This window comes from Dendrobates tinctorius, unplaced genomic scaffold (genome assembly GCF_039654945.1).
Source record: "Dendrobates tinctorius isolate UK_male_01 unplaced genomic scaffold, ASM3965494v1 ptg000087l, whole genome shotgun sequence".
In the NCBI taxonomy this organism is placed as follows: Eukaryota; Metazoa; Chordata; class Amphibia; order Anura; family Dendrobatidae; genus Dendrobates; species Dendrobates tinctorius.
This window is the reverse complement of record NW_027361755.1, coordinates 9,161,834-9,405,626: the sequence shown is the minus strand read 5'-3', so window position 1 is coordinate 9,405,626 and position 243,793 is coordinate 9,161,834. Positions and strand designations below refer to the sequence as shown.

At 45.0% G+C, this 243,793-nt stretch overlaps 1 protein-coding gene and 1 long non-coding RNA gene across 2 annotated transcripts; both read right to left on the bottom strand.

Annotated features, from left to right (window-relative positions):
• Positions 1-730: 730 nt before the first annotated feature.
• On the bottom strand, positions 731-25,457 carry LOC141098161 (uncharacterized). The gene is made up of 2 exons (XR_012234166.1): positions 22,491-25,457; positions 731-944 (listed from the first exon to the last, which is right to left on the bottom strand). It is a non-coding gene; the product is annotated as an uncharacterized lncRNA (long non-coding RNA).
• A 10,742-nt stretch (positions 25,458-36,199) lies between these two features.
• On the bottom strand, positions 36,200-216,491 carry CNKSR3 (CNKSR family member 3). Its single transcript, XM_073585731.1, has 13 exons — positions 216,139-216,491; positions 144,615-144,778; positions 103,088-103,290; positions 93,016-93,103; positions 86,652-86,693; positions 61,008-61,127; positions 60,158-60,217; positions 55,812-55,880; positions 52,634-52,780; positions 50,225-50,349; positions 49,406-49,602; positions 46,032-46,121; positions 36,200-36,860 (listed from the first exon to the last, which is right to left on the bottom strand). Exons 1-13 carry the CDS (start codon positions 216,302-216,304, stop codon positions 36,565-36,567), a joined length of 1,767 nt encoding a protein of 588 aa, XP_073441832.1. The 5' UTR covers positions 216,305-216,491; the 3' UTR covers positions 36,200-36,564.
• Positions 216,492-243,793: the final 27,302 nt, after the last annotated feature.

Below are 243,793 nucleotides of genomic sequence, written 5' to 3'. Positions count from 1 at the left end.
TTTAAAAAGAGCCATAGAAAATATATAGCAGCAATCCATAAGAATGTCAAACATACCGTGTGGTATATAGATTGTGTAGAGCTTATAGGCATCTATCAGAAAGGACGATGGTGCTTTAGGCATCTAAAAAGCAAGATGCTGTGAAATGGAGCGTATGATAGTAGTTGTGAATCATGTAGCAGGAAAAAAAAAAGTGTACTTACTGAGGAGAATGATCTCTCTAAGGTAATGAGCTGTGGAGGATATAGCGAGGGGGAGCATTATTGCAATGTGTGCATAAATAGTATCACCTCCCCTGTTGATAGGACATATCAGCACTAAGTATTTACCTTGTCAGTATATAGGAGAGGGGCAAACGTGCAGGTTTAAAAAGGGAAGGGGAGGGATATTTAGTGGTGGGCGGCCAATGGGAGCTGTAAGCTCCAGTAAACAGGAAGTGACTAACAGGAAGAATATGGCTGTGGGATCCACAGTACAGAGAGCTTGCTTTCCACCAGAAGAAAGACATAATACCAGCTCAAAATGTGGAGAAACACATGCTAATAATAGCGGTTATGTGTGGGGATGCTATATATTGTTGGTAGGGAGATTGGACAGCAGAATTCAAGAGATATAAATTAACATATAAATGACCATAGCCTGGTCAAGAGAAAACATTGAACAGGGAGGGAGTGAGCAGACAATGGTCCCTGGGTGTCGGGATTATGCTAATTGAGACACTGTGCAAAGGTCCAGAGAAATATACTAAATCACTTTATTGTGATAATTCATACAAAGGCAGTATATTCAAGGAGAACTATAAAGAGAGAGGCAAAAGAAGCTGAGATCGATAGTATTTGTGCTGTGCAGACTTGTGGGAGAGAAATAACGCTATATAATCCCAAATAGATAGAAATAGGCTTGTAGCAGTGGCGTCCAATTCCAACACATTAATATAATCGACTCTGTGAGAAAGAGAGGAATACGTTAGTATATTATGGCATCAAGACGGCTGCTAGAAAAATGAATATACATGAAAATAGCATAATAAACAGGTCGGACCCCAAAAAAAAACCATTACATACACTGAGTGTTGACTCTAATTTTGTAAGGGGCTTATCTGAGATGTAGTTTTTTACAAAAATGCTGATATTTCGTAATCCCTATTTAACCCTCTCGGGCTCATAGTTTCGAGGGTATGGATCCAAAATGCCTCTCGTTTTTTGAGGTGAAGGATCCTTTTACCACCCCGTCGGGGAGGTGACACCTGTTCAATTACCTGAAATCGAAGTTGTGAGATGTTATGACCCTGGGTAATGAAGTGGTGGGGAATGGGAAGAAGAAGATTTTTGCACCTAATTGTGTATTTGTGCTTTGATATTCGATCTTGTATAGGTTGTGAAGTTTCCCCTACATATAAGCGACCACAGGGACATTTAATGAGATATATCACATAAGCAGAATCACATGTAAAGAAATTGGAGATTTTAAATTCTTTGCCAGAATAGGGGTGTACAAATTTATCTCCCTTGAGAACATTGTTACATTGCACACAATGTAGGCATGGGAAAGTTCCCATTTTAGGTTTATGTAGAAAACGTTGTTTGTGAATAGTGGATTTAGGGCCAATGTCTGCTTTGACCAGGGAGTCCTTCAGATTGGGTGCTCGTTTAAAGCAGGGGAGAAACGGTTTTTGAAATTCTCGAACATCAGGATGAGTTGTGGAAAGTAAATGCCAATTTTTACGAATGGACTTGTGGATAATATAGGCAAAGGGGTGGAACATATGTACAAACGGAATGCGGTTCGTCATTCCCTCTTATGATCGTGTGGGGGTATCTCTTGATGCTTCTAGTAAAGAGGGGGGATATCCTCTTTCTACAAATTTGTTGGTCATCTCATCCAGGCGTAGAGTTCTAGTATCAGTGTTGGTAACAATACGTTTCACTCTTTGATATTGTGATTTAGGTATTGCCCGTTTGGTGGAGGGAGGATGGAGACTTTCAAAATGGAGGAGGTTGTTCCGGTCTGTACTTTTAATATACAGGTCAGTGGATAGGAAGCCATTGGGATCCTTAATGACCATGGTGTCCAAAAAATTCATGCGCCAAAGATCGTGTCCTATGGTGAATTGGATACCGGGCCAGGATGAATTCAGGATGTCAAAAAAAGAGAGCAAGGACTCCAATGAGCTGCCCCATATGCAAAAGACATCATCGATATAGCGCTTCCATATGATGGCGTAGTTGCGGAAGAGGTCATTTTTATAGATGATGCTTTCCTCGAAATCCGCCATATAGGCATTTGCATATGGGGGCGCTACATTGGAGCCCATTGCGGTCCCACGTACCTGTAGGTAGAAGTCGTCTTGGAAGATATGGGCAGTGTGGGATACCTGGCGTTATCTGCGACCAATTTATCCTATTTTTGTATGACCATTTTGACTATTGTTTGTATATACTTCTGTTTTCCTTTCTTTGTTTTTTTTCCTATTTTTCCTTTGTTATTTTTTCTGTTTTATATGATGTTTTGTTTTATAATTATATTTACCCTTGTAGTAACTGAAGAAGGTCACATTGACCGAAACGTCTTTTTCGTGTACTACAATAAACCGCCTTACAAATACCTTTAAGTTGAGTGCTAGGTTCATATTTGTAGCTATTACTATTAGGCCTCATACCCACTTGTGTGTAAACTCGGCGAGTGCAATGAGAGAAAAAAAATCACTTTACACTCACACCAATGTTATTCAGAGGCAGTGCAGATCTTTGTTTTTTTTAGCTGTATTCAGCATGAGAAAAAAAATTGTAGCATGCTGCGATATCTCATCAAAATTGGATTGGTGTGAGAAAAAAAACACTTGACATACGGACCATCGGTATGACATGTGAATATTACGGATACTGAGTAAAAAAAAAAGATTGTATACCGGCTGCACATGGATGACAACTGAGAAAAAAAATCATCCCACTCTACTGGATGAAAATGGGACAGATTATTTATACGCAAGTGGGAAAGAGGCCTGAGGCCGAAGTCACACTAGAGAGAAATACGGACAAGTGCTATGCGACAAAAAATCGCAAAGCACTCGGACCAATGTTAATCTATGGGGCCGCTCCCATCATCCATTTTTTTCTCGCCCGTATTATACGAGCTGGTGAAATCGCAGCATGCTGCGATTTGAACCGTATTATGCCCGAGACTAGCCAATGCAAGTATATGGGTGCGAGAAAAATACAGATTACACACGGACCACGCGTGTGACTTGCAGGAAAAACGCACTGTTGTTCTTTAGAAAAGCCGGCAATTCAGTGCGCTATGCTGTAAAATCACACTGACAGGTTAAAATAGAATACATGTATACACATAGTATTGGTATATATATATACTAGCTGAAGAGCCCGGCGCTGCCCGGGCATAGTAACTAACTGTGGTTAGTTATAACAAATTATAATTATCCTCCATCTCATAGTCCCGTGCCCATATACCCATCACACATCCTCCATCCCATAGTCCCATGCCCATATACCCATCACACATCCTCCATCCCATAGTCCCATGCCCATATACCCATCATACATATTCGCCATCCATAGTCGAGTGCCCATATACCCATCAAACATATCCACCATCCCATAGTCCCGTGCCCATATACCCGTCATACATATCCTCCATCCCATAGTCCAGTGCCCATATACCCATCACACATCCTCCATCCCATAGTCCCGTGCCCATATACCCATCACACATCCTCCATCCCATAGTCCCATGCCCATATACCCATCATACATATTCGCCATCCCATAGTCGAGTGCCCATATACCCATCATACATATCCTCCATCCCATAGTCCATTGCCCATATACCCATCACACATCCTCCATCCCATAGTCCCGTGCCCATATACCAGTCATACATATCCTCCATCCCATAGTCCAGTGCCCATATACCCATCACACATCCTCCATCCCATAGTCAACCATTATGACATTATAATGAGCGGCGGGGCTTGCAACCTATGATGACATCAGCGTCGCCATGGCAACCATTGTGACATCATAATGAGGGGCAGGGCTTGATATGCACACACTGTTTCCCCAGTATGTAGATAGGGGCATTATGACATCATAATGAGGGGCGGGGCTTGACGCGCACATACTTTTTCCCCAGTATGTAGATGGGGCAAAATTGTTTGGTGAATTGGAACGCGCAGGGTTAAAATTTCACCTCACAACATAGCTTAGGACGCTTTCGGGGTCCAGACGTGTGACTGTGCCAAATTTTGTGGTTGTAGCTGCGACGGTGCGGATGTCTATCCCGGACATACACACACACATTCATACACACATACATACATACATGCACACTTTGAGCTTTATATATTAGATATATAACCTGTATTTAATAATCTTTATTAGTCTTTATATATATATATGTCATTGACACACACATATATATATATATATATATCTCATAGAGTTATAGATAGCAGAATAGTTGATGATTCAATTGTCGGCATCTGTAAAATCATTGCAGAACCTGACAGGATATGAGACATGGTTTACAAACAGTAAACCATTGCATATCGGTTAGATTTATATATGTCCCTCACTACTAATATTAGTAGTGTCTGTGTGTAAAATTTTGGAACTGTAGGTGTTAAAGTAAAGGATTAATTCACGGAAAAAACTGGCGTAGGCTCCCGCGCAATTTTTTCCACCAGAGAGGGAAAGCCAGTGCCTGAGGGCAGATATCAATAGCCTAAAGAGGGACCATGGTTATTGCCCCCCCGGCTAAAAAAATCTGCCCCCAGCCACCCCAGAAAAGGCACATCTGTAAGATGCGCCAATTCCAGCACTTAACCTCTTCCATCACACTGCTGTGTAGTGGTGGCATATGGGGTAATAAGGGGTTAATGTCACCTTGCTATTGTAAGGTGACATTAAGCCTGGTTAATAATGGAGAGGTGTCAATAAGACACCTATCCATTATTAATCCACTAGTCTGAAAGGGTTAAAAAAACACACACATTAAGAAAAAATACTTTTAATTAAATGAATAAACTCACATTTTTGCCATCTTTATTTAACTCCCAATCCAATTGAAGCCCTTGTTCTCCTGTAAAAAATCCAAAATAAAAAAGCATCAATATCCCATACCTATCTGCCATACAGTCATGTCCCACACTGCAATCCATCTCAATGAGTTAAATAGTTTACAACCGGGAGCAGTGCTAATGCTACCGACCCGGGTGTAAACCCCTTTGGAATGACTGTGGAACTGCCTGCGCAGCCTCCCGACCTGACCGGACATGAACTCATTAGCGTGGGAAAGTTTCTGAACATTTTCCCACGCTGTCAGTTCACCGCAGGTCAGGCGGGGAGTCTGCGCAGCCTAAGTGACGTCAGCGGTAGTCTACAAAATGTTTGGAGACTGGTAGATCCATCCTCTTCTTTTTTATGGTATATCTTTGCTGTTTAATGTGCGTTTTGAAATCGCACGTGGTTTCCCCAATATACCACAGACTGCAAGGGCATTGCAACAGATATATAACATATTCTGAATTACACGTAAAGAAATGTTTAATTCTATGTTCTTTTTGTGTAATAGGGTGTGAAAAAACACTTTCTTTCACCATCAGAGGACAGTTAACACATGCTAAACAAGGTGTAAGGTTCTCAGTCTCTTTTGACATGTTTTTTGAAACTCAGTCTTTCCGTCGGCCATTTTGCTTTCTGTCTTGCTGCAGCTATATAGCCCTCAGTTAATATGGAGTTTCCAGCTTTCATGTTCCCGCCCTGAGGGTATGTGCACACGTAGTTTTTTGGGTGTGCGGATTTTGGAAAGAAAACCGCAGGTAAATCCGCAGGACAAAAGTCCTGCGGTTTATCTGTGGTTTTGCCTGCGGTTTTGCCCTGCGGTTTTACACCTCATAATGGATGAGGTGTAAAACTGCAGAGTTTCTGCACCAAACAATTGACATGCTGCGGATTGTAAACCGCAGCAAAACCGCGCAGAAAAATCCACAGCATGTGCACTGCATTTTTTTTTCCATTGAAAATAAAGGTACTGTACAACGCTGCAGAATCTGCTGCGTTTCCGCAGAGCCAAAACCGCTGCGGAAACGCAGCAGATTTCACTACATGTGCACATACCCTGATTCTCTCCCTCTTGCCTCTTAAGCAGCCTTAGCTGAGCAATCAGAATCAAGTCTGCAGTTAGCCTGTGACCTGCTCCTGGAAGCCTTGGACTTGGTACTCCAGCCATCTGCTGCTGATGAACTTGGGAACACTTGTGGACACTGGAAACCTGTTGCCTGCTAAATCCACAGTTGCAAGGGAAGTAACAGAGAGAGACCATGAACCTGTTGTGGAAGTTCTGCTGTGCTTAAAGGTTACTCTTGCCTTCTGTGTCTCCTGCCTTTGTATCTGCAAAACTGTGTGAACCCTTTTGCTTACTTGTATGAAGTAATACAAGTCCTTCCTAATCACACCTGTGTCTCCTGTGTTTTCCTCGCACCCAAGCACAAGGCGCTATATGAATCATACACAGTACATCACACAAGGATAGCATCCCTTTCTTTCCTTACCTGTCAAAAAAGTTTGTTGCAGATTTTTTGTTAATGGACCCACATCCGCTTTAATAAGAACATCTTTTATACTTTTGTTTTTTCTGTGTGAAAAAAGTGGTGGTTTTTGAAATTCTTTCACATTGGGGAGACACTTATTCAACATACCCCAATGTTTCCTTAGATGTAAATACTTATGTCCCCCCCAAAAATTGAGAAAAGTATTCAAATAGTGATACCTTTATTGGCTAACCAGAGAAATTAAAGCTTTCAAGGCTCAGAAGGCCCCTTCATCAGGCATTGGGTATCACTCCTTGAATACTTTTCTCAATTTTGTGGGGGGACATAAGTATTTACATCTATTTTTCTGGCTAACACGGTACCACAATATTATTTTGTATTGTACATCCCAATGTTTCCTTATAATTTTTGCAACCTCCCCACTTTCTTCCGCAAAAGTTGAGACAAATGGGACCCAATTCATTTCACTCTTAAAATTTTTAATTTCTAACAAATCAAGTCTCCTTAATTTGTTAACCTCACTTTTTGTACAATCCAAAAGTTTTCTAGGATATCCCCTACTTCTAAATTTCTTCACCATATTATCCATGACTTCATTTACTTGGTTTTCATCCTTGACTATTCAGTTTACTCTCATCATTTGGCTGTGTGGAATGGATTTGATCATACTACATGGTTGTTGGCTGTTAAAAAGTAATAAATTGTTACAATCAGTTTCTTTCACATAGAGAGTGGTTATTAATTCCCCACCTCTAAGTTCCACTAAGGCCTCTTTCACACTTCAGTTTTTTACAATCAGTCACAGTCCGCCAGGTTTTGAAAAAAACGGATCCTCAATTTTCTTTTGAGGATCCGTTTTTTTTCCCCATTGACTTCCATTATTGGTGGATTGTGACGGATTGCCGTCCGTTGCATCCGTTTTTTTTTCGAATCCGCCAAAAGTTGCTGTCCGTCACCATCCTCAAAGATTTCAAAACGGAGCTTGCAACGTTTTTTTTCTCTGGCGGATCCTCCAGACACTCATTTAACCCGAAATTCTTTCTGGGTGCCGGACAAACAAAAAAAAAATTCTCTCTCTCTCTCTCTCTCCTTTTCCAGGCTGCGATTCCTTTAAAATTCTTCATTTGTCAGATCCGTCAAAAAAACGGACAGGTGGCATCCGTTGTCATCAGTACTAAAACGGATCCGCCATCCATCCTTTTTGCGGATTTTGACTGATGAAAAAAACTGAAGTGTGAAAGAGGCCTAACACATGAAGAAACTGCAAAGTTTCACTTGAAGATACCAATGTGAACTTGATTGTCTCATCCAACGTATTCATAAATTCATGAAACTGTGTGAGCTCATCCAGGGTGCCCTTCCATAGGAGAAAGACATCATCTATGTACCTCCACCACACCAACACATGTCTAAAGTGGTGTGTGGCATGGCTAAGGGTCAAACAGTGCTGTGCAAATTAATCGGGACAAGCATTTTTTCAAGTAAAATCGTAAGTTGGTTACCAGTCAGTGATTCAAACCAGTTTTAACTGCTTTGAACAGTTACTCACACCTGTTCAAAGCAGTTAAAACTGGTTTGAATCACTGACTGGTAACCAACTTACGATTTTACTTAAAAAATGCTTTGTCCCAATTAATTTGCACAGCACTGTATAGTCGATGGGAGGTATGTGTCTCAGAGATGGCTTGTCTCTGTGATGTAGCCCAAAGTGTTTTCTTTAGTGCACGCAAGCACTAAGGGATGTCACCATTCTTCTATATGTATTTAAGGATATGTGGTGATGTCACAGTCACGTGACTAGTCAGGTGGTGGGTTAGTGGGTGTGGCTATACCCATATAATGTAGACTACTACTTAACACAGGGCTGTATGTGGGGAGGAGGAAGCCTCCTATGTGTGTTGAGGCTCCAGGACTGAGCCTAAAGTACTGGACATTTGTACTCTGTTTTGCCTGAGCTAAAGGCTATTTCTTTTGTTCTCTTTTGTTATGTGGCTGTGTGAAGCAATAAACCCCATGAACTTTAAAAGGAACGTGCCTCCTGATTGCCACCCGTTGCATCTTAGGGAGTACAATCCCTACAATTGGTGCTAGACGTGCAGGCAACATTCCCAGCAGAGACCTGAGACTGTTACTGCATGTCCTGGGTCAAGTTTGCAGCAAGCCAGCAAGCATTGCCTGGAAAAATGGAGGACCTGCTGAAACACCTGGTCCAGTCACAGTCACAGCAGCAGGAGACCAACAGGCTGTTGTTGCAACAGATACAACAGAGCCAGCAGGAGCAATGGCAGCAGAGGCAGCTTCTGGCAACTGCAATCCAGGGCAGGATGAGCGCCCCAACCCCAGGTCTGGATGATGACACTCACGTCAGGAAGGCGGTAAGACGCGCATGGCAGAAAATGACCCCTGCGACTGATGTTGAGGCCTTCCTGACGGTATTTGAGAGAGTGGCTGAAAGGGAAAAACTTCAGCCAGCTTAGTGGGCAGAGGTACTGGTGCCATTCCTGACGGGGGAGCCCCAGAAGGCGTACTATGACTTGACTTTGCAAGACGCCAAGGAGTATCCCAAACTAAAAGCTGAGATTCTTGCACATTTGGGGGTGACAATGACTGTCAGGGCACAGCGAGTTCACCGCTGGGCCTATCACCGGGACAAGCCGCCTCGCTCCCAAATGTTCGACCTGTTGCACCTGGTCCAGAAATGGCTGCAGCCAGAGTCTTCTATGCCTGCGCAGATGGTAGAGCGAGTGGTGATGTAACGGTTTGTGCATTCCCTGTCGAGACCCCTACAGACTTGGGTTGCCCAGGGTGATCCCCAGAATGCCGATGAACTGGTCGACTGGTCAAGAGTTACCAGGGGATGGAAGGCTCCTTGGGGAAGCAGCCCATTCCGTATTGGGGGTTCCAGCAAGGGGCAAAGTCCCAAAAAGGGGTGGGGCATCCAAAGTCAAAAGAGGCGGGGGAAGCAGTGCCCAAGGTCTCCACGGGTGATGTTATTTGTTGGAGGTGCCATGGGCCAGGACATATAGCTGCCTGTTGTCCCCAGGCCACTGAGCAGATGGATTGCAGCATGGGATGCTGTAGTTCATACTATGCATATCCAGTCTTCAGTGTGAACTCTCCACCTACTGAAGGGCCTCAAGCGTGTCCTGTGAAGGTGAACAGTCAAGCAGTAGTGGCCACTTTTCCTCTCAACCTACTCCCGGGGAGAAAGGTCGGCGTTCAGTGCATACATGGTGATGCAAAGGACTACCCTATGGCCAGAGTGGACATTAAAACGGCGCATGGCAAGGAGTCCCATGAAGTCGGCGTCGTTCGGGACTTGCTGCACCCTATAATTATAGGCCGGGATTTCTGTTTGTTTTGGGATCTGTGGGGAAGAGGTTCTGAGGTTGCTAGCAAGAGTAGGGAACCAATGAACCCTAATGAGGTATCACCACAACCTGAGGCAGATGGGTTTCCTTTTTGTGTCCTTGCAGGGGATGAGGAGGAAGTGTCTCCTGTATCTGACATTCCAGAGTTAGGGGTGGCTGGAGAGAATTTTGGGACTGCACAACATAGGGACCCAACTCTGAGGGAAGCCTTCAACAATGTCACCGTCATTAATGGGGTTGCACAGGAGCCGGGGGCTGACACCAGATTTTACTATTTTATGATGAGGGCGGAGTTGTTATATCGGGTCATAAAAATAAGGGAGGAGTTGGTAGAGCAATTGATAGTGCCAGGCCCTTATAGACGAAAAGTGTTGGACATGGCCCATTCACACATCTTGGGGGGACACCTAGGGGTGGAAAAAATGCAGGAACAGGTTGTGCAGAGATTCTATTGGCCTGGGTGTCACCAGGAAATAGTAAACTATTGTAGGTCCTGCCCTACGCCAGTTAGCTGTCCCCACCTCTCACTTACGGAGCACCCTTATACCGTTGCCCATTATTGAGGTACCATTTGAGAGAATTGACATGGACTTGGTCAGTCCCCTAGTTAAATCAGCCCAGGGCCATCAGTATATATTAGTCATCCTGGACTATGCTACACGCTATCCTGAGGCAATTCCCATGAGAAATTCCTCGGCGAAGAGTATAGCCTGCGTGTTGGTCCATGTGTTTTCCTGGACAGGTTTGCCGAAGGAGATCCTGACCAACCAGGGGACACCTTTTATGAGCAAGGTGATAAGGGAGTTGTGCAGGGTCCTGCAAATCTCCCAGTTGAGGACTTCAGTGTACCATCCTTAGTCAGATGGCCTGGTTGAGAGATTTAACAAGACACTGAAGAGAATGTTAAGAAAAGCCATCGAGAAAGTCGGTAGAGACTGGGACTGTCTCTTACCGTATCTGCTGTTTTCCATCCATGAAGTTCCACAGGCCTCCACGGGGTTCTTGTCCTTTGAACTCCTGTATGGCCAACATCCACGAGGTCTCCTGGATATAGCCAAGGAAACCTGGGAAGCTGAAGTCACGCCCCACAGAAGCGTCATTGAGCATGTGGCACTGATGTAGCAGAGGATTGTGAAGGTGATACCCATCGTGAAAGAACATCTCCTCCAGGCACCAAATGCTCAGGTCAGGGTCTACAACTGGTCAGGAAGAGTGAGGGAGTTCAATCCGGGAGACCCAGTTCTTGTGCTAATTCCGACAGTGGAGAGCAAGTTCTTGGCCAAATGGCAAGGGCCATATGAGGTGGTGGAGAAGCTTGGTGAGGTAAATTATAAGATTCACCAACAAGGAAGACGGAAATCAAACCAGGTTTTACCATGTCAACCTCATCAAGCCATGGCAAGAAAGAGAGCCAGTGGTAACTCCGTGCTTGCTGGGAAACCCAGAAGGTGAGGTTGGAGCAGTTACTATAGCGGAGACGCTATCGAAGGCCCAGAAACAGCAGTGCCAGGAGTTGCTCCAGAAGAACAAGGACCTGTTTTCGGAGTTGCCAGGGTGCACAAAGGTTGTTGAGCACGAAGTTCGGACAGAGCCACATGTGCGGATGAATGTGAAGCCCTATCGAATTCCTGAGGTCCGTCGAGAAGTAATCTCTAAGGAGGTGCAGCGCATATTGAAGCTCGGTGTCATTGAGGAATCCAAGAGTGGCTGGTCGAGCCCGATTGTCCTAGTCCCAAAACCTGATGGTGAGTGGAGATTGTGCAATGAGTATCAGAAGCTGAATGAGGTCTCCAAGTTCGACGTATATCCCATGCCATACGTTGATGAGCTCATCGAAAGACTTGTGCCCGCCAGATATATAACCATCATAGATTTGAGAAAGGGATACTGGCAGATCCCCATGGCACAGGAAGCCAAGGAGAAGACAGCATTTTCTACACCAGACGGATGCTTCCAGTATGTCCGAATGCCGTATGGCCTGCAGGGAGCTCGGACGACCTTCCAGAGGACTATGGATAGAGTCCTTGCACCTCATAAGCTATACTCTTGTGAATTCCCTTGCTCGAAGTTCTGAGCCAAAGCTCCCTCTGATGGTTACTGAGAGTAGTGGAGCTGGCCAGGTGGATGGAAGTTCTCCACTTGATGACAATAATTGGGAACCTGGGATTACTGACTGGGAGCATAAAATTGAGCTGGCTGCTCTTGGAGGTTGCTAGTGATTTCCTCTGTGTGCATTTGGAGTTCTTTTGTCCCCTGCCTGATCTGCATGGTTCAGCTAAGTGATCCTTTTGCTAATCCTTTGCATCTAATCTGATTGTGTCTTTTTTTGCTTTCTGCTTTGTTGCTAGGGTTCAGCGTGCTCCCTGCTGGGGGCAGCGCTGGGCCCTGCTTCATATGTTGCAGCTTGTTCAGTCCCCTGTTATGTTAGTATCTTTTTGCTTTGCTGCCAGTTTATACCAGAGTGCTGAGGTTTTTTGTATATCAGAAGTGTTGGACTTTTTCAGGGTTTTGTACGTGATTGCAGACAGTATCTTTTCTGTCCTGTCCTGTCTAGACAGCTTGGGCCCCACCATTTGCTCAGTCTGTTCTCTGTGTTTGTGTCTCATCGTGTCTCACCGACAATATGTGTTTGGGGGCTGTATATTCCTTTGGGGATCTGCTCCGGGGCAGTTTAGATTTCATCTTTCTGTCTTTAGGCTTAGTTAGTCCTCCGGCTGTGACAAAGTGTCTAGGGCATTGTAGGAACGCTTCACGGCTACTGCTAGTTGTGTGGATAGGATCAGGGGTCTGCAATCTGCTTAGTTACCAACCTCTCTGGTGGCTTAGCCTGTTCCTGCCATCCTCCTCGGTGACCCATTCATAATACTATACGCCACTGCGTACCTGGATGATACCATCATCTTTACCCCGGACTGGGAGAGTCACTTGGAGAAGGTCCAAGCAGTGTTTGATGCTCTAAGGGAGGCAGGGTTTACAATAAACCCAAAGAAGTGTGCCATGGGTAAAGAAGAAGCCAAGTACGTGGAATATGTCGTGGGTGGAGTCAAAATAAAACCCCAAATCAGTAAAGTGGAGGCAATTCAAACATGGCCGAGACCTTTGTCTAAAAACCAAGTTAGAGCCTTCCTGGGGATCGTGGGATATTACAGGAGGTTCATCCCAAACTTTGCCATGGTGGCTGCACCTCTAACTGATCTTCTTAAGGGGACAAAATCATTAATGGTCAGATGGTCCGAAGAGGCAGAGTCAGCCTTCCAAGAAATGAAAGGGGCTCTATGTAAGCAACCCGTTCTGATGGCCCCGGACATTAAGAAAGAGTTTGTTCTTCAGACATATGCCTCAGATTTCAGGGGTAGGAGCAGTCCTTTCCCAGGAGATACATGGGGAGGAGCATCCAGTTCTGAGTAGGAAGCTATCTTCATGTGAAAGGAATTACTCAGTCGTAGAGAAGGAGTGCTTGGCCATAAAGTGGGCAGTGGATACATTACGGTACTATGTGGTGGGATGTAAGTTTAGGTTGATATCCGACCATGCCCCACTCAGATGGATGAGGGAAACAAAGGGTAAAAATGCTAGGGTCACCCACTGGTTCTTAGCCCTGCAAGACTTCAACTTCCATGTAGAACATAGGGCAGGGAAGCTACATGGCAATGAATCATGCTAAATTTGAAATGAGAGAGATAAAAGTTGTTTAGAAAATGCACTGAGTTTGCATGTAATAAATCAGTACCGTAATTGTATGATTATTTGTTGGTTAAAAACCCGGTGCTATATATAATACCAAAAATCCACAAATCACTAAGTAACCCACCGGGACGCCCCATAGCGTCTGGAGTGGATTCATTATTCAGCACTATGTGGATGTTCCTGGATAAAATTTTAAATCCATTGGCTAAAAATCTGGTGTCTTATATACAGGACACTTCAGATTTTTTGAGAAATTTGGAGATGGTACAATAGAGAGAGAGTGTGATATTAGCATATTTTGATGTGATCTCCCTGTACACCTCTATAGATCACAATTGAGGAACACAAGCAAAAGAGAGGTAGTTGTAAATTGAGAAAATATCTATTGATGGGAGAGAATTCATATTAAATTTATTGAATATTATTTTAAGGCGTAATTATTTTATGTTTGGAGACCGTTACTACGGGTAACGGCAAGGGACAGCTATGGGGGCCAATATGGCCCACTCATATGCAAATTTGGTAATGGGTGCCATGGAGGAGGCCCTCATCTATGTATCCCACCACTTTAGACATATGTTGGTGTGGTGGAGATTTATAGATGATGTCTTCTTCCTATGGAAGGGCACCCAGGATGAGCTCACACAGTTTCATGTATTTATGAATACATTGGGTGAGACAATCAAATTCACATTGGTATCTTCAAGTGAAACTTTGCAGTTTCTTCATGTGTTAGTGGAACTTAGAGGTGGGGAATTAATAACCACTCTCTATGTGAAAGAAACTGATCATAACAATTTATTACTTTTTAACAGCCAACACCCACGTAGTATGATCAAATCCATTCCACGCAGCTAAATGATGAAAGTAAAATGAATAGTCAAGGATGAAAACCAAGTAAATGAAGTTATGGATATTAGGGTGAAGAAATTTAGTAGTAGGGGATATCCTAGAAAACTTTTGGATTGTACAAAAAGTGAGGTTAACAAATTAAGGAGACTTAATTTGTTAGAAATTAAAATTTTTAAGGGTGAAATGAATCGGGTCCCATTTGTATCAACTTTTGCGGAAGAAAGTGGGGGAAACATTGGAGTATGTTGAATAAGTGTCCCCCCAATGTGAATGAATTTCAAAATCCACCACTTTTTTCATACAGAAAAAACAAAAATATAAAAGATGTTCTTATTAAAGCGGATGTGGGTCCATTAACAAAAAATCTGCAACAAACTTTTTTGACAGGTAAGGAAAGAAAGGGATGCTATCCTTGTTTAGCACGTGTTAACTGTCCTCTGATGGTGAAAGGAAGAGTTTGTTCACATCCTATTACACAAAAAGAATATAGAATTAAACATTTCTTTACGTGTAATTCAGAATGTTATTTATCTGCTGCAATTCCCTTGCAATCTGTGGTATATTGGGGAAACCACATGCGATTTCAAAACGCACATTAATCAGAATAGATATACCATAAGAAAGAAAAGGATGTATCTAACAGTCTCCAAACATTTTGTAGAGTTAAAACATACAGAGAAAGATCTGAGATTTAGAATATTAGATATGTTACCAGTACAGAGAAGAGGTGGAGACAGGGAGCGTATGTTGAAACAAAAAGAACTAAAGTGGAAATATGAATTAAATACATTAAAACCTATGGGGTTGAAGGTTGCTTTCAAGCTACACTCTGTCTTTTAATCCCTGAGATACTGTTGATTTATACTTTACTCATCTAAACGGTGTAGAAAGTTTTTTGATATTTTTATTTATGATGGATAATTATTTATGAAATTATAACTTGTTTATCCTTCTTTTTAGATACACATTGCACAACGTCGGATGGAGACATAGGAACATATGGAGGATGAGTGCTGCTGTAGTTTTTTGTATTTTTTGCATTTTTTTATGTGATAACAACCATAGGCCAACATATATCTAATAATAGACCATGATATGGAATTGCTTAATATACATTAATATGGACCTTGGATGAGACACCTCGGTCTTGGCAGACTGAGGAGTCACCTGAGGTATCCATGAGGTTGCAGGAGGTCACCTGAATAAGGGACCGTCAGGCAAACCTGAATAAAAATAAAAAATTCCCAAAGGTTTTACTAAATAGGAATATTGGCATATATATGCACAGCACTGAAATAGAAGTCATTGTTGGAACTTGAAAAGTATCATTTGGCATGAATAATAGAATTAAAAACACTTATTTAGTGTGCAATTTAAAAAAATAGTGAATCATGATCATAAGACTCTTCCAAGATGGCACTGAGATGTTGCATAGTGTGCACGGGGAAAACGCACTGAGTGAAATACTACACAAGATATATGATTGGCCATGGTGTTATTACTGGCATTATGTGAATGAGAGACATGCGCAGTAGACTATAATGAATGCCAGAGATGACTGATGGCGTCCTCCATGTGTGCTGTGGATTCCTGAATTAAGTGATTGTTTTTGTGATATGTACACAGCTGCACTATCTTGAGATTAACAATGCAATTAATACTATTTTGTAAGATTAACACAGTCTTTTGCAAGCACTTTATGCACAATGCACTTTATGCAATGGAAGATATTATGTAATCACTGTATATGATAAATAAATATGAAAATGTGAATTATGTGAAATGTACATTTGTAAATTAATTGGAGCACTTGAAAAATACCTATTTATATGTACAGATGTATTAGATTCACTGTTTGATAAAGGCTCTGCATGAGCCGAAACGTCGCCAACCATGTGGGTCTGAAATAAAACCACATTTTTTACTCTTTGAAAAGGAGTGCTGCCTTCAGTTTTTTCATATGTGAAGTTTGGCTTTTGGGATAATTGCTTGGGAGGCCTGTGCACCTGAAGATTTTGGATTGTGCTGTTTCATTTTCTCTTGTGTTATATATATAGACTGTATATGTTTTCATGAATATTTGAGGCCATGGATCCATTATATGTCCATTTTGCAAGCCCGTACGGATGCCATACGCATGTTACACGGATGCTTAAATGCGAGAAAACAAGTCCTCGCATTGCACACGGATGATATACGGATCATTCTTCAGGGAACATTCTGCGATTCTCATCGGTGTAAAATGGACCGTATTTTTATACGTTGTATTTGACTCCAGCCTGAGTCAAATCCTCCACAAATCTGGCCTTTATGGAAGAGTGGCAAGATGAAAGCCATTTTTTAAAGCAAGCAATAAGAAGTCCCATTTGCAGTTTGCAAAAAGTAATGCAGGGGACACAGCTAGCATGTGGAAAAAGGTGTTCTGGTCAGATGAGACCAAAGAAGAACTTTTTGGGCTAAATGCAAAATGCTAAGTGTGGCAGAAAACTAACTACACATCATCCTGAAAACACCATCCCCGTCAAACATGGTGGTGGCAACATCATGTTGGGACAGGGAAGCTGGTCAGAGTTGCTGGAAATGATGGTAATCTTGAAGGAAAACCTGTTACGGATACTTAGAGGCTGTAAATACTTGAGACTAGGGCGTAGTTAAATACATGATTTTCAGATTGATATTTTTAAAATATTTAGAAAACCGTATCATTTCCTTTACACTTCACAAATACATGCTACTTTGTCAAACTTTCAAAGAGAAGGAATATAAGCATTCACCCGGTCTGCAGGTAAATCAGTCCATTTTTATTTTTTTAATCCTAGACAATAACAAAGTTCTGTAGTGCTAATACTGCAAGTGCAGGTGCAGGGATTTCAGAAGAAAACGATAGACATGTCTTTGAAAGTTTGACACATCTTGGATTTTGTACTACCCAGAAGAGTTCTGTGCATGAGGTTGTGAAATAGCTACAGTGGGTACGGAAAGTATTCAGACTCCTTTAAATTTTTGACTCTTTGTTTCATTGCAGCCATTTGGTAACTTCAAAAGTCATTTTTTTCTCATTAAAATACACTCTGCAACCCCTCATGACAGAAAAAAGCAGACATTTTTGCACATGGTCATAAGTATTCAGACCCTTTGCTCAGTATTGAGTAGAAGCACCCTTTTGAGCTAGTACAGCCATGAGTCTTCTTGAGAATGATGCTAGAAGAAACTTATGAAGAACTTGCAGTCATCATTGGCCCCTATCTCCTCCCTCTCATGTCCTGATTCTGTAATGAAGCATTACAACAAAACACTGCAAAGTGCCCTGGATGAATCTGCATCTCCTATACATAGAACGATACAGCGCAGATGGTGACAACCATGGTACACGCTGCAAACACGTTTCCTGCAGCAGTGCTCCAGGTGCGTCGCCGAATGTCTGTGGAGAAAATCCAATCTACCCAAATATTTCATCCATTATAAGTTTATGCTTAAAACATACAACACTGCCCTTCACCTCTCCAAATAAACCTATTTCAACACTCTCATCACCTCACTATCCAATAACCCGAAACGTCTCTGACACTTTTCATTCCCTACTCAACACAAGAGTGCAGGCCCCAACCACGGATCTCCGCACTGACGATCTGGCCAATTATTTCAAAGAAAAAATTGACCATATCCGACAGGAAATTATCTCCCAATCCCCTCATACCATGCATTGTCCTCCCTCCCCCACTGCATCTAGCTCACTCTCTGACTTTGAACCAGTCACAGAAGTAATCAGGCTCCTTGAATCATCTCGACTGACCACTTGCACCAGTGACCCCATTCGGTCACATCTCCTCCAGTCCCTTTCCCCTGCTGTCACCGCTCACCTAACAAAAATATTCAACCTCTCTCTCTCTTCTGGTATCTTTCCATCCTTATTTAAGCATGTCATCATACAGCCATTACTTAAAAAACCATCCCTCGACCAAAACTGTGCCGCTAACTATAGACCTGTCTCTAATCTTCCCTTCATCTCTAAACTCCTGGAACTGCCTGGTTCACTACCTTTTTATCCACTATCTCTCCGATAACTCTCTTCTCGACCCTCTACAATCTGGTTTCCGCTCTTTACACTCTACTGAAACTGCCCTCACTAAAGTCTCTAATGATTTACTAACAGCTAAATCTAATGGTCATTACTCCATGCTAATTCTCTTGGATCTCTCTGCAGCATTCAACACTGTGGATCATCAGCTCCTCCTCACTATGCTCCGCTCCATTGGCCTCAAGGATACCGTTCTCTCCTGGTTCTCCTATCTCTCTGACCGCTCCTTCACTGTATCTTTTGCTGGCTCCTCCTCCTCTCATCTTCCCCTTACTGTTGGAGTTCCTCAAGGATCGGTTCTAGGCCCCCTTCTCTTCTCTTTGTATACTACCCCTATTGGTCAAACAATCAGTAGATTTGGTTTCTAGTACCAACTCTATGCTGATGACACCCAATTATACACTTCTACTGATATGAGGCCTGCCTTTTTAGAAAACACCGGTGATTGTCTTACCGCTGTCTCTAACATCATGTCCTCCCTCTATCTGAAACTGAACCTGTCAAACACTGAACTCCTTGTGTTTCCTCCCTCTACTAATGTACCTATGTCCAACATTGCCATTTCCGTGTGTGGTTCCACTATTCCACTTTTACTCCCCAGCCCAGCAACATACCCGCTGTCTTGGGGTCATACTTGATTCTGAGCTTTCATTCACTGCCCACATCAGATCACTGGCTCGCTCTTGTTATCTGCACCTCAAAAAAATTTCTAGTATTCGACCCTTTCTTACTTTTGACTCTGCAAAAACTCTTACTGTTTCTCTTACTCATTCTCGTCTGGACTATTGTAACTCTCTGCTAATCGGTCTCCCTTTTACCAAACTCTCCCCCCTCCAATCTGTCTTGAATCCTGCAGCCAGGTTCATTTTCCTCACCAATCATTACACCGATGCCTCTACCTTGTGCCAGTCATTACAATGGTTACCCATCAACTCCAGAATCCACTACAAACTTATTACCCTCACCCACAAAACACTAAATGGCTCAGCACCACCCTACATCTCCTCCCTCATCTCAGACTACCTCCCTACCAGTGTTCATTGTTCTGCCAATGACCTGAGGTTAACATCCTCAATAATCAGAACCTCCTAATCCCATCTCCAAGACTTTTCACATGCTGCGTCAATTCTTTGGAATGCACTACCCTGGTTAATATGATTAATCTTCAATCCACAGTTTTAAGCGTGCCCTAAAAACGTATTTGTTCAGACTGGCCTACCATCTCACCGCATTAACCTAACTATCCCTGTGTTGCCCAATCAAAATCTTTTACCATAACCAGGTTCCTCGCATCATGTTCTCACATGCTTTATGGATTTAATAGCCCTCTTTGTTTGTATTGTTACATACATAAGCTGATAACCTGTTCATGCTACATTACATGAACAAACACCCAATTCTTACACTTTGGCTGGTCCGAACAACAAAAGCAATTGTTACCATCTACCTTCCGTGTCTCGCCTTTTCCTCATACATTGTAAGCTTGCGAGCAGTGCCTTCATTCCTCTTGGTATCTGTTTTGATCTATGTGTCTATTGTTATGCTGTAATGTCTATTGTCTGTACAAGTCCCCTCTAAAAGTGCTGCAGAATGTCAGCGCTATAGAAATAAAATTTTAATTATTTATTATTATCAAAATAAAAGTATTTCAAACCCCCTTTATCACCCCCTTACATAGGCAAAAATAAAATAAAAAAATGTATTTCCATTTTTCTATTAGGGTTACAGTTGGGCCTCAGTGAGTTGGGCTAAAGTTAGGGTTGGGGCTAAGGGTAAAGTTTGGGCTAGGGTTAGGGTTGGAGCTAGGTTTGGGATAAAGTTAGGGTTGTGCTAGGGTTAGGAATGTGATTACGGCTAGGGTTGGGATTAGTGTTAGGGGTGTGATAGGGTTAGGTTTGAGGTTAGGGTTGTGGTTAGGGATGTGTTGGTTCCTTCCACATTGCTTGTTTTCGTGAAGCACCTTGTGATGGCGTGATGTTATGTTTTGTGTCTATTTATATTTTACGGATTTCCATAGTGTTCTCCTGTTGCCCTGTATCATTCCGTGTATTCCCATATTGTCTAGAGTTCCAATTACCTTCCAAAATCTGATAATTGAATTAGCTCACTTAAGGGCCCATTACACATAGCGATATCGCTAGCAATATCGCTGTAACGTCACTGGTTTTGTGACGCAGCAGCAATATTGCTAGCGATATCGCTACAGGTGATACTTACCTCCGACCAGCTCCCCCGCTGTCTGTCACTGATCGCACGAGAACGTCCTGGACCATTTCTCGTCGGGCGCTTCCTGCTGGGCTTACTGTGGCACCGACGAGCGACGCGTGGACGCGGGCGGAGGATGTCAGGATCGCCGCATCTGACAGGTAAGTAGCGACCCCCCGACCGCTGCTATGTCGCTGGTGAGATCTGCCTGTGTGGCAGCTCACTAGCGACCACTTAGCAATGCACCAGCGATCCATATCATTGTCGGGATCGCTGGTGCATCGCATAGTGTAACGGTACCCTTAAGGCCCTTTTACATTTAGCGATGCACCAGCGATCCGACGAGCGATCCGACCCGGTCAGGATCGCTGGTGCATCGCTAAATGATCGCTAGTGAGCTTTCACACAGAAAGATCTCACAGCGATGCAGCAGCGACGCAGCGCACGATACTCACCTTTCACACACCGCGATCCTGACGTTCTCCTGCCCACCTCCACGCGTCGCTCGTCATCACAGCAGGAAGCCCAGCAGGAAGCTGATGACGAGAAATGGAGCCGGACATTCTCGCGCGATCAGCGATGGACAGCGGGGGAGCCGGTCATTGGTAAGTATCACACATAGCGATATCGCTAGCAATATCGCTATAACGTCACAAAACCGGTGACGTTTTAGCGATATTGCTAGCGATATCGCTTAGTGTAAAACCCCCTTTACTGTCTGCAGCTTGACTGTATCTATGCCTCTTGATGAACCCCCTGTAGTGTCTTAATCCCCAAGGCACCTTTGTCAGGTCTGGGAGGCCTGAAAACCTACCTAACCTGTTTGACTACCCTGGGACATAAGGAGGGGGCTCGGGAAGACAGGAGCTGTTCACCCTGTGTGGTGATGATCGTGTGAAGACAGCACGTCAGAGAGAAGGGGAAGCATATGGACCTATTTTATCCTGTCTTCTGGATTATTGGACTCTCATCTCCTTGGACATTCATCCTGTTACTGAACTGCATTCGTGTTCTGGACTATTGTATCCTCAGTGTGGTGGATTGTTTATGGACCTTTTAGTTTTGCCTATAATAAAGGTCTTGGGATTGTTCACACTTCCCTCGATCTGTTGATTGTGTGGTATCAGAGAAGGATCCCTTGACACACATGAAGAGTTAATAAACTTCTTGAATGTGGTTTTGAGCACCTTGAGGGGTGCAGTTTTTAGAATGGTGTCACTTTTGGGTATTTTCTGCTATATTGAACCCCCAAACTCACTTCAAATGTGATGTGGTCCCTAAAAAAATGGTTTTGTAAATTTTGCTGGAAAAATGTGAAATCGCTGGTCAACTTTAAACCCTTATAAACGTCCTAAAAAAATGATGTTTCCAAAATTGTGCTGATGCAAAGCAGACATGTGGGAAATGTTATTTATTAACTATTTTGTGTGACACCACGCTCTGATTTAAGTGTACAAAAAATTTAAAGTTTGAAAATGGCAAAATTCATAAGTAAACACAAGTTATATTGAAGAAATTTTACCACTAACATGAAGTACTACATGTCATGAAAAAAACATTCTCAGAATCAGTGGGATCCTCCGGTGAAGCATTCCAGGGCTGTAACCTCATAAATTGACACTGGTCAGAATTGTAAAAATTGACCTGGTCATTAAGTACCAAATTGGCTTTGTCAGTAAGGGCCTACTATGCAGAGAGCTGATTTGATGCACCAGGCTAGCTCACTCACCATTATTGCATCTGTACTTGAGGTAGAATCGCTAATATGGGGAAACCAGCAGATGACTTTATACATCCCACTAGAAAGGGACACCTTCATTAGGATGTGAATAGGCAACAGAATGACGGAACATAATTGACATACCGTACTTTTTATTAGCTATTCTTCTGCTTATTATTACATATCTGTAAACTGGAAGGCCATGTTCCCACATAGCATAAATGCATTTTTCTCTGCACATCTTCACCCCAAAATATGCTCTAGCAATCTGCTCTGATTATTGTGCTTCTGGCACTTTATGGTTTTCAGTTTTACATGCGGTTTTGGTGCAGATTTGACGCAGCGGTTTTTTAATTAATTTATAGTGCAGACAAGCTAATATTCTACACTAAAAAAAACCATTGCATTTTTTTTTTTTTTTTTTAAGATCGCCATAGAATCCTAACGAAGCAAAAATGCACAGTTCAATAGCGTCTTTAAACGCAGAGTGGGCATTGATAAATGCAGCAAGAAAAACATTTGCGCTATGTGTGAATATGGCCCTGATATTTTGATTTTAAACGAAAAAATAAATGTTCCTAAAATTAAAAATACATTTATGTCATTAACAATATACAAATCGGTAAGCACACATTTCATTCTAAAGTACAATTAGGAAAAATAACAGGTGATCAGATGGGACAAGGCACACAACTCTTCTGTAAAATCCATTTAATCTTTATATTTTGCTTTTCTAAAACAAATATTTAAAATGTGAAATGTCAGGTTTTATTAAAGGCAGTTCTGGTAAGTAATACAGGCATGAAACATGTAATAAGAATATAATAGCAATGCAAAGAAACCATAAACACATAAAACAGGAAATCATATAAATATATGTCTAATCTGATTGAATTGCATAAAAATAGACATCATCTTATTTTGCTCTTCCCAAAAATACCTACCAAAGAAAACACGTACAGCAAACATTTAATGAAACACAAAAGGGACATATACTGACATTCCCAAAACTAGATTTTGGGTTTCTGTAATGAAAATAGAAAATTTCCCATACAGTAATTTTGACTTTTTATAAGGAGCATTTACCATAGCTGTAGTTTGGCCACATTTTACCTTCGGTATTGCAGCAACCCGGACCCCATGTGGTACAGTAGAGGTTGGGTCTTATGGTCACTCATAACGCTAAATTGTGGCCATATTATGGCGATGTGCAATCAGCTTAAACCACAGAAGCTATATGAACAGTCTAATGAAATAGATGGAGGAACCAAATAACACATAACATATGGGGCCACTTCTTAGACTAAATTAGGCCGAACCTTAGGGGGGCTGAGCTAACAGTTTGAGTTGTATGGGATATTCTTGACTCTCCCCCAACAGAAGGTCTCAGAGGATAAAATGTTCTGGCATCTCCAGTTTCGGATCTTTGGTTCTGGGGAGGTAAGCCTCCACCAGAGGCGTCTCATAGAGAACAGAAGAGCGCCTGGTAGTTTTGGGAGACACAGTTGCCGGCTAAAAGATCGATCCTCTTACAGCCAACAGCTATCTACTGTGTATGGGGTTTTGTGCTGGTCTGTTATCAATTGGTCAAATAAACTTGTGCTGAGAACACTCCTTGACATGAAACCATGGCAAGGCATTGTAAGGCTGTGTTCACACGTTGCGTCTTTTTTCGCGTTTTTTTTCACGGATTTACCCAAAAATCCGCTCAAAAAACGCTTAAAAGCAGCTTCCCATTCATTTTAATGCATTTTGCACTTTTTGTGCATATTGATGCATTTTTTTCCGTGAAAAAAAACGCTTTGCGGTAAAAAGCGCAGCACGCTCATTAATTTCGCTGAAAATTCTGCATTTCTGGCTATTTTCTGTGTGTCTGGGGACGCACTGAAAAAAATGCATAAAAAACGTGCGTTTTTGTGCAAAAAGCACGCAAAAACCGAGCAGAAAAGGCGCGGATAAAAACATGTGTTTTCTGGGAAGGAGTCCTGTTTTTATGCAGAAATTTTCTGCATACGTGGGCACATAGCCTTAGGGGACAGTAGATGTAACCAAGCTTGTTTTAAATGAAAATAAATAGTACCAACACTTATATAAATGTATATGTGTACATGATAGAAGGCTAATATGCACTGGATAAATGGTGTTTGTTGGCTGTACCATCAAGGAATTGTTAATAAAATGATATAAAACTACTTAAACACCTTAAATAGTTTTTCGGGCTAGGGCTAATTTTTGGCAGGCGCTGCACCAGGCTGAAGCGCATATAATGGGAATATAACATAGCCGATGATGGATCAGAGAGCACGTGCTCCAATGTTATACTATGTGAAACAAGGGGAGGGGAAGGAGAGTCAGATCTCCGAATCTGGAAGCATTGGGAGCAACAGTATGAAACCATTGGGCCGAGACGCCCAGGTGCAGAAAAAAGCTGAATCTTCCAGCGATGGAGAGCAGGTAGAAAAGCATACAGACTGGTTACAGGGGGAGACCTCAGAAGGAAAATCCTGCAGAAGAGAACTGCAAACAAGAACCCCGTGAGGTCTCAATACCAGACAGGACCTCATTTTACAGTACACAGTCTGCTTCATCATTTCATGCCTTATCAGTTTGTAGCTTACACCTGATGTTAATAGTATATGTGGTAATCAACAAGCCAGTGGGCCTGGCTCCCAATCTCCATGTGACCTAGGCGTATATGTATTCCGCAATGGGAAACCAGTTTCTGACTACACCATGACTGACGCTGAATGCTGAAACCCATTGGTTTTTCCTGGATGGTCTGTGGTTTGTCATCTTTATAATTCTTTAAAAAAGGAATTAATAAACGTGAAGTTGTATAACTACTTTCCATCACTGGAGGATGTGGCTTTTTCCTGCACAATGGAAAAATAATAATAATAATAATAATAATATTAATAATATTAAGTCAATTTGCTCAGGACTATGCCAAAACTTTTGAAATGATACCATTGCTCAGACATCTGTGTCTCTGCATACATTAAAAGAATTTTATGGCCAGCACTAATATTTGTCAGGTATTGTGCCACTAACTCCTAGCACTGTATGATGTTCCCACTGTTAGGACTCCACTCTGCTTGCTGATTGATCAGTCGTCACATGACTTCTCACATGTGATTTGAGAGTAGTTGGCACATGCCTACAAGAATACAGTGAACTCAGAGAGAAGGTATGCAATCACATGAGTGTTCACGTGATGATGACCTCACGAACCGGCAAAAAGAGTGGAATGCCAAGGCCGAGGTCATATGAGCAATGATTCCCAAATACGAGAGAATCAGCGTGATTATGGTAATGACACTCAGCTCAAACTCTGTCACAGTTTGATCAGTCTCATCTTAGTGTGATCTGATTCTCTCACGTGCGAAAATTAGAACACACGTGGAGAAAACGGAGAAATTAATTTCTCCATATCCTTCGTTGTTTGAGTCTGCAGATTTCAGCCTGCACTCTGATGACATCTGAGTGCAGTCCGATGTTTCACACGCACCCACAGACTTGAATGGGTTCAAATTCAGGAGCCATTCGCAGCATGCTGCAATTTTTTTCTTTTCTTATACTGAATCGGAATGAGAAAAAATAGCAGATCTGCCCTGTATTATTATACAGGGCAGATCTGCTATTTTTTCTCATTCCGATTCAGTATAAGAAAAGAAAAAAATTGCAGCATGCTGCGAATGGCTCCTGAATTTGAACCCATTCAAGTCTGTGGGTGCGTGTGAAACATCGGACTGCACTCAGATGTCATCAGAGTGCAGGCTGAAATCTGCAGACTCAAACAACGAAGGATATGGAGAAATTAATTTCTCCGTTTTCTCCACGTGTGTTCTAATTTTCGCACGTGAGAGAATCAGATCACACTAAGATGAGACTGATCAAACTGTGACAGAGTTTGAGCTGAGTGTCATTACCATAATCACGCTGATTCTCTCGTATTTGGGAATCATTGCTCATATGACCTCGGCCTTGGCATTCCACTCTTTTTGCCGGTTCGTGAGGTCATCATCACGTGAACACTCATATGTGATTGCATACCTTCTCTCTGAGTTCACTGTATTCTTGTAGGCATGTGCCAACTACTCTCAAATCACATGTGAGAAGTCATGTGACGACTGATCAATCAGCAAGCAGAGTGGAGTCCTAACAGTGGGAACATCATACAGTGCTAGGAGTTAGTGGCACAATACCTGACAAATATTAGTGCTGGCCATAAAATTCTTTTAATGTATGCAGAGACACAGATGTCTGAGCAATGGTATCATTTCAAAAGTTTTGGCATAGTCCTGAGCAAATTGACTTAATATTATCCAAAACCTATATACTCTGTTATACTGCCAGCAAGTAGGCAAATACAGAGGGTGCCTGAAGAGTATTATTTCATATTAGAACCATATGACTTCACTTGTGGTATCTGATAACATGATGTGATTTTTCATAAAGAATGTCTGATATGGGTGGTTTTGTAAAATATGAGTCCATAAGCAGACGACTCGGTAAATGGGGCATATAGGTCTGTCCACAAATAACACTGATCTGGATAATATACACATACAGTGCCTTGCAAAAGTATTCGGCCCCCTGGAGCTTTTCAACCTTTTCCCACATATCATGCTTCAAACATAAAGATACCAAATGTAAATTTTTGGTGAAGAATCAACAACAAGTGGGACACAATTGTGAAGTTAAACGAAATTTATTGGTTATTTTAAATTTTTGTGGAAATTCAAAGACTGAAAAGTGGGGTGTGCAATATTATTCAGCCCCTTTAACTTAATACTTTCTTGCGCCACCTTTTGCTGCTATTACAGCTGCAAGTCGCTTGGGGTATGTCTCTATCAGTTTTGTACATCGAGAGACTGAAATTCTTGCCCATTCTTCCTTGGCAAACAGCTCGAGCTCAGTGAGGTTTGATGGAGATCGTCTGAGAACAGCATTTTTCAGCTCTTTCCACAGATTCTCGATTGGATTCAGGTCTGGACTTAACTTCTAGCACCTGGATACGTTTATTTGTGAACTATTCCATTGTAGATTTTGCTTTATGTTTGGGATCATTGTCTTGTTGGAAGACAAATCTCTATCCCAGTCTCAGGTCTTTTGCAGACTCCAAAAGGTTTTCTTCAAGAATGGTCCTGTATTTGGCTCCATCCATCTTCCCATCAATTTTAACCATCTTCCCTGTTCCTGCTGAAGAAAAGCAGGCCCAAACCATGATGCTGCCACCATATCGTTTGGCATTGTTGCCAAAAAGTTCAATTTTGGTTTCATCTGACCAGAGCACCTTCTTCCACATGTTTGGAGTGTCTCCCAGGTGGCTTGTTGAAAAACTTTAAACAACAATTTTTAGGGATATCTTTGAGAAATGGCTTTCTTCTTGCCACTCTTCCATAAAGGCCAGATTTGTGCAGTGTACGACTGATTGTTGTCCTATGGACAGACTGTCCCACCTCAGCTGTAGATCTCAGCAGTTCATCCAGAGTGATCATGGGCCTCTTGTCTGCATCTCTGACCAGTCTTCTCCTTGTTTGAGATGAAAGTGTAGAGGGACGGCCGGGTCTTGGTAGATTTGCAGTGGTATGATACTCCTTCCATTTCAACATGATCGCTTGCACAGTGCTTCTTGGGATGTTTAAAGTTTTGGAAATCATTTTGTATCCAAATCGGGCTTTAACCCCTTAACGACCAGGGGTATTTTTGGTTTTGCATTATCATTTTTCCCTCCCCTTCTTTCCAGAGCCATATCTTTTTTATTTTTCCATTTATATGGCCATGTGAGGGCTTATTTTTTGCAGGACGAGTTGTACTTTTAAATGACATCATTGGTTTTACCATGTCGTGTACTCGAAAACGGGAAAAAAATTCCAAGTGCGGTGAAATTGCAAAAAAAAGTGCAATCCCACACTTGTTTTTTGCTTGGCTTTTTTGCTAGGTTCACTAGATGCTAAATCTGAACTGCCATTATGATTCTCCAGGTCATTACGAGTTCATAGACACCAAACATGTCTATGTCCTCTTATCTAAGTGGTGAAAAAAAATTCCAAAGTTTGCTAAAAGAAAAAAAAAAAATTTGCGCAATTTTCCGAGACCCGTAGCGTCTCCATTTTTCATGATCTGGGGTCGGGTGAGGACTTATTTTTTCCGTGCCGGGCTGACGTTTTTAATGATACCACTTTTGTGCAGATACATTCTTTTGATCGCCTGTTACTGCATTTTAATGCAATGTCTTGGCGACCAAAAAAACGTAATTCTGGCGTTTTGAATTTTTTTCTCGCTACGCCGTTTAGCGATCGGGTTAATGCTTTTTTTTATTGATAGATCGGGTGATTCTGAATGCAGCAATACCAAATATGTGTATGTGGGATTTTTTTTTACTGTTTTATTTTGATTGGGCCAAAGGGGGGTGATTTGAACTTTTAGGTTTTTTAATTTTTTTTATTTTTAAACATTTTTTTTTTTACTTTTGGCATGCTTCAATATTGGAGGCTAGAAGCATGCACAACCCGATCGGCTCTGCTACATATGGGCAATGAGCTGATCGCCGGAGCCCTCATCAAAGCAGGGGAGATGTCTGATGACGTACTGTGTCCGTCATTGGACATTAAGGAGTTAAACTTCTCCACAACAGTATCACGGACCTGCCTGTTGTGTTCCTTGGTCTTCATGATGCTCTATGTTCTTCAAACAGAACCCTGAGACTATCACAGAGCAGATGCATTTATACAGACACTTGATTACACACAGGTGGATTATACTTATCATAATTAGTCATTTAGGACAACATTGGATCATTCAGAGATCCACAATGAACTTCTGGAGTGAGTTTGCTGCACTGAAAGTAAAGGGGCCCAATAATATTGCACGCCCCACTTTTCAGTTTTTGAATTTCCACAAAAATGTCAAATAACCAATACATTTCATTCAACATCACAATTGTGTCCCACTTGTTGATTCTTCACCAAAAAATTACATTTGGTATCTTTATGTTTGAAGCATGATATGTGGGAAAAAGTTGAAAAGTTCCAGGGGGCCAAGGCACTGTATAATTAACTTTGGAACTGGTACAGTGATCTTGCAGGTACATGGGATGCTCAGGTGACAGTTGCCTCAACACAAAGGAGGGAGAGTTTCCAAGGTCCCAGGACATAAATATATACACAATACGATTAGCATTTACCAAATTTTTCATGTTGAATTGAATACACAATGTAATAGTGGCTGAATAGCTGTAGAGCGGAATAAAAAAGTTAGTCTTTTTTTTAATTTTGCCTCTCCGTTGTGGAGATATTAGCAATCAAATATTTGGCAGTTAAGAGTTAAGACCAAGTAGGTGCTATTAGTTTTCTCTAGGGGGTGTACTTTTGCCTCATGCATGATACTGACCAATGATAAGCAGGCAGTAACATAGGAGTGTTGAAGGACCAGTGATGATATCATCGGGGTCACATAACCCGAATCCTGCCAGCTGGAGTGTGCAGCCTAAATAACCACTGATTATATATTACACAGCAAAGAAGTGTATATGGCTCCACAATTCAGCATTGTGTAATATATCTTCAGTGTTTATTTAGGCTGCACACTGGCTGGCAGGACCTGTGGAATGTATATCAAATGGAAAGAGGGGGCATATCTAAAGAATAATATAATGCTGTCTGCATTGAATGCAGGGCAAGAGTTAGAAGTGTTAAAGCCAGTAATGAAGTACGGCTTGCAAAGAAGACCAAAAGCAGCGAAAAAATAATTTTGGGGGGTATGTCAAATGCCAAAGAAAAGTCAAAGATACTATTGGATTTTTACAGGATGAAAATGGTGAAAGTAGTGAAAAATGATGTTGAGAAGGCCGAACTTTTAAATTCCTATTTTGCATCTGTGTTCTCCAAGAAAGCAAATGTAACATCAACTGATCTTCACGGTGCCATCGAAGGAATAAAAAAATCCACTCTATACATAAAGAGAGAGATGGTGAGGGAACACTTAGCTAATTTAAATTAATTTAGATCTCCTGGCCCAGATGAATTACATCCTAGGGTACTGAAAGAGTTAGCAGAGGGAATTGCAGAACCACTAGACAGAATCTTTGAAAAAATCTTGGAAAACATGAGGAGTCCCAGAAGATTAGAGAAGGGCAAATGTTGTACCTATCTTCAAAAAAGAGAAGATGGAACCAGGAAATTACAGGCCAGTGAGCCTTCTATACCAGGAAAGATATTTGAACAAATTATTAAACAGCCTGTATGTAAGTACTAGAATTAGAATACGGTAATTAACCAAAGCCAGCATGGGTCTGTAGCAAACAAGTCATTCCAGACTAATCTAATTTTATTCTATGATGGAATCACTGACTGGGTGGATCAGGGAAATACGGTAGAGCTCATACTATCCTTATTGAAAAAAATGACCAAGTATGGGATTGACAAGGCTACGGTTAGGTGGATTCATAACTGGCTCAGTGATTGTGGTCAAAGAGTGGTAAGAAGTGGTTGCACATCCAATTGGAAAAATATTTCAAGTGGGGTACCACAAGGCTCTGTTCTGTCCCCAGTGTTGTTCAACATTTTTATAAATGATCTAGATAGGGAACTCAAGGTAAACTAATCAAATTTGCACACGATGCAAAGCTAAGAGGGATAGGTAATGCTAGAGAAGACAGAGAAAGGATTCAGAAGGATCTAAATAAGCTTGAATAATGGGCAGCAACTAATAGAATGGTATTTAACAGGGAGAAATGCAAGATTCTGCATCTGGGCAAAAAAAACGAAAATGAAATCTATAGAATGGGAAGAATAGGAACGGTTAAAGGATCTGGGAATGCTTAGTTAGCAAAAAAAGGTTAGAGGAGATTTAATAGTGGTCTACAAATATCTGAAGGGATGTCAGTGCAGAGGGATCATCATTATTCTGATTTGCACATGGAAACACGAGAAGCAATGAAATTGAAAGGAAGAAGATACAGTTTAGATGTTAGAAAAAACTTTTTGACAGTGAGGGTGATCAATGAGTGGAACAGGCTGCCATGAGAGGCGGTGAGTTCTCCTTCAATGGAAGTCTTCAAACAGAGGCTGGACAAAATCTGTTTGAGATGGTTTGTGAATCTTGCATTGAGCAGGGGGTTGGACACGATGACCCTCAAGGTCCCTTCCAAATCTAACAGTCTATGATTCTATGTGATCCTGTTGAAATAACCACAGGTCCTTCTGCACTTATCTTGCTGCCTGCTTATTGGTCAGCGTCGTACAGGAGGCAGAAGTGAAAACTCTCTAATTTGGCTAAAATTGGCCAAAATTAAATCCTTAGGTACCAAATATCTGATTGCTAATATATTTGCAACAGAAAGACGAAATTAAAAAAAAAAACAAAAAAAAAAAACTTTTTAATTCCACTCTGCATCCACTATTACATTATATGTTCATTTAAACAAAAATTGGTTAAAGGTCCTCTTTCACAGCATAATAATCTCATGCTCTGAATTGATAAAGTCTTTAAGTGAATCTTGATGGAAGACTGACACAAGGGAGTATTTTCATAGCTAAAAGGACTTTCCTGAATCACATTATTGATAGTCTATTCTTAGGCCATCAATATCAAATCAGAGGATGTCCTACCCTTGCATAAAGCTGTTAGCACAAATGCTGTAGGTTTTTCAAACATTGAGGCCTCGTCAATCATCACACTGCTCCCTCTCATTGCACACCACCTACCCAGTAGCGGCTGCACTGTATTGCAGCGTTAGGACAGTAATGCAAATCGGCGCGCCACCAGCACTAGGCACAAGTCATGCAGCTAGACAGAGCAATGTACAGTACATGGTATATTACGGTGCTCTGTCTAGCATTAAAGAGGTTGCAGCCCCTTCAAACAGCTGATCAGTGCGGCGCCAACAGTCCAAGCCCTACCAATATTGTTCCTATAGCCTACGGCAAAACAAACACAACAAGTAAAGTTTTTTCCTCTTTACACGTTACAAATATCCTTGCTAGTGCAACACATGGCTTTCAATACCTGACTGACATGTCAGTGATTACAGAATCAATCTGTTTTACTCCCTGGGTGAATAGTGCTCAGTGCTAAAGGCAAGCTCTTGTAGCCGAGATTAAGAGTATATAGCATAATGGGTACATATAAACAGCTATGCTAAACTACAATACACACAACATAGAACTTCTAAAATATTCTGAACATTCTGTGATAGGAGAGATTTGCTTTGTCACCGCTAATGGCTCATTCAGCCTTGTGTGCAGATAACTATGCATGTTTCTGCACGCATATGACTAACATACCAAGTGATATCTTCATTAATAGTCAGTATATGAGAGTGTGAAAACTTTACTACTTTTTTGCATTGTCCCTAGGTGATGGCATCTTGCATAGGTTGGAGCATTTCTTTGAACTCAACAGGCAAGCAGAAGTAGGTCATATCCTCTTTTAACACCTGCCTGGCAAGTAAGTGCCCTAATCTCTATGGAAAGAGCAGAATGTAAAAGGGAAAAGATCTTAGCACACACCTACAGAAAGGTTAGGACAGGACAACTGTGACTCAAGGGAGCAGATGCTATAACCAGTCACTAAAGTTTCTACTTTTCTTCTTTCTAGCTTATTTAAAAGGCACCTTTAGACTAAGAACTTACAAGGATAGCTCAGAAATTATGACCGGGGTCTAATAATTTCGGTACATGTACAAAGTTTGCTCATAAGACAGGCCTCATTCAAAACTCCTGTACAATCCTTTCAAAGTTAAAGGGAATCTGTCACTCCTTTTTTCAAAAATATGAGCTGCCGGCACTGCCATCAGGGGCTTATCTACAGCGTTCTGTAATGCTGTCGATAAGCACCCCGATGTACCCTGAAAGAGCAGAGAAAGGAGTTAGATTATACTCACCCAGGGGCGGTCCGAGTCCGGTTCAGAGGGAGTCGCGCTCCGGCGCCTACCATCTTGTAGCAATGCCGTCCTCTTCATTCCTGCCCGTCGCTGCTACGGCACACTGCTCTGCCCTGTTGAGGGCAGAGCAGAATACTGCAGTGGGTAGGCGCCGGACCTCTCCTGGCGCCTGCGCACTGCAGGACTCTGCTCTGCCTTCAACAGGGCAGAGCAGTGCGCCTGCGCAGAAGCCACGTCAGGAAGGAAAGAAGAGGACGGCATCGTATGAAGATGGGAGGTGCCGGACCGGACGCCGGGGTGAGTATAATCTAACTTTTTTTTCTTATCTTTCAGGGTACATCGGGGGCTTATCTACAGCATTACAGAAAGCTGTCGATAAGCCCCTGATGTCGGTGCCGGCAGCTCATATTCGAAAAAAGGGGTGACAGATTCCCTTTAAATGCTCGTGCGATACTTGATAAGGTGGCTTTCTTTCCTTTCCAGGTCTGTGGCCACCACTAGTGGTTCTAATATGTTTTGACCAAAATAAGAGCAGCCCCCTATTTTTTATATAGATTGTTACATTTTTTTTTCTTTCTCTTACTGTTTAGTCCCCATAGGGGACTTGAACCCGTGATAACATTTATTGCCCTACCATGATATTACAGGATATTGCGAAAATCTCAGTCTCCTATTGAGCCCACCCTACGGTTGAGCTTCAAAGGAGAACCAAGATGACAGTGATGGGGGGCTTCAGCAAACACCCAGCTGTCGTAGTAACCCATTACTCCCTGGCGAGGGGACCAATGGGGTCTAGTGCAAGGGTGCACCGATGCATTCCCTTTAGATGCTGCTGTCAGGACTGACAGTGACATTTAAATGGTTAACAGTCACGGCCAAAACTTGTCATCAGCTGTGGCTGTTAGAGACATATGCTGGCTAAATTATATAGCCGGTCTCTTCCGCATGTGAAGGAAGCACAGGTCAAGAGCCCCCTGTATACCTGAGGACCTCTTTCCAGGATGTAAATACAAGGTTCTTTTGTGAAAAAAAGATGACAGTAGTAAGATCTCAATAATTGGACAATGGCCTAATTTGAGAAATATCAATGTATTAAATATAAAAACACTTTAAAGAAGAGGATCTATATCCTCTCCAGGCATGTCTGGGTTAGTAAATAGTTGTACTCCTTAATAAATATCAGTTCTTAAAATTGTAGAAAGATGTATTATTTGAAGGAGTTTTACAGAAGTTTTGAAAATGACCTCTCTAGAGGAAATGACTACCACAGAAAAAAAAAATACTACTTCTAAAATCATTTTTTTTTAAATTATTAAAAAATTATTGAAAACATTGTCTATACAAACCTTCAGCATTGAATGATAGTAATTAGGAACAAAAGGCAAGAAGGTATACCTTTTGGTTGGAACTATCTATTGTTTGATACTGCTTTATGCTATCTCACACTAGCTTTACAAAACATGCACGTCACTTTGGTGTGGGTTATACCTGTGGATACGTAGCTACATACATGGGATGTGTATTTATCGAATTCCCGGACTTAGTAGTCTGCCCATAATTTCTTATTGGTTGTATACCACACAGTAATACTTAGACTGTGTCTGCCACCTCGGCAATTGGCCACAGTCTTCATTACTAAATCTACCTATGAGACAACAATATTTTGGTTCTTCCACTTTCACCCTGTTTTCCTTATAGATTAGGGCCTACTAGGGTACAAATAGGGGTGAGCAGATGTTGAGCAGGGGCACTAATCATTTGAATAGGATGCCAACCTCCGTGGTCAGGCAGGCATCTTTCTTTGAGGGACTTTCTAAAGGACATTAAGGCAGGCCATCAGTGGTCATCTAACCCCTATGTAATTTGGTGCTGTAAAAATAAATATATAGGTAGATCTACTTATATTTTTTTTCCAGATTGCTATCATTTACTTCTGAATGTTTGCATTGACAACCTATTTAATAATTTCAAATAAAAATTCTGATTTTAGAAGTAGTTTTTTTCCTGTGATTTAGTCTCCTCCACGTACTGCGTTATCTATTTGGCTCTGTGTGAGAACACCCTGATGTAAATTTATTCATAAAATTCTAAGAGGAATAACAGAGGAATGGTGCATTGCAGAGTTCTAACAAAAGATGCTCCAGGTTTGTTATGGGGAACACATTTATTTACTAAAACAAACATGTCAGGAGAGCTGACAGATCATCTTTAAAGGAATTCTCCAAGAATCTGATAAAATTACCCAGATTCCGTAATTAAAACTGCAGCCCAACTGCAGACTTGCTTCTTGTAAGTAGACATACATACCTTTTCCCTGGCTGACTGAACACAGAGGGATGAGGCTAGAGAGAAACAATTCTCTGTTCCAAGTCAGCAGAGAAGATTTATTTCCTCCAATGTCGCATCCCTTTCATTGGCTCACAGAGATATGGGTGCTTACGATACAGTTCCTCTGTCATTGAGACACAGGTCTCAGGAGCATGGTTTCTTCAGACTGCAGTACATCATGAAAAGTGACAAGGACAGGCTGCCATTTAAATTACGTGACGAGAATCATTTTATCATATTCTTAGTGAACTCCTTTATGTCATTAAAGTGACAATAAATAAAACTGCACTTTCATGCTCTGGGTATGAATTAAGTGACTTGAAGATACATCCAAAAATCCAACCTGTATTGTTACAATTAAGACAAGAGTAAATGTGACATGTCTTTCTTTCACATTGCTTAAATATTTTAGAAAAGACTACATTTCACCTCAAATACAGAATGTAAAAATTATGTCCTAAAATTTTTAGTAAATAAATGATCCTTTGGTAAACAGCAAAAGGAAAAATTAACTGCTATTTTAATAAATTACTTCATCCTTTTACAGTTCTTAAAAAGTTGCCAAAAACGTGAGTAAAATTTACATGCACATATTGCATTTCTTTAACAGAGTCATGTGATAAAAAGTACAAAAAAGAACATCCAAAAGGCAAAAATAATTTTTATAGGTAGAATAAACATGATATCAAAGTATTTATTTATTTTTATTGCTTGATAAATTATTTGTGGAACTGGCATATCCTGATACCAGTCTGCAAAAGTCAGAAAGCTTTGGAAGGTGAATCCCACTCGTTTCTGTGGAACTAGCTTCGCATAATACTGCCATTATAAGGGCAAAGGCACTGTAAGGAAAATGTCTATTGAAACTCAGCGACTCAAGAGTTTTAGCTTGGTAAACCAACTAACCAGTAGCGAGGGCTCCGCTGTGGTATTTTTTGAAGTTGAAGCGGTAGTTGGTTTCTTGGAACTTTCCTCCTGGTATGGCATTGTTGCACTAGTGTGTAAGTCCATATTTAGAAGACCACGACTGCCCCTTATATAGTCTGTTCCTCTGATTAAATGCCTATCAGTTGATCTGGTAAAAAAATTTCTAGATGATACATTTTCTTCTATGATTGGTGCTATCCTTTCGTTACTGAAATATCTGGATAGTGCTTCATCACCTTAAAAAGAGAGACAATGCAAGGACCTTTAACACATAAAACATGTGATGTGTTTTCTTGTGTCAGTAAATACAATGACTAACAATAAATGACTAGTTGCTAAGTATTAAGTACATTAAGTCCTTAGTGGCCAATCAAGAAAGTTCCTTAAAGAGAACCTGTCATCGCAATTTAACCTGTTAAAGTAAAGATATGGCCATAATGGCCCTGTTATACTGGTTAAATATATACCTGAAGTGAAAAATCCAAAGCCTGGTTTTTGTTTAATTTGCCTTTGAAGTTTTAGTGCAATAGCCTCTTCGTGCACAGCGGTGGAACTGTAGGTAAGGTCTTCGGCTCTGTCTTTTTAAAATTTTGTGGGGACATTCATGTACCAGCGTCCTGCAGCAAATTGGTGGAGGGGGTGCATGCCCAGTCGGCGGGCTCCAGCAAAATGGCTCCGTTGGCTGTACATGCGCAGATTGGGATCTCAGCTCAATGACAAGCCGAGAAGTCGATCTGTGCATGCACCATTTTACTAGAGACCGTAAGGTTAATCTGAGGCTATTTTGCATGCAAGGGCTGCGCTAGCATAAAATTTAAAAGCGGAGGCTCGTGTAAATGTGGAAGGGTCACGACAGAGCTGAAGACCCTACCCCCAGTACTGCCCTACAGTCCTGCCCCAATGTACAAAGAGGCTATTGCACAAAAACTCTAAGGTGAATTAAACAAGAACCAGGCTACTTATTTTTTAAGTACAGGTAACCATTAAAATCAATATAGCAGGGCCATTATGGTCATATCTTAACTTCAACAGGTTAAATCGTGATGACAGGTTCTTTCTAAAGGAAATGTGTAATTTCTTTTTACAACAATTGAACAAAATGTAAAGTATTAATTTTAAATAAAAAATAAATCTTTACACTTTTTGATACTATAAAATATGAAAAATGATTTAAAAAGATTTGATATTTTAAACACTATCAGCTGCTGAAATTTGCCATAAAAATATTGTGTAGTATAAGCTCAATTAACGACTACAGTGAATGTGGGCATGTGTGTGATATCCTTCCTCCCTTCCCATTCTGGGTGTATTATTATTATTATTATGCAGTTATATAGCGCCATTTATTCCATGGCGCTTTACATGTGAAAAGGGGAAATATAGACAAGTATAATAAACATGTGTAAGACAAGGGACACACAAGTACATAAGGAGAGGGGACCCTGCCCCCCGAGGGCTCACAGTCTACAGGGATGGGTGAGGATACAGTAGGAGAGGGTAGAGCAGGTCGTGCGGTGGTTCAGTAGACCGAGGACCAATGCAGGCTGTAGGCTTGTCGGAACAGGTGGGTCTTCAGGTTCTTCTTGAAGGTTTCCGTTGATGGAGAGAGTCTGATGTGTTGCGGCAGAGAGTTCCAGAGTATGGGGGAAGCACGGGAGAAGTCTTGTATGCGGTTGTGGGAAGAAGAGATAAGGGTGGAGTAGAGAAGGAGATCTTGAGATTATCGAAGGTTGCGTGTGGGTAGGTACCTAGAGACTATGTCACAGATGTATGGACGGGACAGGTTGTGGATGGCTTTGTATGTCATGGTTAGGGTTTTGAATAGGAGCCTCTGGGCAATAGGAAGCCAGTGAAGGGCCTGGCATAGGGGGGAGGCAGGGGAATAGCGGGGAGACAGGTGGATTAGTCGGGCAGCAGAGTGTAGGATGGACTGGAGCGGAGCCAGAGTGCTAGAGGGGAGGCCAGAGAGTAGAAGGTTGCAGTAGTCGAGGCGGGAGATAAGAGCATGCACTAGTGTTTTTGTGGTTTCGTGGTTGAGGAATGAGCGGATCCGGGAAATATTTTTGAGTTTGAGGCGGCAGGAGGAGACGAGGGCTTGGATATGTGGTTTGAAAGAGAGCGCAGAGTCGAGGATCACCCCAAGGCACCAAGCGTGCGGGACTGGGGAAAGAAAGCAGCCACTGACATTGATGGATAGGTCTGGTGGAGGGGTAGAGTGAGATGGGGGAAAGATGATGAATTCTGTTTTGTCCATGTTCAGTTTGAGAAAGCGAGCAGAGAAGAAGGCTGAGATAGCAGGCAGACATTGTGGGATTTCAGTCAGTAAGGAGGTGAGGTTGGGTCCAGATAAGTAGATCTGCGTGTCATCGGCATAGAGGTGATACTGCAAACCGTAGGATTCTATGAGCTGTCCCAAGCCAAAGGTGTAGATGGAGAATAGTAGGGGTCCTAGGACAGAGCCTTGAGGAACTCCAACAGACAGGGGGCGAGGTGAGGAGGTGGTGTGTGAGAGGGAGACACTAAATGTTCGGTCTGTTAGGTATGATGAGATCCAGGATAGGGCCAAGTCTGTGATGCCAAGAGATGAGAGAGTCTGTAGCAGGAGGGAATGGTCTACGGTGTCGAAGGCAGAGGACAGGTCCAGGAGAAGGAGGACAGAGTAGTGTCACTTGCTCTTGTCGGTTAGCAAGTCGTTAGTGACTTTAGTAAGGGCAGTTTCAGTTGAGTGATGCAGTCGGAAGCCAGATTGTAACCTGTCAAAGAGGGAACAGGAGGAGAGGTGGGAGGACAGTTCAAGATATACATGCTGTTCCAGTAGTTTTGAGGCGTAAGGGAAAAGAGATATCGGGCGATAGTTAGACACAGAGGATGGATCAAGGGAGGGTTTTTTGAGGATGGGTGTGATTGAGGCATGTTTGAAGGATGAGGGAAAGACACCATTTGTAAGTGAAAGGTTGAAGAGGTGTGTTAGAGATAGGATGAAGACTGTGGCCAAGTTAGGGATGAGGTGAGATGGGAATGGGTCGAGGGCACAAGTGGTGAGGTGTGATCTTGACAGAAGGGTGGAGAGCTGATCTTCTGTCATGGTGGAGAAGCTGGCTTTTGCAGAACAGGGCTGAGTGGCTAAGAGGGGCATTGGGGGCTGCGGGCCAAAGTTTTGTCTGATCTTGTCGATCTTTTGCTTAAAGAAGGAGGCAAAGTCTTCAGCAGAAATGAGAGGAGGGGGAGGAGGTGCTGTGGGACGGAGTAGAGAATTGAAAGTGTTGAAGAATTGTTTAGGGTTGTGAGACAGGGAGGATATGAGAGATGCCAAGTAAGTTTGTTTAGCAGCAGAGAGCGTGGACTTAAAGCTTGCAAGGGACTGCTTGTATGCTCTGAAGTGCTCAGTAGAATGGGTTCTCTTCCATCTCCGCTCAGCGGCCCTGGAAACCCGTCTCAGTTCTTTGGTCAGGCTGGTCAGCCAGGGCTGCCTGTTGATTGTACGAGTTTTGCTCTGCGTGAGGGGGGCAGCCGAATCAAGTGTTGCTGTTATTGTGGTGTTATAAAAAGTGGCAGCAGCATCTGTGTCATGAAGGGAAGCTATGTCTGTAAGAGGGAGAAGGGACTCAGAGTGATTGTAAATTGAGGTGTTTGAGATTCCTGCGAGGGTGAGCGAGTTTATGGAACGGGGGTTGCGCAGTAGGAGAGGAGAGGGAATAGAATGTCAGTAGGTTGTGGTCAGATGGGGGGGTGAGTTATTGAGATTAGTGAGGGAACAGAGACAGGTGAAGATAAGGTCCAGCGTGTGACCATCTTTGTGAGTGGCCGCAGAGGACCATTGAGTGAGGCCAAGGGAAGCCGTGAGCGATAGAAGTTTAGAGGCAGCTGGGGTGGAAGTGTAAATGGGGATGTTGAAGTCGCCCATGATGATGGTGGGGAAGTCAGCAGAAAGGAAATGGAGTAGCCAGGTGGTGAAGTGGTCGAGAAAAGTGGAGATGGCTAGTTCTGGGGGGCGGTACATGACAGCCAGTTGGAGGGGGAATAGATGCGGACAGAGTGCACCTCGAACGACGGAAAAGTAGCGGAGGGTGGCAAAGGAATTGGGGTAAAGGAGCAGGTATCGGAGAGGAGCAAGCCAACTCCTCCACCACGTTTGCTGCTGGGGCGAGGGGTGTGAGAGAGATGGAATCTGCCATAGGAAAGCGCAGCTGGAGAGGCTGTGTCAGAGGGAGTGAGCCAGGTTTCAGTGATGGCAAGGAAGGAGAGTTTGTTGGTGATAAAGAGGTCATGGATAAACGATAGCTTGTTGCAGACAGAGCGTGCGTTCCATAGTGCTCCATGTAGGGGGATCGGGGGAGTGGGGGTTGGATGAATAGGTATAAGTGTTGTGAGTTCATTCTCTGGTTCACCAGTTGTGAGTTCCCCTTCTGGACTCCCTCTGGTGGTGACGGGAGGTGGTGCGGCTGGTTTGATCGGTGGAGATCTGCCACCTGAGAATGAGGATGACGATTGGATCTCAGGATTCTCAGATTGGATTTAAGACAGCCGACGCCCTATTCAGTTGCTGGTGATTCCTTCTGGCTTGTCAGCTCTTCGTTTTCAGCTCTGTTCCAGTCATCTAAAGCTAAGTTTTTCTGCTAATGTTCACACTTGATTTTGTTGGTCTATTCAGTTTTTTGTGTGGTCTGCCAGCCCCGACTGGGGGCTAAGCTGAATTTCCACTCTTATTTATCAGTATTTTGCCAATTGGCTTTTTGTCCCTTACTAGTTCGGTCTCTTTTTGCTCTGTCTCAGAATATTTCAGAGTGCTGATATAGTGGGAGAAGTCTAGTGACTTCAGGGTTAATTTTGCTATCAGAAGTGTTGGACATTATTTTTGTAGGGTTTTTTGCAAGTTGCAGACAGTGTCTTCTCTTTTCTTTCCTGTCTAGTTAGTTTGGGCCCCATCATTTGCTCAGCCTATTTTCCAGCCTGTGTTTGTGCCTTCATCTTGTTTCACAGTCAATACATGTGTGGGGGCTATCTATTCCTTTGGGGTCTGCTCTGGGGCAGTTAGTTTTCCCTTTTCTTGCTTTAGGCTTATGTAGTCCTCCGGCCGTGACGAGGCGTCTAGGTTCATCGTAAGCACGCTCCACGGCTACTGCTAGTTGTGTGGTAAGAGCAGGGATCTGCAATCTGCATAGTTACCAACCACTCTGGTCTTCTGTGGCTTAGCTTGTTTTGCTTTTTCCTCCTCGGTGACCCATTCATAACATATGAGGTTGTCATGGTTGCAAAAAAGTGTAGAGGATCGTGGCAGGATGTTAGAAATGAGTGTGGGGATGTGTTGAGGAGGGCCAGGATTTAGGGATACATCGCCAGCAATGAGGAGTAGTAGACAGAGCATTAGAAGGTGGGAGCAGGATAGGACATGATGTGGCCGTGTGTGTCTGGAGAAAAAGGATTGTATGTGGAGGAACAGTTGTGACGAAGAGGTGAGATGGCTGGGAAGGATGGAGGGGGAAATGACTAGTTCCTTACTGGGTGGAGGGATTGCAGAAGTTAGGGAGAAATAGAGTAGTATGGGGGTGATAGTAAAAAGAAGGTGAAACATTGTTGTAGTGTTATAGTCCGTTACCTTACAGTCAATTCCAGTCCAATTCTAGTCTAATTCAGAGTACTTAGAAATATGTACTTTGAAGTATGGATTTTGAAGTAGATGGAGCCGACTATGTCTGGAGCAGACCCATGGTGCTGAATATATGTGCAGCTAAACACAATCAGCCGTGAGTGAAAGTGGGGTGTGACTGCCCAGGCCAAATGCACAGAGTTAAGCAAAGGTCATAAAAGGGGGAAGGGGTTATACAGACCACTTAGATGTGTGGCAAAGATAACAGGAATGGAGTACAATTATGGATACAAGAAGATGGGTAAGCAATGCATACCATATAAAATACAATGCAGTTCACATGGGGCATTCAGGAGCCTGAGAGAGAGGGAGAATCCAGCAATGCATACCATATAAAATACAATGCAGTGTACATACAGTGTATGGAAATACGGTAAGGAAGAATGAAGTTTAGGATCATTTTGTTGGTGGCTGCAATGTGATACTTAGTTGTACACACTGTGTTGGGCTCCCTTCACACGTCCTGGTGAATTTGGTACTGGAAAAATCAGTTTTGTGAAATCCATGGTAAATGTCCATGTTCCATCCGTGTGTAGTATGTGACATCCGTGTGTTGCCCGTGTCTGTATATCAGTGTGCTGTCAGTGTGACACGTATGGACAGCACACTGTCAGCTGTTTTATGGCTACTGACATCAAGCCCAGGGGTTAGTAATGGAGAGGCATCTATTAGACACGCTAATTACTAACCCCAGATTATTAATATCAGCCCCCATAAGTCAGCTTTCCCTCCGCTGGCAATCAAAACTATGTAGGGACCAACACCAATTTTTAAATTTAATTCTTAATTTTACACAAAATGTGCATAGCGAGTGCTGAATACAACTCCCATCACTGTCGCCTGGTTGCGCGGAGCTCAGGGAGAGCAGGCGACAATGATCAGAGCTGTCTTCAGCACCCAAGGCTTGGGAAGAGTGCGAACTGTACTGCTTTTTCCCAGGGGCCAGTTCGTGTCACGCTGACACACGGATGTAATCCATGTGTCATCAATGTGCGAGACGTTACATGGCCCATGCTGCTGATGAAAAACAGACATGCCTGTGGGTTTTTCCCACGGACAAACAGTCCGTGTGACAAACCTGATATGTGGGCACTACCACTGAATCTAATGGGTGTGCGTTTGTCCGTATTTGCGTTCCTTAAAATATAGACCGCATACGGACACCTAAAAATGGACGCGTAAAGAGGGCCTTAGAAAGGTGGCCTTAGTGATCACCGCTGGCAGCGCCAAGTCTGCTAGTTTGAGCTCACTGTATCACATATGATAGGCTTAGATACAGGGCTTAGTGGACTGTATCACTCATGATAGGATTAGAGACATGGCTCTGCAGACTTTATTTCACATAAGATTTGATACAAGGCTCTGCAGTCTCTATCATACATGATATGATTAGATACACAGTTTAAGAGATTGAAACACACAATAGAATTAGATACACAGCTCAGTGAACTTAACCATAAGATAGATAACTACATAGCTCAGTGGACTGTATCTCACATGATAGCATTAGGCACATGGACCAGTGGAATACATCACACTTGACAGGATTAGAGACACAGCTCAGTGCACAATTACTGTTATTTGACTGGAACCGTCATGCCATTGCAGAAGATGTACTCAAAACACAGTAATGATATATAGATAGATATATATATATATATATATATATACACACACACACACAGACAGTGGGTATGGAAAGTATTCAGACCCTTTTAAATTTTTCACTCTGCTTCATTGCAGCCATTTGGTAACTTCAAAAAAGTTAATTTTTTTTTTTCATTAATGTACACTCTGCACCCCATCTTAACTGAAAAAAACAGCAATGTAGAAATTTTTGCTAACTTATTAAAAAAGAAAAACTGACATAGCACATGGTCATAAGTATTCAGACCCTTTGCACAGTATTGAGTAGAAGCACCCTTTTGAGCTAGTACTTCCATGAGTCTTCTTGGGAATGATGCAACAAGTTTTTCACACCTGGATTTGGGGATCCGCTGCCATTCTTCCTTGCAGATAATCTCCAGTTCAATCAGATTGGATGGTGAATGTTGGTGGACAGCCATTTTCAGGTCTCTCCAGAGATGCTCAATTGGGTTTAGGCCAGGGCTCTGGCTGGGCCAGTCAAGAATGGTCAGAGTTTTTCTGAAGCCACTCATTTGTTATTATAGCTGTGTGCTTAGGGTCATTGTCTTGTTGGAAGGTGAACCTTCGGCCAAGTCTGAGGTCCATAGTACTCTGGAAGAGGTTTTCATACAGGATATCTCTGTACTTGGCCGCATTCATGTTTCCTTCAATTGCAACCAGTCAGCCTGTTCCTGCAGCTGAAAAACACCCCCATGTTTTGATGCTGCCACCTCCATGTTTCACTGTTGGGATTGTATTGGGCAGGTGATGAGCAGTCCCTGGTTTTCTCCACACATACCGCTTATAATTATCACCAAAAAGTTCTATCTTCCTCTCATCAGACGAGAGAATCTTATTTCTCATAGCATGGGAGTCCATGTGTTTTAAGCAAATTCTATGAGGGCTTTCATATGTCTTGCACTGAAGGAGGGGTTTCCGTCGGACCACTCTGCCATAAAGACCCAACTGGTGGAGGGCTGCAGTGACAGTAGACTTTGTGGGACTTTCTCCCATTTCTCTACTGCATCTGTGGAGCTCAGCCACAGTGATCTCGGGGTTATTCTTAATCTCTCTCACCAAGGCTCTTTTCCCCTGATTGCTCAGTTTGGCTGGACGCCAAGGTCTAGGAAAACTTCTGGTAGTCCCAAGCTTCTTCCATTTAAGTATTATGGAGACCACTGTGCTCTTAGGAACCTTGAGTACTGCAGAAATTCTTTTGTAACCTTGGCCAGATCTGTGCCTTGCCACAATTTTGTATCTGAGCTCTTTGGCCAGTTCCTTTGACCTCATGATTCTCATTTGGTCGGAGATGCACTGTGAGCTGTGAGGTCTTATATAGACAGGTGTGCGCCTTTACAAATCAAGTCTTATCAGTGTAATTACACACAGCTGGACTCCAATGAAAAAGTAGAACCATCTCAAAGAGGATCACAAGGAAATGGACAGCATGTGACTTAAATATGAGTGTCAGAAAAAAGGGTCTGAATACTTATGACCATGTGATATATTTCAGTTTTTTATTTTTAATAAATTTACAAAAATTTCTACATTTCTGCTTTTTTTCAGTCAAGATAATGAGAAAAAAATGAGCTTTTTTTGAATTTACCAAATGGCTGCAATGAAACAAAGAGTGGCATAATATGTACCCCAAGAGATCAAGAGACCTGCGGAGGATATAAATTTTTTTTTTTTATCATGCAGGGCTGGGGTATCTGTAGGAGCCCCAGTTACCGGAGGAAGCAGCACCATATTGTGACATAAGTTACTGCTATGAGAGACACATGGCGATCATGTGATTGCCAGGACTACTGGGCACTATATCATTTCCCCGGGGTACTTCTGTTGTCTCTTAGGGATCCAGCTATGGACCCAACCTGCTCTTGCTTGATTGCTGGAGCTGGAGTGCTACAGCAGCCTAGGAATCTGGGAAGTGGCTAAAGGGCTACCAATCATACCAATATTCTGCTGTTATGGCTGTTAAAAATGCTCTCCTTATCAGTAAGGATATTTAGACATTTTATGTACAGTATGCTAGGCGTAATTAAAATAAATATATGGTTAATAATAAAATATTAATGCATTAACTATTAACACAATTTTTTTTCTGTTGTAAAAAAGATGATCATTATTTCACCTTTTTTTCCTGTCAGTCTATGTCTCGAGTATGATTCTGTAGACACAATCCAGCTAGCTTCTGCAGGCATAGAAAGAGGACGAGGCTTACCTAATCGCATGGATAGAAAATAATTAATTAAGGAAACACAGTATATCAACAGACTAAAATAGACAACTGCATTTCTATAGTCTAAGGCCACGTGCACACGGTCAGTATTTGGTCAGTATTTGACCTTAATATTTGTAAGCCAAAACCAGGAGTGGGTGATAAATACGGACGTGGTGACGTGTTTCTATTATACTTTTCAGTTTTCTTAGAAGTGATCATATTCTGCATACCCGGTTCTATGGCTGCAGCAATATTTAGTTTAAAAAATACTTATTTTTTAATGTTATTTTGGGTTCAGGACAAAAAAAGAGCACTGATATATACTTTTAATTTTATTTTTCACCAGATTATCATTGGGACCTATCTGGTGGGGCCTGAGCACTATCTTGGTCTGTCTGACAGGGGTCCCAGTAGAAAAAGTCTGAAATTGCAAAAAATATGAATAAAACTGCAGAGGATAATCATAACTATTTTGTAAAGTAGGTAGGATGTATAAAGATATATATTTTTTCTGTATTTTGTAAAGTGTCATTTGTCAAAGTGTCAGCAGTGGGTAAAAAATGAGCACTAAGGCTAGTTTCACATTTGCGTATGGAGGAGCTGCGGACTTCCTCCGTGAAGCTCCGCCCACTGCCGCACCTCCTCCAGTCAGCTCCGCCTACTTCTGCATGCGGCCTGTGCACCCTATCTTTAACATTGGGTACACAGGTCGTGCGGATGTATGGGGATGCCTCCGTATGCGTCGTTTTGACGATGCGGCGACCCGCGTAGAACGCAACATGTTGGAATTTGATGCAGTCGCCGCATCGTCAAAACGATACATGCGGAGGAATCCGCATAACCTGCGTACCCAATGATAAAGATATGGTACGCAGGCTGCATGCAGAAGTATGCGGACATAGGCAAAGCTGACCGGAGGAGGTGCGGCAGTGGGCGGAGCTTCACGGAGGAAGTCCGCAGCCCTCCGCAGCTCCTCCATACGCAAATGTGAAACTAGCCTAATAAACTTTCGAAATTGTTAATTTTTTATTCTTCTCTGTTCCTCTGATGGTCATCTGCTTCCAACGCTAGGTCATGACACACTGCCTAAATGACAAACATTGGGCAAGGCAGTGGCATGGTTGTTTCTGTATATAAGGATGTGGCAGACAGTGTCTGAACACAATAAGACCACGTGTTCTCAATGAACAACATTATACACAAGATGCTAAAAGTGGCCTGGCAATGCAAATGTATTGAAAAGTTCATGAATTCCTGGCAAACTCTTTTAATAAGGGCTCACACTCATCATCGCAAATTAAATCGTTCCAATGTTGTTCCTGAAAAGCCGGACAAGTGTCATGCGAGTAAAATGTGATTTTTAGCAAGTAGAATCCATTTGACATGTGTATGGGATCTGTATGCAATGCGTTTTTAACATCAGCTTTTACATATAGAAAATTCTCATAATGCGAGCAGTGATGTCAGTAAGGTGACCAGGGTTCATCGGCTATGAACTCCGGTGGTCTTACCCAGTTAACACTACACACTGCAGGAGCATAATTACATTGCTGTCTCAGTGTGTTCCAACTGGCTTGCTGAGCAATCACATCATGCTACAACAAATCATCTTAATGTAGCAGAGCTGGAGCTTTTCATGGCACAGTATCACATAGGGATTACCTGCGGACAGGTGAGGATTATGTTTGTGTTTTTGGTTTTATTTTGATATAAATAAATGGGTAAAAGAAGGTTGGGAGTTTTTATGTCACATAAAGGGCTTAACTCTGTGTTTATCTGTATTACATTTGACTATGTGGTTAGTAAGGGGGTGTCTTAACCCCTATGCTTGAAGTCAGCTGACATTACAAATCTGACATCAACCCCAATACTATTACCCCACTTGCCACCGCACCAGGGCAAGTGGGATGAGCGGAGGCTAAGTGCCAGAATTGGCGCATCTAATGGATGCACCATTTCTGGGGTGGTTGAGGGCAGATGCCCTTAAGCCCCCGTCACACATAGCGATCTCGCTAGCGAGATCGCTGACGAGTCACAAGTTTTGTGACGCAACAGCGATCTCACCAGCGAGATCGCTGTGTGACACCTATCAGCGACCGGCCCCCCTGCCGGTATCGCTGATCGTTGATGGAAAGCCCTGGACATTTTTTTCATCGCTGGTCTCCCGCTGGCCAGCACACATCGCTGCGTGTGACGGGCGGGAGACCAGCGATTAGCGCACTGGTAGCTAAGGTAAACACAGGGTTTCTAAGCAGTGCGCTGTGCTTAGAAACCCGATGTGTACCTTAGTTACCAGCGCGCTGATGCAGGGAGCTGGTAACCAAGGTACACATCGGGTTTCTAAGTGACGCGCGCTGCTTAGAAACCCGATGTGTACCTTAGTTACCAGCTCCCAGCATCAGTGCGATAGTAACTAACGTACACAGCGACGCCACGCGCTCAGCGTCGCTGATCGCTGGTGAAGCTGCCTGTTTGACAGCTCACCAGCGATCATGTAGCGACTCCCCAGCGATCCTGACACGTTGATATCGTTGTTGGGTTCGCTGGTGAGTCGCTATGTGTGACGGGGCCCTTAGCCTGGGAGAGGGCCAATATGCATGGCACCTTCCCAGGGTATTAAGATCAGCCTACAGCTGTCTGCATAGCCTTTGCTGGTTATTAATAATAGGGGGGACCCCACGTCATTTTTTGGAGGGGTAACTTCTTGTTAATAACCAGTAAAGTCTAAATAGACAGCTGTAAGCTGATATTAATAACCTAAGAAGCTCCTTGTTTATTACCCCCTTCCTAGGCTATAAACATTATCCCCCAGCTGTCGGCTTTCTCTCAACTGGAAATGAAAAATATGGGAGACCCCACGCTATTTTTTCCTTTTATACTATCTATATATCTGTTCTATTCTGATGGTTCAGGCTGTGAATTTGCTATACTCGGCTGATGAAATGTTGGTTTTCTATGAGATGGATGAGTAGAAATTGCATGGCACAAGCATGGTCTGTGTGCTGTACATTTTCTTTCTCTCCCCCACTGACTTGCATTGCTGAGTCTCATCCGATATACATGGCCACTCGCAGCATGCTGTGATTTTTTTTCTCAGTCTGATCCAAGCTGAGAAGAAAATAGCAGATGAACACAGAATCATTAACTAACACTAGTCAGAGTGAAATCTGATTTTTTATCAGATTGCACTCGTCTGTTTTAAATGCAGATGAGTATGAGCCCTTAATAATATTTTCATATAATAGGAGAAAGCAGTATAAATAATGGGCACAGTTCAAACTTACCATACATCGGAGTTTTGTCTCTTAGTTTAGCAGGTTGGACGTGCACTTCAATCGGATATGTGGGCAGCTGATCTGAGTCTGCAATAGTAAACCTCCTTCGACTTTCATGATCAAGGAAAGAGTTTGGAGATTCAGAACCTTTTGATCGTGGATGCGAATCTCTGTAACCACTGTAACTAAAACTCATTTTCTCATCTCTAAAAACAGAAGAAAACATGCTTTATTATATAAAATACAAATGATACTGCTTAATCTATTTGTATTTCGAGTATAATGCATTACACTGTTTATTGTATAAAGCCAATTTCCCCTCTCTTTGTAAGCCTTGGATCAATTCTTCCAACCCCAGATTTAGATTTCGTGATCAGTGGTCATTAAACAACTGGACCCCTGGTCCACACTGCAGATCACTTGTGCAGGGTTTATTCTACAGCACCGGTAAAACATGGCACTGTGGATTAAGACCCCTGAAAAAAGTCTTAAAGTGTATTTCTACAGTTTCATGAGAAAACTTAGGTCATAAAACAATGAAAACACAAATCATGCTATTTTCCATCAAACGCAACCTAATTTAATATTTTTTGTTGAAGGGAATTTAGGCCAACACTACATCAGTAATACAGCAAGTCTGTCATACTTGGGATCTCAGAAAAATTGTAATGAATGCTGATTTGACAATAATCATGTTGACAGTAGAAATACAATGTAAAATCACCAAGTCCCTTGTTAAAAAGGCATAAAACTCAAATTCAAATACCATCCAATACTGTGTACATGTAAAATTTATATTAATCTTATGAATTATTACTTTATATGTACCTTGGGGAGTAAGGAACTCTTGGTGGTGGAGGAATGTAAAGATCAAGAATTGCTGGCTTCTCTTTCTTCAGTGAGTTATCCAATGTGCTTTCTGGAGACTGTGTTGTAGTGGGTGGTGGGCTTGTCTACAAGTACAAGAAAGAAATACATAATTCTAAATAATTGTGTTAGAGATGACAGGTAGTGAATGAAGGAGAATTGCTGGTATGAAGATCTTAATCTTTCGGTTGATCCTACGATTATGAGTTGCCGATATTCCAGTGGCCAATACTTGAGAAATCAAGCTCATTGCAATGGTTAACTCTAGTTCCCTCTGGACTCCATTGTACAACAATTTGTCAAAATGTAAAATGATTTCTGTATTATTATGATTGCCCTTTATGTTATTGTTATTAAAATCGTGCAGGTGTGGTGAAATAAATCCTTGTCAAAGGTGCTAATATTATACACTGTATCTAAATTATTAAAGAGATTAAACCTTGGTACTGCTTTTCACAGTTGTAATATCTTGTATTGAGGCTAGTCATACACCTTAGGCTAGTTTCACACTAGCGTTTCACTGACCTGTGTTGCTGTGCGCATGGCCTCCGCTAAGCTCTGCACCCGGCCGCGCCTCCTCCTGGCAGCTCCGCCTATGGGCGTATGACGCTGCATGTGACCTGCGTACAATATCTTTAGCATTGGGTATGCAGGCCGTGCTCAGGTATGAGTTTGCCGGCGCATGCGTCCTTTTGACGGTGCGCCGAGCGCAACAAAATGCAACACGATGCGTTTGGCGCAGGTCGGCGCACTGTCAAAAGGACGCATGCGCTGGCAAAAGCTTACCTGCGCACGGCCTGTGTACCCAAAGCTGTACGTAGTGTGAGACAGTTACTCAGCCAGCAGCTATTCCTCCCCCTCCAAACACATGCAATCCAAATCTTGCTGAATGTGCATGTGAAAAGAAATCAGTAAGTATGTTAAAATCAAACATGCACGCTCCTTCATTCACCTGATATCTGTTCTTGGGACACCCCCATTCATTCTGTGCACACAATGTGAGAGCACTCTGCAGACTTATGCACTCCCAACTTGTACTGCAAAGTGGTCTATTGATATGAAAAAGCAGCTGTGCTTTTCTATAAAGTTGAAAAAATGAAACTAAACTCATTTCACCCTGACAGTGGACTCCTAAATGAAGTCCTCTGGATATATTTCATGACGACACTAGAAACTTTTCTCCGCACTTAAGTTAATATGTGTGGTTCATATGCTGTGTGAGCTGTGCAAAAGCTGGTCAGCCAATCCAGCTGTTATCAGCATCACTGAGTGTTTATGACCACCTTTAAGGCCCCGTCACACCTAGCGATGCACCAGCGATCCCGACAACGATATGACGCGGTCAGGATCGCTGGTGCATCGCTAAGTGGTCGCTAGTGAGCTGCCACACAGGCAGATCTCACCAGCGACATAGCAGCGGTCGGGGGTCGCTACTTACCTGTTAGACGAGGCGATGAAGACGTCCTCCCGCCCGCGTCCACGCGTCGCTCGTCTCCACAGCAGGAAGCCCAGCAGGAAGCTGACGACGAGACACGGTCCAGGCTGTTCTCGTGCGATCAGCGATAATCAGTGGGGGAGCCGGTCGGAGGTAAGTATCACACATAACGATATCGGTAGCGATATCGTTGCTGCGTCACAAAACCAGTGACGTTACAGCGATATTGCTAGCAAAATCGCTTAGTGTGACACAGGCCTTTAGTCCAGTTACTTCCTGTTTGTTAATCCATTTTCCTTTATTTCTAAAGTGGATGCTTTTTTCTAACCTCACAAAACCTGTTTTACTTAAAGCGAACCTGCCAGCAGGATTTTGCTAAGTAAACTACAGACGCTATCAGGTTGGTGCCATTATACTGATTAATATGATAGCTGGGTGAAGAAATCCGTCTTGTAGTTCTTGTGTAATCAGTTAATGAGATACTCAGCTCTGGGGCGGGACTGTAGGCAGAGTTTTATCTTCCTGCTCTAAGCCAGAGAAACCAAGGAAAAACCTGACCACAGGCCACCCCAAAGCACAGTCTGTCTCTCTCTGTCTCTATGATGAGGAACATGTTTTGTAACATTTTAATCAGTTTAACACTGCCAACATGACAATGCATATAGTTTACTTGGCAAAATCCTGCTGACAGGTTCGCATTAACCTATTTGGTGTTTCAAATAGTTATTTTACAAAAAGATCAATTAGAGTCAGTGGAAATTGATTTGTAGGAACCATGTACTGACCATGTCAGTAATGTTGAAGCCTTGAGAACCACCTTTTATACGACAACATCTGTGGTCCGTTTTTGGTTCGCTTGTAAGTGGTACAGATTACTGATGTGATCAATAGATTTATACACACTCTAAAAGTAGTAATTAGTTTATCCTGCGCACCTGCACAAGAGGTGGTCTCCATCTCAGGTTTTTCAAAGGGGCAGGAGTGAAATTGAAAGTTCCTGTTGGTCTCTTTTTCAATAGCAGGGTAACTTCACCAGAATTCTCCCTCAGTCTTGCTACTAGATTCCTTAGTTGCCATCCAACCTTGAAAAGAACAATATGAAACAAGTTGTACTACAAGTTTAATGTAATATTCAATATAGTTATGAAGGTAACAGAACAAAGATAAGAAAATGTGCAAATTTCCTAATTAGGATCACATTTTTTCCTTCGAGAGAGAATAAGAAATAGATTGTTTAAATAAATGTGATATTAATAAACAAATTCTCCTGCTAATGAGTGTATAATGCTGCACTGCCCACTCACTAGGACAATGCAACATCCTAAGTCAAGTTAAAAGGTGCTTTTCCATTAGCCATATGCCACGAAACTGACAATCTTCCTGGGTATCAGTTAGCCAGTTCCAACTCTCTAAGGCCGGGTTCACAATAGCGTTTGAGTTCGCAGCGTGGTGCTGCGGACTTCTTTCCTTAAGCTCCGCCTACTCCCACATGCGTCTTGCGTACCTATCTTTAACATTAAAAAGAAACCCAGTTGCATAATGATGCCAGGGAAAGCAATAACACGTGGTGAATCTCCCTATAAAAAGGCTACACCAACTCCAATAAACATGGCAACACCGGAGAATAAAAGAGTACTAGGTGAAATTGATATTATAGAAAGGTAATCAATTTTATTCAAATAGAAAATACATGTATCTAAAAGGCATAGTAACAAAGTGACCATAGTGCACCAACAAACATACAGACAAAAGCAGGGACAACCCCTCTGAAAAACTATCCCCATTCAGTATAAGAAGACGAGGCCAAGTGACCCATGCTAATAAAGCGTACTAACAAAGTAAAAATTCAGCCAGAGACGCCAGTAACCGGGCTTACCAGGGTAGTTGGGGTGTCAGAGAGGGGATCCCAAGGCCAGATGTCCACCTAGTACTCCTTTATTCTCCAGTGTTGCTATCTTTAACATTGTGTACGCAGGGACATGTGTTGTATGCAGATGCGTCCGCGTGCGTCGTTTTGACTTGCCCGCCGAACGCAACACGTTGCATTTTCTTGCGTTCAGAGAGCACTTCAAAACGACGCACGCGGACACATCCGCATACAACACATGTCCCTGCATACACAATGTTAAAGATAGGTACACAGGAGGCTTGCAGAAGTAGGCGGAGCTTAAGGAAAGAAGTCCTCAGCACCAAGCTGCAGACTCAAACGCTAATGTGAACCCGGCCTAAGACTAGGTCATCAGTTCAGTAGGACATGGCCAGATTTCTCTTGGTCAGAGAACCAGATGGTATCTCCTTGTAGTGGTGAGAATAAGGACCTTTGGTGTATTTTAAGGTACCAAGAAAAGAGCCTTTGAGGGGTCATAGTAAGTTTAGGCAGATTTTCCAGTTAAGATAGAAAATGTCTGCGCTGAATAAACCACATGGATTAGGGAACAACACAAAAAATTATAAAGATAAGTGGCAGATAAATATGGAAGTCTCAATAGACAAATATATCCAATGGAAAACAAAATATTCACTAAACTGACATATTCTGAGGAAAAAAAAAAATGTCAGAATATGCCAGTTTGGGGAATATTTCGTTTCCATTGGATATATTTGTCTATTGAGACTTCCATATTTATCTGCCACTTATCTTTATAATTTTTGTGTTGTTCCCTAATCCGTGTGGTTTATTCAGCGCAGACATTTTCTATCTTATCTGTATCATAATCAAACGACCTAGTGGTGTGTTGTTTTGTCTTGCAGTGTATATTCCTCTCATAGTATTAGCGCCCCAATATATTTATAATTATCCTTTAGATTTTCCAGTTAGTCGCTTATTGTGGGAAGCTGTTGGGCGTGATCAGATGATATCTTATGGAGCTTCAGGCTGAAGGTTGAGCGCCTTACCAAAAAACTTACATGCATAATCCAGTGCACAGCCTGGTGGCAGAATGACAGCCATACTGCGTCTGTCTACCTATTAGTTTAGGAACTGCAGGGGCATTTGGATACAGATGCAATGTCATTGCCAGTCTGGGAAGCCCTTGGCAAGTTGATGGCACCACGATCCTCTATAGTGTTCTGTGCGACTATTTTCCTCCATTTATCCTGCACTGCTCTGTTACTAAAACTAATCTCAACCTCCACCTGTCATCTGCATTAAATCTACTCTTATCACGTATTCTATTTGGTGTTCCATGTTATTACTGCCCCTAAAGGGTGTCTGGTTTCATACCACATGTCAACAGGTTGGTGGCAATAATGGCAATATTTCTAGGACTGTGTGTAATAAGTGAACCATCCATACTTTCTGCAAAAGATTATCTGTTGTTTTAATTATTTTTCCATACATGAATAGTACAACTGAAAAATGCCTCTTTCTCTACGTGATCAATCACTCACAGGCCAGTTGGTAAAATTTGTCTTCCATGAATACAGATTTTCAGCTCATTGAGAGATGAGATGCCAATTGCTGCTCATAAAGTTCTATGTAGAGGAGGGTGGTGTTAGAGAGTGAGCCAGATGTACAAACCGACACCCTGCTGAAACAGCACATACACTTTAAAGAGAACCTGTCACCTTGAAAAATGCTATTTACCTGCATATGTGGGGTTAGTATAAAGTAAATAGCATTACAATGAGTTCTGGCCACCTTAATACCTTAATGAAAGTTTGGTCCTGGGAGAAAATGAAGTTATTTCCTCCCAGGAGCCGCCAGCTGTCATGGAGAACAAATACGATTATCACTCACAAAACTGATCACTATACTGTAAGCAGCATCTGACACTTCGGCAGCTTGCTCTGTAGCATATCTATGCAGGGTGGGCTGTTGAAATGCCAGAGAGTACTTACAGCCTCTGCTCACAGTACAGTGAATGGTGTAGTGAGCGATTACTGTAATTCCTTCGTGCACCGACCCCATGTATGAAAGCCGTCCACTCCTGGGAGGAGAAAAGTTCTTATTTTACCAGTACCCACAGTTTCTGTAAGGCTGCGAGGAAGCATGGTAATGCTGTTTACCTGTGCAGAATGACCCTACATCTGCAGATAAATAGTGTTTTCTGAAATGATAGGTTCCCTTTAAATCTTACTGCAAAAATGGTACAATAATACAACACAGCTTACCACAGTCTGGTGGCTAACTTGGATCACTTCATCACCTGCATGAATCTTTCGGGAGATATCGGCTGGTGACTGGGGAGATGGAAACAAGGAAAAACAAATCAACGAAAATGCCCAGACCTGTCTTCAGTGGAGATTGTTTGTTTTGTTACAGGTAATTAAAACAGCCTGAGAAAAGATATCTGCGGAACTGCGTCTAGGGAGCAAGCCTGCATGATGCCATGTCCTATCAGACAATGTCATAACAAAAGTCTTGTATCTTTCCATTATGTTTGTCATTTTTAGGTGTTCCATTTTGTGGTCATTAAGGGTAAATCATACTAAAAAGTGTCTAACGTTTTAAGTTCAGATAACACCAGAGAATAATGTGAAGCATAAAGGGAACCATCATTTTCATTTGTTTAGAGCTCTAAGACTCAACAGCAAAGGTTTACTCCTAATTTTTCTCTGAATAGTCTTAGTAATGAATGTTGTGCTGGTCACAGAAACTGAAAAACTAAAACATTCTTCAAAGTGGTACACGAAATTCCATAGCAACAAGTGCATAACAAAATGGTAGCAGTTTCCCCATTCAGCCATGCAGTAAGAGGCTAGAAAGAAAGAATCTAATCGGATAAAAACGCATGTGCTCTGTTGGCAGTAAATGAGTTTAGCCTTTTATTCAGCTGCCTAATTAAAAATGGGATTTACGAAAAACACCTTCAGTAGACTTTGTATCTGCAAGCAAAGAGGAATACAAGCTCTCTTTCTTCACACACAACTGTGCTTTTCATTGCTGCTGGTCGTCTTGGTAAGCTGCAGACATGGGCAATGGCGACTAAGGTGGAAAACTTGTTGGCAGAAGAATGTTCCATAGGAAATAATGAATCATACGCTTGACTTGGCCGAGCAGATAAATGAAGAACTGTACATAAATGGACCCAGTCTCCAACACATTTTTCAAATTCTTGTTTTGCATGTTACATTTCTCTACAGTGTTTGAGGTTATTTTTATATCACTACTAAACTCTATTGTTATATCAAACACATACAATTGCGTGACACTGTAAATAAATATTCATATAATAGTTTCCCATTACAACTGTTTGGATAGGTTCATTGACAGGTTGGGAGGGACCTCCAGGGTCATTGTTTCCATCCCTCTGATCAATGCAGGATTCACTAAACCATCTCAGACAGATGTCTGTCCACCCTCTGTTTGAAGACTTCCATTGAAGAAGAACTCACCACCTCTCCTGGCAGCCTCTTCCACTCATTGATCACCCACACTGTTAAAAAGTTTTTTCGAATATATAGCTCCTCCCTTTCAGTTTCATCCCATTGCCTCTTGTATTTGGCTAAGTGCACACGTAGCAGAAAATTTCTGCTGAAAAACCTGACTCCCTTCCCAGAAACCGCACTTTTTTTTGTGTGCGGCTTTTGCGCAGAAAACGCGTGGTTTTTATGCATTTTTTCCCCGTGCATTTTCAAAACGCATAGAAATAGCCAGAAACGTGGAAAAATCCGTGAAATTAATGGACATGCTGCGTTTTCAATGCGGTTTTTTCGTGGTAAAAAACGCATCAGTATGCACAAAAAGTGCAAAATGCATAGAAATGAATGGGAAGCTTATTTGTAGCGGTTTTATTGGAAAAACCGCTAAAATACCGCTAAAAAACGCTGTGTGTGAACACAGCCTTTCTGTGTACGAATGAGAAGAATGATAATCCCTTTACACTGTAACATCCCTTCAGATATTTGTAAACAGCTATTAAGTCTCCTGATACCCTTCTTTTTTGCAAGCTAGACATTCCCAGATCCTTTAAACGTTCCTCGTAGGGGTGTTCGCACATCCGAACACCCCCTCATCCCAGCCTGCAGCAACGCTCCACTCTTGCCTCCTCCAGCAGCATCCCTGGGACCCTGCTTTACCACAGCCACCACCCCCAGTAAGCAATAAGATGCACTGATTATAAGAAGCACCACATTGTAATTTAAAAAAAAGTTTTTTTCCTCTTTTTCTCCTCAACATTTTGTGTGCGTTTTATAATCCGGAGTGTCTTATAATCCGAAAAATACGTTTTTTCAATGTCTTTTTTAAAATGTGTTGCCCAGAACTGGACACTGTATTCCAGATGAGGCCTAACCAAGGAGAAGTAGCGGGGCATAATAGATCTAGACTTTATACTTCTATTAATACATCCTAGAACTGTGTTTGCCTTTTTTTCTGCTGCATCACATTGTTCTCTCATGTGCTGTCTGTGATCTATTAGTATTCCCAAATCTTTTTCACACATGCTGTTGCTTAGTTTTATTACTCCCATTCTCTAAATGTAATTTTCATTTTTCTTGCCCAGATGTAGAATCTTGCATTTCTCCCTGTTAAATACCTATAAGTCTCTGAACATTGTTCAAGCTTATCTATAGTTTTCTAAATCCTTTCTCTGTCTTCTCTAGTGTTAGTTATCCCTCCAACTTTGCATCGTCTGCAAATTTGATTAGTTTATCTTCAGTTCCCTTATCTAGATCATTTATAAAAATGTTGAACAACACTGAGAACATGACAGAGCCTTGTGGTACCTCACTTTAAGCACTTTTCCAATAGGATGTGCAACCATTTATTACCACTCTTTGAGTATGATCACTGAGACAGTTAAGAATCCACCTAACTGTAGCCTTGTCAATCCCATACTTGGTCAATTTTTCACAGATAGAATTATCTTGTGGATCATAGTTAACATGCCTGCCATATACAGTATGTACTGTAATTATAACTATAGACTTTATATAATGGACCTAGGAACTTCACTTGCTTTAATATGATTCAGAAGAACGCAATGTTCATTCAGATGTATATTCATGCACGAATGAGAAAACCGGCCCAAGTTTCAACAGATATTTAGTTCAAAGATTCGTTAGATTTTCATTATAGATTTCATCTGTGTTTGCCCCAATTTTCATCAATTTTTCATGGATGGGAAAAAAATAGTTATTGCACTTTCTCCTATGTAGCAGCTCATAAAAACAGACAGCATTCGGATGTGCATCTGAGTGATGTCTGATTTTTTTCACTGACCCATAGACTTGATTTGGCAATTTTGATCTGATACTCGACTCAACATCGGACATATCTCCACTATTTTAAGCAGTCTGTCAAAATGAGCAGACATGTGAACAAACTCAGACTATACTAGGCATAGTATAGTTAAATGCTTCATCATCAACTAGGAGTTGTGCAGTGGAAACATTTAGGAACCACAGCATATCAGTTATGACATAAAAGACCACGTAAAGTTAGAATAGGGTCATCGAGTGCTAGGGTGCATTGAACATATAATTCACCAATAACTACAGAGCTTCAACCCTCGTCTGACATAAAAGGGATTATTCAGTCAAACTACAAGTCTCGCGTGACTGCAGACTTATGCATCCTCACATCGCACGCACTGCACGTTGTGAGGTGGTAATGCGACCACAAAAATGCAATCTGCAAATACCCAGCCACAGTCCTACTAGATTGGAGCAGCTTCGGTCAATGCTAGTGTATTGGACGAGGCCAGAAACAGTCTAGTCTGAATGTGGCCGGGAGTATGCAAATCGCAAACTTGCGACCACGACTGTGGGGGGGGGGGAATACTCACAACGTGCAGTGCATGCAGTATGTGAGGATACACAATTCTGCAATCAATTTCGGAAAATTGCTGATAACAGTGTATGAACATTGCCCAACATTTTAGAATTACATTGCAGTTAATCAGCATGTAGATTTCTAGCAGGGTAATATGTGAAAAAGACTGTTCAGCTCAGCAAGTTGATCATATACATTTTATACTTTAGGCCCATACGCAGTTTTCCATTTCTGTCCCTTGATGCTGCACTGCTCGTCTATTTTTATATTTTCAGTCTACATTGTTATATGATGCTGTCTGCTTTTTTGGTCTTATACAAACAGCCAAGAAATGTTGAGTGAGGATCCAAGATCAATTACATATGTTTGAAACAGCTTGAAAAATGTTCATAACCCCACATATGTTACTGATTTACAATGCATCCTACATATTGTGTAATGCTTTTTATTTGGCTGCTATCATTCAACATTTGGCAAACTTATCTATACTTAAAGGGAACTTGTCACGTGACAAAACGCTATTAACCGCCCCTATGACTGAACGCCAAACGCTGCCAGGGGGAATAAAGTACATTTCTTCTTGGCAGAGGGGCTCTAAGTGCCGGCGGCGGGCAGGCTGAGGACGCTGTTAACCTGCAGAGGTTCCCTTTAATATAATGTTAAGTGACTGCAAATCATTTGTAATAAATCTCAGAGCAACAAAGCCATACTGTGACTAAGTTAGGAGACAGATTTCACTTACGTTTTCTGTAGTTCCTGTAATGACATGGAGCCCGTCATATGTGGACTTGATATACATTCCCTAGGGAGAGGAAATAGTAAATGGTGACATGCACCCTTGTGAACATATGAAAACACTAAATTGCATTCTTCTGAGAATGGAACAGGGACACACAGTTATGGTCATGGAAACAACTGAGTAAAGGATTCTGGGTTGCAAAGGATCAGCACCTGGGCTTCATTTTAAAAGAATGTAAGTAATACTTTGTATATATAATTAATATTTTATTTAAAAACAGCCTTGCCTAACACTATTTTTTTAAAGGCTTTATTTTCCATTTTTTAACACAATGAGAATATTAACTTTAAAATCACAAATCTCCTCATGCTAAAAGTGTGTAGGACGGTAAAACTGTGCTGCCTATATACACTTGCTGCATATTGCAAGCTTCTATATTCCGGTTTCTTCACGCCTATTGAGCCAAGGGATTACAAGGTCGCTAGAGGAGTAAAAGCAAACAATCACTAAATACTTGCTGCATGCGTGCTTTATCGTACATAAAGTTTCATATGCAAAACTGTAGTGTGCAAGACTGGAAATCCTGAAGCTCAACCAGTGAGAGATTGTGACCACACTCCCTACTTTGATTTCGGTCAGATGTAGCAAAGACCACCCTACGTTTTATCATTTCAGCAGTGCTAAGGAACAAGCAGAATTGGTGAGTCCAAGGATGGGCTCCAGTTGCTACTTCACATGGTTAAACAAAATGCTTCTTAAGTAAACCTGTACCACTACCATTTCTGAGCAGAACATTTAGTAGTATTCTAGAATATTGTAATCAGATTGCAGAAAAGCAATTCCATCTACTTACCAACCCTTCCCCGGGTCTTATATTAGTCAGGACAACTTCTTCCAGGCAGGCACTTTGACTTGTTAAGGGGTCTGTGGTAAATTTGTATGTTTTGTCACATATTCCATTCAGAACTTTAGACTACAAGGAAAAAGATAAATTATTTCAGATTTCTAGTATGTCATTATCTGCTTCTCAGTGTCACTGCTTATCCAGAACATTGTCTTGGGATCAATGGCCCATGCAAAAAAAAGCAGTAAAGGGTTAAAATCAACTTGCGTCTTTAGCAGTTCACTGTTGAACAACTTTTCACTTCCTTGGTGCTGGGGGGCAACACTCCTGGAGTGACAGTTTTGGTTCAGTATCATTGTCTTTGTGCTGAGTTAGGCATTCTACTGTGTCAGTGCTTGTTCTGAAGTCTATGCTGCTATCACTGTAAATACAAATATATATAAAAAGGAGCTTGAACAAGCACATGGCTTAATTGAGCAATGAATAGGAGAACAGCTTTGGAAATCTTGAGGGCTGTGGCCAGGAGATGGTGATTTAGCAGGACTGATAACAGCAGCTCAGTGAGGAGCTGACATTAAGGGGGGAGTTGAGCATCTAATCTAATATATAAAGCTTAATGTGGGTGTGTATGTATGTATGTGTATGTATGCATGTCCGGGATTGGCATCCGCACCGTCGCAGCTACAGCCATAATTTGGCACAGTCACACGTCTGGACCCCGAGAGCGTCATAGGCTATGTTGTGAGGCGAAATTTTAACCCCGCGCATTCCAATTCACCAAACAATTTTACCCCTATCTACATAATGGGGAAAAAGTGTATGTTTTGGCATCTGCACCGTCGTAGCTACAGCACAAAATTTCGCACAGTCACAAGTCTGGACACCGAGAGCATCATAGGCTATGTTGTAAGGCGAAATTTTAACCCCGTGCATTCCAATTCACCAAATAATTTTACCCCTATCTACATAATGGGGAAAAAGTGTATGTATTGGCATCTGCACCGTCGTAGCTACAGCACAAAATTTCGCACAGTCACAAGTCTGGACACAGAGAGCATCATAGGCTATGTTGTAAGGCGAAATTTTAACCCCGCGCATTCCAATTCACCAAACAATTTTACCCCTATCTACATAATGGGGAAAAAGTGTATGTATTGGCATCTGCACCGTCGTAGCTACAGCACAAAATTTCGCACAGTCACAAGTCTGGACACCGAGAGCATCATAGGCTATGTTGTAAGGCGAAATTTTAACCCCGTGCATTCCAATTCACCAAATAATTTTGCCCCTATCTACATAATGGGGAAAAAGTGAAAGGAAAAGTGTTGGAGGCAAATTGACAGCTGCCAGATGTGAACAAGGGGGACGTAAAGAATGAGAGCGATGGTGCCAAAGAGTATATACCGGTACAGTTGCTAAGGAGGGGCCCTGACATGGGATACTCACCACACACAGGGATATGAACACACACGCAAAATGCGCCACACACTACCACGTGCATCAACACATATACCACCCTCCGCACACATTTCACCACAGATACATCATCCTCGCCACATAAAAGTCGCCAGTCAAAACTCAACACGCTGTCCCACAGCTGTTTAAGAGATGAAAAATGAGCTGTGATTGGTTGCTATCAGCAACAGTTTTCTTTGTAGACAGTTGTGGTAACTGAGGCCTATTATTCTTATCATTTCTATGGTGTTATCGTCCTTCTGTAAAGCTGGAAATAACACAATTTATTACCTTGCCGACACAGACCTCCCTCTGACACAGACTGCAGGGGGAGCCCAGTATCACACAGGATAGGATTAGATACACAGCTCAGCAGTCAGTATCACACAGGATAGGATTAGATACACAGCTCAGCAGTCAGTATCACACAGAATAGGATTAGACACATGACTCAGCAGGCAGTATCACACAGGATAGGATTAGATACACAGCTCAGCAGTCAGTATCACACAGAATAGTATTAGATACACGGCTCAGCAGACAGTATCACACAGAATAGGATTAGATACACGGCTCAGCAGTCAGTATCACACAGGATAGGATTAGACACATGACTCAGCAGGCAGTATCACACAGGATAGGATTAGATACACAGCTCAGCAGTCAGTATCACACAGAATAGTATTAGATACACAGCTCAGCAGTCAGTATCACACAGAATAGTATTAGATACACGGCTCAGCAGTCAGTATCACACAGGATAGGATTAGATGCACAGTTTTTATGTGCAAAATAATCATTATAATTTGCTATAACTAACCACAGTTGGTTACTATGCCCAGGCAACGCCGGGCTCTTCAGCTAGTTACTGTATATAAATTAATGGGCTGGAGAAAGGAGGCTGGGATCTTGGAAGTTAATTTCTCAGCTTGGAATGTACAGTGCCTTGCGAAAGTATTTGGCCCCCTGGAACTTTTCAACCTTTTCCCACATATCTTGCTTCAAACATAAAGATACCAAATGTAAATTTTTGGTGAAGAATCAACAAGTGGGACACAATTGTGAAGTTGAATGAAATTTATTGGTTATTTTAAATTTTTGTGGAGATTCAAAAACTGAAATGTGGGGCGTGCAATATTATTCGGCCCTTTTAACTAAATACTTTGTTGCTCCACCTTTTGCTGCGATTACAGCTGCAAGTCGCTTGGGGTATGTCTCTATCAGTTTTGTACATCGAGAGACTGAAATTCTTGCCCATTCTTCCTTGGCAAACAGCTCGAGCTCAGTGAGGTTTGATGGAGATCGTTTGTGAACAGCAGTTTTCAGCTCTTTGCCCATATCGGCAAATAGCCAGATGGGGCTAATAAATTTCACTTTATTTGAGATTATTGTACTATCTTTCCTGACTTCACACACCTCTTCCTTGAAAACAAAAAGAGTGGGTGTCTAAATTGTGAATGTGTGATTCTTTTCCCCAACATCCCCTTCTAGCAGGAGTTGGAAGAGACCCTGTATAAATAAGAGGGTCTGCCAGTCCCACTGACATAGGTGGGTTCAGCGGACTTTCAATTAATGTGTGTGTTGGCCTTTAAGCCAGAAAATGCAACAAATCTGTGGTATAAATCTGAAATCTTGGGTCCGCGCAAAGGCGTCAAAAAAACGCATGCGCATAAAAAACACAAACCCATACTCTGTATCTAGCTATCATCCCATATCACTTCTCCCCTTTGCCTCAAAACTATTGGAACAACACATCTATCTCGCTAATACAAGCGGTCAAAGAAGGAGCAAGAAAAGAGGTGGACAGTTCAAGATAGACGTGTTGTTCCAATAGTTTTGAGGCAAAGGGGAGAAGTGATATGGGATGATAGCTAGATACAGAGTATGGGTTTGCGTTTTTTATGCGCATGCGTTTTAACCTGTTTCTAGCCATGTTTACTCTTAAAACGCATGCGTACCTAAATGCAGGCGTATGCATGTCCATGTGCACGCCTGCGTTCCCATAGACTGTAATGCGTTGTTTTGACGCATTCCGTGCACAATCCTAGCATGCGTTTTTTTGACGCCTTTGCGCGGACCCAAGATTGCAACAGGTTGCGTCCGGCGCATCTAGACGCACACCTTGAAAAAACGCATGCGCACAAAAACGCAGACGAACGCATGCAAATGCAAGACCATGAGTACGCTTGTATTAGCGACAGATTGCCTCACGTTTCGTCCATCGTTCGCAGGATCCGTCGAAAAAGTTTTGTCTGGCGGCCGGACACGACACAAAAAGAAGCGTTTTTTGTGTCCGCCGACAAATTGGACAGCGACGGATCCATCACTGTCTGTCATTTGCTAGGAAGAATGCCTATCTGCGCAGGATCCGTTGTCATCCGTCAAACAACGGATGCCGACGATGGATCCGGTTTTTTTTAACCGAGCATGCTCCTGACAGGTTAAGGCTACGTGCACACGCTGCGGAATCCTCTGTGGATTTGGCCGTGCGGATTTTGTAAAATCCGCAGGTAAATCTGCAGGTCAAAAGACCTGCAGTTTTACCTGCGGATTGGCCTGCGGTTTTTCATCTCCACAATGGAGGAGATGGCAAACCGCAGCGGAATCCGCAGAAAGAATTGACATGTCAATTCTTTCTGCGGTTTTGAAACCGCAGCAAATCCACGCAGAAAATTCCACAGCGTCTGCACAGCGGTTTTTTTTCCATAGGATAGAATGCTACTGTACACCGCAGCAAAAACTGCTGCGGATCCGCAGCGGACAAATCCACTGCGGATCCGCAGCAGAATCTGCAGCGTGTGCACACAGCCTAAAACACCAAAGAAAGAATAGATATATACACATAGAATACATATAAATATATATACATGTCATTGAGACACATATATACTAGCTGAAGAGTCTGGCATTGCCCGGGCATAGTAACTAACTACAGTTAGTTATAACAAATTATGATTACATCTATATAAATGTCATAATGGTTGCCATGGCGACGCTGATGTCATCATTGGTTGCAAGCCCCGCCGCTCATTATGATGTCATAATGGTTGACTATGGGATGGAGGATGTGTGATGGGTATATGGGCACTGGACTATGGGATGGAGGATATGTATGACGGGTATATAAGCACGGGACTATGGGATGGAGGATATGTGTGATGGGTATATGGGCACGGGACTATGAGATGAAGGATGTGTGAGGGGTATATGGGCACTCGACTATGGGATGGAGGATATGTATGATGGGTATATGGGCACTCGACTATGGGATGGCGAATATGTATGATGGGTATATGGGCATGGGACTATGGGATGGAGGATATGTATGATGGGTATATGGGCACGGGACTATGGGATGGAGGATGTATGATGGGTATATGGGCATGGGACTATGGGATGGAGGATGTGTGATGGGTATATGGGCATGGGACTATGGGATGGAGGATGTGTGATGGGTATATGGGCATGGGACTATGGGATGGAGGATGTGTGATGGGTATATGGGCATTCGACTATGGGATGGAGAATATGTATGATGGGTATATGGGCATGGGACTATGGGATGGATGATGTGTGATGGGTATATGGGCACTTGACTATGGGATGGAGGATATGTATGATGGGTATATGGGCACGGGACTATGGGATGGAGGATAATTATAATTTGCTATAACTAACCACAGTTAGTTACTATGCCCGGGCAGCGCCGGGCTCTTCAGCTAGTAAATAATAATAATAATAATAATAATAATAATAGATTCCGCTCATCAGTCTGATTACGGTGAAACATAAGTCCAGTGTCTTTATTATTAAAGTGGTGAAAAAAAACAGGAGTTTGAAAAAAATTTGGAGCGTTGTGATGACTCGCAACTAGCGATATTTTCGTGAGCTCAGAGATTTACCGTAGTTTTTGTCAAAGGAGCTGCATGATTTGCGGCTGCTAGACAACCTGAATACATGTGGGGATTCCCTAACAGGCATTTCTCGCATGTATTCAGGCAGTCCAGCCGCTACAAATCATGCAGCTGCGTAGACACAAACAATCTCTGAGCACGCCAGAATACTCGGAGGACACCCAAGCATGCTCGGGAAAACCCGAGCAACGAACACTCCCTCATCACTACTCGTAACAATTTTTCGGTTGATTGTGCTGAGTGACAGCTTATTTTTTGAAGGGCAAGGCAACATTTTTATTCATACCATTTTGGGATGGATATAAAGATTTGATTGCTTGTTTTTGTGGTATTGCTGTGACCAAACAAACATAATTTTGGCCGTGTTTTTCATTATTTTTATATTTTGATAGATGGGACTTCTCTGAATGCAGTGAAACCACATGCTTGTAATTTTTTATTCTCTTTAGAATGGGGGGAAAGGAGGGAACTTTTATGAGTTTTTTTTATTTTTTCAATATTTTTTAAAACTTTGTTTTACTTGTAACTGATCTTATTAGCCCCCATATAGCTTGTACTATATACAGCAATACCAAAGCATTGCTGTATACAGTAAAAAATCAAGGTCTCCATTGAAACCAGGCCAGAGGGAGGGTTTCCATGGAGCTCCATAATGCCAAGCACGGAGGTTCTCAACCTGCCCCCGGCTGTCATTGCAACTCACCAGCGACCCGCGATCCTGTCACGGGCGCACCCATGGGCCCTTAGAATGACGCACCCCCCATGCCTGTGCGCCGTTAATGCCGCTGTCAGAGTTTCACACCAATATTTAATATGTTAACAATCGCGGCCAGCGATTCACTCCACTTGCAATTGTTAAAGGCAGGTCCTGACTGTAACACACAGCTATTACCTGCCGATTCACCCCATGAGCCTGCTCCACACACCTGATAACTTACACATACATGTACGGAGGATGTCGTGAAGGGGTTAAGAGACTTGCATATTTCAATAACACTGGTACAATTTACAGCAAAAATCTCTCATTTTTTGGAGTATGAAACACCAAATCAATACATTTTCCCCAATAATTTTTATGATCTTTCTTTACACAGCAGATATGAAAGAAAGGATGATATGAAATGATTATTATCACAGACGATTACAAAATACAGAGAAACTTCAAAGACAAAACTTTTTCTCTGTATACTGGCTTTTCAGTCATGAATAATTTTGCTAATTGGACTTCACTGGTAACATCCCATCCATCACAAGGCTATCTACAGCCAAGCGAGATGGAAACGATGACTACATGTCAGCAAGGATGAGAAGATCACCTTGTCCTGCTTCTGCAGTGAAATGAAGTCTATAAATAAAGTACATAGGAATCACTTCCACTGGTCCAACCTTTGCAGAATGAATAAATCTCACCGAATGTCTTTTGTTTAATGGGGCAAGGCAGATTTGGCCATTTTTATGAATTCATTTTCTAAACAATGGTTATGCTGAAGACAATCTGTCAGAAAAGTGCCGAGCGATGCTTTATTGTACATGAGATGCAGCAGAGAGATGTTCCCAAATAGCTTGATCCAGGGGAAACATGACTGATATTTATGATCACTGACAAGACTATCAGCGTTCAGACATGGGAACTGGACAGGAATCTAAAATATATCCTACCAGTAAATAAGCATCTTATAGGGGTGGTACACTACTTAGATATTGATAACCTGTTCCTTCAAGTGGAGCTGTAGTTCTCAGCCTTGTCCACTAAGCAGTGTATGGAGCCGTTCGATTCTGTTCAGTACAGTGTAGCCCAGGGGTCCTCAAACTACAGCCCGCAGGCCACATGCGGCCTGCCGAGGACTTTTGCCTGGCCAACACTGAACCACACTGCAGTTCAATGCCGGCAGGCCCTGCAATCGCAGGCGGAACAACGAGGCGCCGAGGAAAGGTGTTGTGCAGCACTCCATAAGCAGAGAGCACACACAGACGACATGATTGTCATCACGCCACCTTCGCGGCCTGATGACGTTACCCCGCCTGTGCCGGAGGAAGACTGAGACGAGCGGGCGCCTCTTCAGCGCAGCGGGGGACATAGGCGAGTACTGTTTTTTTTTTGTTTTGTTTTTTTTAACGCCGGATCCTATTGGGGACATTTACCTGCCTATTGATGACCTGTGCTGCCTATTGGGGACATTTACCTGCCTATTGGGGACATTTACCTGCCTATTGGGGACATTTACCTGCCTATTGGGGACATTTACCTGCCTATTGATGACCTGTGCTGCCTATTGGGGACATTTACCTGCCTACTGGTGACCTGTGCTGCCTATTGGGGACCTGTGCTGCCTATTGAGGACAGTTACCTGCCTATTGGGGACCTGTGCTGCCTATTGGGGACATTTACCTGCCTATTGGGGACCTGTGCTGCCTATTGGGGACATTTACCTGCCTATTGATGACCTGTGCTGCCTATTGGGGACATTTACCTGCCTACTGGTGACCTGTGCTGCCTATTGGGGACCTGTGCTGCCTATTGAGGACAGTTACCTGCCTATTGGGGACATTTACCTGCCTATTGGGGACCTGTGCTGCCTATTGGGGACATTTATCTGCCTATTGGGTACTATACTGCCTATCGAGGACATATGCTGCCCATTGGGAACATTTACCTGCCTATTGGGGACCTATGCTGCCTACTAGGACATTTACCTGCCTATTGGGGACATATAATGCTGGCTATTAGTACATATACCTGCTTATTGGGGACCAATGCTGCCTATTGTGACATTTACCTGCCTGTTAGGGACCAAAGCTGACTATTGGGGACCTATGCTGCCTATTGGGGACCTTTACCTGCCTATTAGTGACTCTCACACCACACTAGTCTGAGCCTCAAGTTAAAGTGGAGTTCCACCAATATGGGCACTGGTGAGGCTGAAATGATATTGACTGGCAAGGCTGCATTGATGGGAACTGATCAGACTGCATTGATGGGCACTGATCAGACTGCATTGATGGGCAGTGCAGTCTTTATGTCTCTGTGTGGGCAATTTTATTGCTGGTATATTATTTTTGTAGCGCAATATATATATATATATATATATATATATATATATATATATATATATATATATATATATATATATATATATATATATATAGTGCCTACAAGTAGTATTCAACCCCCTGCAGATTTAGCAGGTTTGATAAGATGCAAATAAGTTAGAGCCTTCAAACTTCACACAAGAGCAGGATTTATTAACAGATGTATAAATCTTACAAACCAAAAAGTTATGTTGCTCAGTTAAATTTTAATAAATTTTAAACATAAAAGTGTGGGTCAATTATTATTCAACCCCTAGGTTTAATATTTTGTGGAATAACCCTTGTTTGCAATTACAGCTAATAATCGTCTTTTATAAGACCTGATCAGGCCGGCACAGGTCTCTGGAGTTATCTTGGCCCACTCCTCCATGCAGATCTTCTCCAAGTTATCTAGGTTCTTTGGGTGTCTCATGTGGACTTTAATCTTGAGCTCCTTCCACAAGTTTTCAATTGGGTTAAGGTCAGGAGACTGACTAGGCCACTCCAACACCTTGATTTTTTGCCTCTTGAACCAGGCCTTGGTTTTGTTGGCTGTGTGCTTTGGGTCATTGTCTTGTTGGAAGATGAAATGACGACCCATCTTAAGATCCTTGATGGAGGAGCGGAGGTTCTTGGCCAAAATCTCCAGGTAGGCCGTGCTATCCATCTTCCCATGGATGCGGACCAGATGGCCAGGCCCCTTGGCTGAGAAACAGCCCCACAGCATGATGCTGCCACCACCATGCTTGACTGTAGGGATGGTATTCTTGGGGTCGTATGCAGTGCCATCCAGTCTCCAAACGTCACGTGTGTGGTTGGCACCAAAGATCTCGATCTTGGTCTCATCAGACCAGAGAACCTTGAACCAGTCTGTCTCAGAGTCCTCCAAGTGATCATGAGCAAACTGTAGATGAGCCTTGACATGACGCTTTGAAAGTAAAGGTACCTTATGGGCTCGTCTGGAACGGAGACCATTGTGGTGGAGTACGTTACTTATGGTATTGACTGAAACCAATGTCCCCACTGCCATGAGATCTTCCCGGAGCTCCTTCCTTGTTGTCCTTGGGTTAGCCTTGACTCTTCGGACAAGCCTGGCCTCGGCACGGGAGGAAACTTTCAAAGGCTGTCCAGGCCGTGGAAGGCTAACAGTAGTTCCATAAGCCTTCCACTTCCGGATGATGCTCCCAACAGTGGAGACAGGTAGGCCCAACTCCTTGGAAAGGGTTTTGTACCCCTTGCCAGCCTTGTGACCCTCCATGATCTTGTCTCTGATGGCCTTGGAATGCTCCTTTGTCTTTCCCATGTTGACCATGTATGAGTGCTGTTCACAAGTTTGGGGAGGGTCTTAAATAGTCAGAAAAGGCTGGAAAAAGAGATAATTAATCCAAACATGTGAAGCTCATTGTTCTTTGTGCCTGAAATACTTCTTAATACTTTAGGGGAACCAAACAGAATTGTGGTGGTTTGAGGGGTTGAATAATAAATGACCCTCTGAATAAACTTTTCACAATTTAAAAAAAAATTAAACAAAGAAATAACATTCTTTTTTGCTGCAGTGCATTTCACACTTCCAGGCTGATCTACAGTCCAAATGTCACAATGCCAAGTTAATTCCGAATGTGTAAACCTGCTAAATCTGCAGGGGGTTGAATACTACTTGTAGGCACTGTATATATTGGTATTTTACTAATAGCAAGATATCATGATATCAAGAAAGAGAAAAATTGCTTCATTTGTTACGATTAGCAGCGAATATTGACCATCTCATTAGCCAAAAGCAGGCCCACAGCTCCCATTGAAATATCGGTAAGTTTGTTGATATAACTTTACTTGTTCTTTATTTTAAATATTGTATTTGTTCCCGTTTTGTTTTGTTTTTTAACTTCAAAATAAGCTATGTGCAGTGTGCATAGGAATTTGTTCATCTTTTTTTTAAACTATATTCCAGCCCTCTAATGGTCCAAGGGACCGTGACCTGGCCCCCTGTTTAAAAAATTTGAGGACCCCTGGTGTAGCTGCTGGAGCTGTTAACTGCTGATCTGTGGGAGAGCTGGGCCCCCAATAATTTTATACTGAGGATATGTTAATAATATCAAAGTAATGGACAACACATTTAGTTAATTCTTCTCTATATACTGTGTGAGGCAGTGACCGGTGTCACAGGTAGGGGTCGCTGTTTGTTCTCCCCAGGATGTGCACGGAGGCGTTTTGAGGTCATGAGGGGGCATTGCAGTCACAGGAGCAGCTGTGATTGCAATGGTGAAGCAGTGACCGATGTCACAGGTAGGGGTCACTGTGTGTTCTCCTGAGGATGTGCACAGAGGCGTTTGAAGGCCATAGGAGTGCATGGCTGTCACGGGCATAGCTGTGACTGCAATGCAGACTAAAATGATAAGCGCTGGTCTTGGACATGCTCTGGGATGTTGTGTTGTGAAACAGACTGCAAGATAGTAGTTGTTCAGTCCGTTTCACTCCAGGTCCAGGTTTTCCATGTGGCTAAAGGCCACAGGTTTCTATGGTAAAAGCCCTGCAGTAAAGGGTATGGGTGTGTCAGGTGTAATGTCAGTGTCAGTCTGGTGTGTGCTTTTGTGCAGAGCAGTTGGCTTTGCAGAGCTATCCCTGTGTGAGGCAACAAAGGCCAGCGGAGTCAGCAGCAAGGGCAGATGAATAGCCTGGAACCCGCAGCATACACAGCGGTGCAGTCGTCCATGGTAACAGGTCAGAGGAGGACTGGCATGTTTAATGACTGCAAACAGGAGGATATGGTTCCCGGCTGCGATCCGAAGGATATCAAGGACTGTGTACGGCTGTGTGAGTAAGAAGACATTAACAGCGGTGGGGTCACCCGCGGTAACTGGTCTCAGATGTGGACAGGTCTTGTGCCCGGAGGTGAACTGGAGGTAGCCGGTCCTGTGCCCGAAGGAGGACTGGCGTGTGTAGTGATTGCAAACTAAACGCGTAAAGCTGTGAGGAAAAAGACTTTAATACGGAGTTGCAGTCGCCCACGGTTACAGACAAAGGGAGGTCCAGCGTGTTTAGGGACAGCAATTCAAAGCCGTGTATTATGTAGTGCTATGAACTGGACATCAATAATATGCACTTGTGTGAACTGAACATTAATGCTAAGCAGTTGCTTGTGAATTGGACCTTAATGCTGTGAAGTAACTGCATTAAAGAGACTTTGTGTTTGAACTTTGTGTCACTGCATCATCACTGCGTGTGCTACAGCTGCACTACATATGGCTGGAGAATGCGCGGCAGTGTGAACTGAGGCATACCCCAAAGAGTGCTGCAGATCATTGAGCAAGTCTGCTGGAGAAATGGAGGAACTTTTAGAGCAGTTTGTGTTCAGAAAGCAACGGCTTCAGCAAGAGGAGCTGCAGCAGCAAGAGGTACTACAGTTGCAATGGCAGCAGCGGCGGCAAGAGGCGCTGCAGTTCCAGCAGCAGTGGAACGAGTGGTGTGAACTGAGGCATACCCCAAAGAGTGCTGCAGATCATTGAGCAAGTCTGCTGGAGAAATGGAGGAATGTCATGAACTCATTTTCTGCTCCACCAGTTGAGAGTTCCCCTTCCGTTCTCCCTCTGGTGGTGACAGGAGGTAGTGCTGATGGTTTAAGTGGTAGTGATCTGCCACCTGATGAGGAAGATAACGACTGGATCTCTGGAGTATCAGACTGGATATAAGACAGCCGACGCCCTATCCGGGTGCTGGTGATTCAGTCTGCTTCTCAGGTCCTGGACTTTAGCTCTCTTCCAGTCTTCTCAAGTTAAGTTTGTGTTTTGCTAATGTTCACACTTGCGCTTGTTGGTCAATTCAGTTTTTTGTGTAATCAGCTTGCCCCTGCTGGGGCTATGCTGAATTTCCACTCCTATTAATCAGTATTTGCCAATCTGCTTTTTGTTCCTTATTAGATTGGCCTCTTTTTTGCTCAGAATATTTCAGAGTGCTGATATAGGTTTAGAAGTCTAGTGACTTCAGGGTTAATTTTGCTATCAGAAGTGTTGGACAATATTTTTGTAGGGTTTTTTTGGCAGATTGCAGACAGTGTCTTTCCTTTCCTGTCCTTTTTAGTTAGCCGGGCCCCATCGTTTGCTCAGCCTATTTTCCTGCCTTTGTTTGTAATTTCATCTTGTTTCACCGTCAATACATGTGGGGGGCTGTCTTTCCTTTGGGGTCTGCTCTGGGGCAGTTAGTTTTCCTCTTTTCCTGCTTTAGGCTTATGTAGCTCTCCGGTTGTGACGGGGCGTCTAGGACCATCGTAGGAACGCTCCACGACTGCTGCTAGTTGTGCGGTTAAGTTCAGGGATCTGCAATCTGCATAGTTACCAACTTCTCTGGTTTTCTGAGACTTAGCTTGTTGTTTATTTCTTCCTCCTCGGTGACCCATTCATAACCGAGGAACTTTTAGAGCAGTTTGTGCGAAGTCAGCAAAGGCTTCAGCAAAAGGCGCTGCAGCAGCAAGAGGTACTACAGTTGCAGTGGCAACAGCGGCAAAAGGAGCTGCAGTTCCAGCAGCAGTGGAAGGAGGCGCTGCAGTTACAGCAGCAAGAGGCACTGCAGTTGTAGCAGCTGCTACCAGATGATCAGCAGAGTCATGAAGAGACCCCAAAGGTAAGGGGTGATGAGTGGGTGTACCATTGGTCCTATGTAGAGTCTCAGCCCGCCAGGTCTCAGGCAAATGACTTGTTGCAGTTGGTGGACGAGTGGCTCCAGCCTAAATTTTTGACCTTGTCTTAGATGGTGGAGAAAGTGCTGGTTGATCGGATGGTACGGGCTCTGCCGGCTGCCGTGCAGCGTTGGGTCGAGCTAAGGAACCTAGGCACCCTGGACCTTCTGATAGCATGGACTGAGAAGTATAAACCCACTCAGGACATGGTAGCAGAGCATGGGAAAAGTCCTCAAATCACTGTTGGGGCTTACCAGGACCAAAGCCGTGATGTGGGGGTAACCCAAAGAGAGGGTGATAAAACTTTCATTTCCCCTAAAGCAGTTGTTGAGTGTTGGCATTGTCATGAGCCCGAGCATAGGGCTAGAAACTGTTCTGTGACATCTGAGCGACAGCAAACCGCGATTGTGCCAGGCACTTGTGAACGGGTGCTGAATGGAGGCTCTCCTGGACATGGGGAGCAAAGTGACTTTGGGCCGTGAGTCCCTTGTTGCCGGGGACAACCCCAAAAGACAGAAAGTGAAGATGATGGATATCGATGGGAAAATCCGTAAATATCAAACTGCGGAGGTTACATTTTCTATACCATGTGGGGACTTTAGACATGTGGTGGGAGTGGCAAAGACCCTTTCATATGGGACTTTGTTGGGGAGAGACTTGCCCCTGTTTTGGTCCCTGTGGGAGACCAGGGTCAACCTTCTCACGGTAAAGGTTAAGTCAGGCATAGAACCCGCAGATGTCGAGTTAGAGATACCTGCCATAGGGGTTGCCACCTAGAGACAGGGTGTAATCCTGATAGGCTCCACCTAGAGGTATTTAGAAGGAAAAACACCATGATCACAACTTAAGTAATGGTGCTAAAGGTTAGGCTCCCAAACCAAGTACCGTATATACTCGTATATAAGCCGACCCCCCCCTAATTTTGCCACAAAAATTGGGAAAACTTATTGACTCGTGTTAAGCCTAGGGTGGAAAATGCAGCAGCTACTGGTAAATTTCAAAAACAAAAAAAAGATACCAATAAAAGTAAAATTGAGACATCTGTAGGTTAAATGTTTTTGAATATCCATATTGAATCAGGAGCCCCATATAATGCTCTATACAGTCCAAGATGGGACACATAAGATGCTCCATACAAAATACACCCCATATAATGCTGCACCAAGGTTAATAATGCCCCCATAAGATGCTCCATAGAATAATATGCCCCATATAATGCTTCATAAAGGTTATGGCCCCATAAGATGCTCCATAGATTATGCCCCCATAAGATGCTCCATAAATTATGCCCCCATAAGATGCTCCATAGATTATGCCCCAATAAGATGCTCCATAGATTATGCCCCCATAAAATGCTCCATAGATTATGCCCTCATATGCTGCTCCATAGAATAAGCCCCGATATGCTGCCCCATAGACTGTCCCCATATGCTGCTCCATAGACTATGCCCCCATATGCTGCCCCATAGATTATGCCCCATATGCTGCCCCATAGATTATGCCCCATAGAATATACCTCCATATGCTGCTCCATAGAATATGCCCCATATGCTGCCCCATAGAATATGCCTCCATATGCTGCTCCATAGACTATGCCCCCATATGCTGCTTCATAGACTATGCCCCCATATGCTGCTCCATAGACTATGCCCCCATATGCTGCTCCATAGACTATGCCCCCATATGCTGCCCCATAGACTATGCCCCCATATGCTGCCCCATAGACTATGCCCCCATATGCTGCCCTATAGAATATGCCCCCATATGCTGCTCCATAGACTATGCCCCCATATACTATGCCCCATAGAATATACCCCTATATGCTGCCCCATAGAATATGCCCCCATATGCTGCCCCATAGACTGTCCCCATATGCTGCTCCATAGACTATGTCCCCATATGCTGCTCCATAGACTATGCCCCCATATGCTGCTCCATAGATTATACCCCATATGCTGCCCCATAGAATATGTCCCCATATGCTGCCCCATAGAATATGTCCCCATATGCTGCCCGATAGAATATGCCCCCATATGCTGCCCCCATAAGATGCTCCATATATTATGCCCCCATGTGCTGCTGCAAAAAAATGCCATACTCACCTCTCCTGCTCAGGACCCGGCACCTGAGATATTCACCTGTCCTGGGTCCATCGCTGCTCACCGCTGTCTGCGCTTCCTGTGTCAGTGACTGTTCAGCCAGCAGAGGGCGCAGCGCGCACTACCACGTCACCGCGCCCTCTGCTGCCTAAACGTCGCTGAAACAGGACACAGCAAACAGCGATAAGCAGCGATGGACCCCGGACAGGTGAGTATCGCTATACTTACCCCCTCCTGGCACGCTTCTCCACGGTCTCCCTTCCTGCCTTCAGCGGTTACGTGATACCGCTCATTCCACTCATGAATATGCACATATTCATGAGTTTAATGAGCGGTACCATGTGACCGCTGAAGGCAGGAAGGGAGACCGTGGAGAAGAGTGGGGGCTGCAGAGACCGCGCCAAGGGGGTAAGTATGATCTCAGACACTCCCTCCCCCGCCGACCCCCAGGTATATGACTCATGTATAAGCCGAGAGGGGGACTTTCAGCCCCAAAAAATGGGCTGAAAATCTCGGCTTATTCACGAGTATATAAGGTACAGTTGTGGCCAAAAGTATTGACACCCCTGCAATTCTGTCGGATAATACTCAGTTTCTTCCTGAAAATGATTGCAAACACAAATTCTTTGGTATTATTATCTTCTTTTAATTTGTCTTAAATGAAAAAACACAAAAGAGAATGAAGCAAAAAGCAAAACATTGATCATTTCACACAAAACTCCAAAAATGGGTCAGACAAAAGTATTGGCACCCTCAGCCTAATACTTGGTTGCACAACCTTTAGCCAAAATAACTGCGACCAACCGCTTCCGGTAACCATCAATGAGTTTCTTACAATGCTCTGCTGGAATTTTAGACCATTCTTCTTTGGCAAACTGCTCCAGGTCCCTGATATTTGAAGGGTGCCTTCTCCAAACTGCCATTTTTAGATTTCTCCACAGGTGTTCTATGGGATTCAGGTCTGGACTCATTGCTGGCCACCTTAGAAGTCTCCAGTGCTTTCTCTCAAACCATTTTCTAGTGCTTTTTGAAGTGTGCTTTGGGTCATTGTCCTGCTGGAAGACCCATGACCTCTGAGGGAGACCCAGCTTTCTCACACTGGGCCCTACATTATGCTGCAAAATTTGTTGGTAGTCTTCAGACTTCATAATGCCATGCACACGGTCAAGCAGTCCAGTGCCAGAGGCAACAAAGCAACCCCAAAACATCAGGGACCGTCCGCCATGTTTGACTGTAGGGACCGTGTTCTTTTCTTTGAATGCCTCTTTTTTTCTCCTGTAAACTATATGTTGATGCCTTTGCCCAAAAAGCTCTACTTTTGTCTCATCTGACCAGAGAACATTCTTCCAAAACGTTTTAGACTTTTTCAGGTAAGTTTTGGCAAACTCCAGCCTGGCTTTTTTATGTCTCGGGGTAAGAAGTGGGGTCTTCCTGGGTCTCCTACCATACAGTCCCTTTTCATTCAGACGCCAACGGATAGTACAGGTTGACACTGTTGTACCCTCGGACTGCAGGGCAGCTTGAACTTGTTTGGATGTTAGTCGAGGTTCTTTATCCAACATATGATGAAGGAAGCAGTAAGCCTCCGAAACGCGTAGGATTGGTCTAAATTTCTGTCAATCTTTTTCAAGCCGATCACGTGCTCTGACACGTGACTGTGACGTCACGCAAGGTCCTGTACCTTGCCGGCTCCAAACCGCGTCCTCCGCTTCTCGCCCTTCTGTCAACGGGTGGAGTATCAGCGGTGAACAGGGGGATTGCTACCGGCCGGAGCATCCCCCGCTAGTACTTTGGACATCACTAAAGGTGACCCTCTTGCAACATTTACCCAGATCCTTTCGTGATTATTATTTTTTCTATCCACGCCGCTTCACTATTGGATTATAAGGAAGTCAAGCAGGGGAGCACAATAGGTATGTGCGCTATTTGAATTGAGACTAATTTTTATCATCTGCCAATTTCAGGTGCATTTATGTGTGCCTAATTTTACACACTGCTATGTGGGGGAGCGGTTTGGTTTTTTATCAGTTTATTAGTTTATCTGCTTCCTCCTTAATTTATTGTTCATTTTGCGTTATTTAGTTGCACTATTGATGTGGTTTTTTAGATTATAAAGGGAATTTATTTACACATATATACATTTTTATATTGTATGTTTGTTTTTGAAGAGAGACAATATTGTGGGTATTACTAGCGCAAATAAATATTTTTAAGTAATTGTTTAATATCATCCAGATAAAAGGTGGCATTATCTGTTAATTTGCAGCTGTCATACCCTCATGCAGCGCCACTGGTTTTTATAAGAATTGCAAGTGTGTCAATACTTTTGGCCACAACTGTAGTTATAAGTTATAAACCTAGCACTCAACTTTAGGATATTCAGAAGAATATTTATTGTAGTACGTAAAAAAACGTTTCGGTCAAATTTTGACCTTCAGTTACTACAAAATCAAATGCATAGACATAGGAGATAAACAGAAAAAAAAATCCAATTAACAAAAAATAAACAGAAACAAGGTAATGTACATAGGATATGGTCATACATATAGCAACATCATTAAATGCAGTCAAACCTAACCAGAAACCACGCTCAATCAACCCTAGGACTGAAAACAAGAGGAGGAAAAGAGAAGGTAAGTATCCCCAATGGGGTATGTGACGTACCGTACTGTACCAAATACATGGTAATAGGTAATAAACCTATTGTGAAGATTCATGTGCTCTTAATCAATTAAATAGAAGATTAACAAGAGAGTGAATCTCAGTAGTGGCAGGTAGAGGGTGCAGTTTTGGCATGTGAATGCTACTCACTGGGGTGGTCCGTCCCACTGCCTGTTGTAGTATGCTAGAATACATATATGGGGCCATAAATAAGATGAGCAAAAAGATATGCATATATCACTGTGTGTAAACACATAGGGACACTAGGTTACCTTATAGAAGCCAGTAGATGGGGCAACATATGCATGTATGCTGTTTACTGGGTAGATCAGTCCCACAGCCTGCAAAATGTGTTAGAGATTATGCAAAGAGGGCAGTCACTAAAATAGCAGAGAAAGAATCTGCATACTGCGATATATAAATATAAAAATATATGGAGGGGCATTTTGTTACCTTGTGTTAGCCAGTAGATGAGGCAGGACGTCCTCCAGACACAGTATCCACTGCATGTCTGGCTAGGCATAATGTTCACTGTGCTTAAGAGGCGGAGGGGGCGGGACTATAAGGCTGGCATCCAATCAGACGCTGAGAATATAGGTGTCGCAGCTTCGATTTAGAAATGGATCGCCAACGGTTCTTCCGCCTGATAAGGCTGAAGGTCCATTTCTCCAATACCCCTACTAACGACACAACCCCCCCAGTAGTCACGAACCCCAAACTCTTGTCTTCACACAGTCCGGGGTTGCGTACTAGAAGCCACTTCTGCCCACCATATGCTTCACATGCAATGGAGACCTTTGTCAGTTTTGTACAGGACTCTTTTCAAACATTGAGAAACAATATAGATAGAGGTGCACTTTTCTATCCACCTAACCTCACTTGGATGAGAGACAGGCATTTAAATCCCTACAGGATGATAATTCTATTGTAATAAAACCAGCCGATAAAGGCGGAGCATTGATTATTATGGATAAAACACTATTTGTCCGAAATCACGCGATAATTGATTGACAACTCAATTTATCGCCCATTGCAAAAAGATCCAACCTATGACATAGGTCGTGAAATCGATACCATTTTACAAAAATATTCTAAACTTAAGGTATTGGACCAGAAGACATGCGACTTCCTTACTAATAGAAATCCAATCACACCAGTCTTCTATACCCTCCCGAAAGTCCATAAGAATCTAGAGAAACCACCGGGGAGACCTATTGTAGTGTCTACAGACTCTATTCTGTCACCCATAGCAATATACTTAGAAAAGATACTCACCCCTTTGATCCAGAAAACCAAATCATTTATTTTGGACACGGGATCCTTTCTTACCTCAATTCAACATCTTTCAACCATCCCACAGAATGCACTACTAGTGACTTTAGACGTAAAGGATCTTTATACCTTGATTCCCCACTCAGAGGGTATCAATTCAACATTGCGCCTCCTATCCTCTACTAGTATGGACAGGGACCAAATCTCACTGTGCGTGGACCTTCTTAAATTGGTACTTACCTCTAACTTCTTTTTGTTCCAAGATGATTTCTATCTCCAGATACGTGGGACCGCAATGGGCTCGAATGTGACGCCCCCTATGCAAATGCCTATATGGCTGACTTCGAAGAGAGTGCCATCTATGAGAGCGATTTATTCCACAATCACGTCATTATGTGGAAATGCTACATAGATGATATATTCTGCATGTGGGGGGGCCCCCTGGAATCCTTGCATACGTTCTTTAAATTTCTGAATTCATCCTGGCCAGGTAACCAATTTACCATGGGACATGATCCCGGGCACATACACTTCCTAGATACCATGGTCACTAAGGGCACTGATGGAACACTGTCTACTGATCTGTACACGAAAGAGACAGATCGTAACAGCCTACTCCATTTCCAAAGCCTAAACCCCCCTCAATTAAACGGGGCAATACCTAAATCTCAATATTAGCGAGTGCATCGTATTGAAACAAATGACAATAGAAGGGAAAGGCTAAATTAAATTACCAATAAGTCCAAAGAGAGAGGCTACCCTACTGCTTTGCTAGAGGAGTCGAGAGATTCTCCTGTTCAACCACGGAAAAAACCCTATCTCGCATAACATTTGTACATACTTTCCATCCGTTTGCTTTCATCATTCACAAATCAATACGAAAAAATTGGCATCTTATCTTCAGCCCATCCGGATGTACCAGAATTCAAAGAACCCTTTTCCCGTGTTTCAAAAGAGCACCAAATTGAAAGACTCCCTGGTGAGCAGACATCGGCCCAAAAAATCCCACACAGAAACAGCGTTTTCTTCAGAGACCTAAAATGGGAACGTTCCCGTGTCTACACTGTGTTCAGTGTAATAACATACTCAAGGGGGACAAATTTATACACCCCTTTTTCGGTAAGGAATATAAAATCCAGAATTTTTTCACATGTGACTCGACACATGTTATTTATCTGATAAAATGCCCTTGCAGGCTTTTGTATGTAGGAGAGACTTCACAACCAATACGGGACAGAATCTCAAAGCATAAATCGACAATACGATGCAAAAATCTTCTCCTTCCCATCCCCCACCACTTCATTACTATGGGTCATAATATCTCCCATCTAAGGTTTCAGGTGATCAAGCAGGTACTGCCACCTCATCGTGGTGGCAATAGAATTCTAAATTTTAAAAAATGATTTATGGCATTCTATGATATAATCTGCGAAAATGTTTTTCGCGTAAGATAGATGCTGAACACACAGGATTTGTTAGCATGATTTATGGCATTCTATGATATAATCTGTGAAAATGTTTCTTCGCGTAAGATATATGCTGAATACACTCTATATCCTGGGTGTTTACCAGGACCTTATATTAACATCTCTCTCCTCTTCCATAGAATACTAAACTATTGTGACCGGACGACATCGCTTGCTCCTTCTATATGGAATTCTCTATTATAACCACTTCACTAGAAATCACACGGCATAGAAAGAAAATAAAGAAAAAAAGCCCTATTAACCTGCTCACTGGCTGCCTGTATTCGCTTCTCTCTATGTTATTGTCTAATAATTAAATCCATCTTTGTTAGACTTCTGTCCACGGTGTCTTTCATCTCTCCACAGACCTATGTTCACATAATACATCTCCCTATGTTGTTACTGCTATTCCCTGTCAGCGGTCCACAAAGTTCTCCCAATTCGCTATTACACCTCCCCAACCATGTCTTGCCCTCTGCCCGCATACTACCGCTATATTTTTGATAGCTTTTCTGCAATGATAATCAGTAAATCACTGTTTTTAGTGCCGGAATACACAGAGACATGCCGTGGAACACACAGCCATGTTCTTCCTGTTTGCTACGTCAGGTTCATTTCATCTCAGCGTCTGATTGGATGCCAGCCTTATAGTCCCGCTCCCTCCCCCTCTTAAGCACAGTGAACACTATGCCTAGCCAGACATGCAGTGGATACTGTGTCTGGAGGACGTCCTGCCCCATCTACTGGCTAACACAAGGTAAAATACCCCTCCATATATTTTTATATTTATATATCGCAGTATGCAGATTCTTTCTCTGCTATTTTAGTGACTGCCCTCTTTGCATAATCTCTAACACATTTTGCAGGCTGTGGGATGGATCTCCCCAGTAAACAGCATACGTGCATATGTTGCCCCATCTACTGATTCCATAAGGTAACCTAGTGTCCCGATGTGTTTACACACAGTGATATAAGCATATCTTTTTGCTCATCTTATTTATGGCCCCATATATGTATTCTAGCATACTACAACAGGCAGTGGGACGGACCACCCCAGTAAGTAGCATTCACTGCCAAAACTGCACCCTCTACCTGCCACTACTGAGACACACACTCTTGTTATTCCTCTTTTTAATAGATTAAGAGTACATGGATCTTCACAATAGGTTTATTACCTATTACCACGGATTTGGTACAGTACGGTACGTCACATACCCCATTGGGGATACTTACCTTCTCGTTTCCTCCTCTTGTTATCAGTCCTAGGGCTGATTGAGCGCGGTTTTCTAGTTTGACTGCATTTAATGATGTTGCTATATGTATGACCATATACTATGTACATTACCTTGTTTCTGTTTATTTTTTTGTTAATTGGATTATTTTTTATGTTTATTTAGCCCCCTAGAGGTATTGGCAGGGGAGGATGAAAATGTTGTTTCGGGCGCAGAACCCGAAGATGTCAAGTCAGAGATATCTGCCACAGGAGTTGCCAATGTAGGGACAGAGTGTAACCCCGATAGGCTTCCCCTAGAGGTTGTGGCAGTAGAGGTCATGGAGACCCCACTGAACCCCGAGCTGGAGGTGTCCCCTGGTAAGTTCGGGACAGCTCAGTTCGAGGGTCCCACGCAGAGAGCAGAAATAAACGCAGGTATGAGAAGAACGCCGGAAAAAAACGGGAGTGTGTGGACACGGAGGCGACTGGGGACGTACGCACGAGGAACCCTCTGGCACCGGCCAAGGAAACATAGATATAGTGCTCGCTAGACAGCAGTGTTGGGAGGCTCGGGTTCAGGTGCAACGTAATACAGATGTATGCTCGGAGTTGCCGTTGCGGACCGTGGCGTTTCAGCGTGACGTAGTCACCGAGGCATGGGTAAAAGTACGGAGGAAACGGGACCAGGAGCCTGAAGGCAAGTACTTAGGTGACAGGATGAACTACGGGGTTAGTGAACCCGAAATAAACAAGATCGAGACCACCCAAAACAGGCCCAAATCTACGGTTAAACATGAAAGTGGGCATGCCATCTGCAGCGGAGAACGGGGTGGTGGATGGTCCCATAATGCAGTATGGAGGAGAAACAGGTAGGGGTCGCTGTTTGTTCTCCCCAGGATGTGCACTGAGGCGTATTGAGGTCATGAGGGGGCATTGCAGTGACAGGTGTAGCTGTGATTGCAATGGTGACGCAGTGACCGATTTCACAGGTAGGGGTCACTGTGTGTTTTCCTCAGGATGTGCATGGAGGCATTTGAAGGCCATAGGAGAGCATTGCAGTCATGGGCGTAGCTGTGACTGCAATGCAGACTAAAATGATAAAAAGAAGTGCTGGTCTTGGACATGCTAGTGTCCAAGTCAGATGTAGGGAAAACCTGCTCTGGGTTGTTGGGTTGTGAAAAATACTGCAGGATAGTAGTTATGCAGTCCGTTTCACTCCAGGCCTTCCATGTGGCTAAAGGCCACAGGTTTCTATGTTAAAAGCACTGTAGTAAAGGGTATGGGTGTGTCAGGTGTAATGTCAGTGTGCTTTTGTGCAGAGCAGTTGGCTTTGCATAGCTATCTGTTGTGAGTTCATTCTCTGGTTCACCAGTTGTGAGTTCCTTCCAGACTCCCTCTGGTGGTAATAGGAGGTAGAGAGGCTGATTTGAGCGTTGGAGATCTGCCACCTGAGAATGAGGATGATGATTGGATCTCAGGAGTCTCAGATTAGATTTAAGACAGCCAACGCCCTATTCAGTTGCTGGTGATTCCTTCTGGCTTGTCAGCTCTTGGTTTTCAGCTCTGTTCCAGTCATCTAAAGCTAAGTTTTTCTGCTAATGTTCACACTTGCTTTTGTTGGTCTATTTAGTTTTTTGGTGTATTCAGCCAGCCCCTGCTGAATTTCCACTCTTATTTATCAGTATTTTGCCAATTGGCTTTTTGTCCCTTACTAGTTCGGTCTCTTTTTGCTCTGTCTCAGAATATTTCAGAGTACTGATATAGAGGGAGAAGTCTAGTGACTTCAGGGTTAATTTTGCTATCAGAAGTGTTGGACATGATTTTTGTAGTGTTTTTTTGCAGGTTGCAGACAGTGTCTTTCCTTTCCTTTCCGGTCTAGTTAGTTTGGGCCCCGTCATTTGCTCAGCCTATTTTCCTGCTTGTGTTTGTGCCTTCATCTTGTTTCACCGTCAATACGTGTGTGGGGGCTATCTATTCCTTTGGGGTCTGCTCTGGGGCAGTTAGTTTTCCGCTTTCTTGCTTTAGGCTTATTTAGTCCTCCGGCCGTGACGAGGCTTCTACGAACATCGTAAGCACGCTCCACGGCTACTGCTAGTTGTTGTGGTAAGATCAGGGATCTGCAATCTGCATAGTTACCAACCTCTCTGGTTTTCTGTGACTTAGCTTGTTCTGCTTGTTTCCTCCTCGGTGACCCCATTCATAACAGCTATCCCTGTGTGAGGAAACAGCCAGGGCAGCTGAATAGCCTGGCACCCACAGCATACATAGCGGTGCCGTCGCCCACGGTAACTGGTCAGAGGAGGACTGGCGGGGTTCCGGGCTGCAATCCGGTGGATAGCAAGGACTGTGTACGGCTGTGTGAGTACTAAAACATTAACAGCTGTGGGGTCACCCGCGGTAACTGGTCTCGGATGTGGACAGGTATTGTGTTGGACAAAGGGAGGTCCAGCGTGTTAAGGGACTGCAATCTAAAGCTGTGTATTATGTAGTACTATGAACTGGACATCAATGCTATGCACTTGTGTGAACTGAACATTATTGCTAAGCAGTTGTGTGTGACCTTAATGCTGTGAAGTAACTGCACTATGTTATTTATAATTTATTTATTAATGACCTTGTAGGGGGCATACAGAGTAGAATTTCAATATTTGCAGATGACACTAAACTCTGCGGGTAATCAATACAGAGGAGGATAATTTAATATTACAGGAATTTTTATGTAAACTAGACTAGAAGCTTGGGCTGATAAATGGCAAATGAGCTTTAATGGGGATAAATGTAAGGTCATGCACTTGGGTAGAACGAACAAGATGTATAATTATGTGCTAAATTGTAAAACACTGGGCAAAACTGTCACTGAAAAAGATCTGGGTGTATGGGTGGATGACAAACTCACATTCAGTGGCCAGTGTCAGGCAGCTGCTGCAAAGGCAAATAAAATAATGGGATGCATAAAAAGAGGCATAGATGCTCATGAGGAGAACATAATTTTACTTCTATATAAGTCACTAGTGCGACCACACTTAGAATACTGTGTACAGTTCTGGTCTCCGGTGTATAAGAAAGACATAGCTGAACTGGAGCGGGTGCAGAGAAGAGCGACCAAGGTTATTAGGGAACTGGGGGGTCTGCAATACCAAGACAGGTTATTACACTTGTGGTTAGTTTGGAAAATTGAAGGCTTAGGGGTGATCTTATTACAATGTATAAATATATGCGGGGACAGTACAAAGACCTTTCGAATGATCTTTTTACTCTTCGACCGGTGACGGGGACAAGGGGGCATCCTCTACGTCTGGAGGAAAGAAGGTTTAATCATAATCACAGATGCAGATTCTTTACTGTAAGAGCAGTGAGACTATGGAACTCTCTGCCATGTGATGTTGTAATGAGTGATTCACTACTAAAATTTAAGAAGGGACTGGATGCCTTTCTTGAAAAGTATAATTTACAGGGTAAATATACTAGATTCCTTCATATGGCGTTAATCCAGGGAAATAGTCTGATTGCCGTATGTGGAGTCGGGAAGGAATTATTTTCCCCAATATGGAGCTTAGTGTTTGCCGCATGGGTTTTTTTTGCCTTCCTCTGGATCAACATGTTAGGCTATGGGTTGAACTAGATGGACTTAAAGTATCCTTTCAACCTTAATTACTATGTCACTATGTTACCATGTAAAGAGACTTTGTGTTTGAACTTTGTGGGTCACTGCCTCATCACTGCATAAGTGTGCTACCTCTGCACTACAACTTTTAACATCTAATTATCCACCCATCTAGCTATCTTCCTACCTATCCATCCACTATTTTTTATAAGATATATAATGTAAGCTTACAACGTTTAGAACTGAATCTTCCATTTCAGCAACTGTGTATTCCTGCAACAACAAGAAAACAAAGCCGATTAGAAATAAATGAGGAGCAGATAATACTATGCTTATAACAATTTACATTATTCTACTCTACGTAAGGTTAATATTTCACATTATTTCTGTTAAATATTTTAATGCGTATTAATTATATTCAAAATAAAAACACTCATCAGGAGTGGAACTGGGAAGTTCTGGAAGAATATTCAAGACTGTTCTTTTAATTCTGGGCATCATGTGACTGGCGCTAGCTCCAGCTTCTTCTATATGAAAGTACACTGTATCTCTGACTGTACAGGCAAGCAGGTAAAAATATCAAGATATTTTAACAGTGACACAAGTTTTGGCATTTTAGCTGTTTACCCAAAACATATTCAAAATACAGTTATATAATCAATATGGGCTTAAAGTGCTTTAGTTTGAGGTACTTACATCCTATTTTGAGAACGGTTTAGGAATTATGGCTATTTAATATGTGACTGCCTTTTTTTAAGGGACCAAAAGTAATTGGACAATTATTTCAAAATATCTTTAACGGGCTGCATGGGCATTTCCCATTGTTAATCCATAATCAAATAAGCAGTTAAAAGATCTGGAGATGATTCAAGGTGTTGCATTTGCATTTGGAAGCTGTTACTGTGAACCCACAACATTTGGTCAAAGGAGCCCTCAATGGAAGAGAAACAGACTATCATTAGGCTGAAAAAAGAAGAAATCCACCAGAGAGACAGCAGAAATGTTAGGAGCGGCCCAATCAAACGCTTGGTATATTCTTCAAAAATATACCGCTTGGGAACTCAAAATAGCCTGGACGTCCACAGAAGACAACTGTGGTAGATTATCACAAAATCCTTGAAAAAAGTATAGAGAAGACATGGAATATCTCATGATCTAAAGAACACCACATCATCTGTAAAACATGATGGAGGCGGTGCGGTGCATGTTCCAATAATACTGGATCTCTAGTGTTTATTAATGATGTGACTGACGACAGGACCAGCCAAATGAATTCTGAAGTGTGCAGGGCTATACTTTCTGCTCAGATTAACCAAATGCTGCTAGATTGATTGGACAGCATTTCACAGTATAGATGGACAATAACCTAAAGCATACTGCGAAACCAACACAGGATTTTTTTTTTAAGGCAAAGAAGTAAAATATTCTGAAATGGCCAAGTCAATCACCAGATCTCAACCCATCGAGCATGCATTTCACATGCATATCAAAAGCAGAAAAATCCACAAACAAGCAATAACTAAAGTGAGCTGCAATAAATGCCTGGTAGAGCATCACAAAGGGAGAAACACAGCGTTTGGTGACGTCCTTGGCTTCCAAACTTCAGTCAGTCACTGCCTGCAAAGGATTCTCTACAAAGTATTAAAAATTAACATTTTATTTATGGTAAAGTTAATTGGTCCAATTGCTTTTTAGCCCCTGAGATGAGAAGGATTTGTAGAACAATGGTTGACATTACTAAACGTGTCACAGAATATTTTGGTTTAACCCTTTTAATTAAACCTGAAAGCCTACACTTCAATTGCATCTCAGTTGTTTCATTTAAAATAAAAAATAATGACATGAAGAGCTTAAATCATGAAGAATTGGTAGGCGTCCAAATATTTCTAGACCTACATTGGCATGTAAAAGTTTGGGCACTTAAAATTACTGTTGTTGGGAACAGTTAAGCAAGTTGAAGATGAAATGATCTCTAAAAGGTCTAAAGTTAAAGATGATACATTTCCTTTGTATTTTAGGCAAACAGGTCAGCTTCACCAGCAATCAGCACCAGCGACACATGGGTAACAAGCGAAGCACGTCGCTTAGTTACCCACTGTGTACCTTAGTTACCAGCGCGCTGGTGCAGGGAGCTGGTAACCAAGGTACACATCGGGTTTCTAAGCGACGCGCGGCACTTAGAAACCCGATGTGTACCTTGGTTACCAGCTCTCTGCACCAGCGCGCTAGTAACTAAGGTACACATCGGGTTTCTAAGCGCTGCGTGCCGCTTAGAAACCCAATGTTTACCTTAGTTACCAGCGGCAGCTCGCTGATCGCTGGTCTCCCGCCTGTCACACACAGTGATGCCTGCTGGCCAGCGGGAGACCAGCGATCAAAAAAAATGTCCTGGCCATTCCAGGACGATCAGCGATACCCGACAGGGGGGGGCGGTCGCTGAGAAGTGTCACACACAGCAATCTCGCTGGTGAGATTGCTGTTGCGTCACAAAACTTGTGACTCAGCAGTGATCTCGCTAGGGAGATCGCCATGTGTGACAGGGGCTTAAGGCACACTGGCATGTTATTCCCTTGCCTCCATCTTCTTTCCTTTTTGAAGATCGGGACGTTTGCCCCTCTCCAATCTTCTGGGAATTCTCCTGTTCTCCAGGATGTTTCAAACATTCTGGATAGTGGTTCCTCTTTCAAGTACCCTAGAATTTAATTCATCTGGACCAGGAGATTTAAATTCATTTAAATTAGGTAAGCTTTCCCACAGCATCTCTCTGTTTATAGATAATGTGAATTCTTTTATTCCTTCAATGGCACCGTGAAGATCAATAGATGTTACAATTGCTTTCTTAGAGAACAAAGAATAGGAATTTAAAAGTTTGGTCTTCTCAGCATCATTTTTTACCACCTTACCCTTTACATCCTGTAAAAATCCTATAACATCTTTGGCTTTTCTTTTGCTTTTGACATATCCCCCAAATCCTTTTTCACTGCTTTTGGTCTCCCTTGCAAGCCTCACATCATTACTGGCTATAGCTCTTATAACGCTTGCCCTGCAAACCAAACAGCATTATATTCTTCTTTAGATATGCCCTTCTCTTTCCATTTAATATCATTTCTTTTTTCCTTTTTAACAAGTGATGAAGTTCTGTGTTCATCCATCCTGGTCTCTTTAAATGCTTCCAATTCTTCCTTCTTTTTGGTATTGTTATCGATTGTGCAATGAGAATTTCATTTAGCAAAATCTCCCATCCTTCTTGGACATTTCTGTCCTTTAGAACATCCAGCCATTGAACTTTTCCTACCCTCTTTCCGAGTCCATTAAAATCTGCCTTTTTGAAGTCCAACCTTAAAAGTCTGAGTCCTTGCTGGTCTTCCTCTTCTTGTAATCCAAAATTTGAGGATAGCATGATTGCCACTTCCTAAATTCCCAGCCACTTTTACTCCCTCAACCATTTCCTCCCTGTTGGTAAAAATTAGGTCCAAGATTGCAGATCCTCTACCTTTTGAAAGATAAAGTTGTCAGCAAGAGAAGATAAGAATTTTCTGGACCCATTACTTTTGCCTGAGAGAGATTCCTAACAAATATCAGGATAGTTAAAAATCTCCCATGATCACCAAGTCAGACTTTTTTGAGAACAGAGACATCTTTTCTAAAAGAGTTCATCCATATCTTCTGTCTATCCAGGTGGCCTATAGTAAACACCTTCAATAGTGTTTTTACTGTTCTTCTATCCTTGTATGCTAACCCAGTTTCTACAGAGCTACCAATTTCTGAAGCTTGGATCTCTGTGGAGATGTACATTTTCCTAACACACAATGCAACACCTCCTCTTAATCCTGTTTATAATAAATAAGTTGTAGCCTCAAGGTTTGTATTCCAATCATATGTACTATCCCACAAAGTTTCAGTGATGCCTAGGACATCATATCTCTTTTCCTGTGTTAGCAACTCTAAGTTGTTTCCCATATAGGTTTCCCATGCTCTGTGCATTTGAATAAACACATCTTAGTTTGTAGTAAGTTTCTCTTGCTCCTCTATTTTCATTGAGAATTTATTTTTTTTTTTCTTTACTTCAACTTCTAATAGCAGGGTTCTCAAAAGAATTCATAAGCTGCATACTTTTTCCTAGCCCTATATTTTTATATAAGTTTGTCTTTTCCTTTGGCAAGTCTGTAAACATGTATACCAACATAAAATACAGTGCTATGAAGTCTCAAAAAATACAAAATTTATTTGAAATATTTAAATAAATCCTTCCCTCTACCCTTTAAATATTCACTGTGCCCTTGACTGCATAACAACCCCAAAGCATGATTGACTCACCCCCATGCTTAATGGTTGGCGAGATGTTCTTTTCCTGAAATTCTGAGTCCTTTTTTATCTAACATAAAACTTTGATCATTGTGGCCAAAGAGTTCAATTTTCATCTTATCGGCCCACAAGACGTTTCCAAAATGCATCAGGCTTGTTTTTATGTTCTTTAGCATACGTCTGACACTGAATTTTACGGTAAGGATGCGGGAGAAGGTTTCTTCTGATGACTCTTCCATGAAGGCCATATTTTGCAGGTGTCCCTGAACAGTAGAGCAATGTACCACATCTGCAGAGTCTGCCAAATCTTTCTGAAAGTCTTTTGCAGTCAAGAGGAGGTTCTGATTTGCCTCTCTAGCAATCCTATGAGCAGCTCTGACTGAAATTTAGCTTGGTCGTCCAGGACTTATCTTGACCTCCACTGTTCCTGTTAACTGCCATTTCTTAATTACATTTTTTTAATTACCTTTCGAACTGAGGAAAGGGCAATTTGAAAACACTTTGCTATCTTCTCATAGCCTTCTCCTGCTATGTGGTCCTTCACCATTTTCAGAGTGCTATGCGGCTGCTTAGATGAACCCATGCTGTCTTTTAGCAGAAAGTTAGAGGAGGCTGAGTTTTATAAAGCTGGCGAATTTGAACCACCTGTCCTTTCCGAACGATGATAGTGAACAAGCCATGACCCTAACAGGCTAATTAAGGTCTGAAACCTTGGTTAAAGTTATCTGAGCACACATCTCCAAGGGTGCCCAAACTTTTGGATTGGTCCATTTTCTTTTTTGGAATTTTTAAAATGTAAAAGTTGACAATGTATATATATATATATATTTTTTTGCTTATTCCAAGGAAATGTGTCATACTTAACCTTAGGCATGTTAACGATCATTTCATCTTAAACTTGCCTAACTGGTCACGATAACAGTAATTTTGACCAGGGGTGCCCAAGCTTTTACAGGCCACTGTAACTGTATGCTGTCTCTTTGTCATGTTTCTGGGAAGCTGAACTATAGAAATCTCCAGCTTGAGAGTCACATGATCAGATCTGTCCATCAGCCGCCTCCAATATAAAATATTATCATCACATGGTAAAATTGCTTTTCTATTGAGGGAGCTGATCGCTCAGTGGATAGCACTGCAGCTTTGCAGCGCTGGAGTCCTGGGTTCGAATCCCACCAAGGACAACATCTGCAAGGAGTTTGCATGTTCTCCTCGTGTTTGCGTGGGTTTCCTCCCACATTCCAAAGACATACTGATAGGGAATTTAGATTGTGAGCCCCATTGGGGACAGTGATGATAATGTGTGCAAAACTGTAAAGCGCTACAGAATATGCTAGCGCTATATAAAAATAAAGATTATTATCATTATGTCAGATTGTGAGAAAGTTGCACCAACAAGAGAAGGTGACCGATCTCCATTGTAGAGTTCTTTTGCCATCAGTTGTACTATATACTGAACACATATAAAACGGAGTAAATGGGTGGCAATTATTTCTGAAATGAAAAGTTTTTCTGTATTTGTTTCATTGATCTAGTACCTAGTAAACAAATCTGAATGAATGTACCAGGATTTACACATAAACTGACTCCATATGGGTTTGCTACATGATTAAGGGTATGTGCAGACTATCCGGAACTGGCAGCGCTTTGGACGCAGCACATGTCCGCTGGGTCCAAAGCGCTGCCGTCTACTGCAGGGTTCCCCAACTCCAGTCCTCAAGGCCCACCAACAGATCATGTTTTCAGGATTTCCTTAGTATTGCTCAGGTGATAATTGCTTCACCTGTGCAATACAAAGGAAATCCTGAAAACATGACCTGTTGGTGGGCCTTGATGACTGGTGTTGGGGAACCCTGGTCTACTGAATGCAGGTGAATGCGCATGTGTTCACTGAACCGTGCAGATTCATTGCTTCCAATACATTCTATGGGTGAAATTTCTATTGCGGAGACTCAACTCTCTACAATTGAAATTGACATGCTGAGGTCCCTGGAGAGATGTGCCGCTTTTCCGTCTCCTTTGGGTGAGCCGTGTGCGTCTGTGGACGTATAGTGGACATGGGACTTCTTGAAATCCCATCCACTATGCTTTATCAGCTGGACGCTGCGGGTTGCACATTGCACAACCCACAGCGTTTACTGATCTTCTGCACCTACCCCTATAGGTACTGTTCAATAATTGCTACTGACGTTTTGCTTCATGATATCCATAGTCTGACTTTGATACTGAGGGTGTAAATGTGATTACATAGATATCATGGGATGAATCCAAACTGTTTCTACATTATAATGACCTGTTGAACGGTGGTTGTCAAGTCCAGACAAAGCTGAATGATTTTGTTCTTTGTTGAAGAGAAGTCAGTGATCCCAGTAAATGGTGTCCTGTAACCAAACAGAAAGAAATCCAGTCTGAACAAAGGCTCCTAAAGACTCTCTGAAGAGAACATTACTGGCAAGCTACACATACATTGTGAATATGGGTCAGCGGGCCAGGGAACATCTTTCACTGTTAAGCAGCAAAACTGTTTCCTCTCTCACATAAGCTCCAGGAGCCATCTATAAAGCACAGAAATAAACGCACTTGATAGCAGTCTGTCTTCTATCAAAATACTGCAGGAAGTATAAATTAAGTTTCTACTCAATGACATGGGAAGAGTACTGTGGAGCTCTTCTACTTTTGTCATTTCTTATGGAAAAGAACATAACAATCATAGCTGTTTACAAATCTGAGAATTCATTGAGTTTAGAATAGGAAATTCTTGCACAGCGTATACAACTATACAGACCAGACAGATGCTGAACTGTGAAAAATCAGAAACACAGGAAATACAGAACAAAAGGTATTTCAAGACAAGGAAACACTTTTTTTAAAGACCTATTTAAGGAGTAATTAAATTATTATAATGTTCTATATTTCAGTGCCCTTTTAATTGCCAGCAGATCAGTGTGAGACAGGGCATGATAGCATAATATCACATCTATATACAGTATATAAAAATGAGTATGTTGTGTGTATCGGCCATGCCCACTCCACCTAGCAACCAATCAATAAGCATCTTTCATTTCCCCAGAGCAGTTTAAAAGAAGCCGAATTGTGATTGGTTGCTATGAGCAACAGTTTTCTTTGTAGACAGTTGTGGTAACTGAGGCCTACTAATCTTATCATTTCTATGGTGTTATCGTCCTTCTGTAAAGCTGGAAATAACACAATTTATTACCGTGCCAACACAGACCATCCTCTGACACAGACTGCAGGGGGAGCCCAGTATCACATAGGACAGGATTAGATACACAGCTCAGCAGTCAGTATCACACAGGATAGGATTAGATATACGGCTCAGCAGTCAGTATCACACAGGATAGGATTAGATATACGGCTCAGCAGTCAGTATCACACAGGATAGGATTAGATATACGGCTCAGCAGTCAGTATCACACAAGATAGGATTAGATACACAGCTCAGCAGTCAGTATCACACAGAATAGGTTTAGACACACGGCGCAGCAAACAGTAACACACAGGATAGGATTAGATACACGGCTCAGCAGATTGTATCACACGGGATAGGATTAGATACACGGCGCAGCAAACAGTAACACAGGATGTGATTAGACACATGGCTCAGCAGACTGTATCACACAGGATAGGATTAGATACACGCTGCAGCAAACAGTAACACAGGATAGGATTAGATACACGGCTCAGCAGACAGTAACACACAGGATGTGATTAGATACACAGCTCAGCAGACAGTATCACACAGGATAGGATTAGATACATGGCTCAGCAGAGAGTATCACACAGGATAGGATTAGATACACAGCTCAGCAACAGGATGTGCCAAAGGGGAAGACATAGTCATTCCAAGAATTCCACTCATTCCACCTGATTTCCCTTTTGATTTTAAACGCCTCCACTTTCCACTTCGACTGGCATTTACAATGTCCATTAACAATGCTCAGGGACAGTCCTTGAAAGTAGTAGGGATCTGTTTGCAATCTCCATGCTTTTCTCATGGTCAACTTTACGTGATCTGTTCAAGAGATGGAACTGCCAAAAATCTGTTCATCTTTGCACCGAAAGAAAAGCCAAAAATGTTGTTTATCAAAAGGCTCTTGAATGAGTTGAAAATAAAATACTATCAATACTTGGGTAATCGTTTAGTTAATTTGTGTTGCAAATCTGTAGTGTTGAATATATGATGTGAAATGTTTTTATGTGAAATATAATAATTATAATTTGTTATAACTAACCACAGTTATTTACTATGCCCGGGTAACACCGAGATCTTCAGCTAGTCAATCGTAAAAAGTCCCACGAGGTGAGCAGCTCAGGTGACAGGTGCACACAGCTCCTGCCTAAGAACGGACAATAGAAAGCAGATATTCGGAAAACTATACTTTCTATAGAATCCGTACTCAACTCTGCGTGCATGCTCAAGCAGGAGTGGTACGCTACTGTGGACTGAGGTGCACACCTCTTGGGGCAGGGGGGTAAGTTCTGAGCAATCAGTGGGGGGCTCAGGACCTGTACACCCACTGATCTGCATGCATTTAAAGGTGAATGATAAAGATTTACTTACTTTTTAAACAGTACAATATATCAAACTACCAATGTATAATCGTGGCTTACTATGTCATTTCTCAGGATCTGATGGTAATTTCTATCAGGACAATATTCAGTAAGCATGTGCGAGGAGTGGTGCTGCTAACCAGTGACAGCTTTGACAACAGACATGCTACTGTCTATTGTAAACTGTAAATGTCATCACAAGCACCATTTACATTACGCGATGTAGCCAAAAGCAAAGAATGGGTTAAACCAAAAAATACTTATACTCACCTCTTCAATCCCCTAATCATTTCTGCCTACTTTAGCAGCAATCAGGTGCTGAACATTATTCATGTGATCACTGCATCCAGTCACTGGCCTTTGTGGTCACATGCCAACATCTGCCGCAACATCTCCTGATCATTGCAAGAAGTAACCTGAGACTGGCTAAGACCACTGGATATGGAAACATACCGTATATACTCGAGTATAAGCCGAGGCACCTAATTTTGCCACGAAAAACTGGGTAAGCTTATTGACTCAAGTATAAGCCGAGTATGCATTGTCCCCTTATCCCTGTCCTGCTATATGTGGCTTCCCCCGTCCTGTCCTGCTATGTGACTCCCCCGATCCTGTCATGTGAGGCTCCCCCTGTTGCAAGCATGGCTCCCCGGTTCCGCATGGCTTGGCTCCCCCAGTCCTGCATGGCTCAGCTCCCGCGGTCCCGCATGGCTCACACCCCTCCCCGATCCTACTCACCCTCCTCGCGCCATCGCTTCATCTCTTTTGTCCTGGTGCCGGCAGCTCTTCCTGTGCTCAGCGGTCACGTGGTACTGCTCATTAAGATAATGAATATGCGCTCCAGGCCTATGAGAGTGGAGACGCATGCATATTCATTACCTTAATGAGCGCACGTGACCGCTCAGCACAGAGGAAGAGCTGCTGGCACCGGGACAGAGATGCAGGGACGGAGATGCAGCAACGGCATGAGGAGGGTGAATAAGATGTCTTCCTGAAGCCGGCAGCAGCTGTCAATGTGCCACCGCCGCCTGCTCCAGCCGTTGCTCCGCCGCTCCCCAGCTGGCTTTCCGGAAAATGACTTGTGGATAAGCCGGGGTCGGGGGGGGGCATTTTCATCACAAAAAAAATGTGCTGGAAATCTTGGCTTATACAGGAGGATATGGTACTTTTTTCATTCCCAGTCCCTGTTAGTAGCTATATTTTTGTGAGTTTTGCAAAAACCCTTATGACTCATCAGAGAGCGGATAATGATGCATGCTAAGGGTATACGATTTTTGTTGATCTTTTCAGTAATATTGTTAGGCATGCTTTTTAAAAAAAAAAAACTGCAGAATGTCACTTCTTTCAACGTTTTTTCACCCATAGAAAGTAATGGGTAAATGCAAAAAAGAGCAAGAAAGAAAACCTGCTATCAGTTTTTGAAGCATTTTTGGTAAAAAAGAAAACTCAGTGCAGTAGGATGTGAAATTCATTTATTTTTCTGATTTACCCAAGTTTAAACCATAATGTCATGGTCTTTACATGGAGCAGGGATGTTAGTATTAGTACAGTTTAATTAAATTAGTGATATGTGTGAAAGTAAACTAAACCTGACAAACTCAATGCCCTACCAGAGTAAGTAAATAAAGCCCTAACAAGTGAATCCCTATCAATGTGTAAATGTAAAAAGTGTCCTACCAACTGAGTTCCCTACCAATGTGTGAAAATGAATAATGACCTACCAACTCAATGCACTACCAATTTAGAAGGTAAACAATGTCCTACTGACTAAATGCCCTACCAAATAAATGATGACCTACCATTTCAAGTTTCCTATCAGTTTTAACATGAACTCATGCAACCTTAGTTTACAGCTGCACTTCATACATAAATTCAGATGTTTTTTTGTTCAGAATAGTCACTATTTCTTCAGCCAAAAAAAGCCGGATTACTTACCGGTAATGCTCTTTTAATGAGTCCACGACAGCACCCACTGGAGGTATCGGATCCGCCCATTTGGAACAGGAAACCCTACAGGAAAGATAAAAGGGGCGGTCCGCCTTTCCTCCTCAGTTTTACGTTTCAGAGTACCAGAAGGACCGCCAAGGATTAGGCAATGTTCTCTTATTTTAACATCTTTCTTATCCATTATTTGGTTAATATACTTTAACTATTGATATCTTTAGGGGGGGAAGTGAGCGGGTGCTGTCGTGGACTCATTAAAAGAGCATTACCGGTAAGTAATCCGGCTTTTTACTCTTCGCCACGACAGCACCCACTGGAGAGATTCCAGAGACCATCACCTGGGTGGGACCACCGTGCCAAGGATAGTCCTGCCAAAGCTTAAGTCAGAGGTTGATGAAAGATCAAGTCTGTAGTGGTTATAGAAGGTAGAAGGGGATGACCAAACTGCCACCTTACATATAGTTTCAATCGGAACATCTCCCTTTTCCGCCCAAGAGGTTGCCATTGCCCTGGTGGAATGCGCCCTGATGTTCCCTGGAGGATCTTCGTTTTTTGCGGAGTAGGCTAAACGAATGGCCTCTCTGATCCACCGGGAAATGGTGCTCTTCGTGACTCCATACCCCTTCTTACAGCCCTGAAATGAAACAAATAGGGCCCTACTCTGCCTCCAACTGTTGGACCTCTCAATACATTTTAGGACAGTTCTTTTGACGTCCAGAGTATGGAACTTCTGCTCTTCCGGAGTAGAGGGATTTTTATAGAAGGTTGGGAGGAGTATCTCCTGAGATCTATGGTATTTTGTTGCCACTTTTGGCAGGTAGGCAGGGTCTGGTTTTAATAGCAATCTGTCTTGGTATTCTTGGAAAAAAGGTGGATCTATTGACAAGGCCTGGATATCACCCACTCTTCTAGCTGAGGTCAGTGATACTAAGAGGGCCATTTTAAGTGCTAAGTATTTGAAGGGTATTGTGTCGATCGGCTCAAAGGGGTCTACCGTTAGGGCGTCTAAGACCAGATTTAGATCCCATGTAGGGACGGAGGGTATGTGGATTGGAGCTATTCGTTCACATGCTGTAATGAATCGAGTTATCCACTTGTTGCCTGCTATATTATGGCCATATAGTGCTCCTAATGCCGATATTTGTACTCTTAGTGTATTTACTGCTAAGCCTAAGTCTTTCCCCTTCTGCAGAAATTCCAAGATTGGGATTATCGGAACTTCTGCTGTATGAGGTACTGTATGGAATTGAAGAAATTTTTTCCATATTCTAGTGTAAATTTGGGTTGTGGACTGTTTTCTACTTTGTAGTAGTGTAGTAATTAAGGACTCCGAGAATCCTCTTGTCCTCAATAACTGCCTCTCAAATTCCACGCCGTCAAGTGCAATCTGAGCACTTGAGGGTGGAAAAAGGGGCCTTGGGAGAGTAGATTGGGAGTCGAAGGAAGGACCCAAGGATCTGTTATTGACATAATCTGCAGCCACGAAAACCACGGTCTTTTTGGCCAGAACGGTGCTATTAAGATTATTCTTGCTTTGTCGTCTCTGATCTTCCGAATTACTTGAGGTAGGAGGATCAATGGAGGGAACGCATACGCCAGGTTGAAATTCCATGGAGCTAGAAAGGCGTCTAGTATGTCTGGGTGATCTGACGGAGATAGGGAGGCAAATGTTTTTATCTGCCTGTTCTCCTTTGTGGCGAAAAGGTCCACCTCGGGTTGTCCCCATAAGGCTACTATGTCCCTGAAGACCTTCCGATTGAGGCACCACTCTCCTTGTCGTAGAGTGTGTCGGCTTAGGAAGTCTGCCTTTTGATTGCTCTCGCCTCTGATATGAAGGGCCGAGAGGGACAAAAAATAGTTTTCTGCTAAGTTTAAAATTCTTGCCGCTGAAGACATCAGAGTCTCTGATCGAGTTCCTTCTTGTCTGTTTATATAGGCCACTGTGGTGGTGTTGTCCGATAGGATCCTTACATGCTTCTGTTGGAGCTGCGGAAGGAAGTTGTATAGAGCATAGAACACTGCAGTCAGTTCTTTTAAATTAGATGAGTAATCGCATTCCTGTCTACTCCACCTTCCCTGATGAAACCCATTCTCCATGTGGGCTCCCCAGCCCTGGGGACTGGCATCGGTGGTTACGATACAGGATGGAACTATAACCCATGGAACTCCTGAACATAAATGGTCATCATCTAACCACCACTTTAGGGAAGTCAAGACTTCTTGTGACAGGGTTATTTTGCTCTGTAAATGACCACTATGTCGCTTATCCTCTTGGAGGATCTGGTGTTGTAGCGTACGGACATGGTAGTGGGCCCACCGGACTGCCGGGGTGCAAGAATTTAGTGATCCTAATAGTGACATTGCTCCTCTCAAGGATACACGTGGTTTATCTATAGTTGCTTGTATTTTTTGTTTTGTGAGGGTGATTTTTACCTGAGGTAGTAGACATCTCTGGGTCAAGGAATCTAGTTGAAATCCTAGAAAGGTCTGGAGAGATTGCGGATCGAGTCTGGACTTTTGGATATTGATGATCCAGCCAAGGCTCTGAAAAGAGGAGATTGCGTCAGTCACGCGTTCAGTACATTGTTTGACTGAATTCCCAATTATTAGGAAGTCGTCTAAATATGGCACGATTAGTGTGTCCTTTTGGCGAAGGTAGGCCATCACTTCTGCCATCACCTTGGTAAATATTCTTGGTGCCGTGGAAAGCCCGAAGGGCATGGCCGCGTATTGGAAATGACGAATCCTGCCCTCGACTTCCACTGCGACTCTTAGGTATTTCTGGAATCTGTTGTGAATAGGGGGATGATAATAAGCATCTTTTAAATCAATCCCTGCCATTACGCAATTTGGGAAAAGAAGCTTTATAGTGGATCTAATTGATTCCATTTTGAAGTTATAATTTTTTATAAATGAATTAAGCTTCTTTAAATTAATAATGGTTCTAAACGTACCGTCTTGTTTAGACACCAAAAACAGGGGAGAGTAAAAGCCTCTACCCTGTTGTTCCTCAGGGACGTCAACTAAAACTTTTTTAGCTAGTAGGACTCGAATCTCGTCTTCGAGAGCCTTTTGCTGAAGTGAGGAATTAAGGCGAGTTATAACAAAGAACTCATAAGGGATCCGAAGGAATTCAATCTTTATTCCTTCCTTGATTATGTTCACAATCCATGGGTTTAATGTAATTTGTTCCCACTTGGTAAAAAAAAATTTTAATCTACCCCCAACTGGTGGGTCTAAACTCTTAATTTTTATCTCTCCTATATGTTGGCCCTCTGAAGATGGTACCCTTCTGCTTTTTGTCTTTCGTGGCCCATCTATTCGTTCTGTCCGATTGTCTTCTTCTCCCGAATGGCCGTCTCTTAAAGGTTTTCCTATAAAACGGAATGGGAGAATCACTGAAGGCCTTTTTCCTCTCTTTTGCCTTGGCGAGAATTTCGTCTAAGGCTTTCCCGAAGAGGAACTCACCCTCGCATGGGGTTGCACTAATTTTGGATTTTGATTGTGCATCCCCTTTCCAGCTCTTTATCCACAGCGCGCGTCTGGCGTTATTCACCAGGGCTGCCGACCTCGCTGCCAGTCTTAGGGTGTCCGCTGAAGCGTCTGCCATAAAGGCAGCTGCACCTCTTATCAACGGGATGGCTGCACGCAGTTTCTCCCTTGACACTCTTTGCTCAATCTGCTGGTCTAATTGATCTAGCCATACCAGCATTGATCTAGCAGTACATGTGCTGGCTATTGCGGGTTTGAATACCCCGGTGGTGGATTCCCAGGACCTTTTGAGCGAAGATTCTGCCTTTCGGTCTAATGGGTCTGCTAACAATCCTGCGTCCTCGACCGGGATCGAGGTCTGTTTGGAAGAGGAGGATATGACGGCATCCACCTTTGGTATTTTAGTCCATTTTAATAGATCTTCATCAGTGAACGGGTACTTCTGTTTTGAAGCTGATGGGAGAAAACCCCATCTGGTCCTGTTTTTCCCACTCTCTTTTGATGAGGTCCTTAATTGCCGGTATCACCGGAAATGATCTCCTCTTTTTTTCTGCCAATCCCGCAAACATAATGTCCTGCGCGGTTTGGGCTCCCCTTTCCTCTTCACACCCCATAGTATTTCTAACCGCTTTTACTAGGTTATCTACGCTGTCCAGTGGAAAACATGCGCGTCCTTCCACCTCCGAGGATGACGATGAGGACGTGAATGCGGAGCCTGAGTTTAACTCTTGTTCTTCCTCTGACTCTGAACTAACAATGACCTGTTTCTTATGACTGGACTCTGAGGGAGTGCTGGCGCGGTTGATGGCTTGTATTTCCTCCCTAATTATGGCTCGGATATCTTTAGAAGATATCGTCAACCCCTGCCTGGTCTCTTTCATGCATTGTTTGCAGAGTTTTTTGGGGTAGGAGTCAGGGAGAGGCTCTGAACATAATGCACATTCTTTATGTTTAGTTTTTTCTTTTTTCTTTGACTGAAGTGGGAGGTCAAAGGTAAAGAGGTGGGGGGGGAGGAGGTTAGCTTAATAGGTAGAGTATATACTTTGCACACTCACCCAGTGAAGCTTAATACCGGGTCGGATGGCTGAGACGGTCTGGATCGGGTTTCTGCTGCCTCGCTCCTGCGGGCAGTCTCTGTCCTGGCGCTGCGGTCCCTGGTGGAGTTGCCCCCATCTGAATCCCCTGCTGGGGTCTGCGACTCTGCGGGGGACGACATGGTTCCAACGTTGCAGCGCTGTTTTATCTTTACTCTTGTCGTGCCCCCGGAAGTCGCCCTGTCACAGGGCGCATGCGCCGCGTCATCGCCATCCTACCCCGGAAGTTCAACCATTACTTCCGGGGTATAGGAGCGTCCTGCGCCACCGCTACTCACCTCCCACGCTATATCCCCACCGATGGGGGATCCTCCGGATGCCGGCCTGGCCCGCTCCCTGGTAAGACCGGGAGGCCCTCCCCGGACCCGGTCATTACCGCTATGCCACCAGACGAGGGGGGAGCCGTCAAACGGAATCTCCCCCGACGCTGCTTCCGGACCGCAGCCCCTGCCGTTCCCGAGGAGACCGCACAGGCGGATGCATGGCCCAGGTAAGATCCTGCAGGATCCTGCTCCATTTGGAACAGGAAACCAAAACTGAGGAGGAAAGGCGGACCGCCCCTTTTATCTTTCCTGTAGGGTTTCCTGTTCCAAATGGGCGGATCCGATACCTCCAGTGGGTGCTGTCGTGGCGAAGAGTAAAAAAAAAACTTTTTCCCTTAAATAATTTGATCAAATTATCTTTTTTTCCTAAAATTGTCTTTTGGTTTCACATATGCCTTGCATTGGTGGCCTAACACCTTGTATTATTCATGCTTGTAAGGTGGAAGAGGTGGAAGAAAAGCTGAACTTTGGTATACTTAAAAATGAAGCAAAAAAAGCAGCAACAAAAGCAGTCAAAAAGCCAGCAAAACCTGTGTTTTGTCTGCAGCTTTTTACTGTCAAGAGATCAGGTTTTCGCTGCAGAATAAAAGGCAAAAAAAGCAAAATGTGAACATAGCCTTAGAATTACTCAGAAATAAATCATAGATTAACTCCTATTTAGAGGGGTTAAAATGGGACACCACCTATCGATTAATGTATGCATAGCGTCTGCATCATATATAAATGCTGCCACACTTGGTAGTTTTCTACTGAGGTTCACTCCTTAGCTCTATTATGCTTTGCAGAGACAAGTAGGTAGAGTAACGGTAAAATTACTCAATCATGGCAGAACAATTCAGATCATAAGTCTGTCTTACAAATTTTTATTCTGCTAGAAAGACTAGAATGGAATCAGACAATAGGCACAAAACTAAGTAATGACTTGAATGATAAGGCTTACCTGTCCAACCAGGCTAACAGGGCTTTGGCTGAGCCTATCAGGTCAACCACTGATGTAAGGAACTCGTTGGGAGGTTTATAAGAAGTAGACCCATCATAAGATGCACTTTTCCTCCGGTTGCCAATAAAATTTTGAAGGTTGTTGGAAGCTGATCTGAGTTTTAGCACCAAGTTTTTCATGTTGTCAGTTTCCAAACCATAATTCTGAAAATACACAAACATTTGATTAAATTAATATTTTACGGAAGAAGAAGAAGAAGAAGAAGGAGAATAAACAAAAACATGAGTTTTACAGGAGAAAATATCTGTATACGCAGTCATGAAAAATGCGTGTACATTATTTGTGGGGGTTTTAGAGGCAAATCATTAAATATCTTAAAATAAATCTATTGAAATCAAACATAATGTTTGAAGATGCTTTATAATACTGTAGTAATGACAGCTATATCTTATGAAGGCACTTATACAGCTCACATCAAAAGGATGGAACCTCACTCGATGGTAACAGGGCAACGAAGGAAATCTTCCCCTTTAGGCTAGTTTCACATGCTGCGTTTTTTCTACGGTCAAAACTTGCTCTCTTGGTAGTAAAGAAGCTGCTTACAAAAAGCAGCAGTTTTCCAATTCATCCAGAAAAAATAAACAATGTGTCTACATGAGATTTCTGAAATCTCAGTTTTCACTGTTACTGTAAAACACAGCTGTAAATTTGCATTAAAAAAGCCGCAAAAATGCAACTTGTGAACATGGTCTTAAGGTACTGTCACACTTAGCGATGTATCAGTGATCCCGACCAGCGATATGACGCGGTCAGGATCGCTGGTACATCGCTAAGTGGTCGCTAGTGAGCTGCCACATAGGCAGATCTCACCAGCGACATCGCTGGGGACGGGGGTCGCTACTTACCCGTCACACTAGGCGATCCTGCGTCCTCCCACCCTGCTCCACGCTCGTCGCTCGTCTCTCTACAGGAAGCGTCGCAGGAAGCTGACGACGAGAAACAGTCCAGGACGTTCTCGCGCGATCAGCGATAACCAGCGGGGGAGCCGGTCGGAGGTAAGTATCAGACACAGTGATATCGCTAGCAATATCGCTTCTACGTCACAAGTTATAGCGATATTGCTAGCGATATCGCTTAGTGTGACAGTACCTTTAGTCTCAGTGGCTAACATGCAACCAGAAGCAGGAGGGGACTATGAACATGTGGAGCAGGGAATATTCATTCCCTTTACCATGAGTAGCGGGCACACGTGATTGTCCAGCCGCTGCAGGAAGCCGGAGGCAGTGGCTAACATCGTGTCCGCTATTAAATATCAATGAATATTCACTGCTCCACGTGCCGATAGTCCAAGGCGTGGGATAGCAGTGAGTATTCCAGCAGCTGCCCTTGGCTTGTAAGCAGAGTATGATGTCACGGCCGTGCGCTGCTTGCAAGCATAAAGCAGCTGCTGGCATCAGAACAGGACGATGCGAGGGAGCGCAGGGTAGAATGATTTATGTTTTTTTTAATGTTTTTCTGATGGGGGCAATGCATACCAGGATAGGGATGAGGGGGCCATGCCTACCAGGATAGGGATGAGGGCACCATGTATACCAGGATAAAAATGAGGGAGCCATGCATACAAAGATAGGGATGAGGAGGCCATGCATACCAGGATAGGGATCAGGGGGCCATGCATAACAGGATAGGGATGAGGGCACAATGCATACCAGGAAAAAGATGAGAGGGCCATGCATACCACGATAAAGGTGAGGGGGCCATACATACCAGTATAAAAATGAGAGGGCCATGCATACCACGATTAAGGTGAGGGGGCCATGCATACCACGATAAAGGTGAGGGGGCCATGCATACCAGGATAGGGATGAGGGGGCCATGCATACCAGGATAGGGATGAGGGGGCCATGCATACCAGGATAGGGATGAGGGGGCCATGCATACCAGGATAGGGATGAGGGGGCCATGCATACCAGGATAGGGATGAGGGGGCCATGCATACCAGGATAGGGATGAGGGGGCCATGCATACCAGGATAGGGATGAGGGGGCCATGCATACCAGGATAGGGATGAGGAGGCCATGCATACCAGGATAGGGATGAGGGAGCCCATGCATACCAGGATAGGGATGAAGGGGCCATGCATACCAGGACAGGGATGAGGGGGCCATGCATACCAGGATAGGGATGAGGGGGCCATGCATACCAGGATAGGGATGAGAGAGCCATGCATACCAGGGTAGGGATGAGGGGGCCATACATACCAGGGTAGAGATGAGGGGGCCATGCCTTCCAGGATAAAGATGAGTGTTATGAATGGGTCACCGAGGAGGAAAACAAGACCAAGCCAAGTCACAGAAAACCAGAGAGGTTGGTAACTACGCGGATTGCAGACCCCTGATCCTAACCACACAATTAACAGCAGCCGTGGAGCGTACCTACGATGATTCTAGAAGCCTCGTCACAGCCGGAGGACTAAATAAGCCTAAAGCAAGAAAAGGGGAAATCTAAAACTGCCCCAGAGCAGACCCCAAAGGAATAGACAGCCCCCACACATGTATTGACGGTGAGACAAGATGAAAACACGAACACTGGTAGGAAGATAGGATGAGCAAACGATGTGGCCCACACTAGCTAGAAAGGACAGGAAAGGAAAGATACTGTCTGCAATCACACCAAAAACCCTGCAAAAATGTCCAACACTTCTGATAGCAAAAAATACCCTGAAGTCACTAGACTTCTCCCACTATATCAGCACTCTGGCATATTCTGAGAACAGAGCAAAAAGAGGCCAATCTAATAAGGGACAAAAAGCAAACTGGCACATACAGTGATATAAGACAGGAAATTCAGCACAGCCCCAGCTGGGGCTGGCTGACCACACAAAAAACTGAATAGACCAAACCAAATCAAATGTGAACATTAGCAAAGACAACTTAGCTTGAGATGGCAGGAACTGAGCTGGAAACAAAAACCTCAGGAGGCAGGAAAAAATCACCAGCATGGGAATAGGGAGTCGGCTGTCTTAAATCCAGTCTGAGACTCCAGATGTCCACTTCTCTTCCTCATTATCAGGTGGCAGGTCTCTGTTAATTAGAGCAGCTTCACTACCTCCTGCCACCACCAGAGAGAGCCCAGAAAGAGAACTCACAACTCCTCTGTCAGCACAACCAGCTCCCTCACCAGAAACCAGAGGCAGACCAGAAAATGAGTTCACAACAGATGAGGGGGCCATGCATACCAGGATAAAGATGAGAGAGCCATGCATACCAGGATAGGGATGAGGGAGCCATGCATACCAGGATAGTGATGAGGGGGCCATGCATACCAGGATAGGCATGAGGGAGCCATGCATACCAGGATAGGGATGAGGGAGCCATGCATACCAGGATAGGGATGAGGGAGCCATGCATACCAGGATAGGGATGAGGGAGCCATGAATACCAGGAAAGTGATGAGGGAGCCATGCATACCAGGAAAGTGATGAGGGAGCCATGCATACCAGGGTAGGGATGAGGGGGCCATGCCTACCAGGGTAGGGATGAGGGGGCCATGCCTACCAGGATAGGGATGAGGGAGCCATGCATACCAGGATAAAGATGAGGGGGCCATGCATACCAGGATAGGGATGAGGGAGCCATGCATACCAGGATAGGGAAGAGGAGGCCATGCATACCAGGATAGGGAAGAGGAGGCCATGCATACCAGGATAGGGATAAGGGAGCTATGCATACCAGGATAGGGATAAAGGAGCCATGCATACCAGGATATGGATCAGGGAGTCATGCATACCAGGATAAAGATGAGGGGGGCATGCATACCAGGATGGGGATGAGGGGGCCATGCATACCAGGATAGGAATGAGGGGGCCATGCATACCAAGATAGGAATGAGGGAACCATGCATACAAGGATAGGGATGAGGGAACCATGCATACAAGCATAGGGATGAGGGAACCATGTATACCAGAATGGGCCTGTTTTCATCTTCCTGACCAGGCCAATTGTTACAATTTTGACCAGTGTCACTTTATGAGGGTTATAACGCTGGAACGCTTCAATGGATCCTGGTGATTCTGAGAATGTTTTCTCGTGACATACGGTACTTCATCATAGTGGTAAAATTTCTTTGATACGACTGGCGTTTATTTGTGGAAGAAAAAAAAAAATCGGAAATTTGGCGAAAATTTTGCAATTTTCAAACTTTTCATTTTTATGCCCTTAAATCAGAGTCATATTGCAATAATACTTAATAACTAATATATCCCACATGTTTACTTTACATCAGCACAATTTTTGAAACAATTTTTTTTTGTTAGGAAGTTATAAGGTTTAAAAGATGCATAACCATTTTTTTAGGGGGCACCTCACATTTGAAGTGACTTCGAGGGGCCTATATGACAGAAAATACCCAAAAGTAACACCATTTTAAAAACTGCACCACTCAAGGTGCTCAAAACTACATTGAAGAAGTTTATTAACCTTTTAAGTTCTTCACAGGAATTAATTGAACGTGGAAATAAAAACTGAACATTTACTTTTCTTTCACAAACATTTTCCTTTAGACCTTTTTTTTTTTTTTTTTACCTTCGCAAGGTTAACAGGAAAAAATAGAACGTATAATTTGTTGTGCAATTTCTCCTGAGAATGATAATACCCCATATGAGGGGGAAAACCACTGTTTGGGCGCACGGCAGGGCTCAGAAGGGAAGGAGCGCCATTTCACTTTTTGAATGTAAAATTTGCTGGCATAATTACCTGACGCCATGTCGCTTTTGGAGAGCCCCTGATGTGCCTAAACAGTGGAAATCCCCAACAAGTGACACCATTTTGGAAACTAATCCCTTTAGAGAACTTATGTGTATGAAGCACCTTGAACCCACAGGTGCTTCAGATGTTTGTAATGTAGAACCGTGAAAATCCAAATTACCAAAGGGTAACAAGCTTCACTTTTTACTTTTTATTTTTTTTTACGGTGTTCACTGAAGGGGTTAACTAGTGGGACAGTTTTATAGAGTGGGTCATTACGGATGAAGCAATACCATATATATGTACTTTTTGTTTATTTTTTATTCACATAAATAAATGTATTTGTTGAAAAAATATTTATTTTTGTTATTTATTTGGGGATTGTTAAAAAATATGTTTACACTTTCTAATTTTTTTTCATTTTTACCTTTTTAAAGGATGGGACATTACTGTATAGCATCAGATCGCTGATCTGATGCTCTGTGAGGCTTCTGCACTGTGGAGCATCACATCAGTGTCTGACAGGCAGGGAAGGAGGCGCCTCAGGTCCTGCTCATGGCCAGGGGTCTCCATGGAAACCATCAGGACAACGTGATCGCATCGCGATGTCCTGATGGAAGTGCGCAGGGAGCCCACTACTGACAGCAGCATCATCAGAGGGGTTAAATGCCCGCGATCAGTGCTAGCACCGATCGTGGGCGTTGCTGCAGGGTGTCAGCTCTCACATAGAGCTGACACCCGCACCCGATCGCTGCGGCGCTCAGCATGAGGCCGCGCCGTACATATACTGCTGTTTGTGGGAATATGTACGGCACATATCAGGAAGAGGTTAAATAACTACATCCCAGCGTAGTTATCCCCAATGAAGCCTGTGATATATAAGCTTTATCTATCTATATCTATCTATCTATCTATATATATATAGCATCGTGATTACTCGCTAATCCCGCCCCCTGCACAGTAGCTCCACCCCCACCACATCACCACACACAATCCCGCCCCCCACCACATCACCGCTCACAAACCCGCCCCCCCACATCACCGCTCACAAACCCGCCCCCCCACCACATCACCACACAATCCCGCCCCCACCACATCACCGCACACAATCCCGCCCCCACCACATCACCGCACACAATCCCGCCCCCCCCACATCACCGCACACAATCCCGCCCCCCACCACATCACCGCACACAATCCCGCCCCCCACCACATCACCGCACATAATCCCACCCCCACCACATCACCGCACATAAGCCCGCCCCCACCACATTACCATACATTATCCCGCCCCCACATTACCACACATAATCCCGCCCCCCACATTACCACACAATCCCGCCCCCACATTACCATACATTATCCCGCCCCCACATTACCACACATAATCCCGCCCCCCCACCACATTACCACACATAATCCCGCCCCCCCACCACATTACCACACATAATCCCGCCCCCACATTACCACACATAATCCCGCCCCACCACATTACCACACATAATCCCGCCCCCCACATTACCACACATAATCCCGCCCCCCACATTACCACACATAATCCCGCCCCCCCACATTACCACACGAGGCTCCGTCCCTCCACATTACCACACGAGGCTCCGTCCCCACACATTACCACACGAGGCTCCGTCCCCACACATTACCACACGAGGCTCCGTCCCCACACATTACCACACGAGGTTCCGTCCCCACACATTACCACACGAGGCTCCGTCCCCACACGAGGCTCCGTCCCCACACGAGGCTCCGTCCCCACACGAGGCTCCGTCCCCACACGAGGCTCCGTCCCCACATGAGGCTCCGTCCCCACACGAGGCTCTGTCCCCACAAATTACCACACGAGGCTCCGTCCCCACACATTACCACACGAGGCTCCGTCCCCACACATTACCACACGAGGCTCCGTCCCCACACATTACCACACGCAGCACTTCCTTTCTATGTAAATCAACCACTTCAGCCAAGGTAAACATACATTTAATTGTGTTTACGGAGAAATTTTAACTTAATTTATGTTTCGTTATGAAATTTGTTTAGATGCTGGAATGAATAAAAAACGCACATCGTACTGAATCCAGTTTGTTTTTGATTTTACACTGTGAATAAAATGTATCATTAGTATTATTCAGATTTGTAATGATTATTATTGTTCTTAACTTCATTTTAATTTAATTTACCACCTGCGTAAGCGCTATTGAATGTTGCCATTATTTACTTAAGTTTAATCACCAGCAGCGTTAATTAGATAGCAATGAGCGTGCCGAGCGTTAGCTGTCTGGAAACAGCTAGTTATCATATATGAACAATAATGTGTACTCTACTATGATTTATGATGATTCTCCGCATTCTTAATTTTTTTTTAATTCTGTGTTGTCCATTCAACTGTTATTACTCCAGATTATATAATAAATAGAGCACATGATGTGACAACTCCTACTGTCAGCAGAGTGTCTTTACAAGGTCTGATAATGATTGGACAATGTCACAGTGTGCAGGGACACAACACTGAACTAGTAACACTAAGGCCTCGTTCACACGTACCGTTTTTTTCGCGTTTCCGCTGCGGTATTTTCCACGCGCTTTTGCCGCGAAAACGCAAAAAATAAGCATCCCATGCATTCCTATGGGATTCCGCAATGCTGTGCTAATGCTGCGGTCTTTACCGCGGCGGAATTGCTTCGCGGTAAAAAACGCACCATGCTCATTAATTTCGCGGAATCGCGGCGATCCTGCACCCATAGGAATGCATTGCTCTGCTTACTTTCCGCATGTGGCTGTGCACACCATGCGAAAAGTAAGCAGAACATTTGCGGATGGTACCCACGGTCCGGAGGAGAGGAGACTGTCCTCCGGGCTTTGGATACCATATCCCTGTAAAAAATAGAATTTAAAATAAAAAATATTGTTATTCTCACCTTCCGACGTCCCGCGCAGCTTTCCCGCCTCTCTCCACGCTCCTGGTCCCAGTAAGCCTTTGCGAGCGATGACGTCTGTTCTCGCGGTCATTCGCTCGACGTCATCGCGAATGACCGCGAGACGTCGTGATCCCGCGAGAACGGACGTCATCACGGTAATTGTCGCAAAGGATTACTGGGACCAGGAGCGTGGAGAGAGGCTGGAAGGCTGTGCGGGACGTCCGAAGGTGAGAATAACAATTTTTTTTTATTATTATTATTTTTTACATTCTATCTTTTACTATTGAATAGTAAAAAGTTGTATACACTCGTCAAACACTATGTTTGACGAGTGTGACCAACCTGTCAATCAGTTCTTCACGCGATGCTACAGATCGCTTGGAAAACGCTAGCAATTCTGCAAGCTAATTACGCTTGTAAAATGCTAGTTTTTCCGCGGGAATTTAAAATGCGATTTTCCCGCGGAATGGAATTCCGGTACGTGTGAACCCAGCCTAATAACACTGCTAATTTATACATACAGTGGGGAAAATAAGTATTTGATACACTGCCAATTTTGAAAGTTTTCCCACCTATGAAGAATGGAGAGGTCTGTAATCTTTATTGCAATTACACTTCAACTGTGAGAGACAGAATCTTACAAAAAATCCATAAAATCACATTGTATGATTTTACATACCGTATATACTGGTGTATAAGACGTGATTTTCAGCCCATTTTTTGGGGCTGAAAGTCCCCTTCTTGTCTTATACACAAGTCATATACCTGGGGGGTCGGCGGGGGAGGGGGAGCAGGGGCGTCACAGATCATACTGACCCTCCCGGCACGGTGTCTGCAGTCCCCCGCTTCTCCAGGTCTCCCTTCTTGCCTTCAGCGGTCATGTGGTACCGCTCATTACACTCATGAATATGCGCATATTCATGAGTGTAATGAGCGGTACCACGTGACCGCTGAAGGTAGGAAGGGAGACCTGGAGAAGCGAGGCTGCAGAGACCGCGCCAGAGGAGGTAAGTATAGCGATATTCACCTGTCCGTGGGTCCATTGCTGCTCACCGCTGTCTGCTGCATCCTGTGTCAGTGACGTTTAGCCAGCAGGGGGCGCGGTGACGTGATTAGTGCGTGCTGCGCCCTCTGCTGGCTGAACAGTCACTGACAGAGGACGCGCAGAGAGCAGTGAGCAGCGATGGACCCCGGACAGGTGAATATCTCAGGTGCCGAGTCCTGAGCAGGAGAGGCGAGTATGGCATTTTTTTTTAAGGGGGCATAATATATGGAGCATCTTATGGGGGCAGCATATGGGGGCATATTCCATGGAGCAGCATATGGGGACATATTCTATGGGGCAGCATATGGGGGCAAAGTCTATGGAGCAGCATATGGGGGCATAGTCTATGGGGCAGCATATGGGGGCATAGTCTATGGAGCAGCATATGGGGGCATATTCTATGGGGCAGCATATGGGTGCATATTCTATGAGGCAGCATATGGGGGCATACTCTATGAGGCAGCATATGGGGGCATAGTCTATGGAGCAGCATATGGGAGCATATTCTATGGGGCAGCATATGGGGAAATATTCTATGGGGCAGCATATGGGGGAATAGTCTATGGGGCATATTCTATGGGGCAGCATATGGGGACATATTCTATGGGGCAGCATATGGGGGCATAGTCTATGGGGCATATTCTATGGGGCAGCATATGGGGGACATATTTTATGGGGCAGCATATGGGGGCATAGTCTATGGAGCATAGACTATGGGGCAGCATATGGGGGCATAGACTATGGGGTAGCATATAGGGGCATAGTCTATGGGGCAGCATATGGGGGCATAGTCTATGGGGCATATTCTATGGGGCAGCATACGGGGGCATATTCTATGGAGCAGCATATGGGGGGCACATTCTATGGAGCAGCATATGGGGGCATAATCTATGGAGCATCTTATTGGGGCATAATCTATGGATCATCTTATGGGGGAATAATCCATGGAGCATCTTATGGGGCATAATCAATGGAGCATCTTATGGGGCCATAACCTTTATGGAGCATTATATGGGGCATATTATTCTATGGAGCATCTTATGGGGGCATTTTATATGGGGTGTATTTTGTATGGAGCATCTTATGGAGCCCATCATGAACTGTATGGAGCATTATATGGGGCTCCTGATTCAATATGGATATTCAAAAACATTTAACCTACTGATGTCTCAATTAATTTTACTTTTATTGGGATCTATTTTTATTTTTGAAATTTACCAGTAGCTGCCGCATTTTCCACCCTAGGCTTATACGCGAGGCAATAAGTTTTCCCAGTTTTTTTGTGGCAAAATTAGGGGGGGTCGGCTTACACATGGTCGGCTTATACATGAGTATATACGGTAAATAATTAGCATTTTATTGCATGAAATATGTATTTAATACAATTAAAAAAACAGAACTAAACATTTGGTACAGACATTTCCTGTAGTTCTTGAACAAGTCTGCACACACTGCAGCGGGGATTTTGCCAAACTCCCCCATACAGATATTCTCCAGATCTTTCAGGTTTCGGGGCTGTTGCAGGGCAACATTGAGTTTCAGCTCCCTCCTAAGATTTTCTATTGGGTTCAAGCCTGGAGAATGGCTAGGCCACTCCAAGACCTTAAAATGTTTCTTACAAAGCCACTCCTTAGTTGCCCTGACTGTGTGTTTCAGGTCATTGTCATGCTGGAAGATCCAGCTATGACCCATCTTCAAAAGTGCTAGAGAGAAGGAGGTTGTTGGCCAAAATATTGCAAGACATGACCCCATCCATTCTCCCTTCAAAATGGTGCAGTCATCCTGTCTCCTTTACAGAAAAGCACCCCCAAATTATGATGTTTCCCCCACCATGCTTCATGGTTGTGACCGTGTTGGGTCGTACTCATCCTTCTTCCTCAACACACGGTGAGTGGAGTTGATATCGAAAAGTTCTATTTTCGTCTCATCTGACCACATGACATTCTCTCATGCCTCTTCTGAATCACCCAGATGAAACAAAAATCGGGGGCATTACCGAACTATTAAGGGGATCCAACCTAGACCTATAGCAGAGTAAGTGATTAACAAAGAAAAAAGAAATAGGCCTGTGATAAAACACTCCGGGATCGCCTTTGCTGGGGTCAAAGGTCACGTGCGTTCAGCATAAAACTCAGGCGCAGAGCTGGGATTCGGGTGAAACTGACCCTGGGTCAGGTTTATTAACGGTGAAAGCAATGCAAAAAAGGAAATAAAACATAAAACAAATCCTTGCCTGTCCGGCACTAACTAAACAATGGACAACCTAACTACCAACTGGCGGGCTTCTCCCGTCCAGCCAAACCACAGTTGCAGTGGGCACTGCTTCCACTCACGTGTGTCTCTCACACAGACAGGCTCTCTGTGTTCCCAGGCTGAGACACTCACACAACCACCTGGCATCCTTTTATATCCACCTCCCATTATCCATTAGTAAGCAGGTGTGATACTGACCAGACTAGGCCACATAGGAAAGGAATCTGGGCGAGATATACCTGCCCTCATCCACTATTCCCACATGATTCTCACATATCCCCCCCCTCTGCTCAGATCACTCTGGTCGAGCAATGACACCCGCCAAACAGTGCACTCGGGACAGGGCATCTGCATTCCCCATCTGTACCCCTGGGCGGTGCTCCACCGTAAAAGTGTAGGCCTGCAGGGCAAGGAACCACCGGGTCACCCGGCTATTCCGTTCCTTGTTCAAGTGCATCCACTTGAGAGGGGCATGGTCAGTGATCAGCCTGAACTTTCGGCCCACCAGGTAATATTTGAGGGCCTCTAGAGCCCACTTAATGGCTAGGCACTCTTTTTCTACGACTGCATACCTTTGCTCGTGTATATTCAGCTTTCTGCTGAGATAGAGGACTGGGTGTTCCACTCCGTCCCTCACTTGTGAGTACTGCCCCGATACCGGTATCAGAGGCATCCGTTTGTACCACAAACTCGCTGCGGAAGTCCGGAGTCACCAGTACGGGCTGAGAGCAAAGTGCCCGTTTTAGGCTATGGAAGGCTTCTTCAGCCGCTAAACTCCATTTAATCATGACGGAGTCTTTCCCTTTTGTAAGATCTGTCAGGGGGGTAGCGATGGCTGCAAAATTGGGTATGAACCGGCGATAATAGCCGGCGATCCCCAGGAAGGCTTGCACCTGCTTCTTGTTGACAGGTTGTGGCCAGTCCTGAACCGCCTGAATCTTATCAACCTGGGGTTTAACAACACCCCTCCCAATTACATATCCCAAATACCGGGCTTCTTCTAGCCCGATGTGACATTTCTTGGGGTTCGCGGTTAGACCTGCCTCCCACAGGTCGTCAATCACAGCTTGTACTTTTTGGAGATGAGTCTCCCAGTCCAAGCTGTAAATGACAATGTCGTCCAAATAGGCCGAAGCGTACTGCCTATGTGGCCTCAGGACTCGATCCATCAGTCTCTGGAAGGTCGCCGGTGCTCCGTGCAGTCCAAACGGCATATACACATACTGAAATAAACCTTCCAGCGTAGCAAATGCAGTCTTTTCTCTGGCAGCCTCCGCCAGAGGGATCTGCCAATACCCCTTTGTTAGGTCTAGGGTCGTAATATACCGGGCTTTTCCTAACCGATCTATCAACTCGTCGACCCGGGGCATGGGGTAGGCATCAAATTTTGAGACCGCATTCAGTTTCCTGAAGTCATTGCAGAACCGGATGGTGCCGTCCGGTTTAGGAATTAGCACAATCGGGCTGGACCAAGCACTGTGCGATTCCTCAATGACACCTTACTCTAACATTGCCTTCACTTCTCGGGAAACTGCTTCACGGCGCGCTTCCGGGATTCGGTAGGGCTTTATGTGAACTGTGACACCAGGTTCCGTTACGATGTCATGTTTTATTAGCGTAGTCTGCCCGGGTTTTTCTGATAAAAACTTTTGGTTGTGAAGTAGAAACTGCCTGACCTCAGTCTTTTGCCGCTCCGAGAGAGTCTCTGCAACCCGTACCTCCGGTACGGTATGCAAGCAGACAAGACGGGCCAGCTCCGCTGACAAGGCAGACCGATCCTTCCAGGGCTTTATCAGATTTACATGATAAATCTGTTCAGGTTTCCGTTTACCTGCCTGGTATACTTTGTAGTTTACTTCACCAACTCTTTCCTTGATCTCAAAGGGGCCCTGCCACTTTGCCAGGAACTTACTGTCCACCGTGGGGACCAGGATCAACACCCTATCTCCGGGTGCAAACGTACGGATCTTGGCGCCCCTATCATAGATTCTTTTTTGGGCTCCTTGAGCCTGTATCATGTGTTCTTTGATGATAGGCATAACAGCCGCAATACGGTCCTGCATTTGTGTGACGTGATCTATCACTGTTTTAAATGGAGTGACCTGACCCTCCCAGGTTTCTTTTGCAACGTCTAACAGTCCACGAGGACGTCGGGCGTACAATAACTCGAAAGGCGAGAATCCCGTGGAAGACTGGGGTACTTCCCTGATGGCAAAAAGCAAATACGGAAGTAAATAGTCCCAGTTCTTCGCATCCTTGTCTATCACCTTTCTCAGCATCTGCTTCAGTTTTATTGAACCGTTCGACCAACCCGTCTGTTTGAGGATGATACACGGATGTGCGTAACGGTTCGATTTGTAACAATCGGCAGAGCTCCTTCATTATCCTGGACATAAAGGGGGTTCCCTGGTCGGTGAGTATCTGTTTTGGTATACCGACCCGACTAAACACATGCACCAGTTCCTTGGCAATCGTCTTGGTGGCCGTGTTACGCAAAGGGATGGCCTCCAGGTAACGAGTGGCATAATCCAAGATGACCAGGATATGTTGGTGTCCACGTGCAGACCGTGGAAGGGGCCCAACTAAATCCATCCCAATCATCTCAAACGGGACTTCAATAATAGGTAGGGGTACCAAAGGGCTACAGAAACGGGGCTTAGGTGCAGAGGCTTGGCAGTCAGGACAAGACTCACAATATACTCGAATATCGTGATGCATGCCTGGCCAAACAAAACAGTGTAATATCCTTTCGGTGGTTTTCTGGACTCCCAGGTGACCTCCCATCACGTCTGTGGGCCAGGTCCAGCACCTGCCGCCGGTAGGGTTTTGGCACGACTAATAGTTGCACCGTATCTTCCCCCTTTTTCTCTATCTGATAGAGTAAATCATTCTCCAGAACCATGTAAGGATATGCCAGCCTAGAGCCAGGTTCTACGGGTACCCCATTTATCACTTTTACATTTGTCCTAGCCTGAGAAAGGGTAGGATCCTTTATTTGCTCGCTTTGGAAGTCATCTTTCTGAACTTCTAAATCTGGCAAACGGGGAGGTGGACGGCTGTCGGCCTCCTCCTCTTCCCCGGTCTCCTCCGTATCACCAGCCATGACTGAAAACGGGAACTGCAGGTCATTTCCCGCAGACTCTTCCCCCGAGTCTTTCGGGGAGACCTCTTCCAGGGGTTCGGGACCCACACGCGCCCTGGGAGAAGAATCATGTACCCGATTACCCGAGGGCATCAACTGATTCTCCCACAATTGCCAGAAGTGGAGAAAATCCCGGCCCAGGATAACATCATGCAATAACGCCGGGACGAGTCCCACTTTATGTTGCACAGACCCATAGGAAGTAGTAATGCATATGACCGTGGTGAGGTACGAACAGGTGTCTCCATGCACACACGTTACAGAAAATTTGTCTGATGGTCCAGTCGGGGCTGACACCAGACTGGCCTTCACCAGAGTCACCACACTTCCCGAGTCTAACAATGCCACCACATTTTTGCCATCAACAGTTAAATCACACAAGTGTTTTTCCACATCCTTTTGACCGGCATTCACACTCACTACCCGTGCAACCATAGACATGCGGTTTTTAGAGTCTGTGACGTCGCACTGCATGGGTTCAGTAGTGACCGGACAGTTCGCAGCAATATGTCCCATCTCTTGGCAGCGGAAACACCTAACGGGCCCCTTGCTTAGACCATAGTTCGTTACTCTCGGCCTCGCAGTGCGGGCAGTCCCGTTTTCCTCCCCCACTGTCTTAGGGATTTTTCCATCTCCCCTACTCCCTGGAACAGTCTTACCGGTTCCACGTGGAGATGATGAAGAACGAGGTGGGGTAGCGTCGTTTCGGAGTCCTTCCGCCACGGAGTAACGTTCAACCAGATCCACCAGTTGATCTGCCGTCGTAGGATTTCCATGGCTTACCCACTTCCTCAGGGCTGGCGGTAGAGCTCTCAGGTACTTGTCCATGACGACTCTCTGGATTATCTCTGGCGCTGTCAACACCTCGGGTTGTAGCCACTTCTTCGTCATGTGGATCAGGTTGAACATCTGTGACCGCGGTGGTTTATCCGGCTGATAAGTCCATTGATGCACTCTCTGTGCACGGACAGCGGTCGTCACTCCCAGCCGGGCCAAGATCTCGGCTTTCAATTTGTCAAAGTCCTACGCAGCTTCAGGCTCTAAGTCGTAATACGCCTTTTGGGCCTCACCGGAAAGAGAACGGGGCAATCAGGCCGGCCCATCGTGCCTTCGGCCATTTTTCTCGTACCGCCGTCCGTTCAAACGTGGTCAGGTATGCCTCGACGTCATCTTTGGTCGTCATCTTCTGCCAGTACCGACTCACGTGAATCACTCTCGACTCGGCTTCCAGGTTAACCTCAGGTAAGCTTGCCAGGCGCTGCGCCACCTGCTGGAGAAGCGAACGATCATGTGAACATGTGCTGACCATTGTAGGAGGCTATTTTAGCCTATACCTTTGAGTCTGCTTAGAAAACCTGTCCACCACTACCCATACCACTGTATTACCCTTAGATGGAGGGAGATTGGTATCAAAATTCATGGATAAGTTAGTCCATGGTCTTTCGGGCACTGCCAAGGGCATCAGCTCCCCTGCCGGTCGGCTATGAGAGCTTTTAGAACGAGCGCAGACCCCACAACCAGCAATGAATTTTTTTATGTCCGAACCAAGGGTAGGCCACCAAAAGATCCTAGCCACCGCGTGGCTGAAATACCAGGGTGAGCACTCAGCTTGGATTCATGAAACTCCTGCAAGAGTTTCAGGCGAAGTTGCTCTGGGACAAACAACTTCCCCTCTGGCTTGGTCGCCGGAGCCCACGACTGGGCCCCCTGAATCTCCCGTTCCAACTCAGACGAGACCTCTGCTATCACAACCCCATGGTGAAGAATGGAGGACGGTGGCTCAGGGGGAGACACCGGCTGAAAACTGCACGATAAGGCGTCAGCCTTGACATTCTTAGACCCTGGATGAAATGTAATCGTAAACTGAAAACGGGAAAAAAAAGTGACCAACGGGCCTGTCTGGGCGTTAGTCTTTTAGCAGACTCAATGTATGACAAATTTTTGTGATCCGTGATCACCGTAACTGGGTGACTGCCCCCTCCAAAAAGTGAAACGCCAATTTGACCCCAAGAAGCTCTCTATTGCCTACGTCGTAATTTCTTTCCGCAGCAGAGAACTTCTTGGAAAAGAAAGCACATGGCCTGAGGTTGGTTAGAGTGGCAGGCCCTTGGGACAACACCGCCCCCACCCCCACCTCAGAGGCGTGCACTTCCACGACGAATGGTTTGGATGGATCTGGCTGTACTAACACGGGAGCAGACATAAAGCTTCTTTTCAGGGTCGCAAAGGCCTCTTTTTCGAGCGAGGACCAGTTTCTCACATCCGCACCTTTACATGTAAGGTCTGTGAGTGGTTTGACCACCTGTGAAAACCCCCGAATAAATTTGCGGTAATTGGCAAACCCCAAGAAGCGCTGAAGACCCTTAAGGTCTCGGGTTGCACCCAATCCGCAATGGCCTGCACCTTCTTGGGGTCCATGCGAAAACCCTCACAGGACACAATTAGTCCCAAAAAAGACAATTCTTGAACAAAAAACACACATTTCTCCAATTTGGCATACAGATGATTTTCCCTCAGTCTTTGGAGAACGGTTTGTACATGATTCAGATGAGATTGACTGTCGGGAGAGTATATCAGAATATCGTCTAAGTAAATGACAACAAAACGACCAATGAGATCCGAGAATACCACATTGATGAAATTCTGAAATATGGCGGAGGCATTGGTAAGACCAAACGGCATGACTAAATTTTCAAACAGTCCCTCGGTCATGAGGAACACGGTTTTCCATTCATCCCCCTCCCGGATCCTTATCAAATTATATGCCCCCCGAAGATCCAGTTTGGAGAACCATTTTGCCCCTTAAAGTTGGTTACACAAATCGGGAATCAAAGGAAGGGGGTAGGTATTTCGTACAGTAATCTTGTTGAGCTCACGAAAATCGAGGCAGGGACAAAAAAAAACCCTGCCGCCACTGGTGAGACTGAGGGACGTATGTGTCCTTTGCGAAGACTCTCAGCAATGTAATCTTTCATGGCCAAGGGCTCAGGGCCAGACAAATTAAACAGACGGGCTTTAGGCAATTTAGCCCCCGGGACTAACTCGATAGCGCAGTCAAAGGGTCTATGTGGCAGCAACGTCTTCGAATTCTTTCAGGTACTGCGGAATACCTTCCAGCTCGAGAGATGACACAGATACAGATTTATCAGGTTCAACCAATAGTGCAGACTAATCACATAACATCGAATCATTAAACCCCCACTGAACAATCTCCCCCGTTTTCCAGTTAATGACTGGGTTATGGCGTTGTAACCAGGGCATGCCCAACACAAATCCTGCAGGTAGATTGTCCAGAACCAAACAACTTAAGTTTTCCACATGGTTAGCGCCCACTTTGAGCGAAAACAAGTCAGACATAAAGAGAATTCCCTCTTTAGTGAGTGGGAGGAGTCAATGGCCACCACTTTGATCAGAACCTTAAGTCTAACTGTCCCTATCTTACAGCGTGTGACCAATTGGGAGTCAATAAAATTGATGGATGATCCGCAGTCCACGAAAGCTGTAAAGGGAAAAAAAACAACCGTCCACCAACAGTTCCACATGAAGCAACACCTTAGAAAATGAGGAAAAGGGTACCTGAGGGTCTAAGTAGTCTCCCCGCTGGCTACCCAGACCTAGTCGATTCCAGGCGACCGGGTTGAGGATGGACAATCAGGACACTCCCTTTTCCAATGTCCCGTTTTACCACAGTAGAAGCATAACTGCTTTTCTCTCCGGCGTTGTCTCTCCTTTTCCTTCAGGGAGAGAGCCCCTACGTCCATGGGCACAGAAACAGTCTCTTTTCCACTAGTAAACAATGGAGTCTCCGCCTGCATCATCCCCCTGGCCCGCAGCTTGCGGTCCATCCGGACGGCCTGGGTCATGGCGTCCTCGAGTGAGTTAGGTGGGGAATGTAATGCCAAGGCATCCTGTAACCGCTCGCACAAGCCTCTGCGGAAGAGTCCTCGGAGTGCGGTGTCGTCCCAAGAGACCTCTGTGGCCAAGCGGCGGAATTCTGTACAAAACCACTCAGCTGAGTGTTTCCCCTGACAGACACTCATCACCATGTCCTCTGCCAATCGCACTTGGTCCGGCTCATCATATGTGCCCGAGGGCCTCAAAAAACGCATTCACAGACACTCTCTCAGGGGCAGTGGGAGGAAGGGAGAAAGCCCAAGCTTGTGGGGACCCTCTTAATAAAGACATAATGACCCCAACCTTCTGATTTTCATCCCCAGAGGAACGTGGCCTCAAACTAAAGAAGAGTTTGCAACCCTCCATGAAGACCCTGAACTCCTTTTTGTTCCCAGAAAAGAAATCAGGCAGTTTAACAGGTGGTTCTGGAGACACCAGAACAACATCACTCACCCCAGCCCCCCAGACCCAGCAGCTAAAGCCCCCCGCACTGTCTCAGAAACCTGCTGCTGAGAACGAGCCAGAGCTTGCTGCTCCAGAGATAAACCCTGAAACATCTGACTCAGATTTTTCATTTGTTCAGCCAGAGATTGTATGGGATCCATATTTCTCAGCAGAGAAAAATAAATAAATAAAAAAAAAAAAAAAACTTAACGGTCAGTTATAATGTCACGGTCCTGTTAAGGTCGGCGTGCAGCCACCGCTGAGCAAGGACTCACCCACACTGCAGAGGGGCCCGGGGTCAGACACGGCCGGATAGTTCAAGCAAACAGGACCTGGAGAAGCTAAAGTCAGTGAGCAGTGAAGGACCTACGCTCATGTGACCACAAGGTGGCGGGGCTTAGCGTCCTACTGTCAGAGATAAGCAGAACACTAATACAGGAATTCTCAAAGTCAGACAAACCGGGTCATACACAGAGATAACAGTAAAGTACCAGGGATGAGACAGAACGGAGAGTCGGGGCCAAGCAGGGGTCAAAACCAAACAGACATAGAAGGTACCAAGCAGAATCCAACAAGCAGTATCCAGAGAACAGACTGAGTCGTACACAGAGTATCAGATAAACCAGAACACAGCACAAACACACTCAGGGGTCACCACACTATGCCAAGGGCGAAAGTATAACTGACAGGGATAGGAGCTTCCTGAGGCTATAAGAAGCCTCTCCCAGAACCATAAGCCCCAGGTGTGCAGGTAAGCCTGCACTGGGATCACAACCTTTAACCCCAGAAATGCCAGTCATCAGCACTGGTTCCTGACATTAACCCCACGTGTGCGAGTCAAACCCGCACTAAGAATCATGACAATGTCATCTCTAATCAGTCACTAACACAGTGTATTCACGTATGAATAGTCCTCTGCTCATACAGGCTGGAGAGGATTTGTGCTGATAAATCTCACATTCTATGAGCGGACCCCTCACTAACTACAATGTACTGTAACCAGAAGAATTCAGCAGCCAGGCCTATCTGTAAGGCCTGTGCCGGACGGCATGATACAGGTATACTAAGCGACTCATCTTCTCAGTGGAAAATCTACAACCTTGAATAATAGGCACACATTACACAATGGTGTATGTCAGGCAGCTAAAAAAAGGTTTTCCTCTAGAAAGTATACCCACGTGACACATAGTTAGCATGGAGTGAACGGCCCTGTTTCCATTATCCACTTCAGAATGCTGCTCCAACAGTGTGATGACTATGGGAACATCCGAAACGGCTCCGCACAATGCCGACACGAGAACTCAAAATACATTCCAGAATTAGGCTGGCACAATGCCTGACCAATCCCATCTCGTGGATATTCTGGTTCATGTAATGTGTCATGTCACCATAGACTTTGAGGCTGTAAATCTGTGAACACCACAAGCAGAGGATTTCCCGAGAAGTGGAAAATATGGGAAGATTTCTGTTTAGTTTAACAAAGAGTTTGTATATAGAAATGACTGAATGTTCCCTGTACAAAGCTGATCACATGCATCCGGTATGTATCTGAGAAAATCACCAGGGTCGGTGCGGGAAAGTCGTCTCCAGTAACTCTAATAATCACAGTCTACACTTGGTTTATATTTTGTCTATTTCATACCAGTCTATAAAAATGGCATATTACATAACTTGCCTCTTTAAAATCACTAGAACTACACTCCACTATAGCAACACATTACCCCCAAAAAAGAAAGGTCAGGCATTTTACCTTTATATAAAAACTCTGGAGGAATAAGGGGAAAATCCAGTTTCATCATAGTAAAGGTATCCTTCAACCATTTCACGTGTCAAAGCATGCTTAATCAAAAAAGTTCAATTCCACAATTGTTTTCTGGGTTTTTTATTTGCCATGTTCACTACATGGTAAAACTGACCTGTCATTATGGTTCCCCAGATACCAAACATGTCTAGGTTATTTTATAGTTAAATGGTGGAAAAAAAAAAATTAACTTTTTACTGTCTGTGATAGTCCCCTTAGAAGACTTAAAGCTGTGATTGTCCGATTGCCTATGCTTCAGCCCTGTTATATAGAGCAGAAACCACAATCTTCTCTGAACGGCAGCCATGGGCCGGCATTCACAGGAGCACCCTAATAACAGGTACGATGCAGACCCCTGGCTGTCATGACAACTCATCAGCGTCCCCCCGATCACGTGACAGTGGTGCACATGGGCAGGAATAATGACGAGCTTCCTGTTGGCGCGTGTTACATCCAGATGAACCAGAGATTGACAGCAGGATTTACCATATAAGCCGAGATTTTCAGCACGTTTTTCTAGGCTGAAAGTGCCCCTCTCGGCTTATACTAGAGTCATTGTCCCAGGGGGTTGGTGGGGGAAGGGGAGCGGCAGCTGTCACATCATACTCACCCCCTTCTGGCGCAGTCACTGCACTTCCCTGCTTCTCAGATGGAGGGGGTGATAATGACGGGGAGAACAGGGAGAGCCGTGCATACAACAGGGGGAGGACAGGGGAGCCATGCATACAACAGGGGGAGGACTGGGGAGCCATGCATACAACAGGGGGAGGACGGGGGAGCCATGCATACAACAGGGGGAGGACGGGGGAGCCATGCATACAACAGGGGGAGGACGGGGGAGCCATGCATACAACAGGGGGAGGACGGGGGAGCCATGCATACAACAGGGGGAGGACGGGGGAGCCAACAGGGGGAGGACGGAGGAGCCATGCATACAACAGGGGGAAGACGGGGGAGCCATGCATACAACAGGGGGAGGATGAGGGAGCCATGCATACAGAAGGGAGAGGACGGAGGAGCCATGCATACAACAGGGTGAGGACGGGGAAGCCATGCATACAGCAGGGGGGAGGACAGGGAGCCATGCATACAGCAGGGGGAGGACGGAGGAGCCATGCATACAGAAGGGAGAGGACGGAGGAGCCATGCATACAACAGGGAGAGGACGGAGGAGCCATGCATTCAGAAGGGGGAGCCATGCATACAGAAGGGGGAGCCACACATACCAGGACAGGGATGAGGAGCCAATGCATACCCAGCTTATACTCGAGTCAATAAGCTTACCCAGTTTTTTGTGGCAAAATTAGGTGCCACGGGTTATACTCGAGTATATACGGTAACTGGTTATCACGTGATGGCGGAGCACCACGGCTATTACAGGCACAAGGCAGATTAAATCAGCTGTCATGTGCGGGGAAAGATGTGGACCCATATCAAAGGCAGGGACACAACATATGATGTACGTGTACATCATATGTTGTGAAGGTGTTAAATGGTAGAAAAAGATCTGAAATTATCCTTCTTGGTAGAAGTTTTTACATGATAAAAACCTGCCATTGTAACAGGGGTGTGTAGACTTTTCATATCCACTGTATATACATTGTAAGCTTGTGAGCAGGGCCTTTTGGTATAGGAGTTAAGTTTATTTTTTATTGTCTGAAAAAGTCTCCTCTGAAATGTAAAGTGCTATAGAAAGAAACATTAATGTTATTATATATACAATACACCAAGAGCAGATCACTCTGCCTAATGTATGGAAGACTTCCCCAAAGACATGACAGGTAGCCATGATAGATCCCATCTCTGATGGAGCATATGTCAGTTATTTGACATCCATTTGCTCAGAATAGGTTACAGGCAATGTATGTATATAGTGTGGGTAATTAGGGACAATCATACAACACTGCCGACATTTCTGCTTATCCTACTACTTCTCTGTGTCTTTCCAAAATAGAAGAGGCTCAACCCAGTGTTATAAGAACAGTGCCCCCCCAAGACATCAGATACTCATACATATATGTATTTTGCATTTATATGTTTTATGATTCGTCTCTTTATATCCTGATGCAGTTACACACAGGAGAATCAGTCAGAATAAAGTGGACAGTAGAAAAAGTAACAGGTTAATGATGGTAAAAAGATTCTTTACCAGCTATAGCAATGAGTGTAGTTTCTAACCCATTCACTTCACCGTCTCACCCACCCGCTGAGCATTTAGCCTTAAGCCCCTGTCTCACATAGCGAGATCGCTGAAGTGTCACCGATTTTGTGACACAACAGCGACCTCGCCAGCGATCGCGCTACATGTGACACATAGCGGCGACCGGCCCTCCCCGCTGGATATCGCTGATCGTGCTCGAATGTCCTGGGCCATTTTTTCATAATCGGCGTCCCACTGGCCAGTGCGCATCGCTGTGTTTGACCCGACGAGCGACCTCGTTGGCGACGCAGAACTCAGGGACGCAGTCAGGAATCGTCAAAAAAGCTGCTGTGTGACAAGGTACCAACGACCGCTGAGGATCGCTGGATCGTTGCTGCGTCGCCGAAGAGATCTGCCTGTTTGGCAGCTTAATAGCCACCATTTAGCGACGCACCAGTGATCCTTACCAGGTCATATCGTTGTCAGGATCGCTGGTGCGTCGCTAAGTGAAACGGGACCCTTAACCCGTTCTGACTGCTTCACAACATCCAACACTGAGCAGAAAAATGGGATGTGAACTAAAAAAGCACTGCTGACTGAAAGCTAACCTTTGATGTAAAAGGAATGTTAATTCGTATTGTATTCCTAAGTATTGCCCTACAAATGAGCAATAAATGGCCATTTAGCACGTCCTGTCCTGAAGAAGAATCCGTACCCCAGTATGTAGCACACTGACCCTATGCTTCACTACATTACAAAACAGGTTCAACCTAATGGAAGTTTGTATTTCATAATCTTAATGAGTCACGATGATGACCATTTATATCAAAACCACAGGTACAAAAAAGCAGTGTGTAAAATGTTTCTTTACCCAAGAATATTTACTAATCATTTTTGTTAAAGTGTCGCTCTTCGAAAAGAGCAGTGTAAATACTCAGTACCTTTAAGTATAAAAGAAATTCCAAAAAGATAAAACTATCAGCATCTTGTCATCTCTGCATACAGTGGGTACGGAAAGTATTCAGACCCCTTTACATTTTTCACTCTTTGTTTCATTGCAGCCATTTGGTAAATTCAAAAAAGTTCATTTTTTTCTCATTAATGTACACTCTGCACCCCATCTTCACTGAAAAAAACAAATGTAGAAATTTTTGCAAATTTATTAAAAAAGAAAAACTGAAATATCACATGGTCATAAGTATTCAGACCCTTTGCTCAGTATTGAGTAGAAGCACCCTTTTGAGCTAGTACAGCCATGAGTCTTCTTGGGAATGATGCAAAAAGTTTTTCACACCTGGATTTGGGGATCCTCTGCCATTCTTCCTTGCAGATCCTCTTCAGTTACGTCAGGTTGGATGGTGAACACTGGTGGACAGCCATTTTCAGGTCTCTCCAGAGATGATCAACTGGGTTTAGGTCAGGGCTCTGGCTGGGCCAGTCAAGAATGGTCACAGAGTTGTTCCGAAGCCACTCCTTTGTTATTTTAGCTGTGTGCTTAGGGTCATTGTCTTGTTGGAAGGTGAACCTTCGGCCAAGTCTGAGGTCCAGAGCACTCTGGAAGAGGTTTTCATCCAGGATATCTCTGTACTTGGAAGCATTCATGTTTCCTTCAATTGCAACCCGTTGTCCTGTCCCTGCAGCTAAAAAAACACCCCCATAGCATGATGCTGCCACCACGTTTCACTGTTGGGATTATATAAGGCTATGTGCACACGCTGCAGATTCTGCTGCGGATCCGCAGCATTTCTGGCCCTGCGGGTCGACAGCAGTTTCTGCTGCGTTGTACAGTATCATTGTTTTCAATGGTAAAACCAAAAACGCTGTGCACATGCTGCGGGTTACAAACCGCAGCATGTCAATTCTTTGTGCGGATTCCGCTGCGGTTTCACACCTGCTCCATTGTGAGGTGTGAAACTGCAGGGCTAAACCGCTGGCTAATCCGCAGGTAAACCGCAGGACTTTTGACCTGCGGATTTATCTGCGGATTTTTACAAATCCGCAGGGAAAAATCCACAGCTCTCAAAAGTACGTTTGCACATAGCCTTAGGCAGGTGATGAGCAGTGCCTGGTTTTCTCCAAGCACACCACTTAGAATTATCACAAAAAAGTTCTATCTTCCTCTCATCAGACCAGCTGGACTCCAATAAAGGAGCAGAACCATGTCAAGGAGGATCACAAGGAAATGGCCATCAAGTGACTTACAGTGCCTACAAGTAGTATTCAACCCCCTGCAGATTTAGCAGGTTTACACATTCGGAATTAACTTGGCATTGTGACATTTGGACTGTAGATCAGCCTGGAAGTGTGAAATGCACTGCAGCAAAAAAGAATGTTATTTCTTTGTTTAATTTTTTTTTAAATTGTGAAAAGTTTATTCAGAGGGTCATTTATTATTCAACCCCTCAAACCACCAGAATTCTGTTTGGTTCCCCTAAAGTATTAAGAAGTATTTCAGGCACAAAGAACAATGAGCTTCACATGTTTGGATTAATTATCTCTTTTTCCAGCCTTTTCTGACTATTTAAGACCCTCCCCAAACTTGTGAACAGCACTCATACATGGTCAACATGGGAAAGACAAAGGAGCATTCCAAGGCCATCAGAGACAAGATCGTGGAGGGTCACAAGGCTGGCAAGGGGTACAAAACCCTTTCCAAGGAGTTGGGCCTACCTGTCTCCACTGTTGGGAGCATCATCCGGAAGTGGAAGGCTTATGGAACTACTGTTAGCCTTCTACGACCTGGACCGCCTTTGAAAGTTTCCTCCCGTGCCGAGGCCAGGCTTGTCCGAAGAGTCAAGGCTAACCCAAGGACAACAAGGAAGGAGCTCCGGGAAGATCTCATGGCAGTGGGGACATTGGTTTCAGTCAATACCATAAGTAACGTACTCCACCGCAATGGTCTCCGTTCCAGACGAGCCCGTAAGGTACCTTTACTTTCAAAGCGTCATGTCAAGGCTCGTCTACAGTTTGCTCATGATCACTTGGAGGACTCTGAGACAGACTGTTTCAAGGTTCTCTGGTCTGATGAGACCAAGATCGAGATCTTTGGTGCCAACCACACACGTGACGTTTGGAGACTGGATGGCACTGCATACGACCCCAAGAATACCATCCCTACAGTCAAGCATGGTGGTGGCAGCATCATGCTGTGGGGCTGTTTCTCAGCCAAGGGGCCTGGCCATCTGGTCCGCATCCATGGGAAGATGGATAGCACGGCCTACCTGGAGATTTTGGCCAAGAACCTCCGCTCCTTCATCAAGGATCTTAAGATGGGTCGTCATTTCATCTTCCAACAAGACAACGACCCAAAGCACACAGCCAAGAAAACCAAGGCCTGGTTCAAGAGGGAAAAAATCAAGGTGTTGGAGTGGCCTAGTCAGTCTCCTGACCTTAACCCAATTGAAAACTTGTGGAAGGAGCTCAAGATTAAAGTCCACATGAGACACCCAAAGAACCTAGATAACTTGGAGAAGATCTGCATGGAGGAGTGGGCCAAGATAACTCCAGAGACCTGTGCCGGCCTGATCAGGTCTTATAAAAGACGATTATTAGCTGTAATTGCAAACAAGGGTTATTCCACAAAATATTAAACCTAGGGGTTGAATAATAATTGACCCACACTTTTATGTTTAAAATTTATTAAAATTTAACTGAGCAACATAACTTTTTGGTTTGTAAGATTTATGCATCTGTTAATAAATCCTGCTCTTGTGTGAAGTTTGAAGGCTCTAACTTATTTGCATCTTATCAAACCTGCTAAATCTGCAGGGGGTTGAATACTACTTGTAGGCACTGTATATATGAGGGTCTGAGCAAAGGGGCTGAATACTTATGACCATGTGATATTTCAGTTTTTCTCTTTTTAATAAATTTGCAAAAATTTCTACATTTCTGTGTTTTCAGTCAAGATGGGGTGCAGAGTGTACATTAATGAGAAAAAAATGAACTTTTTTGAATTTACCAAATGGCTGCAATGAAACAAAGATTGAAAAATTTAAAGGGGTCTGAATACTTTCCATACCCAGTGTACATTCAATGGAAATATACTCAGGACTAAAGAACAGGAGAAGGAATGGGAATTACACAGAGCCGCAGTACTCAATGCGAAACAGCATATGAAAGAGCAAACCAGATTTTAGAACGTAAAAAAAGAAATAACATCCTATGATCCAAATATATTATTACCTCTCAAAATCACTTATAAGGCCACATCTAGTGTAAGTGACCCAGTATTTGGCTCCATATTTTTAAAAAGATATTCAGATGTTAGAGTCGGTTCAGAGGTGGGAACTAGACTATTACAATTTTTTTATTTAGAGCGTGGGAGGAAAGCCATGCAAACATGGGGTGGTGGGATTTGAACTCAGTACCCCAGCGCTGCAAGGCTGCAGTGCTAACCACTGAGCCACTATGCTGGAAGAGGTTGGAGAAGTTGGGGTGTTTAGCTTAGAAAAATGACACCTCAGAAGAGATCTTACATGTATAAATATACTGTATGTGTGGTCAATACAAAGGACTGGCACATGGCTTGTTCCTTCCAAACACCTTACAAAGGACCAGAGGGCATTCATTAGGTGTGGAGAAAAGGCGATTCTGGCAATTACATAGGAAAGGGTTCTTTACAGTTAGAGCAGATAGATTGTGAAATGCCCTACCCCAAGAGGTAGTAATGACAGATACTATATCAGAATTTATAAATGCGCTGGATGATTTCCTCACAATAAATGGTATTGTGGGTTATATATAATCTAAAGTATGGTTGGTCAGGAAGGGTTGAACCTGATGATTCTTTTTTACCCTATGTACAGTGTAATTAGATGGGCAACATGGTGGCCTTGGTTGCCTTGAAGCATTGGAGTCCTCAAAACTGTCCAAGGGCTACACCTGCATGAACTTTGTCTTCTCCCAGTCACTGCTTGGATTTTCCCTTGTTTTTCCCACACTTTAGACAAAACATACGTGTAAGTTATCTGGCTTCCTGATACAGATACAGGAATTTACCCTACATTGTGAGCCGCAAATGGGGACAATGACTGATGTACAATGTACAGCACTGAAAAATAGACTGGCACTATTAAAGCAACATAAATAGAATAAATCCCGTATATCGTTATGAGTGATATGGTACAGCAACACTGAGGAGCAACATAGAATAAAATGTTAATTTTTATCCAAAGTGCACACTGAACATCACTTTTTCTCCATGAAAATGTATTCTCCGCACCATATAAACTGGTAGTCCGCAACGTTGGGATGAAAACATCTGGTTAATAAGGGAAATGAGTAGGAAACAGAAGAAGCCATGCTACAGCCCAAGGATCCGCCACTGAATCGGTTCTGTTTCATTTTCTGGTAAAACGCAGAGGACAATGGGCCAGAGAAGAACTGAAAGCTTTAGGATGTGCCTTTACTCCTGTGTAGGTTACAATATCACATTGTGCAATTCTGCTCATCTCACAGGTGGAAGATTACATGTCTGTTAATGGGGAACATGTTCAATAGCTTTCCCAGATATTGCCACATATGGGTCACGTTGGGGAAAACAAAATATGAACACTACCTAACTTGTAACTGGGGCAAGCGGAATGGTTTCACAAGCAGAACATTACTATTAACTAAATAGAAATGCTGTTCCATATACTACATCAAAAGTTGTTTCCATTTTAACCCCTTCATGACCCAGCCTATTTTGACCTTAATCACCTGGCCTTTTTTGCAATTCTGACCAGTGTCCCTTTATGCGGTAATAACTCAAGAACGCTTCAACGCATCCTAGCAATTCTGTGAAAAAAACGGAAATTTGGCGAAAATTTCGCAATTTTAAAATTTTGAAATTTTATTCTGTTAAACCAGAGAGTTATATGACACAAAATAGTTAATAAATAACATTTCCCACATGTCTACTTTACATCAGCACAATTTTGGAAATAAAATTTTTTTTGTTAGGAAGTTATAAGGGTTAAAAGTTGACCAGCGATTTCTCATTTTTACAACAAAATTTACAAAACCATTTTTTTTAGGGACCATCTCACATTTGAAGTCACTTTGAGGGGTCTATATGGCAGAAAATACCCAAAAGTGACACCATTCTAAAAACTGCACTCCTCAAGCTACTCAAAACTACATTCAAGAAGATTATTAACCCTTCAGGTGCTTCACAGGGACTAAAGTAACATGGAAGGAAGAAATGGACATTTTAATTTTTCCAACAAAAATTTTTTTTTAGCATCAATTTTTTTATTTTCACATGGGTAACAGGATAAAATGGATCATAAAATTTGTTGGGCAATTTCTCCTGAGTACACCGATACCTCATATGTGGTCATAAACCACTGTTTGGGCGCACGGCAGGGCCTGGAAGGGAAGGAGCACCATTTGACTTTTTGAATGGAAAATTAGCTCCAATCGTTAGCGGGCACCAAGTCGCGTTTGGAGAGCCCCTGTGTGCCTAAACATTGGCGCTCCCCCACAAGTGACCCCATTTTGGAAACTAGACACCCGAAGGAACTTATCTAGATGTGTGGTGAGCACTTTGAACCCCCAAGTGCTTCACAGAAGATTATAATGCAGAGCAGAGAAAATAAAAAATCATTCAATAAAATGATTTTTAGCCCGCTATTTTTTATTTTCACAAAGCTAACAGGAGAAATTGGACCCCAAAAGTTAAGTTGTTGTCCAGTTTGTACTGAGTACGCTGGTACCCAATATGTGGGGGGGAACCACTTTGTGCGCACGACAGGGCTCAGAAGAGAAGGAGCGCCATTTGACTTTTTGAATGGAAAATTAGCTCCAATCGTTAGCGGACACCATGTCATGTTTGGAGAGCCCGTGTGCCTAAACTTTGGAGCTCCCCCACAAATGACCCCATTTTGGAAACCAGTCCCCCTAAGGAACTTATCTAGATGCATAGCGAGCACTTTGAACCCCCAGGTGTTTCACAGGTTTATAACGCAGAGCCGTAAAAATAAAAATATTTTTTTTCCTCAAAAAATGATTTATTTAGCCCGCTAATATTTATTTTCACAATGATAACAGGAGAAATTGGACCCCTAAAGTTGTTGTCCAGTTTCTTCTGAGTATGCAGGTACCCCATATGTGGGGGGGAACCACTGTTTGGGCACACGTCGGGGCTCGGAAGGGAAGTAGTGACGTTTTGAAATGCCGACTTGATGGAATAGTCTGTGGGAGTCATGTTACATTTGCAGAGCCCCTGATGTGCCTAAACAGTAGAAACCCCCAAGTGACCCCATTTTGGAAAATAGACCCCCCCAAGGAACTTATCTAGATGCATAGTGAGCACTTTGAACCCCCAAGTGCTTCACAAAAGTTTATAACGCAGAGCCGTGAAAATAAAAAATTACTTTTTTCCCTCAAGAAATTATTTTTTAGCCCGCAATCTTTTATTTTCACAAGAGTAACAGGAGAAATTGTACCCCAAAAGTTGTTGTCCAGTTTGTCCTGAGTACGCTGGTACCTCATATGTGAGGGGGGGGGGGGGGGAACCACTGTTTGGGCACACATCGGGGCTCGGAAGGGAAGTAGTGACGTTTTGAAATGCCGACTTGGTGGAATGGTCTGTGGGCATCATGTTACGCTAGCAGTGCCCCTGATGCGCCTAAACAGTGGAAACCCCCCACAAGTGACCCCATTTTGGAAACTATACCACCCAAGGAACTAATCTAGATGTGTGGTGGTCACTTTGAACCCCCAAGTGCTTCACAGAAGTTTATAACGCAGAGCCATGAAAATAAAAAATCTTTTTTTTTCCACAAAAATAATTATTTTTGCCCCCAATTTTTTATTTTCCCAAGGGTAACAGGAGAAATTAGACCCCAAAAGTTGTTGTACAAGTTTTCCTGAGTACGCTGACACCCCATATGTGGGGTAAACCACTGTTTGGGCACACGTCGGGGCTCGGAATGGATTGACCACTGTTTGACTTTTTGAACGCAAAACTGGCTGGAATAAATGGTGGCGCCATGTCACGTTTGGAGACCCCCTGATGTGCCTAAACAGTGGAAACCCCTCAATTCTAACTCCAACCCTAACCCCAACACACCCCTAACCCTAATCCCAACCCTAACTATTTCTAACCCTAACCCTATTTCTAACCCTAATTCCAACCCTAACCCTAATTCTAACCCTAACCCTATTTCTAACCCTAACCCTATTTCCAACCCTAACCCTAATTTCAACCCTAACCCTAATTCCAACCCTAATGGAAAAATAAAGATATTTTCTTTATTTTATTATTTGTTCCTGCCTATGGGGGTGATAAAGGGGGGGGGTGTATTTACTTTTTTTTTTATTTTGATCACTGTGAGAGTTTATCACAGTGATCAAAATAAATGAATGAATCTGCGGCCGGCATATTCCGGCGGGCGCAATGCGCATGCGCCCACCATTTTCAAAGATGGCGGCGCCCATGATCCGGGACACCGGGACGGCCAGAGGAACAGGAGGTATCGGGGAGGGTTTGGAAGGCTGGGGGGAGCGGAGGGAAGGGGAGCTGATGATGACTGTGGCTGCCTATCGCTGCCGTCAGTCGGTGGCGTCAGCTGATCGGCGCCGTAAGTCGTGGGGGGGGGGGGGCCCGATCGGCCATGGCTGAATTGTAATATTTCACCAAATTTCATTGGTGAAATATGACAATCGCACTGCGCATGCGCCCGCCATTTTCCAAGATGGCGGCGCACATGATCGGGGACGGCGGGGCACCGGGAGCCAGAGCGGGACTCGGAGGCACCGTGGAGGGTGAGTGGGGGTGATCGGACTGCGGGGGGAGTGGAAGGAAGGGGAGCAGATTGTGACGGCGGCGGGCAATCGCTGCTGTCAGTCCGTGGCGGGGGCCAATCGCCCCCGCCATCTGGTGTGGGGGGGCAGATCAGAGTCTCCTGTCCGATGCCACTGCAGCATTGGCCATGGCTGGATTGTAATATTTCATCAAATTTCATTTCACTTTCAACAGCCAATCAGAGCGATCGTAGCCACGTGGGGGCTAAGCCACCTCCCCTATGCTGAAGCACCAAGCCTCCTGTGTGTGCGGGTTGGGTGACCTTTCATTGACCCCGGTCACCAGACCCGCAGGAGGGCGATTTATAGCATGACGCCAACGGGGGCGTCAACATCAGCCCCTGTGATGTATGTGCACTAGCGTCTTCTGTGATTTATATGCCCCAGTACCTCCTGTCATGTATGTGCCCTAGCGTATTCTGTGATGTATATGCCTCAGCCCCTCCTTTGATGTAAATACCCCAGTTCCAGCAGTGATGGATGTGCTCCAGCCTCTCGTGATGTATGTGCCCTGCTGCTCCTGTTATTTTTATGCAGTGTCTCCAGTGATGAATATGCCTCAACCCCTGTATATCCTATGTGATATATATATATATATATATATATATACACATACATATATATATATATATATATATATATATATACACATACACACACGCACACACTCTAGTCCCAGTGCCTCCTGTGTAATGTATATGCTCCAGCCCCAGTGTCTCGTGTGTAATGTAAATGCTCCACCCCAATGTGATGTGCTGCAGCCCCAGTGTCTCCTATGAGATGTATTCTCAAGCACCAGAGTCTCCTTTTGTGATGTACAGGTGCTTCTCACAAAATTAAAATATCATCAACAAGTTCATTTATTTCAGTTCTTCAATACAAAAAGTGAAACTGGTATATTATATAGAGTCATTACAGACAGAATGAGCTATTTCAAGTGTTTATTTGTTATTGTTGATGATTATGGCTTACAGCTAATGAAAACCCAAAAGTCATTATCTCATTAACTTAGAATAATAAACATAAAACACCTGCAAAGGCTTCCTAAGTGTTAAAAAGGTCCCTTAGTCTGTTCTAGTAGGCTCCACAATCATGGTGAAGACTACTGACTTGACAGATGTCCAGAAGGCAGTCATTGATACACTCCACAAGGAGGGTAAGCCACAAAAGGTCATTGCTAAAGAAGCTGGCTGTTCACAGAGTGCTGCATCCAAGCATATTAATGGAAAGTTGAGTGGAAGGAAAAAGTGTGGGAGAAAAAAGGTGCACAAGCAATCCGGATATCTGAAGCCTTGAAAGGAGTGTTAAATAAAAGCCATTCAAAATTTGGAGGCAGATTCACAAGGAGTGGACTGCTGCTGGAGTCATTGCTTCAAGAGCTACCACACACAGACGTATCCAGGACATGGGCTACAAGTGTCGCATTCCTTGTTTCAATCCACTCATGACCAACAACTCCAGAAGCGTCTTACCCGGGCCAAGGAGAAAAAGAACTGGACTGTTGCTCAGTGGTCCAAGGTGTTGTTTTCAGATGAAAGGAAATTTTGCATTTGAAATCAAGGTCCCAGAGTCTGGAGGAAGAGTGGAGAGGCCACAATCCAAGCTGCTTGAGGTGTAGTGTGAAGTTTCCACAATCGGTGATGGTTTGGGGAGCCATGTCATCTGCTGTTGTAGGTCCACTGTGTTTTATCAAGACCAAAGTCAGCACAGCCGTCTACCAGGAAATTTTAGAGCACTTTTTATGCTTCCCTCTGCTGACAAGCTTTTAGGAGACGGAAATTTCATTCTCCAGCAGGACTTGGCACCTGTCCACACTGCCAAAAGTACCAATACCTGGTTTAAAAACAACAGTATCACTGTGCTTGATTTGCCAGCAAACTCGCCAGACCTTAACCCCACAGAGAATCTATGGGGTATTGTCAAGAGGAAGATGAGAGACACCAGACCAGCAGCCTTCAGCGTGTCTGTATTGTTATCAAAGCAACCTGGGCTTCCATAACACCTCAGCAGTGCCACAGGCTGATCACCTCCATGCCACGCCGCATTGATACAGTAAATGATGCAAAAGGAGCCCCAAGTACTGAGTGCATTTACTGGACATATACAGTGTGTCCTTAAAGTCATGATGCACTTTTGATGAGTCACATGCCCTTAGACTTTTACTTTTGGGGTTATGTGAAGCAACATGTGTACATTCAACGTATCAATGACATTAATCTCTTAAAGCAGAGAATCACAGACGTTATTCACTCTGTTACACTAGACGCCCTTACCCGTGTGCGGCAAGAACTTCACTATCATTTGGATGTGTGTAAGGCAACAAATGGAGCCCACATTGAACTGCACTGAATAGGTATGAAACTGGGAGAGTTTTCCTTTTATTTGGAGCAGATTTCACATTTCTATCGTTTTCTGTTGCTTTCCAGTGAGTGGTCAAAAGTGTACCATGACTTTACGGACACACTGTGTTTCAGTAAACCAACATTTCGGATTTTAAATTCATTTTTCAAGCTGGTGTTATGAAGTATTCTAATTTACTGAGATAATGACTTTTGGGTGTTCATTGGCTGTAAGCCATAATCACGAACATTAACAGAAATAAACACTCAAAATAGATTCCTCTGTTTGTAATGACTCTAATATATGAGTTTCACTTTTTGCATTGAAGAACTGAAATAAATTAACTTTTTGATGGTATTCTAATTAAGTGTGAAGCACCTGTATATGCTGTAGCCCCATGTCTCCTATGTAATGTATATAGAGCAATCTCGGTGCCTCCTAGGTGGCGTATGTAATGCATGCCTCCTAATGCTTGAGTTCTATAAATGTAATGTGAGTAGTGATTTCTCCGTTAGGAGATGTGCAATGTAATATACAGTGGGTACGGAAAGTATTCAGACCCCTTTAAATTTTTCACTCTTTGTTTCATTGCAGCCATTTGGTAAATTTAAAAAAGTTCATTTTTTTCTCATTAATTTACACTCTACACCCCATCTTGAATGTAAAAAAAAAACAGAAATGTAGACATTCTTGCAAATTTATAAGACCTCACAGCTCACAGTGCATGTCAGACCATTCTCATTAATGTACACTCTGCACCCTATTTTAACTGAAAAAAACAGAAATGTAGAAATTTTTACAAATTTATTAAAAAAGAAAAACTGCAATATCACATGGTAATAAGTATTCAGACCCTTTGCTCAGTATTGAGTAAAAGTAGTAGCTGTGTGCTTAGGGCCATTGTCTTGTTGAAAGGTGAACCTTCGGCCAAGTCTGAGGTCCAGAGCACTCCGGAAGAGGTTTTTATCCAGGATATCTCTGTACTTGGCCGCATTCATGTTTCCTTCAATGGCAACCAGTCGTTCTGTCCCTGTAGCTGAAAAACATCCCCATAGCATGATGCTGCACCACCATGTTTCACTGTTGGGATTGTATTGGGCAGGTGATGAGCAGTGTCGGGTTTTCTCCACACATACCGCTTAGAATTATCACCAAAAAGTTATTTTTTCCTCTCATCAAACCAGAGAAAGAATCTTACTTCTCATAGTCTGGGAGTCCTTCATGTGTTTTTTTAGTAAACACTATGCAGGCTTTCATATATCTGGCACTGAGGAGAGGCTTTCGTCAGGCCCCTCTGCCATAAAGGCCCAACTGGTGGAGGGCTGCAGTGATAGTTGACTTTGTGGAACTTTCTCCCATCTCCCTACTGCATCTGTGGAGCTCAGCCTCAGTGATCTTGGGGTTCTTCTTTACCTCTCTCACCAAGGCTCTTCTCCCACGATTGCTCAGTTTAGCTGGACATGTAAAGGAGAGGCCCACACCTTTAACCCCTTAGGGTACATGCCCTGGATCAGGATTTGCTGCGGTTTTGACGTTGCGTGTTTATGCAGGGTTAAAATCACAGCAGTCAGATGTTACAACATTTCTAGAAATCCCATGTCCACTGTTCGTCTACATGCACCTGCAGATCACCCGTGGACACTGACATGCGGTGCGTCTTTCAGATTCGCAGCATGTCAATTTCTCTTGCGGAGACGCAGAAATTTCCACAATACAATGTACCGTATACACTCGTGTATAAGCCGACCCGTGTATAAGCTGACCCCCCCCTAATTTTGCCACAAAAAACTAATTGACTTGTGTATAAGCCGAGGATGGAATCCATAGACTATGCCTCCATATGCTGCTCCACAGATTATGCCCCCATATGCTGCTCCATAGAATATGCCCCCATATGCTGCTCCATAGATTATGCCCCCATATGCTTCTCCATAGAATATGCCCCCATATGCTGCTCCATAGACTATGCCCCCATATGCTGCTCCATAGACTATGCCCCCATATGCTGCTCCATAGATTATGCCCCCATATGCTTCTCCACAGATTATGCCCCCATATGCTTCTCCACAGATTATGCCCCCATATGCTTCTCCACAGATTATGCCCCCATATGCTGCTCCATAGAATATGCCCCCATATGCTGTTCCATAGAATATGTCCCCATAAGCTGCCCCATAGAATATGCCCCCATATGCTGCTCCATAGATTATGCCCCCATATGCTGCTCCATAGAATATGCCCCCATATGCTGCTCCATAGAATATGCCCCCATATGCTGCTCCATAGATTATGCCCCCATATGCTGCTCCATAGATTATGCCCCCAATATGCTGCCCCATAGACTATGCCCCCATATGCTGCAAAAGAAAAATGCCATACTCACCTCTCCTGTGTCCATCGCCGCTGTCTGCTGCCTCTTGTGTCAGTGAATGTCCAGTAGTGAGCGCCGCTGATTGCGGCCGGGTGTCAGCTGATTATCACAGCTGACACCCGGCACTATGTGTCACGGGCGGTCACAGACCGCCCCCGACACGTTAACCCCTGGCACACTGCGATCAAACACGATTGCAGTATACCGGGGGCTCCCTCCATGCTTCCCTGAGACCCCCGCAGCAGCGCAATGTGCAGCGCTGCTGCGGGGGTCTCCTTCCTTGCAGGTCCCCGGATCCAAAATGGTGGCGGGGACCTTCGGGGGCCGGCTTTCTCAGTGCCTGCAAAGCGCAGGCACGAGGAAGCCTTCTGCACTGCCTGTGACAGATTGCTGATCTGTCACAGTGATCTGTGATGTGACAGATCGCTGATCTGTCACAGTGATCTGTGATGTGACAGATCAACGATCTGTCACATGACACATTGTAATAAAGTTAAAAAAAAAAAAAAAGTGTAAAAATAATTTATAAAAAAAATCTCTAAATTAAAAAAAAAAAAAATCCCCTAATAAATTCATTTTTTGGAAGTAAAAACAATAAAATTACACATATTTAGTATCGCCGCATCCGTAACGACCCGCCCTATAAAATTGTCCCATTAGTTAACCCCTTTATTGAACCCCTTAAAAAATAAAAAACGAAGCAAAAAATAAAGCTTTATCATCATACCGCCGAACAAAAAGTGCAATAACGCGCGATCAAAAAGACGGATACAAATAATCATGGTACCGCTGAAAACGTCATCTTGTCCCGCAAAAAAACGAGCCATCATACAGTGTCACCAGCGAAAAAATAAAAAAGTTATAGCTCGCAGAATAAAGCGATGCAAAAATAATTATTTTTTTATATAAAATGGTTTTCATTGCATAAAAGCGCCAAAACATAAAAAAAATACATAATTGAGGTATCGCTGTAACCGTACTGACCAGAAGAATAAAAGCGCCTTATCAATTTTACCGCATGCGGAACGGTGTAAACGCATCCCACAAAAGAAATTCTTGAAATGCTGGTTTTTCATTCTGCATCCAAAAAAATCAGAATAAAAAGCGATCAAAAAATGTCACGTGCCCGAAAATAGTACCAATAAAAACGACAAAAAATAAGACCTCACATGACTCGGTGGGTCAAAATACGAAAAAATTATAGCTCTCAAAATGTGGTGATGTAAAAACTATTTTTACAATAAAAAGGGTCTTTAAGCGTGCGACAGCTGCCAAACATAAAAACCGCCATAAATAGTAAATCAAACCCCCCTTTATCACCCTTTTAGTTAGGGAAAAATAATAAAATTAAGAAAAATGTATTTATTTCCATTTTCCCATTAGAGCTAGGGTTAGGGCTAGGGCTGAGATTAGGGTTAGGAGTGTGTTGGGGTTAGGGTTGGAGTTAGAATTGGGGGGTTTCCACTGTTTGGGCAGATCGGGTGCTCTCCAAACGCAACATGGCGTCTGATCTCAATTCCAGCCAATTCTGTGTTGAAAAAGTCAAATGGTGCTCCTTTCCTTCCAAGCTCTGCCATGCGCCCAAACAGTGTTTTACCCCCACATATGGGGTATCAGCCTACTCAGGACAAATTGCAAAACAACTTTTGTGGTTCAATGTCTCCTGTTACTCTTAGGAAACTAAAAAATTGGGGGGAAAAATATCATTTTTGTTGAAAAAAATATGATTTTTTTATTTTCAAGCCCGGGCGTTATAAACTTCTGTGAAGCAGTTGGGGATTCAAAGTGCTCACCACACATCTATATAAGTTCCTTAGGGGGTCCAGTTTCCAAAATAGGGTCACTTGTGGGGGGTTTCCACTGTTTAGGTACATCAGGGGCTCTCCAAAGGCAACATGACACCCGCAGACCATTCCATCAAAGTCTGCATTCCAAAACGTCACTACTTCCCTTCCGAGCCCTGACGTGTGCCCATACAGTAGTTTTCTCCCACATATGGGGTATCAGCGTACTCAGGACAAATTGGACAACAACTTTCGGGGTACAATTTCTCCTGTTACCATTGGGAAAATAAAAAAATTGGGGACTAAAAGATCATGTTTTTGGAAAAAAAATATGATTTTTTTATTTTCACGCCCGGCATTATAAACTTCTGTGAAGCCCTTGGGGGTTCAAAGTGCTCACCACACATCTTGATAAGTTCCTTGGGGGGTCTAGTTTCCAAAATGGTGTCATTTGTGGGGGGTTTCCACTATTTAGGCACATCAGAGGCTTTCTAAACGCGGCATGGCGTCCAATCCCAATTCCAGCCAAAAAAGTCAAATGGCGCTGCTTCCCTTCCGAGCTCTGCCATGTGCCCAAATAGTCGTCTACACCCACATATGGGCTATCAGCGTACTCAGGACAAATTGCACAATAACTTTTAGGGTCCTGTTACCCTTGGGAAAATAAAAATTGGGGGTGAAAAGATCATTTTTGTGGAAAAAATATGATTTTTTAATTGTACCGCTGTACGTTATAAACTTCTGTGAAGCCCTTGTGGGGTCAAAGTTCTCACCACTATCTAGATAAGTTCCTTGGAGAGTCATGTTTCCAAAATGGGGTTACTTGTGGGGGGTTTCCACTGTTTAGGTACATCAGGGGCTCTCCAATCGTGACATGGCGTCCGATCTGAATTCCAGCCAATTTTGCACTGAAAAAGTCAAACGGCGCTCCTTCCCTTCTGAGCTCTGCCATGCGCCGAAACAGTGGTTCCCCCCCGACATATCAGGTATCAACGTACTCAGGAGAAATTGCACAATAACTTTTGGGGTCCAATTTCTCCTGTTACCCTTTTTTTTTTAAAACATTCAAAAAATTCCAGTGAAGCACCTGAAGGGTTAATAAACTTCTTGAATATGGTTTTGAGCACCTTAAGGGGTTCAGTTTTTAGAATGGTGTCACTTTTGGGTATTTTCTATCATATAGACCCCTCAAAGTGACTTCAAATGTGATGTGGTCCGTAAAAATAAAATGGTGTTGCAAAAATGAGAAATCGCTGGTCAAATTTTAACCCTTATAACTTCCTAACAAAAAAATATTTTGGTTCCAAAATTGTGCTGATGTAAACTAAACATATGTGAAATGTTATTCATTAAAGTTTTTTGTGTGCCATATCTCTGTGATTTAAGGGCATAAAAATTCAAATTTGGAAAATTGCTAAATTTTCAAAATTTTGGCAAAATTTCCATTTTTTCACAAATAAACGCAAGTTATTTGAATGAAATTTTACCACTACCATGAAGTACAATATGTCACGAGAAAACAATGTCAGAATCACCGGGATCCATGGAAGCGTTTCAGAATTATTAACTCATAAAGGGACAGTGGTCAGAATTGTACAAATTGGCCCAGTCATGAACATGCAAACCACTCTTGGGGGTTAATGACATATTGTACTTCGGAATAGTGGTAAAAATTTCTTCAATATGACTTGCATTTATTTGTGGAAAAATCGGAAAGATAAATAAAATTTTTCACATCTCTACATCTGCACAATCTTTTTAGCAAGTTATAAGGGTTAAAAGTTGACCAGCGATTTCTCATTTTTCCAACAAAATTTACAAAACCATTTTTTAGGGACCACCTCACATTTGAAGGGACTTTGAGGGGTCTATATCACAGAAAATACCCAAAAGTGACACCACTGTAAAAACTACACCCCTCAAGATGCTCAAAACCACATTCAAGAAGTTTATTAACCCTTCAGGTGCTTCACAGGAACAGAAGCAATTTGGAAGGAAAAAAAAATACTTTAGACTCAATTTTTTTTATTTTCACAAGGGTATCGGGAGAAAATGGTCGTCAATATTTTTCTGAGTATGCCGATACCCCATACGTAGGAAAAAACTATTGCTTGGGTGCACAGCACAGCTCAGAAGGGAAGGAGCACCGCTTGACTTTTTGACAGCAAAATTGCCTCGACTTATTAGCGGATGCCATGTCGTGTTTCGAGAGCCCCTGATGTGCCTAAACAGTGGAAATTCTGCACAAGTGATCCCATTTCGGAAACTAAAACCCTCAAGGAACTTATCTACATGTGTGGTGATCACCTTGAACCCCAGGTGCTTCACAAAAGTTTATAACAGAGAGGCGTAAAAATAAAAAATATAAAAATCTAATTTTTTCAACAAAATGCTCTTTTAGTCCCATTTTTTTATTTTCACAAGGGTAACAGGAGAAAATGGACCCCATGTATTGTTGTGCAATTTCTCTTGAGTACACCAATACCCCATGTGTGGAGGAAAACCACTGTTTGGGCAGGACTCGGAAGGGAAGGAGCATCATTTGAATTTTTCAACGCAAAACTGGCTGGAATCGAGAGCAGATGCCATGCAGCGTTTGGAGAGCCCCTGATGTGTCTAAACAGTAGAACCCCCACAAGTGCCACCATTTTGGAAACTAGACCACTTAAAGAATGCACAGAAGTTTATAACGTAGAGCCAAGAAGAAAAAAAAACACATTTTCCCACAAAAAAATTATTTTAGCCCCAATTTTTTTTATTTTCACAAGGGTGACAGGAGAAAATGGACCCCAAGTATTGTTGTGCAATTTCTCCTGAGTGGATTGTTTTTTTTGCGGGATAAAATGACGTTTTCAGCTATACTATTTTTATTTATATTCATCTTTTTGATCGCGGTTTATTCCACTTCTGTTTTACAGTGGTATGATGAAAAACCTAACCGATAGACAGAAAGGGGCTCTAATATTCCTGCTAGAATGGAGTGCACATACCTGACCATCACTCCATTCATTCCCTATGAGGCTGCTATCTGAGTTTTTTCCACCAGCTTAATGGAGGGTGAATGAAGCTGTAGTTGGGCATGTACACTGCTGCCTACGTAAAAAGCTTTGATAAGTCACAATTTTATTGCAAACATGAGGTTGTACAAAGATTTTGCGTCTTTTGGTGTTTTCATGCTATTTTTGCACAGCTCTGACAAAGTCGGCAGATTTGACGGAGAAATTGGGCATGGATACCTCTGCTTGATAAATTCATGACGAGCAACACAAATCTTATTCCAGTCCTGACTAGCGTAAACACCGGTTAGCAAGGCATATACCACTACTCATACATGACTGATTCATTAAGGGTATGTGCACACATAGTTTTTTGTCTTTGCGGATTTTGTAGAGAAAACCGCAGGTAAATCCGCAGGACAAAGTCCAGCAGGTTTATCTGCGGTTTTGCCCTGCGGCTTTACACCTCATAATGGAAGAGGTGTAAAACTGCAGCGTTTCTGCACCAAACAATTGACATGCTGCAGATTGTAAACCACAGCAAAACCATGTGGAAAAATCCGCAGCATGTGCACAGCGTTTTTTAATTTCCATAGGAAATAAAGCTACTGTACAACGCAGCAGAATCTGCTGCGTTTCTGCAGAGCCAAAACCGCTGCGGAAACGCAGCAGAAACCGCAAAGTGTGCACATACCCTAAGAGGTATGTGCCTCTTAATGAAGTGGAGACCTTGCACTCCACCAGGCTGCCTCATCTAAGATCCATGTGAAAGCAATAAATCAACTAAAGTGTGAAAACAATGAAATCAAATGCGGTCATGTAGAGGTCATTTGAGCAATTACTCACCAAGGCACAGAGAAGATCAACAGCCTCAAGAACAAGTTCCTGATGACCAATTCGTGTCACTCCAAGTTCTTCCAGATCCTGATGAGATATCTTTAGAAGCTGCTCACCATCAATCTTCTCCTTCTCTACACTGGACACATACAGCTGCAAAGAGTCATCTAGTCCTAAAAAAAAAAAAATGTATTATTTAGCACAAATTGTATAACAAAATAAAATGTAAAACATTATAACCAAAGCAGTTTAATCATAAAACTGGCTTTTACGTTTAGTAAAACACATCCTATTGACAGGAGGAATGGTGAGGCCGAATTTTCAATTATTCATGCAATCTCAGGAAATAACAGCAAACCTAGAAGGGTTCTTTCCATGGGAAAATAGAACTTCTCTTTAAGAACATAGCGGGCACAGTGACAAATGGAGAAAAATATTTGTTGTTCCTCTATATCTGAGAAAAGTTTTGAATCAATCATTATGTGGACGTCTCTTATTGCATGCAATTTTTTTCTGTTCCAAGGATCTAATCCCATTGTTACATCGCATATTACTCAGCCCAGTGTTAATCTATGGGGAAGCTCATATCAGCGTTTATTTTCTCGGGCGCATTCAGGATGTGTGTAAAATTGCAGCATTCTGATATTGTCACCGAGACTCGGCCGACACTCGCCAATGCAAGCCTATGGGTGTGAGGGAAAAAAAAAAAAAAAAATCGCACAGGACTCGAACCAGTAAAATCACACTGATAGGTTAGAATAGAATTAGAATAGATATATAAAAACAGAATACACAGAACTATAGATGTCAGTGACACACATATATACAAAAATTAAGAGACCACTTCCAAATGTTGTCTGATTTTTCTCTTTATAGGTATATTTTTGAGTAAAATGTAAATTGTTCTTTTAGTCTATAAACTACTGACGTCTCCGAATTTCCAAGCAATAAATTTTGTATTTGTTTTTCTGACAAAGAAAAATGGTCAAAAATAAAAAAAAAATAAAAAACAGTGCTTTCAGACCTCAAATAATGCAAAGAAAACAAGTTCAGTTCATAATCATTTAGAAACAACAATGCTAATGTTTTAACTCAGGAAGAGTTGAGAAATCAATATTTTGTGGAATAATCATGATTTTTAAAAACAGCTTTCATGTATCTTGGCATGCTTTCCACCAGTCTTTCACACTGCTTCTGGCACAAAAATTTAAGCAGTTCTTCTTTGTTTCATGGCTTGTGACTATATATATCATCCTCTTTATTACATTCCAGAGGTTTTCAATGGGGTTCAGGTCTGGAGAATGGGCTGCCCATGACAGGGATTTGATGTGGTTTTCTTAATTTTTGCCAGAGATGTACAATTAGTACAGTGTGCGTGCAAATTACTGTACATGTATTTAATTAATAGATTATTTTTCGGAAATAAATGATGTGGGGGTCCCCCTATAATTAATAACCAGCAAAGGCTATGTAGTCAGCTGCGGGCTGATATTAATAGCCTAGGAAGGGGCCATGGATGCTGCAATCCGCCTCACCTCCCCTCGGCTAAAAACATCAACTCTCAGCTGCCCCAGAAAAGGCGCATCTCTAAGATGCGCCAATTCTGGCTCTTAGCCTCGCTCTTCTAACTTGCCCTGTAGTGGTGGCAAGTGGTGTAATAGTGGGGTGGTTGATGTCACCTTTGTATTGTAATTTTTTCTGCAGCTGTATTTGTCAGAGCTGTATTTCCTTTGAAAACGATGTGTAAATGACAGATAATTGCTGTATGTAAAAGCTCATGTTAAAAACGGATTGCAATCGGATAGTAATCGCACTGCATTCAGATGTCAATCGGATGCTACTGTAGGTGTGAGAAATCGGATTGTACTCGCATGACACTCACATTACACTCCTGCCACTCTTGGCAGGGACTGATTTTTCATACATTTAGTGTGACCCCGGCCTTAAAGGCAATCTGTCAGTAGGATCAACCCTCCTAAGACGTCTATGTGGGAATGTGTGTCATATAAAGTTGAATAAAATAATACCTTGATATCTGCAATTCAAAGTCTTATTCCAGAGAAATCTAAGTTTTTCTAAAATGAAGTGTTCAGGGCTATGGACTGGACATAGATCTCCCCGAAAATCTGTCTCCAGAGCTTTCTTTAAATAAAAGGGGGTGTTATCAGTGTGAGACATGTAAAGACTGAAAGTCTGCTCTCCTGATGTCACTGTAGAGCTGTGTATGATGAAAACTAATACAGTACAGCAGAGCGGAGACTTATCTCATTATAAATACCTTTGAAGTAGCATGGCTACTCATTTGCTGTCATCTTAGTTACAGAGCTGCGTGCCTGGCTTTAACTAACTCTTCAGTCTTCATCTCACACAGCCCAGCCAGTGTGATGGAGTGTGAGCGACAGTAACTCAAATCTAACAGCCTTATGTGGATCACTGCAGATGTTTTTGTATTGTGACCAAGTTCAGCTGTACTCCCCTCCCCCATACATACACAGGCTGCCTGGTAGATGGAGGGCTGTAGATGTGTAAAAAGAAATCAGGCATAACACTGCAGCAGAGATGTCAACACTAGGAGATGACAACTACAGCTGCAGAGGTTTATGTAATAAGACAAAGATAAGTTTAACAGAGTATGATTATAGCTGTCAGTCATTACATGACTCACATTGGTAATGTGCCTTTTCATTTAGGCTATGTGCATACGTACCGGAACTCTCGCGGAAATTACCGCGAGAATTCCGGAATTCCATTCCGCGGGAAAATCGCATTTTAAATTCCCGTGATTTTCCCGCGGAAAAAATAGCATTTTGAAAGCGTATTTAGCTTGCAGAATGCTAGCGTTTTCCAAGCGATCTTTAGCATCGCCTGGAGAACTGATTGACAGGTTGGTCACACTCGTCAAACATAGTGTTTGACAAGTGTGACCAACTTTTTACTACTGAGGCCGCCTATGCAGCATCAATAGTAAAAGATAGAATGTAAAAAAAAAAAAAAAAAAAAAAAAAAAGGTGTTATTCTTACCTTCCGACGTCCCGCGCAGCCGTTCCCAGTAATCCTTTGCGAAAATGCCCGCGATGACGTCCGTTCTCGCGGGATCGTGATGTCTCGCGGTAATTCGCGATGACGTCGCGCGAATGACCGCAAGACTTCGCGATCCCGCGAGAACGGACGTCATCGCGGGCATTTTCGCAACGGATTACTGGGAACGAAAGCGTGGAGAGAAGCGGGAAGGCTGCGCGGGACGCCGGAAGGTAAGAATAACAATATTTTTTATTTTAAATTCTATTTTTTACAGGGATATGGTACCCAAAGCCCGGAGGACAGTCTCCTCTCCTCCTGACCGTGGGTACCATCCGCAAATGTTCTGCTTACTTTCCGCATGGTGTACACAGCCACATGCGGGAAGTAAGCGGAACAATGCATTCCTATGGGTGCGGGATCGCCGCGATTCCGCAAAATTAATGAGCATGCTGCGGTTTTTACCGCAAAGCGATTCCGCCGCGGTAAAAACCGCAGCATTAGCACAGCATTGCGGAATCCCATAGGAATGCATGGGATGCTTATTTTTCACGTTTTCGCGGCAAAATCGCGCTGTTAAAACCGCAGCGGAAACGCGAAAAAAACGCCACGTGTGAACTCAGCCTTAAAATAAACTCTGGAGGCAGATTATCAGGTAGATCTGTGTCTGCCTATAGATCTTAACAGCTCATTTACATATATTAAAACACGTGGGTTTCTCTGAAAGACATGGGATCGCAGATATCAAAATATCATTTTTTTCAGCTTCCTATGACCTACGTGCCCATAAGACAGCTTAGGAGGGGTGATCCTACTGACAGATTTCCTTTATACAACTTTACCCTGTTCTTATTTTTCTCATGATTTTCAACACAGCAGTAATTAGACCTGTAAGGAATGCAAAACTGTTCTGCACAGGGGACAAGAAAAGTAAAATGACCACATATCTTGTAAAATGTGCCAACTGGCCAATAAGTCAATGGGGCCATCTTAAAAGGCATGGAAAGTATTTATGCCTTCATAGCGTGCTCTTGAACGTTCTTGTTCTTTAGCTACAGCTAAACTTCAGATGGCTTATGTTGCCACTAGATTAGTAAGATATTGTGCAACAAGGATAATATTCAATTATCCTATATTTCGGATTAAAAGACGCACTTTGTTCCTCAAAATTTCAGAGAAAAAAGAAGATGCGTTTTATAATCCAAAAGGTAGCTTACTGGGGAGTAAGGGCGGGTGCGGTGATGCAGAATCCCTGCTGCAAGAGGCCGGCGGCGGCAGTGCTGCAGACTCCGGGCTGGGAGGAGGGGTGTACCGGCGGTGCAAGGCTGCGGACCCTGGGCTTTCATAAAATGTTGGCAGTGAGCAAAGTCCCCTTCCCATTAATTTCCCTGCAGTCGGCTTCGAGAAAATGATCACTGGAGGCTGTGCATGTGCAGATTGAGATCTCAAGAGTCGCACTCCTGCTGCCACAAGCCTCCTGCAGCAGTGACCCTGCATTCTGTGATCCCACTCCACCACTGGCGCTCCCACAAGTAAGCTACTTTCAAATGGGACTATAAGACGCACCATTTTATTTATTTTATTAATTCTATTTTCTGCCTCAAAATTTGGGGTAAGCCTTATGGTTCAGTGCATCCTGAAAAAGTACAGAAAGTTACCGTTCCATTTGTCTGATATGTTAATCAGCATCACAACTGGTCAGTATGTATATATGCTTATACAGATAAAGATATAGAAACACAAGCAGCCACATATCACTACATATATAATGACAACCTAAAACATCCAAATGACCCTGATCAAAAGTTTATATACCCCATTTCTTAATATCTTGTATTGCCTCCTAATAACATCAATCACAGCTTGAAGTCTTTTGTGGTAGTTGTGGATGAGGTTCTTTATTTTATTTTTTCAGATGGTAAAGCTGACCACTCTTCCTAGCAAAGAGCCTCCAGTACCTGTAAATTCCTGGGCTGTCTAGCATGAACTGCGCACTTGAGATCTCCCCAGAGCAGGGCTGTGGAGTCGGTAAGCCAAACCTGCGACTCCGAGTCCTCAATTTCCCTTCCACCGACTCCGACTCCACAACTCCAACATATATTGCTTATAGTTAAGTGAAAAATTTATTGTAGTACAGTGTGAACATCAGACATTTAATCATTTTTATGATACAATAATCAAGACATTTAGATAATATATATTTATTGGAATACAACTTTAGAACACCAAAAACTGTAATAAATTGTAAATATGTAATACACCATGTAATATCGATTACACACACACATATATATATATACACTCACTGGCCACTTTATTAGGTACACCATGCTAGTAACGGGTTGGACCCCCTTTTGCCTTCAGAACTGCCTCAATTCTTCGTGGCAGAGATTCAACAAGGTGCTGGAAGCATTCCTCAGAGATTTTGGACCATATTGACATGATGGCATCACACAGTTGGCGCAGATTTGTCGGCTGCACATCCCTGATGCGAATCTCCCGTTCCACCACATCCCAAAGATGCTCTATTGGATTGAGATCTGGTGACTGAGGAGGCCATTTGAGTACAGTGAACTCATTGTCATGTTCAAGAAACCAATCTGAGATGATTCGAGCTTTATGACATGGCGCATTATCCTGCTGAAAGTAGCCATCAGATGTTGGGTACATTGTGGTCATAAAGGGATGGACATGGTCAGCAACAATACTCAGGTAGGCTGTGGCGTTGCAACGATGCTCAATTGGTACCAAGGGGCCCAAAGAGTGCCAAGAAAAAATTCCCCACACCATGACACCACCACCACCAGCCTGAACCGTTGATACAAGGCAGGATGGATCCATGCTTTCATGTTGTTTACGCCAAATTCTGACCCTACCATCCGAATGTCGCAGCAGAAATCGAGACTCATCAGACCAGGCAACGTTTTTCCAATCTTCTACTGTCCAATTTCGATGAGCTTGTGCAAATTGTAGCCTCAGTTTCCTGTTCTTAGCTGAGAGGAGTGGTACCCGGTGTGGTCTTCTGCTGCTGTAGCCCATCTGCCTCAAAGTTCGACGCACTGTGCGTTCAGAGATGCTCTTCTGCCTACCTTGGTTGTAACGGGTGGCAATTTGAGTCACTGTTGCCTTTCTATCAGCTCGAACCAGTCTGCCCATTCTCCTCTGACCTCTGGCATCAACAAGGCATTTCCGGCCACAGAACTGCCGCTCACTGGATTTTTTTTCTTTTTCGGACCATTCTCTGTAAACCCTAGAGATGGTTGTGCGTGAAAATCCCAGTAGATCAGCAGTTTCTGAAATACTCAGACCAGCCCTTCTGGCACCAACAATCATGCCACGTTCAAAGGCACTCAAATCACCTTTCTTCCCCATACTGATGCTCGGTTTGAACTGCAGGAGATTGTCTTGACCATGTCTACATGCCTAAATGCACTGAGTTGCCGCCATGTGATTGGCAGATTAGAAATTAAGTCTTAACACACAGTTGGACAGGTGTACCTAATAAAGTGGCCAGTGAGTGTATATATATATATCACTATGTAATAAACTATGTAAGTGGCAAAAAACAGTTTTCAACAAAAACATACTAAATAACATTTGCGCAGTCTATGAATTTGTTCTAAGAAATAGAATTGCCTCCATCAGATCCTCCTTCATAGATGACCTAAAATGTGACCTAATCATTTTAAGGCCAGAGAACAACCTCTCTACACTAACTTGGATTGGAGGCAAAGCCGTAACCACATGGGCAACATCTCTAACAATTTCCAAGTATAAAGGAATTGCCTCATACACAGTCAGTTTTGATGAACGGTTAATTTCTTTTTCTTTGAGAGCAAGTGAAAAATTTTGCTGAAATATGGTCAATCTGCTTGCTATAGGAGACAGAGTGAAATCTTTTTCCTTGCAGCAATGCTTTGCCTGCTCCATATCATCCAAATACTTGTCAAAGTCAAACTCCTCATCTGATGAGGATGAAGATATGGCAGCAGTAGCACTGTCAGGACCCAAGTCCTCTTGTGCCTGGCAGGCCTCCTGTAGGCCACTCATCCTAACTGCTACCTCAGTCAGAACTTCTTTACCTTTAGTAAGCTGTTGATCATCAAGCAATATACGATGACTTGGGTCCACATAAACAGCTGCCAGAAAAAAATTATTTTCCAATAGCTGTGTCTCTCTCCGTTTCATTGAAGCAGAAATGCCATCTGCGATTAAATCTACTCTTTTGGACAGGCAAAATAGCAATTTCTTCCACTCCCTTATGAAAATGCCAGGAGTTAAATCCTCAGCTTGTAAATTTTTAGTCATGGTAAATAGGTGATTAAGCAATTCCTTCAATTCAGCCACCTGTGTCCATTGACCTTCATTTAGGGTTACCTGAGGGTTCGCCATAGCTATAAGAAACAGTTTTAGCCAGGATCAAAACTAGGGAGGGAGCAGAACCTCATACTGTTCCGCAGAACTGCACACCTCAGCTGCTGCAGAACCTTATACTGCACACCCTTACACTTGAAAATAAAGCCTGCACCTTAAGATATGGTGAATACAGTCTATTTATTCCAACTATCAATTGATGTTGATGTGTTACTGAAGACGAGCAATGCCTGTCCTGGGCGTCCTTTTGGGCAGCTATGAGGTGTACCTGACTGGTGCTAAAAAAAAAAAAAAAAAGGAGTGTTAGTCTGTGTGCTTCCCGGCTTTCATTCTTTTTGGTACAGATAAGGTATGGATAGACAGATATGGATAAATGGATAGATAGAGCAGATTTCTAATCTGCTCTTGCTATTGAAAACATTATCTATGAGCTCAAAAACCTTTCAGGTGATGCAGTTTTTTTAAAAAGCTGATCAGCTTTTGCAGCTGAAAAACGTATCCTCAAAAAACGCAGCAAAAACGCTGTGGGAATGTAGCCTTAGATCAGGAATAGACAGCCATTTATAGGACATTTCATAACTTTCCCAAATTCCTATGAAAAAATATTCAGCACATTCTGCATTGAACTACTGTACCCAATTTATTATATATTTTAGTCGGAGTCGAACCATTTTATACCGACTCAGACTCCACCAAAATGAGCTCCGACTCCACGACTCCGACTCCACAGTCCTGCCCCAGAGTGGCTCAAAAATACTGAGGTCAGGAGACTGAGATAGCCACTTCAAAACCTTCACTTTGTTCTGCTGTAGCCAATGACAGGTTGACTTGGCCTCGCATTTTGGACTGTTGTCATGTTAGAACATTCAAGTACATCCCATGCTTCTGGGCTAATTATTGCAAATTTGCTTCCAGTATTTGCTGATAACGTGCTGCATTCATCTTTCCTTGAACTTTGTCCAAGTTTCCTGTGCCTTTGTAGCTCACACATCACCAAAACATCAGCGATCCACCTCCGTGCTTTACAGTAGGAATGGTGTTCCTTACATCATTGACCTTGCTGACCGCTCTCCAAATGTAACATTTATGGTTGTGGCCAAAAAGTTCAATTTTGGTCTCATCACTCCAAATTACCTTTTTCCAGAAGCTTTGAGGATTGTCTCTGTGCTGTTTTGCATATTGTAGGCAAGATACTTTGTGGCATTTTGCGCAGTAATGACTTTCTTCTGGCGACTCAACCATACAGCCCATTTTTCTTCAAGTGCCTCCTTATTGTGCATCTTGAAACAGCGACACCATTAGTTTTCAGAGAGTCCAGTATTTCAGCTGATGTTATTTGTTGGTTTTTCTTTACACCTCGAACAATTTTCCTGGCAGTTGTGGACAAAATTTTTATTAGTCTACCTGACTGTGGTTTTGATTTTCCATTTGTTAATCACTGTTTGAATGCTGCTGATTGGCATTATCAATTCCTTTTTGTATCCCTTTCCTGTTTTATACAGTTCAACTACTTTTTCCCGTAGATCCATTGACAATTCTTTTGCTTTCCCCATGACTCACAATCCAAAAATGTCAGTGGCTTGATGAAGGATGCAAGAGTCTGTTTGGATCCCAGAAACTCACTCAGCTTTTATGCACACACTGAGTACAAGCAAACAGGTCACAGGTAAGGATGTTACATTTAGTAGCAATTCAAACCCTTTTATGTCAATTTCTGTGCATGTTATCAGGTCAAAATCACCAGGGTATGTAAACTTTTGGTCAGGGTCATTTGGATGTTTTGGGTTGTCATTATGATTTAAAAAGAGAAAACACAGTAGTTTGACAATAAATGGCTTCACCCAACCACTAACCATGAGTGGAGAAAAAATTTTGGTGCTATCATTCATATTCTCTGAAAAAAAAGGCTAAGAAAGTGAAAATTCTGCTGAGGTATGTAAACTTTTCAGTACAACTGTATATACACACAGTGAAACAGTTTTAAGTGGGCGTGGAAAACATGCTACAAAGTAAGAATGCTTTAAAAAATAAAATAGTAGTGTTAGGCCGGTTTCACACTAGCGCATTTTCAACGCGCGCACGGCCGGGGGTAGCTCCGCCCCCGATCCGGCTCTCTGCCCGGCGTGCCCGCCCCTTCCTTGTAGCGCCGCCTCCTAGCGGACAGCGGCGCCTGCGATCGGCGCACCCTATCTTTAGCATAGGGTGCGCCGATCGTGCGCAGGCCGTGCGCTAGTTGCGCTTTGACCTGCGCTGCGCACTTTTGACGGTGCGCCGTGCGCGCCAAAATCCGAAAAGTTTGATTTTGGCGCGCACGGCGCACCGTCAAAAGTGCGCAGCGCAGGTCAAAGCGCAACTAGCGCACGGCCTGCGCACGATCGGCGCACCCTATGCTAAAGATAGGGTGCGCCGATCGCAGGCGCCGCTGTCCGCTAGGAGGCGGCGCTACAAGGAAGGGGCGGGCACGCCGGGCAGAGAGCCGGATCGGGGGCGGAGCTACCCCCGGCCGTGCGCGCGTTGAAAATGCGCTAGTGTGAAACCGGCCTTACTCGTTTATTTTGACTAATTACCATAATGCAAAATGAATAAACAAAAGAGAAATCTAAATAGAATCATTATTTGGTGTGATCAACCTCTGCCTTTAAAACCGCATCAGTTCCTCTAGGTACAATTGTATTCAGTTTTTGAAAAAAACAGATAGGTTGTTCCAAACATCTTGGGAGAACTAACCACAGATATTCGGTGGATGAAGGATTGCGCAAATCCTTCTGTCTCTTTATGTAATCCCATAGAGATCCAATGATGTGGAGCTAAGAGGCCCTTGTTGGGACAATATTCTCACTTTTAGGACTCCTTGTTGTTCTTTACAATGGAGATCATTTTTAATGATATTGGCTGTAAGTTTGACGTCGATGTACTACAGCAGAATAAATTTGAAGCCAATCAGATGATGGTGTTGCATGATGGATAAGTATCTGCTGGTATTTTTCAGCATTGAGGACACTAACAAATGGGCAACATTGAGGACTGTGGATGCAGTGGTCAGGAATGGAAATTTAGTCCTACAGATCCACTCATTAAATTTGCTTCTCTTAAATTGGAAGATGTTCAGCACGGCAATCAGCTCAGACCTAATTGCAACCACTGGGACCCTCGACTTGTAAACAAAGTCAAGTAACTCAATATGCACAAAAACATAGGAACTGGAATACAGAAAAATGACAGCAGCTGCTCAAGTCACAGTCAAAATGTGAAATATGTGGCTGTAATAGAAGGCAGTTTTCTTACTGAAGGCCTGGAGAGTGGAAAAAAGAGTGTCTGCAGACAAAAGTGAAGATTGGAGGAGGTATCTTAGAAGTTTCGGACTGCATTTCAGCAGATGGTGTCGGGGATCTGGTCTAGATTCATAGTGTCCTCAATGCTGAGAAATACAAAATACTTGGAAGAGGACATATTGATTACTAAGAAACAAAAAATGAAGAATTTGCAAACATTTTTTCAAATATGTATTTCAATGTGAAATGTAAGTATAGTATAAAGGTACTGTCACACTTAGCGATGTACCAGCGATCCCGACCAGCGATATGACGCGGTCAGGATCGCTGGTACATCGCTAAGTGGTCGCTAGTGAGCTGCCACATAGGCAGATCTCACTAGCGACATCGCTGGGGACGGGGGTCGCTACTTACCTGTCACACTAGGCGATCCTGCGTCCTCCCGCCAGGCTCCACGCGTCGCTCGTCGTCACAGCAGGAAGCGCCGCAGGAAGCTGACGACGAGAAACAGTCCTGAACGTTCTCGCGCGACCAGCGATAACCAGCGGGGGAGCCGGTCGTAAGTATCAGACACAGATATCGCTAGCAATATCGCTATAACGTCACAAGTTATAGCGATATTGCTAGCGATATCTCTTAGTGTGACAGGCCCTTTAGAGCGCTGGGGTCCTGAGTTCAAATTCCACCAAGGACAACATTTGCAAGAAATTTGTATGTTTCCCATGTGTGTGTTCAGTTTCCTCCATTTTTCTTCCCACACACCAAAGATATGTTGATTGCTATGTAATCTGAAGTCAGCAGGGGATAGAGGCTGAAACGCCAATTTCAAGGATTTGTCACTTGTCAAACTGAGTGCTGCTGTTTACAAACTGTGAAGGATTAATCTCTAAAACATTAGCATTGCTGGACTAGTTCAGCAACAACCCCTCCCGTGATAAGCAGCTCACTGTCTATGGCCTTTGTACACAGAGAGCCTGGTGTGGGAGGGGTTAGCTTTCTCGGCTCTGCTTCATTCTATATCTAAAAGCTTAGATTGTGTTGGAATTGCTTTAGGCCAGGTTCACAAAGCACTAAAGCAGTCCGTTCAACGCATAGCCTTGACGGACTGCGTTAACGCTATAGCATGTTATGCTATACCGCTAGTGCAGATGCTTGATCTGCGCTAGCCGTGACGGACCCTCGGACGCTGCAGCCTGTGGCTGAGTGTCCGTCACAGAATGACAGCACATCGCTAACGCATGCCGATTATGGCATGCGTTAGCGATGCGCTCGTCTATAGAAGTGTATGGGTGCGTTAACGCATCCGTTACATAGCATTAATGCCGCTATGTAACGGATGCATTAAACGCAGCCCATTAACGCTATGTGAACACAGCCTTAAACAGTAAACTAAGTGATACATTCTTGTACTCAGCTTCTCTTTTCCAACATTACGCTGATCTCAGATGAGGTTGCAAAAACTTGCTGACAGACTCCCTTCAAGAACCATCTTCAACATAAAGAATAAGAAAGAGCCCTGGAAGTGATGATATGGCCCTCACAGAGTGTTAGGGCTGGCGGAACGCACCAAATTATAAAATAATAGTAGGTGCGTTCGCAGCCCAGGGTCCACCGTGCAGAGGTGGTACACTGCTGCTAAGTAATGGCGGAAGAATTAAGCGGTGTAAAACCAGTCACACGTGGGTTACGTCACCCAATGTGAACAGGGCGAACTCTGTTACTGCACAGAGCCGCACCACCGCTGAAAGTAGATGCCGGAGCCTGTTAACTCACAGATCTCGGCCAAAAGGGCGCACAGTGTACGGCCACAGAACTCCACCCCAAGGACACGGGGTTACAGTCCTTCTAGGCCCACTGAACGCGCGGCGTCACTGCCGCGAGTGCCGCTATGGAGCACGTGCACTGAGGCGTGCCGAGTCCCTGGTGAGGCCAAATGCCTGACTCAGCCTCAGACCTGCCTAAGCCTGGGCGCTAGCAGGCTAGGCTGCACGACACATGCGTACAAAGGGTAGGGGTTTCTTAATGAGTCATTCACCAGAGACATTCATATGTGCATACATCACTCACTCCACATAGTCTGTAAATACAGTCTATACTAGCGCATGGGCGAGCAGCCATGCGGACCTTTTATAGCCATGGGCGTCCGGGACCTTCCTGGCTTCTCGGATGGGCCAATCCGAACACGAGCAGGACCTGAGCACGTGACCCTCAATCTCCAATGGGAGATCACACCACGGGCATGCTCGGTGGCCCGACATGAGGACTTAGTCCATGGAGAATCTCGCTGCTGAGCAGCATGCATTGTCATAGCTGTGCCAGAGGTGGCAGCAGCAAGAAAACCCACGGAGTTGGCCTGGGCAGCGCGCCGGGACCAACAAATCGGCTGAGCAGGCTCCATTGCGACCAAAGAATGGGAGACTGCTGGGTGCAAGGCTCTGGATTCCTGCTGTGCAGTGGCAGGAACCTGATGCCTAACACAGAGACTTGATCTAAACATCATGTAGTCTGTTTTGGATTATTGATATGACTCACTGTAGATTTCTCATTCATTCACTTTGCATTTTCTTAATTGAAAAACTATTAACATTTCTATTTGCTAAAGCATTCTTTCTTTGCAGCAATTTTTCAACACCTAAGACTTTTGCATAGTCCTGTGCAAAAGTTGTAGTATATGTCCATGGATTATTTCTTGTTCTTATATACTACAGCACTGCAGAGTATGCTGGTGCTATCAGAGCAACAAGAAATAATCCATGGACATATACTACACCACTGCAGAGTATGCTAGTGCTATGTCAATGGATTATTTCTTGTTTTGATAGCACCAGCATACTCTGCAGTGCTGTAGTATATGTCCATGGATTATTTCTTGCGGTTCTGATAGCACAAGCATACTCTGCAGTGCTGTAGTATATATATGTCCATGGATTATTTCTTGCTGTTCTGATAGCACCAGCATACTCTGCAGTGCTGTAGTATATGCCCATGGATTATTTCTTACTGTTCTGATAGCACCAGCATACTCTGCAGTGCTGTAGTATATGTCCATGGATTATTTCTTGTTGCTCTGATAGCACCAGCATACTCTGCAGTGCTGTAGAATATGCCCATGGATTATTTCTTGCGGTTCTGATAGCACCAGCATACTCTGCAGTGCTGTAGTATATGTCCATGCATTATTTCTTGCGGTTCTGATAGCACCAGCATACTCTGCAGTGCTGTAGTATATGCCCATGGATTATTTCTTGTTGTTCTGATAGCACCAGCATACTCTGCAGTGCTGTAGTATATGCCCATGGATTATTTCTTGCTGTTCTGATAGTACCAGCATACTCTGCAGTGCTGTAGTATATGCCCATGGATTATTTCTTGCGGTTCTGATAGCACCAGCATACTCTGCAGTGCTGTAGTATATGCCCATGGATTATTTCTTGCTGTTCTGATAGCACCAGCATACTCTGCAGTGCTGTAGTATATGTCCATGGATTATTTCTTGTTGTTCTGATAGCACCAGCATACTCTGCAGTGCTGTAGTATATGCCCATGGATTATTTCTTGCTGTTCTGATAGCACCAGCATACTCTGCAGTGCTGTAGTATATGTCCATGGATTATTTCTTGCGGTTCTGATAGCACCAGCATACTCTGCAGTGCTGTAGTATATGCCCATGGATTATTTCTTGCTGTTCTGATTGCACCAGCATACTCTGCAGTGCTGTAAAAGCGTGATACCGACACACATCGGTCCATGTGTGTTCGGGCTGACTGCACTGTACTCATACAGAATGGGATGACACCAGAGTACCTGGAGGACGCCCAGGAAAACACAGGGAAAACACACATTTGCTGACAATACCGAATAATCTCGTTAAACATGAGGAATGTCGGCCACCTTTGGATTTGAGCAATTTTAGTTCCAGGCTTTAGGGAGGTATGCTTGTTCAGCTGTCTCTCTAGGTTGCTCTTAGCACACAGGCAAATCATCCTAGAGGGTTGAGTTTCAAGACCAGCTGGATATACAGTCTCTAATTCATTAACCGTGCTTAACAAAACACATTTTTCCCTAAACTCCCACCAGCAACAAACTTTTATTGTAGGCTTCCTTTACTAACACAACTAATTAGAAGTAGTTGTGCTGTCTATTGAAACAGAGAGAAATAACTTGTAAGGTCTAGGGAGCATTCCCTGATGTATACCTCCCAAGGACGCCTGTGATGGATGCTGCTGAATAGCACACTACATGCTAGATTTGGGGAGAGTCAGTTCCTTTGTATAGCAAAGTGTAGCATGCTATGCTTTTCTACACAGTAAAGTAAAATGTTACTCTGACACATACTGGCTCAGGGTGCGCCAAAAGGACACCCATTTCTAATACACTGGGTGCATGGGCGTCAATTAAAACACTTGACATTTTAATGAAATGTGAAGAAACCCTTACATATATTTACATTTACTGCATCTAAAGAACATGGAAAAGTAAAACTTAAATGAGACACAAAAATGTAAAAAAAAACAGGTCATTTTTTTTATTTGACACTGAACCTTTTATGATGACCTAAAAATTATTGTTCGTCAGGTCTCCTGCAAACAGCTATATTATCTGTAGGTCATTATCAGAAAACAGAGAAAAATATTAAAAAAAATGAGGGATTTCAAACCCAATGGAAATGATAAAAAATGTACCATTACTGATACATATGAGTTCAAATCTTTAAGACCAGGGTTTTTTGTGTTTTCATATTTTCCTCACTTTATTCCAAGAATCATACTGTTTTATTTTTCCTTTGCAGTATGATGACTTTCTTTTGAATGACACTATGCACTTTACTATATAATAATTTACTGAAAAGAAAAATTCCAGGTGAGGTGAAATATGGGAAAAATGCAATTCTGCTATTAATCTTTGGATTTCTACAAGTTTCACAATGCAGTAAAAATAACCTGGCAACATGATTCTTCAGGTCAGTACAACTGTGACAATAGCAAACATAAGGCTGCGATTCATTAAGACTTTTTATTGTTTCCTTTTGATACATTTAATAGTTACTAATAAACAATGTTTTTACAGTCCTTTCCATGGTAGTTGTTGGCTGTTTTCCTGCCTTTTACCTGATCATTTGGCACCCAGGTCTGGCCCATGGTCTCTTCCCCCCAGTAAAATAATAACACTTGTTATCAGCCAATCAGCGCTGGCTTCTTTCGCCTCTACTATGAAAGTAATTAACATCCAAAGGTAATAAGTGAGCAGATGCAACTCTACCTCCAGAAGTCAACTACAGCACATCCATAAGAGAGCGAAGCCAGCGCTGATTGGCTGATAATGTCACGTGATCCCCGGGGGAGCCAGTGCCCACATTGCTGGAGAGTAGAAGTGTTATTATTTTATGTGGGGGGAAATATGGGGGTTCACTCAAACAACCCTTTTAAGATCAGAATCAACATTATTGAGAAAAGGAAAATATGTAGTGATGAGCGAGTATACTCGTTGCTCAGGTCTCCCCGAGCATGCTTGGGTGATCTCCAAGTATTCTGGCGTGCTCGGAGATTTAGTGTTTGTCCATGCAGCTGCATGATTTATGGCTGCTAGACAGTCTGAACACATGTGTGGAATTCCTAACAAACCAGCAATCCCCACATGTATTGAAGCTGTGTAGAGGCCACAAATCATGCAGCTGAGGCAATGAAAACTAAATCTCTGAGCACGCCAGAATACTCGGAGGACACCCGAGCATGCTCGGGAAAACCTGAGCAATGAGCATACTCGCCCATCACTAATAATATGTCAATATATCTATCCCACATACATAAAATATTGCCATTATAACCCCGTAGTGGACAACCCCTTTAAGACCGGCATTTTGATGGAGTAAGATGCGCCTAAATCATTGCCAGACACATGCCTCTTAATGAATTTTATTATAGGTGCATCTTACAACGTCTGTGCACCTCCACCAGAAATGTTACTGACTGGAGTACAACTCTGGTGTAAACCACAAAAATGGCGTCAATTTGAAAGAATTTTCTAGACTCACCATGCGACATCCAAGCTTCACCACCCTGGCATAGTGGGATCACTCATGTTGGAGCTGGCTACGTTGTAACCAATGTACAACATAAGATATTATATATTCATGAACCGATTATACAAACAGAAACTTGTGGTCACAAAATATTACATATACTATAACAATCTGATCATTTGCATTTTCGAAGCATAAAACATGACATAAGACCCTAATGTTTTTCTGAGTAACCCTTTTCTTAGAACCTCCCAGGAGCGTGCTGAAACGTGTCCAGCACAACTCTTTGTTCCCCTCAGTGGTAGTCCAGCACAAAGACAAGGAAGCACGAAGATGTCTGTCAGGCTCTGAAGCCATTTGGCCGAGTAAGCGACATGAAGACGGACAACTGATTTTCATGTTTTAACAAGTGAACGAATGTCAGTACTATCACCCCGCGGACGAGCAGGACGCAGTCTTATTATAAAGCAGGAAAACCAAATTCACTATATAATTCTCATTATCTGCATACCTTTGCCATCCTCTACTTAACCCCCTGACAGCCAAGGTCTTTCAGTCCTAGATGACTAGACACTTTTAGAATACGGGACATAGTGGCTTAAAGAGGACATTCAACAAATTATAACTTTAGAAATTGTATATTCCTGCACATAGTTGCAGGAATCTAGATAAAGAAAAGTTTTTGATTTCCTCCCACTCCATTGTGAAGGCACAGGACACTGAAATTACTGCCGTCAAATATGTTAATTTACTATCATTCAACTGGACAGTTCATGTCCTTTAGCTCAGTGGCTTTGTACTTTCCTCCCACTACGACCTATACAATAAAAAAGGGCAGCATCATAGGTAGGAAAACGAGACGCCCACTGTTCCTGACCAAAACTAAACACCCATAGAGAATTTGAGAACTGTGCTAGCGTGATCGTGCACAACTTTAACTGTTTTACGTGACCCACTGTCACACTGGGTGAAGGATAAGTCAGTGCACAACAAAGGGGAGAGGGAATGGAGACCCCTAGAAAGATCTAGAATCACCCTGTCTGCCCTAATATCCCTATCAAGGTAAAGCACCTATCGCCGAGCAGGAACCTAATACATGACTCACCCTTGTGATAGGCCCTGGTTAGGGAGAGGACAGGGTGACTAGTCAGTCCCCACTACAACTAGAGACAAAGGGGGTAGACAAATGAGGGAACACTTAACTTGAGAAGACCACTGCTATATCACTCCAGGAAACCTCTGAGGGTCCTCAGCGAAGCTACTAACCGACTGTTATAGCTTCCAACAAGGCTGAGGTAAGTAAAGCTAACACCAGCAGCATGCTGCAGACGCTGAATGAATTTAAACCCTCACCAGGCTGTCTAGTCAGCAGCAGGAGATGGAGGCAACCGCGAGGTCCAAAAGGGAGAGAGATATCGCTCCATAACAGATACCAAATTCAAGAAGGTGGTTGAGCTTATTGCGATGACCTTCTGTAGCCAGATCCAGGCTGACTATCGGTCACCCCTGACACACCCGTGACACCAGCTGACAGTCTCCCTCCGGGCACTTTCTGTTAGTAACATTCTGGGACAGGAGGCGGACAGCTGCATCAGAGTGTTGGAGCATCTGGTAGAGTGAGGAGCAGGAGACCGAAGGTGGCAGTACTACCACAGGTAAGTATGCTGCTGTCTGCCTCATTTCCCAGCACTTTACTAACAGAAAGTGTTGGGAGGGAGGAGGCGTCAGAAAATTATGGAGAATATATTTACAATCTACAGTGTTCTGACTCTCAGGTGTGGGCACATTGTATGGTCTTGTTGTCATAACAAATACTCCACCAAATAGCTCAGCTGATCAAGTATTAGGAAAAGGCACATGCTTGCTGAGTGAACCCATCTCACAGGTTTTCATGGATGGAATTTATCAAGGTTTTTAGTCAGTGTTCTCATGTTAATAAGTTACAAATTATGTTGCATATTGTTTATGCAAAGGGTAGCTGAGACAATGGCGAACATGATCAGAACATGATTTTCCGGTCCCTGATGACGTGATCATCGCTATTCAATGAACAACGGTGATCATTAAAAAAAAAAAGTAATTTCTCTCTCCTCGGACATGATATAACGACAGAGGAGAGAGAAAATATGCCACCAAGCCCAGATATTTTCACAAATAAACGCAAGTCATATGGCACAAATTTCACCAGTATCATGAACTACAATATGTCATAAAAAAACAAAATCTCAGAATCAGTGGGATCTGTTGAAGCATTCCAGACTTATTACCATGTAAAGTGACACTGGTTACATTTCTAAAATTTGGCTTGGTCATTAAGGTCAATAAAATTAGCTTAGCTTCATCACCAAGGGGTTAAGAATAAAACTGTAAGCAAAAAAAAAAAAATGAAAAGAAACATTTCCTGAGCTGTCCATAGTGATAGTAGGTGGAGCAGTAATCTAAACAGCCTATGTAATGTCATCCAGAAGCAGTGATCAGCTGACACCTGGCTCTTCTTGTTCTAACACAACCCTGGTAAAACAGAGGAACACCTGCACGACTGGACAAGTCTAGGCAGCTGCTCTCAGAATCCACCAAACATTGTTTTCAGGCAATGTTTTCTCACAATGCCCTGCTTGTTACACCCCTCACCCACTTGGTGCACAGGAGCACAAGGCATGAATCCCACTGGATAAAATGGTTGGGACAGCCATGGAATTTCTGCAGTTAGTTATTGGCATGCCAAGTTATTTTTAAACAGTGAATAAAATGTGCTTTTTTAGCCTGCGTGAGCTTTTGCCTTAAAGCATTACACATAAACAGACATATCCACAACAGTGGTCCCTTTATAGTTCTGCCTAACTGCATCACATTTTTAGCAACATTTCTAATTCACTTTTTACCGCATATAATAATACATTCCAAAAAGCACATGGCAATATTAAGATTTTAATCTGTAATTCAGGCAAATAGATATGTTCTTTTAGCAAACTTTATATTGTATATATATATTTAATAAAATGATAAATACACATACTGTAGGTTTTATATATCAATAAAAAATAACACATACCGTACTCGTGTATATAACTGAGTTTTTCAGCACATTTTTTATGCTGAAAAAGCCCCCCCCAGCTGATATTCAAGTGACGGTCCCACATATAGTATTTTTCAGTCTATAAGACAGAGGGGGAGTGGCAGAGCAGCGGGTCACAGGAGGCAGGAGCTGGCTGCTGCCAATAACACCTGTGCCCCCTGCTAAAGAGAAATGAATATTCACTGTTCTCCATGCCCATGGGAGTGGAGCGCTGTGAATATTCATTTCTCTTTAATAACGGGCAAAGGAAGCGATAACATGTGCCCGATATTAAAGGGAATGATTATTCACTGCTCTCCACACCCATGGGAGTGGAGAGCAGTGAATATTCATTTCTCTTTAATAGGGGACACGCTGTTAGCCGCAGCAACCGGCTCCCACCAGATGCTGGGTTCTGAAATGTGCACGCTACTTAAAGGAATGAATATTCACTTCTCTCCACTCCCATGGGCGTGGAGACCAGTGAATATTCATTCCCTTTAATAGCGGGCACACATGATCACCCAGCCGCTACAGCAAGCCAGTAGCTATGGTTACGGTGCCCGCTATTAAAGATCAATGAATATTCACTGCACCACACGCCCATAGTCCCGGCGTTTAGAGCAGCGAGTACTCTGGCAGCTGTCCTCTGATTCTAAGCAAAGCATGATGTCAGGGCCATGTGCTGCTTACAAGCATAAATCAGCTGCTGACTTCAGAACAAGACGATGTGAGGGAAGGTAAGTCAGGTGGTTTATGTTTTTTTAATGTTTTCCTGATGGGGAGCCATGCATATCAGGATAGGGATGAGGGGGCCATGCATACAAGTATAGGGATGAGGGGGGGCATGCATACCAGTATAGCGATGCGGGGGCCCATGCATACCAGTATAGGAATGAGGGGGCCATGCATACAGGATAGAGATGAGGGCACCATGCATACCAGGATAGGGAAGAGGAGTACATGCATAACAAAATAGGGATGAGGGGGGCCATACATACCAGGATAGGGATGCAGAGGCCATGCATACCAGGATAGGGATGAGGAGGCCATTCATACCAGTATAGGGATAAGGGGGCCATGCATAATGTTAGGCGTCGGATTTCTGTCGCTGCAAAGCGAGAATCCCGAGCCTTACTTCCAGCGGTCTCCCATTCCTCTCCAGCCGCAGAGGAGGTTGCTCAGCAATCTCGTCAGTCCAAGTGCTCTGCCCAGACCAGCTCCATGGGTTTGCTTGCTGCTGCCACCTCTGGCACAGCTATGGCAATACATGCTGCTCAGCAGCGAGATTCTCCAGGGACTAAGTCCCCATGTCAGGCCACTGAGCATGCCCGAGGAGTGATCTCCCATTGGAGATCAAAGGTCACATGCTCAGGTCCTGCTCCTGTTCGGATTGGCCCAACCGAGAAACCAGGAGGGTCCCGGACGCTCGCGGCTATAAAAGGTTTGCATGGCCTCTGGGCCATGCGCTAGGATAGACTGTATTTACAGACTATGTGGAGTGATGCATGCACATACAGTGGGGAAAAAAAGTATTTAGTCAGTCAGCAATAGTGCAAGTTCCACCACTTAAAAAGATGAGAGGCGTCTGTAATTTACATCATAGGTAGACCTCAACTATGGGAGACAAAATGAGAAAAAAAAATCCAGAAAATCACATTGTCTGTTTTTTTTTCATTTTATTTGCATATTATGGTGGAAAATAAGTATTTGGTCAGAAACAAGCAATCAAGATTTCTGGCTCTCACAGACCTGTAACTTCTTCTTTAAGAGTCTCATCTTTCCGCCACTCATTACCTGTAGTAATGGCACCTGTTTAAACTTGTTATCAGTATAAAAAGACACCTGTGCACACCCTCAAACAGTCTGACTCCAAACTCCACTATGGTGAAGACCAAAGAGCTGTCAAAGGACACCAGAAACAAAATTGTAGCCCTGCACCAGGCTGGGAAGACTGAATCTGCAATAGCCAACCAGCTTGGAGTGAAGAAATCAACTGTGGGAGCAATAATTAGAAAATGGAAGACATACAAGACCACTGATAATCTCCCTCGATCTGGTGCTCCACGCAAAATCCCACCCCGTGGGGTCAGAATGATCACAAGAATGGTGAGCAAAATTCCCAGAACCTCGCGGGGGGACCTAGTGAATGAACTGCAGAGAGCTGGGACCAATGTAACAAGGCCTACCATAAGTAACACACTACGCCACCATGGACTCAGATCCTGCAGTGCCAGACGTGTCCCACAGCTTAAGCCTGTACATGTCCGGGCCCGTCTGAAGTTTGCTAGAGAGCATTTGGATGATCCAGAGGAGTTTTGGGAGAATGTCCTATGGTCTGATGAAACCAAACTGGAACTGTTTGGTAGAAACACAACTTGTCGTGTTTGGAGGAAAAAGAATACTGAGTTGCATCCATCAAACACCATACCTACTGTAAAGCATGGTGGTGGAAACATCATGCTTTGGGGCTGTTTCTCTGCAAAGGGGCCAGGACGACTGATCCGGGTACATGAAAGAATGAATGGGGCCATGTATCGTGAGATTTTGAGTGCAAACCTCCTTCCATCAGCAAGGGCATTGAAGATGAAACGTGGCTGGGTCTTTCAACATGACAATGATCCAAAGCACACCGCCAGGGCAACGAAGGAGTGGCTTCGTAAGAAGCATTTCAAGGTCCTGGAGTGGCCTAGCCAGTCTCCAGATCTCAACCCTATCGAAAACCTTTGGAGGGAGTTGAAAGTCCGTGTTGCCAAGCGAAAAGCCAAAAACATCACTGCTCTAGAGGAGATCTGCATGGAGGAATGGGCCAACATACCAACAACAGTGTGTGGCAACCTTGTGAAGACTTACAGAAAATGTTTGACCTCTGTCATTGCCAACAAAGGATATATCACAAAGTATTGAGATGAAATTTTGTTTCTGACCAAATACTTATTTTCCACCATAATATGCAAATAAAATGAAAAAAAAAACAGACAGACAATGTGATTTTCTGGATTTTTTTTCTCAGTTTGTCTCCCATAGTTGAGGTCTACCTATGATGTAAATTACAGACGCCTCATCTTTTTAAGTGGTGGAACTTGCACTATTGCTGACTGACTAAATACTTTTTTTCCCCACTGTATGAATGTCTCTGGTGAATGACTCATTAAGAAACCCCTACCCTTGGTACGCATGTGTTGTGCAGCCTAGCCTGCTAGCGCCCAGGCTTAAGGTACTGTCACACTTAGTGATGCACCAGCGATCCCGACCAGCGATATGACGTGGTCAGGATCGCTGGTGCATCGCTAAGTGGTCGCTAGTGAGCTGCCACACAAGCAGATCTCACCAGCGACATAGCAGGGGTCGGGCATCGCTACTTACCTGTCAGACGAGGCGATCCTGACGTCCTCCCGCCCGCGTCCATGCGTCGCTCATCTCCACAGCAGGAAGCCCAGCAGGAAGCTGACAACGAGAAACAGTCCAGGACGTTCTCGCGCGATCAGCAATAACCAGCGGGGGAGCGGTCGGAGGTAAGTATCAGACATAGCGATATCGCTAGCAATATCACTATAACGTCACAAAAACCAGTGACGTTATAGCGATATTGCTAGCGATATCGCTTAGTGTGACAGGCCCTTTAGGCGTAGGTAGGTCTGAGGTTGAATCAGGCATCAGGCCTCACCAGGGACTCGGCACGCCTCAGTGCACGTGCTCCATAGCCAGCGTCTATAGCGACGTTCGAGGCAGCGACGCCGCGCGTTCAGTGGGCCTAGAAGGACTCTATCCCCGTGTCCTTGGGGTAGAGTTCTGTGGCCGTACACTGTGCGCTCTTTTGGCCGGGCTCTGTGAGCTAAACAGGGTCCGGCATCTACGTTCAGCGGTGGTGCGGCTCTGTGCAGTAACAAAGTTCGCCCTGTTCACATTGGGTGACGTAACCCACGTGTGACTGGTTTCACACCGCTTAATTCTTCCGCCGTTACTTAGCAGCAGTGTACCACCTCTGCACGGTGGACCCCGGGCTGCGAACGCACCTACTATTATTTTATAATTTGGTGCGTTCCGTCAGCCCTAACACATACCAGGGTAGGGATGAGGGGTCCATGCATACCAGGATAGGGTTGAGGGAGCCATGGATACCAGGATAGGGATGAGGAGGACATGCATACCAGGATGGGGATGAGGAGGACATGCATTCCAGAATAGGGTAGAGGAGACCATGCATACCAGTATAGGAATAAGGGGTCCACGCATACCAGGTTAGGGAAGAGGAGGCCATGCATACCGGTTTATGGATGAGGGGGACATGTATACCAAGATAGGGATGAGGGGGACATGTATACCAAGATAGGGATGAGGGAGCCATGCATACCAGTATAGGAATGAGGGGTCCATGCATACCAGGATAGGGAAGAGGAGGCCATGCATATCAGGATAGGGATGAGGAGGCCATGCATACCAGGATAGGGATGAGGAGGACATGCATACCAGGATAGGGAAGAGGGGTCCATGCATACCAGTATAGGTATGAGGGGTCCACGTATACCAGGATAGGGAAGAGGGGGCCATGCATACTGTATCAGTATAAGGATGAGGGGGCAATGTATACCAAGATAGGGATGAGGTAGCCATGCATACCAGTATAGGAATGAGGGGTCCACACATACCAGGATAGGGAAGAGGGGGCCATGCACACCAGGATAGGGATGAGGAGCCAAGCATACCAGGATAGGGATGAGAAGGCCATGCATACCATGCTTATACTCGAGTCAATACATTTTCACAGTTTTTTGTGTGGTAAAATTAGGTGCCACGGCTTACATTCGGGTCGGCTTATACTCGGGTATATACAATAATCAAATATTTGCACAGGTGTAAAACAACAGACAACACAACCCCAGCCTAACAACTTCTGAGCTTTTCAGTTTTGAGAATTTACTAAAAAATTCAATCGGTAAATAAATATTGTACTAAGAGCAGACGGTAACAGAATATTACCATTTTTTAATATAAGTTTTGTTTAGAAAAGTCATAACATTTTTGCACAACACAAGGTTTGGCAAAAATGCTGTGACTTTTGAAGGTTTTGATCTAGTATTTGTCCACTCTGCAAAAGTGGGCTGTGGTAGAGCAGGACAGGGCATAGTGATGCCCATTCGTCACTGAAGAGTTGTTTTGTACCTTACGCCGCAAATCTTACTCCAGTCTCGGATTGGAGTAAGATTCATGGTGAGACGCACAAAGACACTTGATTCATTAAAGAACGCCTCTGACACCACCATACCCCCTCATGAAGACCAGTGTGAACGCCGGTCTTGATGAATCAGGGTCAAAGACTTTTATGAAGCCCTAGAAAAACTCTATATGACCCTGAATTTAAATGAAGATCTAGCATCGGATTCATCAAGCTTGTCCATGCCTAGCACCAGGAATGCTGCTTCAGCCAAGGACTAGACTAGCATTTATGGTGTAGAAAACGCTGGCAGATTTGATCAATTCGATGGGAGGAGTAGGAATGACCCCTCCCCAGTTCCGCCAATTTTGGTGGAGCCGGTCCACAGTGGTGTCAAAACGCTAAGGCTATGTGCCCATGTATGCAGAACATTTCTGCTTCAAAACCGGACTCCTTCCCAGAAAATGCGCGTTTTATTTCCACACGTTTTTTGCGAGTTTTCCGTGCATTTTTTGCATAAAAAACTCACATTTTTTATGCGTTTTTTCCGCGCGTCTTCTGACTCATAGAAAATAGTTAAAAATGCAGACTTTTCCGCAAAATTAAGGAGTAAGGCCTGTTTCACACTTGCTTTTTTTTGCAGCGCGTTTTTCCCGCAAAAAAACGCATTGAAAAACGCATACAAAAGCATACAACTGCTGCGTTTTTTTCAAGCATTTTTATGAGCATGCATGAAAAAAACGCAGCGTTTTTATGCGTTTGTATGCGTTTTTAGTGCGTTTTTACCGCGTTTGTGTTTTTTTCCAACATTAGGTGGCCCCTCACACTAACCCAAACCATGACTTTACTAACCCTAACCCTGACCCTAACCCTGACCCTAACCCTTAACCAAACCATACTTAACCCTAACCCTGACCCTAACCCTTAACCAAACCATACTTAACCCTAACCCTGACCCTAACCCTGACCCTAACCCTGACCCTGACCCAAACCCTTAACCAAACCATACTTAACCCTAACCCTGACCCTGACCCTGACCCTAACCCTTAACCAAACCATACTTAACCCTAACCCTGACCCTAACCCTAACCCTGACCCTTAACCAAACCATACTTAACCCTAACCCTGACCCTAACCCTTAACCAAACCATACTTAACCCTAACCCTGACCCTAACCCTAACCCTGACCCTAACCCTTAACCAAACCATACTTAACCCTAACCCTGACCCTAACCCTAACCCTTAACCAAACCATACTTAACCCTAACCCTGACCCTAACCCTAACCCTGACCCTAACCCTAACCCTGACCCAAACCATACTTAACCCTAACCCTGACCCTAACCCTAACCCTTAACCAAACCATACTTAACCCTAACCCTGACCCTAACCCTAACCCTAACCCTGACCCTAACCCTTAACCAAACCATACTTAACCCTAACCCTGACCCTAACCCTAAACCCCCTTAACTAACCCTAACTTTACCCAAACCCCTAAATTCCATTGTCTAAACTAATGGTAAAAAAAAAAACGCATGTGCAAAAAAACGCATACATAAGCATGCCAATGCGCACATATGCTCACCATAGACTTATAATGGGTGTCTTGCTGTAAAAAAACGCATTGCGCGCGCATGCGTTTTTTTGAGGCAAATCGGACGCACAAAAAATGCAACAAGTTGCATTTTGTGCGCCCGAGCGCATACCGCAAAAAAACGCATGCGCGGTAAAACGCGTACAAACGCATGTGTAAGCGCACATAAGCGCATCCCATGCAAAGTATAGGAAAAAAAAACGCATGCGCTATTTAGCGCTAAATTACCGCGAAAAAAAACGCAAATGTGAAACCAGCCTATGCTGAGTTTTTTACCATGAAGCATTTTCTTCATGGAATAAAACGCATCAATGTGCACAAAAAGTGCAGAATTCATTTAAAATGAATGGGATGCTTTTTGTATGCGTTTCTGAAGTGTTTTGACCGGAACAAACGCTTCAAAAATGAGAAAAAAATACTTATGTGGGTACACAGCCTAAAGGTTGCAACATTTTTTAGCAACATTTTTGTGACTTTTCAAATTTTTACGCCTATTTTGACCCCAAAATCCATAAGAACCTGACATAAAAAATGTGCTTTGTTTAATAAGGAGTATTTATCTGAAAGTATAGCATCCTCGATTTTCACACTAACTCAATCACAATCTCATGGCTAAAGCCAGCTCTCTCTTCACCATTTTTCTCTCTCTCAAATGCCACTTATACCAGTCAGGCTGGTTTCAGACTAGCGCATTTTACAGGCAGCGCACGGCGCCGCTAAGCCCCACCCCCTGCCCGCCCCGTCCGGTCATTTCCTCCTACTATCGCATACGGCTGCATGCGATCTGCGCACCCTATCTTTAGCATAGGGTGCGCAGACTGTGTGCTGGCCGTGCGCTAGTAGGATTTTTGCGTGCGCTGCGCAATTTTGAAGGTGCGCCGAACGCACTATGTTGCATTTTGGTGCGCTCGGCGCACCTTCAAAAGTGCGCAGCACACGCAAAAATCCTACTAGCGCACGGCCAGCGCACCCTATGCTAAAGATAGGGTGCGAAGATCGCATGCAGCCGTATGCGATAGTAGGAGGAAATGACCGGACGGGGCAGGCAGGGGGCGGGGATTAGCGGCGCCGTGCGCTGCTTGTAAAATGCGCTAGTCTGATACCTGCCTCAGAGTGTAATTTTATAGCACTACTGTAAAAATATACATATAAGGATAAAACACTTCAAATAAGCACAGAAGATACAATGGTATATCAGATCTACATTTTGCTAGAAACAATCCTTCACTTCCACCTCTGTTTTACCATTTTCAGCATTACAATATATCCTCAAAGAATTGAATGGAAATTACCACATTGGTGAATGAATAGACACGGATTTCGTAGAACAGATCTAATATCATTTGTAAAAGAGATATGATCACGTTTCCCTAAAGCCATCAAAATGAACGCTGACATTTCTCAGCAACATCTTGGCCCTCATCCTTGTCAGAGATCCTTTTAGAAGTGATTCATCAAAGAACCACATTTCATTGCCAATCTTTAGTATCCAAATTACTATGTAAAGTGGCATCTACCACCACTCCGACAACTAAATGATTTTGTAATACCTAACACAAATTACTCATTCCTCTAATAAACATTTATATATCCACATAATTTTAGCACGGATTCTCTCACCGTTGCGGAATTGTCGCGGAAATTTCCGCGGGAATTCCGCAACTCCCTGCCACAGGAAATACGCTAGAATTCCGCATACGTAATTGCCGCATATTTCCCACGATAAACTAGCGTTTTGCAAGCGTAATTAGCTTGCAGAATGCTAGCGTTGTCCAAGCGATCTGGAGCATCGCTTGGAAAACTGATTGACAGGTTGGCCACACTCGTCAAACACAGTGATTGACAACTGTGACCAAATTTTAACTATTGAGGCTGCCTATTGGGCATCAGTAGTAAAAAGATATAAAGTTAAAAATAATTTAAAAAAAATAAAAAAAATGGTGTTATTCTCACCTTCCGGCATCCCATGCTGCTTTTCTGATCCTCAGCAATGATCCCGGCAAGTCCCGTTCCCAGCGATGCCTTGCGACAATGACCTTTGATGACGTAGCGGTCTTACGAGACTGCTACGAGTTCAAGAGACTGCTACGTCATCAAAGGTCATTGTCGCAAGGCATCGCTGGGAACGGGACTTGCCGGGAGCATCGCTGAGGCCTGGGGAAATTTTTTATTTTAATTCTTTCTTTTTACAGGAATATGGTATACCCAGGGTCTGGAGGAGAATCTCCTCTCCTCCAGACCCTGGGTACCATCCGCATATTTTCCGCTTACTTTGCGCACGGTGGCCTTAGCCACATGCGGAAAGTAAGCGGAACAATGCATTCCTATGTGTGAGGAATTCTCACGATTCTGCACAAAGAATGAGCATGCTGCGTATTTTTCCACTATGTGATTTTGCCGCGGAAAAATACGCAGCATTAGCACAGCATGTGCGGAATGCCATTGAATACTATTGGTTGCTTATTTTATGCGTTTTCGCAGCAAAAATACACGGCAAAAATGCATAAAATCAGCGAGAATTCCGGACGTGTGCACACAGCCTTACAGTATACAAGATAGTGTATATAATAAAGAACATACATGCAATGTTATTGCACTGTAACATGGAAACTAGCATCATGAGTGTAATTACATTAAAGGGAATCTGTCACCCCTTTTTTCGAATATGAGCTGCCGGCACCGACATTAGGGGCTTATCTACAGCATTTTGTAATGCTGTAGATAAGCCCCCGATGTAAGGGTACCGTTACACCTAGCGATGCACCAGCGATCCCGACCAGCGATATGACGCGGTCAGGATCGCTGGTGCATCGTTAGGTGGTCGCTAGTGAGCTGCCACACAGGCAGAACTCACCAGCAACATCGCTGGGGACGGGGGTCGCTGCTTACCTGTCAGAAGCGGCGATCCTGCGTCCTCCCGCCCGGCTCCACGCGTCGCTCGTCGGCGCCACAGGAAGCCCAGCAGGAAGTGGACGACGAGGAATGGTCCAGGAGCTTCTCGCGCGATCAGCGATAATCAGCGGGGGAGCCGGTCGGAGGCAAGTATCACATGTAGCGATATCGCTAGCAATATCGCTGCTACGTCACAAAATCGGTGACTTTACAGCGATATTGCTAGCGATATCGCAGTGTGTAACGGGGGCTTAACCTGAAAGATAAGAAAAAGGAGTTAGATTATACTCACCGGGGGGCGGTCTGGTCTTGGTCCGATGGGTGTTGCGGTCCGGCGCCTCCCATCTTCATATGATGCCGTCCTCTTCTTTCCTTCCTGACGTGGCTCTGGCGCAGGCGCACTGCTCTGCCCTGTTGAGGGCAGAGAAGAATACTGCAGTGCGCCTGCGCAGGAGCCACGACAGGAAGGAAAGAAGAGGACGGCATCATATGAAGATGAGAGGCGCCGGACCGGACGGCGACACCCATCGGACCGGATCGAACGCCGGGGTGAGTATAATATAACTCCTTTTTCTTATCTTTCAGGTTACATCGGGGGCTTATCTACAGAATTACAGAATGATGTAGATAAACCCCTGATGTCGGAGCTAACAGCTCATATTCGAAAAAAAAGGGGTGACAGATTCCCTTTAAGGCTAAGCTCACACTAGGCATTTTTGCAACATTTTTTATTGCAAATTTTCAGCTGTGTTTTAACCTTTCCATGCTTTTTCGGTTTTGCATTTTTGTTCTTTGCTCCCCTTTTCTCAGAGCCATAACTTTTTTATTTTTCAGTCAATATGGCGATGTGAGAGCTTCTTTTTTGCGGGACGAGTTGTACTTTTGAACGACACCGTTGGTTTTACCATGTCTTGTACTGGAAAATGGGAAAAATATTCCAAATGCGGTGAAATTGCAAAAAAAGGGGAATCTCACACGGGACCTCTGTCATGCCAACAAACCGGTGATCCATGATCATGTGACGGGTCACCAGTGAGCAGGTTTCTAGCCCGATGGCCGGAAGCACGAGTTAAATTCCACTGCCTGCGTTTGTCAGCGGCATTTAGCTAGTTAATAGTCACGGGTGGATCATGATTCTACCCACGGCTATTCCGGGCACATGTCAGCTGTTCACCGCTGGAGCCCACATCAAAGGGAGGGAGTCAGACGTTGGTGTACTATTACGCATGACGTCGGAAAGGGGTTAAAGTACCAGCAAACTAAGAGATTTCATAAATCTCAGGCACACACCTTGGTTGTTTTGACATCACGATTTTGTGCTTTGATTGTTTTTTTGCACAACAGAGAATTAAAATGAATGTGTGGTGAAAAAACACTGAAAAAAAACGCACCAAAAACTCAGGTATTAGGTGTTGCTGCATTTTTTGTGCCAAAACCTGATTCTATAGATTAGGAATTTTTTTTCAACACTAAACTTTATGCATAATAAACAAATTTAGCATGCCAAAACCGCAGCAAAAAACGCAAGAAAATCCAAGGATAATATGCTTTTTTCTGCAGCTTCTTTATTGCCAAGAGATCAGGTTTTGCTGCAGAGAAAAACCGCCTAGTGTGAACTTAGCCTTAAGGTCCCGCTACATTTATTCAATGCACCAGCGATCCCGACAACGATACGACCTGGTCAGGATCGCTGGTGCATCGCTAAATGGTCGCTAATGAGATGCCAAACAGGCAGATATCACCAGCGATGTCGTTACTTACCTGTCAGACGGCAGGGCAGCTCTGGTGATGACTTCCTCCAGCGTCCATGGAGTCGCTCGTCGGCGTCAGCAGGAAGCCGACGAGAAATGGACCAGGATGATCTCGCGCGATCAGCGATATCCAGCGGGGCGCCCGACTCAGCAGGAAGCCGACGACGAGAAATGGACCAGGACGATCTTGCGCTATCAGCGATATCCAGCGGGGAGCCGGACTCAGAAGGAAGCCGACAACGAGAAATGGACCAGGACGATCTCGCGCGATCAGCGATATCCAGCGGGGAGCCGGTCGGAGGTAAGAGTCACATGTAGCGATATCGCTACCGATATCGGTTGCGTCACAAAATCGGTGACGCGCTAGCGATATCGCTATGTGTAAAAGGCCCTTTACACTCCATTTTTAGGGAGAAAACAAACAATATGTTTAAACAGTTGTTCTCTTCACAACCTTTCATCATCTGTGTACTCAGCTACAGTCATAGTACTGTCCTACAAAGTCTTTAGTGTTTCCACAAACTCATACAGATTATCCAGTCTTCCTATAATTTTATAGATCGCAAACAGCATTTTACACTCCCATATTACACTCCTGTAATAATATTGGTATTCAGGTGTACTTGAAAGTTTGTGCGTAATTTTCCATATTCTGCATAAATTTGACCTAAAACTTCTTTAGATTTCTACCCAATTCCTAACAATAGATGTAACTTACTCAAAAATATTAGATTTTGTCATGTTCTTTTTGAGGAAAATGATCCAATATCACATGTCTGTGAGTGACAAAAGGATGTGAACCTTTGCTTTCAGTATCTGGTCTTACCCTTTTGTACAGCAATAACTGAATCTTAACATTTCTAAACGCTAGTCCTGCACATCAACTTTGAGAAATTTTAGCCCATTTCTCTTCAAAAAAAGCTCCAACCTGGATATCGTGGTGGGTTTTCTCCTATGAACAGTTTCAGGCAATGCCACATTTCTATGGGTTTAAGGTCAGGACTTTGACTTGACCAGTCCAAAACTTTTAATTTTATTATTTATCCATCCCTTCGTAGAACAACTTTGGATCATTGTCTTGCTGCATGACCTACGGTACATCTTGAGATTCATCTAATGGCTAGTTGTTCTGACTTATTCCTTTTGAATGTATTGATAAAAGTCAGAATTCATTGTTCTATCCATGATGGAAGGCCAACCTGGTCTAGATGCAACTAAACAAGCCCAAACCATAATACTAGCACCGCTGTTTCTCAGATGGTATGAGGCTTTTATGTTGTAATACAGTGGTTTCCTTTCTACAAAATAATGCTTTTTATTTAAAACAAAAGCTCTATTTTGATCTTAGCTGTCACAAAACATTGTTCTGATTACTTTCTGTCCTGTTCAAGTGATCTTTATCAAAAAGCATATCAGTAACAATGTTCCTTGGAATCCTTCCATGCACAATATTGTTGTTCAGTTTCCTCCTGGTGATGAATTAATAAACATCATCTAGCAAATGTGAGGCCTTTAGTTGCTTACAGGCCTCCTTGAGCTCCTTTATGACTTTAAGGACTATTATATGTCTTAGGCTAGTTTCACACTAGCGCTTTTGAGCGCAGCGACGGCCTGCGCACGGCCGCCGCTAAGCCCCGCCCGCTGCCGCGCCTCCGCCGGTAGCTCCGCCTACCAGCGCATGACGCTGCATGCGCCCTGCGTCCCCTATCACTGGGGGCGCAGGCCATGCGCAGTATGCGTTTGGCGGCGCATGCGCCTTTTTGACGGTGCGCCGACCTGCGCCAAACGCAACCTGCTGCAGTTTGGTTGCGCCGGCGCACCGTCAAAAAGGCGCATGCGCCGCCAAACGCATACTGCGCACGGCCTGCGCCCCCAGTGATAAAGATAGGGGACGCAGGGCGCATGCAGCGTCATGCGCCGGTAGGCGGAGCTACCGGTGGAGGCGCGGCAGGGGGTGGGGCTTATCGGCGGCCGTGCGCAGGCCGTTGCTGCGCTCAAAAACGCTAGTGTTAAACTAGCCTTACTCTTGGAATGATCTTTGTGGGTCCTGGCAAGGAGAATAATAGTCTTAATTTGTATACAATCTGTCTGACTGTGAATTGCTGAAGATGGTTTTGTAACTTTTTCAAGCCTAATGAGCATTAACAACTTTCTGAGGCCCTCAGAAATCTCATTTGTACCAGCGATGATACACTTCCACATTCGTGTTGTGAAGACCTGTTCTTTAAATGAAACAAGTCGCCTACTTACACCTGATTAATGTTTTCAATGAATGTGATGACAGACTCTAATTTCACCTTCAAATGTTCTGCTAAACCTAATGGTTTACATACTTTTGCTACTCATAGACATTGATCTGAAAAAAATGACAAAGAGCATTATTGTTAACTATTTGTTTGATTTGGTTCTCTTTATTTACTTTTAGGATTTTTTAGTGTGAACATCTGATGTAGTTTTAGGCCACTGTAAATGCAAAAAAAAGGCAGAAGTTTAATACAAGATGCAGGCTGTATATTGCTATCAACTAATCACACATGAGTACTTGGATTGGGCATGTATGAGCTTATTTCCTATAATCAGAGATGTTATTGAAACCATATAAACCAGCCTACATTTATAAAAAGTACCACCGAGCCACTAATGATTATTAGTGATTTTTACTGGGCTTTCTGATAAATACCGTAAGTGTAGAGAAAAAAAGCACACAGGGAAGGAAGGAATATTTGGCCACACCTACATAAAGTTTGATTCGCTCAACACTATTATTTAGAGAAAGAAGCAAAAAAGCGAATGTCAAAAATGTAAATTTTAATCAAAACTATTTAAAAATATACCAAATATTAAATCAATGACTTGTTCACATGCCCAAAAACAAATATAATCCAACTCCCTATATGAGGAGGAAAAACTGACAGCGGTTGGTCCAGCATAGAGTGGTCTCTATGGATTGAGACCAGCATTATATCTATGACCTTACTCCAAAAAAATAAACCTATTAGTGAAAAGTATTATAGTTAGTGGTCTAAACCAAAACCGCTGCAGATCCGCAGCAGAATCCGCAGCGTGTGCACACACCTTCAGGCTACAACTGGCAAAATGATATATGTAAATAATTCAATATTGTAATGATGATTATGATGATGGTGATGAAGATTAAGTCTCGGCATCACAAACCAGAGCACTTTTCTCAGGTCACAGGAACTTTTGGAGTTTGCCCATGGAACAATGGAATTTGTCCAGAACTGCATCCAAAAGTCTAGTTACTCTGAGCAACATTGGATGACAACGTTCCCTGAAATGGCCCTCTGCAAATCCCTTCTATCCAACAAAGATGTCAGGAAAAAGAGTGTGACCTGTTAAATCTGCAGTAAATCTCTTAGCATGTGAACGGATACATTCTCACAAGTGACGGTTTTCCAGCAGAATTGTTTCAGGATTAAGAGTTAGCTGAGTTCACACATCCTAGTTTTAACAACTGGGTAGGACTGTAAATCAGTTGTTACTAATTTGCCATCTGTTGCACTGACTAATCTGCAGGGTCTATACTCACTCATGCTCAAAGGACTGGGGGATTCTGCAAAAGTAGGAAAATAAGTATATGATACATTGCAGATTTTGATAGTTTTCCGCCTTGTAATTTTTATCATAGGTACAATTCAATTGTAAGAGGCAGAATCTAAAAATAAAACCCAGAAAATCACATTGTATGATTTTTAAATTAATTGCTTTTTCACATGAAATAAGTATCTGTTATAGAAAAACAGAACCTAATATTTGGCACAGGAACCTTTGTTTGCAATTACAGACATTTCCACTAGTTCTGGACCAAGTTTGCACACACTGCAGCAGGGATTTTGGCCCACTCCTCCGTACAGACCTTCTCCAGATCTTTCAGGTTTCGGGGCTGTTGCTGGGCCACAATGAGTTTCAGCTCCCTCCAAAGATTTTCTATTGGGTTCACGTCTGGAGACTGGCTAGGTCACTCCAGGACCATGAAATGATTCTTTCATTCTACTCCTGTGTGTTTTGGGTCATTGTGATGCTGGAAGACCCAGCCAAGACACATCTTCAATGCTCTTACTGAGGGAAGGAGGTTGCTGACCAAAATCTTGCAATATATGATCCCATGCATACTCCCTTCAATGTGGTGCAGTCGTCCTGTCCCCTTTACAAAAAAAACACTCCCAAAGTATGATGTTTTCCCCACTATGCTTCACAGTTGGGACAATGTTCTTGGGGTTGCACTCATCCTTCTTCTTCCTCCAAACACAGCAAGTGGAGCTAATACTAAAAAGTTATATTTTGGACTCATCTGACCACATGAACTACTCCCATGCATTCTTTGGATTATCCAGATGGTCATTGATGAACTTCAAACAGGCTTGGACATGTGCTGGTGTGAGCACAGGAACCTTGCATGTCCTCCAGCATTTTAATCCATGATGGCGTAGTGTGTTAATAACTAGGGTTGATCAAATAGCTTCAGATAAGTGCTTATCCGAATAGCTATAGTGCTTACCGAATAGCTGCATTGGTAACCTGGATACCTGGAGCGCTCCCGATAATCAGCTGTTTGGCACCGCAGCTGCATGTGCCTCGGCTGTGTGACAGTCACAACAAATGCATGGAGAGCCTGTTTGTTGGGCTCTCCATGCATGTCTTGTGTCTGTAACACAGCCGCGGCACATGCAGTTGCAGCGCCAAACAGCTGATTATCAGGAGCGCTCCAGGTATCCAGGTTACCGATGCAGCTATTCTGTAAGTGCTATAGCTATTCGGATAAGCACTTATCCAAAGCTATTCGATCAACCCTATTAATAACAGTAATGCTTGAGACTGAGGTCCCAGCTCTCTTCAGGTCATTGACCAGGTCCTCCCGTGTAGTTCAGGGCTGATCCCTGACGTTTCTGAGCCCCAGACCGAAGAAGATTGACAGTCATCTTGTGTTTCTTCCAATTTCTAATAATTGCACCAACAGTTGTAGCCTTCTCACCAAGCTCCTTGCCTATTGTCCTGTAGCCCATCCCAGCCATGCGCAGGTCTACAATTTTGCCTCTGCGGTCCTTAGACAGATCTTTGGTCTTGGCCATGGTGGAGAGGTTGGCGTATGACTGAGTGTGCGAACAGGTGTATTTTATACAGGTAACAAGTTAAAACAGGTGCAAGGAATATAGGTATTGAGTGCAGTTCCTGTTTGTTTCTTAATTAAAACCTAACAGGTCAGACAGAGTCAGAATTCTTGCTGGTTGGTAGGTGATCAAATATTTATTTCATGCAATAAAATGCAATTTAATTATTTCAAAATCATATAATATGATTTTCTGGATTTTTTATTTTTAGATTCTGTCTCTCACAGTTGAAGTGTACCTACGATAAAATTATAGACCTCTTCATTCTCTGTTGGTTGGAGAACTTGCAAAATCAGTATCAAATACTTGTTTTCCCCACTGTATGCTTTGACAATTGTCATTTGAACCATTAAACCATTTTAACCATTATAATAATATAGCTAAATTTTAAATTGGAATACATATTAACAAATTCATAATTTCTTGTTTGTATATATCTAATAAGTCATCTTCCGTTTCATAGTTGAGTGTGGCTCCTGAACGTGAATGTGGCTCCGAAAGAACTCTTTGTGATTTGCTTGGGTGTCTAAGGCATGTTGCATTTTGGCGCGCTCGGCGCACCTTCAAAAGTGTGCAGCGCACGCCAAAATCCTACTAGCGCACGGCCGGCGCACGATCTGCGCACCCTATGCTAAAGATAGGGTGCGCAGATCGCATGCGTCCATGTACGATAGTAGGTGGCGATGAGCGGATGGGGCGGGCAGGGAGGCGGGGCTTAGCGGCGCCGTGCGCTGCGTGGAATAAACGCTAGTGTGAAACTAGCTTAAGGGGGCTTTTATCTGTAGCACTAGCATCAGGCAAACTGTACAAAGAGGAAGTTTGTTCTCAGTCCTGAAAATCTCCCATGTGACAGACAATAGATGTAACAGGTGTTCCTAACTTTGCATTTATTTAAATTCATTAAAAGTTATTTGTTTTTATGTGACAGACAAGTGACAAGCACCAGCGACTCTGCTGCTCTCTAACTAGTTCACACAAGTCTGTATAATTCACTTCAGATAATTAGCTAACAATAGTGCTGTTCATGTATTCCTCCATTACTAAATTTTACACATCAATAAATGAAAGGTGAATCATCAGGATTTATAAGGTGGAACATATGCAATCATTTCTGCTGATTTATGGAGGCTTATACATCTATTACAGTTACAATAAGAATAGTCTTCTCATAGTTTCATTGATTTTGTATAGAACAGATATTTATAACAAATGATTAATGCAGTTAAAGGGAATCTGTCCCCCCTTTTTTGAGATATCATATAATGATATCATTCAATTGTGTGTCACATAAGGATTCTCTTAGTACTTTTGCTTCCCCCTGACCCCGCACCTTTTATGCATAAAATACCTTTTTTATATCGGTTCAGATGTATGTAAACTGCCACGGTCTGGTCCGATGGGCGTGGCTTATTCAACAGCTCCCCCCCTCCCTGTCTTGCTCTACACAAGAAATGCGTTTTCAATTAACTTGTCAAGACAGTGGTTTAAACCACCCCCTACACAAAGAAACATTGTTTGGGGGGTAGTGTATATAAAAAAAGGTGTTGGCACTGGCAGTCCACTACTCTACAGCCTGCAAGGCTATGTGCACACTTGGCAGAACTCTCGCGGAAGTTACCGCGAGAATTCCGGAATTCCATTCCACGGGAAAATCGCATTTTAAATTCCCGCGATTTTCCCGTGGAAAAACTAGCGATTTGCAAGCTTAATTAGCTTGCAGAATGCTAGTGTTTTCCAAGCGATCTGGAGCATCGCTTGGAGAACTGATTGACAGGATGGTCACACTCGTCAAACATAGTGTTTGACTAGTGTGACCAACTTTTTACTACTGAGGCTGCCTATGCAGCGTCAGTAGTAAAAGATAAAATGTAAAAAATAAATAAAAAATAGTTATTCTCACCTTCCGGCGTCCCGCGCAGCCTTCCCTCCTCTCTCCACGCTCCCAGTAATCCTTTGTGCGAATGACCGCGGGACGTCGCACTCCCGCGAGATCTCGACGTCATCGCGGTCATTCTCGCAAAGCATTACTGGGACCGGGAGCGTGAAGAGAGGCGGGAAGGCTGCGCGGGACGCCGGTAGGTGAGAATAACAATATTTTTTATTTTAATTCTATTTTTTACAGGGATATGGTACCCACAGCCGGAGGACAGTCTCCTCTCCTCCGGACCGTGGGTACCATGCGCAAATGTTCTGCTTACTTTTCGCATATTGGGCACAGCCACATGTGGGAAGTAAGCGTAACAATGCAATCCTATGGGTGCGTGATCGCCGCAATTCCGCTAAATTAATGAGCATGCTGCAATTTTTAGTTTTTACTGCGAAGTGATTCCGCCGCAGAAAAAAAACACATTAGCACAGCATAGCGGAATCCCATAGGATTGCATGGGATGCTTATTTTTCGCGTTTTCGCTGCAAAATCACGCGTTTAAAACCACCGCGAAAACGCGAAAAAACCGTGACGTGTGAACTCAGCCCAAGAGAGAAGCATCCTACAGCCTGCAAGAGAGAAGCATCAACTGGAATAATATGAGTTTTAAACCAAATGTCTGCTTGTCCTTTTTTCTCAATTATGTACTAATGTCTCTTTTTTTATTGCAGCATGTCTTCTGGAGAGGAATTTACACCGGGCCCTGGTGAACTGGCAAAAGCGGAGAGTGAAGTGAGCAACTTCCTTCCCTACTGATTGGTAAGTAATCGCTGTCGCATCTACACATGTGGCAAATAAATTTTTTTCTTTTTCAGACCTCATCGTCCACGTCAGTGGAAGAACAGCAGGAGCAGCCAGTCCGAGTGCAGGCGGGGAGACGGCGTGCAAGTATAGACTGACTGATTGTACTTTTTTTCTGGCCTGTTTTTCCTCTTCAATCTTGCTTCTTTTCTGTCTTGTTTTCTATCTTTTCATTTCCAAATCTTTACAAGATTACTGTTTTTCTTTCTTTTCTAGGCTCCACAACGGGATGAAGAACTCGACCTGGACAATGAGGCCCTCATCAGTTTGGTCCAGGCGCGAGTCCCATTGTGGGACGGCCGTGATCCACTGCACTTTGACAACGTGGTGCTCCGGCGGCTCTGGAATGAAGTGGCCGCAGCGCTGATGGATGGCTGGGACAACGCCTCTCCACGGGTCCGCAAGGAATTTCGTAAGTATTTCAATGCTGTGTGATGCGGCAGTGACCTTGGCCGGGATCACATGTGTGTGATACTAATAACTCCAGCGAGTTTCTAGCATCACACAACTGTGTCTGATGCTAGTAACTCCTGCGAGTTTCTAGCATCACACACATTTGTGTTATCCCGGCCTACAGTGCATTTTCTAATTTTTTTTTCCCACAGTGAACAAAGTCAAAACCCATTGGCGCTAAATGAAGGACTGCTTCAACAGGGATGTCCATCAGGAGAGTCGGGTTCCCAGTGGTGCTGCGGCAAGGACCTCAACCAAATACAGATATCATCGGGCGTTAGCGTTCTTAAGACCGGTCCTTGCCACCAGATCATAAGTATTTTTCTGTTCTATTGGATTGTGTTTTACTCTGTTTTTCCATTCCACAGGAGTTGGCGCTTTAACTATTGTAAATGCATGATACTAATGTTTTTCTTTTCTTTTCACAGTACCTGGAGCAGCACCCTGCAACCTGGTCCTGGAGCGGTCCTTCATCGAGCTGCCTCGGACCCGTCCCTGCCATCCAACAGCCAAGAAGCAGCTTGCGGGTCGGCACCACAGACAGCTGGAGACAAGGAAGCTGGTATGCCAGGTGGTTCCCCTGTCCCAGGTCTCTGCCACTGGTTTTGCGGGTACTTCCCTCCAGTGGCAGAAAGCCTCGGACAGGACCGTCATGCCCGAGTTCCTTCACTTGAGCTTGGTCTTTCAGAATGGCCTCAAGGCACTGTCAGACAGACTGGAAAGTGGTTTTGCCCGAATGGAAACACACTTCCAGGCTGTCGACCGTCGCCTTGACCATCTGGAAGCAGACTTCAACAGACCAGTGCACTATTTTTTTACTCAAATTGAACGGGGCATGGCGGAACACCTTAGTACTGATCTCCAGCTGAATGTGATGCATGTCATGATCTCAGTGCGGGTTTGACTCGCACACATGGGGTTAATGTCTGGAACCAGTGCTGATGACTGGCATTTCTGGGGTTAAAGGTTGTGATCCCAGTGCAGGCTTACCTGCACACCTGGGGCTATGATTGTGGCCTCTCCCTGGTTCTGGGGGAGGCTTCTTATAGCCTCAGGACGCTCCCATCGCTGTCAGTTATACTTTCGCCCTTGGCATTGTGTGGTGACCCCTGAGTGTGTTAGTGCTGTGTTCTGGTTACTTGATTCTCTGTGTATGACTCGGTCTGTTCCCTGGATATCGCTTTGGATTCTGCCTGGTACCTCCTATGTCTGTTTGGTTTTGATCTCTGCTTGGCCCTGATTATCCGCTCTGTCTCCTCCCTGGTACTGTACTGATATCTTGTGTATGACCTTTTGCTTTGTCTGACCTCCCGTCTGTTTATCCCTCCTGTACCTCGCTGGTCTGTACTGTGCATGACTTCTGCTTTGCCATAATCTGAGTTCTCTGGCTTCTCTGACGCTAAGCCCCGCCCCCTTGCAGTCACATGACCATAGGTCCTGTGCAAGCTTGCTCATTTTCAGTGTCCGCAGGTCCCGTGCCTCTTTACTTTCCAGCGCTGACTGGACCCTGACACTATTAGCTTGTAGTACGCATTGTCACCTCTGCTGCCCTGCTCCCCAGGTAACTCTTAGCACTGCGTCTGGTACTCAGGACACGTGCACTGGCTCTATGAGCAAGTGTAGTGCGGTGTCTTTGACAATGCACACCTGCAACACTGCTTATATGCAGGCTATGCAGCAGTGTCAGTACGTGCAGCAGTCGGTGGTGGCATTTCTAACTGTGCCACCACTGACTCGCTCCACTTCACTACCGACTTCTGCAGCATACCACTGCACGGCCACCTGCACCATCCCAAGGCCGAGTGCAGCTGGACACTCCCCCGAAACCACCATGCCAAGCGCTGCTCCTGCTTGGTCCTCCACCACCACCACCACTCCTGACTGGACCACCACTGCCACCACTCCTGCCTGGACCACCAGTGCCACCACTCCTGCCTGGACCACCACCACTCCTGCCTGGACCGCCACCGCCTCCTCCACCACCGAGCAGCAGCAGCTGGGGGACCCACACTCATTATTTGCAACCACGGACCCTGGCAGGACCTCCACCACCGATACCAGCATGCCACAGCAGCTACAGGATCCTGCCAGGAGGTCCCCCAGCACCAGGAGCTCCAGGCAGGACACAACAGAGACAGGCCACAGAAAACATAAAAGTGCCCACAAAAAGAGAAAAACTCTTTTACTCCCTCCCCCCTCACCTCACACTGTGTCTGACCCGCTCCATGCCTCCAGTTCCATCCCTGAGCTCCCTTCCCCCACTATTTTCGTTGCCCCTTCCCCTAGAATCCCTTCCTCTTCTGTAAGCCATTCCTCGTCCCTCCACACCCCCAAGTTGCCACCATCTTCCCCCAAACATCGCTCTTAGTAAATTGTTTTTATTTTTTTTTTAAAATAAATGTCCTTTTGTTTTCCTCTAATACTGTTTTGTTACTGTCTTTCGCCGCCTACACACACTGCGCCGTACACTTTGTGTTTTTGCCACCACATACCTCCAGGACTGACACAAGAAATATGTGTCAGTACTGGAGCTATGTGTTGTCAAAAACACAAATATATGACTTGTATTTTCATAACCAGTCTCTTCAGTCTGCTACAATAGTAGTAGTATAGTAGTATCTGACCAATAGGTCAGACTGAATATAGGATGGTGGTTAGTGCAAGGCATGTCCTCACCTTGCCAGGTATCATAAAGCGTGAATTGATGATGGTGTGTTTTGACCATCATCATTTCACTCTTTGGGACACAAGGCCAGGGGATTCTAGATATACCTTGTAATTAACCACATCGTCTATTCAGTCTGTGGCGAATAGACTGAAGAGATGATGGATAAAATTCACGCCATATCTACAATACCCTCGCCTGGTATCATAATAATTTAGCACACCTGGCCTAGTGAGTATACCTATGAGTTGTCATCTCCAGCGTCACTTCAGTCTGCATTATCTATTACACGCACACTGGAGAGATGCTGGAAGTTAACTCATATGTGTATTCACCTACCCAGGTGTCATCAAATTCTGAAGTCATGATGCGGTTTTTTTGGGCTTCCTCTCTTCAGCATTACACCAGGCCAGGGGATTGTAGAAGTTGTATAAACCTTTATCATCTCTCCAGTCTGCGTGCATACTGAAGCAACAGTGGAGATACTCCAACTAATATTTATACTCACATGGTCAGGTGTCATAAAGAGTGAAGGATGCTAGTGCATCCCAAAATCACTATTTGTAACATCAGGCCAGGTGATATAAATGTTAGTTGTATTATCTCCACCGTCGCTGCAATCTGACTTATTGAACACAGACTGGAGAGATGATGAAGGTCATACAACTTTCCTATCTAGAATCACCTGGTCAGGACTCCTAGTAAAGTCAGGATGAAACAGCATCCTGAATTCACTGGACATCTGGGCAAGTGATTATTGGAGTGTATAAAGACAGAGTGCACTCGGTACAGGTATAAAAACAGGTTTTTTATTAACATACACACAAGAAAACAATTTTACACCATTTCATCTTGCCATGCCACACGTCCTACATCAGAGATAAAGTATGCCGCAAATTGGCCCCTCATTTGGCCAACTTCAACTGATGACCTGAGAGGGTGCTGAGTGAAATAAGGCAATGAGTTAGGCCGCTCTTTGCACGCTTTCACCACCTCATCCACTGTTTCCAGTTTAAGATTAATGGCTGTGCCGAGAACGCGCCATCTGGACACAAGAATCCCAAAGGCACACTCTACAGTTCTTCGTGCCCTTGTGAGTCTGTAATTGAATATTTTTTTTTCTCGTGTGGTCCAAGTCCCGGCTGGAGTAGGGTTTCAGCAGGTTTTGGCACATTTGAAAGGCCTCATCCCCAACCATAACAAATGGCAGTGGCAGATCTTCGGTGTGGGGAAGAGGCCGTGGCAGGGGGAAATTAAAATGGTTGCCATACAACCTACTGCCCATGTCCAAGTTTTTCAAAGCCTGGGAGTCATTGCCCCAGCCAAATGCCCCAATGTCCACCGCAACAAACCGACAGTCTGCATCCGCAATGGCCATGAGTACTGTAGAAATGTACCTTTTATAGTTATAGTACTCCAATCCACTTCTTGCGGGTTTGGTTATCCTGATGTGTTTCCCATCCACTGCTCCCAAACAGTTGGGGAAATTGCAGACTGTCAAGAATTGTTCAGCTATTTCCATCCACTTCTCCGCGGTGGGCAGGGGAATAAATTCTGGACAGATATCGTCCCACAAAGCCCGGCAGGTGTTCGCAACTATTCCCGACAAGGTGGAGATTCCAAGCCGGTACTGGAAGTGGAGTGATGATAGGGTCTTTCCAGTACCCAGGAATCTGCCAAACAGAGAAAGAAAAAAATTAATATTTATGTCTAGGGTTTTGAAAAACACTGAAATGAGAAAATATTAGTACATGGCATAACAATAATTCTGCAGGCTTTTGTATACTAAATGGCAGAACAAGAATTCTGCATGTTTTGGATTAGTACATGGCAGAACAAAAATAATTATGCAGGCATTGGTATTACGTACCGTAATGTGACCAGGAGCTGTTCCTCAGGAGGATTTGGCACGACGGAGCTGTGTGTCCTGTCTCTGGATGGCTCCTTGAACACAACCAAGCAAATCCATGAAGCTATCTTGGGACATCCGGGTATAGTCAATAAATTTTGCCAAGTTTATCTGGAGCTCGCTGTAGAGGGTATGGTAAGGTCCACGGCTCTCTTCAATAATCAGATGTATCCAAAAACTCAGCCGCTGCCGTGTTTACTTTCTCTCTCTCAGCCTTTCTTGCTGGCAAGCAAATGCAAATGCCTGAGACAGCGCGATGTCCAGATCCAAGTTGAAGCAAAAACTCTTCCAACACAGATCCATGGTGACACAGGAAACAGCAGCAAAATCTGAAGAATTCAGCTGTAACAGGGTCTATATAAAGAATTCCCATGACACACGCCCACTAGTGTCCCATTGGTGGAGTCTGTTTCAAGGATTTTCCTCCTGTGAAATGTGACACCTAGAGAACGCAAGCACCTAAAAAACGCAAACGCATGCAAAAACGCATGCAAACGCAGCGTTTTTTTGTCATGCGTACGCTGATGCGTATAAAAAACTCTGCGTTTCCATGCATTTCTACTTGCGCACGATGCGCTGCGCACAAAGATGCAAATGTGATACTAGCCTAAGCTGCGGCCACCACCATCAGGGGCTTATCAGCATTCTGTAATGCTGTAGATAAGACCCCGAAGTAAAACGAGATTATACTCACCCGGGGGTCCGGTCCGATGAGTGTCGCGGTCCAGTGCCTCTCATCTTCATACGATGACGTCCTCCTCCTTACTTCTGCCGCGGCTCCTGCACAGGCGTACTTTATCTGCCCTGAGCAGAGTAAAGTACTGCAGTGCGCAGGCACCGGACCTCTCTGACCTTTCCCGGCACCTACGCACTGCAGTACTTTACTCTGCCCTCAACAGGGCGGATAAAGTAAGCCTGCGCAGGAGCCGTGACAGAAGTAAGGAGGAGGACGTCATCTCTAAAAAATGGGAGACGACGGATCGTGACATCCACTGAACCTGACCCCGTCTCCCGGTGAGTATAATCTAACTTGTTTTTCTTCTCTTTCAGGTTACATCGGGGCTTATCTTAACAGAATGCTGTAGATAAACCCCTGAAGGCGGTGGGCCGCAGCTTACAGACCGAAAATGGGGTGACAGATTCCCTTTAAAGGGGTTTACCGAGCCATGGTTAACTTTGAGCAGGCAATAATAATAGTTCTTGATGTTGCCGATTTTCTGCAGCATTTCTGCACCTATTAGATAATTAGGTCCTCAACAATATAGAAATGCTTTCTGGTAAATTTATTTATTGAAAATACATCAAACTTTTTATGCCCATATGGAATGACTAATCGTTTGAGCTACAGCGAAAGAAGAACTAAAGTTATTGGATGGATGCAAGAGATTTAGTTTAGAATTGTGATCACTGTCTCCACTCCAACTCTACACAACAATCAATGCTTAGCACGGAACCACTGCTGCCTTACATAACTATTAAGCTTTATTCTTTGATGGATTTGTTATCATGTTTCTTGACATGGGTGGTGCTGAGAACATATACTATATCTGTGGCATTTCTCTAGTGCAGGCTATAGTGAAGCAACAAACATATGACAACTTAAATATGGCTGAAATCACACATACAATGCAAATCCCTGGTCCACGTCGGTACTTTGGGGTAGCCAGAGAACTGTAAACTTCCTACTGCCTTCAGGTATGCTTGGCGCCTCCACTGATTTGTAGGCCACAGTGACAATATGAAAACTTAATGACATATGTCTCAAGGTGTTGTCACGTAGTAGGGACTTGCAGAGCTCTGATCCAGGGTAATGCTAATTGTTTTGCTCAAATCTATGCAGAAGAATCAGGATATACTTAATATTTTCCTTCTTTTTGAGAGAAATACTACTATTGTCTGAAATAAAGCCACAAAAATTGAATATGTATATTTACAAGCAATATTTATTGGAAATAATGTCACTTTTTTGTCATGTTATTTATGGCATATTGAAAGTTTGCATTTGGGGCTAAAAAAGTTAAGACCCAATGTTACTTTATATTCCATATTTCTAGTTGGAAAACAAAATGCTAAACCAAAACAATGTATATACATCAACCAAAATATTTTTGTGTGAAATTGAAAGTAGTGACGTATTGTGCACAGAGGAATGGCAGACCATTCGGAATAACCATCCCCTGACGAAAGACGTTGTCTGAAATGCATATGTCGGGGTGCGTGCCGTGCGTACACAGACTGCCAGATAATACACATAGTACTCTAATCTATGGACTTATCAATGTTGTTCTCAATTCAGAGCTAACGTCGTGGGTGCCATGTTGTTTACTCTTATACATGTGCAATTACTTTCAGTACATACCCTCTAGCTTTCCACACTTATCTATCCCTGTGCTACTATCAGTTTACAGATACTTTAGCACTCTAGCACTGTGTTTTTGGATGCCCTGCCTTGTGCCCTATATGTGTCCACTTTGATGTTGCCATATGTATATATTTATTACCTTTTTCTCACCCTTTTTTATCTACCGTATTTTTCGGATTATAAGACGCTCCAGATTATAAGACGCACCCCAAATTTTGAGGAGAAAAATAGGATTTTTAATATTATGGTGGTACTTCTTATAATCCATGCATCTTATTGCTTACCGAGGGTGGTGGCTGCGGTGAAGCGGGGTCCCAGGGTCGCTGCTGGAGGAGGCAGGAGTGGGGTGATGCTGCAGGCCGCCAGCTGGGATGAGAGGGTGTTCCGATGTGCGGCGCGCCGCTGTGGGTGTCTGGTGCTGCTGCGAGTGTCCAGCACCGCTACCCGATGCTGCTGCGGTTGTCTCCGGTGCTGCGGGTGCCCGGCGGTGCTACGGGAGTGTCCGACAGTGCTGCCCGATGGTGCTGCGGGTGTCCAGCAGAGCTGTCCGGCGCTGCTGGCGGTGTCTCCGTTGCTGCCAGGGCTCTGACGACATTTTGGGAAAGGCCAGTGCTCCGGCAGTTCCATGGTTTCCTGTGCAGCAGACTCCGCTGAATTCTCATCTCCTGAGATCTTGGTGCCGAGATCTCCATCTGCACATGCGCCGCCCCCGGCAGCCATTTTCCCGGAGTCAGTCGCACAGGAAACCATGGAACTGCCGGGGTTCTGGCCTTTCCCAAAATGTCGGCAGAGCCTCGGCAGCACCGGAGACACCCACAGCAGCATCGGGCAGCAGCGCCAGACACCCCCTCATCTTAGCCTCATCTGCAGCAACGGTACCAGTAAGGTATATACGCAGTATAAGACGCATTCCCATTTTTCCCCAAAAATTTTTGGGGAAAAAAGTGCATCTTATAATCCGAAAAATACGGTACTTTCCTTCCTCTTTTAAATAATGTATTTTATTGTATGACTCCTATGATTTAATATCCTTGCTGTCTGTATGTTTATGCACCCCATTAGTTCTGCCACCACTTCACCATGTATTTATAATAAAGGTGTTTTAATACATATTTTCTTGTTTCACTCATCCTTTATTTACAGCCCTTTCTTTGACCTTTATTCGGTAATTTCTTTATTGGGTTTATATTTCTAGTTAGGTGCAGAAATGTTATTTATGGCATTTCTAAAGTTTGCATTTAGGCCTAAAAAGTTGAGGCCAAATGTTAACTAAAAATATGGAATATAAATTAGGTGCAGAAATATTTGGACAGTCATACAAGTTTTGGCACAACATGTGGTAAGAGGAGCTTTTAATGGAAGAGAAACAGACCATCCTTGAGCTGAGAAAAATAGAAGAAATTCATCAAAGGGATAGCAAAAATGTTAGAAGTGGTCAAATCAACAGTTTGGTATATTCTGCAAAAAAAGAGAATTGGTGAGCTTGGGAACTCAAAAAAGCCTGGACTTCCACGGAAGACAACAGTAATGGATGATAATCCTTTGCATGGTGAAGAAATATAAGTCAGTGTCTAAGTCTACCATAAAGAGAAGACTTCATAAGAGAAAATACAGAGGGTTTACCACAACGTGCAAATCATTAATCAGTCTTAAAAATAGAAAGGCTAAATAAGACTTTGCAAAAAACATCTAAAAAAGCCTGCCTAGTTCTGGAAAAGCATTCTTTGGCCAGAGGAAACTAAGATAAACCTGTACAAGAATGATGGAATGCAGAAAGTATGGAGAAGACATAGAACAACTCATGATCCAAAGCACATCGCATCATTTGTAAAACATGGTGGAGGCAGCGAGATGGCATGGACATGCATGGCTTCCAGTGGCACTACTAGTGTTTATTGATGATGTGACTGAAGACAGAAGCAACCGGATTCATTCTGAAGTGTACAGGGCTATACTTCTTTCTGCTCAGATTCAACCAAATGCAGCAATGTTGATTAGACAGTGGTTCACAGAACAGACATTGCCCTAAAACATACTGCGAAAGTAACCTAGCAGTTTTTTAAGGCAAAGAAGTGGAATATTCTACAATGGCAGAGTCAATCATCAGATCTCAACCCCATAGAGCATGTGTGACGAGCGTCAGCTTACGCGGAGTTGTTTTTCTTGAATGAGTGGACCCTCTGGGCCGTGGCACCCACCCACCTAGGGCGAGCTAACCTAGTGAGAAGCCACCCCCTATACAGGGAGTGTCAGGGGCAGGACTAAGGTGGTGAGCCACCACGGCAGCTGGACCAGACGGCCGGCTCAGGGAAACAAGACAAGGCGAGACAAGAGGTTAGTTCAAAGTAACTTCATTAAGGAACACTTCAGGGTCAAACAGGTACCAAACAAACACACTGGAAACACATAGCAAGGTGCTTGCAAGGGCACGCCAAAGTCCAAGGCATGGTTCGTGCAAGATGGTAGGCAGAGGCACGATGATGTCAGACTCCGGACAGCAAGCGAACATAAACCGGGACATCAGGCTCTATGGCTCTAATGTTCGATCGGCAGGATTCGGGCATCCAGTAATCAGACCAGGGTTCCATGCAAGGAGACAAGCCAAAGTTAGAGACATGATGCGTGTCAAGGAACACGCCGGAGTTCAAAACAGAGTGCGTGCCAGAAGACACGCCAGGATCCAAGTTAGGGTACGGTGGCAACAGAATCCGGAGTGCTAGCATCGACCGACAGGGTCCAGGAATCAGGCTGCGGAAGTCAGCTTCGGACACCAGGCCGCAGTCATCTAGGTCCGAACCTCTGGCAGCAGTCGGCAGGTTACAGAATGCGGCAGGCAAGACAGGTTCCAGGACGGAGGCCTGCGCGTGTAGAGAGACACGCCAGGGAGAGGTATAGGAATGGTGGCCTGCGCGTGTAGAGACACGCCAGGGACAGGTACAGGTACGGTGGCCTGCGCGTGTAGATAGACACGCCAGGGAGAGGTACAGGGACGGTGGCCTGCGCGTGTAGAGAGACACGCCAGGGAGAGGTACAGGGACGGAGGCCTGCGCGTGTAGAGAGACACGCCAGGGACAGGTACGGTGGCCTGCGCGTGTAGAGAGACATGCCAGGGAGAGGTACAGGGACGGAGGCCTGCGCGCGTAGAGAGACACGCAAGGGAGACAAGGTTCAGGACAGAGCAAGGAAAGCGAAAGACTTATGCAAGAGTAGCACGAAAACGCACAGTGCGAGAACCAGCGTGAGTGCAAGGGAGCACGGAATCCACGGCTGGGGCACCGGCAGGTGGTACCGGCGGTGGCACAGGCAGGCAGGCACGACTAGAGGCGGCACGGCTGAGGCACACACAGGCGGTAACCACTATAGCACTGGACGGCGGGCACGGCTGAGGCACACAGGCGGGCACGACAAGAGCGGCACAGCTGAGGCACAACAGGCGGGCAATGGGCGACCAGGGGCGTGCAAGAGGGCACGGAGCCACAAGGCAGGGCTAGGCAAAGGTACAGGACAGAGACGCGTGTGAGACAGCACGGCAAACCCTAGTACGAGAGGTGTAAGAGCGCACGAAATATCAGAGAAAAGGCATAGAGTACGAGGAAGAGTCCTGCAGGGGGCATGCCAGGGGCAAAGTACAAGGCGAGACCTGCGCGTGCCGAGGGGCACGCCAGGGACAGAGTATACAAAGCGGAATCAGAGCAAGGAAGAACTACAAGGCAAAGCAGAGCAGAGACAAAACATGGCACGAGGGACAAACACTAGACAAGAGACGGAGTACGAGCACGGAGCGAGTGCAGAGACGCACGACAGAGCAAAGTGCAAGGGCACAAAATAGAGAGCGACCGAGCAGACCAAGCAGCCATGCAGGGAAGCAACACAATACTCAGGCCCTGAGCATAGGGAGGGGTGGTCTGATATAAGGCATTAGCACCTCCACTTCCGGGTCAGGACCAGGGGAGAGCTTCCAGTTCAGATCCTCCAGGATCACAGAGAGCGGTCACATGATGAGGGGCTTCAGACATGCAGAGATGATTGCAGAACCAGACAATGCTGGAACCCAGGAAAGGTCACATGATCACAGAAGGCAGAGCAGAAACGCAGGCATCCTGCAGCCCAACAGTCATGAGGTGAGTGTGCACACTGCTCTAGGGAACATGAGGCAAAACAAACATGGCGGACATGACAGACATGGCGAGCATGACAGCATGCATTTCACATGCTTAAGTTGGGGATCCTTGTGGACAGTAACATATCAAGCCTGACATGCCAAGATGAGGAAACTTTTAAGCCTTGCAATGATCCTCTGGGAAATATGCAAACTGTCTCTTCAGAGAGGAAGAGGTCAAGAATTCTACTGCCATCTATAGAAAGTAGCAATCTTAAAAGTTAATATCGACTCTCGAACAAGCCTTGTCACACGACTTAGGATAAAAGCCAAAACCAAAATCTCAATTTGCGGGCACTGTGTTTTGGGGCACTGCCCCTTGTCAGTGAAAAATTCGATATCAGTTTTGACTGGGTGAGAGGCATCTGACCAGGACCCAAGGGATAACATTTCTCCTTGCAAAGAGTGACATGTCAAGCCTAAGGCCTCTTTCACACATCAGTTTTTCGCCGTCAGGCGCGATCCGGCTTTTTTTTGTAAAACTGGATCCGGCGAAATGCAATGCCGGATCCAGTTTTTCCCCAATGACTTGCATTAGCGCCGGATCGCATTGCGTTTCATCCGTTTTTTGCCGGATCCAGCTACTTGTCTCATGCCGGCGTCTGGAAAAAACGGCTACTGTAACGTTTTCTTGTCCCCGGCGAAAAAGCCGGAAGCGCCGGATCCGACGCTTCCGGCTTTTTGCCACAATGAAAGTCTATGGGCGCCGGATCCAGAAAAAGACGGATCCAGCCACCGGATCCGTTTTTTTAAGTCTGCGCATGCTCAGATCCAATTGGCCAGCCCCCAGGAAACAGATATAACCTGCTAGACAGATCCAGCAGAAAAACGGATCCGTTTCTACAGTTCTCCAAAATTTATGCCGGATCCGTTTTTTTCGAAAAATAGCCGGATCCTGCCTGACGGCAAAAAACTGATGTGTGAAAGTAGCCTAACATGCCAAGGTGAGGAGACATAATCCTTGCAATGCTTCTCTGGGAAATATGCAAATTGACTTTTCAGAGAGAAAGAGGACATGCCAAAGACAAAACGTAAGGAAGAAAGACTCACAAACAAGCAACAACTGAAGTCGGCAGTAGTATAGGCCTGGGAAAGCACCACAAAGGAGGAAACCTGGCGTTTGGTTTTGTCCTTGGCTTCCAAACTTCAGGAAGTCATTGCCTGCAAAAGATTCTCCACAAAATATTACATTTTAGTTATGGTAAAGTTAATTTGTTCAACATCTTTTGAGTCTCTGAAATGCGGAATCTTGGTAGAAAAATGGTTGCAATTCCTAAACGTTTTACAGGATATTTTTGTTCAACCCCTTAATTAACCCTGAAAGTCTACACTTCAATTGCATCTCAGTTGTTTCATTTGAAATAAAAAATAAAAAATAGAGGCATGTGGAGCCCAAATTATGAAGATTGGGTCACTGTCCAAATATTTCTGGACCTAGCTGTAAATATATGAAGAATTGCATACAATGAATTTAGGTTTTTCAAAATGCAGCATTCTCTTTGGTTTTTATATACACCTCTCTACAGAAAAAAAATAAACATATGAAAAAAATTCAACTACAAACACCAGGAGAAAAATGGCAGAGAATGTTAGAAAGCAAGTTGTGCGGAGCCAGCAATGTTGGTACTGTAAACTCTAGGAAGTTGCGGTTCCACGTAGTGGCTGCAAGCAGCCATGAAATTCGGAGCCTTTTCAGAAGGAGTATTAAAAATGCAATGTATTTTGTCTGATTACTGTTAATTACCACACTTATGCTGTAACGGCAAACATCTGACCTTTTTCACAGCATGTTTTCATATTCCATTCAGTAGAAGGCTGAAAAGATACTAATGGCGCCCTATCAACACAATTAGTGTAGAAATCGGGAGCTTTCCTGGCATACAAGCAAAACATAATCACAAAATATAATGTGAACAGGTCCTTATCGGAAAACAATCTTTTCAGCACACATGTACAACAGATGACTGGCCTGCCTGGCATAACGTAGGCTGAAGATTTATTGTAAATGCGGCAGCAATTTTGAGTCTCATAAGGGTATGGCATGTGATGGAGAGAAAAAAACAAGGTCATGGCCTGCACATTTATTATCCCTGTGAGAAACACGTCTGAAGACAACTGCTCAACATGTGTAAAAGCAGAACATACAGTTTTCAAATAAGCCCAAAGCTATGTAATGGCCATTGGAATAGCGGTAAGTCCCAGAGCCTAAAAATACAACCAATGCATTGTCACAGAACAAGTGTCAAGTGGCAGCGTCATTGGAAAAGGTGTATTGAAAGCATTTTTCAGGGTTTATCGTTTGATTTTTGCTGACCTTTTTTAAAGTCCTTGGCATATTATTGAATAGTCCACATATAGAGTATTTGTATGTCTTGTGTTTTGGAAGTTTTCGGCTTTGGTAAAAACACAGCATGGCCTGACTAAGGCCTCTTTCACACATCAGTATTTTTGATCAGTATTTGTATGCCAAAACCAGGAATGTCTCCAAAATAAGGAACAGGAGTCAGTCTTTCAATTATATTTTTGTCTCGGTAAGTTCCATTCCTGGCTTTGGCATACAAACACTGATGCAAAATACTGACCAAATACTGACGTGTGAATGAGCCTTAATGTGGTGCGGACCCGACTAGAGATGCACACAAACAGCAACCAACAGACTGCAATTTTCTTTTGGTTTCTGTCAGGATGTCTAAAGTAATACATAATAATACGGAATAATAATAAATCTGTGTAGATTGTTAAAAAGCTCCGGAAACAGTAGGGATATTAAATATTATACTATATCTCATTCCTACTGAATCATATTGTCTAAAAATTGTCTACAATAATAAATAATAATAAAACAAAATGTATGAAAAATTGCTAAAAATACATTTTTTTTTTCAATCCTAAAAGATGCAGACTATGAAACCAGTGAGAAATACGGTCACATCAAAGTATAAAAGCATTGCAGAGGCGGAGCATGGAGCCTTCCCTACAGTAAGCAGAAAGCAGGGACCAAAGTGTTCGGTGTAATCTGAACCTATTGGTATGAGAAGTGAGAATTTAACATATGCTAATTACTCTGTTTGCAAGACTGGATGGTCAACTCAGATCTGAACTTGTTGTCAGCGCGATTAACATAACTATGCTAGCTAATGAATCCATAGCATTTACATGTGTATTCTGTAAGCAGAGGGCAGAAAGGTTAAAGAAATGGTTACTGACACTATTCACAATGCAGTAAATATATAGAGTAGACTGCCCACAAAGATAAGCTACACAAATTCCAAGAGCCCTAGCTAAAATGTTATTTTTGGAACCTTGAAGTCAGGTCAAGCAACATATAAATGTCTCCAAAGCTCTGGATGGTACCTTTCAGTCCCAACTCTCTACATGAGCTGGAAAAAGAACAGAAAGTTTACTGACTCTTAAAAAGATCGATTAGTTTCATATGGTAGTGGTAAAACACTGTTATGCAAATATAAGAGTAATGCCGGGGTCACACTAGCGATTAAAACGGTCGAGTGCATTGCGATAAAAAAAAAAAAAAAAAAAAAAAAAATAATCGCATTGCATTCGAACCCATGTTATTCTATGGGGCAGCTCACATCATGCGATTTTTTATCGCATCCAATCCTCAGACCGAGACAATCGCAGCATGCTGCGATTGTCACCGATTTTCGGATCGGATTCCCCAATGCAAGTCTATAGATGCGATAAAAAAACGCATGGAAAATGCATCAAATGTGTGACTTGCGATTAAATCGCACAACTTCTCCAGGTCTACAGGATAGGGCATCAGGCATTGGCATTGGATGTCAATTTGATGCTTAGATGCAATTAAAATTGGTTCCTTGCCGGAAAATGGGATGACAGACGGATATCTGGCCAAGAATTCTTTGTGCGATTTGGTACCGTTAAAATGGGACCGATTTTTTAATGGTTGTGTGTGACTCCAGCCTAATGCTTGCTGCAGCTTTGGCCACAGTTGCATTTCTTTTTTAGCTGATTTTGCTTTAGGAAAATAAGCTGCCTAATAATTCTGCACACCGCCATAAAGAGTGTTGCTACCCATCGACCACAACCTCCCTCATTACATAAATACACATCGCCTGATCTGCTACATCCAATAAACATTCAGGTTTATACAGTGTGGAGTTGGGTAATTTGCATAAAAATGAGGATATGGGCAAAGTACTCACTCTGGTAATAATTGTCCATTGGCTTGGATCGATTGCCATGTCCCATTAGACAGACCCCTGAGGTGTCAGAACAGCAAAAAACACAAAAGTGACCTCATTTTGGAAACTATACTAACCGAGGAGTTCATTTAAGATTATAGTGAGTATTTTGAACCCACAAGACAAGAGCTTCACAGATTATAATACTATTGGGTTGTGAAAAGACAAAAATTTAATTTGTACCACTAAAATTTTATATTTGCTGCAAATGTTTTGCTTGCAAGAGGGTTACGAGTAAAAATAGACACATAATTTTTAGGCACGTTCTCCTGAATGCAGTGATACCCCATTCATGGTTGGAAAGTACTGTTTGGCCACACTGCAGGGCTCGGTAAGAAATTAGCACTATCTGGCTTTCAACATGCCAAAACAGCAGAACATGTGAAGCACCTTTGGGGACCATGAAGACATCTTTGGAACTCAGTCCTTGCACGGACTGCAATCCGTGATCTGTGAAAAAAAGACAAGGCACTTCTGAAGAGCGGTGCGCAAGTAGGATACCAATTCCATCAGTTATACTGGAAAAACACTTGGCACTCATTTTGGTGTATTCAACAGGAATATTTATTAAAGGGAAACTGTCACCTCGTTTTTCCGCTATAAGATGCAGCCACTGCCTTTCGGTGCTTATCTGCAGCCTTCTATGGCCCGTTTCACACTTCAGTTTTTTTCCATCAGTCAAGATCCGCCATTTTGTTTGGCGGATCCGTTTTTTTCCCATAGACTTGCATTACTGGCGGATTTTGACGGATGGCCATACGTCGGATCCGCCATTTTTTTGCGTCCGCCAACATGCCCGGATGGAGCTTGTAACGTTTTTCTGTACTGCGCATGACCGGAGGAATGATCTCAGCCGGAAATTTAACCCTGAAATCATTTCTGGCGGACGGTAAAAAAAATCTCTCTCTCTCGTCCCCGGTTCCTTTAAAATTCTTCAGCCAACGGATCCGTCAAAAAACCGGGCCGCTGCCATCCGTTCACTTCAGTTAACAACGGATCCGCTTTCCACAATTTTGGCGGATTATAACTGATGAGAAAAAACTGAAGTGTGAAATAGGCCTATAATGCTGTAGATAAGCCCCCGGTCTGACCTGAAAGATAAGAAAAACAAGTTTTATTAAGCTGGAGTCACACATAGCGACTTACCAGCGATCCCGACAACGATATCAACGTGTCAGGATCGCTGGTAAGTCGTTATGTGATCGCTGGTGAGCTGTCAAACAGACAGCTTCACCAGCGATTAGCACAGCGATGCCGAGCGCGCGGCATCGCTGTGTTCGTTAGCGCTGATGCCATGGATCCATGTCAAAAATAGAATTAAAATAAAAAATATTGTTATTCTCACCTTCCGACGTCCCGCGCAGCATTCCCGCCTCTCTCCACGCTCCGGTCCCAGTAATCCTTTGCGAGAATTATCGCGATGATGTCCGTTCTCGCGGGATCGCAAAGTCTCGCGGTCATTCTTGCAAAGGATTACTGGGACCGGAGCGTGGAGAGGCGGGAACGCTGCACGGGACGTCGGAAGGTGAGAATAAAGCAATATTTTTTATTTTTTTTTATTATTTTACAGCTGATCGCTGGTCTCCTGCCTGTCACACGCAGCGATGCGTGCTGGCCAGCGGGAGATCAGCGACGAAAAAAATGTCCAGAGGTTTCTTGCAGCGATCAGCGATACCGGCAGGTGGGCCGGTCGCTGATCGCTGTCACACACAGCGATCTCGCTGGTGAGATCGCTGTTGTGTCTTAAAAGTTGTGACTCAGCAGCAATCTCGCTAGCGAGATTGCTATGTGTGCCGGGGCCTTTATACTCACCCGGGGCGGCGGTCTGTTCTGATGGGTGTCGCAGGTCCCGAGTCCGGCGCCTCCCATCTTTATGCGATGTCGTCATCCTGCTTGCTTCGTACTGCCCTCCTGTGCAGGCATACTGATCTGCCCTGTTGAGGGCAGAGCCAAGTACTGCAGTGAGCAGGTGCTGGGCCTCTCTGACCTTTCCCGGCGCCTGCGCACTGCAATACTTTGCTCTGCCTTCAACAGGGCAGATCAGTACGCCTGCGCAGGAGCATAGCACGAAGCAAGGAAGATGACATTGCATTAAAATGGGAGGCGCCGGGACCGGAACCTGCAACACCTATCGGACCGGACCGCCCCCTGGGTGAGTATAATAAAACTTGTTTTCTTATCTTTCAGGTCAGACTGGGGGCTTATCTACAGCATTATAGAATGCTGTAGATAAGCCCCGAAAGGCAGTGGATGTGTCTAATAGCAGCAAAATGAGGTGACAGGTTTCCTTTAATTGTGGTAAATCCAAAACAAGAGACATTTCGGTCAATACAAGACCTTCATCAGTCATCCGGACAGTAGGAAACTGCTGTAGAGCAAGGAGAGGACTTGCAGTAGCAGTATACCCGCTATACACAAAAAAATAAAAAAAGTCCTGGAAAACCCAATAAAACAAAAGTATGCTTTTTATTTGCATTTTTAACAGTCAGAGAAAATTACATTTCATGCAACGTAAAGGGGATTTAGAAAAATCTTAGTCCTAGTATTCCTTGGTTGACATTTAGCAAGTCTTCAGGCTGAAAAGACAACAACAACCTTTCTGTCGTAAACTTTTGGTCAGCTGTGAATGGTCCAAAAATAGAGTGAGATTATGGATAAGGATAGCATATTGAGAGCGTACATACCTTTAAAAAGGCAAATTTGGGCTCTGTTCACATGTGACGTATAATAGGTTTCTGTCCATTAAAAAAGTGAGGCAAGTGCAATTTTTACAGCACAAATGACGTATCTGTGGCAAAGGCTCCAAACAAATTCACCAATGTCAGTATGGACAACAAGAATCTCCATATATCAAAGATTCTTGCAGAAGGTTTAGAGACTGAATACCTTATTCCATAAATCTGAATGTGATTTTTTTCTGAAAAAAGTGCTCTCATATTTATAAGCCCTATTCGGGAAAACAAAAGAGTTACTGTACACAAACTAAAAATCATATAGCCATCCTGAAAATGCAATGTGATCTGCAGGCAGGAAGAACTAAGACATCTGAGATGTTGGGTTAGATTCAATAAGACCGCCATTAAAGACACCAATCTTAATGAAGAGGTGTGCAGAGGCAAAAGCCACTTAATGAAATAGCCACATTGTACAAGTGCTGTGTGCCTCTGTTCAGTTAGGGACTGAAGTTAATTTCTGGAGTAAGTTTGGCTACTAACGTGGCATAACTCTTCATGAATTACCGTATTTTGCGGATCATAAGACGCATCCCAAATTTTGAAGAGAAAAATAGAAAAAAAAATTTTTTTTAATAAATGGTGGTGCCTTTTATAATCCATGCATCTTATTGCTTACCAGGGGTGGTGGCAGCGGTGAAGCGGGGTCCTAGGTTCGCTGCTGGAGGGGGCAAGAGTGGCATGTTGCTGCAGGCCGCAATGGGACGGTTTTCCGATGTGCGTCGCTGCGGGTGAAAATGGCTGCGGTGCTCTGTGGTGTGGAGAGCTCCGCCGGCATTTTGTGAAAGCCCGGAGCCCCCGCAGCATATCCATTACTGCGATATGGTGGACTCGGGGAAAATGGCCGCCGGGGCAGCGCATGCCCAGACTGAGATCTCGGGACGAGATCTCGCTGCCAAGTTCTCAATCTGAGCTTGCGCCCCCCCCCCAGTGCCCATTTTCACAGAGGCAACTGCATCGCAGTAATGGATGTGCGGGGAGGGGCTCGGGGAAAATGGCCGTCGGGTGCGGCGCATGCTCAGATCGAGATCTCGGCAACAAGATCTCGGGTGCCGAGATCTCGTCTCCTGAGATCTTGGGAAAAGATATTGTTGCCAAGATCTCAATCTGAGCATGCGCTGCCCCCAGCGGCCATTTACCCGGAGGCCACCGCATTGCAGTGATGGATATGCGGGGGGGAGGGGGGCCTCTGGGCTTTCACAAAATTCTGGTGGAGCCCCCCCGAACCACCGCAGTCATTTTCACCAGCAGCGGCACACATCGGAACACCTCTTCATCCAAGCCTGCGGCCTGCAGCAACGCGTCACTCTTTTCTCCTCCAGCAGCGGCCCTGGGACCCTGCTCCACTGCGGCCGGTAAGGTATATCCGCATTATAAGATGCACCCCCATTTCCCCCCAAATTTGAGGGAAAAAGTGAGTCTTAAAATCCAAAAAATACGGTAGATGGGCAAGGACCATGAGTTTTGTTTCTACCAAACAGTTCTACTTTGGTTTCATCAGACCATTGACATTCTCCCTGTACTCTTCTGGATAATCCAAATGCTCTCTAGAAAACTTCAGATGACCCATGTACTGTCTTAAGGCCCTTTTACATTTAGCGATGCACCAGCGATCCAACCAGCGATCCGACCCGGTCAGGATCGCTGGTGCATCGCTAAATGATCGCTAGTGAGCTTTCATACAGAAAGATCTCACAGCGATGCAGCAGCGACGCAGCGTACGATACTTACCATTCACACACAGCGATCCTGCTTCCTCCCGCCCGCCTCCACGCGTCGCTGGACGTCACAGCAGGAAGCCCAGCAGGAAGCAGACGACGAGAAATGGAGCCGGACATTCTCGCGCGATCAGCGATGAGCAGCGGGGGAGCCGGTCGCTGGTAAGTATCACACATAGCGATATCACTAGCAATATTGCGATAACGTCACAAAACCAGTGACGTTTTAGCAATATTGCTTCGTGTAAAACCCCCTTTACGCAGGGGGACACATCTGGCATTGCAGGATCTGAGTACCTCGCAGCGTAGTGTGTTACTGATGGTAGCCTTTGTTACAGTGGTCCCAGCTCTATGCAGGTCATTCATTGATTCCCCCTGTGTGGTTCTGGGATTTTTGCTCACCATTCTTGTAATCATTTTGGCCCCACGGGGTGAGATCTTACATGGAGCCACAGATCAAGCGCTATTATCAGTGGTCTTGTATGTCTTCCATTTTCTTATTGCTCCCACAGTGGATTTCATCACACCAATATGCTTGCCTATTGCAGATTCAGTCTTCCCAGCCTGGTACAGGGCTACAATTTTGCTTCTGGAGTCCTTCGACAGCTCTTTGGTCTTCACCGTAGTGGAGTTGGGGTGTGACTGAGGTTGTGGACAGGTGTCTTTTATACTGATAAGTTCAAACAGGTGCCATTACTACAGGTAATGAGTGTAGGACAGAGGAGCCTCTTAAAGAAGTTACAGGTCTGTGAGAGCCAGAAATCTTGCATGTTTTTAGATGACCAAATACTTATTTTCCACCATAATTTGTAAAATAAATCTTGCCAAATCAGACAAGGTGATTTTCAAGATTTGGTTTCTCATTTTGACTCTCATAGTTGTGGTCAACCTATGATGTCAATTACAGGCCTCTCTTATCTTTTTAAGTGGTAGAACTTGCACAATTGGTGGCTGACTAAATACTTTTTCCCCCATTGTACATTGCTGTCACTAGGTAAATATTTATCCCATGCAAGAGGTATGGGGCACGGGACCTAAACCTATAAAGCCAGAAGGGAGGTATTTAATGATCAGTCATGCATACTGTATATGCGTCAACTCCTCTCCGGTCTCCACCTATCGGCGCTTCGGCCTTTTACACTTAAAGCCCCGGATCCAGGCATTAGACACCCCCTGACGAAGGACTAAGATCCAAAACGCGCATAGGGGTGTGAAACACCTGCATCCACCAGGTAATCACAGAATCTCTCTCCTGCTCTCCTACCATGCTGCAGTGACTTTACTTTTCTCAACACAGCACTGCTCCACTGTTCCCTCATACCACTCTGGATCTTCCCCCAGCCTTCCATATGTATGACTGATCATGGTGTAATAGGGTTGGGGTTAATGTTAACTTTGTAATGTCAGCTGACATCAAGCCCAGGGGTAAGTATTAGAGAGGCATCTAAAAGACACCCCAATTACTAACCCTATAGCTTCGAAATAAACACACAGCAAAAATAAAATCCTTTAGTTGAAAAGCTTCTCCCATCTTTTTCCCATTTATTACAGTATAAAGTAAAAATAAAAAAAAACCACATTCCTTACCTGTCCAATGATAATCCATTTGTAATTTGCTGTAATCCATATGTGCTCTATCTAGATGCCAGGCTGAGCGGTGGCAAGATGCGACTGTTCAGCCTGGCATCCAGGAGACACTGAGCTGATGCGGTGACATTACTGAGGTTACCGCCAGTCAATGAACCTGCGGGTTCCAATTGACAGCAGTGACCTCAATGAGATCACCGCTAGCACTGGGAAATTTCACACGGTGCTGGCGGTGACGTATTGAAGGTTACTGCAGTTCATCGGTTGGCTCACACTGAACTGAGCATCTGAAAAGCTGGCAGGACTTTATTCTTGCTATGTGTTTTTAACAATATGAATATGGGGATAGTAATGGGAGCGTCAGGCGAGGAGTTAGCGCAGCCTAAGTGACGTCAGCAGTAGTCAGTGAGGCTGCGCAGACTCCCCGCCTGACCGGTGGTGAACTGACCAGCGTGGGAAAGTGTTCAGAAACTTTTCGACGCCAATCAGTTCAAGTCCGGTCAGGTGGGGAGGCTGCGCAGGCAGCTTTTCATTCATTCTGCAGTGGCTTTGAGCACTGCTCCCTGTTGTAAACTATTTAACTCCGTCAGATGGATTGCAACGTGGGACATGACTGTACGGCAGACAGGTATGGGATACTGTTGCTTTGTTTATTTTGGCTTTTTTCCAGGAGAACGATGGCTTCGATTGGATTGGGAGTTAAATAAAGATGAAAAAATGTGTGTATTTATTTAATTAAAAGTCTTCTTTCTTAATGTGTGTTTTTTTTAACCCTTTCAGACTAGTGGATTAATAATGAAAAAGTGTCTTATTGACACCTCTCCATTATTAACCAGGCTTAATGTCACCTTACAATAGCAACCCCTTATTACCCCATATGCCACCCACTACAGGGTAATGGGGAGAGGGAAAGTGCCAGAATAGACATATCTTACAGATGCGCCTTTTCTGGGGTGGCTGGGGGGCAGATTTTTTTTAGCCGGGGGGGCAAAAACAATGGTCCCTCTCCAGGCTATTAATTTCTGCCCTCAGTCACTGGCTTGCCCTCTCTGGTGCAGAAAATTGCGTGGGAGCCCATGCCAGTTTTTTCTGTGAATTGATCCTTTAATTTAACACCTACAGCTACAAAATTTAACACTCACTACTAACATTATTAGTGAGGGACATATATAAATCTAAAGGATATGCAATGGTTTACTGTATGTAAACCAGGTCTCATATCGTGTCAGAGAAAGCCAAAAAAAAACCATGTGGCAAACAGTAAGCTTCACATGGGGGAAAAAAATTCCTTCCCGACTCCACATACGGCAATCAGACTATCTGCCTGGATCAACGCAATATTAAGGAAACTAGTGTATACACCCTGTAATAATATACTTTTCAAGAACGGCATCCAGACCATTCTTAAATTTTAGTAGGGAATCACTCATTACAACATCACAAGGCAGAGAGTTCCAAAGTCTCACTGCTCTTACAGTAAAGAATCCGCGTCTGTGAGTATGCTTAAACCTTCTTTCCTCCAGACGTAGAGGATGCCCCCTGTCTTGGTATTGCAGACTCCCCCCATTTCCCTAATAACCTTGGTCGCTCTTCTCTGCACCCGCTCCAGTTCAGCTTTGTCTTTCTTATACACCGGAGACCAGAACTGTACACAGTATTCTAAGTGTGGTCGCACTGGTGACTTGTATAGAGGTAAAATTATGTTCTCCTCATGAGCATCTATGCCTCTTTTAATGCATCCCATTATTTTATTTGCCTTTGCAGCAGCTGCCTGACACTGGCCACTAAATGTCAGTTTGTCATCCACCCATACACTCAGGTCTTTTTCTGTGACGGTTTTGCCCAGTGTTTTACAATTAAGCACATAATTATACATCTTATTTGCTCTACCCAAGTGCATGACCTTACATTTATCCCCATTAAAGCTCATTTGCCATTTATCAGCCCAAGCTTCTAGTTTACATAAATCCTCCTGTAATATAAAATTGTCCTCCTCTGTATTGATTACCCTGCAGAGTTTAGTGTCATCTGCAAATATTGAAATTCTACTCTCTATGCCCCCTACAAGGTCATTAATAAATATGTTAAAAAGAAGCAGGCCCAAAACTGACCCTGTGGTACCCCACTGCTAACCATGACTCAGTCCGAGTGTGCTCCATTAATAACCACCCTTTATTTCCTATCCCTGAGCCAGCTCTTAACCCACTTACACATATATTCCCCTATCCCCATTGTTCTCATTTTATCTATCAACCTTTTGTGTGGAACTGTATCAAAAGCTTTTGAAAGTCCATGTACATCACGTCCACTGCATTCCCTTGGTCCAGTCCGGAACTTACCTCTTCATAAAAGCTTATCAGATTAGTCTGACAGGAACGGTCCCTTGTAAACCCATGTTGATATTGGGTCATGAGGTTATTCTTCTTCAGATACTCCAGTATAGTATGTCTTAGAAAACCCTCCAGGATTTTACCCACAGTTGAGGTTCAACTTACTGGCCTATAATTTCCAAGTTCAGTTTTTGTCCCCTTTTTGAATATTGGCACCACATTTGCCATACGCCAGTCCTGTGGTACAGACCCTGTTATTATGGTATCTTTAAAGATTAAAAATAATGGTCTGTCTATGACTGTACTTAATTCCTGCAGTACTCGGGGTTGTATCTCATCCGGGCCCGGGGATTTGTCAATTTTAGTGACTTTTAGACGCCGCCGTACTTCCTGCTGGGTTAGGCTAGTTTCACATTAGCGTTTTTTTGCGCAGCGCATCGGGCGCATAAAAAACGCAAAGAAAAACGCAAAACAAACGCGCGTTTTTTTAACGTCATGCGCACGCTGATGTGTAAAAAAAACGCAGCGTTGTTTGCGTTTTACATGCGTTTTTTGCATGCGTTGGCGTTTATGCGCATGCGTTTTTAAGTGTGACGTTTTTTCCATTGTCTAGAGAACATTCTAGACTTGTTTAACTCAAAAACGCATGCGCAAAAAAACGCAAGCGTGCGCAAGACCATGCGCACGCATGCGTTCCCATAGGCTCCAATGTGGTGTTTTTGCGCATTCCGTGCGCAAGCGTGCGCATGCGTTTTTTTGACGAGACAGGGCGGAACCAAAAATGCAACATGTTGCGTCTGGCGCGCCTGGCGCAAAAGACAAAAAAACGCATGCGCACGAAAACGCAAGTATGCGCAAGACCATGCGCACGTCATGTTAAGTATAGGTGCGCAGTGCGCATGCGCACGGGTGCGCACGATGCGCTGCGCACAAAAGCGCTAATGTGAAACCAGCCTTAGGCAGGTGACATTTAATGGAGAATTTTTATCACTGATCATGTTATCAGTCATGGGATTTTCTTGTGTAAATACTGTGGAAAAAAAGTCATTTAGCATATTGGCTTTTTCCTCATCCTCATCCACCATTTCACCCAGACTATTTTTAAGGGGGCCAACACTATCATTTTTTAGCTTCTTACTATTTATGTAGTTAAAAAATATTTTGCTTTAATTCTCTAAATGCTTTATTTTTATCTCTTATTGCGCCCCTTACAGCTCTATTTAGCCATAGTGGTTTCCTCCTATTTCTAACATGTTTATTCCCATACGGTATATATTGTGCACAGGTCCTATTCAGGATGCTAATAAACGTCTCCCATTTTCTTTGTGTATTTTTATGTCTCAGGATATCGTCCCAGTTAATTGCACTAAGATCATCTCTCATCCTTTGGAAATTTGCCTTCCTTAAGTTTAGTGTCCTTGTAACCCCTCTACTACACTTCTTATTATTAAAGGATACATGAAAACGTATTATTTTGTGATCACTATTACCCAAGTGACCCTCAACCCCTATATTTGATATGTGGACTGGCGGTTAATATTAGGTCTAGCAGTGCCCCCCCTCTTGTTGGGTCCTGAACCAGTTGTGAAAGGTAATTGTCTCTCATAGTTGTCAAAAACACATTACCTTTGCTGGAACTGCAGGTTACGGTTCCCCAATGTATTTCAGAGTAGTTGAAGTCCCCCATAATAATGACTTCTCCTTGAGTCGCAGCTTCATCAGTTTGCTTTATGAGGATATTCTCTGTTGCTTCCATTATTTTTGGAGACTTATAACAAACTCCTATCAGTAATTTATTATTTTCCCCCCTCCCCTTATCTCCACCCACAGGGACTCTACATTCTCATTAGATTCATACCGGGTGAGTCATAAAGGACGGACGTTTTTAAACTAATCATAAAATCGTTAAATATAAAGGACGGATGTATTTGAAGTGGCTATAACTCACCACCAGGTGGAGGTAGAGATGTGCGGGAGGCGGGGTTATGTTTGTGAGGTGAAAGCATTGTTTTTATTTTAGTTTCAGTTTAAGCTATGGTGCCGTGGACGATAGAACATCGCGTTTTTGCGTACGACAGTTTTGTCAAGAATAATGAGTGTATCACAGCCGTTCAGCGTGAGTTTCGGCGTCATTTCAATATTCACAGAAATCAAGCTGTTCCCGCTCGTAACACTATCCTACGTTGGGTTGAAGCACTCCGTACACGAGGTACACTAATGAACAAACGACCACCGGGGGCTCCACGAACGGCACGTACCCCTGAAAATGTGGAATGCGTCAGGCAAGCCATGCTGCGTAGTCCGAGTCGATCTGCTCGGAAACATTCTTTAGAACTTGCCCTCAGTAATCGTACAGTAAGGCGTATTTTGCATTTAGACCTGCATTTCCACCCCTATAAATTGGCCATTGTGCAACAGTTGGAGCGCGGGGATTACGCAGCGCGACTGAAGTTCGCACTTGAGATGGAAGCAATTATTGAGCAAAACGACAACCTTATTTTATTCATGAGTGATGAAGCTCATTTCCATGTCAATGGCATGGTTAATCAGCAGAACTGCCGTTATTGGGCCTATGAAAATCCGAAAGAATTACATGAACGACATCTGCACAGCCCTAAGGTAACGGTGTGGTGCGCTATGGGCAAATATGGCGTGATCGGTCCGTACTTTTTCGAAGGCGATAATGGCAATACTGTTACCGTGAACTCACAACGTTATATCGCCATGATAAATAACTTCTTTGTTCCTGAGTTACGACGGCAACATATCCCCATCTCTAGTGTGTGGTTTCAACAAGATGGGGCAACGGCCCACACAGCCGGAGCAACAATGAACGTTCTTCACCCTCTCTTCCCTGGTCGCATCATTTCCAGGTTTGGCGATATTAATTGGCCTCCTAGGTCCCCAGACCTGTCCATGTGCGATTATTACTTATGGGGTCACCTCAAATCACGTGTATACAAGCTTAAGCCTCGATCATTACAAGAACTGAAGGAAGCTATTCGAGTGGAAGTTGCCCAAATCGACAGAGTTGTGTTGGAACGTGTTGATGCCAACTTCCAAGAACGCCTTTGGAAATGCATCACTGATAATGGCCACCACATGGCAGATGTTGTTTTCCACACTTGAATTTGTCAAATGCTATTAGTATACGTAACCAAATCTGTGAATACATTTATATTTAATAAATATTTAACGATTTTATGATTAGTTTAAAAACGTCCGTCCTTTATGACTCACCCGGTATATATTATCACGAAGGATGGGTTTTAAGGATGATTTTACATATAAACACATGCCTCCCCTCGTTTATTTGTTCGGTCATTTCTGAACAGACTATAGCCCTGTACATTAACAGCCCAGTCATGGCTCTCATCCAGCCATGTCTCAGATATCCCCACCATGTCATAATTATGTTACAACAACTTTAACTCCAATTCCTCCATTTTGTTGGCGAGGCTTCTGGCATTAGTATACATGCACTTTATGTATCTCTCTGTACCTCTATTCTTTCTTAAATTATTAACTGTTCTAACCCCACCCCCCATACCCACCACGACTTCATCAAAGCTCATTGTCGCAAGGCATCACTGGGAACGGGACTTGCCGGGAGCATCGCCGAGGCCTGGTGACGCTGCGAGGGACACCGGAAGGTGAGAATAACACCATTTTTAATTTTAATTCTTATTTTTACAGGGGTATGGTACCCAGAACCGGGAGGCGAATCTCCTCTCCACCCAGACCCTGGGTACCATCTGCACATTTTCAGCTTACTTTGCGCATGGTGGCCATAGCCACATGCGGAAAGTAAGTGGATCATTGCATTCTTATGTGTGCGGCATTCCCGCGATTTCGCACAAAGAATGAGCATGCTGCGTATTTTTCTGTGATGCGATTCCGCAGTGGAAAAATACGCAGCATTAGCAAAGCATGTGCGGAATTCCATAGGATTGCATGGGATGTTTTTTTTTTTTTGCGTTTTTACGGCAAAATTGTGCGTTAAAAAACGCAGCAAAAACGCAAAAAAAACGCTACGTGTGCACACAGCCTAATACTCAAGTCAGGGAACTTACACTAAAGCCGGGATCACACATGCGAGAAACACTGCCGAGTCTCGCATCTTAATACCCGGCACTTGGATTGGAGAGTGCAGCCGCATAGCAATACATGGAGCCGCATGCTCCGCTCCCGAGTTCCGGTGGCTGTGCCTGGTATTAACATGCGAGACTTGGCCGTGTTTCTCGCATTTGTGATATACACAAATATATAACAAAAAGCTGTCCTTAGTGATTAAGAATAAAAACTGTTTTAGGCTGTGTGCCACGTTGCGTTTTTTTAAGTGTTTCCGCAGCGTTTTGTGCCAGCTCAGACGCTGCAGAAACTCTTAAAAGATGCTTCAAATTAATTTGCATGCTATTTTGGCTTTTTGTGCCAATGCATGCGTTTTTAACCGCTCAGGAATCGCTTAGCGGCTACAAACGCAGCATGCTCATTAATTTCCGCATTGCTGAGCGTTTTTAGCCTTCCCCAATGTTCCCAGAAAACGCGCGGAAAAAAAAAACGTGTCAAAACGCGCGGCTTTTTTGCACAAAACGCGCAAGAATCGCGCGGAAAAAAGATGCGCGTTTTCTGGGAAGGGGGATCAGTTTCCTGAGCGTTTAAAAACGCTAGCGTGGGCACATAGCCTTAATCTACAGTATGTGCCGAGATTTCAGAAAAATGTTATCAATGTCTTGGGCCTCACACACACAGCAATTACCGCTGCACACACCCGTACAGCAGTCAGAGTGCACTATGGGTCTGCAGTACGCCCCGGAGGCTTTCCGTGCTCCCTGCTGTATTCTTGCTTTGAACTTTTGTAATCCGCATACAAGCAGTATGGCTAGCAACAAAGTGTATGCAATTCTGTGAATACCCAAGAACAATCCTGTGTGTTCCTTCTTGTTGAAGAAGCCTTTGTGCTTTGGGCCTTGTTTTCAGCAGCCTATCTTAAGATCATGTGCATGCATTAGTTGTGTGCTTTGCGTATGTCTTCGATCACATTCTTCTATATCAGAGCACTGCCATATAAACACTTGATGCACCATAATTACGACAGTGTAAGTACAACTGCCCACGTACATGCCACTGAGCACTGACAGCTGTCATGTCAGGCCAATAAGTGGGAGACTAACCGGAGAACTTCCCACATGGTTTTAGCAGTCTGTAGAGGATTAGACAGTAATCTAGTCATCTGAGGACTATCTAGTGTGAACATAGCTGCCTGAACTCTTTCCAACTCTGTTTTACGCTGCCAGTCCAGACATGAGAAGTCCTCCAAACTCCGGCTACCTGCACCATGACACATCTCTGCCAAGGGGGATGTACCTGTCACTAGAAAGAATTACACAAGGTAACAGAACACACCAGAAACAAATTATGCTTCACGTACATCATTCAAAGAGGTCTTAAAAAACATTTATTATCCAACCAGATTAAATATTATACCGGTCCCCTGAAATGATGAAAATCCACCTGCTCTATTTCACGTATAAAATAGTTATCAAAAATATTTCAGCAAATAACATTTTACAGTATCATCATTGTGGGCTGCAATACCATATAATGTGCCGTTTACCACGTGTTCACTGCCTAGTCCCTGTGATGTTATCATGCTGCCATGAGAATGGCACAGATCTAGAATAACAGAAGTCTTGTTGGTAGAACATGGAGAAGACAGTGCCACAAATCCAGCTATTAGCTATTGTTTTAGATGCACAGAACCAGAAAATCTCTATTAATACAAATCCCACTACATTTTGTATAAAAAATGAATCACGGTGGAAACTGCTCATGTTTTCACTTTTGTATGGTGTGGTTGGACAGAAATGATGATATCTCGGGCACTTTATAGCTTTCATTAGACTTGCATGTAATTGACTAAAATGGCAATGCAGTTATTGAGAAGCGGCCGGCTATAGACAGCCTCGTGTCTGTCCACGGCAACACTCAGGCAGACATCTGCTTATTGTTTCTTCACTGGACAGAATAGCACATATAAAACGGATCGGACGTATGACCCCGGCGGTAAGGGCCTTATCACACTCCGCACTTGGCAATGCTAGGTGTAACTGTAGACATACAGCTATATAGACATCATAACATGTCACACGTTTATATTCGGCTCTCCACACAGCCACGCCGCATCTACTAACCTAGTCACACTGATATTACATGGTAGTGAACCTTTCACAGCGGCCGACCTCACCATAACAACGCCAAATCTACGTCTTCTGGACGGGCCTCGTAACTCATCAGTCACAGCCTTGTAGATTGGTAAAAGCAAATCACCGTTACACGATCAACCATCACACAAGAATTTACAAGTCCAAAACTTTCCAAAGTTTCACATGACGGCAGCAAGACTGAGTGTTGTGATCGGGGTACCCTGGCTGCCATTATTCCCAGACCGGACTCACCCAATGCACAATACAAGCAAAGAAACAACACTATAACCGAGAAACAAACTGCAAGCTGGTACATGTCACACAGGGACATCTTGGCATGCTACAACATCTCCCAGGCATGCCAACCGAGATATTAGATGAGAAGTCCAGATTTGTCAGCATATTTCTAGCAGCTCTCATCACATTGGTTCCATATTCCACTCCAGTTGGGCCATAACCTGTCGCATGCCAGACCTGGAACTGCTTACAACTGGGCACTGGTAATAACTAATCCTCCGTCAATAGGTCCCCCAGCCTGAGCTTTTCTCATGTTCCAGTCTCATTTTTGGGCAGGAGGACTGAGCTGACCTTAATAAGGGGTACGTGAGGTCTCCAGAGGAGAGTAACAGTGGGAAGGAAGTTAAAAGAGTTCACTGAGACATGAAGATTAATGGGGGGAGAAGAGACCCTACAAGATGGGGAGCTGGGAACAAGTGACTGCTCCAGATAAATAGCAGGCAGCTAGGTCATTCCAGGAGGCCCCACGTACTACCCCTAGTATCATCGCCCCTAGTATCATCGCCCTTTCTAACTGTCCCCCACATCACACTACTGCCCAGCAGCAGCACAGCCCTCTTCACCACTGCCAGTCATTACCACCAACCCTCACTATCACTGCGCCAATTACTTCACCCAACACTACCCCCACTATTACACCTCCTCACTACTACTGCCCCCACTATTACACCTCCTCACTACTACTGCCCCCACTATTACACCTCCTCACTACTACTGCCCCCACTATTACACCTCCTCACTACTACTGCCCCCACTATTACACCTCCTCACTACTACTGCCCCCACTATTACACCTCCTCACTACTACTGCCCCCACTATTACACCTCCTCACTACTACTGCCCCCACTATTACACCTCCTCACTACTACTGCCCCCACTATTACACCTCCTCACTACTACTGCCCCCACTATTACACCTCCTCACTACTACTGCCCCCACTATTACACCTCCTCACTACTACTGCCCCCACTATTACACCTCCTCACTACTACTGCCCCCACTATTACACCTCCTCACTACTACTGCCCCCACTATAACACCTCCACACTACTACTGCCCCCACTATAACACCTCCACACTACTACTGCCCCCACTATAACACCTCCACACTACTACTGCCCCCACTATTACACCTCCTCACTTCTACTGCCCCCACTATTACACCTCCTCACTACTACTGCCCCCACTATTACACCTCCTCACTACTACTGCCCCCACTATTACACCTCCTCACTACTACTGCCCCCACTATTACACCTCCTCACTACTACTGCCCCCACTATTACACCTCCTCACTACTACTGCCCCCACTATTACACCTCCTCACTACTACTGCCCCCACCATTACACCTCCTCACTACTACTGCCCCCACCATTACACCTCCTCACTACTACTGCCCCCACCATTACACCTCCTCACTATTACTGCCCCCACCATTACACCTCCTCACTACTACTGCCCCCACCATTACACCTCCTCACTACTACTGCCCCCACCATTACACCTCCTCACTATTACTGCCCCCACTATTACACCTCCTCACTACTACTGCCCCCACCATTACACCTCCTCACTACTACTGCCCTCACCATTACACCTCCTCACTACTACTGCCCCCACCATTACACCTCCTCACTACTACTGCCCTCACTATTACACCTCCTCACTACTACTGCCCCCACTATTACACCTCCTCACTACTACTGCCCCCACTATTACACCTCCTCACTACTACTGCCCCCACTATTACACCTCCTCACTACTACTGCCCCCACCATTACACCTCCTCACTACTACTGCCCCCACCATTACACCTCCTCACTACTACTGCCCCCACCATTACACCTCCTCACTACTACTGCCCCCACCATTGCTGCCCCGTATGACCCCACACCATACCGACCTCTCATCCAGTCCACCACTTGCCCCGGCGTCCACTTGGTGACAGGTTCCATGATGTGGCCGTGCGCCTCCAGCGCCAGTAATGGTGTCTCCCCCGGATGACCGCTGACGGCAGGGCTCCTCCGGGCTAACACATCCCCGTCGTGCCTCACGTTCCCATCGCTCATTCCCCCGGCCTCAGCTCATAGCCGGCCGCTGACAGACATGGCTCCAGCTGGTCCCTGTACTGTGAGTGCGCAGAGGAAGCAGCGCTCAGTGCCAGGCTCCCCGCTCACTCCCCTCCTAGCTCCAGCCCGCGTCCTCCTCCATCCTGCTGTGCCTCCTCCCCTTATTAGGCGAACCTCCCAAACTTCCCATGCCCGGGCCTCTCGTCGCCCCTTTGTCACCCGGTCCCTCCCTCTGGAGGCTCATTGTCCTTTCTTTCACACGCACGGCCCTCCCACACTGCAAACAGTGGAGCGCTGCGCTCACGCCTCATACCTCAGCCCCTTGTGTGGTGCCATGTCTGCCATTGTTCGGTGTGGGCTTCTGTGCACAATCACCTGGCAGACATGGAGGGTACAGTACTGCACAGAGATGAAGGTGCACGCGAACCAAGGAACCTGTCCTGTGGTGTCACCAGACACACGGCCATACTTACCAGGTGTCTCTTCAAAAAACATCATCACTAGTCAAAATAGAAGCTATGGCCAGTCAGAACCTGTGCGTACCATCCTGTGCCTGCTGGTAATGCCCAGCCCTCCACCATGGCCAAGCACATGAAGCTATGGCCAGCCAGAACCTGTGCATACCATTCTGGCCTGCTGGTAATGCCCAGCCCTCCGCCATGGCCAAGCACATGATTCTATGGCCAGCCAGAACCTGTGTGTACCATCCTGTGCCTGCTGGTACTGCCCAGCCCTCTGCCATGGCCAAGCACATGATTCTATGGCCAGCCAGAACCTGTGTGTACCATCCTGTGCCTGCTGGTAATGCCCAGCCCTCTGGCATGGCCAAGCACATGATTCTATGGCCAGCCAGAACCTGTGTGTACCATCCTGTGTCTGCTGGTAATGCTCAGCCCTCCGCCATGGCCAAGCACATGAAGCTATGGCCAGCCAGAACCTGTGTGTACCATCCTGTGTCTGCTGGTAATGCTCAGCCCTCCGCCATGGCCAAGCACATGAAGCTATGGCCAGCCAGAACCTGTGTGTACCATCCTGTGCCTGCTGGTAATGCCCAGCCTTCCGCCATGGCCAAGCACATGAAGCTATGGCCAGCCAGAACCTGTGCGTACCATCCTGTGCCTGCTGGTAATGCCCAGCCCTCCGCCATGGCCAAGCACATGAAGCTATGGCCAGCCAGAACCTGTGCGTACCATCCTGTGCCTGCTGGTAATGCGCAGCCCTCCGCCATGGCCAAGCACATGAAGCTATGGGCAGCCAGAACCTGTGCGTACCATCCTGTGCCTGCTGGTAATGCCCAGCCCTCCGCCAGGGCCAAGCACATGAAGCTATGGCCAGCCAGAACCTGTGCGTACCATCCTGTGCCTGCTGGTAATGCCCAGCCCTCCGCCAGGGCCAAGCACATGAAGCTATGGCCAGCCAGAACCTGTGCGTACCATCCTGTGCCTGCTGGTAATGCGCAGCCTTCCGCCATGGCCAAGCACATGAAGCTATGGCCAGCCAGAACCTGTGTGTACCATCCTGTGCCTGCTGGTAATGCCCAGCCCTCCGCCATGGCCAAGCACATGAAGCTATGGCCAGCCAGAACCTGTGTGTACCATCCTGTGCCTGCTGGTAATGCCCAGCCCTCCGCCATGGCCAAGCACATGAAGCTATGGCCAGCCAGAACCTGTGTGTACCATCCTGTGCCTGCTGGTAATGCGCAGCCTTCCGCCATGGCCAAGCACATGAAGCTATGGCCAGCCAGAACCTGTGCGTACCATCCTGTGCCTGCTGGTAATGCCCAGCCCTCTGCCAGGGCCAAGCACATGAAGCTATGGCCAGCCAGAACCTGTGTGTACCATTCTGTGCCTGCTGGTAATGCCCAGCCTTCCGCCATGGCCAAGCACATGAAGCTATGGCCAGCCAGAACCTGTGTGTACCATCCTGTGCCTGCTGGTAATGCCCAGCCTTCCGACATGGCCAAGCACATGAAGCTATGGCCAGCCAGAACCTGTGTGTACCATCCTGTGCCTGCTGGTAATGCCCAGCCTTCCGCCATGGCCAAGCACATGAAGCTATGGCCAGCCAGAACCTGTGTGTACCATCCTGTGCCTGCTGGTAATGCCCAGCCCTCCGCCATGGCCAAGCACATGAAGATATGGCCAGCCAGAACCTGTGTGTACCATCCTGTGCCTGCTGGTAATGCCCAGCCTTCCGCCATGGCCAAGCACATGAAGCTATGGCCAGCCAGAACCTGTGTGTACCATCCTGTGCCTGCTGGTAATGCCCAGCCTTCCGCCATGGCCAAGCACATGAAGCTATGGCCAGCCAGAACCTGTGTGTACCATCCTGTGCCTGCTGGTAATGCCCAGCCTTCCGCCATGGCCAAGCACATGAAGCTATGGCCAGCCAGAACCTGTGTGTACCATCCTGTGCCTGCTGGTAATGCCCAGCCTTCCGCCATGGCCAAGCACATGAAGCTATGGCCAGCCAGAACCTGTGTGTACCATCCTGTGCCTGCTGGTAATGCCCAGCCTTCCGCCATGGCCAAGCACATGAAACTATGGCCAGCCAGAACCTGTGTGTACCATTCTGTGCCTGCTAGTAATGCCCAGCCCTCCGCCAGGGCGAAGCACATGAATCTGTGGCCAGCCAGAACCTGTGCGTACCATTCTGTGCCTGCTGGTAATGCCCAGCCCTCCGCCATGGCCAAGCACATGATTCTATGGCCAGCCAGAACCTGTGTGTAACATTCTGTGCCTGCTGGTAATGCGCAGCCCTCCGCCATGGCCAAGCACATGAAGCTATGGCCAGCCAGAACCTGTGTGTACCATCCTGTGCCTGCTGGTAATGCCCAGCCTTCCGCCATGGCCAAGCACATGAAGCTATGGCCAGCCAGAACCTGTGTGTACCATCCTGTGCCTGCTGGTAATGCCCAGCCTTACGCCATGGCCAAGCACATGAAGCTATGGCCAGCCAGAACGTGTGTACCATCCTGTGCCTGCTGGTAATGCCCAGCCTTCCGCCATGGCCAAGCACATGAAGCTATGGCCAGCCAGAACCTGTGTGTACCATCCTGTGCCTGCTGGTAATGCCCAGCCTTCCACCATGGCCAAGCACATGAAGCTATGGCCAGCCAGAACTTGTGTGTACCATCCTGTGCCTGCTGGTAATGCCCAGCCTTCCGCCATGGCCAAGCACATGAAGCTATGGCCAGCCAGAACCTGTGTGTACCATCCTGTGCCTGCTGGTAATGCCCAGCCTTCCGCCATGGCCAAGCACATGAAGCTATGGCCAGCCAGAACCTGTGTGTACCATCCTGTGCCTGCTGGTAATGCCCAGCCTTCCGCCATGGCCAAGCACATGAAGCTATGGCCAGCCAGAACCTGTGTGTACCATCCTGTGCCTGCTGGTAATGCGCAGCCCTCCGCCATGGCCAAGCACATGAAGCTATGGCCAGCCAGAACCTGTGCGTACCGTCCTGTGCCTGCTGGTAATGCCCAGCCCTCCACCATGGCCAAGCACATGAAGCTATGGCCAGCCAGAACCTGTGCGTACCATTCTGTGCCTGCTGGTAATGCCCAGCCCTCCGCCATGGCCAAGCACATGATTCTATGGCCAGCCAGAACCTGTGTGTACCATCCTGTGCCTGCTGGTACTGCCCAGCCCTCTGCCATGGCCAAGCACATGATTCTATGGCCAGCCAGAACCTGTGTGTACCATCCTGTGCCTGCTGGTAATGCCCAGCCCTCTGCCATGGCCAAGCACATGATTCTATGGCCAGCCAGAACCTGTGTGTACCATCCTGTGCCTGCTGGTACTGCCCAGCCCTCTGCCATGGCCAAGCACATGATTCTATGGCCAGCCAGAACCTGTGTGTACCATCCTGTGCCTGCTGGTAATGCCCAGCCCTCTGCCATGGCCAAGCACATGATTCTATGGCCAGCCAGAACCTGTGTGTACCATCCTGTGTCTGCTGGTAATGCTCAGCCCTCCGCCATGGCCAAGCACATGAAGCTATGGCCAGCCAGAACCTGTGTGTACCATCCTGTGCCTGCTGGTAATGCCCAGCCCTCCGCCATGGCCAAGCACATGAAGCTATGGCCAGCCAGAACCTGTGCGTACCATCCTGTGCCTGCTGGTAATGCCCAGCCCTCCGCCATGGCCAAGCACATGAAGCTATGGCCAGCCAGAACCTGTGCGTACCATCTTGTGCCTGCTGGTAATGCGCAGCCCTCCGCCATGGCCAAGCACATGAAGCTATGGCCAGCCAGAACCTGTGCGTACCATCCTGTGCCTGCTGGTAATGCCCAGCCCTCCGCCAGGGCCAAGCACATGAAGCTATGGCCAGCCAGAACCTGTGCGTACCATCCTGTGCCTGCTGGTAATGCCCAGCCCTCCGCCAGGGCCAAGCACATCAAGCTATGGCCAGCCAGAACCTGTGCGTACCATCCTGTGCCTGCTGGTAATGCGCAGCCTTCCGCCATGGCCAAGCACATGAAGCTATGGCCAGCCAGAACCTGTGTGTACCATCCTGTGCCTGCTGGTAATGCCCAGCCCTCCGCCATGGCCAAGCACATGAAGCTATGGCCAGCCAGAACCTGTGTGTACCATCCTGTGCCTGCTGGTAATGCCCAGCCCTCCGCCATGGCCAAGCACATGAAGCTATGGCCAGCCAGAACCTGTGTGTACCATCCTGTGCCTGCTGGTAATGCGCAGCCTTCCGCCATGGCCAAGCACATGAAGCTATGGCCAGCCAGAACCTGTGCGTACCATCCTGTGCCTGCTGGTAATGCCCAGCCCTCTGCCAGGGCCAAGCACATGAAGCTATGGCCAGCCAGAACCTGTGTGTACCATTCTGTGCCTGCTGGTAATGCCCAGCTTTCCGCCATGGCCAAGCACATGAAGCTATGGCCAGCCAGAACCTGTGTGTACCATCCTGTGCCTGCTGGTAATGCCCAGCCTTCCGACATGGCCAAGCACATGAAGCTATGGCCAGCCAGAACCTGTGTGTACCATCCTGTGCCTGCTGGTAATGCCCAGCCTTCCGCCATGGCCAAGCACATGAAGCTATGGCCAGCCAGAACCTGTGTGTACCATCCTGTGCCTGCTGGTAATGCCCAGCCCTCCGCCATGGCCAAGCACATGAAGCTATGGGCAGCCAGAACCTGTGTGTACCATCCTGTGCCTGCTGGTAATGCCCAGCCTTCCGCCATGGCCAAGCACATGAAGCTATGGCTAGCCAGAACCTGTGTGTACCATCCTGTGCCTGCTGGTAATGCCCAGCCTTCCGCCATGGCCAAGCACATGAAGCTATGGCCAGCCAGAACCTGTGTGTACCATCCTGTGCCTGCTGGTAATGCCCAGCCTTCCGCCATGGTCAAGCACATGAAGCTATGGCCAGCCAGAACCTGTGTGTACCATTCTGTGCCTGATAGTAATGCCCAGCCCTCCGCCAGGGCGAAGCACATGAATCTGTGGCCAGCCAGAACCTGTGCGTACCATTCTGTGCCTGCTGGTAATGCCCAGCCCTCCGCCATGGCCAAGCACATGATTCTATGGCCAGCCAGAACCTGTGTGTAACATTCTGTGCCTGCTGGTAATGCGCAGCCCTCCGCCATGGCCAAGCACATGAAGCTATGGCCAGCCAGAACCTGTGTGTACCATCCTGTGCCTGCTGGTAATGCCCAGCCTTCCGCCATGGCCAAGCACATGAAGCTATGGCCAGCCAGAACCTGTGTGTACCATCCTGTGCCTGCTGGTAATGCCCAGCCTTCCGCCATGGCCAAGCACATGAAGCTATGGCCAGCCAGAACCTGTGTGTACCATCCTGTGCCTGCTGGTAAGGCCCAGCCTTCCGCCATGGCCAAGCACATGAAGCTATGGCCAGCCAGAACCTGTGTGTACCATCCTGTGCCTGCTGGTAATGCCCAGCCTTCCGCCATGGCCAAGCACATGAAGCTATGGCCAGCCAGAACCTGTGTGTACCATCCTGTGCCTGCTGGTAATGCCCAACCTTCCGCCATGGCCAAGCACATGAAGCTATGGCCAGCCAGAACCTGTGTGTACCATCCTGTGCCTGCTGGTAATGCCCAGCCTTCCGACATGGCCAAGCACATGAAGCTATGGCCAGCCAGAACCTGTGTGTACCATCCTGTGCCTGCTGGTAATGCTCAGCCCTCCGCCATGGCCAAGCACATGAAGCTATGGCCAGCCAGAACCTGTGTGTACCATCCTGTGCCTGCTGGTAATGCCCAGCCCTCTGCCAGGGCCAAGCACATGAAGCTATGGCCAGCCAGAAACTGTGCGTACCATTCTGTGCCTGCTGGTAATGCCCAGCCCTCCGCCATGGCCAAGCACATGATTCTATGGCCAGCCAGAACCTGTGTGTAACATTCTGTGCCTGCTGGTAATGCGCAGCCCTCCGCCATGGCCAAGCACATGAAGCTATGGCCAGCCAGAACCTGTGTGTACCATCCTGTGCCTGCTGGTAATGCCCAGCCTTCCGCCATGGCCAAGCACATGAAGCTATGGCCAGCCAGAACCTGTGTGTACCATCCTGTGCCTGCTGGTAATGCCCAGCCTTCCGCCATGGCCAAGCACATGGAGCTATGGCCAGCCAGAACCTGTGTGTACCATCCTGTGCCTGCTGGTAATGCCCAGCCTTCCGCCATGGCCAAGCACATGAAGCTATGGCCAGCCAGAACCTGTGTGTACCATCCTGTGCCTGCTGGTAATGCCCAGCCCTCTGCCAGGGCCAAGCTCATGAAGCTATGGCCAGCCAGAACCTGTGCGTACCATTCTGTGCCTGCTGGTAATGCTCAGCCCTCCGCCATGGCCAAGCACATGAAGCTATGGCCAGCCAGAACCTGTGCGTACCATTCTGTGCCTGCTGGTAATGCCCAGCCCTCCGCCAGGGCGAAGCACATGAATCTGTGGCCAGCCAGAACCTGTGCGTACCATTCTGTGCCTGCTGGTAATGCCCAGCCCTCCGCCATGGCCAAGCACATGATTCTATGGCCAGCCAGAACCTGTGTGTAACATTCTGTGCCTGCTGGTAATGCCCAGCCCTCTGCCAGGGCCAAGCACATGAAGCTATGGCCAGCCAGAACCTGTGCGTACCATTCTGTGCCTGCTGGTAATGCTCAGCCCTCCGCCATGGCCAAGCACATGAAGCTATGGCAAGCCAGAACCTGTGCGTACCATTCTGTGCCTGCTGGTAATGCTCAGCCCTCCGCCATGGCCAAGCACATGATTCTATGGCCAGCCAGAACCTGTGTGTACCATCCTGTGCCTGCTGGTAATGGTCAGCCATCTGCCATGGCCAAGCACATGAAGCTATGGCCAGCCAGAACCTGTGTGTACCATCCTGTGCCTGCTGGTAATGCCCAGCCTTCCGCCATGGCCAAGCACATGAAGCTATGGCCAGCCAGAACCTGTGCGTACCATCCTGTGCCTGCTGGTAATGCCCAGCCTTCCACCATGGCCAAGCACATGAAGCTATGGCAAGCCAGAACCTGTGTGTACCATCCTGTGCCTGCTGGTAATGCCCAGCCTTCCGCCATGGCCAAGCACATGAAGCTATGGCCAGCCAGAACCTGTGTGTACCATCCTGTGCCTGCTGGTAATGCCCAGCCTTCCGCCATGGCCAAGCACATGAAGCTATGGCCAGCCAGAACCTGTGCGTACCATCCTGTGCCTGCTGGTAATGCCCAGCCTTCCGCCATGGCCAAGCACATGAAGCTATGGCCAGCCAGAACCTGTGTGTACCATCCTGTGCCTGCTGGTAATGCCCAGCCCTCCGCTATGGCCAAGCACATGATTCTATGGCCAGCCAGAACCTGTGCGTACCATCCTGTGCCTGCTGGTAATGCCCAGCCTTCCGCCATGGCCAAGCACATGAAGCTATGGCAAGCCAGAACCTGTGTGTACCATCCTGTGCCTGCTGGTAATGCCCAGCCTTCCGCCATGGCCAAGCACATGAAGCTATGGCCAGCCAGAACCTGTGTGTACCATCCTGTGCCTGCTGGTAATGCCCAGCCCTCTGCCAGGGCCAAGCTCATGAAGCTATGGCCAGCCAGAACCTGTGCGTACCATTCTGTGCCTGCTGGTAATGCTCAGCCCTCCGCCATGGCCAAGCACATGAAGCTATGGCCAGCCAGAACCTGTGCGTACCATTCTGTGCCTGCTGGTAATGCCCAGCCCTCCGCCAGGGCGAAGCACATGAATCTGTGGCCAGCCAGAACCTGTGCGTACCATTCTGTGCCTGCTGGTAATGCCCAGCCCTCCGCCATGGCCAAGCACATGATTCTATGGCCAGCCAGAACCTGTGTGTAACATTCTGTGCCTGCTGGCAATGCCCAGCCCTCTGCCAGGGCCAAGCACATGAAGCTATGGCCAGCCAGAACCTGTGCGTACCATTCTGTGCCTGCTGGTAATGCTCAGCCCTCCGCCATGGCCAAGCACATGAAGCTATGGCAAGCCAGAACCTGTGCGTACCATTCTGTGCCTGCTGGTAATGCTGAGCCCTCCGCCATGGCCAAGCACATGATTCTATGGCCAGCCAGAACCTGTGTGTACCATCCTGTGCCTGCTGGTAATGGTCAGCCATCTGCCATGGCCAAGCACATGAAGCTATGGCCAGCCAGAACCTGTGTGTACCATCCTGTGCCTGCTGGTAATGCCCAGCCTTCCGCCATGGCCAAGCACATAAAGCTATGGCCAGCCAGAACCTGTGCGTACCATCCTGTGCCTGCTGGTAATGCCCAGCCTTCCGCCATGGCCAAGCACATGAAGCTATGGCCAGCCAGAACCTGTGTGTACCATCCTGTGCCTGCTGGTAATGCCCAGCCTTCCGCCATGGCCAAGCACATGAAGCTATGGCCAGCCAGAACCTGTGTGTACCATCCTGTGCCTGCTGGTAATGCCCAGCCCTCCGCCATGGCCAAGCACATGAAGCTATGGCCAGCCAGAACCTGTGTGTACCATCCTGTGCCTGCTGGTAATGCCCAGCCTTCCGCCATGGCCAAGCACATGAAGCTATGGCCAGCCAGAACCTGTGTGTACCATCCTGTGCCTGCTGGTAATGCCCAGCCTTCCGCCATGGCCAAGCACATGAAGCTATGGCCAGCCAGAACCTGTGTGTACCATCCTGTGCCTGCTGGTAATGCCCAGCCTTCCGCCATGGCCAAGCACATGAAGCTATGGCCAGCCAGAACCTGTGTGTACCATCCTGTGCCTGCTGGTAATGCCCAGCCTTCCGCCATGGCCAAGCACATGAAGCTATGGCCAGCCAGAACCTGTGTGTACCATCCTGTGCCTGCTGGTAATGCCCAGCCTTCCGCCATGGCCAAGCACATGAAGCTATGGCCAGCCAGAACCTGTGTGTACCATTCTGTGCCTGCTAGTAATGCCCAGCCCTCCGCCAGGGCGAAGCACATGAATCTGTGGCCAGCCAGAACCTGTGCGCACCATTCTGTGCCTGCTGGTAATGCCCAGCCCTCCGCCATGGCCAAGCACATGATTCTATGGCCAGCCAGAACCTGTGCGTAACATTCTGTGCCTGCTGGTAATGCGCAGCCCTCCGCCATGGCCAAGCACATGAAGCTATGGCCAGCCAGAACCTGTGTGTACCATCCTGTGCCTGCTGGTAATGCCCAGCCTTCCGCCATGGCCAAGCACATGAAGCTATGGCCAGCCAGAACCTGTGTGTACCATCCTGTGCCTGCTGGTAATGCCCAGCCTTCCGCCATGGCCAAGCACATGAAGCTATGGCCAGCCAGAACCTGTGTGTACCATCCTGTGCCTGCTGGTAATGCCCAGCCTTCCGCCATGGCCAAGCACATGAAGCTATGGCCAGCCAGAACCTGTGTGTACCATCCTGTGCCTGCTGGTAATGCCCAGCCTTCCGCCATGGCCAAGCACATGAAGCTATGGCCAGCCAGAACCTGTGTGTACCATCCTGTGCCTGCTGGTAATGCCCAGCCTTCCGCCATGGCCAAGCACATGAAGCTATGGCCAGCCAGAACCTGTGTGTACCATCCTGTGCCTGCTGGTAATGCCCAGCCTTCCGCCATGGCCAAGCACATGAAGCTATGGCCAGCCAGAACCTGTGTGTACCATCCTGTGCCTGCTGGTAATGCCCAGCCTTCCGCCATGGCCAAGCACATGAAGCTATGGCCAGCCAGAACCTGTGTGTACCATCCTGTGCCTGCTGGTAATGCCCAGCCCTCTGCCAGGGCCAAGCACATGAAGCTATGGCCAGCCAGAACCTGTGCGTACCATTCTGTGCCTGCTGGTAATGCTCAGCCCTCCGCCATGGCCAAGCACATGAAGCTATGGCCAGCCAGAACCTGTGCGTACCATTCTGTGCCTGCTAGTAATGCCCAGCCCTTCGCCAGGGCGAAGCACATGAATCTGTGGCCAGCCAGAACCTGTGCGTACCATTCTGTGCCTGCTGGTAATGCCCAGCCCTCCGCCATGGCCAAGCACATGATTCTATGGCCAGCCAGAACCTGTGTGTAACATTCTGTGCCTGCTGGTAATGCGCAGCCCTCCGCCATGGCCAAGCACATGAAGCTATGGCCAGCCAGAACCTGTGTGTGCCATCCTGTGCCTGCTGGTAATGCCCAGCCTTCTGCCATGGCCAAGCACATGAAGCTATGGCCAGCCAGAATCTGTGTGTACCATCCTGTGCCTGCTGGTAATGCCCAGCCTTCCGCCATGGCCAAGCACATGAAGCTATGGCCAGCCAGAACCTGTGTGTACCATCCTGTGCCTGCTGGTAATGCCCAGCCTTCCGCCATGGCCAAGCACATGAAGCTATGGCCAGCCAGAACCTGTGTGTACCATCCTGTGCCTGCTGGTAATGCCCAGCCTTCCGCCATGGCCAAGCACATGAAGCTATGGCCAGCCAGAACCTGTGTGTACCATCCTGTGCCTGCTGGTAATGCCCAGCCTTCCGCCATGGCCAAGCACATGGAGCTATGGCCAGCCAGAACCTGTGTGTACCATCCTGTGCCTGCTGGTAATGCCCAGCCTTCCGCCATGGCCAAGCACATGAAGCTATGGCCAGCCAGAACCTGTGTGTACCATCCTGTGCCTGCTGGTAATGCCCAGCCCTCTGCCAGGGCCAAGCTCATGAAGCTATGGCCAGCCAGAACCTGTGCGTACCATTCTGTGCCTGCTGGTAATGCTCAGCCCTCCGCCATGGCCAAGCACATGAAGCTATGGCCAGCCAGAACCTGTGCGTACCATTCTGTGCCTGCTGGTAATGCCCAGCCCTCCGCCAGGGCGAAGCACATGAATCTGTGGCCAGCCAGAACCTGTGCGTACCATTCTGTGCCTGCTGGTAATGCCCAGCCCTCCGCCATGGCCAAGCACATGATTCTATGGCCAGCCAGAACCTGTGTGTAACATTCTGTGCCTGCTGGTAATGCCCAGCCCTCTGCCAGGGCCAAGCACATGAAGCTATGGCCAGCCAGAACCTGTGCGTACCATTCTGTGCCTGCTGGTAATGCTCAGCCCTCCGCCATGGCCAAGCACATGAATCTATGGCAAGCCAGAACCTGTGCGTACCATTCTGTGCCTGCTGGTAATGCTCAGCCCTCCGCCATGGCCAAGCACATGATTCTATGGCCAGCCAGAACCTGTGTGTACCATCCTGTGCCTGCTGGTAATGGTCAGCCATCTGCCATGGCCAAGCACATGAAGCTATGGCCAGCCAGAACCTGTGTGTACCATCCTGTGCCTGCTGGTAATGCCCAGCCTTCCGCCATGGCCAAGCACATAAAGCTATGGCCAGCCAGAACCTGTGCGTACCATCCTGTGCCTGCTGGTAATGCCCAGCCTTCCGCCATGGCCAAGCACATGAAGCTATGGCTAGCCAGAACCTGTATGTACCATCCTGTGCCTGCTGGTAATGCCCAGCCTTCCGCCATGGCCAAGCACATGAAGCTATGGCCAGCCAGAACCTGTGTGTACCATCCTGTGCCTGCTGGTAATGCGCAGCCTTCCGCCATGGCCAAGCACATGAAGCTATGGCCAGCCAGAACCTGTGCGTACCATCCTGTGCCTGCTGGTAATGCCCAGCCTTCCGCCATGGCCAAGCACATGAAGCTATGGCCAGCCAGAACCTGTGTGTACAATCCCGTGCCTGCTGGTAATGCCCAGCCTTCCGCCATGGCCAAGCACATGAAGCTATGGCCAGCCAGAACCTGTGTGTACCATCCTGTGTCTGCTGGTAATGCCCAGCCCTCCGCCATGGCCAAGCACATGAAGCTATGGCCAGCCAGAACCTGTGTGTACCATCCTGTGCCTGCTGGTAATGCCCAGCCTTCCGCCATGGCCAAGCACATGAAGCTATGGCCAGCCAGAACCTGTGTGCACCATCCTGTGCCTGCTGGTAATGCCCAGCCTTCCGCCATGGCCAAGCACATGAAGCTATGGCCAGCCAGAACCTGTGTGTACCATCCTGTGCCTGCTGGTAATGCCCAGCCTTCCGCCATGGCCAAGCACATGAAGCTATGGCCAGCCAGAACCTGTGTGTACCATCCTGTGCCTGCTGGTAATGCCCAGCTTTCCGCCATGGCCAAGCACATGAAGCTATGGCCAGCCAGAACCTGTGTGTACCATCCTGTGCCTGCTGGTAATGCCCAGCCTTCCGCCATGGCCAAGCACATGAAGCTATGGCCAGCCAGAACCTGTGTGTACCATCCTGTGCCTGCTGGTAATGCGCAGCCTTCCGCCATGGCCAAGCACATGAAGCTATGGCCAGCCAGAACCTGTGCGTACCATCCTGTGCCTGCTGGTAATGCCCAGCCTTCCGCCATGGCCAAGCACATGAAGCTATGGCCAGCCAGAACCTGTGTGTACAATCCCGTGCCTGCTGGTAATGCCCAGCCTTCCGCCATGGCCAAGCACATGAAGCTATGGCCAGCCAGAACCTGTGTGTACCATCCTGTGTCTGCTGGTAATGCCCAGCCCTCCGCCATGGCCAAGCACATGAAGCTATGGCCAGCCAGAACCTGTGTGTACCATCCTGTGCCTGCTGGTAATGCCCAGCCTTCCGCCATGGCCAAGCACATGAAGCTATGGCCAGCCAGAACCTGTGTGCACCATCCTGTGCCTGCTGGTAATGCCCAGCCTTCCGCCATGGCCAAGCACATGAAGCTATGGCCAGCCAGAACCTGTGTGTACCATCCTGTGCCTGCTGGTAATGCCCAGCCTTCCGCCATGGCCAAGCACATGAAGCTATGGCCAGCCAGAACCTGTGTGTACCATCCTGTGCCTGCTGGTAATGCCCAGCTTTCCGCCATGGCCAAGCACATGAAGCTATGGCCAGCCAGAACCTGTGTGTACCATCCTGTGCCTGCTGGTAATGCCCAGCCCTCCGCCATGGCCAAGCACATGAAGCTATGGCCAGCCAGAACCTGTGTGTACCATCCTGTGCCTGCTGGTAATGCCCAGCCCTCTGCCAGGGCCGAGCACATGAAGCTGTGGCCAGCCAGAACCTGTGTGTAACATTCTGTGCCTGCTGGTAATGCCCAGCCCTCTGCCAGGGCCAAGCACATGAAGCTATGGCCAGCCAGAACCTGTGCGTACCATTCTGTGCCTGCTGGTAATGCTCAGCCCTCCGCCATGGCCAAGCACATGAAGCTATGGCCAGCCAGAACCTGTGCGTACCATTCTGTGCCTGCTGGTAATGCCCAGCCCTCCGCCAGGGCGAAGCACATGAATCTGTGGCCAGCCAGAACCTGTGCATACCATTCTGTGCCTGCTGGTAATGCCCAGCCCTCCGCCATGGCCAAGCACATGATTCTATGGCCAGCCAGAACCTGTGTGTAACATTCTGTGCCTGCTGGTAATGCGCAGCCCTCCGCCATGGCCAAGCACATGAAGCTATGGCCAGCCAGAACCTGTGTGTACCATCCTGTGCCTGCTGGTAATGCCCAGCCTTCCGCCATGGCCAAGGACATGAAGCTATGGCCAGCCAGAACCTGTGTGTACCATCCTGTGCCTGCTGGTAATGCCCAGCCTTCCGCCATGGCCAAGCACATGAAGCTATGGCCAGCTAGAACCTGTGTGTACCATCCTGTGCCTGCTGGTAATGCCCAGCCTTCCGCCATGGCCAAGCACATGAAGCTATGGCCAGCCAGAACCTGTGTGTAACATACTGTGCCTGCTGGTAATGCCCAGCCCTCCGCCATGGCCAAGCACATGAAGCTATGGCCAGCCAGAACCTGTGTGTATCATCTTGTGCTTGCTGATAATGCCCAGCCCTTCGCCATGGCCAAGCACATGAAACTATGGCCAGCCAGAACCTGTGTGTAACATGCTGTGCCTGCTGGTAATGCCCAGCCCTCCACCATGGGCAAGCACATGAAGTTATGGCCAGCCAGAACCTGTGTGTAACATCCTGTGCCTGCTGGTAATGCCCAGCCCTCCGCCATGGCCAAGCACATGAATCTATGGCCAGCCAGAACCTGTGTGTAACATCCTGTGCCTGCTGGTAATGACCAGCCCTCCGCCATGACCAAGCACATGAAGCTATTGTAGGTAACAGCAGTTTCGCAGGATGCAGTGACGAGACACGAGACTGAGTGTTGTTTTGGAAAATAACGTTTATGAACTGGAGCCACTAGGGCTATACTGAGCCACCAAAAAGGGGTAACACTAATTGTCCTCACAGGGAATCAACAACAATAACAACACTTTTCTTTAACGAGAATGTGACTGACCCAGCAAGGCCAGCCACGAAACGGCCAACTACGGCTCCTTATTTCCTAAAGTCAACTTATCCTTCCTGACGTCCCTCGGTGTCGCTGGTGTGGCTGCTTTGGTGTCGCTGATGTGGCTGCTTTGATGTCGCTGATATTGCTGCTTTGACATCGCAGCCGCTGAGCCCAGCTGTTGATGAACTAGGAACTGTCGTAGTCTTCAGGTGTCCAGCACCCAGGAGAAGTTGGGGCACAACAGGCCCGAAGGGAGTCTTTCGTTGCAGTAACCCCCTGTAACCACAGCAGGGTCCCGTTCGTTAGCAAGTCCACGGGGAATCCCGTCCCCCCAAGCAGGGTAGTGACGTAGTCTGGAAGAATGGCGGTTGGTAGGCCACGCGCACGGACTGTGCCTGTGCAAAGAGTCTCTCCATAGGCGAGGAGCAGGCCCCAACTGCCAACTGTAGCGGGGTAATGGCAGCCCTGGGCGGTGAAGCACAGGCCGCAACTGCGGACTGTAGTGGGGCGGCAGCAGGCAGGCCGCCACTGCGGGCAGGATTGAAGCGGCGGCCGCGGGAGACAGCTGACAGGCCGCAACGGGCTGGAGGTACCGGCTGCAGACGACCGTGGGCAGGTCGTGTCCCCAACTAGGGGGGTGACAGTCTCTGGTCGGTAAGTTCGGTACCTCCTCTCTGATGGGCACAGAGAATCTCCTCTCTGCTGCCGTTTTCCCCTCTGGTCACCGTCGGCCGCTCTAGCTCTCTCACAGTCCCACAGCCTCTTGTTCAGTGTCTGGCGTGCCACCAACTTTCTCCCCTGCGCGTCCCTTGCTCCTTTTATACTCGCCCCTCCCCTTGTTGCCCAGTCAAGCTCAGTCATCTGCTCTCCTCCTTTGTTCCCTGGTTACTGTTTCCCTAGGAACCCAGATGGCGGTTCCCTTGGTTCTGGTCCAGACATCCTATGGGGGTCCTCCTCCCTATACTCCTCCACCCTGTAAGCTCGCCAGTCCTCGGGCGAGGTCTTCAGTGTACTTGCGTTGATCTGCGGAGGTGCCAGTTTTTGTTGCCATATGAACTGGTCTTGTTCGTATCATTCAGGGGGTTTGCCAGCTGTTGACCGCTCGGAGCTTCTTAATTCGACTGGGGTGGAGTCTTCTGGGGTGGTGGACGGTGGCGAGTTAACTAGTTCGGGCAGGTTAATTGTGTCAGTTGGTTCGTCATTGAGTAGAGAGCCCCTGGTTATTGGGGAAAAGTCTTCTTTGTCGTCCAGGTCCCAGAACACAGGCAACGGTTCAGAGCCCGAATGGGCAAGTTCAGGTTGTTCCGGGTCGATCGAGATACATGGACGTAACATATTACGGTGCACAATGCGAGTGGGCACCATTCCATCCTTCTCGGGTTGTATTTCGTACACAGGTCCCTCAGGATTTATACGGCGTAGGACCCGATAGGGACTCTCTTCCCAGCGTGGCTCTAATTTGTTCTGGGGGGCGTTGATCTAGTACGAATACTCAGTCTCCGCTTTGGAGGTTGATAGGTGAAGTTGTATTCTTTCCTGGATGTTCTAAGTCTTGGAGTTTGGTATGTACGATTCGATGAAGAGTTTGCAGCCGGTGTCGATGATTTCGGACCCATGAAGATACTCCGGTCCAGGGCTGGGGCTCCTCCGGGTCCAACTCTACCTCCGTGATCCCTTTGCCCTCTCATCCGAACAACAGAGAGTAGGGGGTGTAGCCGGTAACTCGATGTACTCGGTTGTTACAGACCCATACTAATTCAGGGACATATTCGGGCCAACGGGCCTTCTTATCACTCTCCAGAGTACGCAACATTTGGATTAATGTCCGATTAAATCGTTCGCAGGCCCCATTTCCCTGCGGGTGATGCGACGTCTCCATAACTTTTCCCAAAAAGCATGCTCCTTGATCTGAATGTATCCATTGAGGACAGTCGTAAACTTGTATGAAGTTTCTGCAAATTGCAGAGGCGGCCGACTCCGCGGTCTGATCTCGAGTGGGGGTGACCAAAGCGAACTTAGTGAAATGGTCCAACATGACGAGGCAGTGTTCGTACCCCTGGAATGCGGGACCAATGGTTAGGTAATCAACCGTCAGAAGCTTGAGGGGCGCTGAGGCCACAATTGTTTGTACTGAGGTTCGCTGTGCGGGTGGTATAGCTAATTCACATGGGCGACAGGTCCGGCAAGTCTCGTCCACAACAGCCTGTAAGTGTGGATGGTACATTTTCTGTTGTAACCTTTGCAAAGTCTTTTGAGCCCTGAAATGAGACCCTTTTTCGTGGGCTTCTCGAGCCAGTTTGTGGAGTAGGGCTCCGGGCGTAACTACCTGCCAGATTGTCATATAGGTTGTTCATGATGGCTTTTTACGATACAATAGTCCCTTTTGGATTACCAGCCTCTCCCATTGTCGTAACATTAGCGACATGTCCTGAGTCAAAGTTCGTCTCTGGGGGTCAGTGGGCAATTTGCCAGCGGCCACCCACGTCCGGAGAAGTCTAATTTCTTCGTCTTCTTGCTGGATCCACTCGTCCCGGGATTGTTCCAACATGCCTCTTTGGGTCTCCGAGGGAGATACTTTCTGGGTGGCAGCTGTGAGCACGGCAGCGGTGAGGGCAAACAGTATCTCTTCTCCTTCTAGTTCGTCATCTCGACTCTTCCCTGGGGTTGTATGTCGAATTCTGGAGAGGGCGTCAGCATGTACATTCTCGGCCCCTCTTTTATAGATGATTTTATAGTTGAATTTCGCCATCCGGGCTAACCATCTTTGTTCCAGAGCTCCCAGTTTGGCGTTTTCCAAATGAGCCAGCGGGTTATTGTCAGTCCGCACCACTACTTCGGAGCCCGCCAGGTACTCTGCGAACCGCTCCGTCATGGCCCACACCACTGTGAGGAGCTTGAGCTTAAAGGAGCTGTAATTGTCAGGGTTGCGCTCGGAATTATGGAGTGAGCGGCTTCCATACGCGATCACTCTCTCCTGGCCGTCTTGAACCTGTGACAACACAGCCCCCAGCCCGTGAAGACTCCCGTCAGTGTGTAGGATGAACGGTAGCGAGAAATCCGCATACGCCAACACTGGGGCATCCGAGAGTGCAGCCTTAAGGTCTTGGAAGGCCTCTTCTTGAGGTTGTTGCCACTGGATTTTCCGTCCATTTGCCCCAGCGGGAGCCCCCTTCAGCAGGTCGTGCAGGGCTCGAGCTGCAAAATTTTTTTACGAAACGAGTAACCCCAGGAAGGCCCGCACGTCTTTTATCGTCTCGGGGGTAGGCCATCCCTGAATAACAGCAACCTTTTCCTGGGATGGCCTCACGCCCTCTGCTGAGACGACATGGCCCAGATACTCAATCTGGGAGCGAAATAGGTGGCATTTTTGGGGTTTTATCTTCAACCCGTACTTTTGCAACCGGCCGAGCACCTGCCCCAACCGCTTAGGGTGGTCCTCGAATGTGGCAGCATAAACGATGATATCGTCCAGGTATATCAACGTGGCCTCAAAATTGAGATCTCCAGACACCGCTCCATCAAATGCAGAAAAGTCCCCGGGGCGTTGTCCAGTCCGAACGGCATTCGATTGAACTCAAATAGTCCCATAGGCAGTATGAACGCCATCTTCACCCTATCTTCTTCTGACATGGGCACCTGCCAGTACCCACTGGCCAGGTCCAAAGTAGAAAAGTACATCGCCTTCCCCAGGGCGGACAAGGACTCTTCTATGCGGGGCAGTGGGTATGAGTCTTTAATAGTACAAAAATTCAGCTTTCAATAATCCACACAGAATCGTAAGGTAAGATCCTTTTTACTGACCAACACTATGGGGGCCACCCAGGGGCTTTGGCTTTCCTGTATCACCCCCTTTCGCAACATTTGGGCCAACAGAGTTTTCACCTCTTGGTATAGTTGTGGAGGAATCTGTCGATATCGTTCTCGGATGGGGGCCGCCCCTGCCGTGGGAATTTCATGAGTGATGGCGGTGATACATCCAAAATCTTCCTCGTTACTAGCAAATACTTCATGGTACTATCCGAGCAGTGTTTTTATCTGGGAGAGCTGGTGTTATAACCTTATATACTAGGTGCAATGGAGGTCGGTGACGTGGATCAGAAAAGAGGCCTAAGCTCATAGGTTTTTAGTTCCGTAGTGTTTATCTGAGTCAAGTAGGTTTACAGATAAGACACAGCAGGGTAAAAGCAGACGAAGATAATAATGCAGTGAACAGCCGTACAGACCGTTGAGACGTATGAAGTCCAAGTTGCCAGATCCGGAGACCTGGAGAGCAGGCCAGGCCTGCTAGCAGGAAACAGTCTTTGAAGTGGAGGTGGGTGCAGAGGCTGATCCAAATAAACAAGTCTTTACAACGAGACCAAGGTTCACAGGCAAGCGGGGTATCCCAAGGTAATGAAGAGACGAGCTAGGTAGCAGTCCTTCCAGCTTGATAACAAGTCCAAGAACAAGTATACTCAAGCAATGAGTAATCATACAGAGCATCCTTATATACAGAGCAGACAGGAAAAAGAAAGATCAACACAGGAAGTAAGATGGCCCCCGTGAGGCTAGTGACTCCATCTTGGATGAGGGCAAAAATGAACTAAACTAAGGGCAAAGCAGAAACTGAGCGACAGACATAAGGCAAGGATTTCAGAGAAACGGATATGCAGTCCAAGTCCTTACATTACTCTCCCCTTAAAAGATGTCCTCTGGACGATCTTAAGTCCGGCTTATTGGGATATCTGCTGTGGAACAGTCTGATTAAGTGAGGAGCATGGACGTTCTCCACTGGTTCCCAGGAATTCTCTTCAACCGAATATCCTTGCCATTTCACCAAGTATTGGAGATGTCTCCTATGAACCCGTGAATCCAAGATCCTTTCCATGATGAATTCCTCTTGCCCGTCAATAAGAACTGGGTCAGGAGGAGCAGAGGTGCGTCCGGGAAAAGGGTTAGGCACTGCCGGCTTTAACAAAGAGACATGAAAGACAGGATGAATTTTCAATGAGTTAGGCAACTTGAGTCGATAGGCTACAGAATTCACTATACTGCTGATCTTATATGGGCGAACATATTTTTGCCCCAGTTTCGATGTTGGGATTCTGAGTTTCAAGTTCTTAGTTGAGAGCCAAACCATGTCTCCTACCTTGTACATTGGAGCTGGCTTACGGAATTTGTTTGCTGCCTTCTTGTATCTTTCCTGTGCGGTACCTAAATTGTCTTTAAGAACTTCCAAATTGCGTTGCAAGGACGAAATGAGGTCAGCTACTGCAGGCACAGACATGTCTATTGGAAGTCGAGGAAGAATACTGGGATGGTATCCCTTGTTGGCAAAGAACGGAGACAATTTGGTGGAGGCATTCTGAGAATTATTATATGTGAACTCAGCCAACGGAAGCAAACTCACCCAATCGTCTTGTAGATGGCACACATAGCAACGCAGATATTGTTCCAAGGTCTGATTGGTCCGTTCAGTTTCGCCGTTAGACTGTGGATGAAAAGCAGATGACAATTTTACTTTGATGTCCAGAGCAGCACAGAAGCTTTGCCAAAACCATGAGGTAAATTGAACCCCACGATCTGATATTACTTCATCCGGAGCTCCGTGCAAACGAAAAACATTTTGTACAACAAGATCCGCTGTTTTGTTTAGCCGTTGGTACACCAGCACAGGGAATGAAATGAGCAGCTTAAGGCTACTTTCACACATCAGGTTTTCGGCGTCAGGCGCGATCCGGCGTCATGCCTGAACGCCGGATCCGGCAAATGTTTTGTAAAACCTGATGTGCCGGATCCGTTTTTCTGCCGGATCCGTCTTGTTCTTGACAGAAAAAAACGGATCCGTCTCATCCGGTTCATCCGTTTTTCTATCCGTTTTTCGACGGATTACGCCGGATCCGGTTTTTAAAATTGACCCTTGTGGCCTTCCGAACGGGATTGGCTACTGGAAAACTATATATAGCGTGTTCCTACAGCCCTTCTTTGACAGGTTGGAGAGGAGAAAGTGCAGGTTGGAGAGAAGAGCAAGTTACTGGCGAAGATGGATGTTGTGATTGGAAATATTTTGAAGAATTTGGCGGATTTTATAGCGGAGGCGAATCGTTTGAGGGTGATTGTTCTGGAGAAGGAGAGAGCGAGACAGCAGCGCATCAGGCATCGTAGACGACGTTTGTGGATCCACCCCATCACAGCCAAGAGAATGACGCGTGGGGTCTATTCTACACTCTGCATGGACCTTCGACGAAACCCGGATACATTTTTTGGATATGTTCGGATGAAAATGGAGAATTTTGATTACTTGGTGGAGCGCATTGCACACCTCATAAGAAAAGCGGACACCTATTGCTTACTTTAAGGTAAGCCACATTTATTGGATATGCTCGCATCAGAGCACACTTTCACTGCAATCTTGTTGGTGGTAGTTTGTATCTCCAAGTGTTATAGCTGAGTTTTGGTATGTAATGCTGTGATTTAAAACTAATTTATTGTTTTTTAATTCCCCACAGATTTCTTGCAACTGGAGAATCCCTTTCGTCACTGCATTTCCAGTACAGACTCGGGATTTCCACCATATCTGGAATAGTGAAGTACACATGCCGTGCACTGTGGGACTCCTTAGCTGAAGAGTTTTTACCAGAGCCCACAACAGAGAGGTGGATTGAAATTGCTGACAAGTTTCAACAGATATGTCAATTTCCCAACTGCTTGGGCGCTGTGGACGGGAAACATATCCGCATTGTAAAGCCAGCCGGATCGGGATCGGAATATTTCAATTACAAGAAATATTTTTCAGTTGTCCTCATGGCCATCGCTGACGCGGAATACAAATTTATTGCTGTTGATATTGGGGCCTATGGCCGCTCCAATGACTCTCAAGTTTTCAAACTGTCTGCCATGGGGCGTAAACTGTATGGAAACACCTTCCAGTTCCCACCACCTAGACCGCTGCCGCAAACATCTGGTCCACCTATGCCATTTGTCTGTGTAGGGGATGAAGCCTTCCAGCTGTCAGAACACCTTTTGAAACCGTACTCTAGCAGAGGATTGACAAGACCAAAACACATTTTTAATTACTGCCTCACAAGAGCAAGAAGAATGGTTGAATGTACCTTTGGTATTCTGACAGCCAAATGGCAGGTCCTATTGACTGCGATCAACCTCAAGACAGAAACTGTTGACGAGGTGATCAAAGCTTGCGTGGTACTCCACAATTTTGTTATCTGCAAGGAGCCCATTTCCATTGAGGACACCTCTGAAGAAACCACCTTGCAAGATTACCATGACATTACCACTAGAAGTTCTGTGTCGGTTTCAGTAATGAGGGACAATTTTGCACTATACTTTATGTCACCTCAAGGCAGAGTACACTGGAAGGATGACAGAGTGTGAAAGATTTGTGCCCAACCAAACTTGTGTACCTTCTGTACCAACAGTATATACCTTTGCCAACCAAAGTTGGCTATCTTGTCATGGTCTCTATTTTTAGCTTGAGGCCACAGGTGTGTACCTGGTTGTGTTTTATGCAAAGTATTTCACCTTTTAACAAAAGTTGTGTACATTGTTAGGAAATCACCAACAATAAACACAACTTTTTAGGTGAAATACTTTGCTTCAAACACAACCAGGAACACAACTGTGGCAAAAAGCTAAAATTTACCCACAGTTATATACCTGGTTTTGAATACCTTTTTACCTTTTAAATACCCTGTATTTAACCTTTTTTTTTAAACATATTTCGCCGCAGAAAGAAATGACAGACAACCAGTGTAAACAATAATTTAACTTTTATTTAAAATATTTTTTTTTGTAAACTGTTTTTAAAGTTAAAAAAACTTTTTTAATAAAGGTTTGAAAAAAAACTGGGCATTTTTATTACAAAACACACATTACAAATCTGTGTAGTGTGGGGTGGAAATACTGCTGGAGGGGCTGCGGGACACTTCGACACTGGGAGTGTGGAGAGAGGACTGGGATCGTGGTGGGAAAGGAACAGTTAGAGGTGATGGTGTGGAAAAAGCTACAGAATGGGTGGACATGTGGGAGGCAGAAGAGGTGGTGGGCGGTGGAGTGGAGGGTTGGGCAGGGACTGTAGGAGCAGATGATGTTGATGGAAAGTTGTATGGGGAAGGAGTTTGGTACGGGGAAGGAGTTTGGTACGGGGCAGGTTGCTGGAAGTGGGGAGATGTCTGGTACTGGGGAGGTTGCTGGTACTGGGGAGGTTGCTGGTATGTAATAGGAGGGGGAGGATGGAAAGTGGCTGGAGGGGGTGCAGATGTAATAGGAGGGGGAGGATGGAAAGTGGCTGGAGGGGGTGCAGATGTAATAGGAGGGGGAGGATGGAAAGTGGCTGGAGGGGGTGCAGGTGGAGGAACTACAGTGGTGGGAGGTGGAGGTTGGGAGGTAACCTGCTGTAGAGCACCGTGGCACGAATGCATTACATGCATCTGCTGGGTAGGAGATAGTGTTGACATGCGCTCCACAACAGACCTGAAAAAGGTGTGGTTTGGCGAAGATCTTGCTTCTGAATGCATGGTTTGCAGAAGTGTCTTCACCTCCAGAATGCTGGAGTTGATCTGCTGAAAGCCTGCGGAGATTTGCTCTGACAAGACTTTTAGACAGTTCTGGAAAGATGCATTCAGATGCAAGAACTCTGGCACATAACTCTTTTCCTGACCCCTCTGCCGCTGCCACCCAGTACCCGCAGGTGTACTAGAGGTGGCAGGGGCAGAAGGGTGGGGTAAAGGGAAAGCGATCTCCTCACCAGCAGCTTCATGTAATGTAGGCGGCCACGATGCTCCTGTGCTGGTGGATGGGACAGATGGGTCGAATGTGTGGGAAGGCTGGGAAGGTGCAGATGTACCGGGGCGGTCGAAGTGTCCCTCGGTGCCGGTCTCCTCAGGGATCGCCTCAGAAGGGTCCAATCGTGCAGGCTCCCGAGTGCTGCTCACCGTGCTGTGGAATAAAGAGAAAAAAAAACAATTAAAATAGTGACATGGTATGGCCCTGGCTGAAAAAAAAAAGTTACATCTAAACATTTTTTTGTCACATGTGGTGTGTAATATTTACCTTCTGGTGAGCATTGTCTCCCGGAGGAACGACAGGGCTCGTGCGTACTTGTACTTGCTCCTGCGTCCTCCAGATCCACTCGGGGCCCGCATCTCTTTATTGAACTCCTTCTTGAAACGATCCCTCACAGACCGCCACCGCTTCACAATTCTCTCCCCTGAAACGAGAAAGGACAAAGTGGTTAGTATACAACATCAGTGTTTCCCAAACTCCAGTCCTCATGGTCCCCAGGGGTCATGTTTTCAGGATTTCCAAAGTAAATAGAAATCCTGAACACATGATCCGTGGGGACCACGAGGACTGGAGTTCGGGAAACACTGGTTTAAATCAAGCAACCGGTACTGTATATACTTACGCTCTTTAATCTGGGCCCGAGCTTCGAGGTCCTCCCAGCGGTCCACAAGGAGCGAACAGATTTCCTCCCAGAGTCGTCGGGTAACGATAAGGTCAGCGTGGCGGCGGTCAGCCATATTCCAGAGCGGCTCCCTTTCTCTGACGAGATCGATGAGGCGGTCCACGTCAATCCCTCCATCCTCACCGTCAGAGTCGGGAGCACGCTGTGAAGGCTGTTAAAGAAAAAGACAAAAATAACATAATTAGCCTCCACAAAAGAAATGAAATAAAAAGTGCAAAAAAAACAAAACAAAAATATTTATACTTACACGCTGGTGACCGCCGCGTTGCTGTCGCCGACGACCCTGGGAGGCACTGCGAGGACCTCTTGGCCGAGCACCAGATTGGGAAGACTAGAGAAGAAAACAAAAAATGTTATGTCTTTGGATGTAGGCATTTGTTTGCTGTGTGTGGTCTGCAGAACATTGTTTTCTATGTGTTGTGTGTAGTGTGATGTTGTGTTTCTGCTTTTGATGCAAAAAACTTACCAATTGTGAGCCCACTCCAAGTGTCTGTCCACCCCTTCCTTCTTCTTCTGGGAGCTCCTCTTCATCTTGTGATTCCTGTTTTGAAATAAAAGGCAATGAATAGACATATATTCCAGAGATGATGGATTTTGGAAATAAAAACTTACCGTCAAATGCTGACGATGCGAGGGAGGGCTCCCAGAAGAAGATGTGCTGTCTTCCTCATGGCCAGACTCCATGGCTGTGGGTGGTGTTCCTGCTGCTGCCATTGCTGCTGCTGCTGCATCTATTGGGCGGCTGTTGAATAAAGAGAAACAAAGGGACAATGAATATCTTGATATTCCATAGCCCTAGTTTGGAGGAATGGGGGATTTGATAATTACCGTCTCTCATCTGCTGCTGGACTCCCCTCCCGTTGTTCAGCATGCTGCTCCATTTGGGGTGGTGCTGATGGTGCTGCTGCTGCAGATGTCTGCTGCCTTCTCCTGCTCCTGGTTCTTGGCTTGGGTGGCATGTTGGGTGTGGCTGAGGGTCACACTGTCTTGCTTTTATATATGTCTTGTGGGCAGAGCTACTGAGCATGCTCAGACCAAAAAAAACGGATCCGGCCACCGGATCCGGCTGTCGCTGGATCAGGCGCATTGCGGCTTTCATTCGCCGGAGACAAAAAACGTTACAGTAGCCGTTTTTTCCAGACGCCGGATCGCGTCACATTGCCGGATCCGGCAAAAATCGGATGAAACGCATGGCCATCCGGCTCGATCCGGCTCTAATGCAAGTCAATGGGGGGGAAACCGGATCCGGCATTGCATTTCGCCGGATCCGGTTTTTGTCAAAAGCGCCGGATCGCGCCTGACGGCGAAAACCTGATGTGTGAAAGAGGCCTTAGTCAGCCGGTCAACTACTACTAGAATTGTGTTTTTTCCCTGTGACAGAGGCAACTCAACAATAAAGTCCATTGAAATAGACCCCCAAGGACGAGATGGAACAGGCAGAGGTTGCAAGAGTCCTGTCGGTGAGGAGCGAGGAACTTTTGACCTGGCACATACCTCACAAGATGACACATACTGAAGCACATCTTTCCGAAAGGTTGGCCACCAAAAAAAATGAGACAGAAATTCCTGAGTCTTCTGAACTCCCCTATGGCCGGCAAACTTAGAGTCATGCATTAGCTTCAAGACACTCAGTTTTACTGTTTCTGGAACATACAAACACTGTCCTTGAAACCAAAGTCCATTCTTGAAAGTTAGATTTACCTGGGTGGGGGGTAGGCCCAAAAGCGAATCTGCAGCATAAGCCTCCTTAATCTCCGTTAAAAGATCTTGATTATGTAGGACACCTACAAAGTTTTTCTCAGATAGTATGGTCCTTGGAGACGAAGCCGGAGTTGCTTCAGCTGAATGAATCCTGGACAGTGCATCAGCCTTTCCATTGCGAGAGCCCGGCCTATAGGAAATGACAAAATCAAACTGGTTAAGAAAAAGATTCCACCAAGCCTGTCTGGGTTTTAGACATCTTGCCGACCTCATAAATTTGAGATTTCGGTGATCCGTGAGTATAACAATCTGTTGGGATGCTCCTTGTAACAGATGTCTCCATTCCTTAAATGCGGTTATAATGGCTAACAGTTCTTTGTTGCCAACGTCGTAATTCCTTTCTGCAGGTGATAACTTTTGAGAGAGAAAGGCACACGGATGCAAGAGATCTTTCTCACCTGTCCTTTGCGAGAGTATGGCCCCTGCAGCACAGTCCGAGGCGTCCACTTCCACTATGAAGGCATTGTCTGGGTCAGGATGTACGAGAACGGGAGCTGTCATAAATTTAGACATTAATGTGGAAAATGCTGTTTGAGCTTGCGGTGACCAGACAAATGGCATCTTCTTCCGAGTTAAATGAGTTATGGGTGCAACGATCGCTGAAAAATTTTTAATAAATCGTCTGTAGAAATTAGCGAATCCGATGAATCGCTGTACCTCCTTCGCTGATTTGGGAGTCGGCCACTCCTGAATGGCCTGCGTCTTGCTTACATCCATGCTGAGACCCTGGGGAGAAATAACATATCCCAAAAATTGAATTTCTGTTTTGTGAAACTCACATTTCTCTAGTTTAATGTATAAGTTATTTTGCCGTAGACTATCCAAAATCATTTTCACGTGTCGCTGATGATCCTCGATATTGCTGGAAAAAATTAAAATGTCATCCAAGTAAATCACAACAAAAACATCAAGTATGTCTCTGAAAACATCATTTGCCAAGTGCTGGACCGTAGCTGGTGCATTACGGAGGCCAAAAGACATAACTAGGTACTCAAAATGTCCGTAACGTGATCGAAATGTCGTTTTCCACTCGTCGCCAGGACGAATCCGTACTAAACTGTACGCTCCACGAAGATCCAATTTAGTGAAGATTTTGGCGTGTCGAACTCTCTCAAGTAACTTGGGAATTAGTGGGAGTGGGTAAGAGTTCCTGATTGTGATTTTGTTGCGCTCCCGGTAATCAATGCATGGGCGAAGTGAACCATCTTTCTTTTTGACAAAGAAGATTGGGGCACCCGCCGGGGGGGACGATGGTCGTATAAACCCCTTAGCTAAATTTTCGTCAATATACTCTTTAAGAGCTTTAAATTCTGGACCAGACAATGGATAAATACTCCCGAATTGAATCGCGGCACCAGGCAATAATTCCATGGGGCAATCATATGGCCGATGTGGCGGTAATTTATCCACATTTTTCTTGTCACATACATAACTGAAATTCCGATACTCTACCGGTAGTGTCGAGTCGACCGCGACTGCTGTTTTCACTGGAGTCAGCTCTCCGGACGCTGCTGATTCATTTGGAAATTGTAACTCCTTTGTTGTCCAATTGAT

Coding starts and splice junctions, on each gene's coding strand:
- CNKSR3 (XM_073585731.1), bottom strand. CDS start 216,304: ATGAGCGATGGGAACGTGAGGCACGACGGGGATGTGTTAGCCCGGAGG. Junction 52,781..55,811: donor AAGTTAGCCACCAGACTGTG/GTAAGCTGTGTT, acceptor GTTCTTTTCAAG/GTTGGATGGCAACTAAGGAA. Junction 49,603..50,224: donor AGAGTTCCTTACTCCCCAAG/GTACATATAAAG, acceptor TTCTGTTTTTAG/AGATGAGAAAATGAGTTTTA.